The sequence below is a fragment of the Cupressus sempervirens genome, chromosome 5, assembly GCF_028749045.1.
Source record: "Cupressus sempervirens isolate cs-2001-9-10 chromosome 5, ASM2874904v1, whole genome shotgun sequence".
Taxonomy (NCBI): Eukaryota; Viridiplantae; Streptophyta; class Pinopsida; order Cupressales; family Cupressaceae; genus Cupressus; species Cupressus sempervirens.
Window position 1 is genome coordinate 880550960 of NC_143122.1, and position 288358 is coordinate 880839317.

The following is a 288358-nucleotide window of genomic DNA, read 5'->3' on the forward strand; positions in this document are numbered from 1 at the left end:
GATATTTGGGGGTGCCAAATCCATTCTATCCTTTCTATGAACAACCTAAGACATTCATACATCTCTAATATTACAAGAGAGACCATCAACCATGGTTTTGGATTTATCACTTCTTTCAACCCTTCAACCTAAATCCTTCTCCTAGTTTATGATTTTGCTAGGAGATTCACCTAGACTTCCCTATGAGTTCACACAAATTTGGCATGCTTTAAGGATAAAAATCTCTTTAGCTTATGGAAAGATAGAAATGTCACTCTATTTTCTTGATATGAATATTTCTTTATATGTTTTACCACGTATATGTAATAATGTCACATTATAATTTCAAGTACAATGAACACAATGGCTCTTGAAGTAGCCCACCTATAGGTGCTACTACAGCATTGGTGCAATGTTGCTTGTACAATTGCATTTTCACTTCTAGAAAGTGTTCTCCACCTCATGCCTAACAACATGCCCATCGTTCCTCAACTTGCCATTCGCACACACTATGTTCCCAAGGCCCTCCTGACAGTTTGGTGGGGGAAGATTCCCTATGTTGTTATTCAACTGCATTGCCACATGGTGGTTTTGCTTCTCAATGGCTTTCTACAAGTATTGATCTTTCTGTTTCTGGAAGTAATAGTTGGTAGGTTTCTATAGAGATTCCAGGCGGCCTAGCTCTTCCAAGTGGCTCCCTCAACTTTCCATGACTATTTATCTTGCAAGGAAGGAGAACGAAGAAGAAAATACAAGTAGCTAGTCCCTTTCAGTCCCTATTGATGTATGAGGGGAAAAGGATGACGAAAATTCACCACCATCTACAAGAACTGCTTTAGCTGCTAAGTGTTGGTTAATTTGTTTTTGCTTCTAGGATATCTCCATTTTATTTGAATTTCTGAACTTTGTCTATGCAACTTTTGTGGGACAATTTCATATCCTTTTTTTTTATGGAATAGTATATTAATAAAACACCCCATTCATAAAAATAAATATAACAATAATACTAAGATCATTTATTAATAAACTCACTAAGTATTTTCAAATTTAAATCAAGATATTTTCGAAATCTTATTATGAAATATCAATGAAAAATAATATTTCAAATATTATTTGTTAGACTAATTAAAGTGATCAACACTTACAGTTAAAATATTAATTAGAATATTTGATAGTTCACAAGGAATGTGTCATGACAACGACCTGATGATTTCCTTGTTTTTAAATACTCACTTGTATTTTACATTCTTCACAAATCAAAAGACTGTTTTAGCTTTCCGTAAAAGAATTTTGGCTGAAATTCTTTATCTTCACAAACATAGACACAATACACCAATCTGGGTAATTGTTCAGCATCTAGTGTTAACAAATGTTCCGACCAGGAACAAGATAGAAACTCTACAATCAATTCCCTGTTAAACTCACTCAAGAATTTCCATGTCAGTGAATGAAAAAGCTCAGAAGAGCTTTTGAAAAAAATGAATAAATAGATTTAGAGCATGCAGCACCACAAACAGAATTGATTTTCACTAATAGAATTTGTTCCTCCTTAGCTGGATTTGAATGTGGCACACCAAGAATATAAGTTGAGTGATAACATTATCCAATAGCTCATTCTCCACTTATCATTAAGGATGGGAAAGGAACTTTTGTGATCTCAATAGTTGTTGAATTGTTCTCACTAAGTGGGTGTTTCCAAGGTTCGCCGTCCATTTGCAGATAAGCATGCTTTCTTCGCCCACTCCTTAATTCCACTCTAATAGCAGCTGCCTGCAAAATTATTAGTAGGCATATTTCAGGTCTCACTGATTAGAAAAATGGGTTTAGGATCAAATTTAGTCATCAGACCTGAGCAAGATTACAGATTCAATAAGATGAAACTGAGTCATCAGACCTGAGCAAGATGCTTTGCTTTAATAAGTTCAAACATGACAAATGTTGTATGCCAACCCTCCTTCAAACCAAAGATTTCTAGCAATCCATCATCAGGATGAGCTTCCACAAACCCTCTCTGGGATTACATACATAGAAACATTAGAATTCTGCTGGAACCACACTTTTTAACTCTGTCAAACATAGCATAGAAATTTGCTGGAAATTTAAACAAATATTTTCAAATATCTTAACCCTGGCCACAACATAGCTTGAAACAGTTGCACTTGAAATGGGAGTCGTGAACTTGGTAGATCTTATAAAAAATCATTACTCTGCAGCAATAGTACATATCTCTTCCGTAATGCTACAGAAATGAAACAAAGTATGTATATTATTTTCTCAACCTGAGAAAACACAGATCTCTAACGATAATAACCAGCATGGAGGTAGAAAAATGTGCATTAGCTTTTGATCTATCTTAACAGAATGCCATATATAAGAACGCGATCTACTTTTCTACTTCAGCTGGTATCTCACGACACACGTAGTTGCTACAAATGCCAAGCATCAATGGATCAGGTTAAGATTGATGTGTACGGTCACACCTAAAAGTTTGTGGGGTTGCCAAATAGGAGCTGAAAGAAGAGACTGAGACTGCTTTTCCTTCAGACTCAAAAAGTTAGATCGAGTGTGAATCCAAAAATGTATCATCTGAGACTGCTTTCTGATTGAAGTAAATAAACACTGTTCTTACTGGTCGTTCTTGTGATGATGGCTGCTGACTTAAAAAGAATACAAACGGAAAACTAGACCAAATGCTAGTGTACCTAAAATTTAGAAAAATACAGAAGTTACTGTCCCTAGTTGATTAGCATTTTGAGTATTTACTAGTGTCATTGGTAGGGCAAATTGATCAACTCTTGCAATTTTCAATTCATTGTTCAGTTAAAGATGAAAAATTAAATCTCATGTATGCACTAAAGCACATAAATTATTTCCACTCTAAAGCCCAGTGCATATACAACTGTTTCAATGGAATACAAAAACTAAGCAATGTAATGTTCCCATCATCAAATAAATAAATAATCAAAGCATTGTTTATGGGACTGATTGATTTAGTATATCTCAGACCCATTTTTATATATTTGTTTCCGTAGGTGTTGCCATTGAATACTTTGTAAACCCTCCAGAGTTCCTCCGAAGGGTATTTAAGCACGGCATGTAGCTAGTAGTTGGTATGCATTTTGGATTATACTTTCTTTATGACGCAGATTCCAATTGGGATTCTCTGTTGTTTGCCATTTTGAAAGTGAAAGATCTTTCCAACTTGGCTATTCTGGTTTCAGTGGGATTCAACCCTCACCCTATTTCATCTTTGTATTACTTGCTTGAATCTGGCAAATCCGCATACCATCTTTGTTTGCAATTATAAATATTGTTCAGTGAAACTTCGTCAATTCTATTAGCATCCATCTTGTTCTAGTGATTTACTATATTCTCGTTTTTTCATTCGCATAGGAGGAATTGGTAAACTGACACCCACAACATCCATCGTACAGACATCATCCTCAGGCCGTACGGCAAACTTTCCTCTCCTCGCGGTACACCCTCTACCATACGGTCAAGCAATCTCCCTAACCCCACCGTATAGCCAACCCATCTTTAGCATACAAATATCCCTCTCACGCCCTATGACCAACTTATTTCGTCTTCCGGATCCCACCGTACGGTCAACTTGAACATAACCGTACGACCAATTTATTGTTTTCTGAAACTTGCTTCCGGGTTTGGGTACTAAGCAACATGAAGCCGAGAATAGATCATTACAGTGGTATCAAAGACAAAGATCCTACTAGCCTGTAGATAGTGAATGAAAGTTTAAAGCCGGAAAAGAAGGCGATCCCACTCAGTTGATAGAATGGCAGATCAAGAACCCAATTTTGTGGAAATCATGGCACTATTAAGGGATCTTTCAAGGAATCAGGCACAGATCAATGACACTATGGAAGAAACTCTCCATAAATTGGCATACAAAAAGATATATGAGGAACAAAATTGTCACCGTACCGAATCGATTTTGGAAAAGGCAAATCTCATCTGACACACTCTCGACCTTCCATGTTGACTTTCCCTCCATGGATGAAGGTACCACATGGAGGAAGGCAACCAAACTTTGAAGAAGTTCAAGAACAGTTGAAAGAAGAATGGAAGAATGCAAACTTGGAAGAAGATATATCCTACAAAGATTACGTAGAATTGAGAATGCGATATTCCAGAGGCAGAATCCGAGGATATTTTAACGATGATCTCAGAAGAAAGTTGAGTAAAGTAAATCTATCACCATTTGACAGATCCGGATCTATATCAGCCCAAGCATGGGTAATGAAGGCCAATACTTACTTTCATCTTAATCCAATGCAAGAAGAAGAAGCAATTAAATTTGTTGCACTCCACTTGGAGGGAGTGGCACATGAATGGTAGCATCATGGCACTATCATGTTGAGGCATGACCAAGTAAATACTTATGCAGAATTCACTAAAAGACTGATAGATCGGTTTGATGGTAAAGATCCAGAACTTAATTTTAAAGAATTGGCACAATTGAGGCAAACTAGATCGGTCAACCAGTACATCACAGAATTTCAGAAACTCTTTGTTTTCGTTACGGACATTTCCAAAACAAGACGAATAGAGTTCTTCATGGACACACTAACAGAACCATTGAGAGGTTGGGTAAAAAGTTTCAATCTTGGCACCCTTTCGAAGGCTATAAAAAAGGCACAAAGCATGGCATCATCATCAACATCATCCTCTCCAGGTTGCTCCCACTCTCAACCGCCAGTATTTCCAAGGGACAAAATAACAAACCTCTGTCGAAGAAGCCGTCGTTGGATGAAGCTACCAGACAAGAGCTCTAAAGGAAGAAATTATGTTTCAACGATAAGGAGTCGTGGGAACCTGAGGATAGATGCCTCGGTAAAGGGAAAATACACTACATCAAAGTTGTGTCTGATGATGAGGACGATCAGGAGAATCTATCCACGGAGAACGATCACCCCTAGGAGGACTCCAAAATGGTTAATTTGAATCGTACAGAGAGGATTGCTGCATTAGTACGGCATGGAGGAACCATCACCCTAGTTGGGAGCCCGAGATGTATAGTATTCCAACTACGGGGAACCCTTCAAGGACAGAGGGTCATTGTGATGCTCAATAGCAGTACCACTCTAAACTTTATAAACTCATCTTTGATGAAAATAAGAGGTCTACCTACAAAGACGCACGCAGGATTTCAGGTCAAGGTCAGCAGAGGAAAACTTTTACCCTGCACACACCTTGTTCCCCAACTAAGTATCACTTGGCTAATCACACTGTAATGGAGGATATCTTTATAGTGGACCTGGATGATATGGAGGTTATTCTAGGCATACAGTGGATGGAGACACTAGATGAATACACACAGAGTTCCAAGCGGATGGACTTCACTTTTGTTGTCAATGGGAAGAAGGTTGTTCTCCGTGGGATGGTTAATGAGGGACTGAAGGAAGTTTCAGCATAGTGGATGGAGGCTATTTTTCAACATGATGACATTGCATGGGCTGCACATTGTTTTGTTTCGACAGAACTAATAAAAGCACAACGGACACCCCACCAAGATGATCTTCAAAATATCTTGAGTACCCATGATAAAGTTTTTATAGACATTCCTCTAGGCATACCTCCCCACCATGGTTTTGAGCATACCATCAAGTTGGAAGCTAGCGCCAAACAACTTATCACCACACCATACCACCATCCCAAAAAATTCAAAGATGAGATCAAGAAGACAATTCAGGAGTTGCTCGAGAAAGGATGGATTTGTCACAACTCTAGACCTTTTGCATCATCAGTAGTATTGCTAAAAAAGAAGGATGGGATGTTGCACATGTGTGTGGACTATTGTGCATTGAATAAGAAAACAATAAACAATAGATACCCTATTCCAAGGATCGATAAATTGTTGGATGAGTTGCATGGTGCGGTTTATTTTTCAAAAAATGATCTCCATTCCAAATACCATTAGATCCGCATGCGAGAAGATGTGAAGACGGTTTTTCGTTGTAACTACAGGCATTATGAGTTCCTGGTCATGTCGTCTGGATTAATGAATGCACCAGCTACTTTTCAGTCTTGCATGAATCACATCTTAAACAAACAATTGCATAAGTACTTGCTAGTATTCTTTGATGATATCCTTATTTACAGCAAAACCTAAGAATAACAGCTGAGACATTTGGATGAAGTCCTAGGGATCATGGAGGCTTACTCCTTGTTCGCCAAAAAATCCAAGTGTGAATTTGGAATGACAGAAATATTATACCTAGGGCACGTTGTCACTAAATATGGAGTGCAAGTCCACTAGGAGAAGATTCAAGCTATCCTTGATTGGCCCCCTCCAAAATTTCTCTATGAGTTGCAAGGTTTCATTGGATTGTACAGTTATTACCGGAGGTCTGTAAAACGATTCTCTCAACTGAATGCACCATTAATAGATTTGACTAAGAAATGCCCCTTCTAGTGGAATGAAAAAGTACAACACACTTTTCATAAGTTACAAGAAGCCGTGAGCACTTGCCCGATTCTCGCCTTACTGCTTCACTCAACCATTCATTCTGGAGTGTGACGCATCCAGAGAGGGTATTGGCACGGTACTGATGCAAAATAGATACCCTAGAGCCTATGAGAGTCGGAAGCTTACACAAGCAGAGCGCCTATATTCCATTTATGTCAAAGAGATGTTGGCCATTGTGTATGCACTGACCAAATTTTGGTCTGGTGAATGCCAAATTTGTCTTCTGTACCGATTATAATAGTTTGAGATATTTTTTGGAGCAACAAGATCTGACCGCAAAGCAAAAAAAATGAGAAAGTAATATTCAGGATTTTGATTTCGACATTGAATCCGTGAAGGGAAAGAACAATGTGGTTACAGATGCTTTGTTAAGAAAACCTACCATCTGCTTACTGTATCAGATTTCAGCTGACTAGAAAGCACACTTATTGGTGGAATATTCCAAAAACACATTTGCATGTAAGCTAATGGACGGCAACACTCAAGACGACCAATACGAGGTGATGGATGACATCATTTACTATAAGGAGAGGATATACTTAGTACCTGAATCCAAACTAAAGCAAAAAATACTGAAGGAAATACATGCTTCACCCTTGGTCGGACACCCATGGTTTCTCAAAACTTATAGACAGCTTAGGGAGAGATTTTCGTGGAAGGGACTTAAAAATGATGTTTTGTAGTGCATGCGAGAATTTGCAGTCTGCTAGCAAAACAAATCCGAACACACTTCACCTGTCGGGCTATTACAACCCTTGCCTATACCAAGAAAGAAGTGGGAAAGTATCTCTATGGACTTCATCATCGGACTGTCTAAGGTAAATGGAAAGCATTGTATCTTTGTGGTGGTTGACAGATTGACGAAGTATGCACACTTCTTTGCCATCTCCTCAGATTTCCAGGTTGCACAGGTAGCCAACTTAATTTTTAAAGAAGTGTTTTCATCTATATGGGTTACCCTGAAACATTGTTAGTGACAGGGATGGTCGGTTTCTCAGTATTTTCTAGACAAAATTGTTTTGGTTGGAAATAACAAAATTGTCGCCAAGTACTAGCTACCACTCTCAAATAGACGGACAGACAGAGATTGTGAACAAATGGCTGGAAGGCTACCTCTGGAACTACGTTTCAGCATAGCAACGGGCATGGGTCAAATGGATGCATCTAGGGGAATACTATTATAATACAACTTATCACATGTTTATTGGGATGGCACCTTTAGAGCATTGTACAAGTATGAACCCCTTTCAATTATCGACATGGTCCTGGGTGATAGTGGCGCACCTAAGGCGAAGGAGTGGCTTCAGGAAGGGCAAGACATCTTGAGATTCTTGAAAGAAAACTTACAAAGGGAATGGAATCAACAAAAGATCTACACCGAAAGACACTAAATCAAGAGAAGTTTCAAAATGGGAGACCTGGTATCTGTCACGGCAGATTTTGTATTCTGTAGCCGACTAGGTTATGCCGTCGGAGACTGTGTATTTGGTAGCTGACAGGTAGACTAGGATTATTTTGTAGCCGATGGACCCCTTCAAGAAGGTTCAACGGAAAGTATTTATACCCCATCTGGGATCATTTTAAATCAACTTATGGTATCTTATCCTATCCTTATGCTCTGCATGTAATGTTTTGGCATATGCGAATAATAATATACGAAGTTTGCTGTTCATGTTCCTATGATCTATATGCGTTGATTTATTTTACCCATATGGTAAACATTTGGCGTCGTTGCCCTATGAACCTGGAAGGAGGGAGGAATGAAGCTTAATGCCAAATCAGCTTAACAAAGATCGAAATAAAATAAAGGGGAAAGATGGCATACGTACTGCGCAAGAAAATTTAATTCTGGCACAGCTAGCCGAACGCAAAAGGAGGTTTCAGAAGATTGTCGATGAACACAGAAGTGCGAAAGAATTGTTGGAGGAGACTTGACAGAAGGTGGAGTTGGTGGAAGAAGCCAGGGAGGAGTTTTTGAATTTGTATTTGTCGAGGGAAGAGAATCCAGACAGAAGAAAATCGACTCGCACGGCTCAGAGTGCTGAGGGAGCACGAGCGTGGAGTGAATTCTTCATTCGAGATACAATCCCGCAGGGGACAACTTCAGAAGATCCTTCTTCACCAAGGTTCGTAGCTGTTGAGTTTGTCGGTGTGGGAGTGCAGTTCGTCAATGTGGGAGTATAGTCCGCCGGTGTGGGAGAACAGTTTGCCGGTGTGGGATTGCAGATTGTCGGAGTGGGAGTGCAAAGCCACGGTGTAAGAGTGAACAACGCCAGTGTTGCAGGACCAAACAACACTTGTTCACAAAATCCAGTAGTGATGGCAGGACCAAAAGAAAAGCTACCGAAGTTTGATGGCGACAGTACGGCCGACCCCATCCGACATTGCAAGACATGCGAGAGAATTTGGAGGGAAAATGGCATAACCGATACAAAAGAATGGGTTTGGCAGTTTTCGGCCACCCTATGGGGTGTTGCAATCGATTGGTTTGCCGATGCAGATCCCCAAAACTTAACCACTTGGGATGACCTTAAGAAGGAGTTTACAACGAAATTTCAACTACTCCATGATGACAATGAAATTGTAGCAAAAATATACAATACAAGGGAAAAATGAAACAGTCCAAGTCTATGCTAGGAAGTTGAAGGACTTGATCAACAAAATGGAGAATAAGCCAACCGATGGACTACAGAAAAGGTGGTTCATTGAAGGCCTACACCCGAAATTGAGAAAGAAAATGAAGATCGTGTCGCCGTCGTCATACACTGAAGCGTACAACCAGGCACTGAACCTGGAGAGTGACAAGAAGATGAAAAAGAAGAAGAAAAGTAGCTCCTCTGAGTCAGACCCCGATGCATCCTCGAAAGAAGAAAGTAGTGATGAGGAAAACAACAGCAAGAAGGTCCGAGCCCTCCAGAAGGACATGATCTGAATGATGAAAGAATTCAAGAATATGCAGAAAGAAACAAAGGGAAGCGAATTATGGTGCACGGAATGTAAGGCAAAAGGTCATACAAAGGGCTCCTGTCCAAAAAACCAGTTATGCGATATTCGTCAGATCATGGGACATTCCACAAAGTAATGCCCCTTCAACATGAAAACCAGAGGCCCTCAATAGGTGTTCCTAGCACAGGAGGCTTTCGCGTTTGGAGAGAGCAGGAATACAAGCACAGAGGATGCCACATCCGGAGGATACAGGAATAATAGACATGGGCAAAATAACAACAATGCGAACAATAACAATAATAATGGCAAGAGGAGTCGAATTCAATATCATGCGATCGGACATTCGATTGTTCAATGCCGAACCTGTAATTTGTGGGGTCACTTTGCCTAGGAGTGCACAACAGCAACCACACCAAAATTATTACGCAGATTGTGCGGACCCGGCGACCATGACGATGCCAAGTGCCCCAAATCCGGAGTAAACTTGATCACTATTAGGACGGATAAAGAAGAGGTTCTAGCAATTATGCGAAGGCAAGCAAAAGAGTATCCGGACCCAACGGAAGAAAAGAGGAAATTTGCGGAAGCACGGGCAGAAATTGAAAAGGCATCGCAGGCAGAAATCTCGCAGCTAAAAGACACCACCGGCACCTCGACAAGGAACGCCGTGGAACAAAAAATCGTATGACAGATTTTACAAATGGAGGTACGAGTCAAGATAAATGATTTGCTTCTTACAATGCCTTAGCTCAGATCAGCCGTCACAAATATTGCACCAACGATAAGAGAACCAAAAAGAGGGAAGGAAATTACCACCGGTGGAGAAGACCCAATGTTGCTGACACTTGCATCCAGACGGCATCTTGCATTCGTCGAGATGGGCATTCTTGGAAGTGTGCTAACGGACACAATTGTCGACAACGGGTTCGGCGTGAACGTTTTACCCGAGGATACCTGAAGGAAGTTGGGACAACCGACACTGTAGCCACCTACATTTCAGTTGCTGACAACAAACCAACATGGCATAAAACCTCTCGGTGTTCTAATGGCGCAAACGGTAACAATTGGCACACAGTCGTTCTTGCTTGACTTTGTCATCATCCCGCTAAAGCGAAAAGGGTACAACGCAATTCTGGGCCGCGGATGGCTGATTCAGGCCAGAGTTAAACACGACTGGAAGAGAAACACTTTATCACTAGAAAGCAAAGGGAGAAAGTTCGTCATCGATTTGCACACCCAGATGGTGAGAGAAGAAGCTTTGTCATCAAATTCCAAAGAGGAAGAGGGAGGTAGCGTATGGAACCGGATCAAGAGGGAGTCCTGCGGTTGGAGGGAGAATCAACAGATGACGATTTGGATTTGGTCAATGGTCTCTACCACTGGCAAATAGAGGACTACAAACTATTCCAGAGCTGCAATGTACTAACAATTGAGGAAGGTCTGAGGAGGGATGAATTTCCAAAGGAGTTCACTGAGGTAAAGGAGGGGGATGCACGGTTGGATGTTACACCTGCTCATGCATTCAGTGAGGGGGAGACAATCAAGTATAATGAAGCTACACTGCAAGCAATGAATTTGGGGGATGAAGCAGAACCAAAGAACATTTTGGTGGGAGATAATTGGGATTCGGTACTCAAAGCAGCAGCATTCAAGATATTCCTGGAATACATAGATGTATTTGCATGGACATACAAGGACCTGAAGGGCGTACCACCGGAGTTGTGTGTGCACCACATCCCGCTGATCGAAGGAGCGGTACTTGTATGGAAGCAACCCTACAGGATGAACAAGAACTACGCGGCCCAGGTCATGGAGGAAATCAACAGAATGTTGGAGGCCGGAATTATTTTTAAGATATAGACAAGTGAATGGGTGTCACCTATAGTTATCTCATTGAAGAAAGACACCACCCAGATCCGGATATGCGTGGATTTTCGATGCCTCAATGCAGTCACGATCAAGGATTCCTTCCCAATTCCATTCACAGACAGCATCCTGGAGGTCGTCGGACATGAAATCTACTCCTTTATAGACGGATTTTCCGAATACAACCAAATCTCTATAGCAAAGGACAAATTGAAGACCACGTTTGTCGTCAAAGATGGAGTCTATGCATACAATCGGATGCCATTCGGCTTGTGCAATGCGCCGACTACCTTCCAACGGATTATACTACACATCTTTGATAAGATGACCATGAGAAACTTCAAAGCACTCCTGGACGATTGGTTGGTATTTAGCATGGAGGACAGACACCTGGCAGCACTCGGTGAATGTATGGAGAGATGTCGTAGGGCACGGTTAGCGTTGAACCCCAAGAAGTGCAGATTCACGGTTCCGCAGGAAAGACTGCTCGAAAACGTTGTCTGTAAGGAAGGATTGAAGACTGACCCAGACAAAGTGAGAGTCATCTTGGAAATGTAGCCACCCACTAATGTGACGGAGGTAAAGTCTTTCCTCGGACATATAGGCTATTACAGAACATTTATCAAAAATTTTGCCAAGGTGTCATACCCGCTAGATAGGTTAACCTGTAAAGGAGAATCATTCAGATGGGACAAAGAGTAGGATGAGGTGTTTGAAGGGCTAGAAGTACGACTGGCTACAGCACCCATCTTGGCGTATCCGCACTGGAATAAGGAGTTTCATGTTCATGTTGATGCCTTAAATTATGCGATCGAAGCAACCCTGGTGTAGACAGGTAGCCACGGGTTACATCACCCGATATACTTTGCCAGCCAATTGTTATCAAAAGCGGAGCAGAGCTACAGTACGACCGAATGGGAAGCATTGGGAATGGTCTATGTCGTGCAGAAATTTCGTCATTACTTGCTGGCCACACCCTTCGTCTTCTATGTGGATCATCAGGCCCCATTGTACATGATCAATAAACCTGTCATTGAAGGAAGGATCAGCAGATGGCTACTTCTGTTGCAGGAGTTTACCTTCAAAATCATTGTCCAGCTGGGGAAAAAGCATGTCAGTGCCGACCACCTGTCAAGGATCAAAACAAGGGAAACGGAAAATGCTGTGAATGACGACTTTCCTAACGCACAATTGTTCTAGATCGTTGTACTACTAGAATGGTACATGAGCATTGGAAAATACCTATCAACAGGATAGTTTCCCAGTGAAATATCAGCAAATGAAAGATGCAAGTTGATAATTAGGAGCCGTACCTTCCAGTTGATCAACGGATTACTCTACAAGATGGGGCCAAATCATATCCTCCAACGGTGTGTGTTAGAGGAAGAAATATTGCGGGTGTTAAAAGAAACACATGAAGGTCCAGCCGAAGGACACATGGGACCAAACACCACTGCACAGAAGATATTGCTCGCTGGACTCTGGTGGCCGACAGTGTACAATGACGCACGAGAATGGGTCGTCAAGTGTGACACTTGCCAACGGATCGGGAAGCCGCTGAAGAAAGACTTCATGCCACTTAACCCTTCCCACGCGTAGGAACTCTTCGAACGATGGGGATTGGATTTAATTGGACCCCTAAAGGTGAGCAAGGCTAGACGGTGCCAATACATTATTGTCGCGATGGAGTACCTGACCAAGTGGGTGGAGGCATGCACATTACCAAATAACTCGATCGTCATAACAGAAAAATTTATTTACGAGCAAATCATTACTAGGTATGGAATTCCATTACAGTGAACAAGTGATAGGGGTGGACATTTTGTTAATCATATCATCTGACTGCTCACCACCGAATTCAAGATTTGTCATTCATTATCGAGTCCATATTACCTGCGAGCAAACAGACAGGCTGAGGCTACAAATAAAATCCTGGTATCAATCATCTACAAATCCTGCGTGGTTGAAGGTGCTGATTGGGAGAAAAAGTTACCTTCTACCCTTTGGGCTTATCGCACGGTGTACAAGGTGACGACAGGGCACACACCATTTCAATTAATGTTTGGACAAGAGGCAGTGGTACCAGCGGAATTCATGATTCTGAGCCTGCGAATAGCACTCGAAAATAAGCTTGGTGATATGGAAAGCTTAAGGGAGCGGCTGCATAACCTGAATAAGCTGGAGGAGAAGCGATTGTTGGTGTAGTGGGCAACAGAGGTGACACAGAATAGACGTAAGGTCTGGCATGATAAGCATCTGAAACTCAACAGGTTTTAGCCGAGGTAGCTGGTACTGAAGTATGACAGGCGAAATGAAATCAAACCAGGAAAGTTTAAGATTAGATGGGTTGGACCATACCAGATCTAGGAGGTTGGTGACAATGGAGCAATAAAGTTGTCGACGTTGGACGAGCAAGAGGAACCTCAGGCAATCAATGGATCCAAGTTGAAAATATACCGTGCCAGGAAGACTTCGTCGCCGTCGCAAAATGACCAGATGATTCCCTTGTCGTTGTCGTTACAGAATGGCGTCGCCTCGAGGAAAAATTGAGATGCTCTAATAAAAAAGAAATTTAAAAGGAGGCCTGTCCATTGCTCGACGGGCTAGGAGGCAATGGTTGTCGCAGGCCTGCGGACAAGTCCCCCGCGAGCTACCTCAGTTCTGCAGATGCCCTTGTCCCAGCGGACTGTTCCCACGATGTTCTATTGTCTCCCGGGGGCTTTGTTATTCCGTGATCTTTCGGGTGAAAAAAAACCTACCGCGGACTTCTTACTCCCGTTTTCGAGTATTAAGGTCGGAGGAACACTGTTCTGGTCATCAAAGGTCATGGATTCAAGCCTCCTCTCTTGTAAAGAACAAATCTTTTTGCCGCCCTGCACTTGTTTTCAATTCGCCATGCTTCATGACCCATCAAATTCATCATACTGTGCCATGGACTTTTGTAATCCCAATAACTATCTACTATGAATGTGAGACCGAGAAGCAAAGTTGAATTCAATGGAAGATACTTTGGCCATGCAAAACCGTATAAAGTAGATTTACTGGTGCTGTTGAAATAGAGGATTCTACCATTAGAGGCCTCTAAAGGAAAGTAAAAGTGCTCCGGATTGCCATTCTGTTCTTTTCCCCGGAAAGTGCTTATGAACCAGAATCTGCCGAATTGTGTATAGAGATCAAGTTTTGGATTGTCCAGATTCTAAGGAGAAATGAAACGGTGATCAGTATTGTTCAATGAATACATTTGGGGGCTTCCATTCTGTCCAAATTGGAGCCTATTTTTTACCACGGACTTTCTTCTTTTCCACACGTAGAGTCTATGTTTGCCGCGGATGTCTTTTTGAGCCTATGCAAAAGGAAAGGCAAATGCATGTTGTTCATTGAATTGGAAAACTACGTTGTTTTTAGCAATTCTTGTTGAACCAAAAGCCTCCAATGCTGCCCTCTTGCTGCTGCAATAACTCTTTCCGGTCTACGGAACAAAAGCTTCCACTACCATCCATTACTTGCAAAGATATTTTGTGCCGATTCCAATTCATCATTGCTTGGCGCGAAAAGTTTTTTATTCTCGTATCTCCGCTCTCCATGGCTGAGCACCCTTGGGTTGTAGCGGACGCTATTTTCCCACGGAGAGTGTGCTTGTGCCTTGGCTTTGGTTTCTTCCACGATGGAGAATATTTTTTCTAACAAAAGGGGGAACCATATAAGGAGAAATAAGCCGTTATTGCATGGAATCGGCAAGCAAGCGGAAGCAATGGAAGAGTCAGTTGAAGACAGGTATGGAGAAAAATGCAAGGGTTTTGGCACCTAGGATTCGAGTTACAGGGCCATCGAGTTCTAGAAGCAAGAAACAGAAGGTCAGGGTGGAACTCACTCATCTCACCATCCACTTTGAGGGTCTCAATGGCAACGAATGCCGGAAGTGGTGGCAGGAAACTCTAGACGCCGACCTCGTTAAGCAAATTTTGATACGAGCACATGTGCATTGGGCCATCCAGCTTCCAATTTTTTCTATCTGATTATTTGAATCAGTTTTGTGGACCATGATAGAAGCATATAATCGGCACAACAGAACGAGCACATTTTTGTATAAAAAGCATCGGATGACAGTTTCTTTTAAGCCTAGGGATTTCACGAGAGTTTTTGGCATTCCTGGTCCTAGAGGTAAGAAGGTGAAAATCAAGAATCACAAGCTCTCTCAAGAACGAAAGGAACACTGGATTCGATTAGTGGGCCGCGATCTTACACTCGACCAGATGGAGTCAGTTATCAAGGGGTCAAAATGCAGAGGACTTTGGCGGGATCTCATTCAGGAACGCCATTGGAGGTGTATTATGGACGTTATCAAGAGCAAGCTGACAGGGGCAACTCGGGCTTTAGATATAGCATTGCTGTAGATATATGGCATCATGAACGGCACGATGTATGATTGGGCTACAGTTCTGGCTGACAGGATGGAGGAGTTCATGACACTCCAACACCGCACATTCTTTATGCCACATCATGCGATTGGCCTATTTTTGGAAGCAGCTGCTAATCAGATACCCATGGATGATTTTGAGGCGCCACCTCGGGGGAAGTTGGCATAGGGAGAGCCTCCGATATTTTATTGGAGACATCTGGACACGGGTGGGACAGCAGCATGACAGAAAAAGGTATTTTGGGGATTGCAAGTGGCTCACGGGAACACTGACAGCGAACGGGAGGAGACTTCGGAGAGCAACGACGTAGAGTATAAGGAAGAGAGTACTTCCGCGGAGGTTGCTAGAAAACCAGCAAATAGTGAGCCCACATTTTTCACCCCACCATAGTTGTCATCTTCGGCGCACTTGTCCGCTCCCACGTCACACATTCCTCCTATTGGTCTGCGTCATGCACCGGTCGTAATGATCCCGCCGGTAGCAGATGTCCCCCGAGCAGTAGCAGAGGGTGTCCCATCGACGACAGCTGTTGTTACACCAGCGACCACTCCAGGTGCTACTTTCTCCACGGTCGTAGCAGATGATGTTCCAGTTGCATTAGTGGAGCCAGTCTCGCAGAGGGTAGAGTTGCCAACGCCAGAGCCTGAGCCTCAGGTTCGCTTGGATGTGATTGACTGTGATGCAGTTGTCACCGTTTCGTCTTCCTTATTAGTAGCCGCCGAGCCAATGCAAACAGTCCAGTCAGCCCAACCAGCACACTAGGAGGAGAGCATGGAGCCCGCACAGTCAGAGCACCCAGAGGTGATGGATCGAGCTAGTGCTTTCTTAAGACAACAATTCCGACTCATCCCTGCGGAGGTTGGTCCGTCCATCCAGTCCCCCGAGCACCTAGGAGCATAGTTGGAAAACTCGCCAAATGTAAAAACTCGCCAAGCCCCCCAAAAGTTTAATCGGGAAAAACTCGGCGATTTAAAAAAAAACTCGGGAAAAACTCGAGAACCTAAAAAATGCTGAAATTTAATTAAAAATACATTTATTTTGCAAAATTTAATGAGAAGATGCATCTAATAAGTTAATTAAAGACAATACAAAAGAAAGAAACAAAGTTTAGATATATATAAATGCATAATGCGTACAAAATTGCATTCTCATGCAGAATGCTCATGGTAGGAAGCAAAATAGTAAATTACTAAATAGTTTCAATCTGTCAAACTAGAAGTAAATACTAAAAGTCTAAATACATCAATACAATGTGAATCACATCTTCCTCTTTCCACTTGCACTAGCAGGAAAGTAAGGGGGTCTAGTCCTAGAACAAGTGCCCCACACTGGGATAGGGCGTGAGCTGCATGACTGTGAACTCGGTGGCTGTGCCCCCTCGCTCGACGTCCCTACTGACTAGCTCGGCGTCCTAGAAGAGGATGCATCTCCTCCTAATGGTAATGCCTGATCCTTGCCTAAATCATCATCATCCTCATCCTCATCCTCAATGTCATCCATAGTGAACTGAAAATCAGTGTCAACCTCCCCCTCCATGGCCTGCCTCTCCAAATCAGCGATCTCATCTAATGTAAACAATGGACTTGGCTCCTATGTTGTCCAATCAGAATAAGGATCTATCTCATCTAGATCAAGCGAACCAAGTAGTTCTAAGAGCTGTGCCTTTTTTATGTGCAACTTAAGATTATAGTGCACATAAACAAGGTCATTAAGCTGTTTTTGAGTCGTTCTATTTCTTTTCTTTGTATGGATGGACTCAAATAAGCTCCAATTACGCTCACAATGGGATAAGCTACAAGGTTGGGATAGGACTCTGAGAGAAATTTTCCTTAAATTGGGGGTATTGCCACCCCAACTTGCCCACCAAGCATCTGCAAAACAAAATTAAAAAAGTTATAAAGCAATAAAAAAAAATCAGAAGCACAACTTATCAATTAGCAAAAGTTTTAAAGTTTGATGTTTTACCTGGTGCTTGGGTAGATCTTGCTCTCTTTGCTAGCATAGAAGAGAACAAAGGACCCCTTGATTCCACATAGATTTGTTGTTCGGTCACAATAAGGTCTCTCTCCTCTTCACTTGATATCATTCTCTCAATGCATTTAGAGAGACCTTCCATGACCTCTCCATTAGGATCTGAGTAGGAATCATCAGCCCTAAAACAAATAGAAAATGATATCAAGTCTTACTACACAACATTAAAAAGTAAAGTAAAATAAAGACTTATTAAAATCCAAACTTCAAGGACAATCAATTATCATAGTACCTGAATTTGGGATTGAGGAAGTAGCCTGCAGCTTGAATAGGTTGGTGGAGCATATTGTTCCACCTCCTATCAATTATTTCCCAAATGGGGTCAAATCTGAGACTATCCCCATGATAGTAACTTCTAACAGCCTCTTTCGCCCTATCCATGGCCTCATAAAGACCTCCCATTGGGGATTGCTGCCCATCACATGTGCGCAAGACTAGAACCAAGGGCAGAGACATCTACATTTGAAATTTGAAAAATACAAATTAGTTAATAACATAGTAAGTTATGAATTGATAATAAAACTTGAATAAACTAAAAATATGATGAAATTACCTCCACAATCTCCTTAGCCTTTGCAAAAAAGCTATCATCAAAGACTATTCGTGCCACAGCCTCTCCTTCAGGCTTCTTTGAGTAAAGTGAAGCAACCCAATCAGCACACACAAACATTTGCTTCAAAGCCAATATGTGGTCAAGAATACTTTGCAACGTCAAGAAGACCGTTGCAAACCTTGTCATAGCAGGTCTCATCAAATCTTTGCCTTTAGTGGCTTTTCTCATCAAACTGAGAACCCATGGGTGATTATAGATATATTTCGTGACTCGCCTAGCATCTTCCACAACTAGACTCACCCAATCAAGTTTTCCTATGTCCTCCAAAAGAAGGTCAAGGACATGTGCTACACAAGGTGACCAAAAAAGTGTGGGATGCCTCTCTTGGAGGATTCTACCTAAAAGATTAGCAAAAAATCAATAATCAGTAACAAACTTTCCATATTTAGTATTTACAAATTACATCAAATCTAAATTGAATAATACCATAGCATTACATTCATGATTCATATTGATTCAAACATAAAAAATTAAATCTACCTGCTGCCACATATGCTGCTACATTATCTGTGATTATTTGCACCACATTCTCTATTCCCACCTCCATGACAACATTCTCCAACATTAAAGCCAATGTGGCTGCATTTTTCACTTTGTTGGAGGCATCGACAAATTTCCAAAACACCACATCATCTTTGCAAGCAATCAAGAAGTTAATAATGGTTCTACTTCTTCCATCTGTCCACCCATCAGATAAAATGGTGCAGCCATACTTCTTCCACTCTTTCTTTTGGTCTTCTATCAACAATGTTGCCCTACCAACCGCTTTGTCGAGCAACCTACAAAATTTAGGTGTAATATTAAATAAAGTGTAAGTGTTAGTAAAAATTTAGGAAATAAGTTATAACAATTAAGATTTAAAATATAACAATGAACTAAAGTGAATCACAATTATTTACAATTACTAAATAGTAAAATACTAACCTTCCACTCATATCCTTGCGATTAGGCGGCTTGTACCCTTTGTCTGATATTGTCATTGCATTCACCATATTGACCCAATAGGGACTATCAGTGGCATTCATTGAGATATTGTTGAAAAATAAAAAATCAGCTACTGCAATATCAGTTTGCTCATGCACCTCCTTAAACCATGCAGTGCCCTCTAATGATGGCTGTGCTCCAGGTGTGTTCCTGGGCACAAAATAACCACCTATCCCTGATGGGGATCCGGATGGTGATGATGAAGAAGTAGGAGATGTAGAAGAAGTGGAACCGGTAAAAGAGAAATTTTGTTTGTGGATCCGGGGGCCATGAAGAGATCCCGGTATGTTCTCAAGTGCTTTTTCTTCCTCTTGCATATCAAAAGGAGCTCCTTCAGATTCAGCTATGGCTGCCCTCATAGCTAATTTTGTCCTCTCCCTATTCAATTTTTTCTCTTCAGCAGCTGCAAGTAGGGCATTGATGAATCTTTTTTCTTCATCAATTACCTTGAGACAAGGATTTGAGTCATGTTTCTTTATGCCTGCAAGGTGGTATTTGAGGCGGTTTATGCCTCCAGAAATAATTCTCTCGCAAGGAATGCATATCACCTTCCCAATATCATTTGGAGCTTCATAGGCATACCGCCATGCCTTATCTCTTGCATTTTTAGGCTGAGTGCCTATATATCCAGATGGGCATGGTGTTTGTGGCCACTCTTTTTGCGGGTTTGTCATTTTTTTAATGGTTGACCGCTGCCCTACACATAAATATATAGAAAAATGAATAAACAAAGTTAGAACTTAGAAGCTAGGGTTTCAAATGATTCAAACTTCAAATTTCAACCATATCCTTAGCAAACAACAAACTTCAACCATATCCTTAGAAGCTAGGGTTTCAAATGATTCAAAATGATTTTAGATGATTTGAAAACATTTACAAACAACAACAAAAACAAAAGAACATTTGTTATAAAACTATAAAAAGTTTTCAAACTATGATAAGATGAACATACCTGGAAAGAAATTTGTCTTCTAAAATTGGTTAGAATCCTCTACAATCCACTCAAATCCGCCTTGAATCACTTGCAATCAGCCAAGAATGCCTCCCAACCTTCTTCTCTTCACTCCTCGAGGCTCTAAACAATGCAAATACAAGAAAGAATAAGAAAAAACACACTCACTGCCACTTTAATCCGTCACAGGCCGCAGGCAAAAATTTCACCAGTAAATCGCGAGTTTTCTGCCGATTACTCGCCGAATACTCAGCAAGTTTTTACCACACTGCCGAGTTTTTAAATCGGCGAGTTAACTGGTGAAGAACTCGCCGAGCTAGGAAACTCGGCGAGTTTTCCATCTATACCTAGGAGTATCAACTACAGTACCAAAGCCTCAAGAGCTAGGGGTGCCACAGGCCGAGGTTGCGCAGACAGCAGAGCAGGCCACACCAGATGTGGGCATGGTCCCTGTGGATGAGGAAGAGAATAGTGATGACGAGTGGACGATGCAGGGTGTTGCAAAGGAGGATTATGAGTCGGATGAGGACAGGTGCAGGGAGTACCTCAGAGCTATGAAGGTTGCGCTCAAGAAGGGACACGATGTAGCAGGCTATGACTCGGGGAAGGGAGTGGCATTTGGTTCGAGCTTACATCAGGGGGATTTGTCCATAGCAGTTCCGCTCATGTTTTGAGAAGAGGGGTTGGCTAGCACTTGAGACAACGGAGATGTTGGCAGATTGGGCCAATGAGCCAGAGTTGGGGCCGCGCAACACTCCGCTGGAGAAGCTGGCGCATGAGATTGTGGGACTGTATAAGGAGGTTTATTATGCTCGCCGGCGTGCGGAGGCGGACAGAGCAGAAGACAAGATTGCAACAGAGAGATCTATGGCAATTGAGAGGGAGGCTAGGGAGAAGTTAGCAGTAGACTTGGCCAGCCAGCAGGCAGCATGGGTAGCTGAGCGAGCAGCATTGTTGAGGGATAGGGAGGGGGCCATGCGAGATAAGGAAGCAGCTGAATGGGAATTATAGTTGGCAAAGACAGGCTATGGATGCAGCGCTTCTTTTGAAGGAGGCCGTAGAGATTAACAAACGGATTCAGAAGGATTTGAGCATCCAGACAGAGCAGGTCTATGAGTTGCGTCATCAGCAACATTCTTCAAGGGCACCACCTTCTCTCTAGTATTTTTTTTGTATATGGGTTGTCTCCTATTTTGTTAAGTCGTCAGGAGACGACTTTTCTTTTTGCGGGGGATGATGTCGGCAAATTTTGTATTTTGTAGCAGACTAGGTTATGCCGTCGAAGATTGTGTATTTGGTAGTCGACGAGTAGACTAGGATTATTTTGTAGGCGACGGACCCCTTCGGGAAGGTTCCGCGGAAAGTATTTATACCTCGTCTGGGATCATTGTAAATCATCTTATGGTATCTTATCCTATCCTTATGCTCTGCATGTAATGTTCTGGCATATGCGAATAATAATATACAGAGTTTGCTGTTCGTGTTCCTATGATCTATATGCGTTGATTTATTTTACCCGTACGGTAAATAGTATCTCAGGCTCCAGTCGTACAGACAATCGTCATTGAAGGCCAAAGGGAAAGAAAAATTGAAGCCACGTTTCTATGGTCCTTATCATGTAACTCGCCGCATCGGTGAAGTTTCTTATGAACTGGAACTTCCAACCGCATCCATAATGTCTTTCACGTCTTCGGCCAAAAGAAATCCGTGGGATAGAACATCGCAGTAACCACAAATCTTTCACCACTCAATGAAGAAGGGAAGCTCATGTTAGAACCGGCCAAGATCATTGATATACGAGAGAAGACTCTACAGAACCGTACCCTGAGGGAATACTTGGTATGCTAGAAAACACTTGCCATTGGATGACAAGACTTGGGAAGGTGAACACATTCTTCAACATCTGGCATCACTTTTGGGATGGGAGGACTGTAATGTTCCCATCATCAAATAAATAAATAATCAAAGCATTGTTTATGGGACCGATTAATTTAATATATTTCGGACCCATTTTTATTTAATTGTTTCCATAGGTGTTACCATCGGCTAGCTTTGTAAACCCTTGGGAGTTCTTCTGAAGGGTATTTAAGCAAGGCATGTAGGTAGTAGTTTGTATGGGTTTTGGATTATGTTTTCTCTATATTGCGAATTCCAATTAAGATTCTCTGTTGCTTGTCATTTCGGAAGTGAAAGATCTTCCCTACTTGGCTATTCCAGTTTTGGTGGGATTCAACCCTCACCCTATTTTGTCTTTGTATTACTTGCTTGGATCTCAAAAATCAGTGCACCATCTTTGTTCGCAATTATAAATATTGTTGAGTGAAACTTCATCAATTCTATTGGCATCCATCTTGTTCTAGCGATTTACAACATTTTCGTCTATACATTGGTGTAAGAGGAATTGGCAAATTGACGCCCACAACATCCACCGTATGGACATCATCCTCAAGCCGTATGGCAAACTTTCCTCTCCTCACCATACACCCTCTACCATACGATCAAGCAATCTCCCTGACCCCACCATATGGCCAACCCAACATCACCGTACGACCAACCCATCTTTACTGTACAGACATCCCTCTCAGGTCATACGGCCAACTTATTATGTCTTCCTGATCCCACCGTACGATCAGCTTGAACATAACCGTATGGCCAATTTCGTGTTTTCTAAAAGTTGCTTCTGGGTTTGGGTACTAAGCAACGTGAAGCCAAGAACGGAACATTACAAGCAAAAGTACAGCAATAAACATATAGTAGAAAATTAAAAATCTAGAAGAATTTGTAGAAGGCATTTATATATTCCATACAAGGAATTTAAAACTACAATAAGAACACAATTCTTTAAATCTTTACACTTCAGTAACCTGTTTGTGACTGGTGCTTTATTTTTGGATTTGTTGTGGAAGAAAATGGTGAAGTTTGAAAAAATGAGTTTAAGGTGAATTTGGAGGTTATGGTATCTTCCAGTTTGGACTCAATAGACATTCAAAATGACGGGGAGCCTCTTTGACCCCATTTTATGCCAATAGAGTAACATAGGTCTATTTTTGTTGCGTTTGTATGTAACCAACACAAAGGAATGTAGGATCTAAGATAGAAAGACTTATTTCAGATTAAGTTTTATTCCTAATAACGAGTTCTACTTTGAATCTGCAGGTTTATGATTACCTTTTCACTGATATATATTAATTGTAACTGGGAAACCTGATTCTAGATATTCAGAATAATATTATAATTGTTGAGGAAGATTATCACTGTGTATTGAAGTGCAGATCAAAATGCATAGAGGAATTGCCAATGTTATTGATTGCCTCTTAGCATGAATCACATGCGATATGTATATGAAGTGAAGTGCCATGGCTACGTGAGGACATGACCCTTACATGGCATGAGCCACATAGGGTCATGGCCTTACGTGGTCATGCCCTTTGACCACCGTTAGTTAACACTAACAAAACTATTACAATCTGCAATCAATGTATTAATAAAGTCACTTTGACTGATGGCAACCAAATACTTTGCAAGGTCGCAATCACTTATGCAAATTACTAAATGTGATCTGTGGTGACTTCTCAATACAAGGCTTGATTGGGCATGACTAACAATAACATTCAATCAAGTCTGCAATCAGATTTTGTGAATCGGTTAAGTCATTTGATCTATGAGAGAGCACAAGATCACAGAGTAACATTGTGTGTGTGCATGTGTGTGTGTAATATGAATTGCTTACAGTCATACATATTATCTTACTGTGATTCACCTAGAGCATCAATCCAACCAAAGCTATAACTCTAACAACCTAGCCAGTAAAACATCCTTCGGTGTCACAAAATGATAATCACATTGCTTAAGAAATATTTTCAGCTATGGAATGACTACTTCACTCTGTTAGATGTATTTTTGAAGATTTAGATTTATATTTCATTTTTGTTTAAGAAAATGCTTGTATCACTTTACTTTTCGTTTCTATGCCCTTTTTGTATTAACACTTCGTGATTAAATAGAGCTTTATCCTTAAGTGCAAGATGTAGTACTTAGATAATATACAGATCCTAATCGGAGACAAAAAAGAAGAAGGTAAGGACAAAGAACAACCTAGAAGGAAGGTGGAAATATGTAATTTGGGAGTAAAAGATGACTATCCACATTTGTCTATGAACTTTATGATGTATCAAGGCTTAGACTATTTATCCGCACGCACGCACGCACTGATATTTAATAGAACTTAACTTACAATAACCAATATTGATTAACATAGAGACATGTCTCTTCTACTCCTATATATATACATTCAGATTTGCACTTGGAAAACACATACCATACAGGCAATGCTATTATATTTGCATCAATCTTCATAATTCAACATGGTATCAGAGCCAGTTGATCTTAGGGATTGTTTTGACAGTAAGAACTATCCCATCATAACCTATGAGGTTTAGCAGAAGTGCAGATTTTACATATCAGCGCTTTGAGATCTCTATCAGCTTTATTGCAAAACCAAAATCTTATCGGATGTGGGCAAGGATGGACAACAAATTTTATGTTCAAAACATTGGACATTCATTTATTTTATATTATCTGACCAGTTCATGCAACATGTAGAGAATAGCGCACATTGAGGACTGTGGTGACAGCATTGAATGCTGCCAATCGCTATCCAACTTGGCATGAAGGATCATGCTGCAGTTAGTACAAGCGGCCCAATTACAATCACATAGTCACACTTAAAGACTCGCATTGAAAGCAGACAGACCTGTATCTAATCCAGTTTGTGCATAATGAGCTTGGCAGCACCAGCAATTAAAATGGCTTCATCTGCAATAGTTAGCGAAAACATCAAGGATAATATTTTATCTGAGATTTTTTTGAAGCCTGAAAAGACATGGTGAAGGGGAGTCAAATAAGAACGGAATTGACTGAAATTAAAGATGGTGATCTTGTTGAACTTCAAGTTATCCAGTCCACAGTGAGTACATGTCATCAAAACAATATTTATAATTGAAAGGAATAGAAGATAATATAAGAATGATTCTGGACAGCAACTAGAAAGTTTTGAAAAACATGAAATCAAAGACAGAATTAGAACATGATCCCATGGATCCAAGTATTCAAAGTTTTGGACAAAATTCATCATATAAAAGTCAGCCAACTATGTGTCATTCCACATCATGGATTGTGCAGATTAATTAGACATGTCAGATGCCATGGGGAGTTTGGAGATCCAAAGTGTTGTCTTAAAATTGGAGAATGATAATAATAATGTTGACAAGAATTTGTTAATTGCAAGAACTGACATAAGTTGGTGCGATTATAATTAAAGAAAGGGCGTAATTTATTTCTAAAGGGACATGACTTCTTATATCTAAAAAGTCATATCTTATAATGTTTAAGATATAAATATGACTTTGAGTCATGTGCAAAAAGATAGTTAGCAGATGCTAGGAGAAACTAGAAATCAGACTTTCACATAAATGTAGAAAGGACTTGCATCATGTAGGATGTCATTGGATTTTTGCTCAAAAAAAATGAGATAAGCAGTTTTTATAATCTTCAGTATTGTCCTCATTATTTTTGTGGTAAACCTTTTATTTGTATCCATGAATGTACTATAAGAGCTATTTGCCTTGATCTTTTCTTTTCTCTCTAGGGATGTTCTTGTAGTAAAAGGAAGATTGTTATTTGATTTAGAGAGAGTCTAACATTTCATCAGAGGTAACATTGAATGAGGAGCTCAAAAGATTGATATTCAGAGGGAGTCTGAAAATCCATGTGTGTGATTGCACAATTTTGATGGGCCTACCCCTTGTGTACATCATGAAGAAGTGACTACTTCTAAATGATTATCACTCGTAAAAGTTATTAGAAGGTGGTGATCTTTAAATAACTTAAATCTTCTATTATGATGAACATCTTATGATGTCTAAGTAGATCATGATAGATTATAACTTCAATGTGGATTAACTTCCTTAAACAAACCATAGCCTTCTATTGTAATGGACATCTTATGATGTCTAAACCAAAGTAACGTGAATCGGAATCGGCACGGCCAAATCGAATCGTGAATTGGGGGTGAATCGCCGGTGAATCGGCGATGAATCGGCAAATTTGAAAAAACCTTTTAAATGTAAAGATTTTAACAATTTAAGACTTATTTCATGCACCCTTTATTGAATATAACTTAAAAACATTATAACATCATCAAATAGGATCTAACATACATAAACATGAAACATAAAATCTATCACATACGTAACTATGTTATCGTGATGTACTAAAATGTAAATTGTATGCTAGCTGAAGTAAATAAAAAACAAATGATCATAATGATTCAAATCATAGAATCAGTAAGATGAAATCATGAAGATCTATAAGACATCAAATCATAAATGCGTGTATAAATCTAAGATGAAGATCCATGAAAGTTTGAAACATATGTCTATCAGTATCAGTGATTCAGTATCACTATCAATATCTATACAGTGTAAACAAAATATAAAAACAAGGCTCCAGCTCAAGCCTCATCATCCTCTAGCTTTACTGCAGCCTCAACCTCAGCCTCTGAGTATCCAGTTTGCCTATGAGAAAGGCGTGTAAGGTAGGTCCTAGAGGGTTATAACAAAGAGAATAGGTCAAAAACAAAGTGAAAAAAACAAGTGATTTTTTAAAAAATTTCAACTTCCCTTTTTACAGGCCGCAGGCGATTCATGGCCGATTTTTCAAGGCGATTTTGGCGATTTTTACATGAATCGCCTGAATCGGCGATTCAGGCGATTCATGGCCCAGAAATCGGCGATACCGATTCACGATGCAAAAAAAATCGCCCAGCATGAATCTGGTCGCAGAATCGCCGATTCAGGCGATTTTTGGGCGATTCTCGTTACTATGGTCTAAAAAAATCATGATAGATGATAACTTGCATGGTGGGTTAAGTTCCTTAAACATACCATGAATATTTCTATGGTAAGTATTATTGAAGATACAATATCTATGGACATTTTTTTGAGTACTTGGTGAATATCATGTGACTTGATAGTTTTGAGCTAAGTCATAGGGTTTGCCGAATTTTCAGCTTCAAGTTCGAAATTCAGCGAACCCATAGAAAAGGTTGAAAAAGTGCTCAAGTTCGTCACAAAATTCATCCATAACAGTTTTCTTGTTGTTTTGAAGGAAATGATATGATATTCGGGTATTTTTAAGGGTTTTCTAGCCCAAAAAAGCTTACAAAATCATGCCATTTCTCTGCTGAAAACGCAACCCTCTGAAGCTTGTTGAAGGTTATGTCTTTGTCTAAAGGTTACATGTTTGCTGCATCCGGCAACATCTGCATTTTCAGCTTCGACTATGGCTTCATTTTCAGCTCCGACTATGTCCAACTGCCGAGGGTATGTGTTTAGATTTTGCTTCAACAAGGTCTTTGTTTGCTATCTTGACGGCCAACAGCATAAATGTTTATATTCTTAGGTTAATCTTTGATAAGATTCTTATGGTAAATATTATTTTTATTATTAGGTTTTAATATGTTATAAGATAATAATAATAAATAGTAAATGTTATTTTATTATTTTTTATTAATGAAAAGATTAAATGTGGATAAACATTTATACTTTGTGCATATTTTAATTATTTTAATCTGTAAAATGTTTATCCTGTACTTTCCTATTATTTATGTAAAATATAGGGATGCTTAGCATATTTTCTATAAATTTACGTTAAATGTAGGAAAAAAATTATATTTATTTAATTTTTATCTATTAAATATTTAAAAATTATTTATGATTATTAATTTATTTATTATTAGTGTACTTTATTATAATTTTTAATTCTATATATACTAAAAATTTCATTTTGTTACTAAAGATTACATTTTATAATCATTTTATTTTAGTTTTATGTTTTATAGGTTTTAAAACTTATATTTTTTTGAAACTTACACAAGGTGAATTTAATGTTGAATTTTTTTCTTCTTTTTTGACTTGTCGAACTTCATTCGAACTTCATAGTTGTTGAACTCGAACTCGAACTTGAACCTTGTGACTTAGGTTTTGAGGCCATTAATCAAACTACTTGGTGAATATCATATGACTTGATATTTTGAGGCCATTACTCCTAATAGCATTAGATGATATCTAAATTGTGTGTATCTTCTTATCAATGATATTCTTAATCATGCCAACGTGACATTACATTGAGGTAATATCTAACCATTTGTTTATCCTCCCTAGCTAAGAGGGAGTGTTGATGTTGTAGCTTCATTCGGATTGAATTGATCTAGAGACGATCACTCTATGGTTTTTGGTTAAAGATTATTGCATTTGATTAATTGTCAATTAGACATATATATATATATATACACCGCCCTGGGAGATGGGGGGGGTGATGCAGCAGGGGAACAAGTTTTCGAGACAGGGGGACAGAGGGGCCTTGATTTGGGGACAATGGGGGGGTAGTGAGTGGACGGCGGCAGGGGACGAGGGGTGGCAGGGGGAACAGGGGTGTATATATTATACATATGGTACTTAAAATGCTAGTTATGAAAATATGTACTAAAAGTATATAATATAACTTGATATAATCATATAAAAATGTAAAAAACAGTAAACTTAAACAATAAAAAATTGAACATTGAACATTGCATTGAAATTTTGAACTAGAACATCATGATTCATGATCAAATGACAAACAAACAATGGACATTGACATTGAACATCAGCAAATATTAGCCTATATATCAGTCTTCAGATCAATAGTATGAGTATCTAGATTCTACTATCGAAAAGTAATCAATGATCATATGAGTCATGACATAAAGATGATTACAATAAGTATCATATGCCATAAATCATGATATCAAAATAAGTATATAATATTATAATGAAAACAAAAACTACAAGTCTCCTCGCACCCACAATAAAGTAGACTCTATCGCGTCCCCCCCACAATAAAGGAGACTTCATCGCGTCCCCCGGCAATAAAGGAGACTTCGTCGCGTCCCCCCGCACCCACAAAAAGGAGACATCTCGCCGTCTCCGATGGAGGTGGCACTCTAAGTGGCGCAGCCTGAAACGCTGTCCCCCCGTCTCGGGGACGTCCCTGTCTCTGAGACAGCCCAGTTTTGGGGGGGACGCATCCCCGTCTTACACTGATATATATATATATATATATATATATATATATATATATATATATATATATATATATATATATATATATATATATATATATATATATATATATAGTTGTTGATATTGTCTAATGGATATTAACTTACAAAAACCAATTTTGATTAACATAGAGACATGTCTCTTCTACTCCTATATATATACATACTCAGAACTGCACTTGGGAAACACATACCATACAGGCAGTGCTATTACATTTGCAATGATCATCATAATTCAACACAAGAGCCTACACAATCTGAAGAAAAGAAGTTTTAGCAAGAGTTTTTACCCCCAACAAGCACACAACTCAGAAAGAGTAGATATGCCAGCAGGACCCCAACACCCCACCAAAACTGCCAGGTCTCCTTTGCAAAGAAGCAATGAAATAAAAGATGAGAGGCAGACTCCTCAATATTACATCAGAAGATGCAAATGGAGCAGCCATGAAAGCCCTGCTTGCATAAATTATCCTAGGTAAGAAGTCAGTTTTGGAACACCAGCAAAATTTGTCTTGATTCAGATCTTGAAGAAAAAGTCAATTCTATACAAGTGCCGAGAGATGAATTTATATGAAAAGTTTTAAGTCGAAGATTAGCATTTTCCCAAAAAGAAAGGATTTGAATGAAAAGTTTTAGGGAAGCCAAACATACGTTTGCCTCAATTGTAGGGCCAAGTCACATAAATGCAAACAACAGTAAATATGAGTGACCATATAGATCACTAGCCAGCATTCAGTCTGTTCTGGACATGATTATAAAAGAATTTTACAATTATCTGGCAAATGCTTGAGCCTTTCACATTTCACAGTATAGTCAAATAGATATAAAGAGACCAAAGTAGTGTGCTAAGAGTAATTTCTAGATAGGTTGCAAATGAACACTGGAAGAGGTCACAATCTTAAATACTAGATTGATAATTAGCCTAAATAAGATGATGCTGAACTAATGAAACGTTCCTTGGAGACATGTTTGTAGTCAGAATTTAATGCGTAATCACTTTTGATCGTCAAAAAGGAATGGGGCATAATGTTAATCATGAAAGTATTGTAAGGAGACAAGAATAGTTCAAGTTCACTTCTCCAGCTTTAGGTGGATATGCAAGTTTGAGTTTACCACTACGCTTGGTCACGAGCTCCAAATTAGGGGTACTAAAGCTGAACAATATACATTGAATTGCTCTCGCTTGCCAGTGACCCTAAAATTTATCTTTAATATTATGGAAAAAGATTCATATAATTTTGATAACCAAACAACCCTATAAACCTCAGGCATAATTGTAGTGCATATTACCATATAAGTGCTCACAGGAAAATGGCAATCCAATTTAACATACAGTAAAATTCTGGCTTCAATTTCTCGAAAAGTTGCGATAATAATTGCGAATCATAATGCAGACAAGTAGTTTTTGTCCCTTGCATTGTGAACCTTTGGGACTTAACTACAGGACTGTACTTTTATCCAGTACTGGAAAAATTTTCTTTCTACTCTTAAAAATAAAAAATAAGATAAAGTTGAATGAATAACAGGATGAACAATAAGATTCTATCAGTCCAAATAAATGTGTTAAAGAATCTGCCTGTACTATATCATGGTGTACTAAATAAGGCTTGAAGATTTTGCACTGCCTATGAGAAGCTTTTTAAACACAAGCTGATTATAGTATCTGAAACATGGTAGGTTTTATACCTTCTCCAAGTAGTCTGGATTAGGATGACCCCAAGGATTTCGTCCACTGGCATAGTTGTGAAGGTTCAATGCAACAACTGCTCGAACACTGCACAAGGAAATACATACATGAAATCACAGTTAAAAACAAATTAAGCATGGTACTTTATACTACAGACCACAGAAAAACAGACCAGAAAAGAGATAAACGGACTTTATGTTACTAGAGGTTGAAACTGTTTGCTCATTTAAAAAATTCACCCTTTCAAAAAACAGTTTAATTTTAATAAGAATTCTGTGTGAACATTTTTATGGAAATTTTGATTACTTTTGCAGACAGGGAGGGTATTGTGAAGGAAAAGATAACTCCAAATAAGACCACAACAAAATAGCACCCCAAAAATAATGAACATGACATATTGGAAAAGCCAAAAGTACATTCAGTAGTGCTTAGTTGAATCAATATTTCTAATTCTAAACTAACATTGTATGTACTGCTTGTTATTTGATGAATAGATCACCTTGTTCAGATTCCGTTGATAAAACACCATATCAAGTGTTGATAGGCAAGAAAGCCTTTGTTTTGTGCATTAAAGTATTTAAATGCAAGTCTTTTGTTCATGTGCATACAGAAACAATATCTATGTTAAATTTCAGAAATTGATTATTGAAATAGTGATTAACCCTTGGAATCCTCTAACTTTGAAAATGGTATATTCTGAGTGTTTAAGTTAGCTTCAAGAGGCTTATATATCTGATTTACAATGATGTCACAAGTAATACGAAATATGATTTGGGGCATTATATTATACTATATTATATTATGTTGAAAATATAATTAATTATTATATTCATCGTAATTTTGTTATATAATTGCCAATAGTGGCATGTTGTGATGGTTCAGTTGTTGTGTTGTTATCCTTGCCATCAAGGTTCAAATCTCATGGGGATGAGGTCCCCCGTTTGTGGCCTCACTGGTTCATAGCTCTAGGTCAAAGCGTTTACCCCTCTTTAAAAAAAAAATTTGTTATATAATTATTATATTAAGTATTGATAATATATGGAATGCTTGATCAATAGCCTCTTGAACTCTCTTAAACAAAATTGTCCTCTAGAAAAATATCTCTTAAAACTTCTTTCAAGACCATGGATCAATATTTGAGAGGAATTATTAAAAAAATCTTTAATTAAAAGTGATTTTACAATTTAACTTTTTATGAGGCACTCTGTAAATTAATTTTTATTAAACTCTCAGTATCCCTTTTCTGACATTATGCCATCTTAACATATTGTAATCCATTTCCTTGGTGCGAAATTCACAAGACCCACAAGAAATGATAATTACTGTTTGGGGTTTTATCTTTGTCTAAATTCAAACAAAGGGACATTAGATTGAGCTACCTAAGGAAAGAAAACACACTGGTTGATATTAAGCGTTTCAAAATTTGGAAAGGTACAATGCAAGATTAAAGGCAAAAAGAAGAGAGCTGAACTTCTATTAGGTTTCTATTTGCTATTGCTGCTTCTTATAACCTAGAAGAGGTAAAAATAGATTTTAAAAATCCTTACTTGCATTGGAATCCTGAGAAATATATATATATATGAAATACCCTAATAGTTTTGTGGTAAAACATATTGAGAATTTGGTTTGTACTTTGAAATTGTGTTAGTATGGTGCAATCACCACTAAAGTGATGTCAAAATTCAATGCTTACACATTGGACCCTAGGTTTGTTAGAATGTAATCATTGTGTTTATATTTTAAATTAACTGATACAATAAACTGCTAAGCAATGGAATGTACATTGATGACATTTTAATTGGAAATTGATGTAAAGCAAGGTGGGTCTTTCCAAGTTCTATGACAAAAAATGCTCAAACAATGTGCTTTCTCACAAGTTTCCCAACACAACCTTAAGGCTTAAGTTGCCCAAATCAAGTACTTGATCTCTCCAATGACTTCTTAGGACTCTAAGGGCTTTGAATCTTTTAATCCAACCCAAATAACCAGTCTACCAAGTTTCAAATGCCTATCCTCAAGGCAAAACCAAGCAACTCTGCTTACAAGGCCTACAAGCCCCAATTAGCCCTCACATACTGTCCTCTTATATTTTTCTCCAAACTTTCCCAAAACACCTGACAAATAAATTGCATATTCAGATACCAATTTAGCTTCCCTACAACATATCAAAAGATTAGGTGGGCTTGTTTTGCACCACGTCTCTTCTGGTACACTACGAGTCTCTTTTTAGGCATAAAAACCCCCTCATTTACAAAGCAACTATAAGGAATCCGTATCCCCCAACCCTATAACTTGGTATAGTATTTTAATATGATCCCAAACTAACGATTCTTCATTAGTTTGAACCCGGCAACTCTCTTTATGTGCTTTCTATGAAACCCTCATCAAATAAGGCCAAAAACTAAGGCCTCTTCAAATCCGACAAGGAACCCACTTGTAGAATCAAATGAAAGTTGTCCCACCATTAATTCAACATATATTAACTATTCCAATCATACAAAGTTTCTCTCCAATGGACAGAACTCCTATTGCTGCTTCATAGCCATGAATTTCATGCTTTTCCCAAGCAAGAATGGTGATCACCTGTTAGTATCACGCCTCTATCTGCCCATTAGAACTTAGGGACAGTATTATACATGATAGAACATAGGGACAGTATTATACATGTTAAGGAATGATCATCTCACAGGAATCAGGGTCTACATCCATGAGATGACCATCATTTCCAAAGGGAAATCAAAACTGGTTAAGGAAAGCAATGAAACCCTTCAAAAGAAGACAGCAAACTCTTAAGGACAACAAAGTTATGAATCTCAGTGCATGAAACCTGTTCAAACAATGTATGAAGACGCTTCCAAGACCATATGACTACAAGGAATCAAAGATAGTCAAGAAGCCATGCACAAAATGCTTGCAAAATGGAGATTTATTGAGTTTCTCATAACCTGTCCATACAAATGCTGATCAAATCCATACTGCACTTGCTCCTATGCCTTGACCAGGCTATATAATGTGTAAAATAACCTCCCCAACTAATTCCATTCAGTTTGGACTTGTTACAAACATGTTTAAGCCATTAAAACTTATTTCCCTCCAAAAAGTAACTAATCGTTGTAATTTGAATATTCAAATTTACAACTCTTATTTCTCCTTTCTAATTAACTCAAAACCCATCAAACTTTTGGAAAATATTTATGCAGGACCTAACTAACTAGTCTAATATCCCTTTAACCTATTTTGAATATAATGGGCACTATTGGCCTCCCATTACATTCAATTTTTCTCAAGCCTTTATCAGGACCTTGAGGAATCACATACATCTTATGAGTTTGATTATTACATATAGCCATGATTGGCTCTAAAACCTTCCACTTAACATTTAGAGATGTCTTCCTGTCATCGTCCATGCTAGGAGTCTTCATCATGCATTTGTCTTTGAGGGGTGCCCCTGCACCTGTAATGACCCTCTCTATAAAGGCCACAGAAACCCTCAAACTGAACTTAGGAATTTTGTCAAACACTTGGCGTGTAACAGTAACAATATTCAAAATATGGTAATTTCAGATTTGATACTTTCAGAATATAATCACAGAATTACAATATATATAAAGCCATTGAACTATATTTCAATTACAATGCAATAAATTCTGAAATTATTTTATTACCAATTCTGGACTGATTATTACAATGACTGTATGACAGCAAATTTACCCAAAAATTGACATATATTTTAGAATGCAAGAACCTGGTTTGAAGAACTATGGAAGAACACCACGTTTTGCTGCAAATCGTTGATGAAGACCTCCAACCGCACCCCCAAACTGTCCTTAATTTGCTGCTGCTGCCCAAACTAGCAGGGCCGTACCAGGCCGTACCTGTACGGCTGCTGAAATAAAATAATATTAGGGTTTTGGGACCCCCAAATGCAAGGAAAATGGGCGCCTAGGGTTAGGTAGTAACCCTGTAAAACCATAAAAAATAACTCCAAGGGGTTGAGGAGATATGAGCAATTATGTGGTTCCGAACCCTGCTTTGCCAATTCTGAAAATGCACTTATTCTGTCTTCAAACTCTTGTCAAATGCTTCTCCAATGATAGGGCAAATCTGAAATCCTTATTCCAACCAAAAACAAACCCTAACAACGAATTCTCAATAAGCTCCAATGAGATGGCTGAATACCAACTCCAATTATGCAACAATTCAGGTGATATTTCACACCCTCAAAGTCACCAATCCAAGGGAGTGATTCGTTCTCAAAGATCGAATAATTTGCAGATCCAAAGTCCACAAATGTCTTCACAATGAAGAAGTAGAAGAGTTCTCCAATCCAACCATGTCCAAATGAGAGGCCCAGCCCTCTATTTATTCACTTTTCTAAGAAGTTGCTAGAACTTCTAGAAACATCCTTTATAATTTCTCATTATAATGCACTTTTTTATAATAAAGTAATTTTATAAAATAAAAAGTGCAACTCAAATTAAAATTATAACATGTGGGCCCCAATATCACATAATGATAAAATATAACCTCTTAACACTTCTTCAAGAGCAAGATATGACTATCTGATCCGCAGAATTGACTCTCTTTCCACACCATTTGCCTACGAGAGTCTGGAATAGGCAAATCCATGATCAATGCCATGTCGAACTAAAGAGGGGACATTACAGTCCGCCCCTCCTGAAATTGCTTGGCCTCAAGCAATCTCAACGCCGGGTGCTGCAAAATAGCCTCCCCCTCCCAAGTAGCATCCTCAACAGGTAAATCTTTCCACTTAACCAAGTATTCTCTGATCACCCTTCTACGAAGCTGCTTTTCTCTGCTCTCCAGGATGGATTCTGGTACTAAAATCAATTTTCCCTCATCGTCTAAAGGAGGTAATACTGCAGAAGGCACCACATTCTGACCCAACGCCTTCTTGAGGCGTGACACATGAAACACATTGTGCACTCTGCTGTCTGCGGGAAGCTCCAACTCATAAGCCACTTCACCAACTCGCCTGATAATCCTGAATGGTCCATAATAGCGTGGCTTAAGTTTCTCTGCCCCACTCTTCTTAAGAGTAGATTGCCTGTATGGCTGCAACATGAGGTAAACCATATCATCTACCTCAAAACTACTCTCAGTTCTCTTCTGGTCTGCATACTGCTTCTGCTGGTTCTGAGCTCTTGCAATATTGTCTTTGAGGGTAGCAACTATATCCTTACTCTCCTGTAATAATTCACCTGCACTAGGTACCCGGCTGTCGCTCAACAACAAATCCAAGAAACTAGGTGCTTCATAACCGTAAAGTGCCATGAAGGGTGTCATCTGTATAGTCATATGATATGTAGTATTGTAACAATACTCGCAGAGATATATCCATCTGACCCAAGCTCGCTGCTGAGCTGCCACATAATTCCTTAAATACCCTTCCACCCATTTGTTCACAATTTCTGTCTGACCATCGGTTTGTGGGTGATAGCTAGTGTTGGGTGTAAGCTCTGTGCCACATAACCGGAATACCTCCTGCCAAAAGTGACTCATGAAACGGCTATCCCTATCACTCACAATGTTCTGAGGCAAGCCGTGCAATCTGAAAACCTCTCGAAAGAAAACCTCTGCCACCTGAGCTACTGAATGTGTAGTGGTGATAGGAAAGAAATGAGCATATTTCGTTAATCTATCTACCACCACATAAATACAATCTCGTCCTTGTACCTTGGGCAAACCTGTGATAAAGTCCATGGAGATGCATTCCCACTTCCTGTCGGGAATCGGAAGTGGCTGTAGGAGCCCTGCCGGATAGCTGTGTTCTTGTTTGTTTTGCTGGCAAACAAGACACTCTCGAACATACTGCAAAACATCAGCTTTCAGCCCTTTCCAAGTGAACCGCTCTCGAACTGACTTGTAAGTCTTGAAGTACCCGGGATGGCCTGCTGTCGGTGAGTCGTGAAGTGCTCTCATAATCAGTTGCTTAACCTTCGATCCTGGGACTAGGTAAATCCTGTTCTTGTAAATGATCAAATCATCCACAAGTGTGTATCTGGTATCAATCACTATTCCCTCTACTATATCGGAGGCCCATGTATCCCTGGCATACTCTGCTATAATCAAGTGTCGCCAATACTCTGATATCTGAACCATAAGAGTGAGGTGTGGCCTTCGAGATAGAGCATCTGCAACAACATTCTGAGTTCCCTTGACATATGAGATGTCAAAATCATATGCCTGCAACTTACTTACCCACTTTTGTTGGCGATCATTCAAGTCCTGCTGTCCCAAGAAATGCCTCAGACTGTTATGATCAGTTTTAATACAAAACTTGCTACCCACAAGATATTGTCTGAATTTGGCCAAAGCATGCATGATGGCCAACATCTCCTTATCATATATACTGAATGAACGCTCAGGGCCTCTGAGCTTCCTGCTCTCATAAGCTATGGGGTGCTTATTCTGCATAAGTACAACACCTACTCCCTCTCCAGATGCATCACATTGAAGCTCAAATGGCTTCGTGAAATCAGGTAATGCTAGAACTGGGCACGTAGTCATTATCTCCTTAAATCTCATAAAACAGTCCTGTGCCTTCTGAGTCCACACAAATTCCCCTTTTTTCAGTAAATTTGTCATGGGAGCTGCATGTCGTGAGTAGCCACTGACAAACCTGCGATAAAAACCACATAAACCAAGGAACCCCCTTAATTGTGTAAGGCTCTCTGGTGGAGGCCAATCAACAATAGCGCGAATCTTTTCAGGATCTATCCGCACTCCCTCTGCACTAATGATGTGTCCTAAATATAACAGCTCGGTCATCCCTAAGTCACATTTGGACTCCTTTGCATACAAGGACTCCTTCTGTAGAATGCTCAACACCGTCTCCAAATGCTCTAGATGCTCCTGCCATGATCGGCTATAGATCAAAATGTCATCAAAAAACACCAGCACGAATTTCCTCAACTGATGGTGGAAAACTCTGTTCATAGTGGACTGGAAAGTGGCAGGTGCATTGGTCAGGCCGAAAGGCATGACTACAAACTCAAAGTGCCCACAATGACATCTGAAAGCAGTTTTCTCAATATCCTGTTCACGGACTCTGATCTGGTGATATCCTGATCTCAAATCAATTTTCGTGAAATAATAGGCCCCATGCAATTCATCTATCAACTCATCAATGCGAGGAATAGGATACCTGTTCTTAATGGTTCTCTTATTTAATGCCCTGTAATCAATACACATCTGAAGCGTTCCATCCTTCTTTTTTACCAAAACAACAGAAGATGCAAAAGGTGACTTACTAGGTCGGATGTGCCCCATAGCTAGCAACTCCTCAATGGTCCTTTCGATCTCATCCTTGAGTCGCTTTGGATGTCGATATGGTGTGATCATGATAGGTTTAGCACCTTCCTCCAGTTCAATAATATGCTCAATACCTCTGTCCGGTGGCCTGCCTGATGGAATCTCACTGAATACCTTTTCGTACTTAATCCTCAACTTCTGAATATCAGGATGATATTCCGCCTTATGTTGCTCCTCCTGTGAAGGTATCAAAGTACAAACTGCTGCCCACTCTATATCATTATGCCTAGTTAATCTCTCCAGCCGCCTAAATGAGATAGTCCTGATGTCTCCATTACGGATAGCCTTTAGCACATGAATCCTACCATTCATTTCGAATTGTATCTCCATATCCTCTAATCTCAGGGTAACCACCTTCAATGAATGTAGCCACTGCATCCCAAGTACTATGTCCATGTCACCCATGTTGACCACATGATAATCCGCCTTAAACTCATAGTTCTTCAAGCGCAAAGGTAAGTCTCGTACCATCCTGTCACAACGAAGAGTGTATCCATCAGCTACCTTGACTCTTAGTCCTTCGAACTCCTTAGTAATGAGTCCACGCTTCTCTACAAATCGTGCATCAATGAAATTATGCGTGGCACCTATGTCCAACAATGTAATAACCTTCTGTCCAGCCAAGACTCCCCGAAGTCTGAAAGATCCCTCTCTCTGGATACTAGACAGTCATGCTTCCTGTAAATGTAGCTCTGTTTCCTGCCTTTGCCCTGCACTATCTATCTCCTGCTCTCCCTCTACTTCATCAGGATCCTCATCATGATGTTCTGAACCATCTGAATCTGAGCCTTCGTAATAAGCCCACATTGCCCGGTTGGCCTTCCCTTTTGGCCTCATAGGACAGTCATGGCCGTACTCATACGGGCCTTTGCAATAGAAGCATAGCTTCTTCCTACGCAAGTCATTAAGTGTCTCCTTGTCCAGCCTCTTACTTTCTTCCTTAGGTAGCTGTGCCTCTCTATGAAAGGGTTTCCTGTCCTTATCTTTTCCTGAAGGGAAACTCTTTGCCTGAAATTTATTTTTAGAAGCTGAAGAGGAATCCATGTCACGAGCTTTCTTAATGGCTTCCTGCAAAGTGGGAGGGTTGAGAGCTTTAATCCACCCTCTCAACGGATCAACTAACCCATCCATAAATAAAACCAATAGCCTTCGTTCAGATACATCTGTTACTAACACTACAAGTTTCTGAAACTCTGAAATGTATGTTTCCAATGAGCCCCACTGTTTAAGCTGGGCTAATTCCTTGAAATGGAGTTCTGGATCTTTCTTATCAAAACGTTCAATCAGTCTCTCCGTAAACTCCACATATGAGGTAATGTGTGCATGACCCATAGTGATCATACCATGATGCCACCATTCGTGTGCTCACCCATCCAGGTGAATTGCTGCATACTTAATAGCTTCTTCCTCAGACATAGGATTCAATTGAAAGTATGTGTCAAGCTTTTGAACCCAAGCTCTTGCTGTAGACTTCCCCGAGCCATCATAATATGGTAACTGTAGTTTTCCTACTTTCTTTCGTAGCTCATAGTTCTGAGTCCTGTCTTGTCCACGGGGCATATGCTTCATCCGCACATCCATATACTCTCTAAAGGTGATTGCAGCTGTAAAATCTGGTCCTCCTGCTTCCCAATCTCTCCTCAGCTGATCCTGTATGTCAGTGATCTGGGGTTCTGGTACCGGCTGCTCTGGAGCTCTAGGAAGGAACGTAGGAATCATAGGCCTCGAACTTACTGTCCGAGCTTGCTGGGGGGCATGACCGAAATTGTTCTCAATTTGTTCGCCTCCATTATGTCTCTCATCCTGATTATTCCCATTCTGATTGTGACCATTCTGATTATTTCCTCCACCTATGTTAGCGTTCAACCCCATTTGTCGAGCCATCATCTGCAACATAAGCTCCATTCTCTGATTCTGTTCTTGTGCTCTTTGTTCGGCTAATCGTTGTCCTTGTGCCAGGGTGTCTAATAACTGTAAAAATCTTTCCTCTTGCAGATCCGGACCGGCATTCCCGCCTCTATCCATATTGTAGTCGTAGTCTTGATCAAAAAATACCTCCCCTGTGTCTGTATGACTGGATTCTATGTCCACCTGGATAGATGAGCTAGACTGTTCACTCTGCAGGTCAGAAATCCTATCTTGTCTTGCTTTGGTATTGCGGAAATTATAAGGCCTTTGTCGCATGCTCTGATTTTTAGTGTTTTGACATTTCGTCAAACACTTTCCCTCCTATCCAGCTGTTCCAAATTCCCTATAAGACCTCCACAGGATGGCAGGACTTATAACTCTGATACCACTGTAATGACCCTCTCTATAAAGGCCACAGAAACCCTCAAACTGAACTTAGGAATTTTGTCAAACACTTGGCATGTAACAGTAACAATATTCAGAATATGGTAATTTCAGATTTGATACTTTCAGAATATAATCACAGAATTACAATATATATAAAGCCATTGAACTATATTTCAATTACAATGCAATAAATTCTGAAATTATTTTATTACCAATTCTGGACTGATTATTACAATGACTGTATGACAGCAAATTTACCCAAAAATTGACATATATTTCAGAATGCAAGAACCTGGTTTGAAGAACTATGGAAGAACACCACGTTTTGCTGCAAATCGTTGATGAAGACCTCCAACCGCACCCCCAAACTGTCCTTAATTTGCTGCTGCTGCCCAAACTAGCAGGGCCGTACCAGGCCGTACCTGTATGGCTGCTGAAATAAAATAATATTAGGGTTTTGGGACCCCCAAATGCAAGGAAAATGGGCGCCTAGGGTTAGGTAGTAACCCTGTAAAACCATAAAAAATAACTCCAAGGGGTTGAGGAGATATGAGCAATTATGTGGTTCCGAACCCTGCTTTGCCAATTCTGAAAATGCACTTATTCTGTCTTCAAACTCTTGTCAAATGCTTCTCCAATGATAGGGCAAATCTGAAATCCTTATTCCAACCAAAAACAAACCCTAACAACGAATTCTCAATAAGCTCCAATGAGATGGCTGAATACCAACTCCAATTATGCAACAATTCAGGTGATATTTCACACCCTCAAAGTCACCAATCCAAGGGAGTGATTCGTTCCCAAAGATCGAATAATTTGCAGATCCAAAGTCCACAAATGTCTTCACAATGAAGAAGTAGAAGAGTTCTCCAATCCAAGCATGTCCAAATGAGAGGCCCAGCCCTCTATTTATTCACTTTTCTAAGAAGTTGCTAGAACTTCTAGAAACATCCTTTATAATTTCTCATTATAATGCACTTTTTTATAATAAAGTAATTTTATAAAATAAAAATTGCAACTCAAATTAAAATTATAACATGTGGGCCCCAATATCACATAATGATAAAATATAACCTCTTAACACTTCTTCAAGAGCAAGATATGACTATCTGATCCGCAGAATTGACTCTCTTTCCACACCATTTGCCTACGAGAGTCTGGAATAGGCAAATCCATGATCAATGCCATGTCGAACTAAAGAGGGGACATTACAGCACCATAAACCCAGCCTCCAAAGGAACTCTTGTCCCTAGAGTCAAATGGCCTTGTCTTGACTCCACCAATCATCCTTGATGGTACCCTGTAACTTGTCTTCACTTTGTCTTGATTCAGCATCCTTAAACCTGCACATAACTTGTTAGAAACATAAAAAGACAATGCATCTTTTACATCAAATCATCTTTGTTTTGCTTAAATTATTTCTCCTGCAGCCTTCTAGGAACATGTAGACCTACACCACTGCCTGGTATAGACAACATTCCTTCCCTCCTTACTAATGAAACAAATGGACACCATACTGTGCCAATCATGACTCCTTGATCAGTCCTTTATCTGTGTCCTGCTGCAATGTTATTCACTCTTATCAACAACAACAGATCCTTGCATTTCTCTATCAGATTTCATCACCAACAAACATGTCTTTGGTTTCAGACCTCCTTCTATAGGGTTGCTCCTCAAATGTTCCTACAAATCAACATGCTTTGTTTCCCCAAAACAAATGATTCTTGGTTCAACCTTACCACTCCCTTGCAAAGGTTTTAACACATATCTCTTACTATCCATATGAACAACATAAGTGTTCTTATGCCCATCATGGATAGTCCTCCTTTCTGATTGCCATCGCCTCCGTAACAGTATATGACATGTCATAGGTACCACAGCACAAAGTACCCACTCCCTATACTCACCAAGTGATAAAGTTCACATAGGCTTGCCTCCTCACCATAATATTTTGTTCGTCACTCACCCAAGTTGCTTTGTATGGCTTAGGGTGCTCAAGTGTCTTCAAATGAAGCTTCTCTGCCATCTCTGATGAAGCTAGATTGTCAAAAGAACCTAAATCAATAATCATCTTGCAAATCTTGCTTTGACTTAGGCAATTAGTTCTGAAAATTGAAACCTCTTGTTTGCTTTGCTACAACCTCCCCTCATTTCTCACCATAAGGTGTTCTCCATCAGTATAGGGCCTTACTTCGATGATCTTGCCCTTGTCTGTATCTTCCTCATTCTCCTCTTCCACTACACCTTGTGTCATAGTAACCCTCTTATCAAACTTTCTTATGTCTCTTTCAAGGCACTTATAGAAGGGATGCCCTTCCACGCCATATGTATAACACTTCCCACTGAACCTACTATTCCCTCTACCAGCACTAGATCTGTTACTGATTCTTTCTCCTTCTCTTGACTCATTCATAGGGTCCTTGCCCTTGTCAAGGTTATTCTGACCCTCACCTTCATTGGATCTTCCTCCACTTCCTCTGTTTGACTGATTTCTTCCTCCACCTTGCCTTTCTTGTCTCTTCCTAATCTTTTCTTCAGCCCTTACTACTAACTTGTAGCATTCCTCAACTGTAGCAGTGGTACTCAAACTTATTTCATCTTGGATGTTGAACTTCAGACCACCCAAGTACCTTGCTACCTTTTCTTCCTCGTCCTCGTCAAGTGCAACTCTTATATCCAACTTATGGAACTCCTCCATATAACTTTGGACATCCATGTCCTTTGTCTAAAGTTTTGCCCTTGGAAGGATCTTCTCCCTCATCTTGTCCATCATTCTCTCACACGAAGTAATTTTAGGCAAATTTTTCTTCCATCTTTCAGCCTACAAATAGTCCCACCATAATAAAGCATGCCTCTTTAGCCTAGACTTTGCAATCTTGACTTTATGTTCTTGTTTCACATCTTCACAATCAAAGAAATTTTCTATAGCACTAAACCATTCAATGAGTTCCTCCTCATTCATTCTTCCATCATACATAGGGATGTCTGATTTTCCCTTGTAGTCATCTGCTTTGATGACTTTGATAAACATTGCCATTCTAGCGTCCTTAGGATCCATCTCCTCTCTAGGTATCCTCTCTTCTTCAACTTTTTCATCATCTTCATTCTGATCTTCCTGATCAGTGCTCTTCCTCCTATTCACCTTCTCCGAATCCCTTTTTATCTTCTTCATTTCTTCAGCTTGTGGAGCCACAAGCTTGGCCCACTCTATGTTTGTCATGCTTGGAGGCATTTGTTCAGCCTCTTCTTAGAAGGTCTCAAGATTCCTTCTCCTAACATGTACTCACTCTCCTTCCCAAAGATACTACTGTGCTCTGATACCACTTTGATGCAGAGCAAGGTGGGCCTTTCAAGGTTCTATGACAAAAAATGCTCAAACAATGTGTTTTCCCACAAGTTTCCCAACACAACCTTAAGGCTTAGGTTGCCCAAATCAAGTATGTGATCTCTCCAATGACTTATTAGGACTCTACGGGCTTTGAATCGTTTAATCCAACCCAAACAACCAGTCTACCAAGTTTCAAATGTCTATCCTCAAGGCAAAACCAAGCAATTCTAGCTACTAGGCCTACAAGCCCCAATTAGCCCTCAAATGCTGTCCTCTTGTGTTTTTCTCCAAACTTTCCCAAAACATCTGACAAATAAATTGCATATTCGGATACCCATTTGGCTTCCCTACCACATATCAAAATATTAGGTGGGGTTGTTGTGGAGCATGTTTCTGCTGTTACACTATGGGTCTCTTTTTAGGCATAAAAACCCCTCATTTACAAAGGAACTATAAGGAATTCTTATCCCCCAACCCAATAACTTGGCATAGTATCTTAATATGATCCCAAACTAAGGATTCTTCTATTATTTTGAACCCAGCAGCTCTCTTGATGGGCTTTCTATGAAACCTTCACCAAATAAGGCCAAAAATTAGGGCCTCTTCAAATCCGACCAAGAACCCACTTGTAGAATCAAATGAAAGTTGTTCCACCATTAATTCAACATATATTAACTATTCTAAGCATAAAAATTTGCCCTCCAATGGAAAAAACTCTTACTGCTGCTCCATAGCCATGAATTTCATGCTTTTCCCAAGCAAAAATGGTGATCACCTGTTAGTATCACACCTCTATCTGCCCATTAGAACTTAGGGACAGTATTATACATGTTAGGGAATGATCGTCTCACAAGAATCAGGGTCTACATCCATGAGATGACCATCATTTCCAAAGGGAAACCAAAACTGGTTAAGGGAAGCAATAAAACCCTTCAAAAGAAGACAGCAAACTCTTAAGGACAACAAAGTTATCAATCTCAGTGCATGTAAACCTGTTCAAACAATGTATGAAGACACTTCCAAGACCATATGACTACAAGTAATCAAAAATAATCAAGAAACCGTGCACAAAATGCTTGCAAAATTGAATATGGAGATTTATTAAGTTTCTCATAACTTATCCGTACAAATGCTGATCAAATCCGTACTGTATTTGCTCCTATGCCTTGACCAGGCTATATAATGTGTAAAATAACCTCCCCAACTAATTCCATTCAGTTTGGACTTGTTACAAACATGTTTAAGCCATTAAGACTTATGTCCCTCCAAAAAGTAACTAACCGTTGTAATTTGAATATTCAAATTTACAACTCCTGTTTCTCCCTTCTAATCAACTCAAAACCCATCAAACTTTTGGAAAATATTTATGTAGGACCTAACTAACTAGTCTAATATCCCGCTAACCTATTTTGAATCTATTGGGCACTATTGGCCTCCCATTACATTCAATTTTTCTCAAGCCTTTATCAAGACCTTGAGGAATCACATACATCTTATGAATTTGATAATTGCATATAGCCATGATTGGCTCTAAAACCTTCCACTTGACCTTTAGAGATGTCTTCTGGTCATCGTCCATGCTAGGAGTCTTCATTATGCCTTTGTCTCTGAGTGGTACCCCCTACACCAGAAATAGTAATGAAATGATTGAAAAGTTTATAGAAGTCAATATTTTGATGCCATTGACACGAAGAATTTTGGGACTGTGAGGTACATTTTTGGTATGGAGATCAGCAAGAATCAGGTTGGCAAAAGATTTGGCTCAGCAAGAGTAAGTACATGCATATTATTTTGCAAAGGTTTGTGATGCCTGACTGTAGCCAATTTATATTCCTTAACTCAATACTAAGTAATCATTGGATCAATGTCCTAAGATAACTATTCGAAGAAAAGTCTAAAGTATGTTATGGTCTCTTTTGGTAGGTTCATATCTAATCATAGTAGAAAACATTGGACATATGTGAAAAGGGTTTTAAAATATTTGTGATGGACTTTTGGTTACTGTATTTGTTTTCATGGATTTAATGATGTGGGTATTCTTGATGCATAGGACTGTGTTGATTCAGATTGAGGGGATGATTTGGATGATAACAGGCCCACTAGTTCTTATTTATTCATTGTGTTTGGAGGAGCTTTCAGTTGAATAAGAAATCAACGCACCATACAAATAGAGTACACAGTTGTAACATGTTTGTAAAGAGATAGTACAGTTATAGAAATTTCATTTAGGTGTTGACTTTGAATGTGAACAAGTGAGGCTTGGATGTGTTAGTCAAAATGCCATTTGTGTGGTGAAGAACCTGATGTACAATGCTCATAAAAACCTCATTGATAGTAAGACCCAAGAAAAGGTAGAACTTATTTGATTTAACATCTGACGGGAAATTATCAAATATTGCAGCATATACAAAAATATTTTGCTTCCAATAAGAATATATTGGACTCAACTAGACTTACTTTACAGAGTTTTAGCTAGTACGGAAATATCCTATAGACTACATAAAAAAACAAACCCACACCAAGATGATGTATATACAAGCAACACTCCTGAAGTTATAAATCTTTTCATTAGTGACAAGCCATTGTTGCTTAATTTTCAGTCAGTGACATGTTACAGTATACTAAATAGTACTGACTAAACAAGGAATAATTCAAATTATATGAATCAGTGTTTCGGGACTCTGCGAGTTCGAGGCAAAGGCGGCCTTTCCGAGGCAAATGGCCTCTAGACTCGGACTGAGCAGAGTCCACGTGGACTCACCAAGCCCAGGACTCTCCTAAGAAAATTTTGTTTTTATTTTTAAATTTTATTTTTATAAAAGAAATAGAGATTTCTGGAAGGTGTCTTTTTTTCAGTGTATATTAATTCTGAAAATGATGTTGTGGGGCTCACTGCCTATATTGGTTACTACCCAGGTTCATTATGAAAAAGTCACTTTCAGCATTGTAGAGTTCAGTAATGTTGTACAAATATTTTCAGATTTACATATATTTGTGTTAGAATTCTATAATGATGTATATGAGTTCTTTTTTTTTTTTTTTTGTTAAGACTTACGTGTTCATGAATGTTAAAACTCTCTAGTGTTGTACATAAAATTATAAACTTTCAGACTTGCGTGTATATGTGTTGCTGACCATGCCCTTGATCATTTTTTTAGCAAAAATTTGTAAGCCAACTATAATTGTTATTAAAAGACTTTTACCATTAAAGGTTGTGTTTCACCGAGAAAATTGATAGACATACTTGATAGCCCTGTTGTCTATAATGCGCACATAAGCTGTAAAAAACATATTTCTCAATATTTGAGTCTCCCATGACTTATCTTACTCGTATTCGTAGGAGGGATAGGCTTATATGAACCTTAGTCTTCTACACTCCAGCGGATATTTTGATATATGTTTTCAACTTTTGATTCCATGGATTTCATATATTGTAGACATTTGACAGTGACGCTATGTTTAACTTTATATTATGTTATTCAATTCGTTGTTATCCTTATGTGATCTATGCAAAATTGTGTGTGAGTGTTAAGTAGCTTCTATTTATCTCAATTATTGTGTATTTGATGTTAATTGACTAAATGATGCATGAAAAAATCTTTAAACCCTTAAAAATTTTGAATTTCATGGATTTTTTGGTTTGCCGAGTCTAGTCGCCAAGTCCGAGTCCGAGTCAGATTTTGACTTTCCGAGTCAAAGGCAAGTCCGAGTCCAAGTCAGATATGAATATTTGTATTGTCTACGGTGCACAGCTAATGCACACAGGCCATTAAATCATAAGTTTATGCAGTTGCACAATTCAATCAATAGAATACACTACCATGTTCCTCCTTTTTCCTTATCGATTATATAATATGAAATGATAAATTGTGCCAAGAACTACTAATATTTGTGAGATTTCATAAGAGAAATTTTCTCCTCAAAAACAAAGGGCTTTGCCAGCAAAATTACCTCTTATGCATTATATATTTCTAAAACTATTAAATGCTAACTATATGCTAATGAAAAACATATCAATTGGGCAATTTCAGATGAAAGAAAACACTTTATACAGAGCCTATCTTTACTCCCATGTTTAAGAACTCTAAAACATATTAATGTAACAGAAGTTGAGTGAACTACCTTGAAGGTATTCGAAGAATCTCCCAATCAGAATAGTTCCGCCTTTTGATTTGCACACGCAGAATATTATTTAGTCCCCTGAAATCATTTCCTGCTTTTGTTATAGTTTTAACGGAACACTACAAATAAGCCATAATTTATGGCAACAGACTGTCGTTTATGCTTAAGCAATGAAATGGAAAGATCTTATATTGATACAAAATATATTCACAATACAATAGGTGCAGCTCAAGTAAAATGTGTGTACATGATGAAAAAAAACATATTCTTTATACATTGTCACATCAGATTATATTTGAAGGCAAATTTTCATTAGAAAAGCTCAGATATTGTAAACAGTCAATTCGATGAAATTTATTCAAATGCTTTTCCTATTGCTGGAAGCAACTTCTCCAAGGATGGTCATAAGTTTTAGTTATCATAATTAATTTCAACAGAACTTTTAATGTGTCAGTAGCAAAGTTAGTACCCCTATAAAACTTCACTAGCAGGTCAAGATCCTAATCAATAACCAGGATATCTTGTCATATTATCAATGCAACTAAGTTGTCTCCCTGGTCAAAGTATCAAGTCATCAAATTTCAGCCACTTTTTGGTGAACGGCATTTGCAGATTACTCATGGACAAGGAATTCTAAATGTAAGAAACTGAGTTTTGAATGGTTTGGGAACTTCAACACAAAAGAAAATAACTTAAAGCATCTAATGAACATAATGATATCCAAGTCTTATATGAATTCAACTCATTTCATATGGTTGTGATATTGCTATCAGGATTTAACTATGTAGTTTTTGAGTCAAACTCATTTTGACCCATATTTCATGACTAGTGACTCAACACAAATCCATCTCTCATGAGAATAAATGGTACAATTAGCACTCATTGGATCTAGGTGATTCTCACAGAGGTGAAGCACCAGGACTTCCCAAGAGGTCACCCATCTCAATACTACTCCAGTTTAAGAGCGCGTAACTACAGAGTTTCCTCCATGGTTAAACCCACTCTGCTTGCAACCCCATTTGGCATTCACTGAGGCTCAATACTACCCCTTTAGAAGGGTGGGTTGGGAGGATATTGAATAGGCCAATATAATTTGGTCTTGGCATTTGTCCTTTGTTTGGCCATCAAACCTCCTCCCTCTCGTTTTCCTTTTGGTTGCTAGGGTAAGGGTAGGTCAAAACCATCCTTCCTTCCATCTGGACATTAGTAGCGGTGTTAAAGCACTTATGCTATAAGACTAACCAAACATAGGTAGGAAGATACATCCTTCAATTCTCTTCCAAGTAGGTTTTGTGCACTAAAGAGGTCATTTATATAGCATCCCTAAGTGTTTATCCTTCTTTTCGTCGGCGAGGGCCATTGTTTGTATATTACCTCAGCATATTCAATGCCACCCTCCCAATGTTGGGATGATATTGGTCCTCAAAAGGGTATATAACATAGTATAGTTGAGATACTCATTAATTATCAATAATTATTTCACTACACAATTTAACTAGGAGGTTTGATTACTTATCCTCCCAGAAGGAAAGTGAGATACACTTCATTATTATCAAAAATGATTTCCATACGCAATTTTAATGGGAGGTTATATTACTTATTGTTCAATATGGACAAAATGTTTTAATTGAAGTGCTCAAAAGGCCCCACCCCCAATGGAAAGGATAGGACAAGGGACATGATATTTTAACTAGAACGTTAGATTACTTATCCTCCAATAGGGACAAGATATTGCAATGGAAGGTTGAATTACAATAGACACAAGATATTCTAATTGGAAGATTAGATTACTTATCCAAGCAGAGACAAGATATTTTAATTGGAAGGTTAGAAAGCCTCCACCCCAACTGGGGAAGGCCCTTTGTTTATGATGATGATATTACTTATGTTAAGGCTGGAACAAGATACTGAGAAAGAGTAGCAAATTACCTTGGCCCTAATCAATATCACCCTCCCAACATTGAAATTGCCTTAGGCCTTGGGGGACCACAATAAGTGATAAGGAAACTTGCCTCTTATTGTAACTGACATAACAACTCAAATATTATAGAAATGGGTAGTTTTCCCTTTCAACTTGGTGGACATAGGAATTCTACAAAACTTGTGATTGGGGGACCCACAAATTCTACCAAAACTTGTGCATTTGATGGATGCATCAACACAAGAAATTTGAGTTCGCTGTTTGATACAACAAATCTTTATGGTCCTCTCACCCTCCCTCCTTTGGGATCATCATTGGTTTTTGGGGACAGAAACAATGTAGCATTGTTCCACAACCACTTTGATCGAAATAGTTGTGGTCCAGACAGCGACAACAAATAGTCATTTCAAAATGACTAATTCATTTCGTGTTTGATAACCTAGGACTGCAGCAAGGAGCAAATCTACTCCTTCCACCAAGGGCCCCTACTATTCTAGCAGATAACAACATGCCATCTCTCCCATTCGAAATGAGGAGTCATTGTTCGTCATAGAAAATCTTTTAATTTGTTTGACCTATGAAATCTTTTTTTCAATAGAGAAAAACTTTTGATTTGTTTGACATAGGATATTTTTGAAATCTTTTGATGGTATGGCAGTTCAACATAGAAGATTTATGCACGGATTTGTTCCACACATCTAGTAATTTGGTCGACACAAGAAATATTTGGACTTTGCTTGACACTCTTTTAATTTGATGGAAAACTGAAATATTTTAAATGTTAAAAAATGGCTAGTTCTCCTTCTTAACTTGGAAAATGGGATCATGAATTGGCAAATTTGAAAAAGTGGGTGTATTTGAAGCAATCAATGTGTTCCAAAGGATAAGATTGGTTTTTCAACCCTTAGGAAAGATCTCTCTTCTATGTAATTTTCTTATGCAATTATATTATTTATTTTTACTATCTAGAGCCCATGTCATTATAGATTTCTCCTAAACATAATTGATCTATATGAGAAAATCTAATTGTACTCATAATGGATTTGATGAAACTTGGTATAGCACACACACCCAATTGTCATCTAAGATCAAAGACTATACCTTTTGGTCCCTCTATAAATTTGTAAGCCCAAGCGTACTTCATTGGTTACTAATGTTCACGGTGCTTAATTGTTCCTACGCCACAACTCCACTCAAAATCTAAGTTGTTGATCTAGGTTTCAGTTTGGAAATGGGTATAGGGTTCGAGTACATAAATACAACAATTTCTATTTTCCTTGGTACAACGTTTATACACACACAAACACACTATAGGGAGTTGTGATGGTTGTTTTTCCCAAAAGATGCATCTCTTCAAGAAACCACAACCATCCCAGTTATAGATCTCACAAAAGGTTTTTAAGCCATGTCATGAACCCTGAGGGAATGTGCAAGACACTTCAACAATATCCCACTTAGGATTCCTTGCGTGGATTTCAACCTGCAACCCCACTTTGAAACCTCTTTCAGAAAACCACTACCATTCTAGTTAAGGATCATATAGGAAACTGTTTAGACATTTCACCAATCCTAAAGGATTTGATGGACACTTACGAACACAAGCGCACACATAAATATTAAAAATTTATATATACATGTTAGAACATTGCAGTGACAAATATAAAAAACAAAATGATACTCAAATCCGCAATTGCCAATAAAATTAAAAATAAACATACCTCATATCATATAAATAATTTGCAAAAATGAAAATATTCAAAGTCACAGAAAATGTCATTACACAATGAAATTCAAAACTAAAATTGACATTATATTTTTTTCAATAGAAGCATCATACACACAATATTGGTTACTTCATATTTTGCTTCTAAGTTTTTAAAGGGTTAATACATAAATTCACTTCGTATATTCATGCAAAGATTTGACAAAACATAAAAGTACTGCATAATTTATTTTATATGCATGCATAAATTTGGGAATATTTACTTGGCTATCACAGTTCCACAAAAAAATCTTTTTTACAAAACTCAAAAAAATCAATTGAATTATTTTAGAAAACACTTTTTTCCCTAATCTGATGTCATGTTTTGGTAATGTATTTAATGAATTAATGAAATGATCAGACGATCATTTAAGCAATTACAAAAGTGATGTTTCTATGACAAAACAATCATAAAATAGAAACTAAGTAATATTTACATTAAGTTATAATATTGGACAATAATTAATAATTGAGATACTTTACTTATAGAAAAGTCCAAAAAATACTCCAGAAGAATCAATACCACAAGCATACTAGTTCCAGTACCTACGCCTAAGTAACAGAGCTCTAAGTTATTGTGTTGTGTTGTGTAAGAATTCTCATAAAATTACCTCTAACAGCTCCAAATTGATGATACTTCTAAAAGTTTGATGTAACATATGATGGTTTGTCGTGAACATCTGAATCTCATCACCCTTGGTCTATATTGTTTTCACCCACCCTATTTGAATGTTGATATTTTCCATCACCAAGGAACTATATAGTTCATAGTGTCCAAATATTGTGCTTATACCTTTCCTCAATCAAGAGCTCTTTGTCCTACAATTCTTACATTATTCATTAGGACTTATAAAATATACTCGGAAACCACCATCTCTATCGACCAAGTAAGGATTTTGAAATCAAGTTTGCATCCTTCACCTACCCCTCACAATGAACTGCCATAAAAGATAATACTCCTTTCAAGGACTGATGTTTACTAAAGGTTGAATTTGCAAACTTTCCACCAATGATTCCATAATTTATTTTAGTGTTGTTTATACAAAATGAAATATATTTTCCCAAAATGTTGTGCACATTTTTCAATGCCCAAAACCTCTACAACTAGAGGATGTTAGACTAATTTCTATCATTGTTAAAAGGAAATCGATTGGCCTAAATGCAACATGAAGTGTTTTCTTCTACATCACCTCTTGCCTCGTCCAAAAATGCTTTATTCAGCGGGTCTCTATTAAGGGAAGAAATAGAGGGATATTCTTTTTGAATAAACCGTTTCTCTACAAAAGGATGTGGGACAAGTACTACTGAAGAAGACTTTGTAGGTGGCCTCCTTGATCAATTTTTTGCTAAATGATGAGCTTTAAATTTTTCTTACTCCCAAAACAAATTTCCTATTCTTTAATGTATGCCATAATTTATTCATTTCATTAGCCTTTCTTTTATGGTTCTTGACAAACTCTAATTCTATGGTCAATAACAGCACATGAATGTGTTACACTTGACAATACAAGCACATTGCACTTATACTAGATCCTGCAAAAACTACAACTCCAAAGAAAAGACAAAACTCTTGGAACATTAATCATCGTAACATATTTCCATAGTAGAGACGCTTGATCATATTTAAGTTGTCTATTTACAAGTATTCTAGATAAATTGTTGTTATATGGAAAAAATGAAAATGAAGCCCTAGATCATCTAATTTTAATAAATTTTATAAAAATACAACCCTACAATACATATAAATAAAATAAAGATTAAATACAAGCACAAAAAACATTCATATATATATATATAAACCATTCAAAGTTGTCAATCAAAAAGTCTATTTTTTAATTACATTATTTTTCACCATCATTGTCTGTTAACTTACCTTATTTTGAAATTTTCTATATTTAGGTGGTGTTCTTTATAGTTCATAAAAAATATAACCTAGCATTACCTATTGTTAGATCAAATATCATTAGATTTTGTCATACAAGGGATATGACATTTAAGTGCTAGTTCGTAACAATTTCAATTGTCACTATAACTAGCAACTACCTCGTTTTAGTTTTAGGTACTAAAATATAGGATTTTTTAGAAAAACATGTATGTCTCAAAAGTAGTCAACAGCTCAACATAAAGAGCATTTGGTTTATTTCATTTATTTTCATGAGTAGTTTTTAAAAATCATAAACAACTATTATTTGCACTATCATAATTTTCTCACATTGTTGAGGGAATTGTTATCCAATATAATCATCAATTCAAAAATTCACCATACATTTAATGAAAAATCATTATTCATGTCTAGCTTCAAATTGCTACTGAGATGTTTTGTTATGTGTCTCAAGGTAGATAGATATTGCTTCCAACAAGACATATAACTTTTGTATTGCAAGTTTGTTTAAAGCATTTATTGTCCTTATCTATTAACATGTCCAATCCTTTTCTACACTTGCAATACTCAGTCTCTACTTTTAATTGGATTATGTGAGTAGTTGTCCAATTTATTTTTAATCAAAAGTTATAAAAAAGAAAATTGACTATAGTCAAAGAGCATTCTACTGTGTACTAGTTGATTCCAAAAAGAAATAGTTTCAGTTTTATTTGAAATAAGTGAAAGAACACCCAAAAATACTATAAAGATAGTAAATATGAAAGTACATATTGTCTAGATTATAGTTTAGGTTCTCTTCGAGTATTTTTATAATGAAACTTGACCTTGTAATTTTTAAAGCAATTCTACCACACAACTTATTCCATTTTGCGTCACACTAAAGAGATGCAAATTGGAACACTAAAAGATACTGTGTACTTATCATTTCTTACAAAGATATGAACACGGGGAAGGACAAAGACAAACAAATATAAACATCATGTTATATGCAGGGATATACACCACCTTACTCGAGGATTGGATGAAAATGGGGTGCAAAACCACCCTTGAGCACAACTATATCCTGAATAGATCATCTGCAAAGAAAATCAGCATTGGCTCAAACTAAGTAGAAAAACAATTACTTGATGTAATATACAAACAAATAGTAAATGGATTGCACACGTGGATACAATGCTAAGAAAAAGAAATGAAACAGCATAACACATCCTAATTCAATAAGCACACCAATCTACAGGTCTTGACAAATGAAGAATACACCATATTGACAACATTATAGTCTATGAAGCAAGTATATTCTGGACAACAGTTTGTAGGAAAAGTTGAAGTCAAATCAGCAGACTGTTGATCATACAACTCACTATTTGTGGTAGGCTATTTTTAAGAGATCTATTTTTAAGCACAAACAGAAATGGTGGATGATGTTGAATTTTTACAGACTACCTTTCAAGCAGTCAAAGAACTACTTTTAGAAGAGTTTATTCCTTGTTTTAAAGCACATCAAGTTCTATTTTTTAGAGTCTAAAAGAGGAGATTTCATCCAGTTCTGGGTTATCAATTTTGGAGACTTCTTAGGTTTTATTTTGGTTATGCATAGGTTACTTAATTTAGAAGTCTATTTTTTGTCTTTCAATAGAAGCATGTTTTGAACTAGTGTTTAATTTTAGTGCACATCTGTTTTTAGTGTTTATAGGCTAATTTGATAAAGTAATATCTGCAATTTCATACATCACTTAGTGTAGTCGGCAAAACTACACATTGGGCCTTCCCGAGAGGTCACCCATTCCAATACTACTTCAACTCAAGCACTTTAAACAATGGTGATTCCCTCAAGGTTAAGCCCAATTAGCATGCTACCCTATTGCAAAACCTTCAACAAGAGTCGTGCCTTTTGAACCATTCATTATAGAGCCACTTTAGCTCACTAGTTGATTAGAAGGATATATTTTTCACAGCGATTCAAATTATGATATTGCTATTAGGATTCACCTTTGTACTTTTTGAGTCAAACTCAATGCATGATGTTTCATTAGTGGATCACAAGAACCCAACTCTAATCAAAATGAATGGTACACTTGGCACTCATTTCATCTAGGTGATGCTCACAGAAAGAAGATTTGGGCCTTCTCAGGAAATTCAACATCATTTGAACCCAAAGTAGTGCCACTCACACTAGATGCACCATGTATAGTTATATCGCTATCATCATCACCCATAGTGACTCTAACAAAATCTTCAATGGTTGCATCCAAATTGGTACTCTTAGAGGCTACATTCTGAACCTTTGTTACCCCATCCTTGTATTGGGGATCTTTATGTGATATAACATAAAAATTGAAATGAATAAAAAATAAGTCTTCCACTCTTTTTGTAGGCAATTGGTTATGATTGACTAAGTGGATAAAGGAGTATGTGCTTCAATTCCATTCAACAATAAAAGAATTTGCAACATGTTGAAATTGGAAAGAAAACTAACAAGATAAAAAATGAAAAATGAAAAATAAATTAAAGAATGTTATTTACTAAATTCTAATATATAAATGGTGTACAAAAAACTTACTAGTGAGAGAATTTTTATTGCATAGGTTGAAGGCACATCTAATATTGACCATGGAGGTACCACCATATAGTAGTATCCATTGTGAATTAGTCATTAACAACACAAGGAATACAACTTCTTCCTGAGAAAAACTGGCCAAATCCCTCCTAACATTTTTCTCCACATATGGAACTTGGAAGACTCTACTCAATGCTTGCTTGGTCTAGTAGCAACTCTAGAATCTCTACGTGGTGATAATCTCCCTTAAATAGAAAGTACATAGTTGCTATAGTACCCTCAGAGATAGTGCATATGCAAGAGGTGCAATGGCATATGCATCTTGTTCAAACAATGAAGAATGATTGATTTTCACCCTTTTGAAAAATGTTTCTTCAGGGTCATCCTCTATCCTTTTGTATTACTATTATTTTCAAAATCATCATGTCCATGCACCCCAAACATGGTGCATCTGAATCAACAAACTAGAGCATAGTCTAGATAGGTTCGATGAAATCTAATATATATTCTCCACTAACCCACCAATTGTCATCTAGGATCAATGATGTGACCTTTTGGGCCCTCTCTGATTTCAACTACTTCCCTACACCTAAAGGTTTTCAATAAATAGTTGCTCCAATGCCTCCTGCATCTTCAAAAAGTACTCTCATAAATAATTGTATGAGATGAGATGCAAATTGAGTCTCAATAACCCAGGATCATGCTAAGAAGTTAAGACCAAATTAATATAATATTATAACTTTGTATACATATTGAACATCACATAAATAAAATAAAACTTCCCTTCAACAATTCCAATCTCGAAAGTATTCTATAAATAGTTTGTGACGTTTGGTGGTTTGTCACAAATATTTGGATCTCCTCACCCTCTTCGTACATTTCTTTTACCCACTCTATTTGAGTGCCAATTGCTTGCATCAGCAAGTTGAGCAAGTGTATGGTGCATGGCATCCACAAAATATGTTCATATGTTGCCTCAGCCAAAGAACCTACATCTTTACAATTTTTTACATTGTACATGATGGCTTGGACCACATCCTTATGACCCACATTTCTATAGACTCTCTAAACTTGCCTCTCACAATCAACTACCCTCAAGAATATTGTCCCTTTCGGGGACATCGTAATAACATTTATAATGTTATAATCTTCCATCAATTGGAATCACTAGAAACATTTGATTCAATCCAAGAAACACTGATTAGTTGCAGTGAGGTCTCTACATAATTCATCTCTTTGCAATAAGCTGCTACGTACTATTTCATTCTGAAGACTTGTGAAACCAAGAGGTACACTATTGATTGCCAACACCATTTCTCACCAATATGGTGATCTCACCAAGTCGAATGGAAGACCATTGGTATAGGTGCAACCTGCAATTTTTTCATTGGCCAATATCTCTTGATTCTATTTTAAATGCCATCTCCAATGAACCTCTTTTGTGGGTGAAATACTTTATCTTCGTCTATTGTAGACAATGTACGCAAGAAGGGATGTAGGAGGCCGCTATTGTATCAGTGGGCTAAACCATTGTTTTTCTGGAAGGATAAGACTTTGTTTTCCTCTTCCAAGCAATTTATTAGCATATTTTTGTTCTTTTGAGAATGTTTCTATTTCTACAGTAGATTCCCAATTGGGCCTTCGCATATTCGAATATGTTTCCTTGAAGGGCCCATACAGTGGTGTTTCACGCAAATACAAAAGCTATTAAATTGATTATTACACAAATTACACTTCCAAATATATACCATGCATCTTGGAAGTTGTTCAATCCTTGTGGTATGTCTCTGGAAAGGAGATCCTTTATCAATTTTGAATCTTTGGTTTCTTTTCACACCCACTAAATTTTAACTACTGGTCATTCTTGCAATCTAATTTTTTGCTATTATTAAAAAAATACATAGATCTAAAGTAGATAAAAACTAATAAATGCAAGCATAAGAAGGCAAAATGAAGATACAAAAACATTACAACAAAGAGTTAAATTTATTTCTTAAAAACCTTAAAAAGAAGGGAAGAAAACTTGAAAACATTCATCACAAACTTGAAAAAAAATCATGAAAATCTGAAAGCATTTGTTAAAGGACTAAAGAATATGGTTAAATGCTTACGTTAGATGCTTAAATCTCCTTTGTGGAAGCTATTTTACACTCCACGATTTATGTATTATAAGGCACTGAGAGAGGAGGGAGGGCAAAGGAAGGGTAGGGGAGTGTCAATAAGGGATGAATTAGTGCAACCATAAATCTTACAATTCATTTAGTCAACTCCCAAATTAACAAACATGGAAATGAAACTATAACATAGAAGCAAAGAAAATGAAACATCTACCACATGAAACACAAGAACACCAAGATTTTTATCATAGAAACCCTTGGTCAAAGGGAAAAAGCACGGTGAGAATTAGCACCCACAATGCCTCACTACTGCAGCAATAAGATTTGTCTTCTTAAAGGCATTACATCACCCTGTCGGGGGCATACCTAGTTATGAGTATCTATACCCATGTTAAAAGCTATTGGCAAATCCCTAATAGGAGCTACCCGATTAAGGGATTTAGAAACTCCTTCTGAGAGTCGCTTGGTTAGAGTATTTAATCTTTACACATGTTAGGATCTTGCTAACTCTGTTAGGTGTAACCCTATAAGGAATTTAGCGAATAAAACTGTTAGGATTTGCCTTGAGTAGTGATTCAAATGATGATCTGATTGTAGCACCCACAATCTAATAGATCCATTGCTGTTCCATTCAATGCACTACTCTGATATGCTTCAAAAACACCTCAACACCTCTGCCCTATCTTCATAAATCACATTAATGCATCGCAACTCTTCACACTATGATTTACATCTCCTTTTATAAACCTTTTTAATGTCAGTGAAAAACCTAAAACATATTACCAAAGTTTGCCTCCACAACTATTAAATTATGTAAGCGACTACACCAATTCATTATTTCAAATTCCCTAATGTTAGCCCTAAACAATTCATCAAGAAATTAAATCATCTGTTGACTTTCACGAGTTTATTGATTTGATCAAGCTCACTCTGTCAATACCCTGTTCTAGCCAATATCATTGGTTATCTTCCTCGGATCTCTTCCTGTAGTACAAATTAGTTGATGTTATTCTAGATATAGATTGATATGATACTGTCAATGCTTCCATATAAACCACATAACCTAAAACCACTAAAGTGTTCAATATTGATCACTTGTTCCACAAATCATTGTCTTGTCACTGGTGCAGTGAACACTTGGTGACTATGATGCCAACACGTAGTAAAAAAAATTGACCAAGTGTCAACACTTGCAAAAATGTCTCTCTGATTAACAACAAAAAGAGACTCACCCTTAACTGTGCATGACTTCCCTTTTGACGTCTCACTCATGACTCAATTTTTTACTGACCGCTAACTCCCTCTTTGACAACAATGACAAAGGTAGCAAAAGCATACAAAACCAAAAATGTATTCTTGATATAATATAGGCCAACTTATGTAGGGTTAAACACATCAAAAATGTTGGTATTTAAAAATTAAGACCTAAAGATCATTCTCCCATGTCTTATGTAGATTCTCCATGATGACTATCTGACCTCGCACCAGATAGATTAGCTCTTCTAGTGCATCTATAGTGCTCATATCCGATAGGGCTAAGACAACTTCAACCTCCTTTGTTCCTTTCTGCAATAAGTCCATCCTAGCAATCAGATGGCTTTGTAGCTCTGATTTTGTAGGTACTCTCTTCTCCTATTCATTATTGTAAGTTTTGAGCTTATGATTGACAATGCTTACCGAAGCTCCAAAACTTGTTGTAGAGTATCAAAGATAGAAATTAATTTATTTAGCTCTTCTTGAGCTTTAACTCTTGTCTGCTTAATCTCTTGAATAAACCTAAAGAAATCATAAAATGTGGCAAGTAGCTTACCACCTTCCTTCAATGCTTCCCGTTACCTGGTTCACACATACGATCAGTGCACCTCTACTAGATGCAATTGATTGTACTAGCTTCTCTGACCTCTTCTTCTCATAGTCCTTTTGTACTTCGTACATAGGTGCATCTTCAAGACTTTGCATTTGTTCTCTTGCAATTGTCACTAGTTTATCCAATTGCTCAATAGGTGTTTCGTTTGGATCACAATCAACTTCAGGCACCAAATCTGATAATATGTCTCTTGCTGAATGGATTTCCTGTGCCTCTTTCTTTAGAGTCTTCATCATTTGCCTTTTAGCCTTGTATTGCATTGTCATAGCAATGTCCATGAGTTCATTTGGGCTCAATACACTCAAATCAATAGGCCTTTGAATGGACAGAATGACATTTTCATCTCCTTCACCAAAACTAGGCTTAATAGTAGATAAGGACTATATAATTGTTACATGTTCCTTCTCCTTATTTCCAGTACTTTATTTTTTCTCTTGATTTCTTTGCTTCACTACTACCTGCACATCCTCAGTATGTGTTTAATCTTTATTGTTCTCATCACCTCTGGTTATATCTCCCATGACTTGTTTCGTCCATAAATTCTTTGAAGCATCTACTTGTTTCTATGGAACATCAGGGATGAGAATATCATCTACATTGACTTCAACACAATATATATTCCATCCTTCATCAATATGAGTTATATGGGGCTCAACTTCTTCATGTACTTTTTCTTGTTCTTCTAGACCAAAAATCTTCTTCAAGAAAACCTTAGTTTCATCTTGGACTAATTGAGATTCACCATTGAGTAACCTGGTCTATCTTTTATTTGTCTTGAACATCAGTCTAGTTTTTCTTAGAGACTCTTCGATCTCTACCTTTGACATCTCCGGGTGTAATTGAATTAGAACATATTTTATCAACTCTTTATTTTTCTTTAATGTAGCAAGCCACCTAGCTTCAATCTTATTCTACAAGGATGTGATGATTTGGCCTTGCAACTCAATAAAAGCTTTGCTCAATGTTAGTACCCCTATGTATTGAGTCATACTTTTTCTTTTATTATGTCTTCTAGCATTTGAAACTGATGTCCCAAATAATGAAGTGTCTTTCTTCAAGGATTCAGTTGTGTTCTATATTGTTCAATAGAGTTCATTAGGGTTTGTCATTCTAAACCTGAGCCCCTCACGGTCAATTAAGTCCTTAAAGTTCATGGTTGTCAGACCCACACTTGACATTTGTTCCTCTTTAAAATTTCTTGAGTCTATAGTAAAAGTTGGCTGAAACACTTTGAACCAATGAACCACTTTGAACCATAGTGAACCACATTGAACCAAGTTCAAGCATGTTCATAGGGGTTCAACGAGGTTCAATGAGGTTCAAGCTTAGCAAGCTGCTAGTCCCCACCAATCAATCATACCAACCAACTAGAGCATGAAATCTATGATTCCAAAGTTTGATAAGTCAAAAGGGGACATGAACCCCACTAAACTACTCTTTTGGAAGGTTCGAACAAGTTCATGATGTGGCTAAAAGGTAATATATGTCACAATTTCACTAAAGTATTAGTTTTCCCACGACATTAATCAAAATGGGTGCGACAACGACCCAAAGTAATCATGAATGAGGAAGGTCATGTCATGATGTGACAAATCTTAAATTTTATGCCACAAAAAATCACATCATGGTCATTTGACATGGTTGAGGGATATAGCGATTAATGGTGAGACTTTCTTTGCCATGAGTATTTAGGATGGTAAAACTCCCAAAAATCATTAACAATTATCAATCTCAAGCGGAGCGGTAGAGGCAAAAGGTGATTGTGTAGAGGTTTTCAAATGCTCTCAGCAACAAAGGTAACTACAATTCCAAGTCTAAGATGTCTTCTTCTCGCAGATCATCCTCAACATCCACAATAGCTTGTCCTATAGTACAAAAGACCAAGTACAGGAAAAAGGGCAAGAAGCAAAGGGAAGTAGCCAGTGGTAAAATAGTGGATGTAGAGTTAGAAAAAGAGGTAGAACAAGGGAAAGAAGAAAAGAGCTTCGGCCCACCAACTAAAGGATGACATTCTAGACTGACAGTTCAATCCTTGTGGTCAAACCCATCCCTGACAAATCTAACAATGAAAAGATTGCAGTTGATGCATCTCCCCAATGGTTACAACTGCACTGAATAAGAAATGCAACATAGTACATGGCCAAAACTCCAAAGCCTAAGAAAATAAAGACTACTACTAGGTTAGACATCGATTGTAATTCTGGTAAATGGACAGCCAAGGTAGCTACACCAAAAATCAAAGAAGTCCAAAGTCCTTTTGTTAAGGATTATAGCATGGCAAAGGTGGATCTACGTGTTGCTAATAGGAAGGTCGATAATCATCATTTTGAAGTGTTGGCAAAATAAATGTTAACTCGATCCTAGAAAGTCAATAGGGATCAAAAGGAAGGCTATGGCAGATTACATTAACAGTTTTAGCGGCTTAGGCACTTAGCCTCTTGCTCAAGCACCACAAACCTTTGATCCCACCTCCCCTACAAGCCAAAAACCACTAAGTCAAGTTCAAATGGGGAAGTCCTCAATAGAAGCCGTCAATGAATGGGTTAAGGGGGTACTCAAAGAAGGTAGTAAATTTATCAGCAATTCTAGAAGGGCGTATGGTGATACTATGACACTAATAGGCAAGAAACAGATGCAGGCACATGTGCAGGAAACAAATGAATCGAAGTGGGTGGCAGTCTCTCTACAAATTCATGAGATTCAATAGTACGGAGTCGCCAAGTTTCTAACAAAGAAGCCCATGAAGCTCGTCAATTAATACTTGTCATTTACACTAAAAAGGAATATAGATTCGAAGAACTTAGTGTTCATGGAAGCCCTAGTTGAGTCTAAGAGAATGGAGAAGAAATTGCAAGACTTGAGTAAAATTCTTGCCAATGACATGCATTGCATTCATGCCACCTATGTATCGCACGATGACAAGGTGGAGCATGATATGGACGTGGTTGTGAGGGATTTCGAAAACGAAGTGGGATAGGTGAAAACAGAGAAGGATATATGTGAAAAAAGAGAGACGGGTGAAAACTTCACTACAGTGGCCAAGGTAGAATCTATGTTGTATCTTTGTGTAGATCAATTGCCAAGACATGCTGATAGGGTGGCAAAGCTGAAATGGGAAAAAGAGGCTTGGAAACTGCAGATTTCGCACACAAAGAACCCTAATTGAAGAACTTTCTTATATTTTGCTGTGATATGTTTTTGTGAAGTTATAAAATAAACGTGAAAGACTTTGCCTGTGAACAAAAGCATTTTGAAATCTATAGAAGTTGTTTAAATCTGTGTATTTAAACTTGTGAAGTGGTTATTTCTGTGTGAATAGTTTGCTTTGCACTATAGATTAAATTCAATATCAACTTTATGTGGAATGATACATATTGGCATGCAAATTATTATGATCAACTAAATTTCTGAAAGTATTTATGTACAGAAAACTGTAATTTTCTGATAGTTGTTATTATACTCAATTTAATTTCCATACACAATGTTCATCTAAGAATGAACACAAGTGGCCCTACTATGTTTAATAGGGGTTATAACTGAATACCTTAAAAAGAAGTTGTACCTTAAAAAAAATCGGAGGAAAGCAAATATTATTTCTTACCTAACTGTTGTTTACAGATTTGTTATTAGGAAGGGAGATAGAGTCATAATAAAAATTGTATTACATCAATGGACAAATCTGTTAACCAACACTCAATTTATTCATACTGAATACAACTGCATCTTCAATTTGCATTTGCACTTCTTCATCGAACTTACCATAATGTTTCTCTACATCAACAAATATACCCCACTTTCTAATTTTATTAACTGTTATATCTATTGAAATGAACTTACTAATATCAAGTTAAACAAATTCTTGGATGGGGAACCAAACACCTTGAATTTCTTACCACTAGCTTTCAGCTCCTTCAATCCATCATCTAACTCGGGCCCTTCAGTCTCCTCACTTCTTTCATTGACCTTATTCCTTTTAGATTTTTCCTTCTTCCTCTTTTAGGCGACTTTCACTATTTTGGATGTCTCCTTGGCCTTTGAGGGGTTTAGCCTTAGCAAATTTCGCTTTCCTCCACACTGATAATTTTGCAGTAGGAGAGGATTTCTCCTTCACAGTGGTGGCACTCCTAATTGTCCTATTGGCGCGGACCCTAACGGTTATTATAGAAATAACTTCTTTATCTTTTGCCACTGTTGCAGATGTACCTGCTTATTTAGCTTCAGACTTGACTCTTACCTTATCTATCATCTCCTTAGTGAAACCTTTTGTTCAATGCAAATTGCTCCACTTCTTTGCTTATATTTTTCTCTATCACTGATTGGTTCAATTCGCTAAAGACTTTCATGTCTTTCTCATCAAAGATTCCAAACCTAGGAGCACTTGGATCTACCAACTTTGAAAACAGATCATTTGCATAGATTGTTAATATATCTGCCTCTTCATTACCCATGAGGTCATTGGTTCAACCACTTCCATGAGGCATGAATTAGTATCTACCATAAAACATATGATATCTTCATATATTTCCACTGTGGCAGATGGAATTTTGTCTCTGATGCACTTTCTTCTGATAATCCTTGAACCCCATACTTCACTTGTGAGATTGTTTCCAAGGATTCTAATAATTTTCTTGATTTGTACCACAGTCGATGTATCCATATACCAAGTAATGCTTCCAATACCAGGAAACAAACTTTGGAAATAGAAGAATAGACCCATAAGTACGTGAATATACTGGAATGGTTGTCTCTTGTCTTTCATAATCTTCTAACAATTGCTCCCCCAATGCTTTGCATAAGTCGTATTCAAAATTCCCTTTAATCATCCAGTATGCAGTGTGAATGGCTGGTCCCTGAATACTATTCATCCTGCTAGAATGATACACTTTGTAACCCATCACTATTACAACAAACTGTACCTCTGGATCACTTACATTATTGACTATTATTGCCCTATTGTCGCAGTTAGAACCAGTTAAGTGGGTGACTTCATCCTGATTTACAAACCTCGATGTTGGTACTTCTACAGTAGCACAAAAACCTCTAACTACACGAATAGCTTCCTTAGTGATCTACTATGGTAGGTCAAGGCACATAAACTAATCATGCACTCTGCTAAGAACATATATGACATACCAATCATCAAAATCCTTTGGAAAATTCACTGAATACATGAAACCCTTATCTGAAACCCTCTTATATTCATCCTTAAACTCAAGATTCTAACAGAGTTTCTCATATTGCTTGAAAATGAGTCTAGAACCCAAATCCTCCAGCTTACAACGAATATATGCGCTAATGTCTTCGACATAAAGCACAAAGTAGAGCACCCGCTGGATCATCTTTTGTTGACTTAAATGAATGTCTCTTGAAATCTGGTCTTGGCATCTTCATAATATCAACCACTATAGGTCTAACACTCTTGAAAATAGCATACTCAGCCTCTAAGAAATGGAAAATAGCTCTTAGACTACAGTGACTAGAGTTTTCATGAATAGACTTGAGCACTGTTTGATTCTCTTCAAAAGATCACTGCAAACACTCCTAGCAATCCCCTTGATTGCTGCTAAAACCTTCAATAATTGCTTTTGTTACTCTATAACTGCTCTTTTGAACGTGGAAATTGCAAAATGAGATCCAAACAACCTTTTATATCCATTCGGACACTAGCATTAAATGCTTATCGATTCAACAGAGCCATAGACTGCAACTCACAAATTTTCACTTCCAATACTATGAAAATGCATGTGGATCAGCAATACTTCTCAGTTCTCACCATACTACAAAACATCCTTATGTGTCAAAAAACGCCAATAAAACTTACCACACACACTTCTAGGGGGGCCAGAACAGATCTGATAATGTTTGCTCCCTCTAAGCCAAAAATAGGCTTAGTAAGTTGATGAGTTCTCCACACCTGGTGAAGAAGTAGATCCTTCTGAATGTTTACCATCACTCTTTTTAAATGAAGTTTGAATTATCTTACTTCTAATCTCTTGAACTGTTGCAATCTGTTAGCCTTTTCGATCATTTGCCTGGTTAATCAATTGATTTGCTTTGTTGTTTCTTGACTTGCAAAACCTTGCAATTTGTCCAATCTTGTGACAGTGAAAACATGTCATTCTAATTCGTCTCCAAGGTCCAAGTGACCATAATTGTGCCAATGTGAGCATGTAAATTCCACCAATTCTCATTCTGATAAGAACATTGTAGGCTCACATATGACTTTTGATTGTTCACTCTTGTCCTGCACTCATTAATGGTGGAATCACCATTGCCGTTACACCAAAACTCAAGCTGTCAATGAATGTCACAACAGCCAGAGACAAGAATCCACGGGAAGTAGTTAAGCCAATGTCACAAATCCATTGGTCTATGCTGAACAGTACCTTCACCTAGAGGTGAGGGAGGCACCAACCTCCCAACAATCCCTCCTTAGCATGACCCGAGGGATTTGAACCTATAACCCAACGCTCTGATACCACTTGTTGGAATCACTATTGCCATTACACCAAAAGCTCGAGCTATCAATGAACGTCTCAACAGCCAAAGACAAGGATCCATGGGAGGCGGTTAAGAACATGTCACAAATTCATCGGTCTATGCTAAATGGCACCTTCACCTAGAGGGGATGGAGGCACCAAGCTTCCAAAAATTAACTCTTTGACCATACTTGTTGCAATTGTAACAATGACCATCATAAGTATTGGAACTAGTCGTGCATACATTAGTGGTGTGTGACAGATAGAACATACAAGAGTACTAGGTTCACTTTTGCATATATTAGCAGTATGTCCCACATTATGAAAATTAAAACACAGCTTTATAAGATTTCTTATTAGACTTCTTTTGATTACCTTTGGTCCAAACTTAGCATCTTTCTTGGCCTTTTTGATTTCAAAAGACTCGCCCACTTCATTGCTAGTATAGTCTATATAGCCTGTATAGCCTAGGCCATAGGTCTCTCCATGAAATCTTTGATTTTGGATCTATTCATCAAGCTTTGCAGAGCTCTCATTGTATTTGTTCAGTAAAGCATGTGCAACCTTCAACTCACCTTTCAGTTTCACATTTTCCTTCTTCAAATGGTCGTTCTCCATCAAGAATTTTTACTTCTTATCCTTTGTCTCATGTAGATGTGCATGCAATGTACCAACTTCTTGTTCAAACTTAAAAAACTCATCCACCTTATCTTTTAGATCTTCCTCTGTAGTATTTCTTGCTTCCATCTCTTAACCTATTTTTATGACAATGCTTCCAACTCTCTCTTTATATTCTTCTTTTCCAACTCTCTCTTTATATTCTTCTTTTCTTGATTCAATGGCTCATTCTCCAAGGCTTCAAATTCCTTAGATCCACTATTACTATACTATAATATTTGTTCAACAAGCTCTTGTCTCTTGTCTCTTGATAACTTGAGTTGTTATTTCAGCCTCTCAATAAGTTTCTCAACATCTACAAGTTGTCTTTGACATCTCACTAATCCCTCCATATCTACCTTAAGGAACCCCCCAAGTTATTAGGCTTGTTAAAGGGAGCTTGACTCAGATACCAATCGCTAGACACTTGGGGCGGGGCGGGGCAGGCGGGCAAGTGAATCAATGTCGTTACAGATCATACAATTCTTTTCATCAACTTCCAAATTAACCAACGTGCAAACGGAACTATAACATATAAGCAAAGTAAATGAAACATCCACAACATTCAACACAAGAACACCAAGATTTTTATCATGGAAACCCTTGGTCAAAGGGATAAACCATGGTGAGAACAAGCAACTTTAATGCCTCACTACTGCACTTATAAGATTTTCCCTATTAATGGCATTACATCACCCTATTAGGGGCATACCCAGTTAAGAGTATCTATAGCCTTGTTAAAAGCTATTACAAAAGCTCTATTAGGAGCTACCTAGCTAAGGGATTTAGAAACTCCTTTTGAGAGTCACCTAGTTAGATGATTTAATCTGCAAGCCTTTTAGGATCTTGCTTACCCTGTTAGGAGTAACCTTGTTAATGGATTTAGCCCGCAAACCTGTTAAGATTTGACTTGAGTAGTGACTCAAATGATGATTTGATTGTAGCACTCAATGTTTGACATATTCGTTATTGTTCTGCTTAATGTGTTGCTCTAATATGCTTCAACACCTCTTCCCTAGCTTCACCAATCACATTTATGTATCATAACTCTTCATATTATAATTTACACCTTTTATAGATCTTTTTCAATGTCGGTGGAAAACCTAAAATGTGTTACCAAAGTTTGCCTCCACAACTATTATATCATGTGAGCGAGCACGCCAATTCTTTGTTTCATATTCCCTAATGCCAGCCCTAAACAATTCAACAAGAAATTAAATTTTCCTTTGCGGTGGAAAACCTAAAATGTGTTACCAAAGTTTGCCTCCACAACTATTATATCATGTGAGCGAGCACGCCAATTCTTTGTTTCATATTCCCTAATGCCAGCCCTAAACAATTCAACAAGAAATTAAATTTTCCTTTGACTTTTTCTCTACTAGTTTACCGACTTAATCAAACTTACTTTGGTTGTACCCTATTCTAACTAATATCACTAGTTCTCTTCCTCAAATCTCTTCCTGTACTACAAATTAGTTGATGTGTTCCCAAACATAAATTGATATGATACTATCAATGCCTCCACATGAACCACATGACCTGAAACCACTAAAATATTCATTGTTGATCACCTATTCCACAAATGATTGTCTTGTCACCAGTACACTGAACACTTTGTAGCTTTGTCTATTCAATCCAATCACTACTGGTATGGCTGATCCATCACTTCTAGTATGCTTTGTTGCCAGCAATGACAACACCACTTCATCACTTCATGCTCTTCGACTCAACCAACTTCATCATTATGCCAACAGACAAATAATCCCCTTTGGAGAAAATTGCATGTCCTTTGAAATGCCAGAATGGAGACAAAATGAGTTGAGAGCAACAGAGTAAACAAAATTATTTGTTTTTAGGATGAATGACCTCATATTTCAAGGATTAAACAAAAAGCATAGTTACACCACCTTGGGGCACGAGGGACTACGTTTTCGAGCAAGGGGAACAAAGGGGCCTCAATTTGGGTGCCCAAGGGACCGGGGGGTGTACCACATACTATACAAATGGTACTTAAAATGCTAGTTATGAGAAGATGCATATCAATATAACACATAACGATGTAAAATACAAATTCACTAAAATTTAAATACTTGAATATAGCATTGAACATTGAACATGAAATTGGAACATTGAACAATAAATATTAAAATTTTAAATGCTCAAATCAGCAAATGGAAGTGTTCTAACTTCTACTATATAAATATTAAATAATACTAGTCATAGATATCATAGATATAAAAGGTATGAGTCTCTCATCATAAAGATGATTATATTGAGCAATGTGATATGATATTCAATACGACCAATAGGCTATTAAAAATTGTTTTTTAACCAAACTTTTTTCTTGGACAAGGGACGCATAGTCATCACCTAAAGGGGTCGAGGGATGCATTCTTGTCCCCCTGTCCCCTCAAGGGATGCCAAGACTCTCCCCCCCGCGCTTGAACAGCAGTGGACTGGTGGTGTCTTTGGGGACACAGAAACGATATCTCTTCATCCCCAATGTATCCCCATCTCAGAGACATTAGGGTTGGGGGTTCTCCATGCTACACTAGCAATAAAAAAAGCAAAAAGCTATTATTTTGATGTGTTTAAAGTGAATTTCTCATCGGCCCCACAAGCATGCACTCTGGGTGCACCAAGCAATGTAGGTGCGATCTAGGTGTGAGAATTGTGCACTAGCAATGCTTAGTGTGCACCTTGTGAGCACCCGCATTGATTCGCACCCGAATCCAGTGCACTTGTTGTAGGTGCATACCCTAAAACTTTGGTTTTTTTTGTATTTATAAATAATAGGTGTTGAAGCCCTTGATTAGACTTCTTTGTTTGGTAGATGGGGATCAAAATCCAATAGGGTACATTTACAAGGGAATGGATAGGGCCAAAGAGTCCATTCAAAACTGTTACAAGGGGGACAACCTTAAATTGGGTTCAATTTGGCACATCATTAATTGGAAGCAAAATGAACTCTGTCAACTCATTCATGTGGCAAGATACTTCCTCAACTCTAGCTTTTTCTATTTGTAAAGCTTATTACATCCCAATGGGGCAGTTGTGCAAAGCCTTGTGACATACATTAAGTCTTACACCCCAAATTGGGATGAGTGACCTCATTTTTCAACAATTGCACAATTATAAGATTTTAAAGGTAAGCTCTTTTCTTTATGCCTAGCAATCCAGAGAACCAATTAATTAGTAATAAAAATTTGAGTCTTTACATCACATGCATCTTACAAGTTACAAATTTCAAATTTTACAACTATTTGATAATTTGATAAAATATGGTTTGCTCACTCTTGAATATTTTGTTCTGTAGATTCTTAGTGAATCGATTTGGGTAAATATATGCCAAGTCTCAAAGATTATCCCTCCACATTATATGTCAACCTTGTGGTGCATCCCATCATGAGTACAATTGAATTTTTTTGGAGCCATCTACACAATGAAGAACACATTAACTCAATAATGTCTCAATGAACATGTTTTTGTGCAATCCAACCTTAGCATTACATAAGAAGGGTAGACAACAAATGAGAGGAATTCATTGCCATCAGACAACATTGATCCTTATAGCAATTGGACACCACTAGATGAGAAGACCCCATTGTTCACTATGGACCTAATTCTTGATTTTGAGGGGACAGAATGGAGGATGTAGCTACAAAAAGAGCTATTGGAGGTTGTGATGCAACTACAAATACAGTCTTCCATGCCAACTAAGGACTTGCACCCAACTGCAAGGATTAAAAGATGTGTGGACGTTTGGTAGCTTCAGTTGGATAAACCCATGATACTAAACTAAAGATATATTTATATATAAAATTGTTGTGAGATATAATACATATGCAGTTAAATAATCAATTGTTATTACACTAATCATATAATAATGAATAGACATGTCCCTTGGTTTATTCTCAAATATAAATATAAGAGATCGCTGCCTTTGGAAAACACATACCAAATAAGCAACGCAAATACGTTTGTAGTGATCTGAGAGTTTCTAACATGGTATCAAAGCACATGCTGCAAATGAAGGAAAAACAAAAATGATTAGAAATGCCAGTGGTGGAAGGCATCGAGTAATGAAATTTTATATAACTGGAGGTGCGAAATCAAAGCATTGAATGCGAGTGAGCAGTAATAGAAGACAACAAAAACAAATAGAATAAACCCATCCAACGAATAGGACATAGTCCAATCAAAGGGTACAGTCAACAAAATCATCGAGTCACGACAACTATCAAGAAAATAGGTTGCAATCAGAGAGGTGTTATAGCCAATGTTGGAACCACCTCAACCAGAGATGAGGGACAGATGGGAATACAAAATGACGAATGTATTGTCAACACGAATTAGGATGAGTGCAGTTAAAGTTAAGGCGATATCAAACAAATTAAGAAAGAACAATATCGACCCACAAATGGCATGAGGCAACTAAGCATCAATAATCAATAGAAATTAATAACCATCAGTGATAGCAATATTTCAAAACTGAATATCATTCGCTAAGGGATTAGAACCAAAATTGGACACATTAGAAGTAGCATAAATATTAGACCTGGCATTTATGCAAGGAAGAGAACATTTAGGTAACATCGACGTAGGCCAAACTGCTCAGCAAACCTACTTAACAAAATACCACGATCAAGATAGAAGTACGAGGGCATCGAACACATCACCCACCCATCAATAGTACATTGAGTGCACATAATGAAGAAAAAGGGTCCAATTCGACATGGAGAGATGATCTACCAATGTGGCAAGACAGCGGAATATATATGACAAGTCACTTTTCAAAAGAGAATAATAAAATCGGGTGACCGTCCCGATATAGAAAACCCACCTTGTTAAAGAGGGTCGGGCAAGTAAGACAAAGCATCAAAGAAAAAGATATTAAGAAAACACCAATAATGATTTGAAAGGGAGCATGAAAAATGCATCTTGCATGGATACTGTTGGGTGGATATTTTGCAACTGACAATTTTGGGTAAAAATTCAGTCGCAAAATAGGATGACCAGCTATAGCGTGTGAGATAGAGTCTCTCCTACCTTAAAGGGAAGGCTCCCCCTTCTCACCGTTCCTTGGATCAACTCAAGGTAAGCAAGAAGTCGAGAGATCTTAAACAGGGTGTTACTAATATCCTTTCTTCTTGACTTTCAAGAAAGGATCCACTTACTCGTAGAACGAATAATGGGCAAGGTAAATCTCTAACTACACTTCTATCAAGAGCTGGAAACAGTGATACCATAAATCTTCACTAACTGAAAGGTTAGCTAAAACATACCGGTTTGGCTCTAAATCCGGTCGTACTTCTATATGGTAAAAGTTTTACAATTAGGGCACAAAGACTCCTAAAAGTAAGAACAATCTAACTATTTTGCGAATTAAGATGAAAATACAAGCCACAGACAAAGTTTCTAGCTATGGATTTTCACAATTGTTCCTGGTCAAAGCTCGGGCTTCAATTGTTTCTTAACTCTCTATGCTCTTTTATTGAACACACAATAATAACATGAATTAAGACAATAGGCACAAATTATAGTCAAAGCTTCTAATTTGTTCTATCACAATTGCTTCCAATCAAAGCTTCAAATCCAATTGTTTCTTTTATTCACTTTTTTCCCAAATTCGTACTACACAATCAAAGTTATGCTTGCACAAATGTGGCAGAGCTTTCTTGCATACAACAAAAGATAATTTTTACAATGAGGGGGCACTCCTTTATATAGGCAAAGAAGTTGAGAAAAAGGGGGAGGAAAAAGTGGGAGCAACTCAACCAACTTTGACCAAGTCTAACTACAGAAACTAAAGGCTTACATGCAACTGCACATGCAACTCGCATTACATCTTTTACATAAACATGTAACTCACATTACATGTAATTACACTTTTTCATGTAATGCATCTTCTCCAACTACAAACATGAAAGAAGAAGAAAGAAGACGGAAGAGAAAAGAAGAATTCTGAAAGGCCTTGTACTTGACGATGCAATCCTACAGGATAACAGGATTGGGAGTTCCTGTACCTTGTACTGCTGCATTCATGTTGATAACCATAGTGTTGCGTCTTTTGACAACCTCTAGCTCTCTTTGATGAATTGTCCATTATCATGTGGAAACTTGATGTGATCCATCTTTTCTCTCTCAAGTTGTCATGAATTCTTCTTTGTAGATCAGCACAAACTGGAGTCTTTGACACTTTGAAAACTTTTTTGACGATGTTCGGATGTACACTCGGAACAACTTTCCATCAGCACCTTTAACTCCTTTTTTTTTTTTTTTTTTTTTGAAGTAATGTGCTTGACGCATGGGAATGTGTATAAATGGAAATTGCTGATTTTCAAAAAGTGACTTGGACTTTCAAGATGTCACTGCATGGAAAACGGATTACATGTAAATACATCATGTAACGAAAGGTGGAGGGTGAAATGAGATGCAAGTGTGAGTGAAAGATATGCTTCACATGCATATGCGGATGAAGGCTAAGATGGAAAACATGGAAAAATACGGAAACATGTATTTGCTAATGGAGGTGTGAATGCATATGGAGAGGAGAAAATGACATCTTTTTGACTTTTAAAAAAGTGACTTTTAGTCAAAATTGGACCTTTTAGATGCAATTACATGTAAGATATTTCGTGTAATCGTGTCGTGCGAATGAAAGCGAAAAATGAGATGGATGAAAACGGAAGTAGAAAATGGGATTACATGCATATGCGAATGGCGAATGGGATGAAAAACATGTAATCACATTTCATTGAGTGAGAGATGAAGTGTTGTGACATGAAAATGGAAAGTGAAGTGAAGTGAAAAGTCCTCAAGTTCTTGGGAAAGAAATTGTAATTTCTTCCAAATGGAGAAAAAACCGAAATGCAAACAAGCAAAACATAAAAACAAACACAAAATAAACACATGCTTTTGGCAAAATACTCAAACATGTCAACAAGGAAACCACTTCAATATGCAAATTCGAATTTGGAGTTTGAGGAAATTCCAAAAGTGTGAAAATGAGAGTTTTCATCCTTTTTAAAGGCAAAATGCACTTTTTATGGCATATATATGGACAAATGGGCAATTTGCTAAAATATGGATGGAAATAGCAAGATTAGCACAAATTAAATAGCAAGAAAAAAAGAGTCCACTCGTATGAAGATTAAATGCCAAAAATGAAGGAAAAGATGCTCTAAAATAGCAAGTTTTATAGTCTTAAGACCAATTCTACCTTAAATTCGAATTTTCAAACAACCTTTTGACTTTTTCCGCACTTGCATGTAATGGACATTCAATGGTCGGATTTGACATGAAAGTGCCAAGTAAATGGTCTCTAAAGACAATATCATGCATTTAAAACTCAAAAACAATCTCTCTTGATCAAAGGTATGGGCTGGAAATGCATTTTTTGAGTTTTTTGAACAAAAATATGACTTTTTTATTCAAAAATCTGGGCCGTTTTTGCAAAAACGTGACTAAAAAATGCATGTTTTAAAGTCATTTTTGACTTGTGAATGCAAAAACGACTTAACCAAATGGATATACATGGATCAAAATGCAAAAAAGTGGCTTCAAAACACATAAAAGTAGATTAAAACTCCAATTTTCCGAGCATTTTAAGCAAAAACGTGTTTCTCCAAGCAAAAATGATTTGGTGTTTTAACACCAAAATAATGATCACAATGTAATGGAATCAACAAATAAGGTCAAAACGATTTGATTCCAAGCAAAAACATGATCAAACTTGGCAGATTTATGGATTTTTATGCAAAATTGTGCCCTAGCTTGGAAGTTTTGAACACATTTTTGGGTGCAATATACTGACTTTTGATGAGGGCAAAATGATCACCTCTCCAAAACATGATGAATGCAACTGATTTCATTCAAATCCATGGAGAAAATCAAAAGTTATGATCAAAATAGGAGGTTTTTGAAGCAAGAACATGTTTTCTTCACATAATAGGACATTTTTATGTTCATTACATATTTTAAAACATGTTGGAAGGCAAAAGAGGACCTTTTTGAGTCCAATGCATGTTTTAAAAAATGTCTTGAGATATAATCTCACTTTTTGAAACCCATTACATATTTTAAAATGTGCAAGTCTCCAAAATCTCACTTTTTGGAGTCACTTACATATTTTATAAACATGTCTCACATTTTTCATGCACAAGCATGAAAACTCAACTTTTCATGTCATTGCATCAAAAAGGTCCACTTTTACAAGCTTTTGATGTAATGACTTGAAAAAGGTCCTAAAAATGAATTTGTATATGCATTAGCATGAAAAGTTTCCACTTTTCATAGTTTTTTACATACATATGCACATAAAATGTCCACTTTTAAGCTTTTAAGTTATGCATTTCACTTATTTTTATAAAAATGTCAACAATATGGGTCAAAAATAATATTTATGCATTATATTAATCAATATAAGTCATAAACATTAAGTTAAAGTGACATTTATATAAGTATTTGATTTAAAAATAAAAAAATTTAAAAAGTAACTATATAGTTCTATAGTCACTTTAAGTGAAAAATTAAAAAGTAACTCAACTTAAAATTATAACATAAAGTGCACTATAGTCACTTTAAGTTATAAATTTAAATGAAAAGTAACTTTAAAACATAACAAAAAGTGAGTAAAATGTTATATTTTCAAAAAGTGAATGTCAAAATGAAAATATAACATCATTTTTTTAATTTGTGCTATTGCACCTAAAATGTCCACTCTTGAGGCACTAAAATGACCATATCTCTTAACTGACAACTCTGATTGACCTCTGGGTTAGACCGAATCAAACGGAAAAACGAAAGGCATAACAAGAGCAAATTCAAAGGACTAAAAACAAACAAACGCAAGCTCAAAAGCAAAGAATGGACTGTGAAGGCTTCAAAAATCAAGCAAAGGCTCGACAGAAAGCAAAACGAAAATGACTTGATGAAGGCCTTCAATAAAAAGATTCATTGTATCAATTGGTATCGATTGGTTAATCAATACTAACCAATTAAATAATGAAATAAACTCAGAGAAATGCAAAACTAATTTGAAAAAGTTTCGTATTGTTACCTACATTTTGTGGTGACAAAATGCAGGACAACAGATACCGCCATTGCCACTTGGTCATTGCAAACTGAGTAATATATATATAAAAGATGGCATGCAGTCAAACAAAGTATTGATCAAAACCTTACACATTTTATCGGGTTCATAGTTAAAGTGATGTTGGAGGTAAGTAAATGTTTGTTCCTTTCATTATTGGACCTTTATTTATTTTAGGGAAAGTGTCACCTTGGATTATTTTATGTGGCATTAATAAGAAAATAGTATGTTGAAAATATAGATTAAAGTATATATCTGCATCTAAAGAAGATAGAATACATGCATATATGTTCAATGTATATATTTAAATTAGATATTTATCTATATTATATTAGAATGATCTTTATCCTTGAGTATTATATTAGCCTCTCTCCTATTTTTCCAATATGTATTATATGAGCTATTTGCCATGATCTTTTCCTCTCTCCTCGAGGATGTTCTTACAAGAAAAGGAAGATTGATATCAAATTCAGAGGAAGTTTAATACTTCATCGAAGGCAATACTGGATGAGGAGCACAAAAGATTTGATATTTAAAGGGAGTTTGAAAATCCATGTGTGTGATTGCATGATTTTAATATGCCTAACCCCAATGTACATCATGGGGAAGTGACAACTTCCAAATGATTATCACTTGAATCTGCAAAAGTTATTGAAAGGTGGCGATCTTTCAATAACTTAATATTCTATTGTGATAGACATTTTTATGATTTCTGAAACATATCGTAATTGACTATAACTTGCATGGTGGTAAAGTTTCTTAAACAAGCCATGGCCTTCTATTGTGATGGACGTTTTATGACATCTAAAACAAATCATAATAGATTATATCATGCATGGTGAATTAAGTTCCTTAAACAGACCATGAATGTTCCTATGGTAACTATCACTGAGGATACATGTGCACATACCTTATGAACATTTTTTAGTACAAGTGAATGTTATGCAACTTGATGCTCAGAAGGCCATTACTCAAAGTACTTGTTGAATATCTTGCATCTCAACATTTGGGAGACCATTACTCATTACTCAAAGTACTTGGTGAATGTCATGTGTCTTGACATTTAGGAGGGCATTACTCGATATCATGAGATGATATCTAAAATGGTAGATATCTTCTAATCAAAGATATCCTTAAAACTTGTTATTCCTGAGTTTTTAATTGAGGTAATCCTGGGTTTATCCTCCCTAGCTAAGAGTCGGTGCTGATGTTTGGTAGCTTGAGTCGGATAAACCCATGAGACTAAACTGAAGATATATATACATATATATATATATATATATATATATATATATATATATATATATATATATATATATATATATATATATATGAGTAGTTAAATAATCAATTGATATTATATTAATCATATAATAATGAATAGACATGTCCCATGAAGGGATGTAATGTCCTCTTTTTCTAGGACATTATATTTCAGTGTTGCCGGCTCACTTCGCCTAGGTTTCGAGGGCGAGAAGGTTCTTTACAAGGTTCAATTTGAGGGTTGACCTAGGCATTTCCAGTTTCAGACCCATCGGAGCAATTTTGGCAGGTTGTCCAGATACTTACTATTTTTAGTAAGTAAACAGAGCACAGTATTTTCAGTACCTCAGTGTTGCTTTGGAAGCGTCTCGCCGAGAGCTTTCCAACGAGCTATTGCATGTGATTGTCTGAGTTCATTTGATCTACTATTTTAATGCCTGATGATTATATGGTTTCTTGACTAATTGACTATTAAAGTCATTTAACTTGTCACTTTATTTTAAAAAGTTACTATGTCACTTAAGTGACTAAAGGACAAAAAAGGTGCTTTATCCCACATTGCTTAAAAGAGCGTGCATCACATTGGGAAAAGTAATAAAGGTACAACAGACTCTACATGGGAGGATATATGAAGATTATAAATATTCAAAGCAAATATTAATGTAAGAGCTAGAAACAGTTGCTGGTTATTTCTTCTAGGACGCAAACTCTTGAAGAAGCAATTGAAGGTTGGACACAAACCTAGCCGTCTTACAAATTTATTTATATTTCCAATCTGATTGTTATTTCTATGTATAAGATTGAATTACTTGGATTGTTGCATGTTATTGTATTGTTGTTGTATAGTACAGTAACATTGCTTGGCAGCTATTTGTATTAACTACTGATTTATGTATGTATTTTCTGATTATTGGAGAAATAAAACAAAGTTTTTTGAGTTTCTTTGTATGCAATCTATGGGTTACAAGTTTAAGTTTTTGAAATTTGTATCAAATATTGGTCTACTATTCGGATTTAAATCTGCACGTATATATCACGAGTTTTTGGAAAAATATCCAGAAGGGGATATTATAGTGGTATCAGAGCCTGAGGTCTTGCCAGCCTGTGAGGTTCAATAACAACCTAGTTTTCTGCCAACATGTGAGGTATTTGGATCAAGTGAGAAGTGTTTTGAAGAGATTTTTTTGAATATTATTTGTTACGGAGTTTTAACAGCATATGAGGTTTTTCTTCAGATTCAAGTTGCAGAGGTACATCATGCCGATTTTCTACCTGCAGTATTTTATAGAAAAACCTGCAAGGTTGTGATAAAGAGGAGCTTTCTTCTACGACACTGTTTATCGGAAAAATAAGCCTGGTCTTTTGTAGACACAAGAAGTTTATGAAATTTCAGTAGTTCATTGGAGGTATGTGAAATTGCTATATATATTTGTACGACACGAATCTGAACACCATTCTGGAATAATCTAACTTTATTGGAAGGAAGAACGCTTAGAGAAAGGAGTGGTTGAATTTCTTAGTTCCACTAGGGCAGTTGTGAGTTTCTATATAGAGGACATTCGGCATCTAGGACCACACTACGTTGAAAATATTGGACTTACGGGTTTGTTGTTCTCAGCAACATAAAGTGTCGATAGAGGAATACAATGTCTAACAGCATGGCTAAGAACACGGGTGGAAGCTATGGCCTGAGCAAGACACCACAATTTACTACCGGCAAGTAAAGGGAAACCAGTAAATCGTCGTTCCATGACAAGGACTCATGTCCAGGGCTGTCGGTTATCTGAATCATGTCTGAACTTCTAGCGGTTGCTGCTTCCTCACTACAGTGAAGGTAGTCGGTAGGAATGATATTGCTATCAAGGAGAGTGTTCGGCTTTAATTCCAGAAGTTCTCGGGTACAGACCAACATCCACCAAACTTGGCAAGTAAATACGGGTTGCGGTCAATTGTGGAGGTCAAATAGAACCAAGAAGATTCATAGGTAGAAAACTCGTGACTAAACAGGGGCATTTAAGAGCAGATAAGCCACGGGTTTGTGGTCTACACTTACCATTTCGGGTACCGACTAACTACATAGTTAGGGCTGGTCGGAATGGCCCAGGAAGAAATCATGGGGAGATTCTTGCAGGGACGACGGGTTCACCATCATTAGCTCAGCATCTTCTAACGTCGGGTACAAGAGGAGATCAAATAAATCATGCCATGTGCCCATGACTGCGTTTATACAGAAGTGTCATCGTTTTATGCCTTGTGTTGTATGCTGGAGCGAACCACGGGTTTAGGAAAGCAAAATCTGAACCTCATTAAGGAGCTCCCATTTTTGAAGGGGGCTACGGAATAAGGTGATTACAGGTGAAGAGAAATCACATTAACGTGGGTTGACTAGTCGAGTAACAAGTTATAAGCATCCACAGCTTGGGTGGCATCCATTGGTGCAGAATACAACGTCCAAAGGGAGTATGGGCCATGGCTGAGTGATTGAAGGTCACTGCAAACTTCAGCATTTCCCACGCCACAACTTCCTCTCAGGTCTGCTATTTTCTATTGGTTTCCTGCATTTTTATTTGGAAATGCCAAATTGTTAGAATGTAGTTCTGCTTCAAAAAAAAAAAGCTGGAGATTTTATTATCTACTGTCATCAGTTTGAAATGAATTATTAATGTTAATTCAATCTGATTTTGGCTTGGTGGATCCTTTCCAAAGTATCATTATTATTTAATCTTATCTTTTCATAGCTTCCGAATCAAGAGAAGCGGCACTAATTTTTTTTAACAGAATAATTATATACTGAGGAAATAAGACTGCATGAAATTATTTGATAATATACCTAGGCTTCAGAACTGAACTCAGTGGCCAGGCTTAGTGAAGTTTAGTACAGTGATTTTGGGCATATGAAATAAGGTGGGAGATACTCTGAGAAAGGGTGCCATTAACATCAGTTGGTTTGGAGTAATTAGCGGCAGGTTGAAGTTGTAAATTTTTGAAGTTCAATCATCTCTACAAATATCCACACTCCCAGCCGTGGTCTTGTTATTCGGTGGTCCTCCCACAGTAGCAAGGGGAGAGTCAGTCACCACAGCTAGAGAACAAGTTCAGACGAAGCTCACGGCATCAGTTTTTTTCCTAAGTGCAGCATGGACAAGTTAGTGACTCGCGTGTTCAGCAATGGGTTGCAAGGCAGTGGCAGTTATGTAATGCATTAAAGTTTGAAGTCTTCGTTCCACTGTCAGAAAACATTAAATATATGTCCCTTCATTTGGTAACAAGATTCTATTAATCGCCACAGTTAGTTCACAGCCGTGTGTGCTTAAATATAGTATGAAATTCTGTGATAAATTTAGTAGGTAACCTTGTGTGTTGGACAACTGTTTGGGATAATTCTTGTCAATTTAATTCCTTGTTTCTTCAAATCCGGCAAGGAATATTTCAGTGAATAAGATATTTCAGAGCCAGCTCAAAGACTCAACCTTAAAGGAAAATTTGGAGTACGGGCTTGAATCCATTGGGAAGGACTTGCAAAAAATAGATTGTTCTAAATTTATATCTTCTGAAGGATTAGAGATTGTATGTTAACTATTTGACGAAATAATCCAGTCTGTAGTGCCTCTCCCATTTGACTTTTGTAAGTCATCCTGATGGATGCACCCCTCTTGATCTTTTGTTGTGATGGATCATGATTGTGACCCTGAGTGGTCTACACCGTTGAGATGTTTGGATTTATGTTTCTTTATCAATTGCGTTGATTATGCTTTTGACTGATCTTTGAGATTATGATGTGATTTTTGGTTCACTGAGGTTTGTGCCAGTGGTTACCAGGATCGATGTGGTATCATGAGGTTGTTCCATGATTACCTTGAGATGTGTGCAGAGATTGCACTATGTTCTTTTACCATGCTACACTGGACTAGGTTCCTGTAGCAGTGGTTAGTCATGTTTATGACTGTGTTTGCTTTTGTGTTTTAAATGCCTTTTTAATGCAAAGTAATCAATCTTTATTAAATGCATTAATGATTAGAAATGGATTGTCCGTGTTGATTTATTTGGTTATGTGTTGCAAGCATTTACCTTGTTATATTTCTGATTAGAGAGATATTTGTTACTCATGTTATGTTTACATTTGAGAGGACCCGAGGGTCCAATGTTACTCTTTGATTCTAGTATCATAGATATTAGACTACTATGATGTTCAGTTAATCATATTGCATGATGATGCCATTTTGAGATGACAGTGTGTTTTATGATGTTATCTGGTTATCTAGTATTTGGACATACCTCTGATTTCGCTATATGATGGATTTAATGCTATGGTTATTTACTTCATTCCTGCGTTGCTATGCCTTTTGCGAACGTGAGTGATGTAAATAGATTATTTTAATATAATTAATTAAATGGTTAAATTAGGTGATTTAATGCATTTATTGCTTCGGCTATGTTATTATATGCAATTGCACTTGATCGTGTTGTTTAGTGTGCAGGATTTATATCCCTGGCAGTGGCACATGGAGTTAGTGATTCAACCGTTCATATTTTACCAATGTCGTCCTTGTATGGTCGACGTATCCTTAATTAAATGTTTAATTTAAACCTTTCGATGATTATTAAATCCGAACTCATTTGCATTATGTGATTAAACCAGTGAGCATGTCTGTGCATTTAGAGGTTCGCATTGTCGCGAAAGTTGTTAAGGTGATTTCTGTGTTTTTGGGTTTTCGGGCTTTTTTATTGATTTATTTTTATTTCTGGCAGCTTTGCCATAGATGAATTCCTATTTATAGGAATAGTCTGTTTTTGTTTGGGTCGATTCGGGGTTTAACTAGATTGGCTGGTTAAATGCCCTAATCGATTATTCACCCGAAAAGTGAATAAGTATCCAAAGAGGAATTTAATTCCTCACTTCTCACTTTCAAATTGGAAAGTTGGAGAGTAAAACCCAAAAATCCTCTTCATGAGGATTTACTGTTTTGTTCGTTGTGGGAGCTACGGGCGTGGGATCATCGCGAGGTCGGGCTTGTTGAATCCGGCTCGGAAAAACTTTGGATTGCCACAATTTTCAGCTACTTCTGCGAGATATTTATTTTATGGTTCAGATTCCCGTTTTCCCCTTTTGGCTGTGAGGTAGGTCTTTCCGGTTTTATTGTTTCTGCTCCGTTTCAACTTCTGTTTTTGGTAGCCGTTTGTTTGGAGGCTAAGAACTAGTGTTCCCCTCCGTTTCTGTATGTTAGTTCTACCCGGTTGGGCGGGTATGAACATTTCCCTATTTTTCGGGATGAGGGTTTGGGATTTTACGCCGTTATGCTGGCCATTTTTGCATACGGTATCCGATTCCATTTATTTTTGGATTTTTTGGATTTTTGAACCCAAAAGCCAAATGGGTTTTAATTTTGAAGTTTTCCAAATTTTTGGAGTTTTTACCTCGTTTTGCGTGCTGCCCTGTTTTCTTGAATTTTCTTGGCACAATGTCGATTGTGGACCTTGATGATCCGTTTGGATATCAGTCAGATCACTTTTGCACTTTTATGTTGCATTGGGATGCGTGTTGCATCCGTACTCCCGACGACGTGTTCGGTTGAGTGATTTTATACTTGTTATGGTTTTCTTTTGGACCTTTGCCTTGTTTCATGGACATTGGGATTCATGTAGAATCCATACTCTCGGATTGAGACCGGTTGAGTAAGTTCACGACTTTTGGTCTTGTTACACCATTGGGATTTGTGTAGAATCCATACTCTCGGATTGAGGCCGGTTGAGTGATTTCATGATGTATGATTTTATTGGCTTTGGGATTCGTGTAGAATTCGTCCTTCCCGTGTTGCTTTCAGTTGGGTGTTTTCTTTGCATTGTGTTCTCATTCCTGTCCTTTTTGTTATGATCTTCGTGATGGTGGTGCGCCACACACGAGTACGTCCGCGTACATTTGTCGAGTGACTTGTGAGGCTCGATCTTTCGTGGTACTTTCGAAAGTTATGATCATTAGGGTTGGGATGGGAGTATACATGCCCACGGGCACTTGTCGTAGGATGAGCATGGGTAGGGTAGGGTAGCATATGAAGGGGGCTTCTATCCTGTAACCTGGTGACTACTTCCCGGTTGGTAGAGGAAGTTTTATATAAGTGATAATTAAATTAAAACTTTGGGTGGTAATAAATACAAGATAATTAAAATGTGTGGGTTGTGCACCTTCCGTCGTGAAGAGTAGCTGCCCTAGGTTGTGCGCCTTCTGTCGAGAAGAGTAGCTGCCCTGGGTTGTGCGCCTTCCATCGTGAAGAGTTGCGCCCTAGGTTGTGCGCCTTCTGTCGAGAAGAGTAGCTACCTATACTAGCTTGGGCTTTTCGATGCCAAGCGACTCTCCATGATGTCAGCCCCTACTTAGCAGGCTTTTGAGTGTCTGACCAGGACCTTTACTCCTTGCATTGTCTTAGGTTCTTGCTTGCAGCCATCATACTGTTTGGCGTGAGTGTTAGCCATGGATGTTGTGTTTTATGTGTGTTTGTGGTTGGATCATTATCTCCTTCAGCACGGCGGGTGTGGACCTATGGGTGCCACGTGGTTGGGAGGCATAGCTACCTTCACCACTGCTAGGGATCGGTGTACAAAGACGATCTTTTGTCCTAGTGCGACCGTTGCTGGATGTCTTCACTTGGTACTTCGGGTTCCGGAGTATGCTTTCTTGTGATTTATGCTTTCATTAGGATGCTTGTATATCATGTTTAGATGATGTTATTTTATTTGGCGCATTCCCTTATTATGATGTTTAGCATATGATTAGATGATGTGATTTGCTCTAGTAGTATATCTGTTGCTTACTGCTGTTTCGCATGTGATAGGTGATGTTATCTACTGTAGGATTATCTTATGCGTTATCACTAGCATGTTAGATTTTCTTATGTTGTTATTATGCATGTTTTAGTAGTGACGTCCCTATTACGACAGTACTGACGATTTGGTCGGTGGCTTGGGATGTTACGCGCGGGGGATGGCTAGGATCCACAATGGTCTTATGATGCTATTGACGGTTGGGAGGAACGGCGTACTTAGTTTGGTTGTTTTGTTCCTGAGATGTATTTATGAACATTGCGATGTTGCTTTTGTTCTCTGCGATGTTTATATTCAGTGTGTTCTTTGCTGATGTAGTTTAGATGGTTTGATGTTCTTCATTTTGTGTTGTTCTTGCACTCGAGTGTTCATTCCTCGAGCCTTTGTGGATCCGGTACTCCCTGGTGTGGAGGTTCTTTGCTCTATTTTGGTCTTTTTTGCTTCTGGGAGTGTTTTCGTGTTTCTATGGGCAACATTTGTTCAGCATTGTGCGACACTGATAAAGTATCGCACGCCCATAGAAAGAATGTCGTACGATACTATAAAGTGTCGCGCGCATTACTAGAGAAGTGTCGTACGACACTGGAAGAGTGTCGCACGGCTTTATGAAAAATGTCGTGCGATACTTTTCCAGTATCGCACGCCTTCTTGAGAAGTGTCGCACGCAGTAAGGGAGAAGTGTCGCCCTCCCTTAGTAAAAAGTGTCGCACGTTTTGTGTGAAAAACCTGCGCGTGCCATCAGCGGGCACTTTTCTTCGTGATCCGATATTTTTGAGAGTGGTTTTGGATACCCTTTTGGGCGTTCTTCGACCCTATGCTGTTGCATTTTGAATTTAGGAGGTTTCTTTTGAAATTCAGTTTTTGGGTTTCTGTTGTAGTCCTTCGGGGTTCAAAATATATCGTTTAAGTATAAGTTATACTTAAGATATATTTTAATATATGCGACAAATCGTTTGAGATAGGTTTCAGACCTCTCGGAGATAAGTTATGGATTCTAGGAAATTTCAGGGCTTCAGAAATCCAGACTTAGCCAATTTTTAGGGCTTCAGGATTTCACGCTTAGCCAGATTTCGGGATTCTGCATTTTACCCCAACTTGGTGTTTTGTTGATGAGTGGTCATTTCTTGTGCCCTCATCTTGTTGTGGTGGTTGTTGGCTCTTGTTTGGGTGTGTCAGTTGGGTAGTGGCGTTCGAAGATTCGTTGGTTGTCGGGATTGTGTTGAAGTCTTCCGTTGCAATCTTTGTGATCCCTGTATGATGTTGTCTTGTGCATTCATACTTGTAAAAAGAAATATATCTTGGCTTGATTTGAATCCTTGTTTCCAAGGATCTCCGGGCGGGGCATTACACAGTCACAATTCAGAATGCCATGGTCAGAATTAGTAGAGTTTATTACAGTGGTAATATAACTTTCTAAAAGTTTGTATTCAGCTTCAAGGTGCAGTTTGCAAAAGTAAGCCTACGGGTAGAACTTATGAAACAAGATTGGGTCCATCTTAGGCACTTGAAAAGCTACATGGCAGAGGAAGTGGGACGAGATTTCCAACTCGATATTAGGACCAAAGTAAGGAAACTATACGATGATTATAACAAATTTCCATCAAAGCTTCAAAAAGAATTTCCTTTCATTAATTATGTGGACTTTCAGCTAGAGCTGCAAAACAAGACGGATATGATGAGAAACAAATACCATGCATTGGCTCGAGATCTCCTTGCAAAGGACAGTTACAGAAATTTGCATAGGGCTGATATCAATCAATTGGATAGTAGCACTAGTCATGGCTCAGGTATACTAACAAGTAATGGAGAAACAGAAATATCTTATGGAGCTGTTTACACTAGTCCTTCTGATGAGCATGTTGATGGTCCATATAGAATAGTTGACCAACCCGCCAACGTTGGCAACTCCCCATCTTGTGTAGACATGAAAAATACCAACATCTTATTTGGGGACATGGAAATTAACCTGGATGAATTTTATGATGATAATAGCCTGAAAATTATGTCAAGTTTTGAGGAGAAGCAAATGGACCGCAATGTTAGTAGGATAGCTGATCTAACACACATTGAGTTAGAGGATATGTCTGAAAGTGTTGTTCCCCTAGATGATGAAAAATCAAAAAACTCTATGGAGAACAACCCACTTGTGTTTGAAGGAGATGGTCAAAAACCATTATCACTCCTTGACTTATTGGATATGCTTTTGGTCAAAGAGGACAAGATTGTCCTAGTGTTGACAGGGATGGATGATTCATCCAATTTAATTGAGGATCTCATGTGGAAGATTGTGATAGAAGAGAGGCAGGGGAATTTATGTGGTGTCACAAGTACTCTTTTACATACTATTTTTGAAACTTTGAAAATGATAAATATGAGTACTTGCAACTATTAATGGATAGAGATCTAGCAATAAAATTTGGAAGGCACAAGGAGCGTGAGGTAGATGAGCTATGTCTTCAATTGAGTTTAACACATTATTCCATCCACAAAGCTGAAAATCAAACAACTAGGGCAGCCACTTATGAAGAAGATGACAGTGGTTCAAGGGCACAAGAAATTATGCAAACCATTGAAAGAATTCATAAAGTGTGTAGATGTGAAGGCAAGCAATGTGATTCAATCACGTATTTCCCGTTTGAAACTATCTATGGTGAGAAATTTTATGGATCAACAAGTTGATAAAACTGAAAATTCTGATTTTTATGACAGCAGCTGTACATTTTCACAAGAAGACATGGTTAGTGATACAACAAGTGAGGATAATTTAGAGTTTTCAGCTAATGGTGAACCATCCTTTTATAAAGACTTTGACATAAGCGAGAGTACTTATGGTGGAATAGGAAGTTTAGATTTATCTTTAGCATGCTCTGAGGGAATCTTCAGCTTGCCCAGAGTTTTATCACCTAGCTCTTATGAGATGGCCACGGCCTACTTATTGATTGGTGATTTTTCTTGTTGGTATATTTCCCCTATCAGTGATTTGCCTGTGCATGTTGGCAATATATTCACTGATTCTATTTGGCCTTCGAGGGTCAACGAGTTACTTGCAAGTGAGTGGGGAGATCACACATTACCCTACGTTCCACATGAGGTGTCTACATTTTTTATTCAAAAGGGTATTGAAGACAGTGTTAGCCCTCATGGTGTGTGTGATTCACCAACCCCTCTTTCATTTACCCAGGATCGTGTTGATTGGGTAGTCAGGAATCCAGGTGTTAATAGTATCTTACATCTAGCAGATTATGTTGTGTTGCTACACAGCCACATGATTATGATCTGTGTGTTCCAGCCTTCTGACATATCAGAGTTCCAGAGATTAGGATTACTCCTTTTCCACCACAGTGATATGGTGGAAGAGTTGGATTGGCCGGATCTATCATTGTCATTGGTACAATTATTGCAGGAGTGGTGCAGTGGTACAATGGTACAAATGTTACAGGAACTGGTCAGTGGTATTTCGGACAGCACACAAGTTCTCACTTGGGATCCAGGTGTAGCATCCCTATGTATTGCCTTTTATCGGGGAGCTTGTTGGAGAGTTTGGTTGCTATCATCTTGGTGTGGATATTGGTATATTGTTGAGCTCCCATCTTCACTTGACGGTAGAGACTCACGGGCTCACTCATGGAGGGAGGCTTTCATCCTGACTGAGAGTATTGGCACACAGGGCAGCAACACACGGCATTTGGTGTCCCTTTATGGTGATACTTGGGATCCTGGCATTCAGTTATTTGGCACATTGATTCCTATTGTACTGTTTCACCATTCTGAGTTTGGGAAGATGTATGCCGGGGTGTATCGACTGAGGAGTAGAACCTCATTCTCGAGGCGAGTATGGGATCTTGGTATTTGATTTCTGCAGGTATGAGCCAATTGCTTGAGGGCAAGCAATCTTTGAGAAGGGAGGCTTTGTAATGTCCCCTTTTTCTGGGACATTATATTTTAGTGTTTCCGGCTCACTTTGCCTAAGTTTTGGAGGCGAGAAGGTTCTTTACAGGGTTCAGTTCGAGGGTTGGCCTAGGCATTTCCAATTTCAAACCCATCGGAGCAATTTTGGCAGGTTGCCTAAATACTCACTATTTTTAATAAGTAAACAGAGCACAGTATTTTCGGTACTTCAGTGTTGCTTTGGAAGCGTCTTGCCGAGAGCTTTCCAATGAGCTATTGCATGTGATTGTCTGAGTTCATTTGGTCTGCTATTTTAATGCCTGATGATTATATGGTTTCTTGACTAAGTGACTATTAAAGTCATTTAACTTGTCACTTTATTTTAAAAAGTTACTATGTTCACTTAAGTGACTAAAGGATGAAAAAGGTGCTTTATCCCACGTTGCTTAAAAGAGCGTGCATCATATTGGGAAAAGTAATAAAGGTACAATAGACTCTACATGGGAGGATATATGAAGATTATAATATTCAAAGCAAATATTAATCTAGGAGCTGCAAACAGTTGCTGGTTATTTCTTCTAGGACACAAACCCTTGAAGGAGCAATTGAAATTTGGACGCAAACTTAGCCTTCTTACAGGTTTATTTATATCTCCAATCTGACTGTTATTTCTGTGTATACGATTGGATTACTTGGATTGTTGCATATTATTGTATTGCTATTGTATAGTACAATAACATTGCTTGGCGGCTATTTGTATAAACTGCTGGTTTATGTATGTATTTTTTGATTATTGGAGAAATAAAACAAAGTTTTCTGAGTTTCTTTGTGTGCAATCTGCAGGTTACAAGTTGTTTTAAGTTTCTGAAATTTGTATCAAATATTGGTCTGCTGTTCGGATTTAAATCTGCCAGTATATATCACGGGTTTTTGGGAAAATATCCGGAAGGGGATATTACAAGGGACATGTCTTTTCTTGGTTAATTCTCAAATATAAATATAAGAGATCACTGCCTTTGGAAAACACATACCAAACAGTAAGTGCAAATTCATTTGCAGTAATCGTATGGTTTCTAACAAGATCAACCTCTGCCCAATTTTTCACTAGATCATGCAAGAGGAAGATGTAAAATATAGTATTTAATATGTAATTTATGAATTATGATGATTTTCAAGGGCAGTCATCATAGATTCCTAACAGTTGCGAGCTATCTGCTATAGCTGTATTTTGCTTGATGATGCAATTTTATAATTAATTAGTATTCAAATTATAATAGAAAACACTTACATACTGATTTACAAACTCATTTGATACATTTTATGATTTATCAGTACCTGTACAAAATGATGCATTTCTAAAGTAACATAAGCATGTTTTTAAGTTGTGATCTTTGCCAATATTTTTCCAAGGCACAAATTTTGGGTCCACTGATTTTTTGTTGTGCTGGAGTCTGTCATCTATACTCAAGGAGATGGGTAAAAGGGTTTGAGAGATGGGGACACATCCCATCATAACTCCAGAAATGTCTAAAACATTTTTTTAATTTTTTTTAGACTGCAGGAATTTGTTAGCCCCCTATAAACTGGAGTGCTTTGGGTAAACCTTTTAACATGACTGATGACGTTCGCACAACATTTTCCTCTGGTGCCATGTGGGCGAGAGGAAGACTAGACCTTTTGACCTTGTGTTAACCACAAGAATCTCTCACCAATTGAGGCTGGCCCTTAGCCCAAAATGTCTCAAACATGAAGGGAAACAATCAGAGATATTTATAAATTGGATTATTGCATGAAGCCATAGTGATAGAGTAATTGGTATACCATTTACCCTACAAAGAAACAAGAATTTCTAGTTTTCATTTCTAAAATCGCTACAAAACAAATTAACCAGCGGTGTTCCTATTATACTGCAATCAATGAATGCTGATTTATTAAAGTACAAGATTATTGGAGTGTGCATTATTTATTTTAGATTCAAAAAGAATGTTGTAGTCAAGTTTATCTTTACATATCTTGCATAGTCATGGCTTTTATTTTCCAAGGTTATTCTTTGTGTTTTTGTTAGAATGTCCAAGAGAACTGAGTATCATGGTACTTGACTGTGCTGTTCGGAAACTTGTTAATGTTATTAAATTGGCTTCACTTCAAGACATGGTTTCTAGCTTATCAAGGAGTCGTTATTTCAATTCAGTACAACTCTTATAAGGTATGTTTGTAAACTGTTGCCACTATAAGCATTCCAAGAATTCAGCAATAATTTTTCCTCATTTATATATAAACAGTATTTCTGTTCTAGTCAAGCACCTTAATATTTTACATTTTCTTGCATGTGCATTGTAAAAGAATAAGTAGTTTTGATTATACTAATCTTGTAGCTATTAAGTCGAGAGAGTTTAGAATTGATTTTATGAGAAAATGGATGAAACCAATCTGTCCAAACTCTTTGTTAAGATCTGGAAAGAAGAATTATAAACATGGATACAGAAACAGCATTGTAATGTAATAAAATGATCTATTGTGAAATTTGTCAATTACCCCATCACATGGTTGGAAAAGAAATAAAATAAAACATATAAACAAAAGCTTCCTAAAAGGAAGAGTGTTAAGAGTCATCACATACTTTATTAGTAATTGGACCTCGAGCAAGATATGGTTTCTCATTTCGTAAATGATGAAATCCATAGGCAACTTGAGCATCCATACCTGTAACATGTAATTCAAATAAATTACAAATTCAATGGGAGAAAATTTAGTGTTTAAATGTAATATACTAACAAGTACACATATCAAACAACAGTATTTTGACAATCTTCAACATTTTCTTCATGGAATAGTAATAAGCAGTTTGTACTCCTCACAGAGTTCCTAAATAAACCATAAATACCCCCTGACAACCTTCAAAACTGTTTCATTCTACTGTGAGAAAACATGGACTCCATCAGCACAGTACTTTTTTACAAACAAGTCATGCTAAAAAGATTTTGATATAAGTAGCGATAAGGCCCCTTAATCATCTAATCTATTAAGTAATATCTCTTTATATTAAGCATGTTTTCTAAATTTCTCATAAGACCAAAGGCAGTACCAATGAACTCTCATATTGATAATCAAAACACACTAAAAGCTTTTCTGATATTCTAGATTAGATTGTTAAATACAATAAAAAATTGTGTTTTATAAACAAGGGATAGTAATCACTCCTGAGAGAACAATGATAAGACACATGCAATCAGCTATTTATCATACAGAGCATGTTGCGATTATCTCAATAATAACTTTCTTCTCATCTATTGTTGAAACTTGATATCATTTGGCTTGGCAATTGGGTGAACTAATACTGCCTGAGAAGATATTTACTAATCAGCAACAATCACTAAGTATACCATTTATTTTGTTAAAGGGAACACGATTGATCATTAGACATTGATAAGACACTTATTATCAATCAGATATATAATAATTAGATTATATTATAAAAATTGTAATTACATATCATAATTAGCAGCAATGGTTAGGATGAGGTTTGAGTAATTAGTAATGGTGATCAGGCAAATGAAAAGATGTGATTAAGGGGATGATTACAAGATGCCAGCAATCAACATAATCCTTAACTAAAGGAAGGACGAGATTAAGGAAACCAATCTGTTTGTGTAGAAGGGATATGTCTCTTCAGCATCCAAGGGGTGCAATCCCTTCATCATGTATGATATAAAAGGGATGGAATCAGAAATTATCAAGTATATATTTTTGGTAGACATGACAAGGAAGAGATCGGAAAGGAAATAAATCATATTTATTATTGGCAAGCATCTTGTGACAGCAAATTATTATGCTGTAACTTACCTATGAATTAATACTAATTGACATGATATTACATCTGAAATCTATTAGGAATAAGGAGCAAATGTATGATCTAGTATTTATGCTATAGCATTCATATATACATACATGCATAATATCAGTTATACTTTATTCATAACCCTTTTGAAGTTAGTCAATATATATACCATTCCTTTATCACTCGCTATTGCCCCTTAAGAGGACAGGTTGGTCTTGTTAGAGAGGTAGAGTAATTCCTCACAAGGTAGGTGAATCCGGAGATGGGATATGGAAGGGAACCTGAAGCCTTGAGGGAGCCTATTCATAGATTGGTTTCCAAGCACCCATAATAAGTAATTCCCCATCCTCCTCAGGCTTGATGATTACGATAAGATAAGATAATGATATTAATGTCCAACAAAAGACCATCGAAAGGTCTATGGGACTGGAAGATTACAACAATGAAAACTAGCAATAGCAAGAGCACCAAACGATGTCCGGAAACTAAAGCAAACAACAAAATAGAAAGCAAGAAGAAGAAATGAAGAGAAACAAAGAGAAGGTCAAGAAAAAGACTAGGAGTCCTTTCTAGGTAGGAAGAAATCAGTCACAAAAGGATACGCCTATCAATGGGTAGAAGCTCTGCTCTGTCTCTGGGAACTCGTAGAGGAGTGTCACAGCTGCAAATAGCCAGAACGGGATCTGACAACTCTAGAATGACCGGAAGAGTTGGTAGAGCTGGATGACCATTTCACACCACGCAAAGGAGATAAGGGTGTGAAAAAGGCCGTAATGAGTTGAGTAGAAGTATGCTGGTGAGGAAGAAGTGACAATAGCACAGTATCACAGAGCATAGTGGCCTCGTGGATATAAAGTGCAAGACACCACTGATCATGGTAACTCAAAAAGTCATAAAGAGAGAAACACTCCCGGAATAGACAATAAAATCTTCCTCTGATCTCATAGTAGATAGGGCAATGGAAGATAAAGTGAGTCTCAGTCTCAATCTCATCCAAAGTGCACAACTTACAGATCCACTCCCGGCTGTCAATATGATGATCAGTCTGAGCCCAAAGACGGTGAGAGCCAACTCTAAAAGACCTCAGGGAGATACACAGGGCATGAGACCACTGCCAAGAAAGGTAGCTAGGACGAACAATTATCCCGTCAGAAATTTGAAAGAAGTGCTCTGCATAAAAAGACATCCTCGAACGTAAAACCCCAGGCGGGTTAACCCAGGTAGTGGCAATATACTATCTATAAATGTCAAGTCTTACATGCTCATTTAGCTCTTGCAATGAGGGGAGAAGATGAGCAGGGGTATTTAACAAGAACTTGTAAGGGGGAAGTTAGTCAATATCAATCCCAATCGATCCCAACAAAGAAGAAGACTGTGCATACCAACAGCGAGGCCAAGAACCAGCCTCAGAACTTGCAGTAATAACCGAAGAGCAATATTGCAAGTAGTAGTACCGATCCTGTTCACTCACTAGATCCGCAAAACCGCGCAAATGATAAAGGAACCAAATCAGGTCAAAAATGGTCATGATGCTGAAAGGATGAGCACCGAACTCAGCAAAAATGATACTATGAGGAATGAACCTGTAACATCTAATGATGCGCTGCAGAAGTAATGTTTGCACCCACTCGATCGAGGCCCAATCAGAACCAAGGAGAGATGGACCCCAAACCAAAAACCAATAAAGAACTGTCGGCAGCACAAGGGAGTCCAAGAGGGATAACTTGGACAAGGTATCCTGAAAGTGACGTCTAAAGCACTATTTCTCGGGCAAAGCAAGAAAGCCCATACCCTTGTTGACTCTGGGTTGAATTAGTGGTCTCATGCTGAATCGTGGTCCAGAGAACTTAAACCCTAGATAAGTATAAGAGGCAGTGATCTCAATCTCCTGTCCTTGAAAAAAGAAGTGAAGATGAGAAGTCTTTAAGCAATTAAAGATTATTACCCAAGTCCTACCTAGGTTAACCACAAGTCGCAGATCACAAAAGGAAGCCAAGCCATCAAGGAGCTTCTGTAAACTGTCTGGAGAGGAAGCAAGAAGAACGACATTGTCTGCGAAAAGAATGGAGATCAGGACCTATTGTAGGTAGCAATCTTCACCCTAGAGAGAAGACCTCAGAAGAAAGTCCTCAAGGTCATCAATATATAACCCGAACAAGGTAGGAGAGAGAGGGTATCCCTGCTTGACCCTAATGGTGCTATGGATCGGATCAAAGAACCCCTGAGGAGTTTTGAATCTACCAGTCACAGTCTCATACAATCTCATAATGGCGGTAAGTAACAAATTGGGGATTAAGTATGTTAACTGTTGAATGCACCATGAAACATTAATTGTTTCTTAATTATCTAATTTACATACATAGTGATGTATGTTAATCGTTTGGACTAAGTTAAATTTGTACTTCCAGTAACAATCCAAACTCTAGCTAGGTATTTTAGGATATTTCAAGTAAGTCCCAATAGTGGACATTACACATTAATGGGTTAGTCTTATCAAATAAACATAATGGAGGGTCTTGGTTACATGCTCAAGGATGCCTCGAGAGTGTTCTTGCTAGGTAGAATACATAATTATGTTTTTAAACTAAAAATGATCCTAAATAGGTAGTGAGCTTGGCTGATATGGTCATGGTTTAATCTAGACGATATCATATATCACAGTGTAGGGGTATTTTTTACTATTTATCAATACTTTCAAAAATGCAAATAGTAATAACTAGAAACATGCTCCATTCTAGAAGAAATATTTGTTAGATGTCGGTGCACCAAAAGATCAAACTGTTAATGCCCAATACAACAGCTAGACTTATACAAGACACAAGAGATGGTTAAGCTATGTCACAATTTTTTCTTGTGTTGCACGACACAAAGAGACCAAGGCCACGAACCTTGCAACAATACCCTCCCAGCATAAGCATGGGGCTCGAATCCATGACCTGAATTTTGATACTTGTTTGTTGTTGTTGCACCAAAAGATCGACTTGCCAATGCCTGATACAACCACTTGACTTATAGGAGACATGAGAGGCAGTTAAGTCATGTCATAAAACACCCTCTAATGCACAACACAACGAAACCAAGGGCACACACCTTGCATCAATATTAATTTGAAAAAGGTATATCTAACTCTATCGATTTTGTTCATCGCTATAGGGAGCATGAAACAAGTTGATGAGTTGGCTAGTAAGGAGATAAACAATTCTAATTTCTCTCCTTTTAAAGTTGAGAGCTATGTTTTCTTGGAATAGTCTTTTTAAGCTCCTTGAAGAGGATCATCCTACAATGATAATCAAATGATATTCAATATTAAATGAAGGAAAGGGATGCTACTTAAAAAAGCAATTACATGAAAAAAATTCATAGCTGAAAATGATTGAAAACTAACAACAGAAGAAAGCTACTAAACTAATTAATCAACAAAAAGAACAAAGTCCTACTACAAACTATAAATAAACTAACTAAAAATAGGAATTAAAAAGAGGAAGTGAGAATAAAAGGAAAACAAATAGATACATAAACCAGATTGGAGAAAGAATTGTATGAAAATCAATTGCAGACTTGAATGAAAGAAGATAAAGATTTGATTGCAGAAGTGATACAAGCATATATTTAAAAACAGCGACCATGCGAAAGAGCAACTCATTCATAGGAATACGAGCATATATCCATAACTGTCAATATGTTTCAAGGAGATGTTTTAGAACAGAAATATTATTAAAGAGTTAAGAAGAGAGCCAAGCAGCGATTAAAACAATAATAATGTAGGTTGCTCAGTTCAATGAAATTTCTTATCAGATTTCCAGATAGATCTTATGTAAGTATTTTATCAGATTTCCGGATGGATCTTATTGTCTACGTATTTGGATATAAGGATTGTAGACCCAAGAGAATCATCATCATCTATTCCATTTGAGTTAATAACAAGGAAATATTCATTCACAAATAGCATATTGCTACTATCTAAGTTCATTTAGAATGTAAATTTAGCAGGGCAAAGTCTCTGGGATAAGAAATCAGTCCCAAATCTAAATTATTTCATCAGGAGGCTGTTGTTGAAGACCATTGACAAACTCTCAAGCAATCTACCCAACTGGAAGTTATTTTTGGAGCAGTTATAACAGTGAACAAAGTAGCTCAAAAGAGAGAAAAAAATCAGCACTCACCATATTTCTACACCACGCATGAAGAAGCAGGATTCAAAGAAACTATACACATTTTTCAGCGTAAAAATGTGGTAGGCCAGGTCATAGAAACATCACACTTGTCTTTTGTAATAATTCTCATGTTGCTGAGTTCTAGGGAATGATGGAATCAAAAGGTAACAGCTAGCTTGAGTACTCAGTTCTGGCAATTCTTGAAAGCATTTTAACGTTTCAAAGTATTTTCTAGAAAGGAATATTGTCTTGCAGCTCAAAAGTCTTACTTGGAAGACTGAAATCTGCATATAAATCTCCAGATTGAAAGCATTAATAAAACATTTCAGACTTTTTGCTGCCGTTACTATATCTTGTCAATATGAATTCAGTACTTGCCTTACTCAAGACCTTTTTATGTGCAATTGATGAATGATCTTCACTTCTGTGATTTGCATGAAACACTTAAATGAATGTCTCATTTCCAGCACTTTAAATCGGAGAATTGCATGCCTTATGCAGGTTGTAGTTCATGTTAACAGATGAAACAGCCATTAGTTGTGTCTTTTCCAAAAACCCAAGCACTCACACCTTTCTACAAAACATTGACATGTGAGAAGGAAAAACATTAAAATTATGCATTTATCAGATGAACTATTAACACTAGTATGCAAAAGTAGGAGTGTGGGTCTCAAAAACATTTAGCACATCACCCATTTAGAGTCCAAGTTTCATATTTTTAGCAGTTGCTTTCTCTTTTACCAGCAAATAATTGTTAGGTTAGGTTCTTAGTGAGGACTACAATCTTAGTGCTAACACCTAGCACCAAAGTAATGTGCTGTCATATCCCCGTTTTAAGATAGAATTTTAGTACTAATTAGATAATATAATGTTGTTAAATAATTAATTATAATAAAGTTATATTAAAACTCATACTAAAATATAAAAATAGGAAATAATAATTATTTAATCTGTATCATCAAAGATATAATATTTAGTATGATATTTTAAATAATTAAATTACAATAAAGAAATAAAGAAATAAAATTAAATACAAGAGATGATATTGTAAAAAGTATATTAACTTTCTAAATAGAATTTAATAATAAATACAAATGAGTACATAAATAAATAATATAAAATAGAATAATATAAATTAACTAAATCTAATAAAAAGTCGAGAGATATTTAACAAATAGACATGGCTCCTTAAAATTAAGATATAAAACGGAGGAGAGTTTATTTTAGAGAGGGGAAAAAGTAGAAGAGGAGAAGATAGGAGTTCAAGAAGGAAAAATGGAAGAGGAAAGTAATATGAAGAAAATAAGGAAGTGACTTTATCAAAAAGTATCAATGATATTGAAAGGATGTGAACCTTCAAAAGGGCCATAATTATGAATAGCTGTGACTCTTCAAAATTATTGTAATTATAAAGTATTGGGACTTTTCCAAAAGATTTTAGTTATGAAGTGCTGTGACTTTTCGAAAGGATTATAACTATAAAGTGTTGTGACTTTTCAAAGGATTTGTGTTATGAAATGTTGCAACTCTTGGAAAAGAAGAAACAAAAAAGTATATTTTATCCTTTCCTTATAATCTAAAAAGGAAGAATTTTAGAAAGTAAATATAGAGTTGAGATAATCTAGAAGGGATAATTCATTGAAAGGTCAACTAATGATCGAGCCACATGGAACAAGCAAAGAGGAAGGTGTTTATGGATAACATTTGTTTAATTATATTTATGAAATTGTTTATATTAATGAATCATACTTGTAGATAATTTATGCATATACATATACATACATATATATATATGGAATTTGAAATGGATACCACACATGACTATATGGTTAATGGTTTAAGATCAAGAGAGTCCCTTTTTAGGGAAGCGAGTGATCTTAATATGGTTAATAGCTTAAGATCAAGAAAGTCCCTTTGGGAAGAGAGTGATCTTAATATGGTTATAAGGCCGGAATATTCTATAGATGTAAACATATGCATATGTGTCAGGGGCCCTAGATAGAGAATGTCTCTTCTAGGAAGGACCTTAAATGGAGCACTTCATAGAAGACGAAGAAGTAACTGGGGATCTAAGGATCCTCAAGAGGGTTATTGATCCCAATGTGGAGACATCTTTAAAGTTGGGTTAGGATAGAGGGTAGAATAGTGAAATATATTTTATTATTATATAAATTCTAACATTGGTTTTGCAGCTATTATTGTCCTTGCTAGTGGGACATTACATGTGCATTAGCAAAACTCCTAGTATGTAGTGTGCTACATAGTGGTGAAATTGTAAATGTAAGCCAACATTAAAGAACAACACAAAGAAAAAGCTAGAATGGATAGTAACTTGCACCTAAGACTATAATTTATAAACAATAACTGGGGAAAAATACAATCCAGACTAGCTTGTGACTATTTTTGACAAAGGAAAAATGGCACTTCTGAAGAACTCCCAACCTTACATAAGTCATAGCATGTGAAAATCCTCCTTTGAGCAGCCATGATGGACAACTTGTGACCTCTACATCCTCAACACATGCAAGGCATATCTCTCTACCTCCTAAGGCTTTCATTTCATCTCCCAAAGGCTATGATGAAAACCCTTCTAACTCCTCTCATTCCATTGTCCTTTAACACTGGATTAAAGCCTCTCTCAAGCCACCACCAAGTCCTTTAAGGATGCCTTAACAATATCCGTGTCTCTAACAATGACTTCCAAAGATAAGCATGGACGCATAATACGCATTGATGACACTCGGGTTAAGGTAAAATCCGCTAAGCATGCACAAGGAGACAATAAATTCTCTTTAAAGGCTTCTTCACATCAATGTAGGAAAACTATGCGCTCAAGGAACACAAGTATGATAATCACTTGACATATCACAAACCAAACCCAAATATTTACAAGAAATCAGATTTCATTTTACAATCAATTATTGACACGAACAAGGATGTTCATTTGCTCATAAAGCAATCTAAAATCTCTGACAATCACAAGAAAGTTCCATAGCTTAAGGCAAAATTATAAAGGTCCAAATGCTTAACATGAAATGGAAACAACTGGTTGTGGGTCTGCTAGACATTTTCCCCTACACAAAGGACTTACTTGTCATCCACTACGAAACGGTCAAGAGCGTGATGTGATTATAAATTATGTGCCTTGGTTTCAAGAGAAACCCTTCCCCTTCTCAAAGCCCTTGTTCCCCTTTTTCAGCCCCACCAATAACTCTTTCACCACAATCCAGGTAGCAATCCACCTTCCACAACAATTCTATCATGACTCAAGGTTTCGACCTATCAAAAACTCATTTGGAAAATTCCTTCAGCTTCCAAGGATACTAAACATCTTTACTGAACCACTTGCAAAGATTTGTGTTGAGATGGACCTCAACAAGGGACATCCAAAATCAATAGCTATGAAGAACTGTGGATGGTGTTACTCTCAAGTATTGGGTTACGTGAACATTCCATTCAGATGTTAAAGGCTAGTGCTTTAATTCAACAAGGCAAGAGGCCTATTTAATAGCAAGAGGCAAAACTCCATCACTGTATTAAATTAGGCTTGCCACAAATGATTCTCCCCTCTTAACCAATTGTTGAACAACCAAAGTGGATTTCCTCTATTTTCACTAATCGAATCTGGTTGATCCAAAGGTGCTCCCAAGAGCATCACTCCCAAACTTGTAGCCATCTTTGCGGCCAAAGCAAGGTCAACCACCACACATCAAGAATCAGTTTGACCCCACAAAATTCTATAGAACAAATCACATCCATGGACAAGGAATTTTAGTCAATATTCCAAAAGCAAAAATATTGATCTAGAAAAGAAAAGATTACTTATACAATTTCTATGCTCACACAAATATAGAAGTTGAAGAATATCATAGTTTGTGAATACTTTTGGTATTCTACCAAATGGAATTTTGGCTCCCCTTTTTGAAAGGCTTGAAGCCTTTTCTTTCTGCTGCTTTTTCGTCATACAAAAATGGGTAGGGGCCCTCTCCCCTATTACCGATAAAAAATAAACAATGTCATTGATTGAATAATTCAATTTGGATGCATTTCCCTAAAATTCAAGCATTGCTGTTCATAAAACTCGGAAAAATGAACTTACCAAGAGTGGGTGTGAAGACAATAATACAGAAAATTTCCTAAAATTTAAGACATCTTCATGCTCAAATCTAGGACACTTGTTGCTTGATCAGTCCGTCATGTGTAACAAAAAATCTTGCAGGCAGACGATTAAACTTAAGACCATATGTGATAGTTCTATAAGCTTGACTTGACTGCAGCACTCGTATAGTTCAATAGATGCATCAGTTTTTAAGGCAAACGAGAGACAATATACACTTGCTTTGTACCTAAATCAACTCCCATATTATTATATCAACATGCAAGTACTAATTGTAGTAAAGTAATTCTACACATTGAGTTGCAAAGTTGCAGAAAGTGTATATTTTATGTTTTATGCTATTTAATAGATTTTAACAACAAAAACATTGAATTGTTCACACACCAAGGCACCGAGATTAAAATGTTAAGAATAGCATACCCATACTGAAGTAATTGTAAAATACTCCTTTGTAGGAAACAGAAGTACTAGACATCGTGTCATCCTGAATCCCATCCTGCACAAAAAGTAAAACTTATGCTTATTTTTGTTTCAAGAATAAGCATGTAAACAAGAACTTAAATTTATAGGGCATTAGGGAGATATCCAGGATACAAAAACTGCATTTTGCCAAAACAGTTCATAGCCTGACTCTGAAAATAATATCACGTTTACATGACGTTACCTGCTATTAGTTCAGCATTTTATTTGGATATTTGAAGTTTCTTAAGGGATTGTATATGTTGGCCTTGGATCATATTATATATTTTATCAAGTAGTCCCAATGGATGGCATGTAATAATGTTCAACCCAAAGGCTACCGTCATACGCCAATGAGAAGATGGCCTACACAATCTTGCCAAAACTATACCGTTCTCCATTTTGCACCACATGAAACTATCAATAATGGATGGTTGTCAATGTGGTTACCAGCAGAAGTATTGCAGTAGTAACAATATTATCTTTGGATGGTATTATAGTCTTGACAATCGAGCAAAGTTTTTATTCTACCACACTGCCAACCTATCTTCATTTGTGACAAAGAAAGTTATTGTATTACTATTCAAAACAACTTAAAATGATTCTTGGGGCATGAAAGACCAAGATCATAAAGAAAATAAGTACTGTTCTTAGCACACTATTGTCTGGAATAGCCTACATTTGTTGTGACCTACATTTGCATATGCCATGTGAACAAAACACACTTTCTGGAAAAAAAAGGAGATGAAAAGATTTCTATAAGAGAGTGAACTGGCACCAATTCACCACAAAAGCCCCATTGTCTATCAAATAATTATTCAACAGAATCAAACAGAAATATACAAAAGCTTTGTTAAAGTAATTTTGTAATGTTTCAATAATGGCCATTCGGTTAGGATCTTTCCTTTTCATAGTAAGTCCTTATTTGGAATGTTTCTTCTCGGTCTTTCATTTCCGTTTTAGAAACTCTGCATGTGATCTCTGTTTAAGGAGTATTCCTCTCTTTTGTTTGATACTGAACATCAATCAATTATCATTTTATCGTATCAGGGCAGAGCTTGGTTTTTGGCAAAAAAAATCAATAAAATCTGTGGTTTGTTTACCTTGAAATTTCTAGAAGTTTTTTTGTCTGATTTTTAATAAATGTGGGATATTTTGGCAAATTTTCTATTTAATAAAATTGGTGATTTTACCTCGAAATTCTTCTCTAGACATGTTTTACCAATATTTTTTTAATAAAATCAAAGTTTTCAGAATATTTCAATGGTTGTTGTGCTGTTATAATTGTTTTTGTGTGCGAGAGATTTTTAGTGCCAATGCCAATGTTTTTGTGACTCACAAAATCATGGTTTTTAGCACTTTTGGTTTCTGCAGATTTCTTTTTAGATCTGCAAGTTTTACCATTATTTAGCAATTTTTTCATCAAAAAATTGTGGGTCTTCTTGCTAGTGCAAAGGACGTTTTTTGTTTGTGCAATGGGATTTTGCAATGCAATAATACCACACAACAATGGTTTTCATGACAAATGGAGGGAGTTCTATTTATTCCAGAAAAAATATAACTGTTTTCTGTTTTTTTCCAAAAAAGCATGGTGTGTTTTCTCCAGATTTCAGAGTTGATGGGCGGTTTTGATATTTTCCCATTTTTTTAAACCAAAATTGTGGTCATGGATTTTCATTTTTGCATGATTTTAGTCATGCAAACATCATGGGTTCTTTCTCCATTGGAGGGTTTTTAATTTTCCACAAAACATCAAAACTGACATTGAGTTTTTCTGATTTTAATTTCCACAAAAAATCATGGAAGGGTTTTTTTCATAAAAAATCAAGCAGGGTTTTGTATGACTGTGTCCTAAATTCTGTGGTCTTTTGTTGTCGTTTCATGGGTTATCCAACACCAAGTTGGAAGGGTTATGATTGATACATTGTGGTAATCTTGGTCATATCCAGAAATTCTAAAGCACCAAGGAGGGTCTCAGCAGCAAACTCATGTTGCAAAATGTTCTGATGAGGTGTGATGGCTGGACCTAGCGGCCATGTGTCTATAATGGGTTGTCATAAATTCTCGGATACTCAGGTGAAATGCCTGCAGGATATGTGCCTCAATGCCACCCTAACGCCTATGGGTGCTGCCCTCAGCACCATGCCAGTCCTTTGGTCTTGTGGTTGGGCCTGGATGATATTAGAGTTGAGGTCTCGAGGTTGCGAACTGCAAAGCGTGGTGGGCCTGTAATATCCTTGTGCAAGTGAGATAAGCTCTGGAAGCCATGTGTCTGTAATGGGTTGTTATAAACCCTTATTTTCTTGGGTGGAATGCCTGTGGGAGATTTGTCCCAAGGCCACCCTTAACACGTGGGTGTCACCCTCACCACCAGGTCAGTCTTTTGTTGTAGTGATTGGGCATGAACTGCAATGTCCCTTCTTTCCTAGAAGCATCACTCAGACATTGAGAATCACCTACTATCCATCTTGGTAGGCAATGGAGGACTTTGCATGCTAGAGATTGGCATTTGGGTGGCTTAATGAGCATATAATGTTACTTTGTGCTACAAATATAATTTTTTATTAAAGTGGCTTTATAAAATTAAATCATGAAGTACTTTATAATATTGAGATAACTTTATAACTATGTTGCATGGGTATGGATACCCACACCCCTAGGACATGTGCCCACATACCAAAGTACCGAGTACCTAGAAGAGAGCATCATAGATAAGGACCTTGATTACGATTTCTGATTATTGTTTCGGCTTTTTATTTGCGTATTAGCTTATTTATCAAACTTAATTCAATACGTAAGTTATTTGAAACTTTGATACAGCACTAATTAATAATAGACTTTATCACTGTTCAAGTCAAAAGTTTATCATTTGCAATATATCATTGTTATATGATTTATGATCTTCTTGTTCATGTTTAAAGTCTGTCTTTTCTATTATGCATCTAAACAAATAGCATATATTATTATTACAAACATATTGCAAATCTGAAACTGAAAACAGTACATTACATCTGCACAGTTTATCACTTTTCTTGTTTTGGAAAACCATTGTTGTGACTCATATTTTCAGATTGATATAAATATTAAGTTATATTAAAAAAAAAATTGACATACCCCAAGTATCCCTGTCAGGTATTTTGAAAAATAGTTGTACCATACTGTTGTGAGGTTTTCACACCATTGCCCCAAAATATTTGGGGACCCCCTTTTTCGGGCAAGCCTTGGCAACTTTCACAGGTGTTGGGAATTATTCAGTTGCCTTGCCAAAATTTGGAGTTGTCTAGAGGTTTTTTCAATTTGTGATTTTACACCTTGGATGCCTTCAGGCCAGGAGGGGATTTGGTTTGTTTTCACATGGTGCGAAGCTAGATTTTCCGGAACATGTAATTTTGTCCTTAGACCTAGCAGGTTTCAACAGCAACATTTTTTTTGGCTAAAACGATATCAAGTAGGATAAAATTGCAAATTTTGGACTCAGACGAATTTTGAAAATTTGATTTAATTAAACAAGCTTGAACATTTTCAAAATGAATTTTAGATTTAGCCATTTTGGAAAATCTTGAAATTTTTTCAATGAGAAGAATTTTTGATAGTGAAATTGAATTTAGAGTTTGAATTTTGATTGCCAAGAAAAGGATTTATTTTGTTAAAAAATTAAAATTTGATTAAATTGCAAAATCTCATTCATTTGGTTGAAATTTTGCCTAGGGGATTTTAGAAATATTAAAGGAAATTGGTAATTTGGAATTGAAAATTGATTTTTGGCTGGCTAGATTCGATTTTAATTGCCAAAGTGTTGTTAAATGAAAAATTTTCAATTCTGGGTCAAACTAGCAATTGAAAGGGTCAATTTCGCTATTTTCATGTTTTATTTAAAACTGGACCATTTTGGGGGGTTTAACTTAAGTTTTTGTTTCCCTCCAGGTAGGTCAGCCTACTCTGAAGGTCAACAGGAGGATATAAAAAGGGGTTTCCCCCCTCTTATTTCCACATTCCATTTCCACTCCTCTTGCTTGGTGTTGAGCGATTTTCCTTCAGCTTTGTGAATTTCTCCTTGGCAGCGATTTTGGCTTGAGGATTTCCTTTTTTGGGCAGCAATTTTCTTCCTAGAGGCTAGGCGATTTCTGCCGTAAGGCAAATTTGGGGGTGAAGATCTGATTTTAGGCAAGATTGGATGATTTTGGAGGTCTGATTTTCCTCCTAGGGCAGCGATTTTTCCTTCAGCTGGGGCGATTTTGTTTGGTGGAGAGGCAAGGTGCTTTGAGGTCTGATTTTTTGCAAATGTGGGTGAATTTAGAAGGACGAAATTCTGATTTGGAGCAGACTTTTTCTGCCCTAGGGCATCGATTTTCATTCTAGTTGGGCGATTTTGGCAAGGAGGTCGAAATTTGGTTAAAGGAGTAGATTTTTGCAAGTAATCCATTTGTTAGGCCATCACATTTTGTGGGAGGATTGAAACTTCTAAGATCAAATATGAATTTGAAAGGGCCCGATTATTGGTAGAAGGCAGATTTAAGGTAAAATTTTCGTTCATCTTTAGAGATGAAGATTGATTTTAAAGGCAAATTTTATTCCTTTTTCTTGCTTGTTTCGTTTCCCTTATCTTCTTCTTGCACTTTTCATCCACCACTTGATCACCTCCATTGATAGGATGAAATTGGGAGATATAAGTGTAGATTTCATGATGGGACATTTGGAGAGGTAAAAATAAGCTAGACCACCCTAGGATTGAAGTTGGGAGATATAAGTGTAAACCATCCTAATGTAACAAAGAGGCAGAAATAAGTAATAGTCCCACCCCTAGGCTGGAGAGGCGATTATAAGTGTAGAGATAGAATTTGGAGAGGCAGAAATAAGCTAGATTTCATCGATAGAAAGAAGTTGGGAGATTTATAAGTGTAATCCATATCATTTAGAATGAAGAGGCAGAAATAAGTATTTAGGATGGTGGATGTTAGTACAAACAAGAACCCAAAGGGAATGAATACCAAAAAAGACAAGGAAGATATGATGCCTAAGACCACCTTCTTCTCGAAAGTGAAGCGAATAAGTCATACCAATATCGGCACAATGAACATGGTACAGTTGAAAGATAGATTGAAGGAAGGACAATCCCCCATGGCAAAGAAGATCTTCAAGAGTAGAATTGTACATGTGGCGGCTTTCCCCCTATCTTGCCTTGTCCAGAATTGGTAATGGAGTGTGCATCCCAATTTGATATTGTGACCAAGTCCATCATTTTTGATGAAAGGAAGAGAGGGTTGGCTAACATCAACAAACAAGTGGTCGAAGAAGTATTCAATATTCCCCAGCATAAAGGCATGACAATGGTAATGATGGATCAAACAACCAAGTTCTTTTAGGATAATCAAGATGCCTACTTCATTCATCTAAAACAAAATTGGTTACATGAAGGCAAGAAGAGAGTTACCAAGTCGTCAAAGCTCACCAAGTCAAATTTCAAATCAGAGTATGGCAACCTTATTGTGCTTCTCGGCCGAATCATGGGCGTGGCTCAAGGTTTGCAATTCGAGAACTAGATGTACTATTTTATTGATGAAATTGAAAATGGAAAGAAAAAGTTTGATTGGGCTAGAATTAGAAGTGAAAACTTAGAGTTGCAACTAAGGACAATAAAAATTCAAAAGCAATTCTACATGGGGTCCTACCTTTTCTATCTGATTGCGAGACTATATGAACATCCTAGACTTAAGGCCTTAGGAGTGATTGGCAATGGGTCAGGGCAATGTTTGGTGCATGAGTGTTATCCACAGCTTCATTTGCACAACATCAAAGATTATACGATGTTTTATGACACCTTTTCCATGAAGACGGTAAGAATATTACAAGGGACACCTGCTAGGAGACTCTCAACAGAAGCGGAAGCAAAAGGTAAGAAGTATGGGAGTTGGTTCATCCAATATCCACAATTCACATATACCAGAGTAGCAGAAAGTACAGTTTGTCCCAAGAGACTTCCAAGGTACCCACCTGACAGAATAGTTTTGATGGCGTTGGCCAGGCAACTTGAGCATTATGACAAGATGATGAAACTTAAAGGTGAGACGAGGATTACCTTCTCATTTTGAATAGACAATGATACTTGCCCCAATCCTATCACCTTTGCAACTGTGGAGAAGGAGTTAGAGCGGTATCATCTAGGATGATATAGAGCAAGACAATGATTCGATCCTAATGGTCTTATCAAGGCATCTAACGAAAACACATGCAAACATATTCCTACTATAGTAGATTTTTGGGTCAATGCACAAGATGACTTTCATGTGAAGAAGCTAGCTTTCTCAAGGTTGTCAATGGGAATGATGAGGGCAATCAGATGGAGATGCCTTGATATTCCCGATCAACTGAAAGATGATGAAAATCTGCTAAGAGAAGATTATGATACAGTGGATGGAACAAAATTGGGTCCAATGGATTGGGATGATCATCAGGATCCTTCCTTAGAGGCAGTTACATGGACAATCAATCTACAAACTGAGTCGTGGTACAATGAGAGGTTAAGGCAATTACAAAGTCAGAAGGTATGCCTTACTTATGAGATGAAGAAATCGGAGAAAGAAGGTCCAACGGAGTCGGTCGGACAAAAAGGTGGGTGCAGTAGCCAGCAACAAAGAGCAGTTAAGAGCAAGAAGAGAAATTTGGAGGTTGAGGATATATCATTTATACTTTCCTCTCTCAGAGAACCACCATGGAGATGATATGACAGTCACTAGTGAAGAAGAGGATAGGCCAATTGATATTGAGGAAGTAAACCAAGGGCCTGAGGCTATTGGTGATGTTTTGCTAGTCAAACCGAATCCAGATTTGGGGAGATGCACTGCACCACTATGGTTAAGGTAAATGCTTATGCCAAGAGGCGAGGTGGTAACTGTCTGAACAATTGAAGATATTCAAGGGTTAGTGGAAAAGAAAGATGGTGAGAAACAAAAACAAATTGCAAAAATGGTGGCAAAGGTAATCAGAAGTGATGATGAGGGTCACCGAAAAGTTTAGATTGCTATACCAAAGGTTAGCAAGGCAGTGGATGAGATTGTAGCCCAAGAGTATGAGATAGTAGAGCATAACTTGGGAAGAATCACGAATGATATAGAGTGTGAGGAGATCTAGGAAGGCATGGTTTCAATTAGAGAAAGGTTGAGAAAGGCAAACAAGAGGATTGTGAAGCTGGAGGCCGAAAACAAGTATTGGAGAGATTGCCAGCCTATCCAACAGTTGCATCAGGCAGCCCTTCCGCAAGACGGTGGGAGCAACATAGAAGAAATAGCGGCTCAGCTGCACGAGATCAAAGATTGGATCAATAACATAATTCAAGATGGGTGAAATTTTTTGCCTTCCTTTATCTCGACATTCAGGTCATTGGTGGCTATTAGAGACAAATTCAGAACATTTGAAGGGGAGTGGAAGGATTTCCTTCTAGTCAAGGATTTAGCCATTCCCAAGCTACGGGCAGTTATTAGGCTACTGGAGAGATATTTGGAGAAAACCAAGTTGGTGGATGGAGAAATGAGTACGATGGAGTCTTGATATGTTGCCTTGGCCATCAGATTGAGGATAATTGAAGAGATATGAAATGAGATTGCATAGCATAGCCCAGGCGTTGACACTTCCATTCAATCATGATGAGCAGTGTTGGGGCTGCACTTGATTTCGAACATATCAAAGAGGAGAACATCAATGAGACAGAGTTTAAGTCGAGATTGGATGAGTTGGAGAAGGTTGCCATCAAGAAGAAGCATTTGGGCACCCTTGCCTCCCTCAATGCCTCTATCGGATATGCGACAGAATATGAGAAGGATCATGAGAAGACACTGCAAGCAGCAAGCAACATGATGAGTTTAGCTAAGCTCAAGATGAAGTATACGCCTTGCCCTCCCATGAAGGAAGTCAACGGAAGGCTAGCCAAGTTCATTGCCTTGGCTAAAAAGATGAAAGAAAAGGGTAGAATTATATTAGAAGATCATTTGAAGTAAACCCAAGTGGCAAATTCTCCTTTCTTCTTGACTAGGATAGGTGTCTGATTTTGATTGGCTACCATTTTGGTGCCTTCTCATTGGTTGCCACTTTTCCTTCTTTTTTATTGGTCCATTGATGAGGAGGCCTCTTCTCATTGGCCGATGAGGTGGCAAACCTAGTTAGGGTTTCTGCATTTTGATCTAGATCGTTGATTTTGCCTCTTAATCTCTACTGTTGGTTGTATTTTTGGCCCCTATATAAGGCCATTTGCCCTCATTTGTAAAGGGTTGAAGAAAATTGTTGCTTAGATAATACCAAAATTGCTTCTCTTATCACTGTTGTGTCTTGTATGGTGATTAGGAACACTTGGTGTTATTACATGGTTTCTACTTCCGATAGTTAAATTCCATTAAAGTTGTTAAAGAAGATTTTATTTCAAGAAAGTTGTTAAGCAAGAGTAAAAATAGATGGATAGTTGTATGGTGATATTAATGGATGTTTGATAGGGATCCATAAACTAGGCCACTAGCATCCTAGCAGCTTGTTAGGAAGCCTTGCGTGGTAATCTAGTATTTTTCCCCTTGAAACATTGCATTTATGGAGGTAGCGCCACTGGCAAGCTTTCATCAGATTTGATCTCCATCCATCTGCTATTCTTTCCATTCATAGGAGTAGAAGTAAAGCAGCAAGTAGTTTAATAGTTGGAGTTTTACAGAGAAAAGTTGAAAGTGAGATAAATTGGAAGAGTAAATTGAGAAAGTCAAGTCAGTATACATTACAAATCTAGATTTCATCACCATAACAGCAAAAGTTTGACATCTTTGAAAGAATAATGTAAGCCCGCCTACGTGATTAACTAGAAAACCACATTAATATAACTAAGTTAGTATCCACAAGTGTAAGGAACGTTAGAGTTTTCTCATGTTCTTCATGAGTATTTACTTTTCAAGAGAGGGTTGAGTGTTTGGTATTCTATATCAAGTATTTAACTCCTATATGTTATGTAGTGGTATAAAACTGACATCAACACATACCCATTTTATTACGATAATAGATAGTTTCTATTATCTTTTTTTAGTATATAATGCTTATCTATTGTAATCTTCTGTAAATATTAGAATGATTCTAATATTTAGTTTTTTGTTTCTAGAATAGAATGTTTCTATTCTTTATGATTGTTTCTTAAGAAAACATTGTTCAGTCTCTTGTATAAATTGATCTCTTGATCACTATTAATAACAACCAAATATTTTCCAATTACTTTGTAATATGGTATCAGAGTCAAAACTTTAAATTTTTTGAAAATAATTATAATTTCTTGGTTGAAATTATCTACCTTTTATTTTTTAAATTATTTACATTCATATTTGTTTACAAGGGTTTCCGTTTTGAGAGATTTGAATCCACCGACTTCTAGTTAAGTTCTGCAACCCATTTTTGTTCAGATTTGTTTGTTTTTTCTGCACATTTCCATCATTTTTGTGGCTTTTTTTGCAGCAGGGACATTTTTGTTCAAAACCCTAATTTTTTGTACCAAATCAAAAAAATTACAAATTCTTGGTGGGTTTTTTGAGATCTCAACTGGGTTGTCATCTTTCGTTTTTGGTGTCTAGATTTTTGAGCCAATTGATCTAGAAATCGACAACATATTCTTTCTAGGTTTTTTGAGCTCTTTTTTGGGTCATCCTCAAATTTTTTGGGTCTTCTATTTTTTGCCTCAAAGAACATGCCTTCACAGATACTCACACTTTTTCATTGGAAAACGTGCTATGGCATCTTTGACTAATAGTTTACTCAAGGAAAATCAGAAGTTCAAAGGTTGCAATTATGGCACATGAAAACAGCGGATGCTAACCATCTTTGAATATTGCGAAAGCGATAAGGTGGTTTTGGTTCACAGCAGTCTTCTCAACAGAGGTCCTTTGCTCCAACTTCAGAATGCTCAAGGAAAAAGAACATTCAATGCAATTATTGCCACAAGTATGGGCACATGAAGGTTGAATGTTGAAAGCACATAACTGCCCTATCTAAGCAATCTGGTTCGCAGCCTACAGCAAACAATGCGGAGCACCTTGAGCAAACAGAATCTGCCTTCTACGCCTTATGACAACTTCATGCTCAGGATAGATTAACCATTAAGGGAGCGTATTACAATAATAGATAGTTTTTATTATCTCTATTTAGTATCTAATGGTTATCTATTGTAATCTTCTGTAAATATTTGAAAGTTTCTAATATTTAGTTTTTTGTTTCTAGAATAGAATGTTTCTATTATTTACGATTGTTTCTTAAAGAAACATCAATTAGTCTCTTGTATAAATTGATCTCTTGATCACGGTTAATAACAAGCAAATATTTTCCAATTACTTTGTCATACGTTCATGTACCCTAAGTACCCAAGTACCTCGTCCCAATGCAAGCTTGCTTTATAATATTTAATTATAAAATACATTTATAATATTTCATTATAAAGTTAAATGGCACAAAATAAAGTTAATAAAATATTTTATAAAGTGCAATTGTAACACACCCTAGCCTAAATGCCACCCTGGAATTGAAAGCAAAGTTTGAAAAAAAAAAAGACAAAGGGGGTTGTTGGAGTCCAAAAAGGAGTAGGCTTTTATAAAGTGGGCTTTATTCCCCTCCACCCTCCACCCTTGACTTTTGCTCCCTCACCACTCACACCACGGCTCTTTATGATATCCCTGGGCAACCTCCTATTCACCCCATTCCGCCTCCTTTCAGCCACTTATTCACCCCCTCTTACATTTACGAGGCCATCAGATCTATGAGATGTAGCAGAACTGCAGATGAGGAGGGGTTCCAAGCTGAACTCTTCAAGTTTGGTGCTTTGGTTTTGGTCCCCTATCTCTCTATATTATTCAATATAGTGATTTGTAGTGGGTTCCCAACTTCTTGGTCCAAGAATCTGATTTACCCTATCCACAAGACTAGTCCTATCTCTGATCCTGGGAACTACAGAACCATTATGATTAGGCACATATTTGCCAAACTATATGTGACAATTCTTAATGCTATGTTATCTAAAGAGCTTGACAGGAAAGGTTGTAGAGCTCGAGAGCAGGCTGGTTTCCGAATCGACTATCAGACTATGGATCATGTTTTCACTTTACGAGCTATTATTGAGAAGGCTAGACATAGATCAATGAAGGTTTACTGCTGCTTTGTGGACTTTCGCAAGGCTTTTGACTCTGTTCCTAGGTTGGCTCTTTTTGAGAGGCTTCGGGAGATTGGGATTTCAGATATGTTGCTTACTACTATTATGAGACTATATGAGACTGTGGTGGGTAGATTCAAGACCCTTGAGGGCTTCTTTGATCCGATTCATAGCACCATCGGAGTCAAGCAGGGTTGTCCTCTCTCCCCTACTTTATTTGGTTTATATATTGATGAGCTTCAGGACTTCCTTTCGAAGTCATCGTTCCAAGATGATGGTTGTTATTTGCACCAGGTTTTGATCTCCATTCTTCTTTTTGCGGATGATGTGGTTCTTCTTTGTTCTTCTCCAGAGAGTTTACAGAGGCTGCTTGATGGTTTGGCTTCTTTTTGTGATCAGCGTCAACTTGTGGTTAACTTGAGTAAGACTCAGATTATAATCTTTAATTGCTTAAAGACTTCTCAACTTGACTTCTTTTTTTAGGGCCAGGGGATTGAGATTACTTCCTCTTACATGTATCTGGGTGTTAAGTTTTATGGGCCTTGCTTTAGTATGAGACTAGCGATTCAGTCCACAATTAATAAGGGTATGGGTTCTCTTGCCATGCTTGAGAAACAGTGTTTTAGACACCACTTTCAAGATACCTCATCCAAGCTATCCCTCTTGGACTTCCTTGTTCGCCTAACGGTTCTTTATGGCTCTGTGGTTTGGGGCCTATCTCTTCTTGGTTCTAACTGAGCATCAATTGAATGGGTCCAGACTTTTCCCTTATGGCGCATCATCAAATGTCACAGGTTCACTCCTCATAGTATCATTCTTACTGAATTTGGTGCTCATCCCTTCTATCTTGCGGCATATTTGATCTGGTTTGGTTTCTTCATCGTCTGCATGGTTTTTCTGATTTGGTTAGTGAGCGAGAACGATATTCCTACTTGGCATATTGTTCTTCTGTTACTATTGCGACTTCTGATGTGTTTTCTTCAGCTGATTGTTGGTATGCACAGGCTTCTTCCCTGTTGAGACCGATTGGGATTGATATTGACTATCTCCCCCCTTACCAATTCTTGTTGAATGCCCCAAATCACCTCCTCCCCTCTCGGCAAGAGTTGAATGAGCATGTCAGACTAGATATTTACAGGGAGTGTATCATCACTACCTAGACTAACCCGCCTGGTGGGTTGCGTTCGAGGATGACCTTTTATGCAGAGCACTTCTTGGAGATCTGTAATGGGGTTATTGTTCATCCTAGTTACTTATCTCGACGGTGGTCTCATGCCCTGCATATCTCACTTGGGTCCTTTAGAGTTGGTTCCCACCATCTTCGGGCTCAGACTGACCATCATATTGATAGTGGTGAACAGATTTGTAGGCTGTGTACTTTACAGGAGGTTGCGACAGAGATTCAATTTATTTTCCGTTGCCCTATCTATTATGAGATTAGGCAGAGATTTTACTGCTTATTTTAAGATTGTTCTTCTCTTTCAGATTTCTTCAACTACTGTGATCAGAGATGTCTTGCACTTTATCTTCAGGAGGCCACTTTGCTCCGTGATAGTTCTTTACAATCACTTCTTCCTCACCAGCACTCATCTACTCAACTTATTATTGCATTTTTCACACCCTTATCTCCTTTACGTGGTGTGAAGAGGTCATCTAGCTCTACCGGATCTTGAGGTCTTTCCAAATCTGTCAGACCCCAGACACAGTCTTCCACAAGATCATAGAAGCAAACCAGAGGTTCTATCCATCCATAGTCGTCTTCCCCTGTGACAGACTTCTTTTTGCCAAGGGAGGACTCCTAGTCCTTGTTGTTGCTGCTCTCTATTTTTTTCTTTCTTCTTGTTTTTGTTGCTCACTTTTCTCGAACACTGTTTAGTGCTCTTGTTGCAATCTTCAAGTCCCATAGACCTTTTGGTTGTCTTTTGTTGGATATTAATATTAGTATCTTATATTATCATATCTATTTATTGATCATGTTGAGATGAATTTCAGAATTCTTTCACAACGCAGCTCATGTCAAGCATTTGCTGGGGATGAAAACCTTTGGTGAATTGTGCATTGAACGAAAACCTAATGAGCCATTGAGGGGAATCACACACGGTTTCCATTTGTGCTTCATTGTACAAATTGTCTGGCAGATTTAACAAGTTCCTTTTAAAAATAAAGCTTCTAGGATTTAGTGCATTCAAATCAGTCAAATTCAATAACAATAAATTCCTCCAAGAGGACAATTTTGTTATTTATCAGTGAAATTCCCTACAAGGGATCTAACTAATTGGCTGCAGTAAACATCGGTGAGTTTGTGACCTTATTTGGAGGATTAGAAACTTCATCTTGCCAATTCCACCATTTACCAGGCTAGCTATTCAAATTCCCCAAATGTACAATTCCTCCTGTTGGGCATCCATTAAAAAATGGCATTGGGATTTATGCAGATTTCTCGATCAATATTTGGCAGGGATTCATCGAGTATCAAGAAGACTTTATGATGCAGTTTGTTTGGCACATTGTGGAATTTCCAGTTTAATTCAATAAATTTGCCTGCAAGTCAAGCATGGAGTTAGTAATTCCATTGTTTCTTTCAATATTTGCTTTTAGTAATGAAACCAATGGGCACCACTTTTTCAAAGTTGAACACACGTATACTATGATCACCTTGGATCCATCAATGAAATCCTGATGGGGTTGAGCGTCAAACTCCAGGTATACAAATTCTTGTTCTTGGTGACTCACATTCTCTAAATTTTGAATAACTGCACTATTGTCCTAAACAAATCAGACTCAGAATTTTAATTTTGTCCTTCTAAATTTGTACTTTGGTTCAAAAGCACCATATCTTGATGGCAGAATTCCAAAAATATCAATTGGTATTGAAATCCAAATCAAACCTTGGCAAATAAACATAAAACCACTTCAATCAGCACCTAATCAAATAAAAACGTAATTGGGTTAGCATCATGAGAGACCTTTCAGCATCTCACCAGCCAGAGGGTTTGTGGCTTCATTTATGCATCCCAGAGGAGTTGCTCCATACAGATTATATATGCATAGAATAGCACACAGATAGTTTGATGTTGATACAAGTATTCCAGTAGGTGCAATTATGGGCAACTTGTGTGATGGTAATAGGAGTCGCCATCAAAAGCAAAGACAAAACTAGAAGGATGATCCAGATTGTGAATAATTGGGAACTCTCATTAATACACAACCATTGATTGGGTAGGCCTTGGAGCAAATAAGTTGAACCCTTGACAAATTGGATTTGGATCGACCTAGGAATAGGCATGGCAAACATGATAGGGATGATATGTTTGTTTCAATTCATGCAGTTGTGGTAAAGCAAGGCTCCTTTGTCGATGGATAGTACACTTAGTTCTCCTAGGCATGACAAAGTTCACACACAAACAACAGATAGGCTCATGCAACCTCGCTTTCCACTTAAGAGGAACCACCACCAATTGACTGACTTGAGGATATGGAATTTTAGGATATTGTTATGGAAGCTGGTGGAGAGTGGGCATGCCTTCCAAAGCATATTAGAGATGTTTTTCCTCCACATCACTCTTGTGCACAACGTAGAGAGAGTATGAGGAACCATGGTGATAGGTGGCCTAGGTAGCAACCTAACAGTGACCTCAAGCAAGATCTTGTTGGTTATTTTTGCTCCTATCGGGGTAAAATTTTGTTTTTTCTCCGATATACACCCTTGGTCGAAACCATTGTATGCTTTCAGCACTTGCAAGAACAATGATTCGGATTACATCGTGCTTGCAAAATTAAATTTAAGATGTACAAAATTATTAGAATTAGTAATCTTTCCTTGGTTGTATGTATTTAATTGGGATAAACCAAGGTATCCCTTATGTAATTTTTGTCCTCTACTCTAAGAGTGAGGACAAGTCACTTGTTTGTCCTCTTGTCCATGTATGAGGACATGTCATTTTTGTAATTCCTTTATTAAGAAATAAACTTTATTCTTCCTTAAGAGGATAACGACACTTGGCGCACGCACTTACAAATGTGGCATTCATTCACATGGGAGTTAATAACTCCTCTTCACGTCTCTATATAAGAGATGCTCCTCTCTCATTCTCTACACAACACACACATACAATGTAGTTCTTGTAATGAGCTTATGTTTCCACCTCTCTCTCTCTCTCTCTCTCTCTCTCTCTCTCTCTCTCTCTCGACTTTGTCTCATTCATCATAATTCACATGGGTTTTTTTCTTGTTTTTCCCCCTTCAAAAATCTCTTCTCCTTGTGTTGATCTTTGCAATCACTTTCAAGCTTATGGATTTATGGTAACAATTTTCTTTACAAAACTCTCTTGAATTCCTTTTGTTAATACTTTTTTTGCATTTTAAATATTTCTCACATGGTATCGGAGCTATTTAATCCCTATTTGAGTTTTTTTTGAAGGTTATCATACCTTTGGAGACACTATTGAGAAAAGAGTTGATTATTTTATTCTAACTTTTTGTGTTGCGGATTTTGTTTTATTTAAATTTATAAATAAAAAAATTGGTACTAATCCTCTTTGAACAGCTTGCCCCCAAAGAGCTATAGCTTGGTTCTAACAAGTTTTATTTGCAAGTTTTCTCTTTCATTTTCTTGCAAAGTTCTTTTCAATCTAATCTATTTTGGTTGTAGGTTTTAAAATTCTAACAAAAACATTAAGTGTGTAGGTGCGCGGTGGAAAACATCCTATGTTTTCTACATTGTGGATCCTAGCTACTTTGTTTTGAAAGGATTTTAATGTCGATCATCTTTTTTGAGATCGACAGTTAGATTTTAATGCACTTTCACGATTAAATCAAAGAAGCATGAAATGTTAAGTGCGCAGTGCCAAAAAGGTTGTGTGTTTTCAACCATTTTCGTGAACATGTGTATTTTTGCACGTGCTTTTATTTTTACCAGTGATTGAGACTCGGCCCAAGAGAAAAACATTTAATGTTGAAATGTTTTGACTTCTACACGAGATGCAAACATGTTATCTTCCTTTGTTGCCACTTGCAGAGAGTATGGGCATGTTTTTGGCCAATTTCTTGTCATTTCAAGGATCATATACAAACAAAAATCAGATTTGTTCTATTTGGGTTGTCCCTTCTCTCTGCAAGTGCCTTCATTTCTGGTTGTTCCATGTCACTTTCATGATAAAATGTATACACAAGATTAGATTTTCTCTAGTATTACTTAACTTGCAATTGTGTAACTCAACTCCAATGTGATTGGAGTTCAAACTTAACTGTTGTAATCCAAGTTATGCTTGATCTCTTTAAAACGAAGCCTTGTACATGTTTTATGGGTTCTCTACTCTAGTTCTTTGGCAGCAACTTCTACTTTGCAACTGTAATTTTCCTATGTTTTACATTAGTAGAATGTCTACTATTTGCCACTTCTCACAACCAATTATATTGAGCATGATGTCTTGCCTTTATTTCTGAATGTATTCTTTTCTCTTTTCAGCTTATATGTTGTATCAATCTTATTTGTAGGTGTTGTATTGGAAATTTTAATTTCCTTTCAACATTGAATAACTTTGATCTGCATTTGAGATTTTGGAGATTGGTTAAAAGAGAGACCTAAGTATGTTTTGTGGGTATTTGGATGATGTATTATTTAGTTATAGGCAAGGAGCAACCACGTATTCAATCTGGAACACCACCCCCCTTTAATTTTATGCAACCTCCCTTTTCCTAAATGTTGTAGTTCAATGCACCCTAATTGTTAGGAAGTCGACCTTCTCTAGAGATTTGACCTCAAAGCACAAGCCCCACACTTGGAGGTTGTTTCCATGTTTCACAAGGCTGCTTGGGGGTCAAGTCCCAAGCATGGGTACAAACTTTCATGCTAACAAAGCTCACTTTATCTTCCTTTGGCAATAGCGAGAAGATCAGTGCATGAACTAGGGCACACAAGCTAGACATCTACCTTTCACTTAAGGTGATGTTTAAGGACCATGCTATTCAGATAGCAATATTACATTTGGATGGTGTGGGTTATGATTGGTCGCATCATGTTTTGGTTGAACAAAACCATGGACTCATTCACTCTTATACAAGGAGTTCACCGAGCAATTGGTTGCCAGTTTTGATTGTAAGGATGTTGAGCTAAACGGCAATAATTTAGTGTTGTTGCAACAAACTGGACACATTGAAACTTATATTAATGAGTTTCAATGCATTGTGTTTATTGTTCCAAAGATGCCAAATAGACATGTGTTGATGTCAGTCCTTAAAGGTTTACATGACAAGCTACAAGATTTGGTCAGGGCTTTTAAGCATAGGACTTTGCAAGAAGATATCTATACTATACCTTAGACATTGATACATCACCACTACCTACTGATCAACAAGATAAGAAGTTTTCCGAAAGCTCCAAGCCATTTCAAAGGTCTTCACACAATGCTGAAATGCACCACCCTCTTAAATTGGATTAGGAGACATGTAATGGGTTGAAAAGGGAGTCTTTGTTTCTTGTGTAAGGAGCCTTGAGAGCTTGGACACTGATGCCTTGGGAAATGCAAGATGCATGTCATAGAGATCGATTCTAATGTGGATGATAAGTTGATATAAGGTACAAGTTCAAAGGGCAGTAGTGCTAAGGGTGAATAATAGGATTCGTAAGTCGAGCTAGAGATGGTAATACATTGGATACATCCAGGGGTATGATTGCCACTCCTTCAAGAGTTCCTAGTTATCATCCATTTCTGCTAAAATGAGTCATTAAGGAGCAGTGAGTAACTTACCTTGTGGACAGTGGTGCTATGTGCAATTTCATAATGACGCATTAGTTGCTAAACGTGGATTATCAACAAAGGGCTTCTTTGGTTTCAATGTGACAATTACAAATGGTTTCACTATGCGGTGCACCTGGAGAGTTTTATAGCTTAGCATATAGATGGGTGATTACACCTTGACGATGATTCCTATGTTGTAAGTGTTAATGCTTGGTAGCTTCAATCAGATAAACCTATTTTAGATATATAATATATATTACGAGATATAAATTTATATATCTAAAAGTAAAATATAATTATGTGAAAAACTAATCTAATAATAATTCATGTAAAATCTTATATATATAACTATAATTAAAATTTATTATTATATTAATTACCTGATAAATGAATATAAGGGACATGTCTCTTCTTGGATTACGTTCTTTATAAATTCAAGAGGTTGGTGCCTTTGGAAAACACATACCTAAAACAGTTAGTGCTATTACGTTTGCAGCGATCCTTATTACAACAACATGATACCAAAGCCAAACTGCAAATCGAACACATTTGTCATTAACGAACATATAATTTGAGAAATGGAGCACTTCCAGCATGAGTACATATCCATGCCTGCACATTGATATCAGGCTTAGATAACAAAGACCTTTGAGAAATCTTAGTATCCTACAAAATTTGCTCATACGGAACATACAAGGATGCTGAATATTATGGAGAAATTACATTATCTACATAAGATTGCATTTCTCCAAAATAGTGAACAATTCCAGGACCTAGGAAAGATTATGGAAAAGTGTTTAGATTATCTAATTGTGCAATAAAGATATTCGAGAAAGAATCTAATATGTGTTAGAACAAGATGTTGCTATCGTGGAAATGATTTTTCGCAAGTCAAAAGTAAGTTATATATATTATTGTTGCTTGAGTTTGAATATAAAATTGAGTAGCGAAGAAACTGATTACCAAGGGGATAGCAACGTGGAAGCGTTGACCAGCCTAATAAGCTAGCCCCACTTGTATACCATAGAAAGAAAAAGACACGAAGTCACCGAGGTCGAAGGGATAGTTCTACACATGACCTCTTTGTCTCGACATAGGCATTTATAGAGCGATGTGGAGAAAAGGGAGTTATAAAGAACCAAACCCATTGAAGAAAAAAGACTTTGAAGCACAAAATATATAAACAAATAATAATGAAGAGGGCAGCCCCTTTCATTGGCTCGACCTAGCTTTTTGGCAAAAAGTCAATATAATATTGCCACCACATACCAATTATAAGTAGGATGAGAATGGTTATAAGAAGGTCGATCAATGGTGGGACAAATCAGCACATGGACCAAGCAGGGAAGTGAGGCACATAGACCCAAAAGAAGCAAGTTATTAACGAAAAATAAGCATGCAAATATAAAGGGGTACAGGCATTGAGCGTCACCCAAATATCTTAAGTATAAGGTTTACAATGGTAAACTACTATAATAAGAAGGTGATAAAGAAAATAAAGATAAAATGATGCTCCTTTGTAAAGAATGTGAGCATAGGGTTCATATCATTCAAGAATAGTTGAGGTATTTATTTAATCCTCCCTCTTTATTATTAGATTATGATAAAATGTAATATAATATTTACATGGTACGATATCTCAAGTATCTATATGAACAAGATAATGTTTAAAATGGTAAAATTATTAAGTCAACAATTTTATCAAGGGAATAATAAATGACAAAATGGAGATGTGCCTTGGGTGGCACAGTGCTTCATTTCATCCAATTCACATTCTTTACAGGATGAGCAATCGTTTCATATAGATGTCCAAATAGTGTTGGACAAGCGCAATCTTGTATTTTGTGATATTCCTCTTGGGAGAGCTCTAGACTATGGCTTTGAGCATGTGATTGGTATTGATGGGTCAAGGTACATTAGGAAAAGATTCAGTCTATACTTGATTGGCCACCACCTAAGAACGTTTTAAAATTGTGAGCTTTCCTAGGCTTATGTGGATAACACAAAAGGTTAGTCAAAATGGTATTCAAAGCTTGCAAATCATTTAAAAATCTCACACGAAAGGGTGCTTTCAAAAGGACAGATGAGGCACATGTATTTGATAGGCTCAAGCAAGTAATGAGCACTCATCCAATCTTCGCTCTTGTAGATTTTTCTCAACCCTTTGAGTTAGAGTGTGATGCATCCAAAGAGGGTATTGAAGTAATTCTTATGCAGAATCATCATACCATTGCCTACAAGGGTAGGAAGTTGAGGGGTAATGAGAGATTGTATTCCACCTATGAGAAGAGATGCTTTCCATTATGCTTGCTCTAGCAAAGTTTTGTCAGTACTTGTTTGGTGGGAAGTTTATGGTGAGAACTAGCCACAACAACTTGAAATCCTTTTTGGAGCAGAAAAAGCCTAGTGAGTACCAACATAGATGGGTCAACAAATACAAGCATATGATTTTGACATTGAATATGTTAAGGGGAAAAAGAATGTTGTTGCTGAAACACTTTCTAGGAGGCCTATAGTTGCTACACTTCATTCTATGATTGAGATTTCAGTAGATTGGAAGTCTCTACTTTTAGCTGACTAATCCAAGAATCAATTAGCATGTGAGATTATCAATGGTCATATTCAAGATGAGAGATACAAAGTGCTGGACGATGTTATCCATTACATGAAGAGGATTTATTTAGAACCTGGATAAAAACTGAAGGAGAAGATCTTGTGCACCATCCATTACACACTGCTTGCAGAACATTTGGGGCATTTCAAGACATACATGTAGGTTAGAGAGAGATTCTTATGGAAGGGTCTTGAGCATGATGTTTTGTGCCATCTACATAAGTATGTGACTTATCAATAGAACAAGAGCATACTTTTCTAGTAAGTCTTTTGCAGTCATTCCCTATTCTAGATTAGAAGTGGGAGAGTAGATTGATCGATTTTATTACTAGTCCTGTGGGAGTTCAAGGGAAGGATTGCATCTATGTGGTTGTGGGTATTCACAAAGTTTGCATATTGCTTCTCTATTATAGCTGACTTTATAGCATCTCAAATGGCAGAGCTATTGGACTTCCCAAGAGCATTATCAATGATAGTAGGTTTATGAGCATCTTTTAACAGGAGCTATCTTGATTAGAAGGTACAAAGCTGACCCCTAGCACCTGTTACTACCCTCAGAAAATAGACAAGTAGAGATAGTCAGAATATATGTCAAGGGTTATTTACGTTGTAAAATTCCTAATATTTCTCACACAGCAAATAACTACTTAACCTTCTTAATCTGTTCTTATTATTCCAGAGTTGATCTACATACTGAATCCAGGTATTATTTATTGCATTTACTTGAATTATTGGAGGAACCAGTCATTGAAATGCTACTGGTTCAATTATAATCATTGGATTTGGAAAATACAGAATAGAAAAATTAGTTATAAATCTGAAGAGCCTGACTTACAAATTTCCAATGATTCATAATCTCCATAATATTCCAAGAAGTTGCCGCACACCCATCCAGAGATGAAGGAAAGTAATATGAAAATTCAGTAGAATATATAATTACTCCAGACTCGAATGCCTCCAAATTGATGCAAGAAATCCACGTTCCTAGGCTTAATTGACTTCATTCATAGTTGTTGTTACGTCCAAACCCATGCATCTGGCTAACTTCTATACTCCCGTGGCTCTTAGGAATTATCACAACTGACCCGTTCCGGCTCCCAGGAATGACGTGATTGTGTTATTTGAATTTCTATTATGCCTGCGCATATTTAGTTACAGCCAAGACATTTCTGGATTTCGGCAATACTTATAAATTGTCCTTTGTCGGGATTATATGACTTCCGCACAAATAACAATCTCCAATGTTGTCGTTTCTGTCCTACGCAATGTTTGTTTGTATCTGACTACTTCTGCAATTACGTCGGTATTTGTTCTATCTGTCGCTGCCGACAACATCAATATCTTCTTGCCTTGCTTGCTGTAGGAATACTTAATATAGAATGTTTCCACTAGGCCAGAATCAATCTCTGACGAAAGGAATACTAATTTGCCCAAGTCTTCAAACTTTCACAAACTTCTATCTTCGACTCAAATTCATATCTTTGATGCCTTCTCCAATGTACACAACCCGTATTTAAGATATCAAATTCGGGTAAGCTCCCGTGTACTGCTTTATAACAAAATAGTTATTAATAAATCTCTTTATTAATTAATTGATATTAGTTAGTGAAGTTGAAACTAATATAAAATAATTAATTTATTAAATGATTTTAAAAGTCATTGAGGGATATTACAAATCTCTCCTCCCTCATGTTGCTTGCCCACAAGCAACTGAAGATTTGGATGTTGGAGTACTTGTGCACCTTCCCATGTCGCATCATCTACCGGCAAATTTTTCCACTGTATAAGATATTCTTTGATGAAGTGATTCCACAAATGCCTTTCATGAATATCTAGAACCTTCTCAAGTATGGTTTTCAACTTCCCTTTTGAATCCAACGGAGGTAATTCTTCAAATACTATCACCTGTTTGCCTAAAACCTTTTTGAGGCAGGAGGCATGGAAAACATTATGAATTCGACTACCCTTAGGTAAGTTTAATTAAAAAAGAGAGAGAAAGGGAGGTGCTAGAGTCCAAAAAGGAGAAGGATTTTATAAAAGAAGGCTTCATTCTTCTATTTTCTATTTATGTTGAGATCAATTTCAAAACTGTTTCAGAAAACAGCTCATGCTGGTCATTTTTTGAGGACGAAAACCCTTGAAAATTTGTGAATTGGACAAAAACTCAGTTCACAATTAAAGGGAATCTACACAGGGTTTCCATTTGTGCTTCACTGGAGAAATTTTCGGGAAGATTTAATAGGTTCTTTCAGCAATAAAACTTCTAGGGCTTGGCACAGTGAAATCAGTCAAATTCAATAAAAATAAATCCTTCCTGCAGGTCAATTTGGTCATTGATTAGTGAAATTTTCTACAAGGGATTTGATTAAATTGTTTGCAGCAGACATCAGTGAGTCTGTGAGCGTATTTGGAGAGTTAGATTTACCAGGCAACTTGTACCAACTCCTCAGCTGTACAATACTCCTGCAATTCATATCATTCAGAAATGACATTAAAATCGACATTCGCCATACATCAGAAAGACTTTATGGTTCAGCTTGTTTGGCACATTGAGAAATTTCCAGTTCAATAAATTTGCCTACAAGCCAGGAGTAGGGTTTAGTAAATCCATTGTTTCTTTCAATATTTACTTTCAGTAATTATTGTTGATGCAAATAAAACCAGTTGACGCCATTGTAGCAAGTTAAACATACATAAACTGTGATCTCCTTGGATCCATCAATAAAATTCCTCAGTTGAGTGTTGGACTCTGAGTGTGCAAATTATTGTCCTTGGTGACACACATTCTCTAAATTCTAAATAATTAAACTGATGCTCTAAATAAATCACATTATTTCAGTCCTTATAAATTTGTACTTAGGTTCCAGAGCATTGTATCTTGGCATATATTTCATAGTTGAACTTCAAACTGTCGATTGACATTGGAACCCAAAACAAATCTTGGCAAACAAACTTAAGATCACTTCAATCAGCAGCTAAACAAATCAGAAAAAAATCGGTCGGAATCTTTCATGAGGGGGCAGCATTATGTGTGTGTATTCATGGTCAAATGACATGTAGATTATGTGAAGTCTTCTGTAGGGTGATTGGTTAAAAGACAATCAAGAAAGGTTGTTAAAGTAATTTTGTAATATTTCTACAATGTTTATTCAATTAGGTTTCTTTCTGTAGTTAGTTTTTATTTAGAATGTTTCTTTTTGGCCTTTCATTTCTGTTTGAGAAACTCTGCATGTAATCTCTACTAAAGGAGTATTCCTCTCCTTTGTTTAATATTGAGTATCAATCGATTATCATTACAAGCTTCCATGATACAGCTATCTGGAAAACATTTGTTAAAAAGAATAAAGGGGTGTAAAAAGAATTCTATGTAAACCCAGCACCTGCATGCATTCACTGCCAAGAGCCGTCAATTATATAGAGGTTGGGGCTAGAGTGTGTTGGCACTTATTGACTACAATCACAGTCTATCAAATAATTACTTTATCTGAATCCAGAATAGATAGAATGAAGGTTGTATGATATAGCTATCTGAGGAACATAAAGATATTTGTTTTCTGTCTTTCTCTAAAAAACTTTTGTGTGAGTGTGCCATCTAATGCCTCAATAACATTACAAATCATTTAAGACTTTCTTCCTACCAATATAAATTTAAAGAGGATTTACAGCTAGATCTTTAAAACTTGGCAAAACAAAAACATACCATATATCTGTAATAGCAATGTAGATGGCTAAAGTGGCATAAATCCTCTGAAGGCAACGATGTATTATCCTCACATTTTATTCAATGACCATCATACAAAAAGAAAACCTCTATCCTGATCTCAGGTTGATCCAAAGCTAATCTCTCTCTCTCTCTCTCTCTCTCTCTCTCTCTCTCTCTCTCTCTCTCTCGCTCTCTCTCTCTCTCTGTGACACGTATGCTTACATATATCTGTATAATCTTAATAGTTTTGCAACAGTTGTTTTCTTTGAAATCATAACCATAAGAAGTCAACTTCTGTATTTTCATTCTCATCCAAAATCCCATTTAAATTATTGGATATTAAAGCTTAAAGCTATTGCAAATATATATAGTTTTCACACTTGTTTCAGACAAAGATCTAAAGCTTGCACCAATTTCACCTGACAAAATTTATGCATTCAAAAACCTAGACAAGATGTCATGAACAATTATATACAACCTATCAAAACCAAACAACAATGCTATGAGGTTATATAATCTGAACTGTTCCAGAGTAATTATATTCTGAAACTGTAAGGAAATAGAATAAAAAGAGAATGAGTGTAAAGTTCAAATAGATTGTCTTTATTCATGTCCTGTGTTTACAGACAGAAAGGAAAATTGTACAGTTAATTATTATAATAAATAACTACACCAACCTGAGCAATTGAAGTTTGTTGATGTGGCTTGAGTGCATAGGGCAATTCTAATTTGTTTCCATCTACTGTTGTCATGAACACCTGCCAACTGCTTGACAGCAAAACTTGAAGTTTATTGTTCAGAAAAGCAAGCATGTCTATCAACAAAAACTTTTCTTCGTTATGATTTCAACAAAGACATATCTGTCTATCAATATTCCATGATCAAATCAATATAAGAAGATTTCATTTGAAGAAAGTTAACAACCCTGATAAAAGATTATTCAGGATCATTGGTTTCACTTTCAGTAATTCAATTATAAGAATAGGAAGATAGAATTGAAGGAATCAACAGCTTTTCTTCAAAAAAAAGGTGAAATAAATAACAGTAAGTGCATCTTATATTATTATACATTGAGGATATATTTTCTCTGACTGAAAGGATTGACTACCAGTTACACATCAAATTATTGTGCAAGAAGAGTTTTAACTAAATGAAGCACTGAAAAAAATATATCAAAAAGAAAATGGCAGGTGCAAACGAACCACAGCCTATTTCTGTTGCCTTCAATTTTTTAAAGTAAACACTACAGAATATGGAATATATTTTACCACTGATGTGTATTAGACAACTAATTTATGTCCTAGAGGATGCAGTTTTGGGTAGTAACGAGAAAAATAGTTCTTTCTCCAAGGACATAGGCCCAGCAGTCATTCAACAAGTTCATTTAGCTTTGTGGTAAGCCAGTTTTGTTCTCAAACATTAGGGTAAGTTTGTACTCAAAACCATTTAGATATTGATTAGGTTTAGAAGTGTACTGGCACCGAACATATGACATTTACTAGTGCTCCTCTCTTAGGCATGTGTTCTCTGTATTAGTCGACACTTATGAACTCAAACAACCTACTAGAATTCTCACCTGCTATGTATAATATTTAAGCCTTACTCATTTAAGGATAAGGACATCACAGGTCATGATGGGAACATGATAGTCTTCCCTTACTAAAATTGCTTGTCCACAAGCAATTTCAAGTCTGGATGATTAAAGATTTCTCCTTGTATGATCCTTTTGATGCACCTTTGTAATATCCCTTCTCCTAGCTTGATTATTTCATGTTGGAATCACCGCTGCCATTGCACCAAAAGCTCGAGCTGTCAATGAACATCACAATAGCCAGAGATGGATATACGGGAGGCGGTTAAGCACATGTCACAAATCCATCGGTCTGTGCTGAACGGTACCTTCACCTAGAGGGCACGGAGGCACCAACCTCCCGCAATCCCCCCTCAGCATGACCCGAGGGATTAGAACCCATAACCGAGCACTCTAATACCATAATCCATATTCAAGAGTGCCTTGAAAATATGTTTCACAGCATTAAGATCAGTTTTCACTTGTTGTGTATACAGATGCTGATTATGTGGGTTGTGTGGATGGGTGAGCTTTCTTTTCGGGCAACAGGTTAGTTGCATAGAAAAGCAAGAAACTGGAATCAGTTGCACTCTCTACTGCAGAAGCTGAGTATATTGCTGCAGTTGCGAACACTATACATATTTCTATACGGTTTCATTTTCGGAAAGAGCAAGTTGCCGATGGTGATGTTTGTTTGGACTATGTTAATCCTACAGAGCAGTTGGCAGATATCTTCAGTAAGCCTCTTCCAGTGGCTACATTTGAGAGTCTTCGACAAAAGCTTGGAGTTGTGGCTTTGCCACGCAGAGTTTGTGCATTCAGGCATGAACTCAGGAGGAGTACTCATTAGTTTATCCTCTACACCCTATCCCCTTGTCATTGATGTCAAAGGGGGAGAAATGATTTGGTTCAGGTTCAAATTGATTGTAATCAGATGTTTTAGTTTGTGGTTCAGAATATTGCAGAATATTGCAGATGCTATGCGGACTGTTTTGTGTTCAGTTTACAACGTCCTATACAGATTGATTGTGTTGGCCGGTTATCTTGCCATCAACGATGGGAAGATTGTTGCTAAGTGTCATTGATGTCAAGATACATTTTGTTGTAATACTATAATCTTTAATCAACATGGAGTTACCACAAGATGTATTTTGTTTTGAAACGTACATTCAGCAAACATCTGTAAATCTGTAATTGTGCAGTTTGTTTGACATCAGATACTGCACATTCAGATAGGGTATCTTGTGTTATATGTACTGCATCAATGACACGTACCAAGGCATAGATGAAGCTTAAGAATAAACAAATATTTGAAATGCAGACTTGACATGGTGATGCTGCATCAATACCAGGGCATCAATGAAGTATAAGAAAAAACAAATGTTTGCAATGCAAACTAGATATGGTGGTGTCTCTGTAATATCAGATAATAAATTTAGGATGTCTCTGGCACTGTTTGTTTAAATGCCTGATATACACTAATTATTAAATAAATATAGTAGAACAATATTAAATCGGTTTCTCATGGCTGCTGAGTAAGACAAAAAAAAATATTGTTTTAAGGAACGAGTAAAAGTAGTCTTTCGAATAGTAACATGGACAAAATGGTGCAACTGACTTGAGACGACAGTTCGTATATTCTAATCAAATCTGTCAGTATGTTTTATCAGGGGTATTCAGTTTGAATAGTTGTTCGGTGGAGTACTGTAAAAACCCCTAGCTGGTTATAGTTCAACAATTTAGCCTTAACACATCAATTTCCTTACTAATCAGAAGTTTGACATGTTGTCAAACACTTGGCTAGCAAGTTCTATTAGAACTGTTCTCTTTTTTAATATGTATGATTTTTGCAAACTAAATACGTTCAAATCTGAATTCTGGAACTGAATGCTAAACCACAAGCTTTACCAAGTAGGATTTAATGACAACTGATTTCTTTATTTCAATTTCACAATCAGAATGTAACAAGTTTAGCACCTGATTTTGCATTGGCAATACACTATTTCACCATACAGTTACAAATAAACTTTAACTCTGTAACTATACGTTGACCATCCAAATGCTCAACTAAATACAACTTCATATGAAAGCCCTGGTATGGTTTTACTTACAGCAGATCACCCATGTTCTAAATGCAGCGCCTTTGTATTTGCATCAACCCTCTTAAAACTGAATGGCCACTCTCCACACCATGAGACAATGGATTTAACATGAATCACTAGGCACATACAAAAATCACAGGACTGTCAATGAAACCGCAGGGCCAAGGAAAGGGTCAAATTCACCAATCAGCCCTCACATGAATGCTTGCAAGGTGTCGTCCAACCTCTACAACTCCAAACCGGAACACCAAATTCCTTACAGCTGCTCAACGGGGCCTCCAATACAATCTCAGTAACTCCTTAATGTGAAATGTAGCTCTTAGAAACAGAGCAAAATTGATGAAAAGGTTCACAATTAATTTTGCCTCTAGGTTGAAAACGCTGACTCCAAATTGCAAATCTTCTTAGACATAAGTATCACAGTACAAGGGGAAAGGGCAAATTATTTACCTCAGCATAATTTGCACACACCAACTCAGAATTCTCAGAAATATAATTCCAATCTCCCAAACACAGATAATCACAGATAGGAGATTTAATCCATGAAACCATACATCAGCAATGACTTCAAATGAAACTTCAAAAACTCAGAAACCCTTATACTTCAGCAAGGGCTCCCAATTTAGAACTCAGGCAAAGCTACAAAGACAACAAAAGCAAACATATACATTCAAGCACGCTTTTCTCAACAAATGGGCTTGTATTTATAATCTTCAAATTCCCTTTTGTTGCCAAAATGTAACTTCACTCAAGAAGCTTCACCACACAACATTAATTAGAAGCTTCTTTTAGATTCTCTCACTTGACTTGGCTTAACTAATTAATAAATGGCACTTTCCAATGAAAACTCAACTCTCAACTTAAGTGAAATTATGAAGTTAAATTATAACTTTACAATAAGCCATTTAATAATTAATAATAATTTGGCCACTAAACTATAATGTATTTTCATCAACTCTCAAGTGAAATTATAACGTTAAATTATAACTTCACAATAAGTCATTTAATAATTAATAATAATTTGGCCACTAAAAATATAATAACTTCCAAAATACTCATCATTTAAATATGTGATTTGAAATAGAAGTCATACCTATTATTTCTCAATCTGACCAAATGCAATTTCCAAAAAATAGAATGGGTCCATCTTGATCAACAACAACTTACCACAAATAGTAAGTACACCAAACTAAGCCCAAACGAAGTCCAATCTGAGCCAAACGAAGACCAACGTGTAGCTTACTGAAATGTGGAGAAGATAAGACCCTCCCAAGCCAAGACATTGCCACAGAAGACCCTCTATCCACAATAATTAGCCTACGAGGATCACAATAATAGCCTAATCCCTAAAACTCCAATGCTGGGAAAAATGGGGACATTATAGGTACATGTGGAATAGTTGGTTAGCAACTGTTGAAAAAAACTAAAGTCCTTTCAAACATATAAATGTTTGTGTTTCCTTGGTTATAAATATGAAAAATTGCAGTGCGGTGAATAAATATAACTTCTCCTATGTTGTATGGTATTGCTAGATGAAGATCTAAATATCTGCAAAAAAGGAGGAACTTTGCGAGTAAGAAAGCTCTGGAAGTTTGACGAGAGTATGGTAGAAAAAAGCATGACGGAAAACGTTCAGGTATCTATTTTATTTTAATTGTTCAGAATTAGATCAAAGTTTTTTTCGTGATAGCAATATCACAGAACTAATACAGTGAGAATTTATTAAATAGATTGCATTCAGTCTATATTCAAACAGCATGTATAGAAAAGAAATTGCGATATAATTTGTGCAGAGTATATGTCAAGTAATGTTCACAGTTTACAGAGCATAGTCAGATTAATATCAAAATATCAGTTCATTCTTAATCTATACAAAGGGAATCGTAGAATTATAGAGTGGTATCAAAACATCTAAAATAAGAATTGAAATGTAATGTGATTCTTTTATCATTGGCTGTATTTGGTTGGTGCTCAAACTGATTGAGTTGGTGCTCACATTGTAAGAGAGTTGTTGCTCTAAGTATAGGAGTTGATGCTCCTTAGGGTTGGAGCCCTTAAATAGTAACTGGACTGCAGATTTGAGAGACTGGATTAGGACAGTAGCTCCTAGCAGTCTTGTGTTGGTAATTTTTCCCACATTGAGTTTCCATGTTACATCTTGTGCATTAATCTGTGTACTTCCTTTATTTGCTTTTGTTGCTGATATATATTATGATGAAATGTTCAGAAAATCGGACTAATCAACAAAGTTAAATTTAAATTGGCTTAAAGGTTTTATGCAATACTTATTCACCCCCCCTCTTAGTAGTGTAATTATGTTCTGCATTTAATGCTTAAAACCTGTAACAATTATTAGTAGATGGAAGAGATAACATAAATATGTAACAATTATTAGCCATTAATAAGATAAATAATCATTAAATCATCTAAATGCTAATTCCCATACTAAACCCACTTAATCCTTTGAAGGCAACTATTCTCAGGTTTCCTAATTCTCTGATGAGAATAATTCTCAATTAGGCAACCATCACATTTGAGAGTGCCCTTAAAAGGCATCTGAGACCTCTACTAATGAATGAACTCAATAACAATAATTAAAGGCCTCTGAGACCTCTACTAATAAGTGAACTCATTAACAATAATTAATTGGCAGAGATCCCACCTCTAACCAAGCCTCTTATCTCTAACATATGCATATGATTAGCCACTACCATTTATATATATATATATATATATATATATATATATATATATATATATATATATAGTCCCTAAGAGATTCTCTGTAAATCTCTCTCTGGTTTCCAAGTTGGAATCTCAACACCCATTAAAAACGCCCTCTTGTCTCTGTGAGTTCTCTTTAGAGATTAACTTGGCCTCAGTAACACTCATAAGTCCTATTTCACTAATTGGTAATATCTCTATAAGAATTACCACTCTATAAATAACACGCATGACTGTTAATTGATTGAATTCAATAATAAATTAAGCATACATCTTTTATGTAATAATCCTCCATATAAAAGCTCTTCTTCTCTTTCGACAGAATGCTATACCATCTATCTCAGTCTACTTTGTTATTTTATAATCTCATATTATTGTAATTATTCTTCTATTTTTAATATTCCTTCTCACTGACATGTTTCTCTCTACTTATTATTTATTTCTCTATAATTTAATAATTATCACACTTGTACCAACTTTGATCTTGGTCGTTGTTTTTTACTTCCTTTCATTTGATATAATTGTCCTCCTTTGTTTCTTATTCAATGTAATTTATAAAACTTGTTTTTTTTTTCATCTATGCCCTCTCGAAAAGTCACCACTCTTCATAATCACAATCCTTTTGAAAAGTCACAACACTTCATAATTACAACATTTTTGAGGAGTCAAAAGCATTTATAATTCCAACCCTTTCGAAGAGTCACATCCTTTCATCAATTAAACCTTTTGAAAAAGTCCCTTCTTTATTTTCTTCTCATTTTTTCCCTCTTCCATTAATCCTTCTTTTACCCTTGTCTTCTCCTCTTCTTCCTTTCTCTTTCAAATGAACTCTCCTCCATTTATATCTTAATTTGAAAGAGTGACATCTCTTTATTACATATCTCTTGACTTTTCACTAGATTTAGTTAATTCATATTATTTATTTTGTATTTATTATCATTTATTATTAAATCTTATTTAGAAAGGTAACATACTTTTTATAATATGTTCTCTTGTATTTAATTTTATTTATTTATTCATTCATTTTAATTTTATTATTATTTAACTATTTTGAGTCTTTTACTAAATATTATTTTATTGATAATAGAGTATATATTGGTTATTAAATATATTGAAATAATAATATTCAATTATTATTTCTAATTTTCATATTTTAATACTAAGTTTAGTCTATGTTCTTATTATTATTAATTATTTAATAATATAGTATTAAGTAATTATTATTAAATTCTATCTTAAAAAGGGGACATGACAACTTTTTCATTTTTGTATTCTTGAACCTAGATTTATGTGATAGCCTAAAAGGAAAGGACTTCTTGAAATTGCCCTTGTAAAGTTTTGAAGGAGTCTTTGTCTTCTTGCCATTTTCATTTCTAACAGGCTTCAAGGCTTTTTGTCTTCCCTTATTTATCTTCAAAGGATTCTCTTTGGGATTTTCCTTGAATATTTGATTTTCTTTATAGGCATGTTTTGTTTTGCTTGATGGTGACCTTTGCTCCATTATTGATTCATCAAGGATTTTGGTTCTCTTTTCAAACTTGAGGCTTCTATTCAATTTGGTGGTTATATTCTCCAATTCGTTCCTTACAAAAACAATTTCGGACTCTAGACTTTCACAATGTTCTTCCTATGCTTTCAAATGGAACTTTACCTCTTCTTCACTCTTTTTCCGTTCTTCAATTTGGGCTTTTAAATCTTTGAATACTTCTTCAAATACTTCACAAATTTTGGGCTTTAATCTAAAGTCTTCTTGAAACTGTATTTTTAGCTTGATAATTATGGTTATTCTTTATTTGCTTATTGAGTAAGTGGATGGTTTGGTTGTTTCTTACCTTACTAAACAAGTGGTTACATCATTTTTGTTTTTGCTTCCCACTAAATAAGCAGAAGTGTCCTCTTTCCTTTCCCACTAAATAAATGTAACTGCTCTCTTTGCTCTTTTCACTAAATAAGTGCATGTTTCTATTTACGCTCCATTGGATAAGTGCATAGTGATTTTCCATTCAATATTACAAAATGATGCAAAGGGCTATGGTATACAAACAAACTTCTTTAGGTTTTCTACTTTTCTTTATAATCAGAGACCAACCTAGTGGTCCAACCCCTTGCTCCTCTTCAAAATGCCCTAAATCTTAGGACTTCCCTTGGATCACACTATTGTGTCCAACTACCTTGGGCATGTTAATTTCTTAAATCCAGCATCTAGGTAAATAAATCAGATCTAGATTTACACAACAAGATTTATTTCACAAAATAAAGCAATGAAAAACTTAGAAAAGCAAAACACAGTTCCTATGCTCTTCAATAAGTTGATCATTCAAAATAACTTCAGAAGTTACAAGAGCTCCTAGTACATAGGAAAATGGCTCTGAAACAAGTTACAAACAAAACGGCAAACTTAGAATATACTTGGTATTGCTACCTTCTCCTTTACTATTAATTGTTGTAAACTTCCTTTCTTTCTAGCCTGCTGAAAATCAAAAATGTCCTCTCTCTCTCTCTCTCTCTCTCTCTCTCTCTCTCTCGTCCTTTTATATAGAAGTTGGGAAAAGTAGAGTCCTACTTGAAGTTTACTTCCATAAAGTAGAGACATACTTGAAGTATACTTCTATAAAGAAGACTCCTACTTGAAGTATACTTCCATACTTCCATAAAATAGAGTCCTACTTGAAGTATACTTCTTGGGTGACTACTTCAATTAGTTAGGTGGATAAAGTAGAGTTCTACTTGAACTCTACTTCCTCAAAGTAGAGTCCTACTTGAACTCTAATTCTAACTTACCTTTATTAGCTACAATTATCAACACTCCCTCTTAGCGAGGAAGGTATTCACCACCACTCCAAGCTTGTCTCAAAAGAAAACAAACTTCCCCTTTACTATGGGTTTGATGAGTATGTCTGCAACTTGTTCATCTATCAAAATATACTAAATTTTAATTGCTCCCTTCGAGACCTTGTCTCTAATAAAATTTCATGTCCCCTCTTTTAGCTCAGTCTAGCAGAGACATGTGAGTCAGCTTATTATGGGGTCTTGTAGGCTAACAGGGTTGGATAGAGATCCAGTATGGTTATTCAGTGTTGGGGACTTGATGTTCTGGCAGTTATTGATCAGTTGGGAGACATTCCTTGTTTTTAGGAGGCAATTCCTACTTTTTAGGATGTATGATCTTGCCCAGGGTTGGGTCTCCGTGAGATTACTCTTTGGGTTCAATTTCAAAGGGATAGGGCTTGTTTCCTAAATTTTAGGAGCATCCCTAGATTTTAGGGATGAGACTGCCGATGGATCCTTGATTTCCGACTTTAGTCACAAATAGGTGACAAGATGATTTTATGGTTTGTGAAGTCAGTTGGGCATTTTGTGGCTATTTGGGTTATATTTTTAATATTTCCTAAGTTAGCGTTTAATAATTAAATAAGGCTAAGTTATTAGCCATTTTGGAGTAATAAGGGGTTTTTGGCCTCATCTGGATGCACATCCTATGGTGTGATAGCTCGTTGGAAAGGTCTCGAAATTCTCTAAATCTTTCTCTTTGGTCTCAAGGCAATTCAATGAATAGATTTCTATCTATGAGGAAAAAGGTCATTTTCTAGTGACATGACCACTTTAAAATAAGAAATTATAACACTTTCACTATCCAATGCCACTTGGAGACACTTAGGGTTCGATTTGCAATTGAGAGGGGTTATAAGGAGATGGAAGCTTCATTCTAAGATCATCTTTTGCATATTTGACAACTTGTTTATGAATTTGCTCTGAATGGGGGATTTCTAGTCTGGGATGCAAACCCCAGGTTAATGATTCATTGGGACGTAGCCCTCAGCAATCTTTGGCACCGAATCTCTTAGGCATTGTGCGTGGTGATTAAGGACAGAGCCATCAATTCTCATTGGGGTTTCAGCGTGGCATATCATCTTTCCAGTTGGGATGTGGTTCATTGCAGCCTGTGGAACGCCATTTGCAACAGATACACCACATGGTGTATAGAGTATTGCTTGTATTCACCTCCAAATGTATGCTGGATTCAAGAACAATCTTCACCTTCTAGTTTGACATCAAATTTGTATGTTAGCTTTGGGAAATGCATTGGATTTATTGGTTGGCTTTATAATTCAGACAAATTTGCCTTGTACAGTTTGCAATAATTCTGTTTTTTACTGAAAACCTTATTTATTTCAGTCTTGTTTCATGGTTGTTGTTCCCTATTCCTTTCTATGTTATAAAACCATCAAAAAAAAACAAACCTTTCTGCACTTTTGTCTAGTTCTGCAAGAAAACATAAATAAACAGGAAAACAGATTTAAAAATATAAAAATTACAGCAGATCAGTAGAAGAGATCCATTGAGATCTTTCATAAAATGATATCTAATCTGAATGTGTTTTGACCTATCATGAAACACTGGATTCTCTGAGAGTTTTATGCAACTTTGATTGTCACAATTAATCACGGTAGGGTCCAAATTCTGATCAAATAAACTTGTAAGCAACTTACAAAGCCAAATTGCTTCACAACATGCCAAATTGGCTGCCATGTACTCAGCTTCAATTGAACTGAGTGCTACTAAGGTTTGCTTCTTGCTGAACCAGGAAATCATGGCTGAAACTAAACTGAAACAACACCCTAAAGTACTCTTTTGATTTGTATCACTCCTTGCCCAATCTAAATCAGGATACCCTTGCAACTTTACCCCATCTCCACAGAGGTACTGCAAACCATAATTCACTGTGCCCTGCAAATATTTAAGCACATGCTTTGCTGCGATCCAATGAACTTGCCTTGGCTCTACCATACTAACTCAAGGTGTTTACAACAAAAAAAATGTCTGGTCGAGTGTTATGAGATACATCAATGAGCCAATTAATTGCCTATATTGTCTAGAATCTACCAATTCTGACTTTGAAGAATCAACCTTCTTCAAGTCAATTACCATTGAAGTAGCCATTGATCTACTGATCTCCATCTTCAATCTCTTAAGGATCTGCAGTATATACTTCCCTTGTCCAAGAAAGATCTCTCTCGATCCTTGCCAAACCTCAAGTCCTAGAAAGTAATGCATCAATCCGATGTCCTTCATCTCAAATTTTGTTACCAATCTGACTTGCACTCAACGATCAACTTCTCTGCCCCTGTAAGAATTGAGTCATCCACATAGAGCATCAAGATAAGGATCTCAGATCCAACAAGTATGAAGTATAGGATGGAATTTGCCTCACTCTTGGTAAAACCCATGCTTTGCAAATAGTTGTCGATCCTGTAGTACCATGCCCTCAGAGCTTGTTCGAGTCCATACAAGGCTTTCTTAAGCCTACATACATGCAACTCTCTATCATGTACCTCAAACCCCTATGGCTGCTCTAAATTAACTTCTTCATTAAGGAATGTTGTCTTCACATCCATCCGGGGAATCCTCCACGCTAACTCTGAAGCAATGGATATAACAGCTCGAATAGAAGAATATCTAGCAACAAGAGCAAAGGTCTCCTCGTAGTCTACTCCCTCTTTATGAGAGAATCCTCTGGCCACAAATATTGCTTTATACTTCTCCACATTGCCATCTACCGCATGTTTGATTTTGAACAACCATCTAGAAGTCATTACTAACTTCGCCATTGGTCTTTGCACATATTCCCAAACATCATTCTTCATAATGGAGCAGTGTTACCCCGGCACGGGAGTGCGGCGGTGCGGGAACGTTGGGACGAGTTTCGATTGCGAGAATAAAAGGCCTCAATTTGGGGATGGTGGGGGGACGGCGGGGGTGCGGACGAGGTGGGGGAGGTGGTTGCATAGTATATATATATACATATATAACTGAAAATCTAATTATGAAATGATACTTCAGTATATTATATAACATACCAAATATAGTTGAATAGAGAAAATTGAAATGCGATTCAGAAACCATAAGTTCAAACTTGAAACTTGAAACTTCATAACCATTACCAATGACCATTTAACAAATTAACTTAGTTCAAGATGCAAGATTCAAAATTCATTGTTCAAATTATAAATATGATTATCATATATGATGTATCATAAAGATGTTCATGATGACAATGAGCCGAGTAGCATGAAACAGTGAAATGAAATAATGTATCGTAGCCATATCAAAGTGAGTACAATCAACAAAATGACAAAATGTCAATAATGAGAATGGAATCATCCAAATGCTCTTTAAGCATACATAAAAAACAAATTAAAAAAGAAAAGAAAAAAACAAAACTTTTTGGGCCATTCAGTTGGCCGCACCCCACGAGCACACTAGAAGCACCCCGCAAGCACCCTGGGAGTACCCCCGCACCAAGCACCCACGACGCACCCATGAACCACCTGAATGCTCGGCCGGTGCGACCGAGGTGCAGAGGTGCATTTTCGGCCGGCAAGGGTACTCGGGTGCGTGACGCACCCGCACTAGGTGCGTATGCGCACCAAGTGCTTCGGGTTTTTGACCCGAGTGCACGCACCCGAGTTACACTGTGATGGAGTTATGCTCCTCCACCATGGCATCTCTCCACACCTGTTGGCTAGCTACTTCCTCAAAGTTGGAAGGCTCTAAATCTATGATGTTGGTTATCAAGGCCATTTACGTCGAAAACTTCTATGAAGGCCTACTCTCCCTAAATGTGGTTCTTAGAGCCTCAACATGTTCCCAAGCATCTTTCAAGGTCTGCTCAAACCATCTTGGCCTCTTAACTAGTTCAGAAGGGTTTAATTGTTCTTCTGTTGAAGTTTGGCCCTTTGTACTAGAGCTTTGTGAACTCTCCTCACCTTTTAGATCCTCCTGCAAAATATCCTCTACAACTGTCGATGGATCATGAGATTTCTTGGAGGCCAAGTTTTCTTCAAACTTGACATCCCTTCTCACAATTGTCCTCTATTGTGTTGGTATAAAGACCATGTAGGCTTTTGACTCTTCACTATATGCCACAAGAATGCCCTTCTTACTTGAGGGCTCCAACTTTGTCCTCTTCTCTATGGGCACATGAATATAGACTGGACAGCCAAAAATCTTAAGATAACCCATCTTTGATTTAATCCCTGTGAATGCCTCCTCTAGGGTATTGTCCTCTAAAACCTTGTGAGGGCTCCTGTTTAGTAAATATATAGTTGTGTTACATGCTTCTACCCATAGAAACAATGGCAAACTCTGATCATGGATCATGGCCTTTACAGAACTGATGATAAATTTGTTCATCCTCTTTGCAACCCCATTTTGTTGCAGATTGTAGGCAATTGTCTTCTCCCTCTTGATTCCTGCATCCTTGCAAAAATCTTTGAACTCATTTGAGGTATACTCACCCCCGTTGTCTAATCTCAACACCTTAATCTTCTTCCCTACCAGATTCTACACTTGAGCTTCGAACTCCTTGAATAGAGTGAAGGCCTCGTCTTTCGTCTTCATGAAGTTGATCCAAGTACGTGGTGCTAACAAGTTATGACACAAGTCAACAAGAATTGACTATGCAATGTTAGCTAGTGGATAAAGATTAAAGAGTAAAGTATAAAGGTGGTTAAAGAATTTGCTAGCGATATCAAGGTAAGTATAATGTGAATATATGTAGATATTTACATTTATGTAATAAATAAATAAATAATAAACAAATATTATAAACTGTGATATATAAGATATCAATACTATATTAATTTTATATTTAATATTATAAATTGATCTTTATATTATGGTGAGCTAATATAAATCTTTAGTAGTGGACACATATAACATGTATAGATGGAAATAAAGAATATATATGAGAGAATTAGACAATATAATTTGTATTGGATTTTCTTGATAAGGAAGGATTGTAATTAATCATGTATTTATGAGCTTGGAGGTTGAAGCATTAAACTATTAGAAATGCTAAAGTTCATCAAGTATTGTTTGAAGGGTTTTATCCTTCGACTATAAGAGAAGTATTTTGTAATTATTATATCTTGAGAACTACCTTCATTTATGTATATAGTCAATCTCTCATTTGTATTTATATATGTATTATAAGAGCTATGTGAATTGATCAATTCCTCTGAAAATGTTATTGCAAGAAAAGAGGGACTGATATTAGATTCAGAGGGAGTCTAACACTTCTTTAAAGGTAAGGGGTTTTAGAAGATTGATGGTCAAAAGGAGTCTAACATGTCCATCTGAAGGAGCATATATAGGATATGCTTCAACCGATCTTGAAGATCTTGATCATATCAAAATTAGAGTGTTTTGACTTCATGTAAACTTTTGGTATCATGTGTGTGACTGTGATTTTAATGGACCTACCCCCTGTGTACATCATGAGAAAGTGACACCTTCCAAATGATGTCACTTGTATTTGCAGAAGTTATTGAAAGGTGACGATCTTGATTTCCTATATTTTGTCAGCACCAAATGTAGGTAACAATACGAAACTTTTCCAAACTAGTTTCGTATTTCTCTAAGCTTATTTCATTATTTAATTGGTTTGTATTGATCAATCAAACGACACCAATTTGATTTAATGAATTATTTTACTGAATGCTTTCGTCAAGTCTTTTTCTTTTTTTTTCGGTTTGTCAAGCCTATGCTTGATTTTTGAGGCCTTCGACGTCTTTTTCTTCGTTTTTGAGTTGTGTTGTTGGTTTTTAGTCCTTTGGTTTTGCTCAAGCCATCGCTTTTGGTTTTCTTTCGATTTGATCTATCTTAAGGCTTAATCGGAGTTGTCAATTAAAAGATATGAACAATTTAGTCCCCAAAAAGTGGACCTTTTTAATGCAACTACACGAATTAAAAATATCATGTTATATTTTTAATGTGACCTTCCACTTTTTGAAGAAGATTACTTAAATTTACTTTATGTTATGTTTTTAAGTTACTTAATCATTTAAATTTTCACTTAAAGTAACTATAATGCACTTTATGTTATATTTTTTAGTTGAGTTTGCCCTTTGATTTTTCACTTAAGTGACTATATTAACTATATAGTTCAATTTAATTTTTGATATTTAAATCAAATGCTCTGGTAAATATTACTTATTAAGTGATATTTACACATTACATTGTTAATATAAATATGTAAATATAATTTATGTCCCACTTAAATAATATTTTATCAAAATTAAATTGACATGAGCTTAAATTGATCACTTAAATGTGCAATGACATTTTAAAAGTGGACCTTTTTTATGCAATTGGATGTAAACTCAACTTAAATATGCAATGACATCTTAAACGTGGACCTTTTCTATGAAATTGCATGTAAACTCAACTTAAATGTGCAATGACATCAAAAAGTTGAGCTACATATGTTATATGCATATGCACCAAAAAGATGAGTTTTTGCCTTAGGTTGCATATGCAAGTAACTGAAACGTGTATTTGCACCCAAAAGGTATGTTTCGCACCAAATACATGCAAGTGCATCTCCAAAACCCGTTTTTGGGCAAAAAAATGTTTTAAAACATGCATGTGCATTTTTGCCTTGAGAGAGCCCATTACATGTTTTGGCCTCTAAAAGGTGTGTTTTGGTCTATTGTGCATATTTAAAACATGCAATCACACAAAAAAGGTCCATTTTGCATTCAACTTCATGCATTTGCCTTTCCAAAACCTGTTTTTGAAGAATTTCATGACATTGGCCTCCAAGAACCTGTTTTTGGTGATTTCTCTATGAAATGTTTTGAAATTTCTTCCTCAAGGGGTGTTTTTGCATTTCCATGCATTCTCCTTTCAAAAACATTGGATTCCTTGTGAAAAGTGATGCATTTTATGGTATAATGCAGCCATGTTTTTAACCAAAAACTCCAATTTTTAATTGAAAAGATCATGTTTTTGCTTGGAGAAGGGGCGTTTTGGCAAGTTTATCCATGTTCTTGCTATTGGCAAACACGTTTTGCATGCAAAGGTGAAAAATGACTCATGCAAATGAAGATTGAAGCCACATTTTGGGGAAAAGCGCCCAGATTTGGGCTTTTAAAATTCACGGTTTTGCTAAATAAGGAGTCATTTTGGAGTCTTGATCATTCTAGATGACATTGGAGGGCATGTTTTTACATTCCAAGGTGAAAATTGATCCGTATAATGCCCTTTTGGAACCACGTTTTTATCAAAAAAGGGTTTACTTTCATACATTTTGCCAAAAAGGTTGTGTTTTGGTAGTTATTGATCACGTTTTTTGGGCACATACATGGAAAACGCATCATTTGCTGCTCATTATAAATTCCTGTTTGCAAGATTGAAAAGATCCAAGTTTGCTTGAGAAATTTTCAACATTGGAACTTCTTTCTCTTTCATTTAGGGCATACAATCATCATCTAAGTGGACATTTTCCTTCTTGCCAATTAATTTGTGCTTATCTTGCTGATTTTATGCATATTTTAGCTTAATGCTTTATACTTGTTGATTTTGATGCCATGGCAAGTGTATTTTTCCTTTTAAAATTATGAAATGGTTCATTTTCATGTTTTTGGTTTTGTCCCAAACTCCAAATTCAAATTTGCATGTTGAAGTGACTTGCTTGACGATATGTTTGAGTGTTTTGTCAAAAGTACATTTCTCTCTTGTGTTTGTATTTTGCTTGTTTGCTTTTTGGTTTTTATTCATTTTGAAGAAGTTGCAAGTTCTTTCCCAAGATCTTTATCATATTTCACTTCACTCCACCTTTCATTTCATGCAAGAGCATCATTTCATTCCATTTCCATCTATCCATGTCACAACACTTCGCATCTCATTCTTTACATGTCATTACATGTATTTTCATTCATCATCTACACGTACATGTAATCTCATTTTTCATTTCCATTTCCACTCATCTCACTTTCCGCATCCAATCACATGACATGATTACATGAAAAGTCTTACATGTAATTGTATCTCTAAAACCCATTATTGATTTAAAGACACTTTTTAAAAGGTCAAAAATGTTATGTGCATGTTTTCCCATGTACTTTGACTTCGTCTTTCCACAAAGATGACTATAAAGTTCACTTCGCCTCAAGGCACATTGCATTCATTCCTTCCATATGCACTTACACTTCATGAGCAAAATACATGTCATTCCACTTCCCTTGTCATAACACATTTCATACGCACTTACATGTAAGCTCATTCTCCATTTACATTCACATGTCATCTCACTTTCCATTCTTCATTACATGTTGCATATACATGTAATCCATTTTCTATGCAATGACATCTTGAAAGCCCAAGTCACTTTTTAAAGCGAAGAGTCTTCATTCACACACATTCCCATGCGTTCCACTTTCATGTTTCAAAGCATATCCATCCTTCCAAGGCTGACTTTGGCCCTTTCTATCCAAATACATATGCTTTCCAGTTCATTTCCAAACCATCATATGTGTTGCATAAGTATCTAATCCATACTTTGAAAACCCACTCCTCATGGATTCGTCATTGTAACTCAAATCTCAAAGCTTTCATGAATTCAATCCCATTGAAACTTTCACGTTGCAGCAAGTCAAGATATGCCTGGATTTCTATAAAGAAAGAAGACATCCAGTAAAGAAGGTGTGCTTTCAATCAAAGAAGCAAGAATTCTTTTGGTCTCCATTTTCCCAATGGTTGTTTGAGAACCCGAGTTCGTGATTGAATGCACCAAGCACTTTATTTCGAAAAGAAAAGAAAAAAGTTCAAGGTGTTGATAGAAATTTATTCTGAGTTTACATCCGGACACCGTCAAGAAGGTTTTCAATGTGTCAAATATTCCAAAATGTGTCAATCTACAAAGGAGAATTCATGATAACTTAAATGAGAAAAAAACTTGATCACATAAAGATTTCAAATGATAACAAATAATTCATCAAAGAGAGTCAGAGCTTATCAACAGATGTAACACCGTGATTATCAAGTTGAATGCAGTGACACGAAATATAGGAACTCTCGATCCTATTATCATTCAAGATTGCATCGTCAAGTACAAGGCCCTTCAAAATAATCCCTAGGATTATTTCAATTATCTTCCATCTTTCTTATTCTTCTTCTTTCATGTTTGTAATTGAAGAGGATGTATTACATGAAAATGTGTAATTACATGCAATGCGAGTTGCATGTGCAGTTGCATCTAACCCAATAATTTCTCTTTTAGTTAGACTAGGTCAAAGTTGGTTGAGTTGCTCCCACCTTTTCCTCCATCTTTTTCTCAACTCCTTTACCTATTTAAAGAAATGCCCTATTATTGTAAAAATCATCTTTTGTTGTATGCAAGAAAGCTCTGTCAGACTTGTGCAAGCATAACTTTGATTGTGTAGTACAAATTTGGGAAAAAGTGAATAAAAGAAGCAATTGAATTTGAAGCTTTGACTGGAAGCAATTGTGATAAAGCAAATTAGAAGCTTTGACTGTAATTTGTGCCTATTGTCTTTGATTCGTGTTATTATTGTGTGTTCAATAAAAGAAAATAGTGATTTAAGAAGTAATTGGATCGAAGCTCTAACAAGGAGCGGTTGTGGCAATACATAAACTAGGAGCTTTGACTATAGCTTGTATTACCATCTCAAATTTATGAAAAATAGTTAGAATTCCCTACTTCTGTAAGTCTTTGTGCCCCAATTGTAGAGGTTATTCTTATAGAATAGGTTAAAATAGGACTTAGAGCCAAACTAGTACACCTTCAGCTAGCCTTTGAGTTAATCTTAGCTTATTTGTATCACCGTTTACAACTTTAGGTAGAAGTGTAGTTTGAGTTTTCATCTTGCCCATTACTTGCTCCACAGGTAAGTGGATTCTTTTATAAAAGATAAGAGGAAAGAATATTGGTAATGACCCTTACAAAATCTCTCAACTTTTTGCTTACCTTGAATTGATCCAAAGAAAGGTGAGAAGGGGGAGCCTTCCCTTTGAGGTAGGAGAGACTGTCTCACACACTGTGGTTGGTCATCCTATTTTACGACTGGATTTTACCCAAAACTGTCGGTTGCAAAATATCCACCCAACAGATCTTACGATAACTTAATTTTCTATTATGGATATCTTATGATATATGTGCAGACCATGATAGACTATACCTTGCATGGTGGATGTTTATATGATAAGCATTATGAGAATGCGTGTACACATACCTTATAAACATTTTTTGAGTATATGTTGAACGTTATGCAAATTGATGTTCTAGAGGCCATTACATAGAGTACATGGTGAATATCATATGACTTGGTGTTATGAAGGCCATTACTCACAATACTTGGTGAATATCTTGCATCTCATTTTGGAGGTCATTACTCAAAGAGTATCTGGTGAATATCATATGTTGATATTCTGGAGACCAATACTCAATTGTGACATCAAAATGGTGAATATCATATGTTGATATTCTATAGACCATTACCTTATTGAGTACATAGTGAGTATCAAGTGTTGATATTCTAGAGACCATTACTTAAAGTATTCAATGAATATCATATATTCTGAAGGCCAATACTCATGATATCAAATGTGATATCTAAATGGTGGATATCTTTTGATCAAAGATATCCTTAAAATTTGTCATGCCTAATATTACCAATGGTGTAATATGTGTCTTGTGTTTATCCTCCCTAAGTAAGAGAGAGTGTTGATGTGTGGAAGCTTCAATTGCCTAAATTTTGTACTATACATTTTGAGTAAGTGTTGTACTTAAATCATTTGAATATGTATTTTGTGAGACATACAACTATGTGCTTAGATGTCATTAAATTGACTATATTTGAGTTGTTTGTATAAATACATATTAGTGATATTGGTAAGTGTACATTTTGTGAGACTTATGAGTAAGAGCTTAGACATTAATTATAATGACTTTGAGTTATTTGTATAAATGCATACTAAGTGTTTTACCAACTAAGAGCTTAGATATCATTAAATTGAATGTCTATGGGTTGAGTAAAATAGCAATGGACCATTATCCTTGATTATCAAATTGTATTTATCCTTCTTGACTAAGAGGGAGTGTTAAAGTTTTAGTCAATTTGGATATATCATGAGATATAATTATATGTGTGTGTTTATTTTATGAGATAAATTAATAATAATATATATAAATATGGTTATATTTATGATAATTATATTAAAATAATATTATAACTATGTTATAATATTAATTATTAGTTACAAATAGACATGTCTATTCATGGCTTATGCTTATTAATATGAGGAGAGCTGTCTTTGGAACACACATACCATATACGATGGCAGTGCTTAGTACATCTGCAAGCGATCCTTAGAAATAACAACATCAATGACAAACATAGTTATGAATGCAACACACAGTCATGCTATCAATGTAGCCATTGGTTCTGAATTGCAACATTTGTTCTCAAAGTTACTTTTTAAAAAATTGACAACATTTTGCTCATTAGGCATCTAACCCATAAATCTGTTCTCCTAACACTGCAAATAGTTACAAATGGCCATAAACATCAAAAAACATGATAGATCCCCTTCCACATGTCTTGGGTGGTTGTTAACCATGTTTGACTGTATAGGCCCTAATGGGTTATATACACCAAATCGGCTCTTTCGGCCTTATTACAATGCAACTATGTATAGAACAGTCTTCTCAAGACTTTATTACATCATTTGACAATTTGATGGACACCAAAGTGCCAAGATCCTCCTCTAATAATGCATTAGGACTCATGCAGCACATAACCATTCCACTAAATAAGTGACATTGATCAGTTTGCTGCTTAGTGCATTTCCATTTCAGTTGCAACTATCAATTTAATTGTATAGTCTTTGAACACTATACACTCTCAACTTGCCAATGTCAAGAATTGGGTGTTCACAGGGAAGGAAAGGACGTTGCATTGCATACCACTTTCAGACGATAAAAAATTCTAAAAACAATTAGAAGTTTATATCATATAAAATGATGATTCTTTGGTGGAGCATGTTGTTTTTTTGGTACTTCAACTTATACATTTAGACAGATTTGACAAATGCAAAGTTTGATAATGAAGAAACGTTAAACAAGAAAAATCTTGGTTTAGTTCCTACACACAATATTAGCCACTGGACATTGACATTAAATCATAAATCAAAATAACATGTGATATGTTTAATCATTAGTATACATCATACAATGGGGTTCACCACTTAGTGTGTTGGCTAACTAGTGGTGGTGATGTCCCCACCTAGATTTAAACCTCCACTAGGCCATTGTGATCGCAAGCTTGAACCTTTGCTAATACAATGTGCTCGCAAGTTTGGGCCTCAACTTTGTTATAAGGGGATGAGATCCCCTATTTGTGGCATCATTGGTTCATAGCTCCAGGTCAAAAGTGTTTCATGTGGAACTAGAGGGCATATTGTGCCAAAGTCACCATTCAAATTAAAAAGTTTAGCAGACACTTTTTTTTTCACAAGTATACATCATTAAATTATCTAATATTCTCATATCAAATCTAATCAAGACTTTAGCTAGTCCATTGTGGTCCTGTAATAATCTTGTTAGGAATTCGTTGAAACATTTGCAAACTGCAGTCTCAAGTTTGGTTGCCCTTGTACTATGAGAGCATAGAAGGTGAGTCACCCTTCCATCCCTCCATTCACCTTGGAGAATGACCTCCTTGTTCAAGCCCAAGGGCACACTAAGTACCTTGGCCCACAATCATAACATTTATCTTAGGGTGGTATCCTTGATGGTATCTCAAGCCCAAGGGCACACAAAGCCCTTTGGCCCACAAGCATAACATTCATCTTGGGGTGGCATAATCAGGTCTCATGAACTTAGAAGGCTAGCCATCCTTCATATCTGAAATCCAATATAGTAGATCGCAACAAATCATCACTTGCAAAGATCATTAATTGCTGCCAATGTTACCATAGCATGGACATGTAAATATGCCATTATTGTATTATATTCATATATTTATCTTTGATCTAGTTGCTATAATATAATTAATTTCTACTCTTACACATTTATGATCCTTAGTTATTTTCTTACCTATTTTCTTTTGATCCTTCCATGGATGAATGTCCAATTGAGTTTGTCCTTCCTATTACATCTTCAGTTTAGAAGGGGTCATACCCCTTCTATTAAAATAATCGTCTTTGTGAGGGATGTAACTCTTCATAGATAATCGTTGTAATCTTCATCAAACTCAGTTGGCTCTTATTTTAAATAAAACTCAGTCGGCCCAAAAATAAATTGCTATTTCTCTCCTCTGATTCTGGTCAGCGCCTCGATTAGGGTTTAACTAGTCTTCGTCATCAAAAGAAGTTTCCATTATTTTAAAACGAGTTTGCTCATCTGAAAGGTTTGCTAATTGAATAAGTCGGCCCTTAATTCAATAGTTATTCTTTAATCCCAGTCGGTGTAATAACCTTATTCCAATTATGGCTTATCAAAATTTATTTTATCACATCTGTTTCTATGAACTCTCCAATAGTGTGATTGAGAAAAACAAATATAGTTTAATGATCGGTTGAAATTTCAGATATGAAGCAGTATAACAGTAACAACTCTTTTTTTCCTAATTTCAAATTGATTGAGATGATAACAATAACCATTCAGCTACTGATTTTCAGATTAATGAAAGAGAATTAGATCAAACAAATCACAGAACCTAATTTGTAGGGATAATGTTCGATTTGACCCTCAATATTACTGTTTGCAGATCAATAAACAATAATTTGGTAGCTCCTTGCCCACACGTAGATGCCTAATTTGCAGACCCAACCTTAGAAACCAAATCACAGGTGAGAAGAATGCATTTGTTGTTTCTTACAATCAATTCATATTCCCAAAAACAAATCGCAGGTCCATGTATAATGCATGCCAATCCTCATAATCACACTTGCGGCTGATAAATCAAGGTCCACGCCAAGAGTAATAAATCGCAGGCCCAAAATTGAATGTTGCCTAGCCTTATAAGCAATGAATTGCCTTGGTGATTGCCAATGGTGTCTGGAATAACAAAAGCATTGCCTTCAATAGAGAATAAGCGGTCTGAAATGTTCAAATCGTGGCCCCAGTACTTGATACAAATTGGCAATTGATTCCCAAATTATCACTGGACAAATTCTCACCAATTTCCTTCAGCTAATTCGGTCTCCTAGACACAGGTATTAAGTAGGAGAGAAAAAGAGATTCAAATCATATACTTCAGCATAATTTGCATATATCCACTTAGAATTCTCAAAATTATAACTCCAAACTCCCAGTCACAAATAATCACAGATAGGAGATTTAACAAATGAAACCACTATACATCAGCAGTGACTTCAAACAATCTTCAGAAACTCAGAAACCCTTATACTTCAGCAAGGGCACACAATTCAGAAAACTCAAAAAAGCTACAAAGGCAACAAAAGCAGTAATATATTTCAAGCATGTTTTTCTCAACACATGGGCTTGTATTTATAACCTCTAAATTCTCTTTCATTGCCAAAATGTAACTTCACTCAAGAAGCTTCACCACACAACATTAATTAGAAGCTTCCTTTAGATTCTCTCACTTGACTTGGCTTAACTAATTAATAGACACTTTCCAATGATAACCTATGTTCCCCAGGGACGCGTAGCCGGCATTTCGAGGACGAGGACGTCCCAAGGACAGGGGGACGAGTATTGGACATCCCCCAGCCGTCCCCAAAAAGTCAAAAAATGCAAGCGATGTCTCGAATATGTGGGGACATCAAAGGGGAAAAAGGGGGACAGCCAGCCATACCCGATATGGACGTCCTCTGACCGTACCGGGTACAGTCGGTCGTCCCCTTTTTTTGTTTGCATAAAATTAAAAAAGTTAACATTAAAAAATATTTTAAAGCCTCCAACTTGGTCGACCAGGTGGGCCCCACCCCTCCAAATGCCCTAAAAGGTTCAAACTCAACACATTTTAGTTATTTTGTCATTTGTTTGGTTTTCATTTTGTGTTGCAGCTGGCTAGAGTTTTCATTTTGCAAGAAGAGGAGGTGATATTTTTGCTTCCAAGAGCTTGACCAAGGGTTTGATCTTCTATTTTGTGGACCAAGTATGAAACTCTTTATGCTTCCATCTATCATTTTTTAAATAGATTTGCAGCTTGCAAAGTCTGATTTTTTTATTATTTTTTCATTGTTTCAGCTCATATATCTATTGCATATTTAAACCTTAAGAGTCAAAACAAAGCACAATGAGCAGCACCAAGAGTACTAGTAGTAGTAGTGATGAAGAAAATGTAGTTGGGGTTGATGTTGCTAGTAGTGAGACTAGGAAAAAACCCGATCCTAAATCTGATTTGTTTAAATGCCCTTCCACCATTATGAAAAATTTTGCAAAGGGTCCTTTCAATAGGAAAAAAACCTCTTCTCCAATATGTCACACCTCAGGAAAAAGATAAAAAGAATTCGGGAGGGACTAGGGTGTGGGATTACCATGATTGTCTTGATGATTTTAGGGGAAGCTATACAAGAGTGAAGTCACACTTTTTAGGTCTTTCATGCCAAAGAGTCAAAGCTTGTCCTAACTTGATTGATGAACAAAAATTAAAATGCCAAAGATTGCACTTAAAGGCTGAAATGGAGGGGCAAAATTTGACAGTGACATCACCATCTATTCCCTCACAATCATCTTCGCATATGTCATCTGCCATTAGTACTAGTGGCAGCCCTACTAAGTCTAGAGGGAAGAGAAAGATGAGCAGTGGTGAGAAGGGCTCAATGGAAAGTATGTTTAATGCACAGGCAAAGGAAAAGTGTGAGGCGTCCATTGGTAGATTCTTTGTTGCTAATGGTATCCCATATAATGCAGCTCATTCCACTTATCATAAACAAATGGTGAAAGATATTTTGAGTATGAATTCCTCATTTGTACCCCCTGGTGAGCATAAGCTACGAACCACCATCTTAGATGAAGAGTACTCAAAGGTTGCTTTGTCATTTGAGGATATGAAACACACTTGGGTTAGGACGGGCTGCTCTATTTTGATGGATGGGTGGACCGATGTTAGACATTGGCCACTCATCAATATCATTGTCACATCCCCTGCTGGCTCTTATTTTTTGAAAGTCGTAGATTGCTCGAGAAAGAAGAGGGATGCAAAATTCCAGTTCACCATTTTGAGAGATGTCATAGAGGAGATTGGGTGTTCTAGTGTTGTACAAGTTATCACAGATTCTGCACCTGTGTGCAAATCAGTTGGTTTAATGATAGAGGGTGGTTGTAGGCACATCTTTTGGACCCCTTGTTGTGTTCATTCCTTGAACAATGCATTGAAGGACATAGGGAAGATTGAATGGGTGAAACAAGCGGTGCTAGAAGCTAGAGAAGTGCAAATGTTTATTTGCAACCACCACACTTCACTTGCTCTGTTCAGGTCCTTCTCTAAGAAGGAGTTCCTCAAACCAGCAGAGACAAGGTATGTCAATTTTAATTATAGTTTATTTTTAGTTTGTTTTAACTTTAAGTTATTTTAAAAAAATTATTTATAAGTTTATTTACATGTAATGTTTTTAGTTTTAACTTTTAAGTTTTAATCATTAATGTTAAAGTTTAACTTTATTAATATTTTAATTTATAATTGTTGCTATAGGTATTGCACATATTTCATCTTGATGGAGAGGATGATTGAGGTGTATAAGCCCCTTCAATTGATGGTGGTGAATCCAAAGTGGGGATGATGGTCTAATTTTAAGTCCTTTGAAGGAAAAGCGGTGAAGCAAAGGATCCTCGATGAGAGCTGGTGGTCCACAATGAAGTAAGTTGCCGATTTTTAAATTTACTATTAGTCTTTTGCTTGCTGATTTTCCTACTAATAGTCTTAAAATTCTTAAAATTCTAATTCTAATTTTAATTTTTGTTTGCATATTGCAGATATATTTGCTCTATTATAGCACCCATTGTAGATGTCATTAATATGTTGATACTGACACTCCTAGTTTGGGAGAGATCTATGAGACTATTGACAACATGTTGGGGAAGATGAAGAGAATTATTGCAACAAAGGATCCTACATTGGGGTTTTATGAGGAGCATATTAGGCCTATTGTGACACGGAGGTGGAACATGATGAATATCCCACTTCATATGGCAGCCTTTGCTCTAAATCCCAAATGGTATGCACAGTTGGGTGGAAGTGGCCTCCCGTGTTATGATCCTAAGGTTTTGGATGGCTTCATAAGAGCAATTGATAAGATCTATTCAGCTCAAGATGCCTCTACTCTTCGTGCACAGTTCCTTGACTTCATCAACCTTCGTGGCCCAAACTTGGGTAAGCCACAAGCAAGGTTGGATAGAGTTGTTTTCGCAGAAAGAGAACATATTGGATGGTGGACCTGGCATTGGAAAGATACACCTGAGTTAAAAATAGTTGTCAATCTCCTCCTTCACAGGTTGCTAGTTCCTCAGCTGCAGAGAGGAATTAGTCCACATATTCATATATCCACTTTATCAAGAGGAATAGACTTACCTCTAAAAGAGTGGAAAAGCTAGTGATAGTGCATCATGCTCTTCGACTTGTTGATCATCAGACTCCAAAGTATAGGCAGACACCAGCTTTGCAATGGGATGTTGAGCCTGAGGATGTGGCCTAGATAGATGAGGATGACACAACACCAGGATTGGTTGGGTTCCATTAGATGAGACTACGCTTCCTGTGGAGGATGATAGTGAGGAGGATTCTGATTTTGATGCCATGGCAGTAGAGGCAAAATAGGAGTAGCAATCTACTTCATTTGTCTATGTTTTATTTTTTATGTTGAACATGAACATGATTATGATACATTGATACTTATTACTTTATGGCAACCCTCTACCCTTTGGACCTATAGCTTTGGGCATATATTTTGATTTTGATTTTCAAATTTATCATGTCTATCATTATGACATTATGATATTGACAATTGTTAATGTTCATTGTTCAGTGTTCACTGATATTGATATGCATTTTGACAATTGGGTACTAAAATTGGATATTATTTCCTAGATGGCATACAAATGTTGTATGTTATGATTCTATAATTTTAAAATGACAAGCTTTGTGCTTAGTTTCATGTGAATGACATGTATATTTGCAAATTTCAATGTATATTTTAAAATTTTCATATATATATATATATATATATATATATATATATATATATATATAGCCGTCCCCGTTTGCTATTTCCTCCCATCCCCAAAATCGCAAAAAAAATTTGCCATCCCCAAAACCCATCCCACCGTCCCCCGCTGTCCCTATACTGGAAACTCGGGGGAACAGAGATGATAACTCAACTCTCAACTTAAATTAAATTATAACTTTACAATAAGCCATTTAATAATTAATAATAATTTGGCCACTAAAAATATAATAACTCTCAAAATACTCATCATTTAAATATGTCGTCTGAACTAGGAGTCGTACCTATTATTTCTCCATGTGACCAAATGCACTTTTCAAAAATAGAAAGGGTTCATCTCGATCAACACCAACTTACCACAAATAGTAAGTACACAAAACTAAGCCCAAACAAAGTCCAATCTGAGTCAAACGAAAACCAACCTATAGCTTACTGAAATGTGGAGAAGATAAGACCCTCCCAAGCCAAGCCACTACCACAGAAGACCCTCTATCCACAATAATTAGCCTATGAGGATCACGATAATAGGCTAATCCCTGAAACTCCAATGCTGGAAAAAATGGGGGCATTACAGTCAACCTTGGCTTAATTGCTATAAATACTACAATTTGAGTTTTGAAGATTGCAATTTTCTTTGACAGAGGCTGTGATCTCATACAAGGCAGGTGATATGACAAGATACAAAGTGTCGAGTAATTTGCGTTCTTTTTTATTCCTTGACATCAATCAAAGAACATCATGACAAACTATGTTCAACACACTTATCATATTCATCCACAAATTATGTTGGACATGAAGAACCTACAAGGGTATCCTTTCTATTTTCACAATGAACATTGCAAGGCCCATAAGAGGTTTCCAGGAAACCAAAGCTCATTGAAGTATAAACAACATTCTCGATCAACATGTTCTAGAAGATGCCAATGAATCTTAAAACAAGGTTGCAAAGTCTGCTAAGCCATAAGTAGTGTTACACAAGTCTAGAAATGAGTTGTTTATACCTTTAGATGTATTTAGTAGTCCACCGAGACAATGAAAGAATTATGGGGTGTTAAAACATTTGAGCATGAACAGATGTCAAATGGTTTGATTAAAGAATGCCAATGAGGCAATTGCAATCGGCATGTTCGTAAGGCCCCCTTCATCATGAATTATGGATCTGGTAACTTAGTTCAAAGCTGATTCCCTTGAATGTCACTTATGTCAAAATTGAACTTTGTCTTTTTCTTGTTTTTCTACGTCAAGGTTAAAATACAAAGTCAACTGATAAATAATAAAATATTTAAGAACATTTAATAATTGCTCAAAGCTTGAATTAACAACAAATAATGAAGAACCATAACAAAATCATAGAAGTTTTGGCTAGTAATTCTTAAGTTGCAAGTTCAAAAAGGATATTTCCCATCTAAGAAACTACAATCGCATGGATGGTGCTTAATAAAGAAACAAATAAGTACCTATGATGTAACAGTCAATAAATCAAGCTACTATGTTGTTTCCTTAGAGAAGTTCTTGAAATTTAAAACTCTAAAACCAGGCAAATGAATAAAGAATAAACACAATAGAAATGACAATTAAGTGTTAAAGTCTAAAACAAGGACAGCTGACAAAAGGACAAGAAAAAATCATTAAAAAAATCAGCTAGTGGTTCTTAAGTTGGAAGTCAAGAGAGATGTTTCCCATGTAAAGACTTAGAACCTAGAATTGGACAGATGACACTTATCGAGAAACAAAAAAACCCAAGTAGCAGTCAGTCACAAAATCAAATGCTTTAGTAGATGTAAGCTTTTCAGAGTTCTAAAAATGCGAAGTCAATTTATGTAAAATAAATACATTTCAATCAACTGATAAGTTTCCAAATCTTGAAACAAGAACAGATAATAAAGGGCCAGAACAATTCATAAACAAATTCAGCTACAAGTTCTTAAGTTGGCTATCAAAAAGAATTCCCATCTAAGAACCTAGAATTGAATAAATGACACATAATGAGAAACCAATAAACCAAAGTAGCAATCAGTCACAAAACAAATTTCAATGCTGTTCTAAAAAAGGTAATTTTTCCAGAGCTTCAAAAATACAAAGTCGATTAATGAAAAAATGAACACATTGGAAACAAATAAGTGTTTAAATAATCAAAGAAAGGCAGATAATAAAGAGCCAAAACAAATTCGTAAAATTTCAGCTAATGGTCTTTAAGTTGGAAGGCACAAAGACATTTCTCATCTAAGAACTAGAATTGGATGGATGGCACTTAATAAGAAACAAATAAACCAGAGTAACAGTCTATCGCAAAATTAAGGATCTGTGTTTAAAATTTTAAGAGAGATAAGCTTTTCAAAGTTATAAAATACAAAGTTGTTCATGAAAAATAAATACAATAGAAACAACTAATAAGTGTTCAGATCTTGAAACAAAGACATAATAAAGGATGAAGGCAAATTAACAAAAGTTTCAGCTCATGGTTTTTAGGTTGGAAGTTCAAAGGATATTTCCAATCTAAGAAACTAGAATTGGATAGACAGAAGTTACAGAGAAACAAATAAGCACTGCTATTGTAACTGCTGGTCACAAAATCAAATTTATATGTTATTTCTAGAGAAGTAAGCTTTTGAAAGTTCTAAAAATATGTCCAAGGGGTTTAGCTTAGTCGGTTGAAGTAATGAGTTCTTATTGTGGACATCCTGGTTCAAATCCCAAGAGGGACATCTTTGTGGAATTATAAGTTGTGACTTTTGGTCTTCTATTGGTTGTATTTGTCTCATTTGTAAGAAGTGGATTCTAAGTTGTGACTCTTGGTCTTTCAATTGTTGTTTCTAGTGTGATTGCTCGAAAGGAGCTTGAATAAGTTGTGATTGTTGCTCTTAAGGAGCACCCGATATGTAAACAATCTTAATATTAAAGTTCTAAAAATATTGCTCAACTAAGAGATCCAGCTTACCTATCAAGCCGAGAAATTGGACCACTAATAACCTTCAACAAGGAGCTCTTGATTGCTGACTTCCATGCAAATGGGAAAGACCCACCCTGTTAAAGACATTACAAGATGGCGATGTAGTGAGCATTGTTAATAAACGTCATATTTTAATTTCTAAATGCAGCAAAGCTTATCACAGAACCTGTAAACAATCATGATATTCAATGTGTCTCAACGTCAATGTCAGAAATATGCATGAGGATAGATATATCCTTGCGCAAAAGAGAACTACACACCCAGCCAAAACTTCGAGCCAGATCATTGCCTGTGCCAAGAGGAATAATTCCGACTGGTGGGATTGGTTTTCTGTTCTCAGAATGAAGCTCTCCAATGCATCCCAACACCCATCCAACGGACCCATCACCACCTGCTACCTGCTCAATATTGACAAACTCATAGAAAATGTATTCATCCTTGTATGTAAAATTTGATTCAAATAAATACTAGATAAATTTTTAATTTAGCACCTTAGTAGGCTATCACAAATCAAAGGAAATGTTGTCCATAGTGATCTACTTACCACAATCCGTACTCTCTTACGGGTTTCTTGAGCACAGTGGTCCCCAAAGCTGGCCAATTTCTCCAAACAACCTAAACCATGGTGAAGGAACTCTGAGGGTTTAACACTTGAGAGATCAAAGACCTGTTCAAACAACAATAATACAGGGAACAAATCATGATATATTTTTGTTCAATGCATTGAGTTAATAGCTAGATGCTGCAAGTATTTATGCAACAGATACAAAAATTACTTAAGTGTCTCCCTGTGTTCAGATTCACAAAATGACACAGGCAGAAACCATTTTTCGCTATCCCACAACTGTCACACAATGATAACAATCAGATTCTGACAAAAATCAGAATAGATAGACTACGAAAAAAATTGGAAACAAATGTTGGGAAATATATTTCTTGCACTTAATTCCCTTCAATTGATTATTTTTGAATAAGCTAAACATTGCAAAACAAACCTTCTCCACAGAGTACAAAAAACTAGGGAATTGATGTCTTCAAAAGGCTTGAACCTTTTATGCCAAATTAATAACAAAAATTGCATTCAAAAAGAAATCCTGAACTCTTAAACATTCTGTGTGCAAGAAAAACGACTACTAAACATATAGCAAATAATACAAGAACATATACGGAACACGTAAAGCACAAAAAGTTATGAGAAAACCCCTTCGGTGGAGAAAAAGCTCACCAGAATATTGATGAAATGTTTATGTTCCTTCTAGAATACTTTGTAGGAATTACACAGATATAAGTTCACCAGGACCAACAAGATTGTGACTCCTCAATCTAGAAAAGCTACAACAGCCACCTTAATTTTGTATACTCCTTAATCTCAAAAATTGCCTTCAAGAATGGTTTAAGATAGCTTCTTCTTCAGTTTTTCGTTCAAATGATTAAAGAAATCATTTCCCAACAGTGCTAGGAAGGCTTTAAGGGATGCAGCAATTGTCGCCTTCAGTTACTTCTGATAAAATAAAGGAATTGGACAATTTTTTAATGACCTAACTCATTCCCTCATTTTTTTCACATAAGTTATGTCCACTTGAACACAAGCTCTTTTTTATTCTACCTACAGCTGTGCAGCAACAAAAAGTTCACACTAATAAAAGTACAAGGGACTTAATACTACATCAGAATCCCATTATGTACATCTCAAAACCTAGCCTGAAATGAAATTTCAGCCAAAATCTACTTACCCAGCTTTACCTATACCCCTTTCCTAAAAGCCATAAATACCACTCTCAGATATTCTAACATGGGCCCATGGAGAAAGGCTTGTCTCTGCTTTGAGGGGGAAAAGGCATTTTCTCCATTTATCACACTTTCCTAATGAAAAATTTAGTTGTTTCACAGACATGAGAAATTTCCACTTGCTGGCTCCATCGGAAACCATTAAATCTTGACTGAAAAATGCACTTCAGAACTGACCTGCAGACAATATGGCTCATATCTTCTTGTTAAGTGAAACATGGCTTATATTATTGTATCCTTAGGCATTTCTCCCAAAGAATAAGAGGCCAGAGTCCCCAGTATGGCACTAAGTACTTAATATCACACTATGTCCAATATGGATGGTTTGGACAATTTTACATCTTCTACATTGACAACTAAAAATATGTGAGACAAGGAAAAATATACAGACTAGCGGCATCAGTTCCAATTTGTTGCAGAATGCGAGAATGTCTATAACCAATTAGTTAAAAATATGTGAGACAAGGAAAAATATACAGACTAGCGGCATCAGTTCCAATTTGTTGCAGAATGCGAGAATGTCTATAACCAATTAGTTTGATTTTTTCCCTTGTAACTTAAGCTATGTCTTTGCCAAGTGTAACCAATCTGAATCCCGGTCATGCAAATTACTCAATTCTCAATGATGGCCGAATCTGACTTTCAACGATTGTGAGACTTCTAAAGTTGTTTCTGCAAATTCTGTTGAATCCACTTTATTTTTCCTTCACAACTTCAAACTCTCTGAAAAAAGAAAGTTCCATTGTACTTTGTATGTATAAATACTTGAAATACTCCATCCCAAACAACCAAGAAAACGTAGTAAATAAGAATTTAGGAATACCATAGTTAGTTCTGGATCTTAAAATGAAACAAAAGTGTACACGTCAAATATACAGACTTATTAAATTAATAAAAAAAACTGTCGAAGTAGTTTCAGTTGAAGTGCCTGACTCCAAAATTATAAAAAGAGTTGATTACAATTCCGACGGTAAAAATTAGACGCACAGTACTGTTTATTGCCTGTTTCTAACAACTTGGCTAATAAATACACCAAAACTCCAATACATAATGAGTACCATGTCCCCTGCAACGTCTAAACAGCAAACTAAAACGTGTATCTTACCAAGAGGAACAATTAGTACTTTTTTTCATGGCCTTTATATAGTTTACGTTTTGGTGGCTATTTAGCCACTACCCTCGGGCAACGTACAATACAGCCGTACCCTTGTTCGTTTACTGGCAACTACTAATTTAAATGGTGTCTGGTTGGGAGCTAGTCAGAGCTAGAAACCTTAGCTCAGCTAGAGAAGTCTCTGCATCAGCAGTCTCCAGATAACCAACTATGGAATTCACAAATACTCCCCAAAGAAAAGAAAAAAGATGTTACAATTAGCCCTAAAACAAGTACTCGTATAAAACAGAAAATTTTGTCTGCGTATGTTTAATAGCATACCCTATGGTTTTGGTCCGGAGCTGTATGTACTACATATGACTTTTTCTATTAAGGAGAAAGACTGATCAACCATTCTACGATTGCAAGAGAAAGCACTCCTATGAAAGATTATCTGATTAGCATGCGGAAGTAAACAGAGTTCTAAATGATATAAGGAACACCAGAACTCTAATAAGATTTAGAGGAGCGAATTCGACTAAGATAAAAACTGTACCAAACATCAAATTACCAGGCATATGATCATCAGAAAAATTAGTAGAAGGCCAGGGAATCTATCTAACCTGCTGTTCACTGATAAGCTCCTGAAGCCTGGCCTTAAGCGCAGGGCCGTGGTGGCCGCCGCTCTTCGAATTGATAAAAACAATTACGGCGGCTTCAGGTGCTGTACTGGTCTCGTCCCCGTGATGGCGATCCGCGTCATAGACAAACTCCTTCTTTGTGACGGCCTCCATCATTGCATTTCTCAAATACTCGGGAATCAGTAGTTTTTTCTTCAATTCGTCTTTGTTAACCCGAATTCCGCTAAGCCCGCAGCCGCGCAGAGAATCAACGACAGACGATCTGGCCGTCACTCGGCTCGTTTCGGCGTAGGATTCTTCAATTTCGGTATTAAAGGGATCAAATCTAGGACCTCTCTGTTTTCTCTCTTCTTCCGTCGCCATTGTTTTCAATTATCGTTTCTCCTTTCGGACGCTAGTGATGCAATTGCAGGAGGAAACTTTGTGGCGTGCGTGGGTTCGAACTCGGAACGTATTGATGACTTCGGAAATTTTCAAAAAGTGTCGACAGTACAAACTCTCGCCAGCATTAGGATATAATATAGGAATCCTACGTGGCAAAAATTCAGCTGGAATAGCTTATAGCAGCCACTTTTTTTTCCTTTGATTTCGGTTTCCAGGTTTGAATGAACGAATGATTTTAATTGGTCGATAAAAAATATTATTTTATTCAACAAACAACTGTATGATGATGTGTTATATTATACAATTTTTAATTTAAATAATTAAGCGGGAGGTTCGGAAATTGGAACTTTCATATTATATATATAAATAACTAACTGTCATTTTTGACCTTTTGTCCCTGAGTGAAAACATTTAAATTCAGTTTATCATGTTTAGTCCGTCCCAACTGTCCTTACCTCATTAGACAGAGTTTCGATGGGCGTATTGAAAATTTAAATTTTATTATTATTATTATTTTATTATTATTATAATGCATACAAGGAGGTTATCTTTATCCTTCCCTTATAATTGAATTGTTGACATTTGTGTTGATAAAAGTGAGAATATTAGCTTGGATGATTTCAATATGGAAAGTTTAAGTTCCACTTCCACCCACCACTTTATTTAAAAATATATATAAAGTGGGTATGTTTTTTATTAGAAAATATATTAATAATAATAAAAGTTTTGATTTCTAAACTTGTCTTTTAATTATTGAAATTAAAAATGTATATAATACAATACATCATTATAAAATTGTATATTGAATTAAAAATATTAATATTAATAAATAAATAACATATAAAGCATGAGTCTTTAAGACAATAGCCTTCTTTGAAAGAACATTACTATTTAATTTATCATTTATATAAGTCTCTAGTTTTTTTGTCATAGATTTTAATGTGTACTTATGGGTGAGGATTGACTAATTAAATATATTCTTTTACCCATAATTTATAATATTAAAAGACAAATTTTTATTGTGATGCAAGAGAATTTCTTGCATGCAACTCGAGAGAACTTCTTACTTGCAACTCAACACAAAATAAAGGTAAAGATTTTCTATACTAGAATCAACATAATCAACCATTAGTCCAAATCGAAAGGGGGGAAGACAAATTATGGATGTTGCCATCTCCACCCATGAAATCATCCACTCCATGGACAAAAGCAAAAATGTTGGTATGGCCCTCAAACTTGACATCTTTAAGGCTTATGATAAAGTTTATTAGACCTTTCTTTACAAGGTTCTGGATAGACTGGGATTTAATGATAAATTCATCAATATCATTAAAGAATGTGTTCAAATTGTCAATTACTCTATTATTAATAATGGATCCTTGGGCGATTTTTTTTCTCCCAAACAAAGGCTTAAGGTAGGAAAACTAGCTCTTCCTTTGCCTATTCATCCTTGTGTTTAAAGTGATGGGCATGAATATGTTGAACTTGGTGGAACAATGAAGAAGCAAAGAAAACTACTTCGACCCTCCCACCTTCAATCCTACAACAATTTGTGGGCGACACCTTTTTTCTTTGGTGAATCCTTGGTAGTTGAGGCTAGAGAATGGACAAGTATGTTGAAGCCTCAAGATAGTGCATTGACTTCCAAAAAAGCAGAGTCTTCTTCTTTAATATTGTCCCTAAAATACAAGTTAAGGTGATCAAAATTATGGGTTGTCAATATGTCACCCTTCCTTCTACCTACTTGGGGCTTCCGTTAACGGTCAAAGATGTTAAAGTGGATTTCTGGAATAATATTTTGGAATGTACCCAAAAGAAACTTATGGTTTGGAAAGGTAAACTCCTCAGTAATGTTGGTAAGCTTCAACTCCTCAATTCCTTACTTCAAGGGAACCCTGTGTAATTCCTATCCATGTTCAAAATCATGGGGGCTATAGCAGATAGGTTGGAGAAAATCCATGGCACATTCCTATGGGAGATTGCTAAAGAGAAAAAGAAGTTGTCCCTAATCAATTGGGACATAATTTGCTGCCTCATAAATGTTGGTGGCCTTGGACTATGGAAAATTACCACTTAAACAAGGCTCTCATATGCAAGATGGCGCAGAAACTCATTATTGGTAAGGAGGACTAGTGTAATATTATGCAAGCTAAATATCTTGATTGAGGTTCCTTTAGTGACTTGTTCATCTAAGGGAACCACCCCCGCAGCTCCTAAATATGGAATAACATCCTTAAGTGCAAGGCTCTCCTTCTCAAGGGTATCAAATGGCAACTTGGAAATGGAGAAAATACCTTATTCTAGAAAGACAACTCGCTTGGTTTTCTATCCATGGAGGCTTGCATATTCCATCCTCTACTCAACCTATTTGTTCTCATCCTTGTTCAAAATGTGGTTGGGTACATTAGTGATGTAGGAGCATCCTTGGTTGGCTAGCAATCCCTACATGTTGGTGTGGTTTGACCTTGGAGTTGGAGGACTCGATCAAAGGAGGAAGTGTGGCTCGATCAATACTGAGTTGTTCATGGTTGTTGTATTAACCGAGTTACTCAGTTATTGAAGGGACTTAGTCATCAAAGGAGGAACTCGACGTATATTGTGGCTCAGCTTACACTAGGAACTCGGTAATAGTGTTCCCTAAGTTGGCTCATTCAATGAAGGGAGCTCGATTATGCTTGGTGAGTTGTTGATACTTGATGGAGGCTATGACACTTGGTCGTGTCTTGGTGTCTATGTTGCCCGAGTTGTCTGTGAGTTGACTTGTGGCATTTAATTTGGGTTGTGGAGAGTTAATGAGTGTTGCAGTCGACCTGTGGCTTATGCATATATTTAATGGAAGGGTTTATTTTAATTCATAATGGGCCAGGCCAACTTGTGGTTTAGTTGTGTATAAGTGTTTTGTGGAGTCTTAAGTCATTAGATCATCCAACCTAGAGAAGAAGATGTGACACAAGAGCGAAATTTGAGAAAGGCTAGTACTTGAGGCTTGGGAAACTAGGAGATTGCTTGGTGGGCTTGCAAGCACAAGTTGAGATCTTCCTTGGAGGTTTCTACAAGAGCATGAATCTAGACTAGCTAGTGTTGGGATTGGATCTTGAGGGATCATGCATAACTATTTTTGTAATTGCTTTTGTATTTGGCCCTAACTCGAAAGGCCTTATAGTTAGGCACATTGCATGTAAACAATCATTTTATGAATTAAGAGTTGCATTTGGTATCAAATTTGGTTTCTTGTGTTGTATTTCCACTATGTGGTTATCTACAGGGATCTAAATTACCTCCTATAGGGCTACTCTCAGATTCTTGCTGGATCAATTAGCTTGGGGAGATGGGAAAATTTGGTCCCTCTGATGGATGCTTACCCTAAGGTCCATCTCCTTACCAAGGAACTTATGGAAAACCTCTAATAGACCAGAATCCTTTTGTTTGGCCATACAAATAGGATTATTTGGTCCCCCACCATGTCTAGCCTCTTCACACTTAAATATGCCTACGATATGACTATTACTATTGTTAGAGATCCTATTTACTGGTCTGAAATTTGTGACCCACATATAATCCCCAAAGTCATTTTTTTCTAGTGAACTCTTATGTATGGAAAAATTCTCACGCAAGACAACCTTACCAAAAGAGGATTCAACCTTATCAACAAGTGCATAATGTGCAAGAAGGATAGGGAAAGCATCAACCACCTATTTATCCACTATGAATTTGCTTCTTCTATTTCCAACAAGTTCTCAACAAGCTCAATCTCAATTGAGTTCAAATGTGGATATCAAGTAATTTATACATTGGCAATGCATCTCTAACCACCCCCTGCTCAAAATCCTTTAGAAATTGATACCTCCCCACATTTTTTGGTGCATTTGGAAAGAAAGGAACAACAGGACCTTCAGAGATGTTAAAACTCCCCCCTAGATCACTTTCCAAATTGGGCTAAAATTTTTCAAGGAGAATGTTTGATGTAGGAGCATCTTGGGGTAGTCGAAAATCCTATAAGCAAGAGTATTGACCTTGGATTTGTGGATTTATGCTTCACATGGTTAGGGTTATGTTCGAGATATACTGGTGGACCTTATCCTATGTGTGCATACTATTTGGAGTAATCTTGTTGGAGTTGGAGCCATTCTGGTGGTTATTGGTGGTGTGTTCCTGATATTTTGGTTAACTTTGGAGATTGTTTCGTGAGCTTCGATTCATGGGAGTTGGCTTGCACACTCTTAGGTATGGATCATTGGATTGTGTGTGGTCCTACTACTAAGTTTGCATAAAGATATTTTATCTTATGAGTTAGTTATGCATTGTAAACTTGGGGCTTGTCCAAGTATGTATTTAATTTAGTCTCTTAGGCCAACTTGTGGCTTGATTGTGTATTTAATGTGAGTGTTTATTTAATGTAACTTGCTAACCTATAGCTTGGTTTAGTATAAGTATAAGGTCTTGTGATGTCTAGAGTCATTGATTCAACATTGAGTTTGGCCTGAAGAAGAGGAAGTAGATGGGAGGAGAAAAATTCAGTAGAGCTAGTAGCTAAGTGTGGGCTTGGGAAACAAGAGGATTTTTTGGTGGCTTGTGATCACAAGTTTAGCTTCCTCTTGGGGTTTTCTATGAGATTGTGGGTTTGGGCTAGCTAGGGTTTGGATCTTGTGAGGTCTTGCATAACGGTTATAGTAATTGGTGATGCATTTGGTTGTAACCCGGAAGGCCTTACAACAAGACATGTTGGTTGTAAATCTTATGATTCTACTATGAGAATTGACATTTTTTTGGACCTAAATCTCTGTGTTATTGTTTATTCTTCCACTGTGTGGTTGTTTTCTGGGGGCTAGGACATTCCCTTTGGGGATTCTCTAGCCTTGTATTGCATGAATGTCTCTAAGTGCAACTGGTAATGCTTGGACTCACCCCACATATTTGATGGAGCAACACATTGCCCATGATTGGAACCTACACCTTGGGTTTGAAAAAATTAAAAATTCTAAAACTCTGGCCAGAGACAAGGTTGGCTAGAAACCACACCCTTTAGGTTGGTTCAAGCTAAATTTTGATGGTGCTTTTAAAGATAATGTGCAAGTTGGGAGAGGTATTTTGAGGAATCGCTATGGTCAACTAAAAGCTACCTATTCTTGCCCCCTTGGAGATCACATGGTTAACCAAGTTGAAGGTATGGCTTTGCTCCAAGGGTTAAAATTTGCTTCCTCTATGGGAATTACAAGGTTGAAAATTGAAGGTGACTCCAAAATTATTATGGATATTGTTGAAAGAAATACTAAGGTAGGTTGGAAAGTGTGTCCTATTCTTCTTGATGTCACTACCTTGCTACAACACTTCTAAGATCAAAGGATCGACCATATTTACAAGGAAGGTAATGGTGTGGTTGACTTTATGGTTGTAGTTGGTTTGCAGCTAGAAGGCTTAAGATGTTGGTGTGTTGTTGAACAATTTTCATAGGATATCCAGTGCCTCCTAAGGCAGGAGGAATAAGTCATCACCAAAGTTAGCCATGAGAGATGCCTCTAATTTACGTGATACAAGTCCTAGCCATTCTTTTTATATCACATGTTTGTGTTGACTAGTTTGATCTTGAGAGCCACTCTGGCTACGTGGATTATGAAGATGATGACTTGGTTCATGATACCTTAAGGAGGCATGTGAGATGATGATAGAATATGAATCTTTATAATATCACAATAATAATTATGATTTTAACATTCCCAAGAAAAGAGAATATGAGGGATCTCGCAATTGCACCAAAATTGTCTCCAACTTTTACTTCAAAAATTCCCACATGTATGGGATTCTAACACATAATATGAGGCATAAGATTAATAATGGTCACTATTATGGTAAAATATGGGATTATAACTACCATTACTATATGACATGTAACACCCCGCTCGGGAACCCAAGAGAAATAAACCTATTATGTTACAATGTTTAATGATTTTATTTTTTAAAGTTTGACAACATCAAGATAACATTAATGTGAAAGCAATCTAAACATACACATCAAATACACATAAACAATTACAGATACAATTTCAATTCCTCAAGGGTTCCTTTATGTTGAGTCACATTTAAGAAGTTTAAATTAATTAGTTTAAGTTTGAAGTACAATGTCTCCTGAACATGAAAAAATAATAGATACATAATCACATAAGAAAATTCATAAGTATAACTAATACAATGAAAGTACATCTAATAAATAACATCCACTATACATGTCACAGGGTATGTGAGAATAGATACAATACATCAAAATACATGATAACATATATACATCAATTGAAAAGAAGTCTCTGAGATAAGAAATAAGAATGATAAAGGTACAATTGCATCACCAGACATCCAACAACTAGAAATGTGAGGGGAACTCAAATGGTAAGAAGACACTACCTTCTGACCATGTGGTTACCTAGTTAGGCTTCCACTCCCACCATGCAAGGAAGATAATGAACGATCCACAAATGACTAATCAAATATAAAGCATTCCTAGGATAGGAATCCTAAAAGCCAAAACTATCTCAAAGGTAACACATACTAAAGAAGATAAGATACTCCAAAAGAAAGAACACTCAGTCCAATACCAACATCGCATAACAAACATCATACATATACCAAGAATATATCAAATCACTAAAATTAGAAGATAAAGTCAATGAAAGATATCCACCTCAAGTCAAGGACCACATGACAAAAGTACAATATCCATAAACCACCAATCACCATCAATGAAAGTAAATAACCGCCTTAAATGCATCCAACAATAAGTACACCACCAATAACAACACCACTAGAGGAAATTACAAAAAAACTATGGAGGAGACTCAAGCTACATTCTAGGGAGTGTCATCACATGGTCAAACTACTTGAGTTACTCTAGACTGGTCTCTCAATAGACCCCAAACCCTTAAGCATTGAGTTACCCTGGACTAGTTACTCTAAACCCTGGACCCTTAATGTGACACATGCGAAACTAGAGAACCCTCTCAAGAAGACAAGGCAAACTAGTCATACTATCATCCCATTTCCATCCTTAGTCTATACAAGCACTCAAGGCATGGACGTGGCAAATATCTCTAACTTATCTTTTTAGTGTGTTTCCCTAAAATATAATTACTAGATTATCACTTATTAAATAACTTATAATAGGTTACGCTGGCACTGACCACTTTGTGTCCCAGACCCCTACTGCAAGCCACTCTCAAAAAAATGTACCTAGACAACCTCTCCTAAGTACATAAAACATAGTTGTGTCCCATACCATAACACCCATAAAGATCAAACATAGTTTCTTAATAGGCAACCCAAAAATAAGTTGGTTCTCCCAACCCAAGTAGACATAAATGCACCACATAGAAAAACTCATAAATGCTTTTTTAGATTTAAAAAAAACAAAATCTCATCATAATATTTGGAATAAATATACGTCATAAAAGAAATCACAAAGACAACCTCTAGTGCACATCTTAACTTGGCCAACTAAACAACCCACAAAGAAAAATTATCAAGAAAAGAAACATCGCAAGACTATAAATAGAATATTAGAAAATACATAGTTTTCAGCTACATGATTTAATTCCACCAATTTCTTTTGTTTAGTTTGGGTCATAAGGATGTGTTTAGAAATAAAGTAAGAATATACATGTTAATATAAATTGTTATGCCAATAAACTTATTTAAAACAATAAGTATTTAAATATCCAATCTTTCAGTGCATATAAAACATCACACAATATTACCATGTTATTAATTTAAATAATCTTAAATCATAAATGATTTAATTAATAACATAAATGTATATTATTATATTAAATACTAATATCAATTTCATTTCTAAAATATTAATTTGACTTATATTTAAATTCAATATTAATATTTACTTTTCCTTTAATTCATAATGCAACTAGAGATAAAATTATAAATTTAATTAAATTATTTATAATTTCTCTCAAAGTCAAATAGTTATTAAACTAGATGATTACAAAGTGAACTCTACCACAACTTCTCTTAAAATATCATAAAATTTTAAATATTTATTTATTAACCTCCCTCTTGCATTAATAAATATAAAATTATTTATATGCAACTAAGAGTTTAATTAGACTCAAATAATCACCAATACTAACATTCACTTGATAATTAAATGAATAATGTTTATCTAATTTTAGAAATTAATAAATTATTATTATTAATTTTTTTAAATAAATAAATTTGAAAATTAAATTATATAAAATAAAATTACACATGCGATTAGTATTTTCGCATGTCTTTGATCTCTCAAATCATGCAATCATACTATACTTAGTTTTTCTATTTTTAGCATATTTGTTTTCACATGCATATAACCATACTATACTTAGTTTCCTATTGTTAGCATATTTGTTGTCACATGCATGTAACCATACTATACTTAGCTTTCTATTTTTAGTATATTTCTTTTCACATGCATGCAACCATACTATACTTAGCTTTCTATTTTTAGCATATTTATTTTCACATGCATGTATACATTTAGTTACAATGTGTTTTCCTCTCAATTAATCTTTTACTTTTCAAATAAATATTGCAATTAAATTATTTTAGATGTAAGAAGAATATTCATCTATATTTAGACAATTCATGATAATCATACAGTTGTAGTGACAAATTTAAAGTTGAAACTCTATCTGTTCAATTGATTGTTTTCTTCCAATTTTCAATAATCAAATTTTTTGTTATATTAGAAAAGGGTTTATAAGAATAGAGTCACAATAATTTTCTACAATTTTTCTATAATTTTTCTCAATCAAGTTTTCTTGATTAATAAGTTTTTTTTTTCAAAATCTACAACATAATTCTTTATTCAATAATCAATACAGTAAATTAATAAGCAATATGCAAACACCCAGGAAGACACAAAGTAGACAAATCTTTTAATGAAATTCTATAATAGATTTTCAAACCCTACCTCAAAACCACAACTAAAATCTAAAACAATTTATGAATGCATGCAAATTCAAACCCTTTGAAACTTTCAACTATTCCTTTGATCCAATTCTGAATTTTGCTCCCCAAAACTTATGTAATTGCAAAATGAGCTCTAGATCTTTGATAAAGAGTTCTTCCCTAAATTGAGGCTCTGATTGTGCAATCACAAGAGGGAACTCACTAATCAATTAATGTTTATTACTTGTTATCTTTTACCTTTTCATGCACAACTTTTTAGATATTTAATTAAAATATCTTTATTAAATTAATTAGCTTTCTCTCTTTAATTTATTTTTGAAGTGTTTTTAATAATATATTTATTAGTTTAATTAATAATATTATTTATAGTTTATTTTTAAAATAAAGCTCCTAAATAATTATCATTAAATTAAATAAATATAACTACGCCACAATTAGAACTATAATTTTATTTTTAAATTTCATTCTATTATATTTTATTTTCCTCTAGTTTATTAATTAGTGCAAACACTAGGCAAGAGCCTACAACACATTGGTAAATTGCTAGCCTCTCATCGGGGAGGTCTTGGGTTCAAATCTATTCGAGATTAACACATAATAATAATTAATCTAACAATAATAATAATTAATGATAAATAATCTAAGCTTCGGCCAATTACCTATCAAAAAAAAAAAAAATAGTGCAAACACTAATTAAAGCATAGTTTATTATTTAAATTAATAATAATAATCAAAGCTCATTGTTTAAATGCAACTCTAATTTAATTATTATTAAATAAATAATTATAATAAAACAATATTAAATCTTTAATATTTTAATTCTTTATTTGTCCAACTTCTTAAATTAGACTTTTAAATTAAATCTTTTAAGTTGAAATAAATATTTAATTAATTTATGAATAATATTAAAAAAAAAAAAACTAAGTGCTCTGCTCTGCTTATGAAGTGAAAATGTCGAACTATCACAGACCCGTGAAAAATTTAGGGCAGAACTTTCTTCAAAGGGAAAAGAAGAGAAACCTTAGGAACTCATGCGCCTATGGAAATAGATGGCAAACACCTCTTGCTACAGATCGAAGATGGTTCCATAGGGATTCTCAAGTTACATGCGATGGCAGATTTACAGTAAAAATGGCCAACAGATTTGCAGTTTGTGAACAACCCGTAGGAGAGACCCTTAGTTAGCAACTGAATGGAGGGCATCAACCCCATCAAAAGGGAATTATTCACATGGAAGCCATTTCAAAAATCCCTCTCGCATGCGTAGATTTATCTGAAACTCCTACTCATCATCCTTTCTTTACAATCGAGCATTTAGACAACCAATTTTGAGTCTTCAACCTAACTAAATATGTGCACCTTGAGCTACATAAGCCTTCCTCCATTTCATTTAGCCTTTCTCCTTCGACAACGCCCCAACCAAGAAGGTCTTCATCTTATTTAGATCCCTCGTCATTCTACATCCCTCCACATCGGCAAAAAGCTTTTTCAAATAACTCCCCTCCATCAAACCCTAAAATATCCGCTAGTTCAACCCTGTACAAAACTATGGATAAGCCTATCAAGATTTCTACCAAAGAAGTTGAAGACACCTGGAGTAAATGTCTTAAGGGAGGAATTTTTGCAATTTGGAATGGCCCTCTGAGAGATTTCTCTCTTTTATCTAATTGGCTAGAAGAAAATTGCAAGGACCAGGTAAGTATTTTCCACTATTCAGATAGAATTTTGTATCTACAATGTGAAGAAGAATCTGTTAAAAAAGTGTTCATTTCAGTCTCTGAATTTTTTTTAATAGTCACTACGTCAAATTCATAGAATGGTCACTTGACTTTCATATAGAAAAGGTAGAATGTATGATTCCTTCATGGTCCATTGTGTCGTCTCTCCCTCCGGAGTTGCACCAAGTAGATATTATTAATTCTATAGGATCTATTGTTGGTGAAGTCTTAGGTATTGATGCATCCTTTTATTGCTATAATAGTGTTAAATTTCTTATTAATACCAATTTTAATCATCCATCAGAATTTCAAAAGAAAGTTATCACTAAAAAAGCTTCATATGATCTTAACTTTCATATCTATAAAGGAGAAATTGTTGATATCTTAAAATTTGATGACATCCACAAAATTAGACCCAAAATCCTTCCCCTCACTTCTAATTTTAGAAGTAATTTCCCTTGGATGAGAATAATGAAGAACAAAAGGAATCGGGATCGCAGAGAGCGAAAAACTCCAACAAAGCATCAGAAAGATCATGTATTTCAGAATGAGCCACTTCATACTGAAGAAACAATCAACAAAATGCTAGAAGAGTGGTCAACAGATAAAGGAAGGCTTCAATCAGTAATAGTAATTGATTCCAAAGATAAAACAAACATGGATTTGGATGGTCTGTCCCACAAAAAACATAAAGGAAAAAAGAAAAAGGTAGCAGATAAAATCAATAAGGACACAAGAAGAAATGGAAATGGTGGTTCTATATAGCAGCAACAAATAAATAGAGACATAGTAATTGGAATCTTGGAGAAGCTATCTACATCGATCATAAATACTACAAATAAAGATGCAGAGTAGGAGAAGATAACAAGCAGTGTCCAAACAAAATTCGAAAAGAATAACAAAGGAAATGTTATAGAGGAGATGGAGAACCATTTGCTTTTTAATTTTGAAACAAACATCACAAAGTCCCTTTTATCACAAAAGGAAACAACAAAATTGGAGAATACTCTGGATCATAACAGGGCATATCAATCTTCTTTTTCGACTCCCAGGAAGCTATGCAAATTCTGGCAAACACCAATAGCTTCAAAGAGTTCTCCATTTACTCCTAGCAGTTGTCACCAAAGCAAAGAGATGAATCTAAGTACTACAAAAAAGGTACCAATAAAAGAACTTCTAGAATTTTTGAATAACGATAATACCTTGGATTTGACTATGGGGGATTTAAGCATATCAAAATTTGAAGAAGACATATTGAACCTCCTTACTAAGCAGCTGGTTTAGGTCTTTTGTGAGAAAAATACTGAAGAGAGTACAGACACCAAAAAAGAGGAATTAATTAAAGAAATCCTCAAACTAGGAGGGAATAACTACACATACGAAGATCTAAGGAAAGATTTGTTAAAAATTGAAAAGGAGGATTACCTATGGCAATCACCAATAAAAGAGAAAGATGAGGAATAGGTCCATGAGGGAAAAGATGATAGTAATAAGTGCATAATGGGAGCAAATGCAGATGTTGAGTACCAGTCTGGTATGGTGTATCAACTACTCAAAGAACTGGTATAGGATGAAAAGGATAGTAGCACTGTAAAATTAAGTGATGCAACTAAATCGACAGAAGCAAACCTAGATCATCTGGGAATTCAAATGAATCAAGAAGGGCTTAAATCTCATACTTGTGGCAAATTGAAAGGCAAAAGAGGCAAAAAATTGTTAAAAGAACTCAGAGAAGTAGACAGACACAACAGAGAATAGCAAAAGATTGATCAGATTTTCAATGTTGGGAAGGGGAAGTGCCTTCCCGAGGAGCAATGAGGATTATGACATGGAATGCTAGGGGTCTTAATGCCCCTAGCAGAAAGAGGTTATTAAAACATAACCTCAAATCTTTTGATTTTGATATTATTCTCATCCAATAAACAAAACTAGATAAGTTAGAAATTCCTAAATTAGATAACAGGTTAGGACTTTGGAACTTTGTATTTCAAGAATCTATAGGAACCTCAAGTGGTTTAGGGATCCTCTAGAATCCCAGGAAAGTAGATATTAATATCTGACCTCAAATTCATACTTATTAATATTTATGGGCCTATTACCAACCTAGGTAAGAGATTGGTATGGGAAGAAATTGGCTATTTTAAAAATAATTTTAGAGATACTTTGTTCATTTTACGAGGAGACTTCAATACTATTTTAGACATTAATAAAAAACTAGGTGGTAATTAGCACCTATCGCAAGCTTCCAAGGACTTCAAGGCATGGTGCAATACCCATAGTCTGATAGACATACCAATTACCAATGGAATTTATAGATGGAACAATAGGAGACAAAATTTTGCATATATAGTGGAGAAATTAGACAGGTTCATGATTAAAGGGGATCTTGATGTTAATAATCTGAATGTTCACTCGTCCATGCTTCCTATTGCTGGGTCTAACCACTTTCTAGTCAGACTCAAGTTTTTAGAACCACAAAAACCAACCAGGAACCCTTTCAAATGTGAGAAAATGTGGTTCCTAGATGCATATTTCATTAATAATATCAAAGTATGGTGGGCATAGGACAAATTTGAAGGATCTAAGATGTATGTATTTGTTGCCAAAATAAGGATGCTTAAGGAACGAATCCTCAGATGGAACAAGGAACATTTTAACGATATATTCAAAGAAAAATTAGACATAGAAAACCAATTAAGAGACCTGAATTCATAAGTAATTTAAAAAGGAATGAATAATGATAGTTATCTGTGAGAAAAAGAATTATTGGCACGACAAGAGAATATTCTAACCAAAGAAGAAATATTCTGGAGACAACAATACAAAGAGAAATGGTTAGATGAAGGAGATAGGAATACAAAATACTTTCATAACTCCACTTTATAAAACAGATCTAAGAGCAAAATATCGGTTATTAAAAATCATTTGGGCATCATATCAGATAAACCTAGTGAGATCATAGAGACCTTCATCAAGCATTTTCAGAATACTTTAAATAACTACGAAGGGTCCAATAGAAATGCACATGCTAAATTACTTAGAGTAATTCCTAAAATTGTCACCATAGAGGATAATAAGGCATTAAACAAACCCATCTCGTTAGAAGAAGTCAAACATGTGGTGTTTGAAATGAATCCAGACAAATCACCAGGCCTAAATGGCTTCCAAGCCTTCTTTTATCAAAAATGTTGGGATATCATAGGAGCAGATCTTTGGAAAGCAATTGAAGCATCTCGAAATGGGGGAGCTCTATTATCAGAAATCAATCACTCATTTCTCACCTTGATTCCAAAAAAGGTAGAACCAGAAACCCCTGATGACTTTAGACCCATTGCACTTTGCAATACTGTGCATAAAATTTTCTATAAAATTTTAGCTAATAGATTAAAGAAGTTACTCCCTAAAATTATATCAGAAGAACAAATGGGCTTTGTGCCAGGCAAATCTATCCTAGACGACATTATTACCATTCAAGAGATTATTCATTCAACTCATAAGGACAAAGAGCCATGTATGTTCTTGAAACTAGATATTCAAAAAGCTTATAATATGGTGGATTGGAGATTTATTTGTAAGGTTATGGAATCTTTTGGTTTCTCCCACCAATGGATCAACCTTATATTCAAATTCATATCTACCCCTAAAATCTTGATTCTCATTAATGGAACACCGAAAGGTTCCTTTGATATATCAAGAGGCATTAGAAAGGGAGACTCGTTATTCCCCCTCCCTTTACATTATCATGGCTGAAGCATTCGGAAGAGTAGTGACAAATGCATATAATAAAGGAAAGATATCAAGTATCTCGGTTACTCAGAATATGCCTAATATCACCCATCAACAATACACAAACGATACTATATTACCAAGTAGAAGCAGGAAAGATGAAGCCTTGGGGCTTAAATCCATCATTAAATCATATATGGAAGCTTCAGGTCAAAAAGTCAATGAGCTTAAATTCGAAATTCACTTCATGAACACGAAACCAGTGGTGCAACAACAGATCTATAAAATTATGGGGTACAAAAAAGGTCAATTACCTTGCAAATATTTGGGAATCACCTTAGAAAAAGGAATGAAATCCAACAATGTATGGAGCAACACCTTTGAAAAAATGGAGGCTAAACTCGGATGTTGGAAGGATAGATGGTTGACAAAAGCTGGAAAATGTACTAAAATCAGATCTGTATTATCTGTTGTCCTGATTTTCCCATTATCTTGCCTACTATTGTCCAAAGGGAACCTACACAAGTTCGAAACCAAAATGCAGAACTTCCTTTGGAAAGACTATGAAGAGGACAAAAATTAGTGCTCAATAAATGGGAAAAAATCTATAAACCCAAGGACTTGGGTGGGTTAGGATTCAAGAACCTTCAATGGCAAAATGAAGCATTAGGAGTTAAACTTATTTGGCATCTCTATAAGGATAGAGATCACAAATGGGCCAAGATTATATACAACAAATATTTAAATAAGAAGGATCCTCTATCAATCTTCAGGACCAAAGATCCCCCAAAAGGGTTGAAATGTTGGAACTTTATGCTTAAATGTAGGCACTTGATCTCAAAATTATTAACCTAGGCTATAGGGAAGGGAGAGAAGGCTTTGTTTTGGGAAGATTCGTGGGATGGCCATCCTTCTTTGCATAGTTACAACTCAATTAAGGACATCGAAGATAAACTAAGCTCTTTGTGGGGAAAAAGGGTTTGCGACTACAAAACAACAATTTATGAGGACGAGAAATCAAAATGGATATGGAAATCCTTGGAAGGCCTGGTTGTGGATGCTGAATCAATTATTTCTTTCCAAAAGTTGCTAGAAGATAGAAGGATTAGGCAATCTGAGAAGGAAGATGAATTGATATGGCCAACCTCTAATGATGGTAAATACAATGTGAAAAATAGATATAAGGCTATTTTAGACTCTCAAAGATGGAACAAGGTAGACGATCCACTCAAACTCTGTTGGGATCCATCATGTCTCCTGAATGCTGGTTTTTTTCCTATGTTTAGCATTCCAAAACAGAATTTTAACCATGGACAGGATGAAGAAGTTTGGCCTGCAAGGCCCTCCTAGATGTGTTTTATGTAAATGTAATAGTGAAAATGCTAACCATATTCTATTTAGTTGTCCTTTCTCCCAAGAGTGTTGGGATTGGCTTAGGAGAAGGCTGAATTGGTCAACATTGTTTCCAAAATCTTTGTTTGACACGCTTAAGGGATGGCCCACATTCCAGGTCAAGGCGATATACAGTAAGCTCTAGAACATATGCTCATCCATTCTAATATGGGAAATCTAGAAGGAAAGAAATCGACGTATATTCTAAAACCTAGAACTGGGGCCGAAATAATTAATTACAAAGATTGAAGCGAGTATTGTGGAAACCACTAACTCGCATCTTAGAAACTCCCAAAAAGAGGAGGGTTCCTTCTCCTTATGGGATGAGGAAATGAAGAAAAATTGGGTTAAATTGATTAACCCCCCGCTTATCTATCCAAAAAATAGTAAGGAGGCTAGAGAAAATTGTAGATGGGCCCCTCCCCCAAATGGTTGGTTTAAATTAAACTTTGAGGGTGCTGCTCAAGGTAATCTCGGAAAGGCCGGCATTAGATGTATCATCAACAACGAGTATGGCCATTGTATAGCCAAAATAGTGATGTCCATTTCTCTTACCTCTAATAATCTTGTGGAATTGGAAGCATTGAAGCATGGACTTCAACTATGTCATAATTTAAAATTATCCAATGTCGTTATTGAAGGAGATTCTTAAATCATTTTAAATGCTATTAGAAAACAATCAACCCCCAATTGGGTTCTTAACTCCTATCTGGAAGAGGTCCTTGTTCTCCTAGACAAGTTGGTTGATTATAGAATCTATCACATTTATAGGGAAGGCAATCAGAAAGCGGATAGTCTAGCAAACTTGGGGGCAGATGGGGTCAATTCGACTATTATTAAGGACCATTTGCCTTTGTCAAATGTATGATGAAGGGCTTTCCTTGGTGAGGTATGTGTATCCCCCCTCTTCTCCAAGTTTATTCTTAGTTTTGATTTTGCTTCGATGTGCTTTTACCCCTAGTGGATATTCCTCTTTCATATGTGTGTGTGTGTGTGTGTGTGTGTGTGTGTGTATACACACACATATATATACACACATATATATACATATATATATATATATATACATACATGTATATACATATATGTATATACATGTATATACATATATGTATATATATATATATATATATATAGTCACATTTAGTTACATATATGTATTTATGCTTATAAATATATAGATGTATGTTATACATATCTTTAGATATATTTACATTTTCATATTTTATATATATTCATATAGTGACAGATTCACATATATAGATATTTCTATATGTTCATATATATATATATATATAGACATACATTTATATATTTATGCATAACTACCTACTCACATAGTGTTGTTTATATATATATATATGCCCTCTTTCATATTTAAATATCCAACTCTGCGGTCGCACGCACATAAAGCTCCACCTCACAAAACTATCATCCTTCTGTGTTATTAGTTATAGTCTGTACCATCACCGTTTATAGGCATAGGTATGTAGAAGGTTAACCAATATAGGCTTATTTCATATTTCTCTATAGATAGACACTTATATCTAAGTTTAGATAGCCAAAATTATCTCTAAGTATGTGTCTTTTCTCCTTCCCCTGGGGTAGATTCGAAGGAGATGTACCAATAGGCCAATTAACGATCACAGGGCATATTTTAATATACTCATGTCAAATAGGGGCCACTTACAGACTTTGTCATCATGAATTGGGATGGCCCTCAATCTACCCTTGTCATGTGGTATTTTTGTGATGTACTCATCATTATGAAACCAGGGCATGATAATGTGAATTTGAGATAGGCTACATCACAAGATGACATCATCATATTAATCTTCTAGAGGCTTCCTTTGTATTTTTATGGTCTCATCGGATCTCCTTTCTATTTACCACCTTTCCTTTCAAAAAGATGGAGACAAACATCTATCTTTTTCACACTACAGAAAATCAAACTATGGCCTTTCACATAAATGTTAAACTGGAATGTTGGAACATGATATTATACTCGGTTGATGACATGTCTCAACTGGCCATTAGCAAAGCCATTGGAGAAGGAGTCTTCGCTTATGAATTCACTTGGAGGACTAATAGCAACATCATAGGTTCCTTCATTGGTTGTATGTTTAGGGCAAAGGTGGAAACTGAGGCCATTATCAGGCTCTTCTCGAATATTTTCGTCCCTACTTGGAGGAAGGGCTTGGAGAAAGCTGTCAGGAATACCGATGATAAACTTTGTATCCCACTGCCAGAGAAGTATATGAGACTACCATTGGGTGACCTTGATTTAGCAACTATATTTAGGCAGTCATCGCTTATCATTTGGGAAAGTATGGCCTTTTATCGCGAATGGCCAAAAATAGAGGCCAATATTCAGTTTCTGCTCTACTGGTGAGGAATAATAGCTGAAGAAAATAGGGAATGGTTGGTGAATTATCTCACCATGTCCAAGGCTTACATTCAACTAGGGGTTAATTTTGACAACTTGGAGGCTCTTGATTTTTGCACTCCAAATTCTGAGAAATCTAGTAGGGCCAAGACTAGTTTTGAATTCCCTCTCGAATGTCAAGTGGAGAACCCAAATGACATTACAGATGTTATCATGGTGTTATGGAAATGAGGAGGGATCTTTGGTTTTTTGTAGCCTTTGGCATTTATAGTTAGGGTTTGGCACTAGCAGATATATTAAGGTATTTTCATTGGCGGATATAGTCCTGTTTTTTTAGTTTAGGATGCTTGTCACAGTAACATATATACCCTCTACTATATAGGCTTAGTTGTATATAGATCTGGATTGTAATTACTACAAATATACTCTTATATAAGATGTAATGCAAAGCTTTTTTAATATAAGTAAGTTTATATAAATAGTTTTCTTTGTTTATCCTCTCCTGAATGATTGGAATGTATGGTGTTGATCCTTTGCTTCGATTGGTATTCCTTGATGTAATTTGTTCCTTACAATTGTTTGGTCTTTTAATTTGAATTTAAATTAATTTTTAGTATGTCCATTATTTTATGTTGTTGTCTTTACTCAGATCAGATCCTTATGATGGGTTTAGTATTTGAATTCTAAGTAGGCTTGGCATTTTTTCATTCAAATAAGGATTAGAGCTATACTTGGTCATGGATTCGCTGACATCCTTACATAATTTTAACTAATCTACATTAAATCTAGGGCATGGAATGAATTTCAACACCAAACTCCTCATCCCATATTATAGATTGCAACTGGAGCTGTTACTATGTTTTAGTTTATCCATCTCACTTTAAGGGATATGATGGTTTCAAGCTTTAGTGGTTTTGATTGTTTTGACATTCTCTTATTATGATCTAGATGATTTACTAAGAAGTTCTATGAGGTAGTATTAGCTTATGCCGATTTTGGCAATACTAATCATGGCTCTACTGACAGGATAGGTTTTATGGTTCTCACTTTCAATTATGAGGATCCATGTCGTGTTGTTGGATCCTTGTTTTAATAATTTGTAGTATGTTTAGCTATGGTTTGTTCTTTCTTTTATCTGCAGACATTTGTCCCTATCTTAATCTATTGCGTGGCATTAAACTTTAGTTAGTAGTTTATTTCTGTATTCTACGGTTTCTCAACTTTAGAGATAGTTTATGAATTTTATTTTTGGCATCTTACTTTCGGGTTGGTATGTTAATATCAACTACTTAGTTTCACAAATGTTTTCCTGTTACTAACGAAATGTTATCTTTTTAGAATTTATATGTTCCCTTTCGACTCTATGTAGACAATTTATTTTCTGATGTGCTAATATAGGAAATAGGTAATTTGATATTTTACAAAAGGAAATAGTCCCTTTCAAATAGGAGGGGGTGGGATGTTTCTCTTTGGCCTTTTTCATGTTATTAACTAAAGACTTCTCAAGATGAATAGAAGATGTGAGATCAACAGGTAAAAAGTTTATACTCAGGTGGTTCTCCTTTCTTGTGTCAGTTAAGGTCCATCAACATAGCAATTAACGAGATTCTACCATTATTTCTCCTTAGGGGTATGCCCCTATTTTTGATGTAATTCAACTTTAACAATTTTACTGGGGTATGCCCCTTTCAAAATGTAATAATATAGGACGTATGTCCTGAGCAAGACTGGAGGTTTTCTTCTCTGTTCTTTCCTACTAGTGCCCTTTTGAATGGAGCAAAGCTGTTGTAACTCTTTATCTAATCAATAAAATATATTAATGCCTTAGTTGTTTATCGATTAAAATAATAATAATAATAATTTTATAATTAATTAAATATCATCATATTCTAATTTCTCTGTAACCAATTTTCTAAATTTAGACTTCTAAATTAGGACTTTTAAATTTAAGCACATATTTAATTAGTTTTTTAATTAATTAAATATTCTCATGCTTTAATATTTTTTAATCAAATAATATTTAATAATTCTCAATATTATATGATTAACCAAAATGTTATAATTAAATCACTTACCAAATAAATCACATAGCTAAATCCACATAAAAGCAACATTACCAAAATAGACCAAAGCTCAAAATCAAATGACACAAACAAAGATAAACTCATAGGTTTTGATGGAGGTCCGCTCTGATACCACTTGATAGAGGGCCACACCACCCTTACCCACTCACAATCAAGAAAGCAACAATATGAAGACAATTTTATTATACCTGAAAATTCAATAGCAATTACAATAACATTTTTCCAAGATCTCTCAAGATCCAATCCAAACCCAAGCTAGTCCAGATCCACACTCTGGTAGAAACCTCTGAGATCTCAACTTGTGCTCACAAGCCACCAAGCAACCTCCTTGTTTCTAAACCACAGTCACTAGCTCTTCTCCAACTTTATCCAAGATCCAAGCGTAAACTGCCTCACATTCGGCGCTCTGTCTACACTCACAACTCTACCATAATCCTGCTGTAAACTGCCTCACATTCGGTGCTCTATCCACAGACTCAGGAAAACTCACTCTTCACTTCCTACTTCTCTTTCACACCTTCCAACTTTCACACATTCAAGCTTTCCTTCCAAAGCTTCCACTTCTCAAGCTTCTCCAAGCTTCTACTCCTCAAGCTTCCCCTTGAGCTTTCACCTTCTTCTCGAGCTTCCTCTTGAGCTTCCTCTTGAGCTTCTACTCCTCAAGCTTCCCCTTGAGCTTCTACTCCTCAAGCTTCCCCTTGAGCTTTCACTTGAGCTTGATTTAGAAATGCTCATATGCCTTGCTTAAGTAGGCACTTACCATCTCATGCATGACTTATCCACAACCTTCTAGAATTCCTCCACAACCTTCTACAACTTCCACAACCTTCTACAACTTCCAAAACTTTCTACAATATTCATAACTTTCTAGAATTCTACCCACTCACCTCGATAAATGGAATGACAACCATTTTTATTTTTATTTTTTCTATTATGCCACCTATGCACCTCGAAAATAGAAATCACTTTTTCCTTTCTTTTCTCCTTTTTCCCTTTTTTTATTTTTTTATTATTTCTCCTCTAATTTTTGTCACTTTCTCTCTCCTCCACAAATTTTTTTTAAAATTTTTTTTTTCCAATTTTTTTTTTCAATTTTTTTTTTTCCATGCAAGATGCTCCTGCATCAGACTCCCCCGGTAGATAGAAAAGTGTGTCCCACACTTTGACTCCACAAAAGAAAGATTTACCACCATCTTCATCTTCACCAAAGGTTTCCACCTCAACGGGGACAAGAAAACCACCATGCAAATCTTCCACATCTGCATTACTGTATCAAACACTAGAATCTCAACCATCCAATTAGCATTCTCACTCCCAGGAACAAACTGAACATAATTCTTCATCAACAAACCCTCATTCAAATCAGCAACTAGTGAATTCACACCCATAGCAACAAACCCCGCATCAAAAACAACAAACTCCATATCAACACCAACATGTAGATCACCATCAATACATGCCAAACTATCAACACCAGCAACCTCATTGCTCACAACAAGATGCTCTGCAATACATAACTCACCTCCAACAACCGGATCATCTATGACCAAGTGCTCTGCAACATTCAAGTCACCACCAACATCAACTAGATCATCCATGACCAAATGCTCTACAGTCTCTATGTCAGACTCAACCAATTGATCATGAAAACCAACCTTTGTCCCAACATCAACAACATTAGGAATATCTTCATCAACAACCTCTAGTTGCTCTGCAGGTTCTGCATCAGACTCCATAAACTGATCAGCAAAACCATCCTCTTCCACCTTGACCTTCTTTGCTTGATTAGCCAATCTAGCATCCAACCGAGAAATCATCTTAGAAAAATTTCTCTCCACTATATCATGAATTTTCACAATCATCTTAGGGTCCAATCCTCTCGGAGCCATCTTCCAAGATCTTTGTAAACCCTCTGCAAAAAATCCTTCCCACGCTCCTTGTGACAACCAAATTGTTTGCAAGTCAGATCGCAACCTGCCACCTCGCACAAACAATCAGGAACCACATCACAAGTCTAGGACCACGGATTTGCAATCCACAAGCTCTGATAAACTTTGCCCAACCAAGGTCCTGGTACAAACTGCCTCACACTTCAGCGATCTGCTTGTACACTCAGGAACTCCTGCTCTGATACCACTTGATGGAGGTCCACTCTGATACCACTTGATAGAGGGCCACACCACCCTTACCCACTCACAATCAAGAAAGCAACAATATGAAGACAATTTTATTATACCTGAAAATTCAATAGCAATTACAATAACATTTTTCCAAGATCTCTCAAGATCCAATCCAAACCCAAGCTAGTCCAGATCCACACTCTGGTAGAAACCTCTGAGATCTCAACTTGTGCTCGCAAGCCACCAAGCAACCTCCTTGTTTCTAAACCACAGTCACTAGCTCTTCTCCAACTTTATCCAAGATCCAAGCGTAAACTACCTCACATTCGGCGCTGTCTACACTCACAACTCTACCATAATCCTGCTGTAAACTGCCTCACATTCGGCGCTCTATCCATAGACTCAAGAAAACTCACTCTTCACTTCCTACTTCTCTTTCACACCTTCCAAATTTCACACATTCAAGCTTTCCTTCCAAAGCTTCCACTTCTCAAGCTTCTCCAAGCTTCTACTCCTCAAGCTTCCCCTTGAGCTTTCACCTTCTTCTCGAGCTTCCTCTTGAGCTTCTACTCCTCAAGCTTCCCCTTGAGCTTTCACTTGAGCTTGATTTAGAAATGCTCATATGCCTTGCTTAAGTAGGCACTTACCATCTCATGCATGACTTATCCACAACCTTCTAGAATTCCTCCACAACCTTCTACAACTTCCACAACCTTCTACAACTTCCAAAACTTTCTACAATATTCATAACTTTCTAGAATTCTACCCACTCACCTCGATAAATGGAATGACAACCATTCATTTTTTATTATTTTTCTATTATGCCACCTATGCACCTCGAAAATAGAAATCACTTTTTCCTTTATTTTCTCCTTTTTCCCTTTTTTTATTTTTTTATTATTTCTCCTCTAATTTTTCGTCACTTTCTCTCTCCTCCACAAATTTTTATTTTTATTTTATTTTTCCAAATTTTTTTTTTCAATTTTTTTTTTCCATGCAAGATGCTCCTACATCAGGTTTAAAAATGGTAGACATTCTGTTACAAGTCCTCCTTATAGGACAAGTATTTAGGCTCTTTCTACGATTGGACCTAATCATTATCTTCCCATTCTCACCATTTGAGTATTTGTAATTGGGCATGCTCATCCTAGCAATTCAGGGAAGTTGATACCCGGTACCTGCATCTTGCATAAATGATAAGCATGTATGTATATATATATATATATATATATATATATATATATATATATATATATATATATATATATATATATACATATATATACATATATATACATGTATATACATACATATACATGTATATACATACATATACATGTATATATATATACATATACATGTATATGTATGTATATACATGTATATGTATGTATATACATGTATATACATATATATATACATATATATGTATATATATATGTGTGTGTGTGTGTATATATATACACACACACACACACACACACACACACACACACACTAAACAGACAATGGCAGGGAGTGGTACATTGTGTAGATCCCCAACTAGCAGGTGACTATGACTCCCTCCCTTAACCACATCAAACACATTAGACATAAGATAAAATAGACACACGGACCATACACATGCAAGTATGGGGTAAGTACCATAATAATTATAATTCAAACTTCAAATGCTCAAATAAAATAATGCATCGTTATGAATATTAAGTAATCACCAAAAAAAGCATCATCTGACATTTCTATGAGAGAAATCACATTTATTAACTATGAATCATTAAAGCATCATTAATGCACTAGTAACCATAATCATTAAACAACACATGAAATATAATCAAGTAATCATCACTAATATATCATTAACCCAAGTCATGAAATAATCTCATAAAACTATAAATCTAGTATCTCTAAAACTAATCAATACAAAAAATTGGCCTAAAATAGTTTGGCAAATATAATGAAAAAATAAACTATAGGTGAGCACTACATGACAAGACATTGTGAGTTTTTGTCTTGTCTTAAAAAGGGGTTTTCTTCCATTTCTGCCTACATTATTCCTCTATTGTTTGCCCTACAAATTTCTGCCATGGGTGGTGCTTAGCTTAGAATTGAGCCCAAAAAGATTGATGAAGATTTTAAGAAAAACCCTAAGGTGATGTTTGTGCATGAAGAGGGTGGTGTCCTTCCCTTTATGGAGAACATGGTGCACAACTACGATGAGTCTATTTCTCGTTAATTTGTTTCTTCCTAGCATGATTGTAGAGTCACTATTAAAGGGACTACCTTTGAGATAAATGAGGATGTAATTGTAAAGGCTACAAGGCTTTCCAATGAGGGTCTTAAGTGGGAAAAAAATCAACAAAAATTTTAGACATTGAAAGCGTAAAATAATTCTTTAGAGCCTCTAAAGAGAAGCTTGTGAAGAAGCAAGGTGGCTACAATAGGGAGGACCTTCTGAATATTTGGCCTCAAATCTGCCATATCATTATAAAATATTTCACCTTGGAAGGTAAGTTCACTATTTTCCACTTCTATCACCTTTAGTTCTGAACCACCTTAGGAATAGTGACCTCATTTCCATTCCATTTTTTCTCCTACATTCCATGCAAAGAAATGTTGAGTCTATTAAAGAAGCTAAAGAAACTTGCAAGGAGTATGTCACGTTGCATCAAGATCTTATCTTTAGGTTGTATAAATTCCAACTATCCCTATTCCCCTTAGTCAAAGTGTTTGTTCAAGTTGTTAAAGAGGCTACCCCATCTAGTTTGACCTAAGATATTAGTACCCATTAGGCTAGTACTAGTAGGAAAAGGTGCACTAAAAACCCCTTTAAAAATGAGTCCATTTCTCCTCCTAAGTCTAAGGATGTTAAGAAGAAAAGAGTTGGGAGCCCCCCCAACCCAAACTTGACCTCCAAAAAAAGGAAAAAAAAGAGGTCATTACTATGGATTTAGAGGATTGTATTGAAACCCCTAGAGCCCATGATTCCAACAAAATTGCAAAAATAAAATAAAATGCAAACAAGCCCTCAAGGCTAACGGGATCTTTGCATTAGATGACTCTATTATTAATGCTACTAATGAGTCTTCCCAACATTCTTCCAGTCTAAAAAAAAAAGTCCCTCCCCCTCCTTGTGAACAAGGACAAAACCCCTCCCTTCTCCCCCTCCCATGGCTCTAATGGTCCCCCAAAACCCTCAACCCCAAACCCCACCCCAACTCATCAGTGGTTGTTATTCAAGGGGATTCAAAGTCAGATAGCTCCACTCCCAAACTTGGTGGCATGGTGGGAAACATCAAACATTATCTATTGGACCTAAAGGATGTTATGAATGAGTTGAAGAAGGATGTTGCATGTATCAACAAGCATATACATGACTCTAATAAAATTTCCATCAAATTGATGCATGCATGTTCAGAGACCCTTTATATGATGTACGAGAGAATAGTAAGTTTGAAGCCTATAGCTGAGGAGGACAACAAGGAGATCTTTTAAATCCTCAAGGAGGAATGGACCTCTACCCTCCTATTTAAGAGGCTAAGAGGGGATGTTGAAATTTAGTTGTTTATGGGTTTCTTTATTTTTTGCTATCTAGCTCATGGCAGCCCTAGATGTTCTAATAGTTTTATTCAAAAAGATTGCTATTGTTATTGGCCCTGTGTGGCACATCTTTTATCTTAACATTCCATCTAAGTATGTTTAAATTGCTAGCTTTAATTTTGGTCTGAGATAGTTTGGTTCATTTTATGTTTATGATAGAGGCAAAAAGAGTTTTCTCTATTATGTTGTAAATGTGTTAGATGTGGTTAAACCAACACCCTCTTGTTTCTTTTTTATTCAAAAACACAGTCAATCACTAGAGAGAAATAAAATTCACATCATATTAACTATACAAATAATCAATTATATACTTGGCCTCTCTCTCTCTCTCTCTCTCTCTCTCTCTCTCTCTCTCTCTCTCTCTCTCTCTCTCTCTCTCTCTCCATACTACCCATTTATACATATTTCAACACATGCAATTTATAGTATCTTCCACCATGTAAAGGAGGTTGTAGCATGCACATTGTATACACATTGTTAAGCTCCTCATTTCTTTTTTTTCAACTATCCTAACTAATAAACCAAAGCCAAAATGTCTCTTCCCTCACACTTTATAGCCTTCTCTTTCTCATAACATTCCTCTATTCCTCATCACCCACACCATTGACATCTTTTTTTTGCTTCTTATTATCCTTTACTCTATCTTTACATCATTCTTTGTTCTTAGGTTGGCTCATCCTTCTCTTTGTCTCTCCCACCTTTTATTCTTGTTTGATGTCCACTTATCATTCCTTTCATTCTCTCCTCTTTCCTTGAGCCTCCTCTTCCTTAATGCAATTTTTTTTTATGTTGTCGTTCTCAATGAGGAATTCTCCTCTTATCCCATTCCCCTTCATGCAATTGCAAATTTCTTTCCTTGTGCCCACTTCTCTTCTCCTTGATAATTTCACTTCTCACTTTGGTCATTACCACCTACTCCCATTTGATGAAGGTGTTCTTTCAATCCTCTAAATTCCTCAATCAATTCCACCTTTTATTTCAATTTATGAGGTGTTAAAACAAACTAATACAATTTCTTGAAGCATTAATCACAGGGAATCACCACAAAAAATTCAGTAGTATGACATTTCTACATTGGTTTTTAAATGCAATAATAATTCACTACAATATTTCCCAATGCTTTTAGATAGTTTACTTGCATATCTTGTCAAGGGGTAGTTTATCGACATTATACTATATTTTCATAATATGTTGCTTCTTCACGTCAACATTATAAGAGAGATAATAATTCTAATACATAGTAAATGTCTTGCATGGAATAATTAAATTCAAAGTGTTGAATCCTCCCCATTCCCCTCATAAAGACGTGCAGTGATTTCATGACCACTCCTACTTTGAACTACATTTGATGTAAAAGTGTCTCATAGTTTTTGATTTAGGAAAACAAGTTTTAGTGGGTCCTTGAAACCCTTACACATTATAAGATAAATATAAATAAAACACTTAAAGTATCAGTCCAACTAAAGGCAACAAACTGAAACAAGCCCCCCATAGATAAAAGAAAAAACTCAAAAAAAAAAACTAGGGGAGCAGGACAAAAAAACTAGGACTGGCCAAAAAGCCAGGAAGGCTGCTCAGGTGATTTCTCTAAGAATTTTCATAGCATGAATTCCTAGCTCAGACATTCTTATAACCACCTCCTCCATGTTAGATAGATTTTTATCAACTTCTTGGATATCTTTCTTCTTTATGCTAGATCTAGTTCTCTTTCTAGAAATATCCTTAGGAGACCTATTCTTGGTGCTGTTAGGAGAAAGATCATCCACTTTGTTGGCCCTATGTTATTCCATTTTGTTAATGAGCACCTTTATGTTCTCATTAGCCTCTTTGATAATGTTGTGGCTTTGCTCAACAATATTATGCATAGATCTCTCCATGGTTTGTACCCTGCTCTTCACTTCCTCCATTTTGTTATCCATGTCCTTTTCCTCCTCAACCTTTCTATTCTATAAGCTATAATTCTCCCTCTCTAGACTACTCACTCTGTATTTGAGCTCTTGAATTTTGTGGAAAATCCATTTGGTAGTGTGATAGTTATCCACCACACTATTTTTAATGTTGTTGAGCACATCCATTTAAGGATTTTCCTTAGTGGTGTCACTTAAAATCATAAGGGTTGGGTCAATCAACTCTTCCATTTGGATTTTGCCCTCTTTATTTTCCTTGACCATAGTTCTAACCAGTTCCATTGATCCCCATGCTACTAGAAAAACTTTGGGGGAAAAGTCCAATCCTATACCCTAGGCTAGTGGAGCAGGTACTTGGCACAAAATTCTCGTAAGGGATATTGGCCTACAACCTTTCTCCACTATGAAGGGGAGTCAAACTTGTGACCTCAAGGAAGTAAACCTCAAGGCATAGACCAAATCACCTACAATAAACCTCAAGGAAGCATCTCACAGTTGCTCATGGTTGCATATCTCCTTATTAGTAGCAACAACTATGACAAATGAAGCAAGCAAACATACTAATCCACAACTAGTCCATCATTATCTTGGAAAGAGGACCTCTTCAATTTTGAAAAAAAAAACTATTGAAATGAATATTTTAATATATTAGACTATATATTTTACTACTTAACATGCATATTGGACTATTGTGGAGCAAGCCTTTCAACTAGTATGAGATTAACTTTATGGAAGTGGAAATGAAGTTTCCTAGGCTTATATTCCAAGAAATGCACACCAAATATTTTTTTGTCTCTTAATGTAGATGTTAGGAATTTTTCCTAAACTCTAAGAAGCAAATATATATGGGCACATCCAACTCGAGAAGAAAGGCATTTTAAAGATTTGTTTTAAACTAGGATATTTTAAATAAGCATGCATAAGAAGGAGATTGTTTTTAGAATTGTCAACTATAGAAGATGAGAGGCAGAGGGTTCACATACAAACATATACAAATGCATGCAATTAATCATTATGTTAGAAGGAGAATCACCTTCGATGTGGCATCAAACTATTAATGTTTAGCGTCAGAAGAAGCAAAACATGAATGCTACCACTGTTTACTTTACATCACTAAGATATGAGCATTTGCATTACTAATATTTGTTTTACATTATAGAGAGATAAGTATCAAATTCATGTTATCATTATCTGATATGTATTACAGAGATATGTGCATACAGACATATATTCATACTTACATATGCATACATATACGTATTCATATACCTCTTTCATACATATGAATTACTAACAACAAGATAAACATATTGTAGACCAACTTATTGGTTGGGCTTTATACTATCAGTGACTCATTACTTGTATCGAGTTTCATACCCTTGCTTGGTTGTGGTTATTATTGGGCCCTTTGATTGTTAATGGGCATGACTTATATTATTTGTTTTGAACAGTTATATTAACTAAACATGCCTCCGAAGAGGCATGTCCCTATGTGGCTTTTGGGCCAGGTAGAGACATGATTCTGAAGTGTCATGTCTCTCCTTACCTATATATATGTGTTCACCGCTGCCGCTGGGAAAAGCATCGATCAAAGGCATCTGAGTACCTGCGGATTAGTATCACCATTGTTTATTGTTATCATTCTTATTCTGTTATACAACGATCAAGAGTCTCTGCCATTACTGAAGGAGGAAGACTGATAAAAGGTTACTGCAAGTCATAGTTCAGATAAGTAATTTTATTCTGCACAGTTTGATTTAGAATTTATCTACAAGCATTTGTAATTGTTTATCTATCAGAGATCCACTATTCTTAACATGGTATTAGAGTAGTACTGATAAGAAAACTATTACATAATAATTCTAAATCTGAGACAAAGTTAAAGGAAAGAAAAGTTTTATTAAGCATTAAAATGGTGAATCATGTAAGAATTGAAGATAGGTTAGATGGAGCATCTAACTTTCCATCTTGGAAAACTAGGCTATTAATAATTCTAAGAGAGATGGAATTAGAAAATCACATTGAAACAAATTTACCCATGCCTGAAAATGAATCCGAGAAAACATCACGAAAAAGGAATAATAATAAGGCAATGAAAATAATGATAGATTCAGTAAAAGATCATATACTTCCATCCATAGCAAATCCTAAAACTACATTTGATATATTCTCCACTATTCAAAATATATTTGAAATTAATAATACAAGTAGATTGCTAACTCTGAAACAAGATTACTTTACATAAAAATGAAAAATGGATAATCCATTACCTCTTACTTTCTTAGAATTACTTAATTAAAGGATCAACTAGCCACTATGTAAAGTTAGATGGATGATAAAGAACTAAGCATGATTGCTCTTAGAGGTCTTCCTCTATCATGGGAAACCTTCATATGAGGTTTAAGTTCGCATCCAAAACTTCCAAAATTTGATCAACTAAAGAATGAATGCACTCAAGAAGAGTCTAGATTAGCCTCCAGAGGTCTAATTTCAAATCAAGATGGTGACGTTGAAGCATTGTACTCCAAATCAAATAAGAAAAGAAAGTTCAAGCATAACAAGAAGTACAACAACAAAAATTAGAAATCTCACAACCAACATGATTGGTCCAAAGTAAGATGCTTTAAATGTGATAAGCTTGGTCATTCCTACTATGTATGTCCTAAAAAATAGAAAATTCAAGAAAATTTAACAGAAGTTAAAGAAGAAAATAATGAGAAAATGGATTAAAAAAATTATGCATTTATAGTAGCTCTGTCAAGTGAGTTAAGCACTAATCAAAATACCTAGATCATAGATAGCGGAGCTTCTCACCATATCACCGGATTTAAGGATAAGTTTGATACCCTCTCAAATCATGAATCAGAAGAAGTAACTATTGGAGATAATTCTCTCACCCAATTAAAGGAATTGGTACTTTATTTATTCAATTGAATTCTAAAATCACTCTTCAACTCATGAATGTCCTATATGTGCCAGGGATTAAAAGAAATCTTGTCTCCATTTTTAGACTTGTTGATCAAGGGTACAAAATTGCATTTCGAGGAGATAGAGTTCTATCTTGGACTAAGAACTCATCTATTAAGAAAGTCATCTTCATTGGGGTCAAGGATGGAAGTCTTTATAAGCTTTGTAATATTCAAAATCCTAAGTTAAACTTAACCCTTAGTAATGATAAGTCAAATTCCATTGAAATTTGGCATAGAAGACTAGGTCACCTTAACTTTCAAGCCTTATCTTCTATAGGTAAAATTGTGAAAGGCCTACCAAATCTAAAAAAAGATCATTCAAGTATTTTTAAGGGGTGTGCTTTAGGAAAAAATACTAAACATTCCTTTCCCAAAAGTGATCATAAATCTAAAATAATTCTTGAATTGATTCATACAGATCTTTGTGGTCCTATGTTAGTCCCCTCCCTTAATGGATGCCATTTTTATGTAATTTTCATTGATGATTACTCTAGGAGAACATGGATTTATTTTCTAAAACAAAAAGAGTCATCTGAGGTCTTATCCAAGTTTAAAGAATTTAAAGCCTTAGTTGAAAATCAATCAGGACATAAGATCAAAACCCTAAGGTCTGACAATGGGGGTGAGTTCACATCTAATATCTTTAAAAACTTTTGTATTTCTATTGGGATTAAGAGGGAGTGTTCTATACCTTATAATCCTCAATAGAATGGAATAGCAAAAAGGAAAAATAGATCTATTGTTGAATCTGTCAGGGCCATGTTACATGATCAAAATCTTCATCACTCCTTTTGAGATGAAGCATCCAATACTGCTGTCTACATTCAAAATCGTTGCGCTCACTCTATATTAGAAAACACCACTCTAGAAGAAGTATTTACCGGTGTTAAACCAGATTTAAGTCACCTAAGAATATTCAGATGTTCGGTCTATATTCACATACCAAAAGAGAAGAGAACTAAATTGGAGCCTTTTGGGAAAAAGAGAATATTCATTGGTTATGGTGAAAATTCAAAAGGGTACAGGATCTACATTCCTGGACAAAGAACAATTGAGATTAGCAAAGATGTTATATTTGAAGAAGACACTGCTTTCAAAGTTTCTAGTAATAGTGATGAATCCATTTCAAAAGAAGATCAAGCTACATAAATTGAGAGGGAGGATAATCCTGATATCTCTTCCATGTCAAATCATACAAAATCAAAAAACGTCAACCATACCAATAAGAAGAGACCTCTTTGGGCCAGAAAAACGTTAGCTGAAAATCAAGTTGAACTAGATGATGTAATTCAAGAAAGCAAAAGAACTAAGAATCAATCTTGTTATGTTGCACTACTATCTGAACTCATAAAATTTGAACCTACCAATGTTAAAGAAGTACTTTCACATCAATCTTGGAAGGAAGCTATGATTGAAGAATATAACTCTATATTGAAAAATGATGTATGAGATATTGTACCAAGACCCAAAAACAAATTAGTTATTTCTTCCAAATGTTTGTTCAAGATTAAACATGTTGCAGATGGTAGTATCAAAAAGTACAAGGCAAGATTTGTAGCCCGAGGTTTCTCTCAAAAGGAAGGTATTGATTATGATGAGACTTTCACCCCTGTTGCCAGGTATACTTCAGTCAGAACAATCCTGGCTATTACTGCATCTAAAGGATGGCAAGTACATCAAATGGATGTCAAAACAACATTTCTCAATGGAAAGATTGAAGAAGAAGTTTTTGTTGAACAACCATAAGGGTTTAATACTTTTGATTGCAAGACTCATGTTTGTAAATTAAAGAAAGCACTTTATGGTCTTAAACAAGTGCCCAAAGCCTGGTATGAAAGAATAGATAATCACCTACTAAAATTGGGATATGCCAAAAATGAAGTCGATCCAAATCTATACTTCAAATCTAAAGGTAATGATATGGTTATCTTTGTATTATATGTTGATGATTTGCTAATTATAGGTGATGAACATCTTGTAGAGAAATGTAAGCAAGATCTCTCTGCTGAATTTGAAATGAAGGACCTAGGGTTACTTCACTACTTTTTGGGGTTAGAAATTTGGCAGCTAGACAATTGTATTATATTAAATCAGGGAAAATATACAATTGATATATTAACCAAGTTTGGAATGATGGAATGCAAACTGACTACTACTCCTATGGAGATAAACCTACACAAACTAAAAGATGATATGAATGAATCTAAGGATGTGGATCCTACTTATTACAGAAAAATTATTGGATCCTTGATGTATCTAGTTAATACCCGTCCTAACATATGCTATGCTACTCATACCTTGAGTCAATTTATGTGTGCTCCTAAAAAGATACATTTGCATGCAACTAAATACATATTGAGGTATCTAAAGGGTACCATTGGAATGGGAATCAAATATGACAAAGTTAATCTTGAACTAATTAGATACTCAAATTCTGATTGGGCTGGAAGTTCTATTGAGAGTAAGAGCACGTCAAGATATTGTTTCAGTCTTGGATCTGGTATGATTTCTTGGACTAGTCGGAAGCAAACTTCTGTAGCTTTAAGTTCTACCGAAGCTGAGTATATTGCATCTTCCTTGGGTGCTAGAGAAGTAGTATGGCTATGAAAGTTGCTTTTAGATCTCTTTAAAAGACCTTTGAAGCCCATCGTGATATATTGTGATAATCAAAGTTGTATCAAGCTTTCTTCTAATCTTGTGTTTCACAATTGCTCTAAACACATTGAAATTCCATTTCATTACATCAGAGATATGGTTAATTGAGGAGTCACTCAATTGGAATATATCTGTACAAATGATCAAATAGCTGATATCCTTACCAAACCTCTTGCTAAAGTAAAATTGAAATACTTTAGAGAAAAACTTGGTATGATTATTTGTAATGGAATTTTTTTGAAATAAAAGAGTTGTTTCATTTTAGATCTTGTTTCCATTCGTTGCTGGATAGTACTTGATATGTAATGAAAGGTGACGATCTTTCATGGACATATTCAAGTGTAAGCAAACTATTTACAAGGTGATGATCTTGTAAATGATTATTTTTGGGCTTCTCTAGACATTGCTTAAGTGCAAGTAGAGATTTTTTTGGGCTTCTCTAGACATATTTAAGTGCAAGTAGAGATTATTTATGGGCTTCTCTAGACATTGCTTAAGTGCAAGTAGAGATTATTTCTGGGTTTCTCTAGACATTACTTAAGTGCAAGTAGAGATTATATGAGCTATCTCTAGACATTGCTTAAGTGCAAGTAGAGACCATGTGTGCTATCTCTAAACATTGCTAATGTGCAAGTAGAGACCATTTGTTTAGAGATAGCACACATGGTCTCTACTTTTTACTTTACATCACTGAGATATGAGCATCTACATTACTGATATCTGTTTTACATTACAGAGAGATAAGTATCAAATTCATGTTATCACTATTTGATATGTATCTAAGAGATATGTGCATACATACATATATTCATACTTACATATGCATACATATACGTATTCATATACCTCTATCATACATATGAATTAATGACAGCAAGATAAACATACTGTTGACCAACTTATTGGTCAGGCTTTATATTATCAGTGACTCATTACTTGTATTGGGTTTCATACCCTTGCTTTGCCGTGGTTTTTATTGGGCCCTTTGATTGTTATCGGGCATGACTTATATTATTTGTTTTGAATAGTTATATTAACTAAACATGCCTCCAAAGAGGCATGTCCCTACATGGCTTTTGGGCCACATAGAGACATGACTCTTCGGAGTCATGTCTCTCCTTGCTTATATATATGTGTTCATCGCTGCCGCTAGGAAAAGCATTGATCAAAGGCATTTGAGTACTTGCGGATTAGTATCACCATTGTTTATTGTTATCATTCTCATTCTATTATACAACGATAAAGAGTCTCTACCATTACTGAAGGAGGAAGACTGATAAAAGGTTATTACAAGTCACAATTCAGATAAGTAATTTTATTCTGCACAGTTTGATTTAGAATTTATCTACAAGCATTTGTAATTGTATATCTATCAGAGATCCACTATTCTTAACAAAAACAACTTGTATACGAGTCATACTATATCTAACTATGTATGTTATCACAAAAAATCTTTCAACTAGCACGAGATTTGTTTTAGAATGCATTTATGAAAAAAGTTGTCAAAGGAAAAATTATGAAACTCACATTTTCTTAGATGTGCTCAACTGAAAAGAAATGAAGTATTTGTAAGCTTTAGGGAAACATGGAATTGATTCCTAAGTCTGAATATGTTAATTCTTAATCATAGAAAGAACTTGGGGTTTGAACTTTTTTGGCCTGTGTTAATTCAGGTATAAGTATTTTTAAGAAGCTTGTAAGAAAATGGTGTGTGTGACTTTAGGGCAAGATTTTTTTTATAAGATTGTAGGAATGATATTTGTTTTTGGAACTTTTAGTCACAAAGAAAAAGTTTGAGGAATGGGGTGTTTTATACCCTACACAAGAATAGAATAATATGTATTTACGACACATATTGGGAGATGTCTAATCAGTCTCCAAGTGGGAAATTGTTGGTATATTGTGACTAATCATGTTGTCGAAACTAAAATTTGGTAACTTTACCAAATGTGTTTCCCCTCCAACTTAGTTAGCAACAAAATGTAGGGGACAAAACCTTTCCTACTAGGCTTGCAGGATGACCTCCTAATGGGGGCTAGGGTGGAGCCCATAATAGGGGTCTAGGGGCAACATCGCCAAAGTCAAAATTGTCTATTATTACTAAAATATTTGAATACAATTTTGACACATAAACCAACCTTTTGTAAACCACCTAAAAGGCCTTTAAATTAGTGGTTGTATAATGTGAAACCTATTCCATTGATTTTCTCTTTTTGCTCTTTGCTAGATAATAAAAAAGAAGTGGGTGACTATTCCTCTAGTGGATGCAAGTTCCCATATTAGGCAACCAACTTAAATCTCTCTATTATTGTGTATTGTTATTTTGCCTCTTATTGTGCATTATATTTTAATATTGTGTATTGCTTTGGTTTACCTTAAACCCTCACACTATTGATGCAGACACATCTTGGGTCAATAAGCAATCTTGCATCAACCAAAAATATTGCTTTGTTTTCTGTACCAGTTTGTTGTTTGAGGAGCAGTCATTGTTGCTCATGGTTTCATGTTGTGTGTGGTTGGCAACTTAATGTGGACCCATTGTTGATCCTTACCCTAAATGTGTGGAACCTAATATTCTTTGAGCTTGAATTTTCGTGTCTCTTTCTCCTCTCACTTTTTACTGCTTATTTCATTTAGCGTACCGTGGAGTTTCTTTTTATGTAGTTTCCTACGATGATGTGACATCTTGCGCAGTTGAGGGGCATCTCTTATATCACGTGTGGACCTATCCTTAAGAGCATGAATTATCTTTTTGTCATTTGCTAATTCTTTTGTTTTCTTGTCCAAGGCAAGACCTATTTTGTAATTAACTGCCTAACAGGCTGACTTGTGGTCTTGCTAGCTATATAAGGACTTGGATTAGATTTAGGAAAGTAAGTTAGTAGATAGAGAAGTAGATAAGGTCTCAAGACAACAAGCTTTGAGCTCTGATGTTGTAATTCATTGTATTGGCTGCAACCAGGAAGGCCTTACAACCTGGCATATGTATATTATCATGAAATATGTCTAATCAATAAGTATCTATTCATGGATAAAGTTGGTTCTTTGTTGCTTGATGTGTGTTTGCTTTTGTGTGTATTTTTGGCGAGGTGTTAGGAGATGGGAATTGGTTCCTTTCCTCCTACCTACCTTGTGTCAACTATTGAGCCACAATAAATATTTATTTAGGTGCACCTATAAAGTTGTATGTAGCATTGGTTAGATATTTTGTGTGGGTTGCTCATGAGAAAATATTTAATATTTGAGAAACTTAGTACCAAAAAATAAGCTTGGGGCTAAAGGTTTGTGTACTTCAAATCGTAAAGGTCAAAAAATTTCCTCTTGCCTCAAAATCAACCTTACATTGAAAAATATTTTAGAAAAATAAAGTAGATTTTTTTACACAATGAAGATATTTCAACTCACCATCATCTAATGACATCAAGTACAATTTGTAAAAAAATAATAAAAAATATTTAATTTTGTCTTTCTGATCACTCTAATAATTAACTAAGAAAAAGTAATATGTACTTAATTATCCATAAAGATGGATTTAAAAAAAAACTCCTTAAAAAAAAAAAAATGTTATTACAAAATATTTTATAAAACTTGTTTATTTATTTATTTTACTATAAGAAAAAGATTTCATAACTTAAAAAAATTAATTTGTAAAATTAAAGTTTTATAACAACGTTCATACGAATTAAGATTAATTTTAATATTATTTTAATGAAAGCTAAAAAATTAATAATAAAAAAGATATTTATTGCTCGAAAATCTGCATTTACTACACTTCTAAACTATTACATGCTACCCAACTTTATATTGAAACAAAGAATGATAAATGATTTCCTAAATCCACTTTTCTTCATTCACGCGATAAAATCTTTTCAAATTGACTTTCCTTCTTTGAGACGAGGTTTGTCAAATCTTCTGGAACAAACAAATATTTCCACATTTAAAGCTGCTTGAACAATTGCATTCTCGTTGGAGGACTTTAGTTGGGACTTTTTTATGGTTCAATAATATTGTTTCCGGAACATTCCAGACACAATATTTTATTTGTAGATAATATATGTTACATTGAAGTGTCATTGATTTTTTTTTTTTTTTTCCTATTTTTATGGTGAATGGAAATTAATGTAAATTTAAATTTTTTTTGAATAATGTTGAATTACAAGAAAGAATAACACGCCGGCATTCGCAGGGATTCAACATCTTTTTTTACGAGATCTTGACCGAGAAAATCACCGTCGGGATAGAAAACTTGTGGTCTCTGGTGCCGGAAAAGAAGTGTGTCCGCCGAAGAAAAGCTCACGTCGTTGGCACGTGTCGTTGAACTGGAAAGCATATTCCACAAATTTGACGGCAACGGTGACGGGGAAAATATCTCTATCTGAACTCGTCCACGTCATGCGCTCGCTGGGCCACGAGATCAGTGAAGGTGAGCTGAGGATGACGATGACAGAGGCTGACTCGGATGGCGATGGCCACTTCGACTTGGCGGAATTCGTGGCGCTTAATACTCGTGACGTGGATAGCACTGCGAGGTTGCAGGATCTGCAAGAAGCTTTTAAGATGTTTGACATGAACGGCGATGGATCCATCTCTGCTCATGAACTCGACAGTGTTTTAAGAAGCTTGGGCGAGATTTCCAGCCTTGATGATTGTCATAATATGATTGCCAGAGTGGATGCTGAATGGATGCTGACGGGGATGGCCAGGTTAACTTTGATGAGTTCTTGACAATGATGTCAACACCCATTGCAAGCTAGGGTATGGTAAGTATGAGTGTATGGTAAGTATGAGTTTTACTGAATATGGTTACGAGTGCTTTTGGATTCAACTAAGCTTTTTTTTCATCTATAGGGCGTATCATATCTAGTGATGTATTCTATAGTAGTTTTTGCATCAATATTGATCATCATATTTGAAGATGGATAGATGGATCACTCACTCTATGGTTTGAGGATTGGTTGGATAGATCACTGACCTGTTACCGTTGGGATTGATTGGATCATGGAATGTGAATTAGAATGTTGATGCAAATAAATTTAGAGTTGAATTTAAAATTACTCAAAATGAGCTATGTCATATTCGAACCACCATCGTGTTCAATTGATCCTAATTTGTAATATTGTATGCTTTATGGTTTTTATGGTTTGGTATTTACATTATGAGTCTTTGCTTAGAGGTCATTGAATTTATGTAGTTCCTTTTTATGGTTTTTTTATAACCCTGCAAGAAATTGGCCAAGCTGTGCAGTAAACCCTTTTTACTGTAAATGAAGTTGAGTTGAATTGAGAACGAAAGCTATTAATATAGTTTTTAATTAATATCGGCATGATATACTTTTCAGTGTTTAAGTTTCATCTACGGCCATACATTAGGAAACGTGTTCAAAATTTTTTTCATATTCTTTCACAAATGCATGGTAAGCTGAAATTTGTTTGAGAATTTTGAAATTGATTGCGGTTCAAACACGAGCATAAAATGTTAAACTCAATCTTTCTCTAATTGGAAAGAAACCAAATTCCACATTAGAATCGTCAGCTCACTGAGTAGAGGAGAAGCAGATTGTTGTATGCTCTTTTGAAATTCTATCCCAGCTGTGAAAAAAGATTGAAAGAAGAATTCAAGAAAGAAAGTGATAGATTTTAGTACAATCCAATAAAAAAATAATCAATGGCAGTCCAGTTGCAGTGGAAACTGCACCATCTTTTGTAGTGTCACATCTCATCCTGGAACCCTTTCTTTTCTTGCTTATGTGGCTATGTCGACTTGGTCAAAATTTAGACTTAATTAAAAGATAAATGAAAGTTAATGTTTTAGATTTCTAAATTGAAATGATTTATTATGATGGATATGTATGAGATGTTACATTCAATGATGATGTTATTTGATGTAATCATGATGTCATGCTTATAGTTCTGATTCAGTTAATGTTATTCTTAATGATGATGTAATTAAGTTTTTAATAATGATCGATACTAACTCCTTGTTATGGTTGCGAGTGTTTGAGTGGATGCAGCGATCGTTACAACATAAGTGTGGTTGAGGTAGGGAGGGTTAGCCTCTTGGAAGGGGATGTGTCGAATGACCATGCGACCACACACACATCACTTAGGATTCATATGTTTATTTATTTTACGCTGCATTACTATGTTAATTTTGAGATATTAGAATGAATTTGGAAATAACATTTGATTTAAATGAGAGATTTTGAAATGAGCAAATATAATTTATTGACGGAAAAGTTTTGTTCAATGTTAATTTAGTATATTGTGGATAGCATATATAGGACCTCATACGAGTATTCTTTTTTACTATTTTCCTAACAATTGTAACTATAGATGTTTTTTTTTTTTTGGAACCAATTGTTAAAAAAAAGGAGAGTGTTCTTTAAAAGACATTTTGTTAAAAATAAATATAGGATATATTATACTTTTTTTTCACCTAGCTGGCATCATGGAAAAACACACGAGTTATTTCCTTGTTTTTAGCATGAGAGCTAAAGGAGACAGTTAGGTTAGTTTCATTCGCATTGTTGGAAGAGTGGTGTTAAAAATAGGGTTTTGGGAAATAATGAAACACACAACGGAGCAAAAAGTGAGAACAACACAGCAAGGAAGGTCGTCCATAGCCCATGAGAGTCATTGTAGTAGGGGTGGCACTTAGGAAATAAGTATTGTAGGAGCAACCATGTCAACAGGAGGCACACATTTCTAGGTTCCTTCTTGTTAAATGTTCTGCCTCTATCTACGTTTTGTGTTGCTTTTCTTGGGAATGAGTTGTTTGATAAGCATTAGATAATGAATATCTTGTTGGAACTTTTCATTCTTGATTAGAAATATTGTGAAAAATGAAATCCTTGTTTAAATTGGGTTCGGTATGTGTTTGAATGTTTCCCTATTTGTTTATCTCATTGAATGAGAAATCTTGGAAACCCTTTTTGCCTAAGCAAATGATATGATGTATGCGCTGTCTTTAAGTTGTGTTGGAGCCGTTGCACTTTGATTGGAATTTATATATAACTAAGGCTATGCTGTTTCTTAACATGTATTGCTATATCCTTCCCAAAAATGTTATATTTGTTGAGTGTTAATGTTGTACTCATGCTGGAACCATAACTATTGAACACATTAGTGATGTTACCCTTATACGTTAAGTTAAAACTTCATGGTTGTTTCTTAAAAATGTGTTGTGATACCCTTATTAAACATTTGGTATTTCATGCTATTTGAAGTTGAGTTGTTGCCATTAGTGATGTAACGTAAGACATACTGTTGGTGCTAAGAACATTAATGCTGTTACAATTCAACATTAATGCTATCTCTGTTCTTGATTTTACATTTAAATGTTCCCTGCTGGGTTAATAAACAAACATCTATGAGAAAAGGTTGGAATAGAGGGAACAAAACTTGTAGTTTTGATAAACAATAATAGATGAGGGCAAAAACATTTTCAGTTTGGTTTCTTTGTTGGTTTCCATGAATTAATTAATGATCTTGAAACTTAGAGGTAGATTATCAGTGTGATAAAAGAAACAAACATTCCCAAATTTAAAAACTGAAGTCGGCTAAGAAGTTCCAGAGAAAAAATACATACGTATCACAAAGAAAATAATATATATATTACTCAAAAATAAAAATAAATTTATTACTTGTTGGATCTTGAACCGTCCCTAGCCATTTCAATGTTCATGATCTGTTCAAGAGTTTCTCTTTAGACTAGTAACCAGAAATTCCCTCTGAACAACTTCTTCTTTTCCTCACTGCAAATCTTTACTTTGAATTGTTCAACATGAAAGTGTATAAATGTTGTTGTTAAATGGATAACATGAGTAAAGTCTTTTCTTTAAAATTAAAGGTGCAAAACTTGCTAAACAGTCTCCTTGATATATATCAGATTATAGTTTATTAATTTTACTAAATTAATTTTTGAGTACTAGAGGCATTTGCTCACAAACATTAAATTTGTAGCTTTTCCAACCGTAAAGACTATGTGAACTTGTTTTTCTGTTAATATTTTGTTTTAGAGACATTGAAATAGTTTCCCGTTGCTTGTATATGATAATAGAAGTTGTTAATTAAACTATTTAAGCTGAGAACATTCCTTTGGGGTTATTAATCTATTTCAAGAATAAATTTATTCTCCCATGCGTATACTCTGGGGCTTCTGTTAGGATAAACCACAGACAGAAATAAAAAAAAACTACATGCAAATATAACCAATAACTAAAAAATAATAGATCACACATAAATGAACACAAGGCTCCAAGATTTATCGTGGTTCACCCAGTCCCTGGGCTACGTCCACCAAACAGCAAGTCTGATCTTATTACAATCCAGTGATTACAACCTGATTACAATCCGTAATCCCTTACATCTCAATACCGCCGCAAGAACCAATTTCGCATCACAACATAATGAAAAAATACCAAACCCTAAGCCCTTTTATACAAGTATTAAACTGCTTTAGGGTTATAACATGTCGGCCATAATATGTCGGCTACCATGTCGGCCACGACCCAAATTTTTTTTTTTCAGGGCGATGCCCCGAACCACACTATTTATGAAGTATGTATAGTACTTTCCTGATCAGTCACCACAATCTAACAATCTCCCACTTGGGGATTGATGAGGTTCCACACTAAACAACAATCTCAGGCTCCACACTAAACAACAATCTCCCACTTGGAGACTGATCCTGTAGGAATACCACTACCACATGGGGCTCCCATTGGATCAAACCACCCTGGACTTTACTGTTCTTTTATTCATGTTCAGTCTAAAAGACCAACCGAAGCTGAAGAGGAGTTCAGCTTCTCCCTTGTTACAACCTTTGTCAACACATCTGCTGGATTTTCATTGGTATGTATCTTCTCTAGCTTTAACTGTCCATCCTCCAAAACTGATCGAATGAAATGGTACTGCAACTGTATGTGTTTGGTCTTAGAATGCAGAGCTAAATTCTTAGCAAGATGAATGGCACTCTGACTATCTGTGAACAAATAATTATCCTTCTGAGGATGTCCCAATTCTTCCAAGAAGAACTGAAGCCATATCATCTCCTTGGTTGCCTCTGTAGCAACAACATACTCTGCCTCTGTAGTGGATAGAGCATTAATCTTCTGTAACCTAGAAACCCAGCTCACGGCTGCCCCACCAACAGTAAAGACATAACCTGTAGTACTCCACCTGGTATCAATATCCTCAGCCAAATCCGAGTCAACATAACCTTGTAAATCAGTAGTAGAGTCCCCAAAGTGTAAACACTTATTGGATGTTCCTCTCAAATATTTGAGAATCCACTTGACAACATTCCAATGCTCAAATCCTAGATGACTCATATACCTACTAACGACTCGCACTGCATGTGCAATATCTGGCCTAGTGCATACCATAGCATACATCAAGCTTATTACAGTTGAAGCATAGGGTACCTTGGACATCTTATCCTCCTCTTCTTGTGTCTTGGGACACATTTCCTTAGTCAATTTCAAATAATTGGGTAAAGGTGTGCTGACAACTTTAGCATTCTCCATAGAGAAACGTTGCAACATCTTGTCAACATAATCAGCTTGAGATAGTGTCAATGTTCTGTTCTTCCTATCTCTGCAAATCTTCATACCAAGGATTTGTTTTGCTGCCCCCAAATCCTTCATAGTAAATGCATGTGCTAATTGGCATTTCAGCCCCTTAATATGATCCATGTTAGACCCAGCTACAAGCATATCATCAACATATAAACATAAAATAATGTAGCTATCATCACCCAACCTCTTAAAATAAACATAATGATCTAAATGACACCTATTATATCCATGGTCATGCATAAAACTATTAAATTTCAGATACCATTGCCAAGGTGCTTGCTTCAAGCCATATAAACTTTTCTTCAATTTGCACACTAAGTTCTCCTTACCTTTGACCTCAAAACCCTGTGGTTGAGCCATATATATTTCTTCATCCAAATCACCATGAAGAAAGGCTATTTTAACATCCATTTTCTCTAAATGCAAATCTTTAGTAGCCACAAGACTTAAAACAGTACGAATAGAAGTCATTTTAACAACAGGAGAAAATATCTCATCAAAATAAATTCCCTTTTTCTATGCAAATCCTTTTACAACTAACCTGGCCTTAAATCTTTTCTTACCTCCTTCCTCTTCTTTCAACCTATAAACCCACTTATTCTGTAAAGCCTTTTTACTTGCAGGCAACTTGCACAAATCCCATCTCTTATTTTTCAGCAAAGAGTCCATTTCATCTTTCATTGCAGACTCCCATTGAATCTTAGTATCCACTTGCATAGTTTCATCATAACTTTCAGGTTCACCAAAATCAGTAAGTAAAATAGAATACAAAGAGGGAGAAAACCTTTGTGGAGGTCTAATTTGCCTTGTTGACCGTCTAACATTCAATGGTGTGTGTGGTATTTGTTGTTGCAGTTGTTGCACATCATGAGGAATGGTTGGAACATTAGCTTTTGGAGTATCATCCAACACTACATAATCATCTTCTTTCTTCTCATGTTGCAGCAACAAATCTTTGTACAACACTTTCTCATTGAATATGAGATCCTGACTTTTAACAATTTTAAGATTTTCAAAATCCCAAAGCCTATAACCAAATTCATTAATGCCATATCCAACAAAGACACATTTCTTTGATTTAACTTCTAGCTTGGTTCTATTTTCAGAGTCTATATGAGCAAAAGCTTCACAACCGAAGGTCTTGAGAAAAGAATAACTCACCTTCTTACCAGTCCATGCTTCCTCTGGAATACCACAACCCAAAGGAGTAGAAGGACGTCTATTAATAAAATATATTGTAGTATTGATAGCCTCCGCCCACATGTGTAAGGGCAACCCAACATGCAACCTCATGCTCCTTGCACGCTCTGTTATAGTCCTGTTCATGCGTTCAGCCACTCCATTTTCCTGTGGAGTCCTTGGAATAGTTTTCTATCTACGAATACCATTAGAGGAGCAATAATCTTCAAATTCATGACTGCAATACTAACCACCATTATCAGATCTGAGACGTTTTAATTTCTTAGCAGTCTCATTTTCAACCAAGCATTTCCATTTCTTAAAATTTTGAAATACATCAGATTTTTGTCTAAGGAAATAAACCCATACTTTTCTAGTTGCATCATCAATAAATGTAACATAATAATAAGAGCCACCAAGGGAATATACCTGAGCTAGTCCCCAGCACAAGCTCTAATTTCTCCTTTTTGTTTTCCTTCCTAGTCTTTACAAAACTCACTTTCTTTTGTTTTCCATACACACAACTTTCACAGAAATCCATATTCACACATTTTAGACCTGGTAAAACTTTCTTTGAATGAAGTACTTTCATACCTTTCTCACTCATGTGCCCAAGTCTATTGTGCCACAACGCTATATCAGAATCTACAGTAGCTATTTGTTCTCCTTGCTCAACTGCAGCAATTATTCCTGAACATTCATTTTTCTCTGAAACAATCAAAGTAGAAGGAACAATATGACCTATACAAAGATATAAGGTGCCTACTTTCACACCTTTTGCTACTACAAGGGAACCTTTTGAAACCTTCCAATTTTTATCATTAAAAGTAACTACACAACCCTCATCACCAAGTTGCCCTGCTGAAATTAAATTCCTACTTAGTTTTGGAACATGTCTTACCTCATGTAGTAGCCAATGATTCCCATTCTACAACTTAATCTTAATTTTTCCCTTTCCAACAATCAGACAGGGTTCATTATCCCCCAAATAAACAAGCCAAAAATCCCCTTGGACATAATCAATGAAATAACCTCTATGAGGTGTAGCATGAAATGAAGCACCAGAATCTAAAACCCATGAATCATCAACACTCTCTAAAGATAGAGGCAAAGCATCCTCTTCGGATTTGTTACTTACCACATTTGCCTCCTTGTCTCCATCTGATTTATTTCCTTCATTTTTTTTTTGATTCCAACAATCTTTCTTTTTGTGCCCTGGTTTCCCATAGTACCAGCAATCATTTGGTCCTCTCGATTGAGACCTTCTCCCCTTTGACTTTCCTCTTGATTTCCCACGATTTCCAGAGTTACTTCCTCTTTCAGTCGTTCTGCCCCTTCTTTGTGCATTTAAAGCACTTCCTGATGTAGATCCACCTGAGGATTTTCTACGAGTTTCCTCACTTAAAACAACACCGATCACATCATCATATTTTAGGGTACTAGATCCAGGAACAAAATTACTCACCACCATTACCAAGCCATTCCAGCTTTCAGGCAAAGAACACAAAATCAAGAGAGCCCTAATTTCTTCATCAAAATTGATACCCACAGAAGATAATTGACTAGTAATAGTATTAAACTCATTTAAATGATCTGCAACAGATCCACCTTCTGCCATTTTCATATTAAATAAATGCTTCATGAGAAATACCTTTTTGGAAGCGGAGGGCTTTTCATAGAGTGTCGCTAAGGTTTTCATCAAATCTTCTGTCATCTTTGCTTTTGTAATGTTAAATGTCACTGATGGTGCCAAGCATAACCGAATGCTTTTGAGTGCCTTTCTGTCCAAAAGATCCCATTCAGCCTCTGACATAGTTCCCTGATTCTTGGCTTTGCCTTCCAATGGCTTCCATAAATCCTTATGATATAGATAGTCTTCCATTTGCATCTTCCATAACTGGAAGTTCTGCCCATTAAACCTGTCAACCCTCAGCTTAACCTCATCTGCCATTGCTCCCACTCAACCGTGAGACTCCCACTTAACCGTGAGAATTTTCTGCAGAGGATAACTGAAAGACAACCTCGCTCTGATACCACTTGTTAGGATAAACCACAGACAAATAAAAAAAACTACATGCAAATATAACCAATAACTGAAAAATAATAGATCACACAAAAATCAACACAAGGCTCCAAGATTTAACATGGTTCACCCAATCCCTGGGCTACGTCCACCAAACAGCAAGTCCGATCTTATTACAATCCAGTGATTACAACCTGATTACAATTCGTAATCCCTTATAGCTCAATACCGCCGCAAGAACCAATTTCGCATCACAACATAATGAAAAAATACTCAACCCTAAGCCATTTTATACAAGTATTAAACCACTTTAGGGTTATAACATGTCGGCCATATGTTGGCCATAATATGTCGGCTACCATGTCGGCCACGGCCCCAATTTTTTTTTATACAAAAATAGTATTGCTATGATCATCTGAACCATTTGGAAATTAAAATCTTATAGGTTCCAGTGTGCAACATTCAAGTAGCTCTATGATTAGTTACAAAGCATATTCACTGAACTTTTCGTTGTCATTAGTAGTTTAAGGGTGTATATTTCCTCATGTTAGGGTGTAATGTAGCGAATATGGGACAGATAGGTGGATATCTTCATGCTTAGTTTCCCTATCTGCCAGTTCTGTAGAATGGTTACGTGTTGTTTTTGTTTCTTCTACAGGTAATTCTGGATTTTGAAAGTGCTTGGCCAAGCCATTTTGTTTTCCAAATATTGCATATGTGTTCATGGTTATGCCTATTTGGTTTTCTTTTACTACAAATGTGTATATGTGTAGTTATTTTATTCCCAACTACATTCCGTGTTTAGACTACTAGGCACATGGTTGCAATGTAAAAATGTTACACGGTCACACCAGATACATCTGATCCATCTTGTTCCAGGAATCTAGGTTTCTCATGCTAGGTTTGGGGAATTATTCATGTCAGGAAGAATCTCGGGGGAGTACTTCACTCTGTGGTTGGTGAGGTTAAAGCGCCTGGGTCACACTTCCATCTCGGGAAGAAGGTGGGAGATGTCCAACAACTTTTGGAGACTGGAACCACTGGAGAATTCATTGGAAAGTCATCTTAGTTTTATTTCTTAGCTCGTCATTTGAGATGCACTTATTTACAACATTGTAACTCATTTATGAACAACTACTAAGCTCAAAATGCAATGAAAAGTAAATGTTGTATGTTTGATCAGCAAATTGTTAATCATATGTACTATTAAAATGTTGTTAAAGAATTGATGTCAATTGGTTCAACAAGTCTATAATGATGTATGACATGATATGGATGTATGTAAAGAATTGATGATGATCATTTTAACGATGTATTATTTATCTTTTGTAGCGAATAGTTTGACTTTTCAACTTTTATGTTATTGGTTCCTTTTTGCATTTTTTGATTGATGATGATGTGGCATAGTTAGTCTAGAACTGGTTCTTTACATGCAGAGGCAGTTTCTTTGTATGTGCCAGACCTAGATGTAGAGATAAAAGAGAAAGACTTCTTTGATTCCTTTGCAAATATGGGCCTCTTGACATCGGTTTGAATCTCTAGGGACAACATTACACAAAGCTCTCTGGGCTATGGCAATGTCAATTATGTTACACATGCTGACGGTAACCCACATTTCATCTCTCTATAATTTTCTTGATAGATTTCTGCTTTTTTAAGCACTGGGTGTTCACTCAATTTGGGTTTGTTGGTATTTTATTTGTTTACTTATTGTGATTTTTTGGCATTATTTCACACATTGTAATTTTTTTTTCAAAATGTTACTCATAAATTTTTTTAAAATAAAACATATTTATCTTTGGCGTTCTTATTGTAACTTATTTTAATGAAAGCTAAAAATTAATAATAAAAAAGATATTTATTGCTCCAAAATATGCATTTATTACACTTCTAAACTATTACATGCTACATAACTTTAGATTGAAACAAAGAATGGAATCTACTAAATGATTTCCTAAATCCGCTTTTCTTCATTCACACAATAAAATCTTTTCAAATTGACTTTCCTTCTTTGACATGGGGTTTGTCAAATCTTCGACAACATACAAATATCTCCATGTTTAAAGCGGCTTGAACAATTGCATTTTCCTTTGAGAAGGACTTTAGCTGGGACTTTTTTGTGGTTCAATAATAATATTTTATTTGTGGATAATTTATAACACATTCAAGTGTCATTGATTTTTTTTCCTATTTTTACGGTGAATGGAAATTAATGTAAAATTTTAATGTTTTTTTTGAATAATGTTGAGTTACAAGAAAGAATAACAATTCAAAGAATGATTTTAAATATGAAAAGAAAAGCTACATAAATTACAAGATAACAATTGTCTAGCAATCAAGGAAAATGCAATGCAGGTCGAGCAATGAAATCTAAACTGATTACATTTGGAATGTGAAGAACTTTTGAAGATATTTGAAACATCTAGCCTGTCCTGCATGCAAATGTAGAAGGTGGTATTTAATTTTGTCCAAACTCTTGTTGTAGGCCACATCCTTCTTCAACTGAAAACACAAAGACACCAATTGTAACATGAGGTCACAGTAAAATTGTAGAATTTCAACTTCTTGATGCAAAACATGATTAGAAAGCATAGCTAAACATTTACTTTTCTAAATATACAACAAAATAGTTTGTCTCATAGTATCACCAGTCACATTTTGTTGCAATCCAAAACCCAAAACAACCTCTTTCCAACCTAAATCATGATTAAAGATAGCAGGGAAGTTATCAAATATTGCCCTCCATTTGAGTTTAGCTCAAAAGTACCCCAAGAAAGTATGTTTTGTATTTTCAATATAGTGACAAAAAGAACACATGATTGCCTAAATCCTTAAATATTATAGTCTCTCACCAACAGGTAGTTTATAGTGAAGAATCTTCAATACTAGGGTTTGAGCATTAGTTTCAACTCTCACCCTCCATATTTGTGTGCTTAAATTCCTCTATTTTCTTTTTGTCAATTTGCAACCCCATTTGATGCTAAGTCTATAATTTAATTTCATGCTAGGCAAAATCTTTAAAAAAAAAATCAAAGGGAAGCAATAAAAACTTCTTTTCCCAAACCATAACCAATTTCTGAAAGCATTACAATAAAGAGTACATAATTTCATTAGAAAATCTAGAAGAACCAAAGACTTCAAAAAGGTCAAGAACAGCTTGGAACTTTGGATTAGTTTGAAACAACTTTTAATGCAATCCCAATTTGCCCAAAGTAGAGAACTAAAATCCCAAATATTCTTAAACTAGTGCATTCCCTTGAAAAGGTAAGAAGTTTGTTTAGGAAAGCTAATAGCAAATGGTTGCCCATGATATTGAATCTGCTTATTCCACCAAATGGAAGAAGCAAAAAAGCTAAACCCATGTTGGAGAGATTCTTTTGACACTAGAAAACCATAGATCTGTTGCCAAGCTTTCCAAATGGATTGTAGAGGGAATGCAACTATCATGGGAAAACAGGGTGCCATCAAGATCTTATCAATCCAACCAAAATCTTGCCATTTATTTATAAAAGTAGCACATGTAATATAGTGGAGGACAATTATTTTCCAAGGGTCCTCCCCATTCACAACTCTAATGATCCATTTTTTTGATACGCAATTCCCTTGAGTTGTTGGATCTAGTAGGCCCAACCCGCCTCTATCCTTAGGTTGGATAGGGAGTAACTAAGAAGAAGCTTTGAAACCTAACCTCCCATCCCAATTAGACCATAGGAATTGTCAAATTATTTTTCTTAAATCATCATATATCCCTTTTTGGAGGGCATCGAACAAGACAAATAATATACGTGAGAGGCCAAAAAAAAATTCAACTGACTGTCTATATTTTTTCAGCAAGAGATAAGAATTTGTTTCCTCAATTAAAAAATCTTATTCTTCAATTTAACCAAGAACCAATTCCACTTCTTAGAAAGAGTGACTCCAAACCAAATAGAATGCCCAAATATCTAGTGATTAGACCATGTTTAATTTTTTTCCATTCTTTAGGTATCTAGTGAGGGGAAAAATCAAGCTTAATCATGAGGAATTCAATCTTGTGATAGGCTAGTTTTCATCTAGAGATGGAGTAATACAAATTTAGAACTTTCGAGACAATATTAATTTCTACTTTAGAATTTTGAATAAACAATAAGCAATCATCAGCAAAATGAGAATTAAGAATTATTGTGTTCCCTAGAATGTTAATGCCCCTAATTAAGTTCATTTGATGATTTTTTTGAAGTAAATATCCTAGTGTATATGTAGTGCCTCCCGTGTTTGCATTTTATACCTTGTTTTATTTTGGTTTCAAGAGATACTTTGATACTCATGTTCGAGGACATTCAAGATGACCTGATGGTCAGATACTTTATTTTGATTTACTAGTTTCATAGATGTTAGATGCTATATTGTTCAGTTTCATCATATCTGCATGATGATGCTTATTGATGTGACATGATGCTTTATGATGATATCTGGTTATTTTGTATTCAGACATATAGTTTTTTATGATTATATGATGGACTTATTAGATTCTGGATACTTTAATTTGTTGCTATGACTATTTACTTCATTCTTGCTTTGAGATGTTTTATGATGCAGTGAGTAATTTAAGTAGATGATTTTAATGTGATTAAATAAATGGTTATTTAATGTGATTTTATGCATTTATCACTTCAACTATATTATTATATGCAATTGCACTTGATCATGTTGTTCAATGTGCAAGATTTATATCCCCAATAGTGGCACATGGAGTTAGTGGTTCAACTGTTCTTACCTAGCCAATGAAATCCCTGTATGGTTGATGTATCATATTTAATTGATTAATTAGAACCCTTTGATGATTTAATGAATCCAGACTCATTTGCACTATGTGATTAAACCACTGAGCATTTCTATACATTTAGAGGTTCACATTTGTCAGGAAAGTTATTTTAGAATATTGTGATTTAATAATTTTTTGGGAATTTATATTTGATTTAATTATTTTAATTCCCGACAAATTTGTCATAGTTGAATTCTATTTAATTGGAATTGCCCAATTTTGTCTGTGAAAAGGGTGGTTTAAGTGGGTCAATTAATTTCTTAATTTTATATTCCACTTTTAACAAGTGAATATATATCCTAAAAGGGAATTATTCCCTCACTTCTCACTGTTGAATTAGAAAGTTTGAGAGCAAAACCCAAATCCTCTTCAGGAGGAATTACTATTTGATTCGTTGTGGGAGCTATGGGTGTGGGATCGTCACGAGGTTAGTCCTATTAGATTCGGCTCGGGGAGACTTTGGTTTGCTGAGCTTTTGGGTGACCTTTGTGGAGCGATGATTTTGTCGCGAGTGTTCTCGATTTGTCCCTTTTGGCTGCTAGGTAGGGCTCTCCCATTTTTATGTTTCAGCTCTATTTTAGAGTCTATTTTGGATAGTAGTTTTCTAGGAGGCAGATAACTAGTGTTCCCCTCCATTCTTGTATGCTAGTTCTACCTGGTTGGACGGGTACGAGCATTTGTGTGCTTTTTGACTTGAGAGTTTAGGGTTTTGTGTTGTTATGCTAGCCATTTTTGCATATAAACTCTAAACCCAAATTTTATTTGATATTTGTGGTTTTTATACCTAAAGGAAAAATGGGTTTTAATTTTGAGGGTTTTGACTTTTTGGGTTTTTGCCTCAATTTGCATGTTGTCCTGATTTCTTGGGTTTTCTTGGCATTGTAGTTGGTTGTGGATCTAGATTATCCATAGGGATATCTTTTTGACCCTTGTGGTATTTTCTTATTGCATTGAGATTCCTGCCAAATCCGTACTCTTGAATATAGGTTGGTTGAGTGATTTATTTACTTGTGTCTTTCTATTTCTCATCCATCCCTTGTTATTTATGATCATTGTGCAGTTGGTATGCCCACACATGACCACTTGAGTGTGCACTTTTCAGGTTCTTGCGAGACTCAAGCTTTTGGTTGCTTATCAGTTGAGTTATGTTTATTAGGGTTGGGTTGGCAAACTACATTGCCTATAGGCACTCATCGTGTGATGAGCATGGGTATGTAGGGTAGGTCGGTGGAGGGGCTTCTCTTGTAACCCCATGTCGTGTTCCCGATAAGGTATACATGTAGAAGTTTCTAATTAGTGATAACTAAAGAAAATTCATGGGTAATTAATAAGATAATAAAACATTGCATACCTACACAACTGTTCTAAAGGTGTGTACTACCTATTTGGTTATCTAAGGGTACTTATTTTGCACGGTTCCTTTGGTATATTGAACACTATGGCCTCCCAAAGGGAGTGGTTCCATTGGGTGTTAACTTGGGCTTCGTGATGCTAAGAGAACAACTCTCCACTAGAGTCCTTACATAGTAGACCCATATAGTGTCTGACCAGGACCTGTTATATTGCATTGTCTCACTATCTTGGTTTTAGTCCTTTACATTGTCTAGCATGAGTGTTAGCTATGGATGATTATCTTATGTGTGTTTGAGTTTGGATCACTATCTCCATCAACACAATAGGAGTGGGCCTACGAGTTCCACATGGTTGGGAGGTGTAGCTACCTTTACCACTATTGTGACCAATGAACAAAGTTGGCCTTTCTCCTTGTTTAGTTTCGTAGCTGGATGCTTGCATGGTTCTTTGTATCTTCTAGAGTATGTTTCCATATGATTTATGTTATTTTAGTTCATACAGATAGTTGATTTATGCTCATGTATGTTATTGCGATGTTACCTTTCTGCATTGTTACTAGATGCTATGGATTAGGTGATTAGATGTTTCATTCATCCCTTCTAGCATGCTTAGTTGTTTTAAATTCATTTGATTGTTTGAGCCTCAATTATTGTGGATTTGATACTCCTCGATGTGGAGGTTCTAACTCTTTTCCCTTCTAAAATTGTTTGTCAGGTTGTTTCTTTACAATCCTAGGTGACAAAAGTTTAGCATTGGGTGATACTAGAAAAGTATTGTACACCTTAAGGAGAAATATCATGCGATACTTGAAAGTATCACATAGTAGTAGTGAGTTCTATCATGCAACATTGGAAAAGTATTGCACGATAGTATTAAGGTATATCACGTGCTCCCTGGAAGTGTCACTTGGTAGTAGTAAGTATTATCATGCGATACTAGAAAAGTATCGCTCGATATTACTATGAAATATCATATGATACTAGAAAAGTATCACCTAAAATTCTTGCAAAAACCTACTCAAGAAAATAAGAGGTATCTTCGAACTTGTTGGTCAAGAGTCGAAGGGTGTTTTGGGTACCCTCTTGGGATTTACCCCTTCCTAGATCCCGAAAAGTCATAGATCATTGGTTTCTTGTTTGCATAAACTTTCATCATGGGTTTTGGATGCATTAGTAAGTAATGACACTTGGATATTCATTGGTTGCCTAGATTGTGTGGTTAAGTTGATGTGTTTTATTTTGTGCTTTTTCTTTAAAAACAAAAATTTGGCTTTTATTTATCCTTGTTCCAAGGATCTCAGGGTGGGTCATTACATCTGGTATCAAAGCCCATGTTGCAACATTGGGATCTTTGTGTTATGCTCCCACTATGATATTATTTTTATTGTGTACATTGGTGTCTTATTTTAGCTGATGCTTGTGACACTTATGATTGTTATATATAACTCTGACCCTTATCTTGTTGCTCCTTTAGTGATGCCTCCTACACGTAGATCTAGTGGTTAGGGTAACAACCAATAGAATAACAATAAAGATGAACACCATGAGGACAGACTTCAAGAAGTTGGGGGAGGAAAGGGGGATAACAATCAAGGTGATGTCAGGGCACTGTTGCCTTTGTTACAAGAGATTACTTGGTTGGGACCTCGAGTCGAGGAAGACCAACATAACCATTGCCAAGAAGAGGGATCCCATCATGGAGACTCCCACATGTTAGAGCATGGAGGTGACGAAGAGCATGAGCATTCTTTCACACCATCTAGTGGTAGAGATGACTGTAGGAGAGGCCATGGTCAAGAGGGTGAAGATTCCATCTAAATAGATATGATGGGAGACCTTCAAAGGTCTAAACCACCACTATTTGATGGCCTAGGAGGAGGTCTCAAGGCTAAGACATAGTTACTAGATATGGGGTGTTGCTTCTCCTTGCATCCATATGAAAGCAATGTGAAGGCTCATTATGCCATCATAAAGTTGAGAGAACATGGGTATGTGTGGTGGGATATGGAGAGTGAGAAACTCTAGATTAGTATAGTGGATCTCACTTAGGAGATCTTTGAGTAGAGGTTCATGGAGAAATTCCTATCTCTATAGTACCGCGAGGTTCATGCTTATGAGTTCCATGATCTCAAAAAAGGGAATATGATAGTGGATTAGTATGAAAAGTAGTTCTTTTGGCTAAGACAATACTCCAATTAATGTTATGACAAGGTGCTCCTCACACAATATTTTGTCTAGGGTCTTAAGGAATCTATTATTAGGGATGTCCGTCTTCATCAGCCTAGGACACTTGCACTTGCCACTAAGAAGGAAAGAATTGTCGAGAGCAATGTGGCTAGGGGGCTTAGTGTTAGATCAAGCTCTTAGAGCCATAGTACATGATCCATAGGACAAAGTGTACCACCCCTTCAGACACAGGTCATAGGGAAAGGTCAAGCCCAATCAACACCCTCACAAGGTGGTCTCGGTTGTCAAGAATGACGATGCCAATTTCCTTGACATAAGGGTGGAAATTTTTTTGGTACCATAGGAGGAAAGAGGCATGACTAGAATTAGGATCATCGGTCCCAGAAAAGTCGTCCATTTCAGGGAAATCAATGAGACTCTAGCCAAGGGAGTGCACCATATTTTAGTACTTTGCAGGGTGGATGTGGATTTGGATCCAATTTTGGAGGAGCAAATTTTTCTTGTGGTTAGCTCGGCCATAAATTTGTGGAGTGTCCTATGAAGACATCTTCAAGACCTAGCAGAGGTATGACCATGTTTGAACCTAGCATGGGTGATGCAGGCAGATTCTATAGGGTATTTGCGATGGTTGAAAATTGTCAAGTTGAGCACTAGGGTACCGTAGTCGAGGCTACAAGTACGTTGTATGGTAATTCTTTTATTGTTTTAATGGATTTCAGTGCATCGTATTCTTTTATTTCACCATCCCTTGTTCAACGATGTGGGCTAGTGGCTTCATGATAGGTTGATATGTGGTAGGTTGAGTTAGCTACAGGTTCCAAGGTGATTGTGGGTTCCATAGTCAGTGGTTGTGTGTTGGACTTGGGCACCTTCACCACCATAGTTGATCTTGACATCCTATTCTTAGGTTATTATGACATTGTGTTGGGTATAGATTGGTTACCCACCCATCAGGCGAATATAGACTACTGACGTAAGTTGGTACAATGTGTGGATGACATAGGTGGGAAGGTGGAACTTGTAGGGGTCTAGAGGCCAGTCTCACTTTGGATGATTTCAACTAAGCAACTAAAGTGGAGTGTGCAACATGGATGTTAGATGTTTGGGGTTTTGGTTAGTGAACTTAAGGAGGGTAAGAGCCGTGAAGTGATGTTAAATGATCATCCACTCCTTCATGAGTACATGGTTGTATTCCTTGATGAGATATTGGGAATGCCACCGAAACACAACATTGATTTTTGTATATATCTCATTCTGGGAGTAGAGCCTATTTCAAGAGCTCCTTATCGTATGCCTACTCAGGAGTTAAGTGAACTTAGTTTGTAGTTGGACGAATTGTTGGACAAAGGCCATATTTTCTAGGATTAAATCTCAGATAGAAATAACAATTACATAAAAATATAACCAATAATAGAAAATAACAAATCACACAGAAAAGAACACAAGACACCAAGATTTAATGTGGTTCACCTAATCCCTGGGCTATGTCCACCAAACAACAAGTCCAATATTATTATGATCTGGTGATTACAACCTGATTACAATTTGTAATCTCTTATAGCTCAATACCTCCACAAGAACCAATTTTCACATCACTCACAATGAAATAATCCCTAACCCTAAGCCCTTTTATACAAGTATTTTTGCCCCTTTAGGGTTACAATATGTCGGCCATAAATTGACAAATACTAGCCCAAACTTTAGTGGTGAATCAATGAATAGTACCAAATTTTTTTTCCCCCAAAGAATTTATGAAATATGTATAGTACTTCCCTGATCAGTCACCACAAACTAACAATCTTCCACTTGGGGATTGATCAGACTCTACGCTAGACAACAATCTCCCACTTAGAGATTGATCTTGTAGTAATACCACTACCACATGAGGCTCCCACTGGATCAAAGCACCCTACACTTTGCTATTCTTTTATTCCTATTTACTCTAGAAGACCAATCGAAGCTAAAGAAGAATTTAGCTTCTCCCTTGCCACTACCTTTGTAAACATATCCACTAGATTGTCATCTATATGTATCTTATCCAACTTTAACTGTCCATCATCCAAAACTGATCGAATGAAATGGTACCGCAACTGTATATGTTTGGTCTTTGAATGCAGAGCTAAATTCTTTGCAAGATGAATGGCACTTTGACTATCTGTAAACAAATAATTCTCTTTGAGGATGTCCCAATTCTTCCAAGAAGAATTGAAGCCATATCATCTCCTTGGCTACCTCTGTAGTAGCAACATACTTTGCCTCTATAGTGGATAAAGAATTAACCTTCTGTAACCTAGAAACCCAGCTCACTGCTGCCCCACCAACATTAAATACATAAACTATAGTATTCTGCTTGGTATCAATATCTCCTACTAAATCAGAGTCAACATAGCCCTATAAGTTAGTAGTAGAGCTCCCAAAGTGTAAACACTTACTGGATGTTCCTCTCAAATATTCAAAAATCCATTTGACTACATTCCAATGCTCAGTTCCTAGATGAATCATATACTTGTTAATGACTCCCACTACATGTGCAAAATCTGGCCTTGTACATATCATAGCATACATCAAGTTTCCTATAGCTGAAGAATAGGGTACCTTGGACATCTTATCCTCTTCTTCTTGTGTCTTAGGACACATCTCCTTAGTCAACTTCAAATGACCAAGTAAAGGTGTGTTGACAACTTTAGCATTCTCCATAGAGAAATGTTGCAACACCTTCTCAACATAATCAACTTGAGATAGTGTCAATTTCCTATTCTTCCTATCTCTGCAAATCTTCATACCAAAGATTTGTTTTTCTGCCCCCAAATCCTTCATAGCAAATGCATGTGCTAACTGTCATTTTAGCCCCTTAATATGATCCATGTTAGACCCAACTATAAGCATATCATCAACATATAAACATAAAATAATGTAGCTCTCATTATCCAACCTCTTAAAATAAACACAATGATCTAAATGACACCTACTATATCCATGCTCATGCATAAAAATGTCAAAATTTAGATAACATTATTGAAGTGCTCGCTTCAAGCCATATAAACTCTTCTTCAATTTGCACACTAAGTTCTCCTTACCTTTGACCTCAAAGCCCTATGGTTGTGCCATATATATCTCTTCATCCAAATCACCATGAAGAAAAGCTATTTTAACATCAAGCTACTCTAAATGCAAATCTTCAGTAGCCACAATACTTAAAATAGTACGAATAGAAGTCATTTTAACAATAGGAGAAAATATCTCATCAAAAATCAATGCACTTTTTCCATCCAAATCCTTTTACAACTAACCTAGCTTTAAATCTTTTCTTACCTCCATCCTCTTCTTTTAACCTATAAACCCACTTATTCTATAAAGCCTTTTACCTATAGGCAACTTGCATAAATCCCATGTCTTATTTTGCAACAAAGAGTCCATTTTGTCTTTCATTGCAGACTCCTACTAAATCTTAGTATCCACTTGCACAACTTCATCATAACATTCAGGTTCACCAACATCTGTTGGTAAGATAGAATATAAAGAGGGAGAAAATATTTTTGGAGGTCTAATTTTCCTTGTTGACCATCTAACATTCACTAGTGTGTGTGGTATTTGTTGTTATGGTTGTTCCACATCATGAGGAATTGTTGGAACATCATCTTTTGGAGTATCATTCAACAATACATAATCATCTTCTTTCATCTCATGTTGTTGCAAGAGATCTTTGTACAACACTTTCTCATTGAATATATCCAAAAAATACACATTTCTTTGACTTAGCTTCCAGCTTGGTTCTATTTTTAGAATCTATATGAGCAAATGCTTCAGAATTGAAGGTTTTGAGAAAAGAAAAACTCACCTTCTTACCAATCCATGCTTCCTCTGGAATACCAAAACTCAAAGGAGTAGAGGGACCTCTATTAATCAAATATACAATAGTATTGATAGCCTCACCCACATGTGTAAGGGCAACCTAACATGCAACCTCATGCTCCTTGCATACTCCATTATAGTCCTGTTCATGCGTTTAGCCACTCCATTTTCCTGTAGAGTCTTTGGAACAATTTTTTGTCTACGAATACCATTAGTGGATCAATAATATTCAAATTCATGACTACAATACTCACCACCATTATCAAATCTAAGACATTTTAATTTCTTACCAATCTCATTTTCAACCAAGCATTTCCATTTCTTAAAAGTTTGAAATACATCAGATTTCTATCTAAGGAAATAAACCCAAACTTTTCTAGTTGCATCATCAATAAATGTAACATAATAATGAGAGTCACCAAGGGAAGATACCTGAGCTAGTCCCCATATATCAGTATGCACAAGCTCTAATTTCTACTTTTAATTTTCCTTCCCAATCTTCACAAAACTCACTCTCTTTTGCTTTCCATACACACAACTTTCACAGAAATCCATATTAACACATTTTAGACCTGGTAAAACTTTCTTTGAATGAAGTACTTTCATACCTTTATCACTCATGTGCCCAAGTATATAGTGCCACAACGCTGTATCAAAATCTACAAGAACTATTTGTTCTCCCTGCTCAACTGCAACAACTATTCCTGAACATTCATTTTTATTTGAAACAATTAAAGTAGAAGGAACAATATGACCTATACAAAGATATAAGGTGCCTACTTTCACACCTTTTGCTACTATAATGGAACCTTCTGAAACCTTCCAATTTTTATCATTAAAAGTAACTACACAACCCTCATCACGAAGTTGCCCTGCTGAAATTAAATTCCTACTCTCCCTTGGAACATGTCTTACCTCATGTAGTAGCCAATGATTCCCATTCTGTAACTCAATCTTAACTTTTCCATTTCCAACAATTTGACAGGGTTCATTATCCACCAAATAAACAAGCCCAAAATCCTTTTGGACATAATTAATGAAATAACCTCGATGAGGTGTAGCATGAAATGAAGCACTAGAATCTAAAACCCATGAATCATCAACACTTTCTAAAGATAAAAACCAAGCATCTTCTTTGAATTTGTTACTTACCACATTTGCTTCCTTGTCTCCATCTAAATTATCTCCTTCATTTTTCTTTCGAGTCCAACAATCTTTCTTTTTATGCCTTGGTTTCCCATAGTACCAGCAATTGTTCGGTCCTCTCAATTGGGACCTCCTCCCCTTTAACTTTTCTCTTGATTTCCTACGATTTTTGGAATTACTTCCTCTCTCAGTCATTCTGCCTCGACTTTGTGCATTCAAAGCACTTCCTAATGTAGATCCACTTGAGGATTTCCTATGAGTTTCCTCACTCAAAATAACACTGATCACATCATAAAATTTTAGGGTACTAGATCCAGAAATAAAATTAGTCACAGCCATTACCAAGCCATTCCAAATTTTAGACAAATAACACAAAATCAAGAGAGCCTTAATTTCTTCATCAAAATTAATAGCCACAAAAGATAACTGACTAGTAATAGTATTAAACTCATTTAAATGATCTGCAATAGATCCACCTTCTACCATTTTCATATTAAATAAATGCTTCATAAGAAATACCTTGTTTGAAGTAGAGGGCTTTTCATATAGTTTTGTTAGGGTTTCCATCAACTTTTTTTTTGTCTTTTTTTTTGTAATGTTAAATGTCACTGATGCTGCCAAGCATAATCGAATGCTTCCAAGTGCCTTTCTATCTAAAATCTACCAATCCTCATTTGACATGGTTTCTTGTTTCTTGGATTTTCCTTCCAACGGCTTCCCTTTTGATAAAGGTAGTCCTCCATTTGCATCTTCCATAACTAAAATATTTTCCCATTAAACTTATCCAACTTTAGCTTACCCTCATCTGCCATTGATCCCACTTAACCGTGAGACTTTCCAACAGAGGATAACTATAAAACAACCTTGCTCTGATACCACTTGTTAGGATTAAACCTCATACAAAAATAATAATTACATGCAAATATAACCAATAACAAAAAATAATAGATCACACAGAAAAAAAATAAGACACCAAGATTTAACGTGGTTCACCCAATCCTTGAGCTATGTCCACCAAACAACAAGTCCAATATAATTATGATCCAGTGATTACAACATGATTACAATCTGTAATCCCTTACAGCTCAATACTGCTACAAGAACTAATTTTCACATCACTCAAAATGAAACAATGCCTAACCCTAAGCCCTTTTATACAAGTATTTTGACCACTTTAGGGTTACAACATGTCAGCCATAAATTGGTGAATACTAGCCCAAACTTTAGTGGCAAATCGGTGTATAGTACCAATTTTCTTTTTTTCTTTTTTTGGGACAATGCCTCAAACCCCAAAGAATTTATGAAGTATGTATATGTATAGTACTTCTTTGATCAGTCACAACAAACTAACATATATTCATCTTAGTGTATCCCCATGGGGTGCACCAATCATTTTTGTGAAGAAGAAAGACAAATCATTGTAGTTGTGCATTGACTATCAACAATTAAATAAGGTGACAGTGAAGAACCAATATCCTTTGCCGAGGATAGATGACTTGTTTGATCAAATTAAGGGAGAAAGAGTTTTCTAAAAGATTGAACTTAAATCAAGATACCATCAGCTTCAGATTCATGAGGCTGACATTCATCAAACAAATTTTCATACAGGCTATGGGCATTATGAGTTTATGATTGTACCCTTTGGGTTAACGAATCTGCCATCATTTTCTATGAGTTTGATGAATGGAGTATTTCACACGTATCTCAATAGATGTGTCCTTGTTTTCTTGGACAACATATTGATCTATTCTAAGACTGTTGAGGAGCATGAGGTCCATCTACATTAGGTGTTGCAGTGCTTATGAGACCATCAGTTGTATGGAAACCTGGGTAAATGTGGATTCTTTTAGTTTGAGGTGAAGTATTTGGGGCATATCATCGTAGGTGATGGTATTGCAATGGACCCAAAGGAAATCTGAGTTATTATTGATTGGCTGACACCCACTAATGTTTCTAAGGTTCATAGCTTTATAGGATTGGCAAGTTGCTACTATCGATTCGTGAAGGGCTTCTCATGAGTGGCTCATCCTATCACTTCTCTTCAGAGGAAAGGGAAAAAATATGTTTGGTCATACTAGTGTGAGTCAACATTTGAGGCTCTGAAGGAGCGTTTGACTAGTGCACTAGTCCTTATTTTGCCTAATCATGTAGTTGATTTAATGGTTTGTACATATGCTTCATTAGAGGGTGTGGGTGCAGTGTTGGTACAGGATGATCGTGTTATTACATATGAGTCTAGAAAACTCAAGGACCATGAGCTTAACTACCCCACTCATGATTTGGAACTTGCAATAGTTGTGCATGCGCTTGTACACTAGAGACATTTCATATTGGGACACAGGTTTGAGCTACATAGCAATCACCATGGCTTGCATTATATCTTTACTCAACCAAATTTGAATGCACGACAACATCACTAGATGGAGTTCCTATGTGAATATGATTTTGATGTTCACTACATCAAGGGGAAAGAAAATGTAATCGTGGATACCCATAGTAGGAGGCAGCATGAGATATTGGTTTTGTCATTGGGAGTGGATTTGTGAGGCCATATGTTGGAGGATTTTCCTATGACACATGGTATCAAGAGGTGAGGGTAGATATTGGGTCTTGATGTACCCTTGAGGGGAGGTTTATAGGTTATTTTCTTGATTCTGATGGACAACTGTGATACTTGGGGTGCATTTATGTGCCAACTTTTGGCGATCTTCATACCTTGATTTTTTTGGAAGCACATCATGCACCATATTCCTTACATTTTGGCATCAAGAAGATGCATGCCGACCTTAGAAATTTTTACTGTTGTGTAGGGATGAGGCATGACATTGCTAATTTTGTCACTAGATGTCTTGAGTGCCAGAGAGTGAAGGCAAAGCATTAGCATCCAGCGGGCCTTTTGCAGCCATATACCATTCTAGAGTGGAAGTGGGATACTATATCTATTGATTTCATTATGGGGTTTCCTATGTCATTACGATGGCATGATTGTATCATGGTGACAATGGACAAGTTGTCCAAGTTGGTAGCACATTTTCCACCCATGAGAGCATCCTACATAGCTTCTTTGGAAGCACATATTTTCTTGGAGGATATTGATCACTTGCATGGAATCCATTGATGGATTATATCCGATAGAGATCCAATGTTTACTTCATCACTATGGACATCTCTCCAACATACTTTGGGCGCGCAACTCAATTTTAGTTTAGATTACAACCCAGAGGCTGATGCTTAGACAAAGAGAGTAAACCAGGTTCTAGAGGACATGCTTCACATGTATGTGATGGATAGGTGGGTGAAGTGGGAGGACTATTTGTACCTTGTTGAGTTTTCTTATAATAATGGGTACCATAGTTGTCTTGGCATGTCACCTTTTCAGGCCTTGTACGGTAGACATTTTGTACCCCTTTGAGTTGGGATCCTTTAGAGGATCGAGTGATTTTAGGTCCAAAGATGCTTTAGGATATAGGGAAATAGGTGGTTCATATTAGAGAGCATTTAGTTACTGCTGAGGATAGGCAGAAGAAATGTGCAAATGCCCATAGGTTGGATCGTCACTTTTAGTTGGTGACAAGGCATTTTTGAGAGTGTGTTTAAGGAAGAGCTCCATCTATTATGGGAAAGGCTCTAAGTTGGTGCTACATTTTGTTAGTCCATTTGAGATCCTCAAGAGGATCAGTCTTGTTGCTTATTGGCTAGTGTTACCACCTAGCCTATTGCACATCCATGATGTTTTCCATGTTTCTATTTTGAGGTAGTATATTCTCGATGTGACCCATGTACTTGATTAGGATGCTTTGCAGGTGGAGGACGAGAAGCTTTCTTTGGAGCCCATCTGTATCCTTCAACATCAGAGGTTGACCCTTAGAGGTTGGGACATAGAGTAGGTAAGGGTCTAGTAGGACTGAGTGATGAGACTTTTGTGACTTGGCAAGATGCTACACGGTTGAGAGATTTGTACCCTTATCTTTTTGCAAGCTTCCAGGAGTAAGCCTATTCCTAGTGGGGGAGGATGTAGTGCCTCTTGTGTTTGCATTTTGTAGCTCATTTTATTTTGGTTTCAAGAGATACTTTGATACTCATGTTCGAGGACATTCGAGATGACCTGATGGTCAGATACTTTATTTTGATTTACTAGTATCAAAGATGTTAGATGCTATGTTGTTCAGTTTGATCATATCTACATGATGATGCTTATTGATGTGACATGATGCTTTATGATGATATCTAGTTATTTTGTATTTAGAAATATACTCTGTTATGATTATATGATGGACTTATTGGATTCTAGATACTTTGATTTGTTGCTATGACTACTTACTTCATTCTTGCTTTGAGATGTTTTATGATGCTGTAGACACCAAAATTTGTCCAAAACCCATTCCTAGCCAATTAAATAAATATTCATTATTTATTTAGTTCCCCTACCTTAATTAAATAAATTTTACATTTATTTAATTATGTTTTCCTTACCTTGATTTAAATAAACTAAGGTTTATTTAAATCCTAACCAATTTCCACTTGCATCTAACCCCTTTCACTTTAATTAAGTATGTCATTTACTTAATTAATTCACTCCTAATCCCACTAGGAATTTCATTTAATCCTATTTGAGCACATGGCTCCTACATTTAACCCTCACCTAACCTCACTAATCATCCTAGCTAATCACCTCTTAATCCTAAGTGTGTTCTCACACATGTGTGAGGAATCCTCACACGTGTGAGAGATGTTCACACTTTCCTTATCCGTCATGTCTTTCATGTCTCTTACAACCTTGTCCCCCTTCACATGTGAACCAAGGTGTCTCACACGTGTGAGAAACCTTGAGCCTCCAACCCTCTTACACATGTCATTGACCCATCACTTTCAAAGGTGTCTCACACATGTGTGAGGAAACATGATCTTCCACACCTCTTACACCTGTCATAGACATGTCACTTTCAAAGGTGCCTCGCACATGTGTGAGAAACCTTGAGCCTCCAACCCTCTCACACCTATCATAGACATGTCACATCAAAGGTTGCTCACACATGTGTGAGCATCTTGCCCCCTTTGCTTGGTCAAAATCCTAATCCACATGGAGTCTACTTGGCCTCCACCTCATGGACACCTCATTGATCCTAAGAGATCCTAGCCTTCCATCTTGCATTCAATCTCAGCCATCCATTTTCTTATAAAAAGAGAGCCCTCTCCTCATTTTCAATGAAGCACTATCTACCTTATTGTTATGCTGCTGGACTTGTGAGCAACCACATCCCATGAGCAATGAAATCATCTACACTTGATGATTTCATGAGGTTTTCATAGTGCTACTTTGATGTTCATGTTATGCTTTTTACACGTTTATCTTTCGTATTTTGAGGTTTGCATAATCATGTAGGAATGTGCATTAGTTGCTTGATGTTTATTCCTTAGTTACATTTTTATGCAACACAGATGCAGTGAGTGATTTAAATAGATAATTTTAATGTGATTAAATAAATGGTTATTTAATGTGATTTAAGGCATTTATTGTTTTGACTATATTATTATATACTATTGCACTTGATCATGTTGTTTAGTGTGCAAGATTTATGTCCCTAGCAATGGCACATGGAGTTAGTGATTCAATTTTTCTTACCTAGCCAATGTCGTCCCTGTATCATCGACATGTCCTATTTAATTGATTAACTAAACCCTTCGATGATTTAATAAATCTAGAATACTTTGCATTATGTGATTAGACAAGTGAGCATGTTTGTACATTTAGAGGTTCCCATTTGTCGCAAAAGTTATTTTGGAATATTGTGATTTAATAGTTTTTTGGGAATTTATATTTGCTTTAATTATTTTAATTCCCGACAACTTTTTTGTAGTTGAATTTCATTTAATTAAAATTGCCCATTTTGTCTGGGTTGAAAAGGGTGGTTTAAGTGGGTCAATTAATTTCCTAATTTTATATTTCACGTTTAAAAAGTGAATATATATCCCAAAAGGGAATTATTCCCTCACTTCTCACATTTCAATTAGAAAGTTTGAGAGGAAACCCCAAATCCTCTTAACGAGGAATTACTGTTTGATTTGTTGTAGGAGCTATGGGCATGGGATCGTCGCAAGGTTGGTCTCATTGGATTTGACTCAGGGAGACTTTGGTTTTTTGAGCTTTTGGGTGACCTCCAGAAAGCAATTATTTTATCATCAGCATTCTTGATTTGCCCCTTTTGGCTAACAAGTAGGGCTCTCTCATTTTTATGTTTAGACTCTATTTTGGATAGTAGTTTGCTAGAAGGTAGAGAATTAGTGTTCCCCTTCATTCTTGTATGCTAGCTCTACTTAGTTGGGTGGGTACAAGCATTTGTGTGCTTTTTAACTTGAGGGTTTGGGGTTTTGTGCTGTTATGCTAGTAATTTTTGCACAGAGACTCTAAACTTAGATTTTATTTGATATTTGTAGTTTTTCTACCCAAAGGCAAAATGGGTTTTAATTTTGAGGTTTTTAATTTTTTGAGTTTTCACCTCAATTTGTGTGCCACCCCGATTTCTCAGACTTTCTTGGCACTGTAGTTGGTCGTGGATCGAGATTATCCATAGGGATATCTTTTTTACCCTTGTAGTATTTTCTTATTGCATTGGGATTCATGCTAAATCTGTACTCCCAAATATAGGTCGGTTGTGTGATTTGTTTACTTATGTCTTTCTGTTTCTCATCCAACCCTTATTATTAATGATCATTGTGTAGTTGGTGTGCTCACACACAAGCATGTGAGTGTGCACTTTTTGGGTTCTTGCGAGACTCGAGCTCCTTGTTACTTGTTGGCTAAGTTATGTTCATTGGGGTTGGGTTGGGAAACTGTATTGCCTACAGGCACTCATCGTGTGGTGAGCATGGGTATCTAGGGTAGGTCAATGGAGGGGCTTCTCTCATACCCCAAGGTCATGTTCTCGACAAGGTATACGTGTAGAAGTTTCTAATAAGTGATAACTAAATAAATTCATGGGTAATTAATAAGATAAGAAAACATTGCATACCTACATGACTATTTCGAAGGTTTGTACTTCTCGTTCAGTTATTTGAGGGTACTTATTTGCATGGCTCCTTTAGTGTATTGAGAACTATAGCCTCCTGAAGGGAGTGGTTCCATTGGGTGTCAGCTTGGGCTCAATTATTCCAAGCAATCTAATCTCCACTAGAGTCCCTACATAATAGACCCATAGAGTATCTGACAAAGACTTGTTGTATTGCATTGTCTCATGATCTTGGTTTTAGTCCTCTGCACTATCTAGTGTGAATGTTAGCCATGGATGATTGTCTTATGTGTGTTTGAGGTTGGATCACTATGTCCATTAAAAAAGTGGGAGTGGGCCTATGGGTTCTACATGGTTGGGAGGCATAGCTGCCTTTACCACTACTAGGGACCGACGTACAGAGTTGGCCTTTCTCCTTATTCAGTTCTAGAGCTAGATGCTTACATGGTTCTCCATATCTTTCGAAGTATGTTTCCATGTAATTTATGTTATTTTAGTTCATAGAGATAGTTGATTTATGCTCATGTATATTATTGTAATGTTACCTTTTTGCATTGTTACTAGATGCTATGGATTAGGTGATTAGATGTTTTATTCATCTCTTCTAGAATGCTTAGTTGTTTTACATTATTTGAGTGTTTGAGGCTAAAATTATTGCAAAAACCTGCTCAGGAAAACAAGAGGTATCTCTGGACTTGTTGGTCGAGAGTTGAAGTGTGTTTTGGGTACTCGCTTGGGATGAGCCCCTTCCTAGGTCCTGATAGGTCAGAGATCATTGGTTTCTTGTTTGCATAAACTTTCATTTTTGGTCTTGGACGTGTTAGTAAGTACTGATGCTTGGAGATTTGTTGGTTGCATGGATTCTGTGGTTAAGTCTTCCATTGTGATATTTTGATGGATTTCATGTTGATGTGTTTGATTCCATGCTTATTCTTTTAAAAAAAATATTGGCTTTTATTTATCCTTGTTCTAAGGATCTCTGGGTGGGACATTACAATATTAACAACAAGCATATTGAGAAATGGTGATAGCGGATAACCCTATCAAATAACACATTGTAAGGGGAAGGCATCTACAAGGGAGTTGTTGATAACTAAATGAGCATTAACATCTTGGAATAGAATTTGAAGATGTTTGTAGATTTTAGGGCCAAACCCCAGTCATTGCAACATTTTAATAATAAAATGCTATCTCATTTCGTCACAAGGCTTGTAAAAATTGAACTTCACAGGTAAGGAATCTTGCCCTGTTTACTAAACCCACTCATAAGTTTCCCAACAAGAATTAGATTATCAAGAATGAAGTGTTTTGGTAAACCAATTTGTTTTTTTTTTATTATGACTCTTGAATGTCCAAATTAGGAACAATATCTGATTACAAACAACTGAAAAACCACTTATGAGTAGACTGGCTTTTCTTTGAATTGATAGGTATAGCTCCCTATAGTAGATTTGAAATGAATTATGTTTTGTTTCTAAAACTAAAATAGGGGTATGTTCTTGACCTGAGAACAAAAGAGGTAAACCAAGCCAGACCTAAACATAATCTAACTCAGGCAAAAAGGATTTCTGAAGAATTGATTAAGCTTATGAACCCGCACATCTTATAAACTCATAACGCTTAATTGTATAATTAATAATATTGAAATTAGTTAATTTTAATCTAAACTATAGTTAGCTTAATAGGAAAAATGCTTTAAGGATCTCTCTTTGAACATGCAGTGACACTACTGATCACATCCGTTCGCTGCTTTGAAATAGAGGAGCGAAAATCTGTTTCTCCCTTGCTTCAATCCAAACAAAAGAGAAAGCATAAAACTATAACTAACAAGAATGGAATAGAAAATAATTGATACCAAAATACCATTCAATTGTCTTTGCAACATCAAGTATTTCACACCAAAAATTTGCCAACCTTTTATTAATCTTTCAATTTCATACATATATGATTTTGAGATGACCATTACAATAGAAGTTCAATCGGTTCATCTTCTCAAAAATAAAAAATGGCAAGACACCAGTTTTTCGGATTACAATAATTACATAAGAAAGGAAAGGGCAGGGAATGTGAATCACTTCAACTTCTTCCCTTATTTTGCTTTTTCTCTATAGGCTTTAGTGACAACTATGATTGGGATGAGTCCTTCATGCTTAGCCACGTGTATGTTGGTGTATCTCAAGAGCCATTTGGAATGTTCTCTAGCCAAATCTTTCACAACATTCAACTGATTTGGTAGCTCCTCCATGGCCATGCGTATGCATCTGCTAAGTGTTTGGAGTTCTATAACTCTATTTTGACTACTTCATCCTTTATTTCTTTAAGTCCCTTTTCTTCTGACAAGATCATTTCTATCTTGAATTGCATCCTCTAAAGCCACTCAAATAGAGGTTCATCTCCCTTTGGCAAGATTTTTGATTCAAACTCTTTTACCAATTTTTTCTATAATAGTGGCTCCTTCTACTTTGAGCTTCTCAATCCATTCCTTACCAATTTGGCCAAAGTGCGTATCTTCCTGAAGTTGAGAGATGAGGGCTTGAACCTCAGCAGTAGGATTTTTGGTTACTGATACTCTGGAGATAGGTAGCAATGGAGTAACCAACTATCTGATGAACCTATTCAATTATTCTATCTCAGCCTTCATTTTGGTCTTTGACAACTTCAAACTTTCTAATTGTCCCTCAATCATCTTGTTGGTTGACTTCCACAAACCAACCTTGGTGTCATGCCTAGCCTCTCCAAGGTCCACCGAGTGCAGAGAAAAATCATCACCAGTCATATCTTCAATCCTTCCTCCTTTTTTGGGCTTGGCTATCTCCATTGTTAGGTGCCCTATTTTTGGATCTTGCCGAAGTATAGACAAAGTTTTTTTCTTCTTTACCTTGGTTAATGAAAATCCAAAATGAACTGCAAGGGATACAGTGTCTTTGGCGAGAAAGCTTTCATATTTCCTTCTCCTCTTTCTTTCTAGAGTATCCTCCAACCAAGGATTAGTGCATATTACTTTGGAGGCCATCCCAAGTGATTCTATATTAAACATCTTCTTCTTAGCTAGAGTGATTGTCACCATAGTTGAAGAGAAGGGATTCTTTGAATCTTGAGAAATGAGCTTTGAAGAGCTCTAGCCTTTATCTACCTCTGGAGTTTTCTTTGCTGCCTCATCAGACTCAGTAGACTCACTACTATTTCTCTTTCCATCTCCCAAATTTTCTATTTGTATTGGAGAGCCACTTGGTTGCAGAAGTGTAGCACGTACTGGCAGAATAGGGCTATGATGAGGAAAGGGAACTAGAGTAACATGGGGAGAAGGAACTAAAGAAACATGAGGAGATGGAACTAGTGTCACATGGGGGAATGGAACTTGAGTGGTAGCACTATCCTTTGGCTCCTTGATCTTCTTCTCTTCAACACCAGTTTGGGTTTCGATGACTACGAGGGAGCCACCATGACAAGTTTTAGTTATGGGAATGCTCTTGTTTAGAGGTTGATCACCTCCTCTCGAAGGTTGAGTTGGTCCTTGAGTGGTAGCTATTATTATTCCTAGTGTAGCACTCTGGGAGGAAGAAGGCATTGTAGATGCTGGGGAGGCTTGAGTGGCTGTACCTTTACATTGGCTCCTCTTGGTCATCCATTCAACCCACTTCCCAGTTCTCTTGATGATTCTTGCCATCATAACAACTAAAGCCTCCTGAGCATCTTCATAAGGCTCCAAACTAATAGGAATGCTCCTTATCTTAGTTAAATATGTATTGCTATACATATTTTATCCATTGTCCTCCAATCCTTCAACATTGAAATTGATACCATATGTTTTAATTTGCTCCACTGTGAGCCTGGCAAAAGCATGATCTTGGCTTTCAAGTTCATCTTTACAGTCTGTCCAATAGTCTTCAATAGTGGTAATGTGTTTGATCACACTTCAAATCTGCAACACATCCCTTGCATATCCATTTGGATCAAACATAGGTCTCACGACCTCATATGCCTCCAATTTTTATTTCATCTCGAACACTTTGAGCATATTCTTTGCATCAGAGTGGGACTCACAACTATAAGCTCCAAATTTCATAGGGAATTCATACCCTTTCTTTTTCAAGCTTCCACTTAGCACATTCACCTGCACCACCTACCTCATGATCTCAATCAGCACGATCATGTCATTCAGGTACCTGGGTAGCTTCAAGGGGAATCCATTGAAAGCTACAAGATGCAAATATGACTAAGATGAAAACTAGATAAAATAGTTCCTGAACTAACTAATAGATGCCATTGCCTCAGGGCTAAACCTCCTCTCTGGGCATCCTTGGAGTTCCTTGCAAATTCTCATTGTAAACACACCATTAACCTTGACATATTCTGCATAACTATTTTGCAATTACAAACATGGATAGAACTCATAACATCTCACATCATCAAGAAAGTTTTCTGTTCTTGGAAGGCTCGGCCACAACTGTAAAGATGCTACAATATAAATCAGAAATGAAGACATATAAAAGGTGTTGTAAAAATTTGTAGCGCTGAGAGTTCTGGATAGATTCTCACTTACCTGATGGGCCCATTCAATATACTACATATCTAAACAAATAATTTTTACTAGAAAGAAATATTGTTCAACCAAATTTAGAGCCTCTATCTCACCTTTCAATATGTGTAGGAGAACTAGAATGTCTACAATCTCAGGCTTTAGATCAGTACCAAATAGAGTTTTGAGGACCTTAGTCTTGGCCTCCCGCGGCCTTTGAAACTAGGATCACATGATTTCTTTCCTCTACACCATCTTCTTCAAGGAGAACTTAGAGATTGCTCCTCCTACTATCAATTCTGAAAACTCCTCTCATTCTGGGTCTTAGAGGAAATTCACCACAGTTTGCCTATCAATGGAGATTAGTACTGTATGATCAGGTAGCATAATTTTTTGGTACCTAGATTGTAGTGATTTATGCATTCATAAATCAATTCTAGAGCTTGGATTGCCACCAAGAAACCAGTTGCCTCCACTAGTCCACTTCCCCAGAGCTTCTCAGTTATAGGATGAATTGGCTCCGACCTTAGCCTCCTTTTGAAATCTTGCATATCATAAAAGTAGAGTGAAGTATCTGTGAAGTTTTGCAATATGGACTTAATCCCATTTAACTCATCAAACCCCGCAAATCTGGTTGCCATTCTATTTGAGAATGAAGTAAATTGAAACTTTGAATTTAGATGAGGCTCATAGAATTGAATTTGCAAGCATAGAAAATTTGAAAGCATTGTGCAATTTAACAACATAATAGTTCAAGAAAAAGTGGTAATTTGAAAAATTGTTATGTTTCTCGCTATATAGAAATCCTAATTCATCGTTAATCTTAAGGATCCACACCACACAAATGAATTAAAGGATAAATCCATTGAATTAGTAAATGTGGGAGCTTCTAATGGACATTTTGGTGTCTTTTCACTCTGTCCATTGACCTAACAATAACTTTCCTTTCTTTCATACTTACTTTTCCATTTTCCATTCAGTTTCGAAGAATTAAAAATAGAGTATTCCGTAAGGAAATATTTGCCTAGCTTAATTTTGCTCTGTATACTTTTCCAACAGTGGTTAGATTAATTCCATTAACATCTTAAGATGCCTTGTGTGTAATTTGTGAGCCCAATCTACTGATAAAGTTGATTTCTTTATGAATGCAACAAATTTCCCTCATGGGTTGAAAATCCGTTGAGGAGAAGATGATTTTCATTTTTCTGCCCAAGCTTTATTTACACTTTATCTTTTGAGTTAACATTTCCTCTAGGTTTAGAAAATGTCAAAAGGACTACAAAATTTGAAGGGGGGCCCACTTCCTTGTCTCTTTCCTTCACAATTGCCTTTGGCAAAAAACAAACTTCATGAGTCGAAGGCCTGCCGGAGAGAATTCATTTTTGGGTTTTCTATTAAGGATGATTCAGAGCATCATGATGAATCCCAAATGTTTCCCAAGGCAGAAAACTATAATGAAAATGGGAAATTTCCATAAAGCAACTCATTATCTTCTTACCTTAATGCATAAGCCTCATTTGTTAATCTTTGTGGGAAATCACCTTCATGGATTGGAAAGTCGCCGAGGAGAAAGCGATGCTCACTTTTTTCGTAAACTTCATTCTTTCAAAGGAAAAACATGATAAGCCACGAACAAGTTTAGCTTTGTGAATAACTTTATGAATTGCAAGAATCTCCATCAAATTAGGTACTAAGCTACCCATAGACTCATGACATCAAGGAAAAAAACCCACCTGACCATAAAATGTGGGAGAAGGGAAACATGGAAAATTTGATGGAGACTCTTTTCACCTAAGGGGTAAAACTAGACCCAGACATACCTAGACCAAACTAAGACACAAAAATCTCCACTTTTGCAAAATGGATACAGGGTGAAAAGTGGGGCAACAACTGGCTTTGATTGGGAACTTGGGTAGAGCATACCTAAGCAAGGAACTTAAAATCTCTGGTTTTGCAAAAATAAAAGGGGGAAACACAACAAAATAAAGGCAGGGAAAATAAGAAGAAGGAAAATAAAGGCAAGGAAGGAAAATGAACTAGGAAAACATGGAAAGGAACTAAATGCAACTATAATACAATACAGGGGTTACCTACTCTTAATTTGAAATTTGATAAAGCTTTAGATCCTGACCATTATAGGTTAAGGGTAGCACTTCACCATCTTGATAAGCCAGTTTGAAAGAATTATTCTCAAATGCCTGATGAATTATGAATGGATCTTTCCACAAATTGTCAAACTTTTTATGCATACCTTTTGGAGCACTTCCCTTATCCTAGAGTAACACATTGTCTCCTACCATGAATTTTTGTGGTCTTGCCTTCTTATCAAATAGATCTTTAACTTTCATCTGGTGTTGAGTGATGCAATCCACAATTTCTTCTCTTTCCTCTTCAAGCTTTCTCAAGTAAAAAATTCTCTTCTCTAAACCATCTTTATAAATATCATCTTCAATCATTGTTCTGAGTTTGCTTGTGTCTAATTCCAAAGGTAATGGGAGATTAGCCTCAACTCCATAGACTAATTCAAAAGGAGATATGGAAATTTCTCTCTTAGGTGTTACTCTATCTACCCATAGTGCCTCATGAATTTTCTTGTGCCAAGTCTTTTGATTATCTGACACCAATTTATTGACAATATTTATCAAATTCTTGTTACTAGACTTAGCCTGGCCATTTCCTTGTGAGAAATAATTAGACGAATGACTGACTGTGATTCCATACTCAAAGGAAAAATTGGTAATCTCAATGGAAGAGAAATAGGCTGTGTTATCCATCACTAATTTGATGGGGACACCAAACTTGACCAGTATGATCTCCTTAATGAATTCACATACTACTTCAAAATTAGTCTTCTTGGTTGCTTTTTCTTCCACCCACTTAGTGAAGTAATCAATTGCAGTTATCACATACTGGTGACCAACACTGGATTTTAGACTAATCAGACCAATAAAATCAAAACCCCATTGTTAAAAATGTCCCTTGATGATGACCGGTCTTAATAGTAGAGCAACTAATTAAGGGCGCCCGACGAACATCTTACATTTTTTGCATTTTGCCACCTAGGCATAGACATCTTTGAACATTCTGGGCCAATAATAGCACTATTTCAGTATTTTGAAAACCATGACTGAGGATGAAAAATGTCCTCCACAGGCTTCATCATGAAATGTTTTCAACAACATTTCTTTCTGTTGTTTGTCCACAAATATGAGGAAAGTGCCATCTATGGCTTTTTAAAACAATTTGCCATCCCAAATTATATACTTAGCTTCTTTTAATTTGAGATCTCTCATTTGTCTTGTAGTTAGGCACTGTGGGCATTCTCCATATGTTAGTAGATAAGTAATATTCTCAAACCATGAATCATGAAGACCTACAACCAAAACTAATTTCTTCTCTCTCGATTCTTCTGATTCTTTAGAGATCTTATTTTTTGCAATTTCCTTACACAAGGCATTTCCCCTTACTACCTTGGTAGGTTTAATTTCCATATCATACTCTTGTGTCTTTGCTATCCATGCTCCTCTGACATTACAACCTACATCTTGCTGTGTTAGCACACTTTTCACTACTACATCCGAGACATAAACGACAGAATGTGAATGCAAGATATAAAATCAATTTTTTTTAAGAGCTTTGACTACTGCAAAAGTGTTTCTCAATTTGTGAGTATTTCAATTCATGAGTTTTTAGGGGTGTGCTCATGAAAGGTATTGGGGCCTGTACCCCTTCATCATTATCTTGCATAAGTATGGCTGATAAAGTGTGTTCAAAAGCATAACAGTAGATGATGAAATGCCACTTATAATTCAGATGACATAAAATTGGAGCATTAGCAATAGCATCTTTTATATCTTGAAAGGCTTGTTTTCCCGTATCATTCCATTTGAAATTTTAATTTCCTTTAATCATGTCCACAATATGCTTAGTGGTTTCTAAAAAATTTGATACAATCCTTCTGAGGAAATTTACCTGCCCAAAGAATGATTCAACTCCTATTTTATTCGATGACAAGCTTAATCTTCAAATGGCTTCAACTCATTTAGGATCAATTCTATTACCCTCTTGAGATACTATATGACCAAGGAGCTTTCCCTCTATCACACAAAAAATAGACTTTTTTGAATTAAGTGAGATTCCATGTTCCCAACATCTTTGTAAGACTTTCCTTAAATCTTCCGTGTGATCTTTCCTCTTTTTTGAAAACATAGTGAGGTCGTCTAGATATATAACTATAATTTGGTCCTTTAGGTTAGCAAACATTTTGCTTATACACCTTTGGAATGTGGCACTAGCATTGATGAGCCCAAAGGGCATTATGTGATATATGCAAATGTACCCCAAGGAGTAATGAATGTTGTTTTATGCTGGTCTTTCTCTTCTACCTCAACTTGATTGTAACCTAAGAACCCATCGAGCATGGACATCATTTTGGATCTGGCTACTATTTGTAGCAAGTAATCCATATTGGGGAGAGAAAAATTATCCTTTAGAGATGCCTAGTTCAAATTATGGAAATCAATGTAGATCCTTATTTCTCCATTCTTCTTTTTGACTGACACTATATTAGCTACTCAGGTGGTGTGATGAATGGGATAGATGATTCTTGTTTTCAACATTTTATCTACTTCCCAAAATATGGCATCTGCTACCTTAGGATTATAATTCCTTTTTTTTTGCTAGAAAGGAACTACATCAGGTTTGAGGGGAATCTGATGTTTTATCTTCCCACCTCAATAGCTTATAAGGTCTTCCTAACTCTAGACAAAAACATCCCAATATTCTATGAAGAGTTGTTTTGTAGCTTCTTTCTCTTCAGGTGAGCAACATTTCCAAATATTAATCATTTTGGGATTATGAACATCCCCAATATTTATCCCTTCGTATTCACCAGTGGTAGGTCCCTTTTCTACCTTCTTTTTCTTAATGTAGGTGTCATGTCTATTAAACAATTTTTCCAAAGACACAAAGTATGGGGGAATAATATTACCTCGGTGTTGAACTTCATCATGTTGGTTGTGTTTCTTCTTGACATTAGAGTTTTTATGATTGTCATCATTGAGTTCATGTTTAGAACTGGATTTGTCATTTTCTAGGAACAACTGCAAGCTCTTGTCATCTTCAAAGACTTGCCATGATTCTACATTATCTGAAACATTGGCTCTATACACAATCTCAATCTAATATTTATTGTCCTTGAATTCTAGATGGCATAGTAGTAGAGAAGCAAAAATTGCTGGGGAATCAGCTTTGCTGTTCATCTCCCTTGGCACTGCTTCAATAGAAAAGGCATCTAGGCCTTCTATTTCATCCCAAACTCTATTTTTGTAATTGTTTAGCTTATGATTCTTTACAAAATATTTCCCTTTAATTTGTCTCATAATGAGTTCTATGTCACCCCAAGCTTTCAGGATCTTTATTCCTCTTTCTTTTGTTGTCATTATCCCTAGTAACAAGGCCTTATACTCTGCAGTGCTATTTGTATTCTTAAACTCCAATTTGAAGGCCATGGGTTCATGTTCTCCCTCATGAGGTATTAACACTACACCTGCGCCATATCCTAAAGAGGAAAAACTTCCATCAAATTCTAGTGTCCATATGCCTGTTAAATTTTTTTTCTCATTAAGAATTCCTTTGTTTGGATTTCCATTTCTTTGTTCATCCAAAGCCTCTTTAGTAAATAACATGTAATTTTTGAACTCCAACTCTTGATAGAGGATCTGGGCTTTAGGATCATTTGATTTTAAGACTGTAAATTTTGCCTTTTCTTCAGGTTCTAATTTGACTTTTTTATTCCCAATAGGTACGACTACCTGGGACCAGTCTAGTTTTATTTCTCCTCCTAAGTCTTGGCAAAAAATCCTACTTAAGAGAAGTTCTAATTCGCAGGAATACCTACTACTAGAATGGGCAATAAGAGTTGCTTTTCTAGATGTGATGCCAAGGCTACTTGAGCATCTTTAATTTGCCCAAGCAAAGGAACCTATTTGGCATCCATAGAATAACATCTTCCATGTACCTCAGTGAGGTTGAGATCTAGGGCCTTAGCCACAGAATAGGGCATGCCATTGTCTGATGCACCTGAATCTATTATGCAATTGCTTAGTTTGCACCCATTGATATACAATGAGATATAAAATGGGTCAGGTTTTTTCCCAGGAGAGGTTGCTAAAATAGTAGAATCCTCTTGATTAAACAAGCCAAATGTCAAGGTTTCATCTCCTTTTTCAATAGTCACATTGTGATTCAAATTTGAAGCATTCCCTTTACATCAATCTACTAGTCATTTTAACTCAGAAGGGTGAGACTTCAAATAATCTATAGGGGAAATTTGAATTTTTGATTCTTCACAGAATTGAATGAAATCAAAATGCATTTTGTCCTTGCCCATTTGTGAAGTGGATACTCCTTGATCAATATGAACATTGCTTGTCGAAGGACTGGGATCATTCTTGTGAGCATGACTGGAGGATTGATTCTTTTTCCTTTGACCTCAAGTCACTACTGTGTAAGAAGTTCCATCAATAGTTGTGTAACATTCACCTTTTGATTCAGAATCTGACTCATATTCTAAAAATAAATTTCCAGAGTCACCATGTGAGTATGAATCCAATTCTGGACTAGGAGTTGCAGTGTTAAGCTCATTGGTGGATAATAACTGCATCATACAAGCAGTTTCCAGACAACTCTCACTATCATGATCTATTGTCAAATGAAAGAGACACATATTTCTCTTCTTTGGTGCTACTTCAATTTGCAACCTGGGTTCTGAGCCTGTGAGCTGCGGATATTTTCCATCATTGTTCCTTCCTAGCAAATTTTGATAATTCCACTGATAGGAATTATTAAATCTAGGTAATTTCCTTTTTACTACTATCAATTCATTTGACAATTTCTAAATCATTTCATTAGATGATGAGGTATTATTGGAACTTCATTTAGTTTGAAGTTCTCGCTTCCTTTTTGTCGCAAAAATCAAATCATCTTCAAATTCAATTGCCTTCTTTTGTGCGTTTTCTAAATTTGTGGGATGTGCTCTTCTCAAGTCATAATTGACATCTGGGGGCATCACACTTATAAAGAAGGTTTTCAAATTACTGGCTGTAGGTTTGTCAATAGTTGGAATTCTGCTAATAATCTTATTCAACTTAGCAACAAAATCTCTCATACTCATGGTGGGTTTCTTTTTAATGGAAGTCAACTGTGTTAACAAGGCATGTTCATCTTCCAAAGTCTTAAACATTGTTTCAAAAGCCATTCTCATTATATCCCAATCAATGATCAAGCCATCATCTAGATGATAGAACCATTCTGCTATACTTTCTATTAAGGTTTCCAGAAATAATCTTACAACAACATCTTCATGTCCAACTCCTATCATGTGAGTAGCTACAAAGAAGGCTTTAATGTGTTCATCTATAGTAACCTTGCCATCTACTAATTTTTTTGGGAATTTCTTCCTTGAACTAGTCGGGAGTGGATGGTAAGCTGTTAGTGCTAATGATCTTGTTGCTGCAGTGCATGGAGCAGGCATGATTGTTCTGCCACTATATGGCAGGAAATTAACAATTGGGGGAGCAACAATTCTGTGCAAGGCCAATACCTAATTGGTAGAATGTGAAGTACTAGTGTTTTGATTCCTAACAGGGGAAGGTGGTCTACTTTGACTTTTCTTTTCACCTTTCTGCTTTGAAATGTCTAAGATGGGAAAACCAAGCTCTGTAAGTTTATCAAAAATAGGGTCTTGCCCACCCTGTTCCTTGGTACTTCTGAGGAACCTTGTTTGTTCTAGGTTGCTAAGTTAATTTTGTCTTTGAGCTTCTTGTCTCAATTATCTTTTTGCTCTTCGGATGTCCCTACTTTAAACAACTCTTTCTAAAGCTTCAACTCTTCTTTCTTCCTCTTCCAATACTTGTCTAGTATTCCTATAATGTTCAACGTTCCTCCTATGTCTCCAAACAAATGTATTAAGGGATGAAATTATGTTTTCTTGGTCATCTTGAAAACCAAGGTTAGGTTAGAGCACTGGAACAATGTTTTCATGAGGTAGTACCATTTTTCCTCATGATATAGGCTTTTTAGTCAAGCAATTATTCATATCCCTAGCAGAGTCGCCAAAAATCTATTAGTAAATAGATTTATTCTTTTTTTATTATGACCCTTGAATGCCCAAATTAGGAACAATATTTGATTACAAATAGTTGAAAATCCATTTATGAGTAGATTGGCTTTTCTCTGAATTGATAAGTAGAACTCCCTATAGTAGATTTGCAACGAATTATGTTTTGTTTCTAAAACTACTATGGGGGTATGTTCTTGACCTAAGAATAGAAGAGGTAAACCAAGCTAGACCTAAATAGAATCTAACTCAGGAAAAAAGGTTTTTTTGAAGAATTGATTAAGTTTATGAACCCACACATCTTATGAACTCATAAAGTTTAATAGTATAATTAATAATACTAAACTTAATTTTAATCTGAACTACAGTTAGCTTAATAGGAAAAACACTTTGAGGATCTCTCTTTGAACATGTAGTGACACTACTTATCACATCCATTCGCTGCTTTGAAATAGAGGAGCAAAACTTTGTTCCTCCCTTGCTTCAATCCAAACAAAAGAGAAAGCATAAAACTATAACTAACAAGAATGGAACAAAAAAAATTGATACCAAAATACCTTTCAATTGTCTCTACAACATCAAGTATTTTACACCAAAAATTTGCTGACCTTTTATTAATCTTTCAATTTCATACATATATGATTTTGAGATGACCGTTACAATAGAAGTTCAATCGGTTCATCTTCTCAAAAATGACAAATGGAAAGACACCAGTTTGTCGTATTACAATAATTACTTAAGAAAGCCAAAAAGGGGGGTCAAAATGTGAATCAATTTGACTTCTTCCCTTTTTCTACTTTCACTCTATAGGGTTTAGCGAAAACTATGATTGGGATGAGTTCTTCATGCTTAGGCATGTGTATGTTGGTTTATCTCAAGAGCCATTTGGAATGTTCTCTGACTAGCTCCTTCACAACATGCAATTGATTTGGTAGCTCCTCCATGGCCATGTGTATGCATCTGTTGAGTATCTGGAGTTCTGCAACTCTATTTTGACTACTGGAAGATACACTAGATAGACTATCCAAGAATTTGGAGACATTCTCCTTCATGACATTTATCTTGATGAGTTATTTTCCTTGGCCACTAGTTTGTGAATCTCTATGTAGCCTCTTCACGAGTTTGAATCCTCTATCTTGGGTCTTCTTCACTTTATCCTCTATTTCTTTAAGTCCCTTTTTTGCTAATAGGGTCATTTCTGTCTTGAGCTGCATGATCTGAAGCCACTCAAATAGAGGTTCATTTCCCTTGGGCAAGATTTTTGCTTGAAAAGCTTCTTTTTCCTTCATCTGAATGATCATCTTTAGAAGGGAGACACAATCATCACACTTTGTCCTTTTTTCGGCCAGAGTATTGCTATTTGATAATATGTTATCCTTCTCTATTTCCAATCTTAGGATAAGATTACCAATTTTTTCTATAATAGTGTCTCCTTCTAATTTGAGCTTCTTAATCCATTCCTTACCAATTTGGCCAAAGTGCTCATCTTCCTAAAGTTGAGAGATGAGGGCCTAAACCTCAGCAACAATAGGATTTTTGGTTATTAATACTCCAAAGATAGCTGCCAATGGAGTAACCAACTATTTGATGAACCTATTCAATTCTTCTATCTTAGCCTTCATTATGGTCTTTGACAACTTTAAACTTTCTAATTGTCCCTCAATCACCTTGTTGTTTGACTTCCAAAAACCAACCTTGGTGTCATGCCTGGCCTCTCCAAGGTCCATCAAGTACAAAGTAAAATCATTAGTAGTCATATCTTCAATCCTTCCTCCTTTGTTGGGCTTGGCTATCTCCATTATTAGGTGACCTATTTTTGGATCTTTCCCAAGTATAGACAAAGTTTTGTACTTCTTTACCTTGGTTAATGAAAAGCCAGAATGAATTGCAAGGGATACAATGTCTTTGGTAGGAACACTTTCATCTTTCCTTTTCCTCTTTCTTTCTAGAGTATCCTCTAATTGAGAATCAATGCCTATTACTTTGGAGGCTGTCCTAAGTGATTCTATACTAAACATCTTCTTCTTAGCTAGAGTGATTAGCACCACAGTTGAAGAGAAGGGATCCCTCGGATCTTGAGAAATGAGCTTTGAAGAGCTCTGGCCTTTATCTAGCTCTCGAGTTTTCTTTGCTACCTCATCAAACTCAATAGATTCACTACTACTACTCTTTCCATCTCCCAAATCTACTATCTGTATTGGGGAGCCACTTGGTTGTAGAAGTGTAGCACTTACTGGTGGAACAGGGCTATGATGAGGAGAGGGAACTAGAGTAACATGGGGAGAAGGAACCAGAGAAACATGAGGAAATGGAACTAGTGGGACATGGGGGAATGGAACTGGAGTGGTAGCACTATCCTTTGGCTCCTCCATCTTCTTCTCTTCAGCACTAGTTTGCATTCCAATGATTGGGAGGGAGCCATCATGACAAGTTTTTGCTATGGGAATGCTCTTGTCTGGAGGTTGATCACCTCCTCTCGAAAGTTGAGCTAGTTCTTGAGTGCTAGCTATTGTTATGGCTGGTGTGGCACTCTAGGAGGAAGAAGGTGTTGCAACTATTGGGGAGGCTTGGGTGGTTGTACCTTTACTCCAGCTCCTCTTGGTCATCCATTCAACCCACTTCCCAATTCTCTTGATGATTCTGGCCATCATAACATCTAAATCCTCCTCAACATCTTCATAAGGCTCTGAACTAATAGGAATGCTCCTTATCTTATTTAAATATGTATTGCTATACATATTTTGTCCATCATTCTCCAATCCTTCAACATTGAAATTGTTACCATATGTTTTAATTTGCTCCACTATGAGCCTGGAAAAAGCATGATCTTGGCTTTCAATTTCATCTTTATAGTCCACTCAATAGTCTTCAATAGTGGTAATGTGTTTGATCACACTTCCAATCTGCAAAACATCCCTCATATGTCCATTTGGATCAAACATAGGTCTCACGACCTCATATGCCTCCAATTTGTATTTCATCTCGAACACTTTGAGCATATTCTTTGCGTCAGAGCGGGACTCACAACTATAAGCTCCAACTTTCATAGGGAATTCATACCCTTTCTTCTTCAAGCTTCTGCTTAGCACATTCACCTACACCATCTACCTCCTGATCTTTATCAGCATGATCATGTCATTTGGGTACCTAGGCAGCTTCAAGTGGAATCCATCGAAAGATGCAAGATGCAAATATGAGAAAGATGAAAACTGGATAAAATAGTTCCCAAACTGACTAATAGCCGCCATTGCCTCTAGGCTAAACCTCCTCTCTGAGCATCCTTGGAGTTCCCTACAAATTTTCATTGTAAACATGCCATTAACCTTGACATATTCTGCATAACTATTTTGCAATTACAAACATGGATAGAACTCATAACATTTTACATCATCAGGAAAGTTTTATATTCTTGGAAGGCCTGGCGACAACTGCAGAGATGCTAGCATATAAATTAAAAAGGAAGACATATAAAAGTTGTTGTAAAAATTTGTTGCACTGAGAGCTCTAGATAGATTCTCACTTACCTCATGGGCCTAATCAATATACCGCATATCTGGACAAATAATTTGTACTAGAAAGAAATTTTTTTCAAAAAAAATTAGAGCCTCTAACTCACCTTTCAATTTTTGTAGGAGAACCAAAATGTCTGCAATCTCAAGCTTGAGATTAGTACCAAATAGAGTTTTGGGGACCTTACTCTTGGCACCCTGTAGATTTTGAAGCTAGGACGACATGATTTCTTTCCTCCACACCATCTTCTTCAAGGAGAACTCAGAGACTGCTCCTCCTACTATCAATTCTTAAAACTCCTCTTGTTTTGGGACTCAGAGGCAATTCAACACAATTTTCCTATCAATGGAGATTAGTACTATATGATTAGGTAGTAGAATTTGTCTAGTATCTAGATTGTAGTGATTTATGTATTCATAAATCAATTCTGTAGCTTGGATTGCCACCGAGAAACTAGCTACCTCCCCTAGTCTACTTCCTCAGAGCTTCTCAGTTATAGGATGAATTGGCTTTGACCTTAGCCTCCTTTGGAATCTTGCATATCATAAAAGTGGAGTGAAGTATCTATGAAGTTCTGCAATGTGGACTTAATCCCATTTAGCTCATCAAACTCCTCAAATCTGGTTGCCATTCTATTTGAGAATGAAGTAAATTGAAACTTTGAATTTAGATCAGGAATAGAGAATTGAATTTGCAAGCACATAAAATTTGAAAGCATTGTGCAATTTAACAGCATAATAGTTCAAGAAAAAGTGGTAGTTTGAAAAATTGTTATTTTTCCCTCTATATAGAAATCCTAATTCATCCGTTAATCTTCAGGATTTGTGCCACACAAATAAATTAAAGGATAAATTTTTTGAATCTATAAATGCGAGAGCTTCTAATAGAAATTTTGGTGTCTTTTCACCATTTCTGTTGGCCCAATGGTATCTTTCCTTTCTTTCATACTTGGGTTTTCCACTAAGGATGATTCTGAGCATCATGATGAATCCCAAATGTTTTCCAAGGCAGAAAACTGTAATGAAAATGGGAATTTTCCATAAAGAAACTCATTATCTTCTTACCTTAATGTGTAAGCCTCATTTGTTAATCTTTGCGAGAAATCACCTTCATGGGTTGGAAACCCACTGAGGAGAAGGTGATGCTCGAGTTTTCGCAAACTTCATTCTTTCATAGGAAAAACATGATAAGCCACAAACAAGTTCAGCTTTGTGAATAACTTTACAAATTATAGTAATCTCCATCGAATTAGATACTAAGCTACCCATATACTCATGACATCAAGGAAAAAACCCACCCGACCATAAAATGTGGGAGAAGGGAAAGATGGAAAATCTGATGGAGACTCTTTTCACCTAAGGGGAAAAACTAGAACTAGACATACCTAGACCATTCTAAGACACAAAAATCTCCACTATTGCAAAATGGATACAAGGTGAAGATTCGGGCAACAAAGTGTCCACCAAGGAAACTAGTTTGTTCAGGTCTAACAATCTATTTAGCCATTGGTTTAACTCTCAAAGATAAAGCTTTGCCAATGATTTTATAAGATGTATTCAACAAGGTGATTGGATTGCATCGAGATATTAAATCGTCATTTTTACCTTTGGGAATAAGCTTGATTAAGTGTTTGTTGATATCAAGACCTAAGGAGCAATGTTGCAAGGCTTCCAAGCATACAAAATAGAAGTCTTTTTTGATATGTTGCCACATAGTTTGACATAATTCAATAGATAACCCATCTATCCTAGGACTTTTGTTAGGGGCCATTGAAAAAATAACACATTCCAAATCCTCAAGAGAGAGAATTTCTATCAAGATTTTTAAAAAAAATCAACATCCACCTTTCTAGGAATAATATCCTTTATGATATCTTCTAAAGTTGACTGAACATCATCCCAATGTGACTCTTTTTTGAAGCAATTTTAGAAAAATTATAAAACAAGGAAGCTTGAACTTAAGAGAATCTGTTGATGACTAACCTATGTGACTTATCCATCCAAACTTCTATTGCTATCCTTCAATTTTAGTTTCGTAAACATGAAATGTATAAAGGGCAAGGGGCCAAAATTAAAGCTCAATTGCACTAGATAAAAGAGGGAAATAAAGGCACCAAATATTTCTTTGATTATATAAAATACAAATGTAAGAAGGAATTTATTGGAACAATGCAAGAATATTGGCATGTTATCACTAATCCTGATGATATTAATGTAATATTTTTTTGGTATACCACTTTTATTTTTGAAGGGTGTATGGGTTATGTTGATAGTGTATATATTAAATGATATTGCTCTAGTGTTAATGTAGAAAGTTTTCTCATAACATTTTGTTTGTAAGATAAAATAGGAATTGGTAAGAGTCATAGAATGTATGTTGTTAACTTTTGTTAACTTTTATGGTTCCTTACATCCTTAGGATGTACTAGATTGGATTAATGAAGTAGATAATTACTTAGAGATTGAAGACATTAAGGATCCATAAAGGGTTAGATTAGTATAGAATAAGTTGAAGGGTCATGTTGCCTTAGTGGAAATAATTACAAAAGAATATGGAATATAATGATGAATCTAAGATTACTGGGTAGAGGGTTATGGTTTCTAGACTTAAGGTCAAATTCATAATAGAGGATTGTGAATTAGAATTGTTCAAGAAGATGAAAAACCTAAAGAGAAAATATTTAAGTGTAAAAGAGTATGTCAAGGAATTCTACAAGATGACAATTGGATTTAGACACCAAGAGTCATCTAAGGAGAAGGTGACTAGGTACATCAATGGATTGTGATATTATATCCAATATGAGTTAAGCATGTTGAGGACCATTATAGTTGAATATGCTTATTAGTATCCTCTGAAGGTAGAAGATAACTTAAAAAATGGAGAAAGAAAATATAGAGATAAGAACAAGCAATTTGGTGGCAAGAACAAACATAAGCAAGTGATTAAAGAAGAACTTGATCAGAGGATTCCTAGAAGAGGTATTGGCAATAGAGATTTCAAAGGTACTTATTTGAAATGTGGAAATATTGGATATAGATCTTTCCAATACTCAGAAGGTTTTAGCAAAGGCATGGGAAAAAAGCCTTGTAGTACATAAAGAGAAAATTATGTATGGACCTAATAAAGGTATGACTACATCTAAGATGAGAGAATCCATGATATCTTGAAGAATCTTATTGAATAAGGAAGAATTTGATCCTTTGCAAAGGAAGAATTTGTTTAGGGTTATTTTCAAGTTAAGAGACAAATGTTGTAAGTTTATTATAGATAGTGGAAGTGAACATAACCTTGTATTAGAGGTGATGGTATAGAAGCCTGGATGAAGGATAATTAAAACCCTTGTCCTTATGGGATAAGCTTATTTCAAGATGATCATATGGTGGAAGTAAAAGAGTAATGTTAGGTTAGTTTCAATATTTGACCTTACAAGATGGGGGATTATGTGATATGGCTAACATGAGTATTTTTCATGTTTTGTTGGGAAAACCTTGGCAATATGATAGAAGTGATATTCATGATTGAAGAAGGAATGTAATTTCTATTGGAAAGGATGGGAATAAATTCACTTTGATTCCTCTGAAGGAGGAAGGAAGAAGTGCAAGGAACTTGATATTAATGAAGACTTACACCTTAGAGGATTAGAACACTTTAGATTATATGGTGGATGATATAGAATAGGTGGCTAAGAAAGTTTTTGAGGTTATATAGTTTAGAAAGGATCTAATGAATGGATCTAAACTAAAGATATTGTGGAAGACTAATGTCGAAAAGATGGTGTTGCATTAGCATAAGAAAAAAGTGATGAGTAATTAATTAAGAACCATAGGAAAAGGAAAGTTTCATGAGTCAAGTGGTTAAAACATGAGTGGTGAAGCAGTAGCAAAGTGTTACTTGATTGGGGAGGGTATAGTACTAGGTTTGTAAAGTGTAGATATAACAATAGTAGGATTAGTAATTTGTAGACTATGGCTATTATAGACAAGGAGGATATTTGGATCAAGAATGAGCATGAGGTTTATGTTCAAAATAATATTTCTAGATTCAATTGTGTTGTTATTTTTGCATCACATGTTCACATGTAGAGATTTATGTTATGAATCCTATCACATGTTTATAAGTTCTTCTTATGGAACACCTTTTATTTACCCATGATGTTCAATGTAGGAGCATCCTAGGGCAGTTGACAATCTTGCATCAACCAAAAATACTTCCTTTCTATTCATGTTTTCTATTTTTTGTGTTTTATGTTGTGATCATTCCAATTGGATAATTATTTCGTGCAATTCTTAGAATATATTCTAGACATCATAACGCATCTATATTTGGGTTCACATTCTAATTCTTTATTTCATGATGAAGTTTTCTTAATATTATTCTAGTCCTATTGGTTCTTCTTATTCTAACATATAGTTTGGAATGATTTGATCTCACAATTGTGTTTTATGATTCTTGATGATTGGTAACACATTATTTGATTTTAATACATTAATGGTAGACCTCCATGTATAATTACATGACATATGAAACTTATTTGTAGGATTTATTATAGATTTGGGTCCTACCTTATAAATAGTAATATACTTTCTTCGTCTTTGGATTTTGTGATCAGATAAGCTAACTTGTGGTTGACAATCTTGTGTATAAATGTTGTTGTAGTTCCTTGTCAACTAGAAAAAAATAGTAGTATAAGAAAGTGCGGTAGAATAATATCTCTATAATTAATTAGTCTCACATTCCTAACATGTAATATTTTATGTTATAGGACAACTTGATGCATATTATTGGGTCTATGCCAATTTAAATAAAAATTTAGCTTGCTCATTGTGTTTTTTTCCTATTTGAGATTGTTAATTCCATTGTGTTTAATCTAGCTATATGGTTGGACCATATCCATTGGGGGTATTCTAACTTTGACTGCATCAATAGCCTAGAGTCTTTACATCTAGTTTTTTTTTTTTTCCTTTGGTACTCAAAATTATTGTTTGGACAATTCTATGTTCAACTCATGTATTGGGAAGAGTTTTACCACCTTGTTCTATGTTCTTAGTTTCTTATGATTTCACAGGCCTTGGCATCTACATCCTAGCTCAAAGAAACAAGCTCACACATTCTAGACGGTTGGGTGATTAATATTTTGTTATCAAGGTACTTTTGGTGTTATGCGAATCAATCTTGCTCTTCTACCATCCATATTAATGCATTGAGACTTCATCTTATATATTACCATTATGGTGTGGTGTTCTTTTGTATAATCATTTATGTATTTGTATACTACTAGAAGGAGTTTGATGTAATTATGGTATATTGACGTATTTTGATTCAAAAGCAATGCAAAAGGTGGATCTATGTAAAATAAAGGGGAAATGAATATGTTGTAATTCAAATTTTATAATGTGAATAGAAAAGGGAGACATTTTTATTTATGTTATGGGTAAATGTTAAGCTATTTATTATTTTCTTATTAATTCTATTATAAATTTAGGAAAAGGAATCTAGAATGTACAATGTTGTTTAAATGGTCATATAAAATTCATATAAAATAAAGGAATTGGATAAAGGTTAATTATCTTATGATTCAAGAATAATTATTTTAAAAGTTTCTTAGTTAATGTATGTATGCACCCAAAATTGGTTAAAGAAAAATTAAACAAGTCAAATCAAATAACTTGTGATTGAAGAACAACTTAATTGAAAATCAAATCCAATTGTATTAATTAAATCAAAAGACTAAATAACGATGCGAATAATCTAAATAATTAATTATATAGTTCAATCAATTAATTAGAACCCAACCCATTAAATTAAGTGACATAGATAAATCAATTAATTAAACAAATCAAATAATGTTCACTTGACACATAAGGATAAAACTTAATGAACCAATGAGGTCAAAGTTTTTGAAAACATTGATTAAACTTAGCCTTTTCAATCTCAACCATTTGTCTTAGATTTTCAAACTTGGCCATTCATTTTTTTTCTCTTTGTCCCAATATTCAAAACCAATAACTCAAATGTAATCTAATCACAATTAATCTTACTCTACCTCCTACCCTTGGACAATACTATAAATAAGAGGGGTAAATAGAGTTAAATCATCCATTATATTAGTGCATCATTAATCTAGTGAGATCATTCTAGGCATTTATAGATTAATTTGACTTCATTTTTTATGAGTAGTGATCAAAATGGAGCATTTTAGATGTAACTTGAGTAAATTTGAGCATGATAGGGAAATCTTGAGATTTCTTTGCATATTTAACCATAATAGTATTTCAGATCTCATTCTAGGATTGTCACTTTTAAATGCTCAAGTTTTGAGAACATTACTTTAGCTTCCTAGTTAGAGATCAACATGATGCTTCTTCATTTCACTTTAGTTTAATTTGTTTAATTAGCTTAATCTTTATAATTTGAATTTTTATTTGATCAAACTAATCCTATGAAGTTATTTTTCATACGCAAAATGATGCCTGTTGCATGGCCCAAGGCCTCTACTAACAATATTTGTTGATTTGGATGAAATTGAATGAATTTTCCTTGTAGATTAATTTTTTTGAGGTGAAATAACATGTATACACAGATTATTAGTGCCTAGACATATAAGATTAACATATGCACACAAAATATTAGTGTCTGCAAGCAAAAGTTTAGGGACTATCAAGGATCTTATGACACTTTGCAAATTTATTCTATCTTATATTATTACATTGCCTAATCAAGATATTTTTGGTGTCTATTATCATTCCTTACCATACTTAGTATTGAAATATTTCATATAACACACTATAGACAATATTTAGTACATATTAAACATTTTTTAGTACTTAGAATAATGCTTTGCAACATATCATAAGTTTAAAATAACACATATTGTTGTCAAATTTGTAAATTAAACTTTCTCAATTTGATTTAAATGAAAATATTAATAGATGACAAAACACCTAAAGGTTCATAAGCTAATGTTTAAATTGTTTGATTATCACAAAGAAAAATAAGATAATAATGTATGAAAAGAAGATAAAAATACAAAGTTTCTTGAAGATTTAAATGAAGAGATAAAGGAGTACAAACATTCCATTAAGGTCATAAATCATACAAATCCAAATATGTCTCCTTAAATTGGATTTTTTCTCCTTGAATTTACAATTTACACTAGAAAATAAATTTAAAATTTTCTTTGGATTTTGGATTTCTTCACTTTATGTGGCCATGTCTTGGAGTGACATTTATGAAGGGGACACTTAGGAACTGGAACTATAGCCCTAGTAAGTAAAATACAACCAAAATATCTCAAAAATGCACCTAACCTTTGCTAACTTTAAACAAGGTCGACCTTTATCGCTTGCCATATTCTTAACTTGTGGTATTTCAATTCAAAATCTAGCTTAAGTAAAAAGAAAATTGAATTCTCAAATGAAGCATTTGACTTTGTTAAGTGAATCAAAATGCGAAAAATTCTACATTTTTTTTAATGAAAATGAGATAGGAAATGAGCAAGAACTAAATTAAAGCCTTGATGTTTGTGGATGAAAAGCATTAGGCCTATGCTCCTCAATTTTTAAGTGAATCAAAATGAAAAATATGCTCTATTCCCTTTAGATTAAAAGGATTGTAAGTAAATCATGCTAATTATGTTTTTTCGGTGAAAAGAAATACAAATATTTTCTTACCCTTCTTAGGGTTATCAAACTCCTACAATTTTTTTTTCATTTTCAATTTCTTTCTATCCAAAAAAAATCTAGATTTTTAGTGGGGTTTCCTTTCGAGTTCTTTAGTGTATCCCATGAGAGGGACAACCTAAATTAGGAACATGGTAAAGCCAACCTATATCAATTCACTCTAAACAAATACTTCTTTAAGTTGAAAATTCAAAGGTGAAAAGTATCTTGTGCTTGGTTGTGCAGGAGTACTCAAGCAATTAGGTAAGGACAAGGAGCCATGTAAGCCATGACAAAGGGAGTATGGGTCTATAAGACCTAACTACGATGTTTTAAGGCCAATACTAACATTTGAATGCAATTTGGATAAGAAAGTTGATATAAGTCTTAGTGGTCCTAGTAAGGACCCTATGACATAAAACATGTAGGCATGATGCATGGATGCCCAATAAGTTAAGTAGGTTGTTTTGTTTTTCAATAATGTAATAAGGCCAAGATATAAGCCTTGGTATAGGTTTATGGGTCCCAAAAGTCTTAAACATAAAGTTAGTAAATTCAAAATTTTAAATCCTAGTGGCTACTTAGGAGTTGGTGTGATTATGAAGTTCAATTAGATTTGGGTTGTTTACAAAGAAAAAATTGATCAAAATTGGTTGGGATGTACTTGGTGGAGTCTATTTAAGATAGAGGAAGCATGGAGAAAAAGAGCATGTAATGAATTGACGTTTCAAAATAATAAAATTATGAATTTCCCTCAAATTTTGGATTCTCATTGATTCATTTGGTGCATAGTGTTACTTGTGATCATTCTTATCTTTTTAAAGCTATTGAACGATGTTATGATAGGATTTATATCTATGTTTCCAAGAACTTTTAAGTCAAAGCAATTTTGAGAGTCTAATGTATTAGAAGGTGCATTCCTCTTTATGTCCTCGATTTACCTTGGGGAATGGATCATAGTTATTGTAAAATATGTTCTACTAACTTGATATAATATAGGAAGTCTGGAAAGCTGGAATAGTAAAACCCTAGAGTAGAATTTGAAGAGGAATTATAAAGGAAAGGTGTGTTATATCCCCATTTTAAAATAGAATTTTAATAATAATTAGATAATACAATGTTATTAAATAAATAATGATAATAAAGTTATACCAAAACTAATACTAAAATATAAAATTAGGAAATGATAATTATTTAATCTATATTGTTAATGAAATACTATCTAGTATGATATTTTAAATAATTAAGATATAATAAAATTTTAATAAGTAAATAAAGAAATAAAATTAAATACAAGAGACAATATTGTAGAAAGTATGTTAACTTTCTAAATAGAATTTAATAATAAATAATAAATAATAATAAACATAAATAAGTAACTAAATAAATAATATAACATAGAATAATATAAACTAACTAAATCTATTGAAAAGTCAAGAGATGTTTAACAAATAGACACAACTCCTTAAAATTAAGATATAAAAGGGAGGAGAGATTATTTTAGAGGGGGAAAAAAGAAGAGGAGAAGATAGGAGTTCAAAAAAGAAAAATGGAAGAGGAAAGTAATATGAAGAAAATAAGTGACTTTCTAAAAAGGTATCAATGATATTGAAAGGATGCGAAACTTTGAAAGGGTCACAATTATGAATAGTTGCGACTTTTCAAAAATATTGTAATTATAAAGTATTGAGACTTTTTCAAAGGATTTTATTTGTGAAATGTTGTGACTTTTTGAAAGGATTATAACTATGAAGTGTTGTGACTTTTCAAAGGATTTGTATTATGAAAAGTTGTGACTCTTGGAAAAAAAGAAAAAAAATAAATTTTTTTTGATGAATAAAATTCTCTATTAATTAAATATTAAAGATGCATATCCACAAAAAGGGGTTGGGGGATACAAGATCACCCCGCGACTTCAAATGACACTAGATCAGAAAAGACAACTATTCATAATTTTTTAAAATTTAAAATATATAAATCCCTGAGGCTGCAAGAGCAGTGCCAACCAAGGGAGGGTCTTTATCATCAGAATCCCAAAAGTCCTTGGGGTTGGAAATTGGCTTAGGGGGAGCCCAACTGTCATCAAGATTAGTAGAAGCATCATCAATTTCTTTTTCTCCCTCTAGCCTGGGTGGAGATATAGCGACGTCCAGCCAAGAGAAGGCCTACTTGGGATCTCGAGGTATAGATGACTAGTAGGAGGAGCCACATGGGGCTAACCTGACCTCCACAAAGGTGAGGCAAAGTGACAAAAACCACTAAAACCACCACTAGGAGAGCGATGACGAGGCTGTGACCTAGGAATATGTGAATGCTGGGAAAAACTACTCTGGTCTCTCTAGCAATCATGAGGAGTGTGATCATCAGACAAGGCATCCAATGGCACACGAGCAACCATACAAGGGCATTTCCCTAATGCATTAAAAGATCTTGTAGATGAGCCACCTCCAATATGAACTTAGATGTTTGTACTTGGATCTACATGATGAAATTATTGCAAATACATGAGTTAAAGTACACAGCAACATGTATATCAAGAAAGCTTTGAGAGAATAAAACAACATTGTGGTCCTTCCAAATAGAAAATAAAATCTCCATTATGAAAGCATGCCATATCTAGGAATACTTAAAAGGTAGCCTGGGTGAATCTCCCATCACAACCATATGCCGTGTAAAAGCCCCTGAATGAAAAGTCTTGAAAAAATCTTGAATCCAGAGCCAATAATGCTAGGCTTGCTTGTAGAACCAAAAAATATGCAAGAAACTTTCAGGCTGGCCACAAAAGGGGCATCTAGGATCTAAGACTCCCATATGTCAGAGGAGAGGGCCCAATGGAAGGCCTTGGAAAAGGAGACACCAAGAAAAGTGACCAATCTTTGGCTCCATGATGGTGTGCCATACTATAGCAAATCTAAGACTCCAAGTCTTATGAGAAGACTACAAATGACATCATTGATTTAGAGTATCAACCATTAGAAGGTGGAGAACCAACCACCAATAGCCCAACTTGGGTTTGTAACTAGTCATAGGAGTGGTAGGATACCACTTCCAATCTTTCCACCATGGGCAAGATGAGTGAATACTGCTCTTGGGTAATAGACAGGCAATCACCATAGAAAATAGAATTTCAACTATCTATCAATCTAGATGGATAAGTTTGAACTGCACTTGTAGGTCTTTCGATGAGTGAAGGCTCATTGTAACTTGGGAAAAAATCTTTGGGTGTCTTGATGCCCCTTCAGAATAAGCACAACATTATGGCTCCTTGAATTTTAGCTAGTGGAACACCTTGAACAACAAAGAAGGGAGACCACCACAGGTTTTGCTGGTTTATAGAGAGCCCATCTATGAACCCATTACCAACTCAACGAAGTCACAACTTGATGGCTTCCTAGGATTTCAAAATACTTTTAGCAACAAAAGTTCCCTGAATTTATATAGGTTCAAAGGTCACAAGAAGGGTTTGAAATCCAATCCCCTTCCAAGCAGGTAGGTGGACTAGAAAGCCTAAGGAAATGCAATGCTACAATAGGATTTTCTAGGCCTCATTTTTAGTAAGAGCATGAATGACCCACTTAACACAGAGGGCAATCTTCTACTTGCAAGTGGAAAGCAACCCAAGACCACCAGAGTCTTTGGGAAATATCAGAAGTCCTAGGCAACTCTATGAAAGCCATGTGCACATTGTCAAAGGCCGAGAGGAAATCCCTCAAGAGGTGCTTGAGCTTGAGGTATGAAGCTTTGGAAGGGGATCAACATGAGGAATAATAGACATGCATAGGAGCCAACACTTTAGAAAAAATCTAAAATTTTCTTGCAAGGGAGAGAGACTTGGTGATCCAATTGTCCAATTTCTTCTCAATCTATGTTAGGACAACATTCCACAGCTCACAGGGGAGGCTTGAAAAGAAAATAGAATTCCCAATAACTTAAAGATTTCACCATGTTGAACCCATTTCCACCTATAGTATTACAACCATTGAGGGCCTGGTAAGAAAGACTGCCTGTAGCAAAGGGTTTTGTGCCATTAAATAATAGACCCAGAGGCAAGGCAAAAAGTATCCAAGGATTGTAAGGCATTGAAAATATTATCTTCATCCTCCAAAAGAGTAAGAAAGGGATCATCAACAAAATGGCCATTCACAAGCTGCATGGTGGACTCCAAAAGAGAAATGCCACACATCAGATGCTAAGAGATAGCATTGGCAAGAAGATAGCCAAATCCTTTAGTCGCTAACACATAAAGAGAAGGCACTAAAGGGCAACCTTGATGAATCAATCTATAGAGCCCGAAGGCATGATATTATTGACCATTGATGGTAATACAAGAGGAGGCATCACCAAAAAGTATCTAAACTGATTGCTAAAAGACTAGGCCAAATCCTAGCGCTCGAAGCATGGCCAAAATGTAAGGCCATTGAATCCAGTCAGAAGCTTTGGCAAAATCAATATTAATAAATAAGGCCTGCTATTTGGAGTGTCGAGTCCACTCCATACCTTCCCAACCAACAATAATATTGTCTAGGATGTATCTAGATTTAATGAAGCCAATTTGTTTAGGATGAACAATCTGAGGGAGTAGATGTCATATTTTAAAGGAGAGAGCTTTGGCAATGATTTTGTAGGAGACATTCAACAAAGTGATGGGCCTCTAGTTGCAGATTTCCTTGGGATCACCAGTTTTAGGTATGAATTTGATATTACCCTTGTTGATAATGTTGCCTAGGGAATTAGAAATGTAAGCTCATGATACACTTGATGTAGATCAGTTCCAATATCATCCCATAGGATTTTGTAGAATTCACATGGAAAACTATCACATCTAGGGGCCTGATCATCAACCATGGACATGATAGCTTCCTTGAGGTTGGAAAGCATAAGCTTTTGCTCACAAAAGGAATACTTCTCTAGAGCAAGCCTATTGGGAGTAGCAACAAGGTAGGCTTGTAGAGCTTGGTCATGCGCATCAAAGGGCCCTTGAGTAGTGAAAACCTTCTCATAATGGCACACAAAATTTTGAAGGACGTTAGGTGTTGGGACTGGGTTTTGAATCCCTCAAAGTTGGTAGTTTACTATTTTCATGCTAATGCACATTGCACATAATTTTGGGAGGCTCTATTTGACGACTTATAATTTTGACCCAGTTGACCCAAATGAGAAAATTCCTATTGTGTTACATTATAGACATCAGAAACTTGTTATGTTTCAAGTTTTAGCTCATGATGAATCTATTTGATTAGTTTTCAAACAAGATTCCAAACACAATTTCTATCTTTTTACTGGTGTTAGTATTTGTAGATTGTTCGGTACCCCTGTTCGTGATGTCATAACTTGAGATCAGTGATTGCCTAGATTGAATGGGCTATACCACTGTATTGTACTCTGAAAATACTTTAAGTGTGCCAATTTACAAGTCATGACAAATCTATCTGAACACTTTTCTAGGTCAATTCCATTTGCAAAAATCACTTTTCTACTATTGTTACCAGTCATCAAAATCCAAGTAGCCTACTTTGACCACTTGCCATTTGTGCCCTATTATTTTTCATGAGCCCAAATCCCAGATTTATAGTCTCCCTGTGACAATAAACCAACGCCCCAGTTTTTGTTTCCCCAAGTGTCAGTTTGCCTAGTTTTTGAAGTCAAATCCGAACCCAATTTATGGTTTTCTAACATGTTTACTTGCAGGTGAATTTAAGAAGGCAACTTTGACGGTCAATATCTTTTGACTGGGAATTCTTCATGAGACAAGATTTGACAAGATGAAAATATGTGGAACAAAGGATCAACGTGCCAGTTTTCAGGGCCCGATTAGAGGTTTGGGTCAATTTTTAAGGCTAGTTAATGGACCTCCTAACACAAATTTGACTGTTTGTAGATAAGTGGTTAAATGAGCTTTAATTGATGCTTTGGTGATTGAACTTGTTTATAATCAGTATGAGATGGTTAATGGATCAGTTCTACAGTTCAGTTGTCTGAATTTTTTTTTTTTTTAGCTGGACCCACTTTGGGCCCATTGCAGAATGATAAGACATTTGAGGCTTTAAAAGTTTTCTATGAGAAGATTATAATGCTTTTTGTCACTATGTTTTGGGTGAACTTGTCTTTGTTGGTGTGTATTCTATTTGGCTCCACACCCAAGGTTACGAGAGTAAAGAAAGAAGATAGGGTTCCATTGGAAAAGATAGTCCCAAGTTGAGCAAGGGTTCACAAGATCACAATGCATAGAAACTGTGAGAAGGCCATACCCAATTCCTATTAAGCAATGATAAAAAAGGCTTTTGTACTCTTCACCAATGGCAATCAATTCCCTTGATAGTACTTTAACCAAATTACAATTAGGCAAAAAATTTTGAGAGTTTCGAGAAGCTGCTAAGGGTATGACCAAGAAACTTGTTGAGAAAATGCATGAATTGGCTGCTAAAGTGGATGAGTTTTCACGTGGCATGAATGATCCATTAGGTGCTACTCTTTTTGAAGGGCTACGACTTTATAAGCATAGGACCAATTGATGGTCATAATATTGGTGATATGGTAAGTATTTTGCAAGAAGTAAAATCTACACCATCAATAGGTCCAGTGCTTATACATATGGTAACAAAGACTGGTCGAGGTTTCATGGAAACTCAGAATCAAACAATTAAACAACATAGTATTGGTGTTCAGATCTTGCAAGAGTCGGTCAAGATAAAGAGCCAATGACATAAATTAGAGGCACCAGGCAATGAAGAACAACTCACACCAAGTTTAAAGAAACTCACGCAAAGTAGGGGAGTTAGAAATTTGTTAGAAGAAAGCCCCTGGCAAAAGGTCAAAGTTGTCCATAAAACAGAGTAGGAAGACATAAAAAAGCACAGCGACATGCTACAAGGAAGCCCCCAACATTTTAAGGTAGCGACAGACATAAAAATGTCATCCCCATTTAGATATCGATCTTAAGGTGCTGAAGAATGAAAGGAAAAAGTATCCTGTACTGAGTCAAAGGAAGCTGTGAATAAAGAATTCAGCAGTAGAGGTATCATTAAAAATAAAAAAAATAGCACTTAATGCGTTAAACAAAGAAAGTCCACATGAAGCATAAAAGCTTCCCACGACAAGTTTAAAGTAGCTCACGCCAAAAATGCAGAGAACCCGCAGTCAAAGACAATGGGGAAGCCACCTTGGGAGAAAAGAAGCCCCATGACATGAGTAAGATGAAATAAAAAACAAGCCACCAATTAAAATAGAGTCCATGCATAAGAAAAGACTCCACACACAGTTTGAAATGAAGCCAAACCTATGCTATAACAAAAGATGCTCCACGTTGAGCAAAGAGAAAAGGCTTATGTGTAGGAATCCAGTCGTCCAAAGGAGCAGGCAAAGTAGGAAGGGATTCTACTATGCCTGTTATAAGGAACCCATGCCTAACATAAAGAGAAACCCCCATGCAAAAGACAGAGGCAGCCGCTTCACGTTAGAGAGCAACACGAAAATAATGAAGCCGCAGAGCATAAATAATGGAAGCAGGAACATTAGTAAGGGGAAGCAAGCCTGCATCCAAAATGAAGAATGGACATCATGAAAAAAGAAAAGTATCTCATGACATCAAAGAAGAAGCTGCCAAGACCCAACCGCTGATTTTAAACAAGCCGTGCGGAGATCAAGCCCACACAAGGCATTAAAAGAAGAACTCGCAGTAGAATTGAAAGTTTAAAGGAAAAGTTTTAAAATATAAACAAAAAGGGGCCCATGCGTAGAAGGAAAGAGATATAGGAACTCCTCCACACATATAGAAACCCACAAAAAACATCAAGAAGTGCCTCACACATGACAATAGGAAGCTGCTGTGAGAAGAGTTATAACCCAATATCCCACATTCTTTGTGGAGGCGTATTTAGAGTTGTTTAAATGTAACACAACACTCTTTTAAATCAAATTGAAGAAAGAAAGCTTTTGGAAGCTAAGCTTGTTCAGGGGCCCCACCAATGACATCAGCTAGAGGAAGTAAATTTATAATTTTGAATGACCTGATAGGTGCAATGATGTGGCAAGTTTGGGAGTGGACACACATGATCTCATCACGTGTCTTGATGGAGTGATGGGCACTTACCCACAAAAGAAAGATGCTCATCGATTAAACAAAGTGAGAAAGTGAGATTGTGCCATGTGGCAGTGGGTCCTAGTGAGTGTTGGGATGGCAGTCATGAGCAATTTCAGATGGAGGTCCTAGATAATGACACGTGTCACGATCCAACGATTTGTGCAATTCCACAAAATAGAGATGCACACTAGTTAAGTAATGCAAGATTGCGAGATGTTGACATGTGTCAGTAGACCCCGCTTAATTGATGACATGGCGATGAGGTGGTAGATGTAGAGATCAACCAATCAAAACATGACACATGGCACTCATTGGCAGGAGTTGGCTAGTCAAGAAGCAACACATGGCAATCGGTCAAAGCCTGTTGACCTGGATGGAGGCATAAGGGAAAAAGTAAAATGATTTTAAAATGTCTTTTAAAAATAGTTTTTCAAAATTGGGTATATGTGCAAGTTTAAGTCAAAAAGGGCATTTAATATAAGGTTTGAACTTTAGATTGATTTAATTTTTTGAAAAATTTAAATTTTAAATAGTTGTAGACTTGAGTTTCATACTAGGGGGCATTTTTCAAATTGGCTTTTAAGGGGTTTCTGATAGGCTAAATATGCAATGTTATATATCACTGGAACCAGGAGAAACTAATTTTTTTGATTATGGAGTTAGTTTTTGCATAGGAAGTAGTCTGTTTGAGCTATAGGAGGTTTTCTTTTAGATTCCTATTTTGCAACAATATTCAGGTGACGAAGATCAAAACTATTTTTGACATGGTAATGACCTAAATATCAGTAAAAGATAGTGAAAATGCAGTTGGGGTCAAATTTGGCCACATTCAAATCAGTTAACCCAAAGTTTTACTGACATTTCATGATGCAGTTTAGATTTTTTGCGACACAAAAGTGTTCATCATTTCAACAGAGATGTTTTCAAATCAGTTATAGGATGATGATGAAAGCCATATCAAATTAGATGGGTAGAGAGAAGAGAGAGTTATTCAGTTGTAGAGGATGGAATTTCAAGTGGACACATGTCATTCTAAGATCAGATCTAGGAATTCATTTTGGTCTATATCTTTTTGTTTTTCATCCATTGTAAGGGTTCCAATTTCTTTACTGTGAGACCATTGTTGGTTGGAATTTTTAGTCTTTCTGTAAGACCACTTTGTAGATCCAGATTTGTGATTCCACCTTCATTCTTCAACATATTCTCTCTTGTATGAATAGCAATAGGAAGAATAATACAACTAGTTTTGATATGTTAGGTGTTTTCATGTTTTGATTTCATGCATATGAATGTATTGTTTCAAGGAAATAAATACAAAGAATAGCAGATGATTGAGTTTCATTTTAGATCTTGTCTCCTTTCTGAGTGAATTTTCAATGTTTTATGATTTTTGAACAAAGTGCTTAGGTCATAGTTGTAGTCTCTTAAGGCTATATGTTGTTTCATTTTTGCCTATAACTCAAGGGGTTATGTAAATGCTTTAGAGAACTCAACAGGGTTGCAAGTTTACTGATGGGGATGTCATGTAAGAATGAGGTTTAGATTGAGCATTGATATCCAATTTACAAGGTAAATGGATAGATACGATATCTGAAGATACAAATAGGTATCAGATATCCATATGTGTGTTTTTGATTCATGGATTTTCCCAATGGTTAAGGCATTGGTCAACTATAGGATCATTAGGTCTTATTGCTGCATATTTGAGGTTTTGTTGAATCAACATTATTAATCAAATGTTCTTTCCCTTTCATGTTGAAGAACCTAAATGTAATGCCCTCACTCAGCTTATGGATGTCATAGATTTGCATTTAGCTACTCTAGATTTGCGTCATTACATGAGTTATTAGGAAAAATAAGGGTTAAATCTACTTTGTGAGATTTAGGAATATGTTTTTGCACTGGTACCATATTAATTGGATCTAAGGTTCACCCGCCTAGGTTTTGTAGAGCCTGAAGTAGAAGAAGGTTCTAGCCTTATAGTTGGCCTGGTGTTTGAAGTGATGTGTTGAAGATGGGAGTTAGCTACCCCTAGATGTGTCATATTCTCATCGGGGTAATTGGAAATTGGTAACATTTTCAAACACCAAAAAAATGGTGACTCTGCTGGAGAGTGAATACAGAAGAAGCTAAAATCTTTGGCATGAAATAGATTGGATACAACAAATATATAGCAAGAGCTGTTTCTTATTTCCTTGCTGAAGTTTCATGCACCCTAGTAAGTTTTTATCCATTTGTAGTAGTAATTTCAAGGTTGAATCCAGATTGTGTTACTAAGTTTTATTTTCAATCAATTCAGTCAGTTTGGTTTTCAAAATACTGTTGTAAAATCAGAGTTAGAATTGTTTAATGGCAGTTTCTCTCTTCTAAGTTTTTGAAGTTTTGCAAATTCTACAAAGTGAAAATCTAGTTCATATCTGTCATGTTATAAATCATATGTTTTAAATATTTCTCACAATTGTGAGTGGCAACTCTCTAAAGGATCTTTGTACCAGTGTAGATCAGTTAAATGCTTTCAAAGTGTTTTCAGTTGAATTAGGCAGATCTGAAAGTTGTGTTAAATTTTAAGCAAGAAGAGAGATCTATATAAGTTCTTGACTGATGAGTTTTAAAGTGTTGTTCAATCTATTTTTATAAGAAAATTGAAAGTTAAAATCAATCACAACAATGATTTTATTTAGTTCTCTTTACGAGATGGTGACTTTACAAGGATTTGATTAGTGGTTTGAAGAATTCAGCCCAACACCTATGTCAATCAACAGATCATTGTTTTCATACAGCAACACTAAAGGTATTTTACACTTTCATGTGATTTTGTTTCCATGAAAGTAAGATTTATAAAGTTTCTCCGTCAAGTGGTAATTCCAACATTAAATAGGAGATTGGTTTGGTACATTTCAACATACTTTGTGGAAAGTAGATTCAGCAAAAGGGCGTTTACATTTTGAAGTATGTTTGAAGTTTTGAAGTGGTAGAAAAAAATTCTAGATCTACTGCAATTAATAAATTTTGAGAGTATTTGTGATGAATGAGTTTTAAGTTTGAAGAATGAAAAGTCTCCTTTCATCGAGTATGTAGCCAATTAGTGAAAGTTTTAGATCTATTTCTACCAAACGGTATATTCCATTAAGTTTTAATGGTATTCATGGTTTCCTGAATACTATGCCTTATGACCTCAGAAAGTATTTACCTAAGTTTAATGGGAACCATGAAAATTTAGCTAACCATCATGTTTAGTTATTCGATGACTTGGTTGGTGATTTTGAAATTGCTGATGAAGACATTCAGATGAAGTTGTTTGTTCATACTTTAGAAGATGATGCTAGGGACTAGTTTTCATTTTTACCAGCATGTTCAATTTTATCTTGGGATGAATTAATTTCGACCTTCATGAAGCAATTTGAGGAAAGAATAAGTATATCTGATTATTTTGATAAGTTTTTGAATATCCAAATCGAGAATAGTGAGTTAGTTCTTGAGTTTAATATCAGATTTGCAAAGGTTTTAAATAAAATTCCTGAAAGTTATAAGTCAGATGATCAAGTTTGTTTAGTGGTTTATCTTGGTGCATTTGATAAGAAGATGAGCTATATGTTGAGAGATAAAGAACCACATATTTTTCATCAGGCATTCATGACGGTAATGGAGATTGAAAACAATATAAAGTATGATTTAACTAAGAGTCACTTCTCTCAAAATGTTTTTCGGCAAGATGAGGTGCAAAGGAAGAATCAATGTCATGTAGAATGTTCAAATTTAGATCAGCAAATAAGTACCCCTGCTATTGTAGAAAATCTTGTTGAATCTTCAAAATTAGAAACATGTGTAGATGAGGTTTCTTTGTTGCAAAGAAAAGATGATTCCATTCTTGTTGAATTGAATGCACATATTTCCAGTATTACATCAGTTGAAGATAGAGTTAGTTCACCTGATGAATTGCATATGCAAGATATAAGTTTAGTCATTCATTCTCCTATTGATTATTTGCATTGTATTGAAAACATAATCAGTCATGAAGTTGAAAGGTGTTCATCACAATATGAGGATGAATGAGCTAGAAATCTATCAAGTGATAAAGATAGAGTTGCTGATCTGATGTATAATCAAGAGGTGTCATATGAAGCTGATGATGGGAATTGTTATTCAAATCAAAGTGAGGAAAGTGATAGTGTATATTCATCTTCACATGAATTGGATGTAGCATGGGAAGAAGAGAGCATATTTTGTCATGAAGTAAAGGTATAAGTTCTTTCTCTAAATCTAAAAGTGAAATTCCATTTTAGAATTGTACAAGTCAGTTTGAGTTTGAAAATTGTGAAGAAAATTTGTCTACACAATATGAAGATATGAGGATTGTTTATAATGACAGATTGACTAGTTGTGTGGATAAATTTCAAAGGGTGCATTCAGTAATAATCAACAGTACATGAGTAATCCTAGGATCAATGCATCAACACCTATTGGTAAGATACATACTAATTTGTTTACAAGATATTTGAATAATCTTAATGGAGACAATGAAAGCAAATTTGATTCATATTTTGCATGCTTTGTTAATGAAGTTAATGAAGTGTCTTTGAATGATGATTCTAATTCTCCTTCTTCGCATGATGAAAGTGTTCTTGATAGTGCTGTAAGAAGTGGTTTTAAAATGTAAACTAATGCTTTGTATGATGAAGATCCTGATGATGATCAACTTATGTTTTATCAAGATGTTCAACAAGGATCACTACATGGAGTTATTAATCCATTGTTTGAAGAGCACATGAACGATTCAGATTTAGTTAAGGATGATCTCAATGATGATACTTTATCCTAGTACTGTAAGAGGTCAGATGGTTCTTCTTCTGAGGATGATGATGAAAGTATTGATGAGATTGCATCTCATGATATGAATAACAAGGTGTTTGATGAGGTTGTTAATGAAAATTAGTATGCACCTTGCAATGAGTTTTATGATGAACTTTCTAATGCAAAGACTAATCTATTTGTTGATTGTGAAGAACCATTTGAAGATTATGGATTAGTTTTAGATGCTAATATTGATGACATGTGCAAGTATAAATCTGATTGCTCATTTGAAATTCAGCTGGCAATATTTGAGGAGATGCAAAGTCAAGGTATGAGCGACACATATAACTCATTTGATGAGGTTGAATATAAGGCTTTTGTATTTTTGTCTGATGATGTTCATGAGTTAGTTTCTAAAGATCCATTTTAGTTTGATGTTGGCATTCATGAGCAGGTTGATGTTCTCTTTCATAGTGAGCAAGTTGTTGAAGAAAGTGAATCAAGTTTTTATATGCATTGTGAAAGTCAAGGTTTAGATTTAGTTTTGTTGAGGGAGTTGATTAAGAATGATAATCTAACTAGTGAAGCTAATAAAGGAAGTATTTCCAATTTACCTCATGAAAGTTTAGATGAGAATCAGATTTACGATAGAGGTAAACAATTTTGAAAAGGTTTGGTGACCCGAGGTCATCATGTGTACATATTAGGAGTAGTTGCTTCTTGTTTTCAATAAAGCTGTTCGAGAGAAGTTTTTGAAGTTAAGGTGTGTGGTCTGCTTCTCCCAGAGATCTAAATTCTTGCCATGCCCACAAGGGGCATGCATCCCCAGACAAAGCCACTGTTAGGACTAAAAATTACATGGTCAATTTTGAGTACCATTAAGTATTTTAAGGCCCATAAATGCTTTTTGATGAGATTGTACCCGATTGTAACTTTGAGCCCCGTGAGGTGTTTATTGTTTCTAGCACCTTGCATTTAGTATGCCTATGTGTTTCGTGAAATTAAACTTCTTTTTTGAGCCATTTCGTGAAGTCCCGATTTGAGCATTTGTCAAATTTGCATTTTTGCTTAAGTGTCAAATAGCGACAGGAGCTTTTGTTTCTCATTGAATATCTCACACCTAGAAATGTTTCATGACTTACCACTTTGGGAGTGTCTAGTGCTCATACCTAAGAACCTATGTTTCAAATTTTGAGTCATTTTGAGTCCGTTTGATTGGGTTTCGAATCCCTCAAAGTTGGTAGTTTACTATTTTCATGCTGATGCACATTGCACATAATTCTGGGAGGCCCTGTTTGACGAGTTATAATTTTGACCCAGTTGACCCAAATGAGAAAATTCCTATTGTTTTGCATTATTGATGTTAGAAATTTTTTATGTTTCAAGTTTTAGCTCATGACGAATCCATTTGATTAGTTTTCAAACACGATTCCAAACACAATTTCTATCTTTTTACTAGTGTTAGCATTTGCAGATTGTTCGATACCCCTATTTGTGATGTCATAACTTGAGATTAGTGATTGCCTAGATCAAATGGGCTATACCATTGTGTTCTACTTTTAAAATTATTTAAGTGTGCCAATTTGCAAGTCATGACGAATCCTTTTGCACAATTTTCTAGGTCAATTCCATTTGCAAAGATCACTTTTCTGCCATTGTTACCAGTCATCAAAATCTAAGTAGCCTACTTTGACCACTTTCCATTTGCACCCTATTATTCATCATGAGCCCAAATCCCAAATTTATAGTCTCCCCATGACAATAAACCAACTCCCCCATTTTTGTTTCCCCAAGTGTCAGTTTGCCTAGTTTTTGAAGCCAAATCCGAAATCAATTTATCATTTTCTAACATGTTTACTTGTAGGTGAAATTAAGAAGGCAACTTTGATGGTCAATATCACTATCATTGGATTCTGATGAGGTGAAGCAGAAGAAGAAGAAAAGAAAGATAAAGTATGTATCCAGTGATAGTGATACAGATGAGGAAGATGTTGAACAATTGGAAGCACTACTGGCAAGAAGATTTCACAGAGGTAAAGGTAACTTCAAAGTTAAGTTACCCATCATTTTTTTCAATTGTAATGAGGTTGGTCATATTGCTACAAGATGTACATAGAAGAAGAACTAAAAAGAAGGAAACAAGTATAAAAATAGAAGAGAAGATGACAACAGAGATTACAAAGACAAAGGGAAGAAGTCATGCTACATTGCTGAAGAAGAAAGTAGGGAAGATTCTGATGAACATGACGATGAAGTGGTATATGTTGTAATGAAAGATGAATCTAATGAAGATGAGACAACTACACTTGTGACTTGTGTGAACAAAAATGATAGATGGATCATTGATAGTGGATGCTCACATCACATGACTGGATACAGAAGTAAGTTCATTACCTTAACTTGTTATTATGGAAATAGTGTAATATTTGGTAATGATGCACCATGTTTTATAAAAGGAAAAGGTTCTATCAAACTCACAAACAAGATTTCATGTGACAATGCTTACTATGTTGAAAGACTAAATTATAACTTATTAAGTGTGTCACAATTGAATAATCAAGGATGCAAGGTTGAATTTGGAAACACAAATGCCAAGATATATGACACAAATGAGAAAATGATTAGAAAAGGTGATCAAACTAGAAGTAATCTATTCTATCTTGATATAGAGGATGCTACTTGTTTTATTGCAAAATTTGATGATGTATGGATTTGGTAAAAGAGATTATGTCATGTTAATTTTGATAACTTGATCAATATGAGTAACATGAAGAAAGTTAGAGGTTTGCCCAAGTTAAAGAAACCTAATAATGTAGTGTGCAAATAATGTTAGCTAGGCAAAATGAAAAAGTCAAGCTTTAAGAGTAAAGCTTATACCTCTAAAGAAATACTAGAGATTGTTCATATTGACTTGTGTGGACCAATTGAAGTGCAAAGTTACAAAGGAGATAAGTACATAATGCTATTTGTTGATGATTACTCTAGGATGATGTCAGTTATGTTTCAAAAATAGAAATCTGATGCTTTTCAAATGTTTAAGTGGTATTTGGCAAGTGTTAAGAAAGAGATAGATAATAGTTTGAAATGCTTGAGATTAGATAGAGGAGGAGCATTCACCTCAAATGAGTTCGAGATGTTCTATAATGACAGAGGAATCAAAAGACAAACATCTGCACCTAGGATTCCTCAACAAAATGAGATTGTTGAAAGGAGAAATAGGTCTATAATGGATTGTGCCAGAACACTTATGATGGAGAAGAATATTGCTCCGAGATACTGGAGAGAAGCTGTAAGTACTGCTATATATACCTTGAACAATGTGCAAATCAAGAAAGGTACTCATTCAACACCTTTTGAACTATGTTATGGATATCCACCCAATGTAAAATACTTTAAGGTATTTGGAAGTAAGTGTTACATTCTTAAAGATGTTAGGAATGGAAAGCTTGATGCAAAAAGTGAAGAAGATATATTTCTTGGATACTCCACAAGAAGTAAAGCTTATAAGTACTTAAATACTAACACTAACAAAATTGTGGAAAGTGAAAATGTGAATTTTGATGAATTTACAGAAGTACATGAGGCTGAGCCTATGAAAGAACCAGAAGAATACAAATAATTTGAATACTTTTATGAAGGAATGCCTATTGAAGAAGATGCTGCAAATCAAGTTACAAATCAACATAAAGTATCAGTAACTGTCAAGTCACATCATTCAAATGCTGAGTTATAGAATGAAGAAGATGCATATTCTGATTTTGAGATTAGTACACATGAAAGAGATGCTAAGATACCTGAAAAAGATGCACATAGTGACTTAGAAGCTAAAAGAAAAAATGTAGAAACAAGAGCTGAGCCAAGATTTTTTAATTATGTCAAAAGACATCATCCTACTAATCAAATCATTGGAGATAAAAATGCTAGGCCAATGACAAGAAACAAACTGAGAAGTGAATCATGTTTGCTAAGTTTGAAAGAGCCCAAAATAGTAAAAAATGCATTAGAAAATGAAGACTGACACAAAGCCATGGAAGAAGAGATTGAATAAATAGAGAAAAACAAAACATGGAGTCTAGTTCCCAGATCAAAAGACAAGAATGTGATTGGCACCAAGTGGGTATTCAGAAACAAGTTAGATGAGAATGGTGAAGTCACAAGAAACAAAGAAAGATTAGTTTGCAAGGGATATGCACAAGAAGAAGGAATTGACTATGGGGAGACATTTGCTCCTATTGCAAGAATAGAAGGAGTAAGAACTCTACTTAATTATGTTACATACAAAAGTTTTAGAGTTTATCAGATGGATGTTAATTCTATATTTTTTAATGGCATGCTAGAATAGGAAGTCTACATAGAACAATGAGAAGGATTTGTTGATGATAACAATAAGAACATGGTATGTAGACTACAAAAAGCCCTAAATAGATTGAAGAAAGCACCAAGAGCATGGTATGAGAGACTTCATACTTATCTTGTGAAGATTGGATTTGAAAGCATTGATGATAAAAACCTATACATAAAGATAGAAAAAGAAACATAAGAGTTTGGTCTACACTAAAAGAAGAATGAAAGGTTTGACTTAAGATCCTACATTGATGCTGACTGTGCTGGAAATATTGATGATAGAAAGAGCACCAGTGGAGGAGCATTTTTCTTAGGAAAGCGACAAGTTACATGGACAAGAAAGAAACAAAGTTGTACTTCATAATCTATTGCTAAAGCAAAATATGTTGCTGCTACTATAAACTACACAAACATTGTATGGATCAAACAACTACTCAAAGGAATGAAGGAAGAAATCACAGAACCAGTGATACTTTATTGTAATAATACAAGTGCTATCGATATATCAAAGAATCCAGTGATACACAAAGAAAAAGTACATTGCAATCAAGTATCATTATGTAAGAGAATTAGTTCAAGACAAAGAGGTGAAGATAGAACATGTTAACTCAAAGGAGTAAATTGTTGATATCTTAACAAAACCATTACCTAAGGATGCTCATGAGTATCTAAGAGGTAAACTAGGGGTGAAACCCCTATCAAAGATTATTTAAGAAATAGGAGTGCCCTACATCAAACAAGCTAATGTTCATATAATACAAATTGATGCAGTGGATCTTACTTTAGGAATTGCCTAAAGTAATCATAGAGCTAAAAATTCAAAACAATCACAAGCAAGGTTACAGAGGGAGAAACTGAAGAAACTATAAATTCTTATATCTGCATTCTTTAAGATGACAAATTTTTGGTATAGGTCTTTGGTATTGTTGTCAAAGAGGGAGAAAGTACATTAAACTGATCAAGTGCAAGAGATAAGTGAGAGAAAGTCCTAAATTAATCTGCTGATCAAAGAGGGAGAAAGATATCAAGAATCGAGTCAGAATAAAGAAAGAGGGAGAAATCCTAATCTACCTAATAAGAGGGAGATACAAGAAGGAACTCAGAGGGAGTTTTAAGAAATATTTTTTTAACTTAAATCAGAAGATGGAAGTTGTTGATAGAGAAAGGAATACAAGTTCTCTCTTTGGTATTGCCTTACTATTTTAACCTAGTTAGATTCGTTGAACAAGATGTTCATCATTTAATTGACTTGGTTGATCAGTTTGGTTTGCCATCAATGCCAAAGAGGGAGATTGTTGAAATCTGATTGAAAAGATCATTGAAAAAGAGATTGCTAAGAATGAGATTGTTAAAGAAGATTACATGTTTCAATCATTGTTTTGTCACTGACGTCAAACCTGCTATTTACTGGTAAGACAATTGCTTATAAGATTCAAGTACTATCACTTAGTTGATTGATGAGGAGGATTTGATCAATAAGATGTAACAAAAGCACCTAGAGAAAAGGTCAAGTTATGATTATGAAATGAATTACAAGGATCAGTTAAGATAGTGATGACATGATGTATTGATGACCTGCTTAAGGTTACAAAATGGTTAGCTACACTTAGAAAGTTTAAAAGAATAAGGTAAATAAAGTTTGTTTGCCAAGCTTGACCAAGTAGATAGTAGGTGTCAAGAAAAGTTAGTGCAAGTTGAGCAAACATTTAGTTGGAGCTGAGTAAAAGAAAAATCTAGTTGATGTCGAGCAAGACAATTGATGCTGAGTAAAGTTTAGTTGATGCCAAGCACCAATAAACTTTAGTTGATGACGAATGATTTCATAGTTGATGCCGAACAACACAATACGTGCCTTGCATTAGAAGGTTGATAATATCAAGTTGTTGAATTATGATAAGGATTGAAGATTTTCCAAATCTAAGATGACAAGTTTATTTTCTTGAAACTTGTAAACCAAAAGGAAGATAAGATTGATGAGTTGGTGGCACAAAATTTTATGTAAACTATTTTTAGGTGAATTCAAATGGATTCTAGGAGAAGTTTCTAGAAAATACAAGATATGGGGTAGATACATTGTATCCTACCTAATCCATCTAAAACACTAATTTGGATGATGGATAATGAGTGGGAAAATATTCTAATTTCCTATTTATAGGAATGTTTAGTCATGAAGCAAAAATTGGTTGTTGTCATGTGTGAGAACCTAAGGAGGAGAAGGAATTGAGGGTTTTGCTTCATCAAGTGACTCAAGAGAAGAGTCTAAAATGACATGTTAAGTAAGAAGGCTTAAGGAGATGAATGCTTAAAGGGTGAGCAAGCTGTCAGAGCTGCAAAGTATGAAATCCAAGCAAAATTGAGGATTGAACAAAGATTTTTAATTTATAAGTGAAGTTGTAAGTTGTATTATATCAAAGCTCTACTGTTACTCTCTAACAATTGTATTAGTCTAGGGTGAATCCTTTGGAGTAAGGTTGACCTAAAAATCATTAGAAAATCCTTTAAAAGGGTGGCATTCCAAGTGAATGGCCTAAAGTCCTCTAACAAGGCTCACTTTTAATAGGTTGATTGGAATCCCTTAATCGAGTCACATTTAACAGTATGTATTGTAACCTTTAACATGGTTGGCCTTTCACTGGGCATCACTTTAGAAGAGTGAAAAAGGAGTAGCATGTTACTGGTGGTTTTTTCCAAATTGGGCTTTCATGCAAATCATTGTGTCAAGTGTGCTAGTGAATGTGTTGTGTCTCATGTTTTACACTTCTGCAAATTGATTTGATAGTAACATACAAGTTTTAGTAAATACTCAATGGTTGCATGAATGGGTATGAATGTTTTATGGGTTCATTGAATTATGAAAAGTTTTATTTATACATCTGGACCTTGGATAACTGACAACCCCCCCCCCCCACCCCCCCACCACCTTAGTTATTCTAAAGAAATTCCAACATAGTTTGCTTCTTAGTTTCAATAACCTTAGAATTTTGTGATCACTTCCAATGGTTTATCTATAATTTGAAGTGGTTTTAAATCAACTCTTTCTTCTTTTATTGGCCTCACATGGGTAGAGGATTTAATCTTATCATATTTAGAAACTTTTCTTTCTTTTTCTAGAGCTACCATCTATTATTTTGTAATCCCTTTCTTTATTTCTATTTTATTAACCATCTTCTCTATTTTCCTCTTCCTTGTCCCTGTAGTGAGATCTTCTCCCACTTTTCTATAACTTTCTTCATTTGTTCCCCATATCAATGCATTAGGTTCCTTCTTAGATGCAAGAATATAATCTATATGTTGAACTATGAAAGGGTCTAATTCATATACCATAGATGGGATCTATTGAATTCTTGGTTTGATTCCTTCTATACAAGTACTATTGGTTTCTACCATGAAGAACACATTGCCTACATATTTCTCAATAATTTCATTTGTAATGATTACTTTCTCTTTTATTCCTCTTTTAAATTTCTTGAGTAGCCCAAATAAATCATAATCTATTTTGTTTCCTATCTTTCATTCTATAGTGCTCTATGAATAGGAGTGTAATGGTTACATAATTTCTCCATGCACGAGGATGCATGTTTGGGAACTTATGACTGATATAGAAAAATATTTGTAAGTTAAGTGACCCAAACTTGAATAATTGTGACTTATCAATCTTGATTCTCCTTATGTTCTCTAATAGTTTTTATCTATTAGAAACATACAGTAAGTTGAAGATGAAGAAGTTTGGACCTTGTAAGATCTTGAAGAAGTTTACAGTGGTAATGCTTATGAAGTTGAGTTACCTAATGACATGAACATATCTCCCATATTCAATGTTGCTGATTTGTATAAGTATTATGAGTTAGATAATGAATTTTTGTTATATCAGATGATTATCCTAAGAAGAAGATTGAAGAAGTTGAATAGGTATTGGATTAAAGACTCAGTAAAAGCACAAGAGGAAAATATTACTACGAGTATTTGCTGAAGTGGAAGAATAGACTAGCTAAAGATGCTACATAGATTTCTCAATCTGAGTTGGATTTAGCTTAGGTTGTGACACTTGCATGATTTAGAAGAATCATTTCTTTCAACCTTGGTTATCTGATATAGGAGATTCCTAGGTTCTATTGTAACCTACACTTGTATTTTTTCATTCTAACTATTATTGTTGATTTCTAGTTTGCTGGGTGCTAGTTGCTTTCGAGTTCCAATTTTTGCCGAGTGCTAGTTGCTACCAAGTTCCAGTTGCTATTGAGTTCCAGTTTCTAGTTGTTGTCAAGTCCCAACTTCCAATTATTGATAAGTTCTAGTATGTGCTGAGTTATCCAGTATGTGTCAAGTTATCCACTGTGTGCTGAGTGAGCCTATTATTTTCTGATGCTCAGTTCCTTCTTTAGCCAAGTTGTCTATGTTTTGGTTCTTAGTGGGAGTTGACTTGTGTATTTAATTTTGATCGTGAATTTAATGATAGGATCTTGTTTAGGGATGAGTGTTAACCATTTTGGGGTCATCTTTTCTATTCTATAATGTTCTAGAATATTTTGTAAGCCATTTTGGCAAGTATAAATAGAGTTATTAGGCTTAGGTTAAAGTAGAACTTAGAGGGTTTTAAGGGGGGAATGCATATGTGTTTGGAAATGTGAATTTGAAGCTGGATCGTGGATCTAGAAGTTGTATTTTGTATCTGGCCGTAACCCAGAAGACCTTATAGCTGGGTATGTATGTTTATTACTTGATGAATCAATAAAGTATCTCTCTCTCTCTCTCTCTCTCTCTCTCTCTCTCTCTCTCTCTCTCTCTCTCTCTCTCTCTCTCTCTCTCCCCTTGGTGTTGTTCTCTATTGTTTACTTCTTTTTTATTTACTTTGAAAGGTGGTTGGGATAGATGGGTTTTCCTTTGGCCCTATTTATTTCATCATTACTTACATCATAAGTCTCCTAAAAGAGTGCATACTTCAGTGTATGTTTGTAAATCCTTTACCATGGTGGACCTAATAGTCCTTATTGCTCCTAATAGGGCAGATCACCATAAGTGGTCAATTGTCAGCCTTAACAAGTTAACTTTATACTCCAGTACTAAAGCTTGTGGGTAACATCCCCACCCCATTTTTACTTTCTATTTGGAAGGTTTCTAGGTCACCATATCTTGTGTCAAAGTGTTATGAATCTTTTATTGATTTCATTCTTTCATGAATGCAATTAGATCAAAATAATATATGAAAGATCAATTGGTGAAATAAGATAAAGTTTTATTGGTTCCTGATTCACCCCTCCCCTCTGAGTAACCTAGCCTACCTTATATTTCCAACAATTGGTATCAAAGCTTTTGGTTCTCATAGAAGAAGTTTAGCAACTTGAGGTAAGATCAGAGGCAATTGAGGTATATAGGCTAGATAAGGCTATTGAGAATTAAAATTTGGATCTGGAATTGGCCATTGGAAAACTCAAGAAAGAAAAGAAGAAACTCACTTAATCACTAAAAAGAAGGAAAAATCTTGCAATACAAATGGATGACAATATCTACATTGAAAGAACAATTGAAGACTTATGTCTAGAAAGAAATTCAGATGAAGCTGATGCAACAATCAAAGACCTAATGCAAAAGAATTACAATCTTCAAGAAGAAGTAAAAAAGATGAAAAGAGAACAAGAAATACAATTAGTTAGATTGTGTGAGGTCATCGAATAGAAGGACAAAGCCAAAGAAGAGATAGAAGAAAAGGACAATGAAATTCAACAACTATCACTTCAACAAGAAGACTTTTGATCAACTCAATGATGCAAATAGAGAGCTTATCAATCTGAAGGCAAAGAATGAAAGAATAAATAATGATCTTAGCCTTGAAAACCAAACCAATCAAAGAATTATGAAATCTTAGGAAAGCATGCATCAATTAAATGAAAAAAGTTAGTATAGACACAAAGGAAAAGATGGATTAGGATATATAGAAGAAGGTGAATCGTCTTAGCAAGGAGCTCAAAAAAACAAAAGGCCTATTTGCAATCATTTTGGTAAGTTAGGTCATACATCAAATAAATGTTGGAGCAATGGTAAAGAAAAATTCAATGGAAAGTGTTACAGTTGCAACAAGCATGGACGTAGAGAAAGTGAATGCATAAGGAAACCTAAGTTTGAAGGAAAGTGTCACAATTATAAGAAACAAGGACACAAATATTTAGAGTTCAAAACCAAGAAGTGAAACCCAACATAACAAATTGTGAAAGTAATATTTGGATGGGATTACAACACATGGTGTAGATGTCACTATTGTGGTGAATTTGGGCACATTGGAGAAAACTATGTGAAACATCAAATGAGAAAAAGAGATACTAGAAAGAGATATTTTATTTTTACATAACTTGGACATCTTGCCAAGAACTATATGAACATAGGAAGAATTGAAGATGAAAATAAAGACAAAGCTAACAATATTAGAAAATAAATGAGGTAGCCATTGGTACCGAAATATCTTGAAAATGCAAGCCAAAATCATCAAGTGGATGACACTCAAGTCAGTGAGTTGGGTGGCCCAACCATTTCAACTTAGTTACCTCTAGAGATTATTGGAACTATGATTTGAAAGAATTCAACTAACATCAGTTCCAACCAGCAAGCAAAAATATCCATATCAACATTCAAGATGCATAAGGATCATCGAGTGATAAAAAAAGTTCAAGACTTTATCGAGCATGGTTAGGTTACATAATGTTTCATAATATAGATGCTAAGTTGGTGAATCAACTGAGTACCAAGGTTAGACTGAATGGTGGTAATGTTACCAAGTTTTGAAGTTCTCTAAGTTGGTAGTTCTTATCGAGTCAAGAGACCTTACCAAGTTGAAGGTGTGTTCCAAGCATTAAAGACCAAACCAAGTGGAGGACAAACTATCATTGAGTGAGTATATGTACAAAGAATTAATGGTGATTAAAAAGATGAAATTATTTAATAAGAAATCAAATGCATTGTTTCACCAAAAAATTTCAAAGCACAAAGTGAAGAGCGAATTTGGTGTAGGGGCACCAAGTGGACACATGGAACTACAAGTTACACCAGGACCTATGAAGGAGACCATGAATGCACCAAAGGCAATAAATGACTAATGAAGATATGTAAAGTCATTTGATGATGAACCATGGCTATTGAAGCCATAAAAATGTAAGGGAAGCATGAAATTGTCAAATTTGTAATACATTCCCAAGAATGGGCAAACTTAGGCCAAAATGGCACAAGTGAGGTTTAAGAAGTTAAAAGTCATTTAATATTAATGTCATAGTAAAATGTAATGTATTTGGTTCATCAAAGTCATAGTATGGAGGAGTCATAGGTCATTCAAGGTTAAGATACAAGATATGCATAGCTATTGCATAAAAAGATGTAAATTGCAAAATTGACAAAATGTTGTCAAGAATGCCAAAAATGGCTAAGAGAAAGGATTAATGGATGTTTAGAGTTTTATATTTTAAATAAGTCATTTATATGCCATTTTTGATAATGAGGAGTCTACAAGTTGTAGGTTATCAAGTTGACAACATTTTAAACGACTTTGTGTTTGTAGAATTGTAATAAACCTGTAACAGTCAGTTAAAGTTGTTAGTTGGTTGGTCTTTTTAGAGGTTGAGAGTTAGTTTCTTGAGTAGAGCTTATTTAAGTTGTATTGAAAATTAAAATGAACGGGGGGTAGAAGGAGGAGTGAAGATCAAGTTGATGATCATTTCCAGATCAAAAAATTCAATGTAAACCGTTTTGAAGCAACAAAAATGTAAACCATTGGGTATTCTGCTAGTCCTTGCCTGAGAGGGTACAATCAGGAATATTTATTGACAAAATTTCATTTTAATATATGTTATGCATAAAAATGGATTAATAAGGCATGATGGTTCATTTCACATGAGTTTTGAATAAGTTTTGTGCAGGTTTTAAAATGTTTTAATCCTTTTAGACACGACTATCCTTGAATAGTGAGTAGGGACATACTCCAAAAAAAAATGCAGTCCAGTGCAGGGTACATCTCTCCTAACTCAACTATTGGATCATTCTTATTTTAGATATGTTAGAGAGAATCTAAGTACACACATCCTCACAAGATGAATTTTGAAGATAATGTTTCTTTCAAAAGTTATGTGTTACTCTTTACAGGTCTATGCAAGGGGTAGTGATAGGGCAATTTATGAGGAATTTCTTTCATGATTGTGTTGGGGGAGTTTTGTGAAGGGATTAGGTATTGTGTTGGGATAAGAGGAAACTAGTGATTTCTTGAGAGATATGAAGATGTGTTTAGCGATTTAGAGTGGGTGGTGGCACCACAAACCATTTGTGCACTCAAATTGGTGGAGGTTGTAGTGGATTAAAGAAAATGATCCTTGTGAAGATCTAGTTGATGTGTGTGAAGAATATTCATGAAGTTCCTCATCCTTTGTAAAATGAAGACCACCATACAACCTCTACATCAAGTGGTATTAGAGCATAGTAAAAGATTTGATTTGGGGTGAACATCTAAGATTTTGAAGACTAGGAGTCCTTTGTTGATGCTTGGAGTTGAATCATCCTCCAGGATGTTCCAAAGTGGTGATTATCTTGGATTGAAGGTGGTTTCTAAGGTTTCTATTTGAAGAAGATTGATAGAAGGTCATCATGTTAGATAATAATGGTACAAGGTACAATCAAAATTAATCCATATTTAGGACAAAATGTAAGTGCTAGGGTAAAGTATGCAAGGTTATTGTTTCTAGTGAGTCTATTGCTAATCTTGTTTCAGATCAGATGTTTTCCAAATTAAATTTGAAAAAGATAGCACATGGTATTCCTTACAAAGTATATGGTTTCAATAATGATCAATGGATTGATTTTAGAGAGCTGGCCTATGTTTCATTTAATATTGGTCCATATGTTGATAAAATATTATGTGATATTGTACATTTGGATGATTATCATTTGATTTTTGGTAGAAGATGACAAGTGGATGTTAAGGCCATACATTGTGGATTGAAAAATGAACATGCTATTAACAAAGATGGAAAGAATTTTGTGATGAGTTCATTGTAGGATGATAAGGAAACATGGGGAATGTCCAGATCATGGTTTTTTGGAAGAAGAGAATTCCTGAGACAAAGGGAACATGAAGATGTGAAGATAGAGATGAAGAGTCCACTGAAAGGACAAGGAGGTAGAGTGCAATAGATAGGATATAAAAAAGATGGTGAATCTCATGGTGAAGAGGTTCAAATTGTTGGGAGAAAGATAGAAGAGGGAGTTCCTGATGAAGACATGAAAAGAAGAACATTTGAAGATGAAGGTATGAAATTGATTGGGGATATATTGTGCCCATTGAAAACAGGGCAGAAGATGGGTCAATTTTTTTTCTCAAAGGCCAAGGTGAATGAAGCTGATGAAATGACCACCAAGGATAAGGTGAAATGCAAAGGAAAAATTAAAGAGGATGATGAGAAATTTTAGAAAATAACAGAGGTTTTCAAGCATGAAGAAGGCATCATATTGATGAGGAATGAAGAGAAGATGCATCAAGGAATGTGTACTCCAAATATGGAGATGAAATTTTTCAATCTAATGGATTGTTTTTGTACTCTTATTCTAATTTTTTTGTAGGTACATGGGGGTATGATGGAAATTCCTAACATGGTGAAATTGTTGGAGTTTGGTAAAGGTTACATGCTGGAAAGCATATGCTACTGCTTGTTATTTCTATTGATTTGGCTTATGGGTACTATACCTAAAAGCAAGAGAAGAATATGTAGGAAGAAATCCAAGGATGTATACCTCAATAAGATGTATGAGAACATGAAAAAAAAGTCTGAAAAGGTGGATTTAAACATGTATTAGCATATGAAGAAGGAGAGGACAACCATGTAGAGTTTTAAGGGAAAACAAGACATAAGGTGTCTACAAGACAAGTAAAAATGCATGGGGAAGAAGCACACATTTAAAAAACATGGAGATACATTTTCTAATGCTTATTTTGTAGGTACATAGTTCCCTAGGAACTGGGAAACATTTGAAGTCAGGGAGTATGGTGTAGGGGCACCAAGTGGACACATGAAACTACAAGGTACACTAGGACCTATGAAGGAGACCATGAAGGTACCAAGGGAAATCAATGCCTAATGAAGGTATGTAAAGTCATTTGATGATGAAACATGGCTATTGAAGCCATGAAAGTGTAAGGGAAGCATGAAATTGTCAAATTTGTAATACATTGCCAAGAATGGGAAAACTTGAGCCAAAATGGCACAAGTGAGGTTTAAGGAGTTAAAAGTCATTTAATGTTAATGTCATAGTCAAATGAAATGTATTTGGCTCATCAGAGTCATAGTATGGAGGAGTCATAGGTCATTCAAGGTTAAGATACAAGATATGCATAAATGTTGCACAAAAAGATGTAAATTGCAAAATTGACAAAATGTTGTCAAGAATGCCAAAAATGGCTAAGAGAAAGGACTAATGGATATGTTTAGAGTTTTATAGTTTAAATAAGTCATTTATATTTCATTTTTGATAATGAGGAGTCTACAAGTTGTAGGTTATCAATTTGACAACATTTTAAACAACTTTGTGTTTGTAGAATTGTAATAAACCTGTAACAGTTAGTTATAGTTGTTAGTTGGTTGGGTCTTTGTCGAGGTTGAGAGTTAGTTGCTTGAGTAGAGGTTATTTAAGTTGTATTTAACATTTTAATGAAGGTTGGGTTGAAGGAGGAGTGAAGACCAAGTTGATGATCATTTCAAAATCAAAAAATTCAATGTAAACCGTTTTGAAGCAATGAAAATGTAAACCATTGGGTATTCTGCTAGTCCTTGACTAAGAGGGTATAGTCAATAATATTTATTAACAAAATTTCATTTTAATGTATGGTATGAATACAAATGGATTAATAAGGCATGGTGGTGCATTTCACATGAGTTTTGAATAGGTTTTGTGTAGGTTTTAAAGTGTTTTAATCCTTTTAGATGTGACTGTCCCTAAACAGTGAGTAGGGACATAATTCAAAAAAAAATGTAGTCCAGTGCGGGGTACATCTCTCCCAACTCAACCATTGGATCATTTCATCCTTATGGCTCCCTCTTGATCACTTCCTCTTTCTAATATTCAAGTATCTATCTCTATCTATTCTATTCTTATATCTCCCTCAACACTATCTCCCTCTTACTAGGTAGATGTATGTATTTTAACCATTTCCCCCTCTGTAGTAATCATCAGGTACACTATCTTCCTCTGAGTAGATATTCCATGTTTATTCCTTGACCTCACTATGTTTGGTATGCTATATTTCTCCCTTTCTCTATGTCTCCCTCTTTGATAGCAATGCCAAAGGCTTGTCTCTTAATATGTAGATATAAACAATTTTAGTTTCTCCCTCTGTCACCTAGCTTGTGACTAATCTACAACTCCATCTCTTTGACTACTTTAGGTAGCTCCTAAAGTAAGATCCATTGTATCAATGTGTAACATATTTCAATCATCTTAATTGATGCAGGGCACTTCTCATGCTTCTTAAATAGCCTTGGATAGGGGTATCACCCCTAATTTACCTATTATATACTCATGAGAATCGTTAGGTAATGCTTTTGTGAAGATATTAGCTATCTGTTCTTTTTTATTCACATATTCCATCTTCACCTCTTTGTCTTGAAATAACTCTCTCAGGTAATGATACTTGATTGCAATGTGATTAGTAATTGTATGCATCACAAGGTTTTTTGATATATTTATAACACTTGTATTATCACAATAAAGTATCATAGGTTCAGTGATTTCCTCCTTCATACCTTTGAGTAGCTTTTTGATCTATACAATGATTGTACAAACTACAGAAGCACCATATTTAGCTTCAATAGTAGATTGAGATATGCAGTTTTGTTACTTGCTAGTCCAAGTAACCAACTTTTTTCCTAAGAAAAATTCTCCTCCACTAGTGCTCTTTCTGTCATCAATATTTCTAGCCCAATTAGCATGAGTGTAGACTCTCAACTCAAACTTCTCATTTTTCTTGTAGTATAGACCATAATCTTTTGTACCTTTGAAATATCTCATTACTCTCTTAACAACCATCAAATGATTCTCCCTGGGATTAGAAAAGAATCTTGCAACCATCCCAATAGATAATGCAATATTAGGTCTACTATGTACTACATATTGTAGTTTATCAATCATAGACCTGTACAATGTTTGATTCACCTCAGCTGAATCATCATTCTTTTACAATTTGTGTCCTGTCACCATAGGTGTTCTTACTAGCTTGGAATCTTCAATTCCGAAATTTTTCAGTATCTCCTTTATATACTTAGACTGGGTGATTTATATACCATATTCCATCTGATGTACTTGCATACCCACAAAGAACTTGATCTCCCCAAACATAGACATCTCAAATTATTTCTTCATTACATTTGCAAAAGCTTTACATAAAGTATCTTGACCTCCAAATGTGATATCATCAACAAAAAATTTAGATAGTAGAATACCTTTTCCTTTTCTATCTTCAAGTACAGATTGCTATTATCATCAGTCCTCCCAAATCCAAATCCATATATCCTACACCTTGCTAGACACTGGGCCAAAATAATACAATCTTACTTGAGGACCAGTAATATCTAAATCATTCTAAAAATCCAAAAAAATCAAAATCAAATGTTATCTTGAAAAAATCCAAAATATTGATATATGCTCCTAAAAAAAGACATATTATCCTTAAAATATATACAAAAAATCATAAAATTGTTAGAAATATAGAATACTAGGGTGGGTGGGTTGGCGGGGGTGGGGGTTTGTGAATCAGTGGTCCACAAAATTTTCTCCCACTATGGATATTATTAACAATCTTTAACATTGCATAGATGATCAAACTGAAAAGTAAACATAAGAAAAATATAATTCAACTCATAAGACCATTATTTGTTAACTAGGGAAACCTTGGCGAAGGGAAAACCCTGGTGGGGATGGTACCCACAAAATGATTTGCTAATCAAAAGTATCTTGTGAAATATATTGACTCTATTAGGAGTTTATTACATCCATATGGTGTATCTGTCCTTGTTAGATGACTAGGCCTTGTTAGAAGCCTCAACCCTAATAGAAAAAAAGAGTGCAAGATGAGACCAATACTCAAAAGTATAAATACAATTGTACATTACTATCAATAAAGATAGATATGAAAAACTTCCACTGTGCTGATATCATCAATATTTGATTAGTCTATCTAGTTCCTCTTCAAAATTGTACATAAAGCTTCTCTACTATGTTCTAGCATCAAATTCACATCTATACCAATCACATAAAGTTAACATATAAAAATTATATCAATAAAATATAATTCCACACATCACTTAACAAAATACTCTATCTTTATATCAAATTTTTGCATAATTCAACCTTGTGGTGCTTGATCCCTTGCTAAATCTACAAATAATATTTTCCACCTATGGGTTAACATATAACATTTCATCCCAACATTTTTAAGTAATTATTTTGGTAAACCAAAACATTTCCTTAACCAAAATTCTATTATACTATTATTTCTTGTATTTTTTCCTAACAATCTGCAATTCATAAATCTATAATAACACACACTGTACTTGACATGAATTTTAGTACTGGGATGGGTGATCTGTCGAAAGTCTTAGTGCTTGACCCCTGTGAGCATCACCTAGATCCAATGAGTGCTAAGTGTTCCATTTATTCTCATGAGAGATGGATTCATCTTGAATCACTAGTCATGAAACATGGGTCAATGAGTTTGACTCAAAAATCACATAGTTAAATCCTGATAGCAATATCACAAATTGACTTGATGTGGAAATTATCTCCTACTTATCAATTGATGAGATTAAGGGGATTTCTAATGAATGGTTCATAAGGCACAACACTCAATGAAGGTTTTGCAAATGGGGTTGCAAGCTTTGGGTTTAACCATGGAGAAAACTCCGTAGTTAAGCACACTTAGGCTGGAGCAGTACTGGGATAGGTGACCTCCCAAGAAGTCTTGGTGCTTCACTCCTATGAGCATCACCTAGATCCAATGGATGCTAAGTGTTCCATTTATTCTCATGAGAGATGGATTCATGTTTAATCACTACTCATGAAACATGGGTCAATGATTTTGACTCAAAAATCACATAATTAAATCCTGATAGCAATATCACAATTTGACTTGATGTGGAAATTATCTCCTACTTATCAATTGATGAGCTTAAGGGAATTTCTAATGAATGGTTCATAAGGCACAACACTCAGTGAAGGTTTTTCAAATGGGGTTGCAAACTTTGGGTTTAACCATGGAGAAAACTCCGTAGTTAAGCACGCTCAGGTTGAAGTAGTACTAGGATGGGTGACCTCCCAAGAAGTCACGGTGCTTCACCCCTATGAGCATCACCTAGATCCAATGAGTGATAAGTGTTCCATTTATTCTCATGAGATATGGATTCATGTTGAATCACTACTCATGAAACATGGGTCAATGAGTTTGACTCAAAAATCACATAGCTAAATCTTGATAGCGATAGCACAATTTGACCTATTGTGGAAATTATATCCTACTTATCAATTAATTAGCTTAAGGGGATTCATAATGAATGGTTCATAAGGCACAACACTTGGTGAAGGTTTTGTAAATGGGGTTTCAATATTTGGTTTAACAATGGAGTAAACTCCGTAGTTAAGTGCGCTCAGGCTGGAGTAGTACTAGGATGGGTGACCTCCCGGGAAGTCCTGGTGCTTCACCCTTGTGAGAATCACCTAGATCTAATGAGTTCTAAGTGTTACATTTATTCTCATGAGAGATGGATTCATGTTGAATCACTACTCATGAAACATGGGTCAATGAGTTTGAATAAAAAATCACACAGTTAAATCCTGATAGCAATATCACAATTACCCACATTATATATACAATCTATTTTACCTTCTAGCAAGAGTCCATCATATAAAGTACCTTTGATGAAGTGCACCAAACCAAAATTTGTGCTTCTTATTATCAATCTATTGCTAAGTGTTCCCTCCTTAGTCTCTTAGGGATGTTTCTTGACTAGAGGACTAGGGGTTATGGGGCATGTTTTATTTGATTTTTTCTTGTGGGTGGCACTTTGATTATCCTAGGTGTCTCTTTCTTTAACCATTTGGACACTTAATTTATTTGGGGCTATATCATTATCTTCTATATTATGTTTTCTCATCTAAAATTATACTCATGGTTATCATGACACTTATGCCTTGGTACAGGCGTAAATCTGGCAAAATTAAACTTAGACAATCTACTAGTGAGTCATCTTGACCTCTATGTATTTTATGATTGTGATATGTTACCACATTTTAAGGCCCACTTATAAAAATAATGACCTACCTAGTCAACCCTCACAAATTTCACATTGCATTTTCATGATAGTTTGCACTTTAGGGTTTCATTCTAGTTTTCATTTCGAGTTAGCAGAGTCTCCTTCATTAGCATTAGACGTGTCATCAAGTGCATTGAACCTCACATCTTTTCTTCTCTTCTTAGTCATGTCTTCATCCTTTCTTGGTCCTTTATTTTTCATCACTTCTTTTCTCTTCTTCATTCCAAAGGGTTAATCATATCATCACCTCTATCTATCCTTTTGGACCCATTATATAACATTTTGACCTATTTTTTCAAAGTCTTGATTTTTTGTAAAAATTGCATCCTAACCTAATTTTGACTTCAAGGATTCATTTTTTCTATTGAAATCAAAATTTTACTTCATCTTGATCACACAAATTTCATTTTAAAATTCTTTTTCTTCTATGCATAGTTGACTTATCCTTTTTGAGGCTAAGCTTCTGATTTGTTTGAGGAAAATCATCTTTTCATCATTTCTACCTCTTCATATTCTCTCTCTCATTTCATCACCTTTCTTATAGTTTTTTACCTAATTCTTACACCTTATATTTCCTATCAAAATTAGTCAAATTAGGGCACATTCTCAATCATTGTTGGTCAAACATGGTTCTATGACCTCTGGATCACTTATCTATCATCATGGGCCTTATCTTTTCTTGATATCTATCTTGTTTCTGCATCTCCTCTATATCATATTAATTTGGATCTCGAGGGGGCAAGAATAATCTATCTTTCAAATATTGTAAATTAATTATGTTATATCTATCTACTATTTTCTTCATCTGGGGCAAACTCTTGATCTAATCTATTTGGAAGAATTTGCTTTAGGGAAAAATTCACCCAAGGCCAAGGAACTCAAGCACAAGCACAATAGTAGATCAACAGTATGATCAAAATGATGATATAATATTCATTCAATATCAATCAAAGTACACTAGGAGTGCCTATATATAAAGGGCTCTGGAATGCTTCTAGAATGCATAGGAATCAGCAACATGATAAGTCATACAACCAAGCACATGTCCACCAGGTGTGGGTTATCCTCCATTAAGCATAGGAGTAAGTGTGATGATGAGAGGATAAGACTACAAAGGTGTAGCACACAAAATAATATTGTAGGCAACATGTTTTAAATTAGGAGTGTGAATAACTGTGTTGTCTACATGACGACTTAGTTAATTATGAAAACTCGAGTGTTGTAGACACCATGTACTGAATTAGAGTTGCTTACTCCAGTGTTGTCAACATGACCACTCATAAGAGTATGCAAACTCCTAAGTGTCTCACCTAAGAAATAATAAAATAATGCATTAACCTAAGTAAACTTAAGTAAAGTGTAATAAGTAAATACTTATTTACACCAACACCCCCCCTTAAGTGCAACTTAGGGGAATGCACTTAAGCTAATGAAAGCTAGAATGAAATGCATGATGGGTCTTGGCTACTAGGCCATGTTAGGTACCCATGTAAAAAATGAAATGTAATCTCTCATAAAATAGAGAAAGAGGGAAAATCTCATGGGAAAAACCCTCCCCCAAAAAGAGAGATGAAAAAACAAGATGCATGGATGGAAGGAGTAATCAAGACCTCCCCATTACGACATACATCAAGAATATACAAAGGAGAAGTATGAGAAGAAGAAGAGAGAAAAGATAGTCTCCCCCCCAAATGTAGAGTGCTGATTAGTGATAGCCACTCTGATGTAGAAGCTGATCCATGAATACTGAATAATATTCATCCCCTTTGGAAGAAACAATATCATAGGTACATAAGAGATGCTTTCCCTATGTTTAGAGAGAATCCCAATGATCAATGATGCCTCTAAAACCTGCTCAACTATCCCTATGTAGATACTGACTTTTTCCCCTTCCGATGCTATTGAAAAGAACAATGTCAAATCTATCAAGGATATATGTAGAACCTCTCCCAAAGAATCTACTATCTCCTCAACTGATAAAGAGACCTCTTGTAACTGTTGTACATAAGAATCCACAATCATATCAACCTGTGAAGATCAATCATGTAGAGAATGGACATGAGTTTCAAAGTGAGCCCTTGCAACAACTAAAGAAGGATCTTCTCCATCAAAGAGAAGATGTATATCATCAATGATGTCTCCCAAATATGCTATGTATGACTCCATGAATAAACCTGCAATGTATGCTATGTAGTCATCCTCATATGCTAGATCTAGAAGACTAGGTGTACCCTACTATGTTGGACCTATCACTGTGGCAATATATGCATGTGGAATGTGTTGATGTCATGACCCCTCTCTACATCTATCAATATGATCCCACATATTTTAATTTGTTGAACCACTATCGCTAGTGTCACTATCAGTTTCCACAAAGTATGAAGTGCAAAGAGTATTAGAGGATAAGCTGGGTGAACTTTCCTCAAAGTGTAAATCCCTCTCTATAGAAATCTCATGTAGCTTAGGATCCATAAGTCTATATGCCTTAACACTATCTTCATACCCAATGAAAGGATAAGGCTAAGGTGGTGGTGCCTTGCATTCCCTGGAAGAAATGTTTTCCCATGCTGGACAAATGAAGACTCTGAAGTGTGTCACAACTAGTTTTTTGCCGAACCATGCCTCAAGAGGAGTCTTGCCATCTAAGGCATAATGAGGAGACCTATTAAGTATGTGATTTGCATTGTTAATTACTTTGGCTTCAAGTGATGGATCGAGAGACTTATCTTGTATCATGCTACTTGCCATTGACTTAAGAGTTTGTATCCTCAGTGTTGCAACATCTATCTTGTGTGGACTGAATGCTAGTGGATTCTAAAGTACAATACCCTCAATTTTGCAAAAGTCTTTAAGTCTTTTGTTCACATATCTACTTTCTTTATCCATCCAAAGAACTTTGATGGCTTTCCTTGATTGTTGTTCAACATGACTCTTGAAGGCTAGAAACTTGTCCAACACTTCATTGTTATGATGAAGAAAGTAGACCTATGTGTAGCGTGAAAAGTCATCAATGAAAGTAAGTATGTAGTGACCTTGGCTAATTGATGTCACTACAAAAAGACCTACTAGTACCATATGAACCAACTAAAGAACAACTTGTGCTCTTGAAGACTTTCCTCTATGTAACTTCTCCTCTAGATGCATATCCACTAAACATGTTGACCATTCACCATGGGAAAATTTTATTGTAGGTAGACCTTTGACCATATTGCTTGAGAAAAGTTGCTAAAGATAGCAGAAGGTAGGATGACCATACTGCTCATACCATAATTTTGTTTGTGAATTGGATTGAGTCAACAAGGTTTATGAAGGAGACTTGGGCATAAAGTGGGAGAAATAATATAAACTTTTGTCATGATTAACTTTCTCCACTGCAACCAATGAATCATCTTTTAGACTATGCACCTTTACTGAGTTAGGAAGGAACTCAACTTTATTTCCATCTCCAAGGTGAGTGATTTGGTAAATTGAGAGGATATTAGATTTTAGGTGAGGAACATAGAGAACATCTTTGAACTCTCCATTTTCCATCTCCACATTTCCTTTCCCTTCAACTTCCATTTTTGTATCATCTCCCACAAAGATGTGTAGTACCTTGGACTACTTCAATGAAGAAAAATTTGCTTTTGAAGAACCCATATGATATGAGGCACCTGAGTCAAGAATCTATTCTGATGAAGAATTTGAGTTTGCCATGAGTGCTTGCCCTTTTCCCTTTGAATCTAAAGATAAGGATCCTTTCTCCTTATAAGCACTAGGTAGTGGAACATTGTTTTTCTTTATGATGTTCATTAACTCATCAATCTTTTTATGATAACACTTATGTTCATCATGACCCAACTTCTTGCAATAGGCACACTTTTTCTTGTCCTTATTAGTGTCCCCCTTCTTATTTGAATTCAAGGAAGACTTGCCTTGTTGATTCGATGATGGTGTTGTCTTTTCTGCATTCTCTAATTTTTTTATTCTTCCACTTCTTATTCTTGCTCTTTCCTTTATTTGAAGATTAACCAGCTGAATTTTGAGAACCTTCATTATTGGCCACAAATGGCTTAGACTTTGGCGAATTGAGAATCCCCATTGATTTTAAATTCTTTTCTTCTTCATCCAACAATATAGCATAGCAATCATAAGAGACTTTTTGATAGGCAGACCCTAATGTAGTCTTTGAGGTGTTATAAGAAGAAACAAATGTGGAGTATTTATATGGTAGCTTATTATGAATGAGATAGATTAACCTGTCATCTTTAATAGGACTCCCACAATTATCAAGCTTCATTCTTATTTCATTCACCTTTATGATAAAGGCTTGTATAGAATCAAATGTCTTAGGATCTAAGGAGACAATCTCATCATCAATTTTGTAAACATCTTCCTCAAAAACTTTACCATATAGGTTTTTGAGGGTATCCCAAGCTTCCTTGGATGTAAAATACTTTTGGAACTAATAGATGATCTTGTCTTCAACCCCCAAACAAATATCACCTAGGGCTTTCCTATCCATTATTTCCCAAGTAGAGATGTCACTTGTAGATACCTGATCACCGATTAGTTTAGGAAGGATACCATCTACATATTGAGAAACTCCATTATGCATTAAGTGACACCACATTTTAATTGACCATGTAGCACAGTTATGTGGAGTTAATTTTGGAGACTTAAAATTTCCCATGATGTAAGAAACGAAATAAAATAATAGGAAAAGAGGAACACAACACCAAGAAATACCCCCCTTTTCACTCAATCATGAAACCCCCCCAAAAAAGATGCTTTTGACACTTTATATATAGTAGGTTTACAATAGCCACTTGCCAAATTTGGCCTTAGTGGACTTTTGATTTTGCCTTTTTACAACCACCGTATGGAGTTCAAAACTAGAACATTACAATGTATCTCAAATATACAACGATTCTGAAGATATATTAAAGTATTACAATGCAGAAAAAGGACCTAATTCTGAAAGTGAAACTTTTGTCCATACAACCCTATAATCTAATTGTAGATCTAGAAAGTAGACAAAAAATAACATACTTTCAAAAAAATGGAACCTGTTTACGAGTCCAGATGATCCCATACAGAGTATTTGAAGTTGCAAAATGCAGGGTTGGATAGGTATAGTCATCAAAAGATGCAATTTCTGACAAATCTGCAAACCAAAACTAGAAAAGAACTATACCACTAAAAAGTTTAGGAAATTTTAACCAAAAAAAAAACATCACACCTGATTTGGAGTCTGAATGACTAAGCTATGGCCTCCCAAAGTTGGACTACAAAATTAAAAATCAATCTAGAGATGGGTTGGATCAGCAAAAGATGGGGTTAAATTTGATGATCAAACAACTATTATAGTAGTTCTATTTTGCCTCCTAATGATCGTTAGCCATATGTCAAATTTAGGCTCATGACATGATGATGTCAACATACTCTAGCCTTGGGATGACATTAACAATGATGTAATGATGATGTCATCACTGTACGACTACCTGTATTAACTGTATAAATGTACGAAAGATGTATGAAAAATAGGCATGACCTTACCTATGTGTCCACCTACGTGGGGTCTTGTCGAAGTGTTCTCAGTCTTGACATGGTGTTCTTCGGTGGTGGGCTCTATGCACGTGGTAGGCTCATGATTTGTGCACATGGCAGTACTAGATTTTCCATTGAGAGCTAGCTCACATAGTGCAAATTTTGCTATGTGGCTTGACCAAAGAAGTTTTAGCAATGGTTGATGGACATTTTTCAGTCACCAAAGGTTTGGATCGACGGGGACAAAAATGATTTTGCATCACCGATGAAAAGTTTATGGTGGTCAAAAGTTTGGTTTTAGTACCACATTCGTGTGGATAA

The 288358-nt window shown here is 36.0% G+C and overlaps 3 protein-coding genes across 3 annotated transcripts; all 3 read right to left on the bottom strand.

Annotated features, from left to right (window-relative positions):
- Nucleotides 1–1104: 1104 nt before the first annotated feature.
- On the bottom strand, nucleotides 1105–159635 carry LOC149558748 (diacylglycerol kinase 7-like). The gene is made up of 12 exons (XM_089832843.1): nucleotides 159130–159635; nucleotides 156170–156292; nucleotides 155886–156023; nucleotides 155614–155699; nucleotides 125960–126047; nucleotides 101036–101111; nucleotides 91127–91209; nucleotides 54774–54844; nucleotides 48204–48281; nucleotides 31123–31210; nucleotides 1874–1990; nucleotides 1105–1749 (listed from the first exon to the last, which is right to left on the bottom strand). The coding sequence occupies exons 1-12, from the start codon at nucleotides 159508–159510 to the stop codon at nucleotides 1591–1593; spliced, it is 1488 nt and encodes a 495-aa protein (XP_089688969.1). The 5' UTR covers nucleotides 159511–159635; the 3' UTR covers nucleotides 1105–1590.
- LOC149558749 (uncharacterized) lies at nucleotides 16790–18744 on the bottom strand. The gene is made up of 4 exons (XM_089786165.1): nucleotides 18281–18744; nucleotides 17960–18183; nucleotides 17662–17849; nucleotides 16790–17567 (listed from the first exon to the last, which is right to left on the bottom strand). Exons 1-4 carry the CDS (start codon nucleotides 18506–18508, stop codon nucleotides 17287–17289), a joined length of 921 nt encoding a protein of 306 aa, XP_089642291.1. The 5' UTR covers nucleotides 18509–18744; the 3' UTR covers nucleotides 16790–17286.
- LOC149558750 (uncharacterized) lies at nucleotides 18780–20010 on the bottom strand. The gene is made up of 2 exons (XM_089786127.1): nucleotides 19265–20010; nucleotides 18780–19119 (listed from the first exon to the last, which is right to left on the bottom strand). The coding sequence occupies exons 1-2, from the start codon at nucleotides 19996–19998 to the stop codon at nucleotides 18780–18782; spliced, it is 1074 nt and encodes a 357-aa protein (XP_089642253.1). The 5' UTR covers nucleotides 19999–20010.
- Nucleotides 159636–288358: the final 128723 nt, after the last annotated feature.

Excerpts from the sequence above, each read along its gene's own strand:
- LOC149558749 (XM_089786165.1), bottom strand. The coding sequence starts at position 18,508 with ATGAGAAAAGCCACTAAAGGCAAAGATTTGATGAGACCTGCTATGACA. Across the intron at positions 18,184-18,280 it reads AGGCTAAGGAGATTGTGGAG|ATGTCTCTGCCCTTGGTTCT; the intron begins GTAATTTCATCA and ends TTTCAAATGTAG. Across the intron at positions 17,568-17,661 it reads AAGATCTACCCAAGCACCAG|ATGCTTGGTGGGCAAGTTGG; the intron begins GTAAAACATCAA and ends TTTGTTTTGCAG.
- LOC149558750 (XM_089786127.1), bottom strand. The coding sequence starts at position 19,998 with ATGACAAACCCGCAAAAAGAGTGGCCACAAACACCATGCCCATCTGGA. Across the intron at positions 19,120-19,264 it reads CGCAAGGATATGAGTGGAAG|GTTGCTCGACAAAGCGGTTG; the intron begins GTTAGTATTTTA and ends TAAATTTTGTAG.
- LOC149558748 (XM_089832843.1), bottom strand. The coding sequence starts at position 159,510 with ATGGCGACGGAAGAAGAGAGAAAACAGAGAGGTCCTAGATTTGATCCC. Across the intron at positions 101,112-125,959 it reads AACAAACTTCAATTGCTCAG|GATGGGATTCAGGATGACAC; the intron begins GTTGGTGTAGTT and ends CTTTTTGTGCAG. Across the intron at positions 91,210-101,035 it reads TTACAATTACTTCAGTATGG|GTATGGATGCTCAAGTTGCC; the intron begins GTATGCTATTCT and ends TACATGTTACAG.